The sequence below is a fragment of the Dipteris shenzhenensis genome, chromosome 5 (assembly GCF_047967505.1).
Source record: "Dipteris shenzhenensis isolate YYH24624 ecotype China chromosome 5, Dip_SZ_1.0, whole genome shotgun sequence".
NCBI lineage: Eukaryota > Viridiplantae > Streptophyta > Polypodiopsida > Gleicheniales > Dipteridaceae > Dipteris > Dipteris shenzhenensis.
Window position 1 is genome coordinate 7,762,306 of NC_141600.1, and position 288,358 is coordinate 8,050,663.

Sequence of the window (288,358 nt, forward strand, 5' to 3'; positions counted from 1 at the left end):
TGTTGGTGGCATAGTTTGTAGAGAAGCCCACATCATGAGCTGCTTTCTATCGACATATTGTGCATGGCCATGAAATCATTTGTTGTGTTGAGGTGTGACACATTTTTCCCTTGAAACCTAGCATGCAGCATGAGTCGCATGGAAATGATGGTGTATCTTGAACACTTCTTAGGAACTTGTTAATTGCTGTTGTGGTAGATTGTCTTGATCCACGTGCTTTGGGACTCGAATGGGAACTTTGTCGTATTGATGGTGGGTTCGTAGGTGCTCCGACAATTGGGTTGTTTGCCATAGATAGGGTTTTCCTAATTTTGTAGACTTCCATGACAACAGCCTGTACTGAATGTGCAAACAAAGGGAAGGACTCTGTGTATTGCATTGCAATGTTCTTGGTAGTCGCTCCAGGCATTGTGTTGACTAAAGCTAGCAAAGCAATTTCATGTTGTTTAGTCCATTGGACGTATGGTCTTTGCGTTTTGCATCTATGCAATGGTGACAACTCAATGCCATCGGTGATTTCGTCCATAAGAATTGTCTTTGATTGCACGAAAAGGGCATCGTGTCGAAAGACGATGTATGTTCCTAAAGAATTTTGACATGCAAGCTCAAATGGACATTGGAAGATCTGCCTTTCCCTATCAAGATAGTCCTACAGCAAGGCACGCGAGGTCGAGCTATTTCGAAGAATGAGGGCAATGTGATCAAGATCAGTCTTCTATGCGAACATCAACCGTGATCTTGAGAGCAAATCTCTCCAAGGAAATGGCAAGCATGTTGAAGCAGAAAGTATGGAATTACATAGTGATTGCAATAGCGTCTCATATGCATATGCAGGGAAGAAGTCAAGCAAGCGTAGCACAATGTCACGATTGTTTGGGTGTGTTGACTTAAAAATTATGAGTTTCCACTCGTCAAAAGCTTCTATGTCAAATTGTTCGTCCATAGGAAAAGTGAAAGGTTGTTTCTTTCTCTTTCAAAGCGGGTACAAATGACAACAAGCTCAAAAGTCAAAGTGCATGAAGAAGAAACGCCACAACTTTATTGCAAATATTAAGATTCTATGTCAAATTGTTCGTCCATAGGAAAAGTGAAAGGTTGTTTCTTTCTCTTTCAAAGCAGGTACAAACGGCAACAGGCTCAAAAGTCAAAGTACATGAAGAAGAAACACCACAACTTTATTGCAAATATTAAGCAAGTACAATAGGCTCTCTATCTGTTCGGCTTGAATGCAACCAGGTGACCAGAGCTGTTGATTGTGAAGCTTCTAGCAGGTTTGATGCCAAGCAGCATCGAGCGTACATTCAGAACACTCTCAGTGTACAGTCAAGGAAAGGTGCTTGTAGATGGAGTAGAACATTGACTTGCGCACCTCGGATGGTTACCGTCACATTTGCACCATCGCGAGCATAGATGCGCCCTTTCAAGAGAGGCACCTTCGAGATGAATTGGATAGAGTTGCAAGGGAAGCAAAAGGGATGGCTTGGATCACGATTAACGCGTGTGCTGCCACACAAGCACCACATTGGAACTCCACAAGCTATGCATTCAAATTCGTGAAGCGTAGTACACCTGAGACCTGCGAGGTGGCCAAAAACAAAAGTTAGTGGACAAGTTTACCCAAGGTTATAGTTTGAGTCAATGCAAGCTTACTCTTTGTCCATATCCAAGTTTGGACACCTGTGCCATGAAAGCTCCATCTTCTTGCCACCATCCGGGATCTTTGCCAGAATGCTAAAGTCGTAAAACCCCATAGTTTTTTTCACTGTCATGAAGGAGATATTGTGGAGGGTGTACATCACAATACCATCCTCGTTGTACTCTTGCACTAAGTGTGTGAGGACTCTCTTGCGTTCACCTACAAATGCAAGCTGTTGAAGGGAAAGAGAATTTCAAATTTTGCAAGAGAAACAAATATTACAATATTTTAATTTAAACATATATCATCAAGTAGTATGAACATGTTTATTACATCCTTGGAGAACCAAATTAAAAATAGGTAGACATATCTAAAGACAGAATGCACACTTCAAATGCCTGGCAAAATACATTGTCTTACATTTATTTGGCAAAGTTCAAACTCGTGTTTGCGGATATTTAGTACAACCCTCGGCGGACGCGGAAAGAATGGGTGACAGCGACACATACCAGGAGCTTCTTGATTACGAAAGAGAAGTAGCAGCCGCCCCCTGTGCTGTTGCAATCAAAGAAGCTGGAAGAAAGTGAGTTCCGGGTTAAAACCAACTCCTCCGACCTGCTCACTCCAAGGTGTCATGTAGAAGTACCTGATAACAAAGGCGTTTATATATTGTATTGTTCCCACACACGTAAGAAACAGTCTCTCACCTGAGATCCAGCGACTTTGTCGACGTATCTACCTCGGGGGTCTCATGCGTTTCTTCTTAATTCTCCGAATCAAGATTAATGGGAAGAGCCATGAACGTGCTTGGTGACAGTTTAGTGCCGTTTATAAGGTGAAGCGCAGAAAGTTCAGCAAAAGCGGACTTAAATTTAACAATACACGTATCCCCGTTCTCTTATTTTAAATTACCAAGTACACGTATCCCCGTTCTCTTATTTTAAAAACAGTTTTCAATCATCCATACCCTCCTGCCAACGATTTCTTATCCAGAGAAGGCATGGCCTGCATAGGATTCCGGTGAGCTCAAGCACGGATTTTCCTTGGCCGTAGGATTTGCAGATTGCAATTCAGGTGGAAGTAATTCTTTCCTGTGGCAACATTAAGCTGTTTCTGCCGACAAGTCAGCACAGGCAAGGAGAATGATCTGTGCAATCCATCAAAGCTTTCCAGGGAACCTCACGAGAGTGATTTTGATGGCCGACAGGCAGATTCTAGAATCGTCAGCCTCTTTACGAATGACATGATTTTACAAGTGTTGGACACCCTGGAATATAGAAGACCTAAAAAGGCAGCATTACTGGTCCGAGACTATGTAAAGTGCAAAACGTTGTGGGAATACTTTGAACACAGATGGATGGTTGTGGATCAATTGTCCAAAATGAGTCCAACCAAAGCAGCCCAAATTAGCTAGACTATGTGTGAACCATATCTATAGGTTATATGGGCTACGAATTGGTATTGTTAGTCATTGGCATAGCAAAATTTACCAATCACTTTTGGAGGGCTGTTTGTAAGAGGTTGGATGCATGAGCACCCTATATCACCCATAGAGTGATGGTTAAGTGGACACGATGGATCAGATCATGGAGGATGTGCTATGGTATATGTAAGTTCACGGCAATCTAATTGGGAAGGGTATTAACCCATATTATATTTTCATATAACAATGCAAAACATTCTGCAATGGATCTTAGTCTATTCATAGGGATTTATGGATTTCAACAAATTGTAGTGGGGCTCAAAAACAGGGACTTTCTCGAAGGCATGGATAAAATGCCTGAAACAGCGAAAGGAAGCATTAAAAGGGCTTAGGATAGAGCAAGAAGTTATGTAGGTATAGCAAAAAGGTGGATTTGCAGAGCGGAGAAAGTCTATTTTAAAGTGCAAGAATATTAGAAAATTTAACTTATAACTAGCTCTACCACAAAGATGTAGAGTACATCCAGTTTTCATTACACTAAAAAGACGTTTGGGTCCTGGAGATAACCTAGTAAGTAAAGTCATAGTTGAACTTACTGAATCACCATTTTTATAGCATGAAAAAGTTTAAATTAACATGAGAATAGAACAAGACATATACTTATAAGAATGTTTGGTTAATTGAAACGGAAGAAAGTGCAACCAGGAACAACATTTGCTCCTTCCTAATTGGCTCTATACCCGCGAGGCTCAGGCATCAGTCCTTCACAGCTTGAGCAGTGAGACTTTTACACCTTTGTGGGTGGCCTCTCTTTTGGTGTGATTTGCAAATCTGAAATCATCATTCAAATTTCAGCCTTGCAAAGTCAAATTTCAGTCTTTCAGGTTCAGCCCGTCTTTTTATTATTTGATTTGTGCAAATTCAATATCGGCTAGATCCTAGTTATAACAGTTAACTTATGCATGCTGCTTCCTGAATGTGCAGTTCAAACTTCATTAACCATGCCTAAACCTGCGAGTTCTCTTTGGGGGATCTATACCACCATGCTTAACCCCTGAGTGTCATCGGGGTCAAGAACCAAGGCGTGGTCGTGCAACTGCTATGGCGAGGAATTTGTGAGCTCCAAGGCTGTCTTATGTGATGCCTCTGGCCTTGATGGTAGGCGCATTGGTGCATTTACTTCAGTTCTTGATTAGAATGCACAGCAAGTTATAAGAGAGAATGCAAAGCACTGAGGCGGGCCTCATACCGTGGCTGCTGTCTTGAGGATTTGTTGGAGTCTGACATTATCAACCTTAATGATGCTATGGACATTGATTCCAGTACTATAGCTGGTCCCTCTCATGCAGGGAACAGGACTGCAACATGGGCAGCACACAGGCTGCCATCTTGGCAGCATAGAAAAGGTCCTGCTAAAGGGCTGTACAGATGTTGTATGGATGCTGCGCAGCAGTTTGTCAGAACAGGACTGCATGTACAGGTCATATACATGAAACGCGGCACAAGTGCAGGATTTATTGGTCTGCAGACAGGCCTGCAGACAACAGATGTCTGCGCAGAGGACAGCAGCAGGTCGGGCTGCGACAACAGGTCAGAGCGTTGCCAGAAATAGGTGCAGCATTCAGTGACTGCGACATGGCAGTGAGTCACCACCTTTGGGGCCCATCAGGTCTGCGGACAGGTTGGGCCAGTCTGCAGACTGGGTCAGCCTGTTTTGGGGGCTAGGGGCAGATGGTTGGGTCTTCTGGTGCCTCAGTTTGGGTTGCACATCCAGCAGCAGGGAGGCCCCCAGACTTATTCTGTAGTCCTTAGTACTGGCTGTCTAGCAGGGCAGCAGAGAGACCAGGAATCACTGACGATTCAGGCAGAACAGTCTGCAGATCACCTACAGGGTGAACAGCAGTACACTGCACATTTAGGGTTTACGGGATCAATGTTGGTGGAGCACTCAGCCTGCAGGTTTTCATCAGGAAGAGATGCAGCAAGGATTGTCCAGAGGTGCATTACCATGCAGCCCACTGAAGCTCTAGGAGAGCGTGTAGGCTGAAGGTGCCAAGAGTAGATGACAGTTTTGAGTGTATCTATGCAGCACCTTGTCTGCCAGATGGTGGCACACTGGAGCACACCCTTTTGTATCAGGTTTTGTCCATTTGTTAGGGGCAATCTGTAATACACAATCTATTGTTCTACTCTACTGTTGCACTGTTCGAAGATCTAAGTCTATCTCTATGCACTTGTGTGCACATTAAGGAAGGAAGTGAGATTTGAAATAACACTGTGATTTCTGGGCAAATGTTTTCATATTCTTTTGCTGCGGGGATTGTTGGTTGTATCACAGCTCTGTTTTCTAACTGTTGGTTGAAGAGGTGTGTCCTATTGGTCTGGGACATCCCAAGCACACATATGGGGCCATGACTTGCATTATGCCCATTCACATTATTGAGGGTGATGTGAGGGGATGGAGAGGCCACTAAGTTCTATAGTTTCATGGTGGGTGTCAAACTTTTTTGATTCTTCGCCCCATCTCTTCCACGCAGAGACATCCTAGCGTCTATTAATTAAGAGGAAGCTAGGAGGTGAGGCCGTTTCTAACAGATATTTGCAAGAGTTTAGTCTTATACCATTGAAAGAAAGCCTTGTAATGTAATATCATCAGTGGAAGAGTACACTCGGGACCTGCTCCATCTGTGTCAAGTATGTTTGCATCGGTAGCATCTAGCATGGTAATAACTTTTATATCAGTCATGACATTTGCACGAGCATAGTTTACAATCATCCTGGTCATGTCCATTCCAAATTTTCCTTCCTATCAACTTTTGCATTAGTAGTGCATTTCGCACCATCCATGCCTTTCAGAACTGCTTTCACATAATCTATGACTTCTACACCCTCCATGTCCTCTTCATCATTTGCAACAGTTATGACTCTTGCACAAATCTTGTCCACCATCACCTTTTGTCCAATTGTGGCCTCTGCACTAGTTCTCTCTATTGCTCCAGCTCCAAAATTGACTTCTCCAGCACCTACACAAACCATGTTACCAGAGGCTGGCAAATAAAAGGAGGCAAGAAGGGGGGGGGGCAGGGGGGTTTGCAAAAGGGGAGGGCCAAGAGGGGGTGGAAGCAAGAGTGCCAATGGGGGAGGAGAGGGGGAGGAGAGTGGAGGCCTTGATAAGGACAAAACGGGGCGGTATCAAAGGGTCAGGAGAAGGGTGAAAGAGAGGCAGGCAAAAGTGGGGGAGCTACAAAAGGAGGAGGGAAGAAAGGGACTGAACGGAGCTGGACAAGGGGGAGGGAAGAAAGGGATCATCAAAGCTCTAGAACAAAAGGAGAAGGGGACAATGTCAAGGCTATAGAGCCCACCGATAGGAAAGCTACGGGCTCTACCAACGGGAGGTGAAGGTCACTCCTCCTTCCGATACTGCCATGCCTATAAATAGGCCCTAGCAGTGCAGCCCTTATGCTGTCCTGCAGCTCTGCTGCCACGCAGACACGCTGCCAGTGTATCGTAGCCCTGCGCACCAATCTGTGATGCAGACAACCCTCTGAACAGGTCCAGACTGAGGTGAAATTCCATGCTTCAGGTTACCTAGTCTCCTGACCCCTTGTCCTTCTCATATTGGGTGCTCACAGGTGGGTCAGTGACTTTTCTAACATGAGCATGGTTTACGTTTACATGTATGTGTGCACATCCCGAGTAAGGTCTAGAGTTCTCAGGTGTGATCTTGTGAGCAATTCATTTTCTGCTGTGTGTTCTATCATGGTACCAAAGGCTAGGACTTGAGGCATGCATTCCGTTTCTAATTGTATATGACCTTTCGACTCGTGTTGAATATTTCAAAAATCTACCCCCCTCAAATGTGAATGCTGTTAGAGAATCTCAGCACGTACCACTAGCTCAGAACAATGGCTCCGATACAATGTTAGAAAATCTGCACAACCGAAGTATGTGAACTTTATGGTGTATGCAATGGAAGAATGAATACTGCAATCCAATCCTTAGACAATACATGTGCACGTGAAACAACTCACAAGCACTTAGATCTGGAGGAAAAGAAACCAGTAGGACAACTTATATATCGCAAGATGTAGTGCTTCAAAACTGACCTAACAGCTAGCTCCAATCTGTCACTATGCAGCTTGTTGCTACCATGGGTGCTTTGTGGAGAGCACAAGACCTGCTCCTAACTCTGCCCTGGCACTCCTCAGTGACCTGCAAGTGCAAGCTCTTCAGGCTGCACCCTTGTGCACACTTGTACTCTCCTGCCTGCTGCAAGTTTGCACCAAGTTATGCCCAAAATGGTTAAGGGGGGCGTCTGCCAAGATGGATCCCCTGAACTGCCCCCAAATGGGCCCGTTTATAGGGCTAAAGCCCTTCCAAAGTGGCCGAATGCCATTGCTCTTGTTGTGACAAAGTGGTTAACTGGTGGCTTGAAACTTGTTTGTGATGAAGATTTGATGCCACTAGTTTCTGCATAGTTATTGATTTTTTGTTTAAAGAAATATGGCATATAGGTTGGCGATCCGGCTGACTGTTGACCATGATAGTTCTGTAATTTCCAGCATCTTTGCTGTTTCCTCCTCTGAATATGGGAACGATTTTGTTAGTTTGTCAATCCTTTTCTTCTGTTGCCTTGTTCTATATTATTATTTTGAGAGTCCTTTTTGTTTTCTGCCCTTAATATTTTGGAAGGAGCCCTTTGGATCTGGTGCTTTCTTGATGGCTAATTTGTTCAGCCCATTCTCAATGTCATCGTTGTATGAGAGTGTTTGTTTCGTTTTGTCTTCCATCCTTTTTGTCTCATTGAGGTCCTTCATAAATGCCATGTCCGATTTTTTCCTCCCTTCTGAATCCTACTTGCGTGAATGTTTCTTAGGAATTTAAATTGGGTCTGTTCTGAGCTGTTCAATATGATCTATGGGAAAAACCAGATGAAGCTCGGTACAGTAGTCTCTAATTGCAGCCCTTAATAGCTGCACTGCTAATCACAGATTGTTATACTCACACACTTTTTTGTACTTCCCAGACCTCTTTCTACTCTATCAAACAATTGAAAGACTTTCCAGACCTTCTGCATCGAGAGTCCATCTTGGATGGAGTTTTGTTCTCCATAAACAATCATGGGATTAATGAGAAGGCCATGACCTCTTTTGGTTTAGCCCATGTTTATCCATCAAGCCCTGATCGTTCCAGCACTTCTTCCCATATGTTGCCAGTCTTGATTCTTTAACCAGTGGGACCTTCCTTGTACTGCCTTTTCCCCTCATTGCTTCAAGAGCCCATTCATGGCAGCATATTTGTTTCCAACTTTTGTACTTTATTAATGTAGTTGATATATTGACTAATGGCTTGTCCTTCTACAGGGAACACATTCTTTTGTGTGTGTGTGTGTGTGTGAGAGAGAGAGAGAGAGAGAGAGAGAGAGAGAGAGAGAGAGAGAGAAAGTTTATTGAAGTCTTCAGAAGACCGATAGATCTATGAGAATGGCGTGTCCATGCTGTACTAGAAGGGAGGGAGTCTGTCCATGTGGAGCCCCAATTGCTCAAACCATCTCTCTATGTGTGCATACCAGCATCTCTGGTCACCTGATGCTGATAGTGCCATAGAAGAGACAATGCTAGCCATGGTAATCTGCTGCGCCCAGAAGTGCAATCCCATACCCCCTGACCCGGTATAGGTAGGTGATAACCTGAAATACTGTATCCAGTTGTAGTGGGGAGGACCCATACTGTGCTTGAATAATCTGGAGAGAGAGAGAGAGAGAGAGAGAGAGAGAGAGAGATTAACATCTGTAGAAGCCTTCACGGGACTATGAGACAAAGTACACATCCAAAAAAGGGAAACCCTTATATCTCTGAGTGTCAGAGAGAGTGGAGGAGTGCACAAGGCGTCTCAGCTCGAATTATTTAGCTCATTACTAAAGTCTAATACTATTGTTGTGGAGTGGCCTTCATTACATCATTTTTAGACTGAGAATCTTTGCGTCTAGGATTAATGCCTCTGATTAGTGCTATACCATCTTGATAAAGAGCCCATTTTCCTTCCTTTCGAGCTTATTTTACTTTTTTCAATTTTGCTTTTCTTGCCTTGAGCTGAGTCGGGGTGAGCTCCTCTGAAATCCATATTCTACCTCTCAGCTTTTCGGTTTGTCTGAGGACTTTGCTCCTTGCTGTCTTGTCTTGAAAGATTATTCTTGCCTGCACCCCCTTTTAGTGGGCGAAATTTGTATTTTCTGGATCCCATTCAATATGGGGAGTTGCCTTCTTGAGACGTTCAATCTTTGTTGTCATACTTCCATGAAAGAATTTCTCCTTAATGAGTGCTATTCCTCCGCAGTACACTACCTACTTTCCATCCTTCTTGGCAGCCTTAGCCTTGGCTAATTCTGTTGCTTTATCCTTCAGTTGAGCTCTGGTAAGTTCCTCAGCTATTGATATCTTGGTTCCTTTCAGCTTGTATGTCATAGGATCTTGAGTCTTAAATCTCGTGAGTTAAATGTAATAACAGCACGACCTTTACGACGACTGGTCTAGCTTCACCATCATCTCAGAGTTATCGGGCTTGTAACTTGTTGTCTTCATCTGCTGTCCAGTCGATGTTAGGCATGGCTGCTGTAACATGTGCTAAGGTATCACTAAACGAATCCTCCTCACTGTACCATGAGAGAGAGAGAGAGAGAGAGAGAGAGAGAGAGAGAGTCTTACCAACATTGGTTTGAAACAACAGGGAGCTAAAAAGGATGTATACTTCTCGCCAAGATCAATCTGAAATAGGCCAAGTAATTGAAGACAATATTTTAGCTTTGCTGGACACAATTGGTGTGAAGGATGCAGATGACATCGAAGATGATCGTATCCATAAGCTCCCGAACCGCGTGAATCTGCATTTCATAAAATTTGGGCTTGCTATGTGCTTCATACTGATACATTTCTATTACTTTCTTTTTTTGAAGATCTTGTATATTTTGGTGCATTGCATGCGATGGTACTATTTGGAATGAACATGCGCTTTTGGTCCATTCCTAACAACTTGCATAAGGAGGGCTTGAATATACCTTTTGCGTCTCTTTTTGATAAAATTTAATTGCAACTGTTATTGATTTTTTGTTAGCAGGTTCCCATCTATAGGTCCTTACATGGTGTATTTCATGCAATGTACGAACAATTATTGTTGCATTTACATGCATGTTATAGACCCTGTAATGCTTTTATGACTTAGTCTTAGAGGCCCTTTTATATATCTAATATGTATGTCAAGGGGTGAGTGTTGTGTGTTTTTGGAACTTGATATGCATGTTCTTAATATGGAGCGAGATAAAAAACAAGAGAAGATTATAAGGTCTTGATTGTAATGGGTTTGCTTAAATCCTAGTCTCAACAAGACCTCATGACAGGATGTTTCACAAGGACGAGAAATTATATGTCCAATGACCTAAGGACGTCTTCCTCCTTAAAAGATCTAGTGGGCTCACCAAGGCTGGCAAAAGACGGGGCTAGATGACTAACAAAAATTACCATAAAGAATGGGCAATCGCCATAATTCTGCACTTAGGGGTTTTTTTATTGGCATTTGTAAAGTGGCCTTTGACCCGAGGATGACATAAAGTGTTCTGTGTTTGGGGATGGATAAAGTCAAAATGGATTCATAAGAGGTAACCAGCTGCAATCAGGGGTACACAAAAACGCATGGTGCATGGCAATCTGGGCTATGATTGAGAGAAAGGACATGGATTCTGAATATTAAAAAAAAACATATAGCAGTTTTTTTTTTGGTTGTTGCTGCAAAAATAGACTTTCTAATAAAACCCGCCAGAGCAAGCTCAAGGCGGTAATACATCGCGCTGTGCATGAGTAAAAACTCCTCAAGAAGAGGTAAATAACCACGGTTGAGGCTGAAAATGCCATCTCAACCCTTTGGAAGACTCAAAGAAGAAGGGGGAGCCCCTCCATTGCTTGAGGAAAGCAACCCTCCTAGCAGAAGCTGCCCGAGAGGACCCCTGCATGCCCGTCCAAATGGCCATCAGTGTGTGTATAGTGTCTGTCCATATACTGGCCATAGTGTGAGAGGGGCGAACTTGGGATCCATCACGTGCCTCTGTGCACCTGGCTCTCCATATATGCCACACTGATATGCTCGCTAGTATCTCCCAGGAAGAGTCCATTGAGGTATGCTCAACCCTGAAGGGTGAGGTAGGAACATCATCCAGAGACATGGCTGTCGTCTGTGATAGCTATAGCCCATGATGAGTCATGTCTCAAAGAAGACGTGAGGCCCCAAAAGGGAAAGCCAAGCAACTGAGCCCCAAGTTATGAAGAAGGGGGGAGGTGCAAAAGAACTGAATAACTCATGCTTGTCTGCAATCCCATAAACAATGCTGAATAGTCTCCACGGCAGCAAGGCAATGGGGCAAGTAGGGTCAGCTGCGAACGTGGATCTCCATAGGCTCACTACAATCCCACCATGAATAGAAAGCAAGAAAAAGAGAGTAATTTTTCTATTCCTGTGGGATTTCTAGAGTCTTCTCTAGAAACTTTTCTGCAGATCAGCAGAAATATGAACGGCATCCCAATGAAGAGCTCTAGAGGGCCTCCAATCTCTACAATTGAGCTGAAATCTCTTGGCATTACAAACCGTGTGCCGTCCAAGTGGAGCAAGTGATAGGCTTGTCATCTGTCCCCATCCAGTCCAATGGCAAGGCTGCATCAATCTGCTGAATTCTGCCTGCAGTCCCTCTGAGATGACTAACCAGCTGAGCTTTCTTATCCTATGGAAGCTTTTTGAAAGCTTTCCAGGCACCCACAGTGGAGCCAGGTCCCCTCTCTCAACTGACCACTGCATGTAATGAGAGGCACTCATTGGTCTACCATGCTCGTCCAAAATACTGTCGATCCACATGAGTGGCTGCCTATCAATCTCTTTGCGAGAGGAAGGGGGAACCCTCCGAATAGTTTTTTGAAGCCCATGCTTTCATAATAGCTGCCATGAGAGGGGTGGAAGGAGATCTGAGACGGGCCAAAGTAAAGATCCATTTGGTACTATCCATCCAGCCTCCTCCTGAAGATGGTGTGCATGACTGTATGCTGCGAATAAAAAAGTCCTTCCACGGCTCCTGCCCAGGCATAAGTCTGCTCACAACCATCTTGCAAAGCAAGGCCCTACTCTGTAAATCTGGATCAATTATATTGAGACCCCCTTTTGAAGTGGGGAGAATGAGAGTCTCCCAAGCAACTTTGGCTGTAACATCCTCTGTGCCATCACGTCCACTCCATATAAAATTCCTTATCGATCTCTAAAGTTGAGTGATGCAATCCCTTGAATGACACCAGCAAGAACAAACAAACCATGCCGTAGCCAAAAGGACCTGGTTAACCACGACTACGTTGGAGGCAAAGTCAGGCTTGGCAGAGCCCTAAAAAAGGAGCTTCTCCTTATACTCTCCAACACCGGACTCTGGGATGCGCTGGGCACGGTCCCCTGCTCTTGTCTCCTCGATTTGATGAGACGATTCCTATGTCGGACCGCCTCGTGAATAAAAGCTATCAGGAATCTTTGGTCTGGGTATGGAGTCGTTTGGAGAGGCCCTCGAATCCGTCTCTTAAAAGGCAATGGTATCGTCCATGAATCTCATAGTAGAGTGGGCAATGGAAAAGAAAGTGCTCCTCTGACTCCACCTCATGGCGCTCACACAATGTGCAGATATGACTCTCCCTAGGTATCCCCTCTTCACGCCTGTTCTCGATATAGAGTCTGTGCGATGACACACGTAACTGTCCATGGGCAATTCTGAGTGAATGTGGTAGATGGATCTGGGTGTACCTTGGTAGGATGATGAAACCCTCTGCTGAAATGTGCAAGCAATGGTCCTGATAGAAATTGAGCTTCACAGGGAGCTCTGCCTATGCTAGCCAGGTCCTGAATGTGTGTAGCTGTAGAAGATCTTCTCGGATGATTGGGTTGAATTCGTTGCCCCAGAACGGGACAAATGGAGCGTCAATGCTATACTGGAAGGGTGGCAGGCGTCTATATGAAAACCCAATCTCTCAAACCACCCGCATGTGCGTGTGTACCAACATCTCTGATCACCCTAAGCTGCGAGTGCCAACCAAGGTAGCCTGCATCGCCTTGTGGTACATGAGCTGTATGCGCGCACTCGGTAGAGATAAGTGATAGTCTGGAATGCCGCATCTAACTAAAGAGGAGATGCCCCGAACTCAGCTTGTATGATTTGATGAGGGACATATGGCTTGCTGCGTATCATCCATGAGAGTAGGAGAACCTGTAATTTCTCCACTCAAGTCCACTCTGTGTCGGAGAGGTTTGGTCCCCAACAAGTGCTACCATACATGGCCGTCAGACCAAGGAGTCGAACAGGAGAACCTTGGGCCGCAGGTCCTGAAAGTGCGAGTGGAAGCACTGTTTCTCGAGTCGGGCCAGGGAAGCGTAACCTCTACCCGTCTGCATCGCCGGTCTCGTCATGAAGATAGGTCCTGAAAACAGAACTCTCAAGTATGTGTATGATGAAACAATCTCAACTGGCGCCCTGTCAAAAGTAAATTGCTCTCTATGTGCAGCTGCTCTGGAGGTGTTGAAGATCATAACCTTGGTTTCACCTAGGTTGACCCTCAAGTCATGAGACTCGCAAAAAGCCAGTAGTGCATCTAGATGTCTCTGGAGCCCCTCAGCGGACGAGGATAATAGCACCACATTAGCAGCGTACAAAAGGATCTGGAGCAAGTAACCGGCGAGAGAACAACCAACACCTCCTAGTGTCCTCATAAAAGACTCAAGCTCGTCTATGTACAGGCCAAACAAGGTTGGTGAGAGTGGACAACCTTGTTTGACCCCAATGGTGCCGAGGATCTCATCTGTCCATCCGCCCCCTGTCGGAACCCTGCCAGAAACCCTCTTATAAATTGCCATAACAGACCAAACTATCTTTGGCCAATACCCTAGCTCCTATAACCTCCTGATTAGGCATGCTCGAGGTACTGTACCAATGGCTTTGCGGAAATCCACAAAGCAGCAATATACTCTCTGTCTCCGTGTCCTGGCTTCCTCTATGACACTCCTAGCTGTCAAGATATGATCCATGGTCCTGTGGTCACGTCAAAAGCCTGCTTGCCCATCTGCTCTGAGTCCCTACATCTTTGCATAGCGACTGACCTCTATATCTAGCATCAAAGCATATATCTTGGACATGACAATGCCCGATCATAATGGTTCTGTAGCTCCTTGGATCCATGGGATCCGCTGCCTTGTGGATAGGTGTGATAGTGTTGGTCCAAGTGTGTGGGAAGTTGAGACAAACTGCTTCATTAAATAGCTTTGCCAGGATAGGGGCTAGGATATCAATCCCGTATGCAACAAACTCTGTGCATAATCCCTCATGATCCTTCGCTCAGCCATTGTGAAGCTTCATGACCGCATCTTTGATGCCCCCCTTAGTGAAAAGAGTGCAAGAGGTAGGTCGGGTGTGGGCTGGTTGGGGATGTCATAAAGTGTGCGCGTGTAGTTGTGCCAAACTGGAGTGTCTGTGAGTGGTGAGGGGGACCGCCGTTCAAGAAATTGTTGCCAATTTGGAATTATTACTGAAAAGGATGTTCAGTAATTCATCCTCGTTTTGGTGAACAAAGTTTCGTTTCTTTTGGCGAACTAGACGACGATACTTGCATAACGTGTCTAGTTCACTTGGTAGGCCATGTTGGGATTCGAGTCGGAGTTGTTGGCGAAGAGCCTTACACTCATCATCGTATAGAACCTAGAGGCGGTGGACGGTTAGAACGTGTGTACGGGAAGGTGTGAAGGGCAGTTTCATGTAGTGATCGGCTAATCAACGTGGCCTGGTCCTCTAGGAGGGGTATGTGGTCAATATAGGTGAGTAAAGTGTAAAGCTGTGCAGAGTATATGGGTGAGACGTTGTGGTCAAAGTGTATGTTGTGATAGGTAGTGTAGGTGGGTGGTGTGGTAAGTGGTAGAGCAAGGCGGGGAGTGGTGATATTGAAGAAAAAGAGATATGTGTGATCAGCCCCAGGTGGTGGTGGTGAAACGGAGAAGTCTGTAATATGTGATGTGAAGGTAGGGGATCCCAAGATATAATCAACTATGCTAGACCCCCCTCCATGCGGAAAGCAGGTGAAGTTGCCAGAGGAGGGCCATCGCTCAAAACCATTATAGATAATGAGATTGTGTGCCGGACCTAGATCCAGCAGTGCACGTCCGTAAGAAGTGGGGCCCGTCTATTAGGAGACACTCGTGATATGTTAGTGTCAGCTAGATCTATGTCCGGAAGTAAAACAACATCCTCTCGAATATCTAGTAGTGGCACCTGGCGTGCTCCTGTCCTCGCGTTGAAGTCCCCCACTAGGAGAACATTTCCGCGGCTCGAGAGATCCATGATATCATGATAGAGGGGTGTATATGGTGATGTCTCAGCCTCCTCGCACACTGCTTTGGTAAAATGCGAGGTCTCTAGTGGGAAGTAGCAGGTCGCTATGAAGAGATCACGGCTGGTGTTGTGTTGTAGTCATATCCAAAGAAACCTAGAGTGTGGATCTCTCCTCTCCACTGAGATCGCCCCAATAAGAGATGATCTATATAAGATTGCTACTCCTCCTAATCCCCGTACTCCACCTGTCTCCCTCGTCTCTCCCTTGTAGGCTGACTCCCAAGCATAGTTTTTTCCATACGTTACCATACGCATACGTCATACGAGTATGGAAGTATGATTGGAGTATGGTTCAACCCCTAGGGCTGAAACATATGTGACCCTAATTTTACTCAAAATCATTTAGAAAAATATACATTGTACACATTACATTGACATAGAGCTACAAACTTTCAAATTGAAACTTCATACTTCAAACTTGTATTAATATTAAAGTCATGATTCATGAAAGTCCAAAGAGTCCAGCCTCGGCCCTCTAGAGACCAGAGGCATCTAGAATCTGGATTCTGATACATAGTGTCAATGATAGATCAATAATACACGAAACATCATGATCAAAGGTAGTAAATAGTAGAAACTTGGAAGTAGGTACTACACCAAAACATTTAAGGCAAAACATCATAGAAGAAAAGGCTGCCACGGCCCGGAAATAAAGCTGAAAATTGAAATGCATCACGATTCACAACCGATGAGGCTCAAGCCTCAAGCTGCAGCCTGCATCCTCATCCTCATTCTCTTGCTCATCCTCATCCTTATCATCATCTGCATCAGTGCCATCCTCCTCCTCCTTGAGACCATCCTTGAGGCCAACCACAGCCAAAGTCGGCTAATAGTGTACGGAGTACGGATTAGCAACGTATGGATTATAATAGTGCTAAAAAATGTATTTTCGAAGGTTTTGGCCAGGCACAAAATCGATCCCCCCACCCCCCCCAACAAAACAAAACCCACCCCACCCCCCCCATACACACACAACAAAAAAACCAAACCCCCCCCCCCCCAAAAAAAAAAAAAAAAAAAAAACCTTGTACGGAAGGCCGTAGGGATGGCGTACGGAAAAACCATCCGTACGCGTACGGATGCAACTATGCTCCCAAGTGTATCCACTGACCACCGGTAAGGGGTACTTTGGGCTCTGATGTGTCTCTGTGTAGAAGACTATGTCTTTTCTTGTGTATGACTCCGAAAAATTCCCAGGCTCAGACCAAAGGGTACCATTACAGTTCCAAATGGTGCAAACAAGGGTCTCAGTATCCTGAGTCTCATAGACCCCGCCCCCTTATGTGGAAGAGCGGTTAGGTGGTTAGGCATCACGTGTCCTTTTGGTGAAAAAGAAAGATAGGTCCTTCAAGATGTGTATTGACTACAGAGATCTCAACAAATGACCACAGAGAACAGATTTCCTTTACCAAGGGTTGGTAATCTCTTGGATGAATTGAACGAAGCCAAGTTCTTAACCAAGATAGACCTCAGATTTGGATATCATCAGATTAGGATGAGGGAGAATATAGTGGCAGATTCTCTATCTAGGATGTGCACATGCACCCTAAGCTCTATTATTGAGGTATACAAGGGGTGGATTCCTGGAATCCAAGGAGAATATCTTTCAGACCCTGAGGTTGCTGTCATTTTCCAGGACCTGCAAAGTCCCAATTACAAACTGTATAATGGCCTATTATGGTACAAAGGGAGGATTTTTCTTGTGTAGAATTCCAAATACAGGCTGCTGGTCCTGTAGGATATGCACTCCTCTCCTATGGCTGGACATATTGGACTGTTTAAGACTTATGAAAGGGTGAAGCAGAGCTTTATATGGAAGGGGCTATGGAAGGATGTAAACAAGTATGCACAAAGCTGCAGGCCCTGCCAACAAAACAGGGAATTGAACCTCAAGCCAGCAGGTTGGCCTCAGCCTCTGCCCATTCCAGAGGGTAAATGGACCCTCATGTCAATGGACGTCATAACTGGTCTACTTGTGACAGCTAGGGCTGGAATAGTATGTTTGTTGTTGTGGATAGGCTCACCAAGGCAGCAGACTTTATACCCACAAAGACACATACTCAGCCTCCATGGTTGCTACTCAGTTCATGGAGAATGTGTTCAAATTACATGGTCTACCACAGGAAATAGTGAGTGACAGAGACGCCAAATTCATGGGCCTGTTTTGGCAAGAATTGTTCAAGGTAATGGGTGCAATCCTCACTCCAAGTATTGCTGAACACCGACAAACTGATGGCCAGTCTGAAAGGGTCAATAGGTGGTTGGAGGAGTACCTTATACATTTTTGTTTTGACACCCAGACTACTTGGGAGAAATGACTACACTTGGCTGAGTTTTTTTATAACAACACCAAGCACACCTCCATAGGGATGAGCCCCTTTGAGGCCATGTATGGCTACAAAGTTCATGTTCCTTCTATTGTTGTGGATGGAGCCATGACTAACCAGCAAGCCATTGATGATTTGGCACACATGGCAGCCTTACTTCAGCAATGCAAAGACCACATGGTAAAAGCCCAGGCACACATATAGGCATATGCTGATGATCATAGGAGGGAGCCTGCATTTGAAGAAGGCTCCATAAGTCTAGGTATGCTTCATTGAAAGGGAACACAAACACTAAGCTGACCCACAGATACTATGGTCCTTACAAGGTGTTGCAGAGAATTGGGGAAGTAGCCTATAGGTTGGAGCTGCCCTCTTCTTCCAAGATTCATAATGTGTTCCATGTATCCCTTTTGAATAAATACTTGGGCCCCACAGATCAGGTTATGGAAGAGCTGCCTCCCATGGATGAGGAGGGCCATATTCAATATATACCTGAGAGGATCATTGGATTCAGAGACCACATCCTCGGAAATAAATCCTACACTGAGTACTGCATCAACTGTCGGGGATTACCAGGTGACGAGTCCTCATGGCAGCCCTGTTCCATAGTGGATCAATACCCTTACTTGCTCAGCTGAATCACTGATGTTTGGGACCAGTTATGATCATTTTCCAGCTATGTGGAGCGGCTGAGACTTGTCTATTCCATCCACTGTTCCACCTACTGCTCCACCACCATTCTTGCTGCAGTTCAACATGTTTTGGAGGGGTTTGTTGACAGATGGACTCGCTGTTACCCGCATGATACGACCAAATATGAGTTTCTCATCTCCTTTCTATTGTTGTAATTCCTTGTTCCAGTATCCTTTGCAAATTTGAGGGCAAATTTCCTTTGTGCAGGGTGGACTGTAACAAAGGTCAGATGTACTTAGTTTATTAGTTATGCTCTAAATGACTTGGTAAATAAGTAGAACTTTAGTACGGGGCCTAAAGTTGCCACGTGGCATCCTAGGGTGGCTATCCTGTAAGCATTGCTATAAAATGAACCTAGGCCTACCTATAAAGGGGGGCCTTGCTGTACTTTGAAGTTTGTACTCAATGTAGTGAACACTCATTGAAAGCTGAGATTTGTTTGTAGGACATCAACTCCTACACTAGGGATCAACATCCTTATCTTCCAGCTTATGCCTTAGCAGAGAGGGAACATGTGCATATGCCAAGAACCCGAAAAGAAAAGTGAAATCACAGGTTTCTGGCTTGTCCATGCTTCATAAGGAGTGATGGGTTTTGATGCCCGTGTGTGCCCGCCGTGAACAAAGAGTTCTTAAGATATTATGTATAACAGTAACTCAAAAGGATTATGGATGAAGCTCCTAAAAGGAGATCACCATGTCCATCAAGGACCCTGGTTTTTGGAAATCATACACAGATATTTTCTATGATGCTCTTGACTAGTTTGTGCCCATTCTAGACGATATCCCTTGCCCCACCGCTTCCACACTGTTCACCAAAGCTCATGTGAATTTTAAAAGGGGATATCAAAACGATATAGAATGGCAAAGCCGAGGATCAAGAGCGCCTCCTAGGAGAACTCCTAACCTGCAGGTGGGGTACTTGCTCCAATCCTACCCAAGCTGTTCAAGAGACTTGTTGCAAAGGCTTTCCCATCTCCTGGACTTCAAACACTATCATACCCATTTAGAGGTAGGGGATCCCATGGATGGAAGTAACTACTGGACTATCATGGTTGGCCATTTGATGCAGGGTCAACACTTGAGATACACATCATGGCTGGTCATTTGATACACATCAGTGAGCACGTTGAGAGCATGGGCATGCTAGGGATTGCACAGGCAGGTTTAAGCTGAGACCGATCCACATTGGACACATCTTCACCCTTAGAGCCATCGTAGAGGAAGCCTAATACCGGAACCAAATAGTATATTGCTGGTTTGTGCACCTCTAAAAGGCATCTGTTTGATACCATGGGCTTCCCTCATGGCAGGACTCTGAGCTTTGGGCATAGCACATGATGTTATATGGCAGTTATCGCCTTGTATGAGAGAGTTACAAGAGAGTGTGCACCACAAAGGGGTTGTGCAACATTGAAAGGAACTAAGATATGCTTGGATGATGACCTCACACTCCTATAGCAAGAGGACCGGAGGGAGGGAATGGTATGTGTGCTCGACAAGCAGGGAAATGAGTTGCATACAGAGATGGGAAAGTGATCATTGGAGAGAGAGCAGATAGGGAAGAAACGGAAGAAGGGGAGGTGGACAGCACATGACGGTGTCTGACCCATGAGATGAGAGCTCAAAATAGGCAACCCCACTCTCTTTGGCCCTTACATCGATGAGTAAGCCTCTTTGGTGGACACACTAGGTGGTTGAGGTTCGATCTTGCATAGTATCTTATACTTATCTTTTTTGCATTTTCTTTGCATAGTTTCTCATGCTTATCTTTCTATATGCGGATGATGAAGTGCTGATCAGACACAGCAGAGGGACTGCAGATGCACTTGACACATTACTGATCTTTTGTAAGAGTGGAGACACGAATATCAACTTGGGTAGATCATAGTTATGATATTCAAAACTAATGCCGTTGAGATAGCCAAATCATATGTATACTTGGGGTGCATTTTCACGTGCCCTAAATTACCATGAACGGGCAATACCGGTAGGAGGGCATGTCTCTCTATTGAGATTGGAGAGACTGTTTCTAGGCACATTTTCAGTAGGTACACTGGAGATCACTCCTTTTTTGAGAAGCTAGTTGTCTTGCATGATCGGGAAGAGAAGTACTCCATATGACATTAGCCTAGGCGAGTTTGTAGCAAGGCCCCTCCACACAGATGCCTCTTTCTAGATCATTGCATATCTAGTTGGCGTTAGATAGTTTGGATAGATAGATGCAAGGCGTCCGAGATTACTCTGGCTGGCTCTCTCATCATCTATGTAGCTGGCAACCGAAGGAGATGAGTACTACTGGTACACGTGAGTCTCTAGATGGTTCCACTCACAAGGCATAACTATCGATCACTTATTGCCATATTACTGTTCACTAGATGCTCTCTTCTTGCGCTTGACATAGCATGAGATGCAAAAGGTCATTAGGGACGATCTATGGCAGGTATATATCCATAAGACATGGTATCCCCCCCCAACCATATGCAACAAAAATGGCCTCCTACATTCAGGCAGCAGGTATCTACAAATTCACCTTTCCCATACTGTACGGATCACCATGGGCTAGCGCAGGGCTTCATCCCACAAATTCCAAATTGAGGCAGGACATGAGATTGCTGCCAACAAGATCATTGAGGTTCAAGGCTCTGTACTCGTTGCAACACACGTGAGGTGGAGACGGAGGAGCATGTTTTGATGTAATGCCTAGATACCGCAAGATCCAAGGAAATGTCACTATCTTTTCACACATGGGTACATAGACATAGGTAGAGTCATTGATTACCCAAACCAACGATGCGCCACACTAGTCATAGACGAGGTCAGGTAGGTCTAGGCTCATGAGGCTCGCTGCTACAAGACCTGGCTTGAGATACTAAGAGCTCATACCCCAAAGGGGTTTGCATATATTTGTTCTTTTCAAGTAATATGGTATACAATTAGTCATTTATGGTGTGCTCTCTAGTTGTGCCCCCTCTCCTCATCTTTACTCTTCTGCTCTCCCTCTTAATAATTGTCCACAAGAAACATCCTCACAAAACTTCACTAGAGACTCATCACCAAAACTTAGTACTGTCCTTGGGATATCTAAACTGAGTCAGTCAGAGGCAGGGTCCATGCCCCAGGCGGTCTATCGGATTGGGTCGAGGGCACCATTGGGGTGAAGCAGGGCTGCCCTCTCTCACCGACTCTCTTTGGACTCTACATTGATGAGATCACATCTTTCATAGATCGCCTAGGTGGCGAGGGCTCATTACTAGGGGATCTCCTCATACAGATATTGTTATATGCTGATGATATAGTCCTTATATCCTCTTCAACAAAGGGGTTGTAGAGAGATCTGGAGGCTTTAGAGGTGTTTTGTAGAGAGAGAGATTTGACGGTCAACCTTGGGAAAACTAAGGTTATGATCTTCAACACCTCATGAGCAGTGACTAACCGACTTACTTTCACCTATCGTGGTGAACCAGTGGAGATAGTGCAGTCATACACATATTTGGGAGCAGTCTTCATAGGACCCATCTTCATGATGAAACATGCAGCCCAGGCACGACTCACACGAGGGTGTAGTGCTTTGGCTAGACTAGAGTGGCAGTGTTTCCAAGCGCACTTCCAAGATCCACAGACGAAGGGCTGGCTTTTTGACACACTAGTGCGGCCGACTGTCATGAATGTAGCACCTTTCTAGGGGTGCGATCTTCCGAGGACAGACTGGAGGCGGCTACAAGTGACGATGGGATCCAGGATGATCTGATGTAAGCCCTCAGTTCCAAATGAGATAGTTCAGGCAGAGTTCGCCATGACACCTCTCCAGGTTGATGCCATCTTTTAGACAGTGACTTTCATCCACAGAGTGTGGGACTTATCCCATTGGAGACTTTCGAGGTTGGCCCTAGAGTCATCCAGATGACTCGTAGAGAGCGGGTAGACACATGGTATGCATGCATATCTACATGGCTTGCCAGGCACGGTATCCAGATGGATAGGCTTCCCCCCTTTCAGTACAGCATGGATGCACCTCCTCAATCCATCCCGCGATATGAGATCAACCGTATCATACGGTTAGACCTCCTCCAGCTTCACACATATCGGACTTGGGGGGAGGACCAGGAGCTCCCCACCAAGACCCAGTTTTATCGCAACCACTTCTTGAGAGTATCGAAGGAGGGATTCATTATCAGACCACAGTATCTCGAGGATAGAGGAGTCTCCCATGCCCTGAGGATTGCCATTGGTCAGATGCGGGTTTCATCCCACCAGCTGAGGACCGAGGAAGGGAGAGTAGCGGGTATATTCAAAGAGCAACGGGTCTGCACACTATGTACGCTGGGGGCGGTTGAGACAGAGGAGCATTTTCTTTGTGTTTGTCCAGCCTACTTCGAGATTCAGGGACGCTACCACTGTCTCTACCTAGAGGGGAGTGGATTCGGTCCTTTGTCACGACTAATCCATTTCCATGACCAGGTTTGTATCGGGCTTTATATGATGGAGATGCGGCAACACAGGGAGACGCTTCTACGATAGATTAGAGAGTAGCAGGGGATGGTCAGACCACTACAGGACATAGAGGGTGACCGAGCACAGCGACACATCACAGACTTCTATACATTTGAGTCAGCCCTCGGACATAGGGGAGTGGAGGAGCTAGCTGACATGAGAGCATTCTGGATGAGCAGCCGGCACAGTACCTTCGAGAGAGGGGCGTAGAGGCCACATGTGCGACAAAGAGCCCCCAGGATAACTCTATTGAGGTCCGACCTATCATAGCTTTCCTCAGGGGAGACCGACAGAGACGAGGGGTCACCCTAGACGTAGCCCAGAGAGTCTAGAGAGCGCGTCCCTCACCGCAGCACGAGACAGCCCGACAGACGCAGATACGAGACATCTTGGCAGCCCACTAGAGAGCCGTCATTGTACCAGGCTTCGGTTTCGTCCCAGCACCTGGATAGATTGATTAATTGATATGGCCCACTCTACAGTTGTAGTTGACTTTTTTTTCTCTATGATTATGATTCTATTAGCATAGATTAATACTGAGCAAGGGTCCTAGCGTACCCTTTGCTTCAGCCCATTGAGGCTTGTATGAGTTCGCTTTTCTATGTACTTCGTCCCATAGGCCCGTGAGGCCTCCCATGGACGTTAATATATCTTTCTTTCTTTCTTTCTATGTTGAGCCCTCTGGTGCCACCCCCACCCTTGAGTACATGATAGAGAGAGGAGTCATGGACGCCAATAACAGACTCAAATATTTTACAGGCACATTGTGACCCTCGGTGGAAGCCCAATTGGGCCCACATAGAGCTCAATACTCAGGACGGACACATGACATAGATACAGGACACACGATATGACATGATAAGATCCACTCTCGACACATGGAGTTTCTCCCCCTCTTTTTTATAGTAGCTCATTGGATCTATGATAGATACCTTAGTTCCCCCATGGGAGATGTACTCTCATGTTGATTTTAGTTCTTCTGGTTCTTCGGTCAGATCTGGGCCGACCAGCTGGCTGACCAGCTGGTTGACCGACTGGTCCCCCCCTATTTAAAGGGGGGGGGCCTAGGTGCTCCTTACCATCTCATGCTCCTGAGGTCCCTGCACACCCTGAGCTTCTGCCTCCACTTCTGCCTCCTGGCTGCCTCCTCTGCTGCCTCCACTTCTGCCTCTTGGCTGCCTCCTCTTCTGCCTCCTTTTCAGTTCCAGATCTGTCTTCTTCCTGCACCAGATTTGTCTCTCCTTCCAGCTCCAAATCTGCCTCCTTCCTGCTCCAGATCTGTCACTTCTTCCAGCTCCAGATCTGCCCCCAACTTCTGCTCCAGATAATGTTCTTTTTATTCCAGATCTGCAGCAACCCTTGCATCAGTTTGCTGTCTTAGATTTGGTTCAGTTCCAACTTGTGGAACTAGTGCAGAAGTCCACTACAGTTGCCTTCCCTGGAGGATTGATGTTTGCTCCCTCCAGAGCTTCTCTCTCATATCTTCTCTTGTATTGAGTTCCGTTTGTGATATATATATTTCTTCTTCAGCTATCATTAGTCTTTAGTATTGTTTTATTTGTCTCCAAGTACTTTCTTTATATGGTATCAGAGCCAGGTGTGCCAATCGACACTTGAGACTTGATCTGGAAAGCTTGGAAGATAAATCATCACCTGAAGATGTCTTCTCCCTCTTCTGCGAAGTAATCTCAGCCTGAATCGACCTCTATTCAACCACCACCCTCGTCATATGTCGAGAGAGAGTCTGCAAGGATTGAAGGTGATGAATACCTCTCCAAACTCTTTAAAGAATTTGCTGAATTCTAGAAAAGGAAGGAACTTGAAGCAGGTACCCGCACACCTCGTGCTTCTACTTCTCCACGTTTTTCTCTGATACGTCAACAAGGACCTCTATTGAACTTAGAAGAAGCTGAGCAACATCTCAAGTTCGGTGCCGACGAAGAACAAGTATACCCTGACGAAAGAGGACAGGCCGGCATGAGAACATTGGGTTATTCGACAGTGCCTATCCCACAAGAATTAGTGCAAGGTATGTTGCCCTATTCCCTTGGTGCAACTCCATCTGTTATGCAAGGCATAGGAACGAGTAATTACGAGGACACAGATCCATACATGCATGTGAACACGCGCAGACGAGAAAGGAGAAATGCGTCTGACAATGAGTTTGCTTTCGGTTCACATTCTTCTTTCCCTCCCATCCCTCTCATATCTTCCGCTGCCATCTTTCCTCCAGTGGCTTCTCATCCTCCTCCTTCTCCCATGCCACTGGACTCCTATAGTTTATTTCCCTCTATCTCTCCCGCTGCCCCTTTTTCCCCTCTCATGTCATATGCCGCCTCTCATGTTCATCCCTCCCCCTCAGGACCTTCTCCGAATCCTTTTATTCCTCCGGTGGTGCCGCCTCTCCCTTCTTCTCACTCCGCTCCTGTTCTGAATTCTCTTATGCCTCCACCGGTTGCTTCTCCCTATCATTCTCTTTCTTCCTCTCACCCTGTCTCTGCAACAGCCAAACATACTTTCATTGATATGACTCGTTTTAACGGGTCTAATTATACCACATGGTCAAATCTCATGCGCCATGTGCTTGATTCTCAAGACCTATGGGAACTCGTTCAAGGTACTGAATCGCAACCTGATCCTCATGTTTATCCTTATCAGGTAGTTCGCTCGTGGCGACATCGTAATGCCACTGCCATTGTCGAAATCATGCAAGGTCTTTTGCCTGAATTTCACTCTCAATTACAGCATTTTGATCTTGCCTCTGAGCGATGGGCACATCTCACTGACCGCTATGCAGCTCGAGATCGTACTCGTCGCATCAATCTTGACCATGATCTCCAACAATTCCAGATCCTTGCTGACGATGATCTCAAGGTTAAACTGGCAGATTACCGGCGGTTAGTTGCTGAATTTGCCACAACTGGTCCTCCCAAATCTGAGGATGACCAAGTTACTTTCTTTTTAAACAAACTTCCGCCCAAGTATTTCAGTTTTATGCAACAAATCATTTCTCAACCATCTCTTCCTACTTTTTATGAGTTCGAATGTCAACTTTTGCGTTATGCTCGTCTTTACTCTCAGGTCCACCAAAAACATAGCGTTCCTGCTTCAGAGGGGGCTCTTCTCTCCGGGATTCAAAAAGATCAACCCAGCTCCGGGAAGCCCTCTCCCACTCCTAACTCCAATAACTCCTCTAGTAGTAAACCCGCCTGGCACACCCTTCCCACAAAGAATAGGTTTTGTCAGCATTGCCAGAGAGTTGGGCATATTGATGATGAATGTCGCTCCAAAGCCAAAGGCATTCTTCCACAGCCCCCTACCACGACTCCTCAGCCACCTCGTTGGACTCCACAGCCCTCTACCACGACTCCTCAGCCACCTCGTTGGTGCCCTAGGAGTGGTCCTCCTCCTTCGAATACTGGTCTTTGGAGACCACAGGGCCATGTCATTAATCATTTCACCCCATCCCCTCCTTTTATCACTCCTGAAGGTCTGTCTGACTGAACCACTGGAGATTCTCTAGACTTCACTTCTCAAGCCTTGATCCATATCACCGAGCTTGACTCCTCCCCATCCATATTTGGATCAACATTTCATACTCTTCCATGTGGCTCTAAAACCCCTTGGATTGTGGATAGTGGAGCTACTCATCATATGACTCCTCATCATGATCTCTTCATTTCTCGCCAACCGGCAACAGGGGGAGTCCGTTGTGACAATAACTCTGTTGCTACTATTCATGGTGTTGGTTCAATCACATTTGATACCGACAAAGGCTTCAATCTTGCTCAATTGGATCAAGTGTTTTATGTCCCCCAATTAGGGGTCAATCTTCTTTCCGTCCATAAACTTTGCCTTCTTGGTCGAACGGTGCTATTTACAAAGATGCATGTCGACATCATAGATGAGACCTCGGGACTCCTTTTAGCTCGAGGCGAAGCCCAACCTCATGGTCTGTACTTCATAACTCAATTTCTTGAGACTCCCTCCCATACCGGCTTTGAGTTTCATCGACTTTATGGTATTGCTACCCTGAAAGATCCAACTGACACAGAACGATTATGGCATTATCGTCTGGGACATTTGTCCTATGACTCTTAATATGAAATGTCTCGGGATCATCTAGTTGATGGCCTACCTAAATTATCGCGAGCCAAAGATATTTGTCGTCCATGCCAATTAGGCAAACAAAGCCGCACTCCTTTTCCTTCTCATTCCACTTCTCGAGCCAGTGAGATATTGCGTCTAATCCACCTCGATATTAGTGGGAAATCTCCTGTTCCTTCACTGAATGGCTCACAATATTTCTTCTTAATTGTGGATGATTACTCTCGATATCAATGGGTGTTCTTCATGAAAGAGAAATCTGACACTTTTTCCTTCTTTGCTACTTGGGCTCGCTTGGTTATGAACCAAACGGGAAAGTCTATTGGGATTGCTCATAGTGATAATGGTGGTGAATTCATTTCCCATGAATTCACTCAATTCCTTCACGAGCATGGTATCCAACGCCATCTTACATCTCCAAATTCGCCCTCTTAAAATGCTCGTGTCGAACGGAGACAACGCACAGTCATGAACATGGCCCGTTCCATGCTTTTTGCAGCCGAGTTGCCTGAACGTCTCTGGCCAGAAGCTGTGAATACTTCTGTCTATATCCTTAATCGTTGCCCTACTCAGCCCATCCCGAACATGAAACCTTTTGAGGCCTTCTATGGCTACCGACCCTCTATTTCTCATATTCGCATTTTTGGATGCCGCGCGTACACTCATACTCCCAATGATACTCGCGGTAAACTAGAACCTCGTGCTGAACTTCTACTTCTAGTTGGCTACTCAGCAGAAGCCAAAGCTTATCGCTTATTTGATCCTGAGATGTGGTCTTCGATGAAAGAGATGTTCTAAAAAGTTCCTCTATTCTCTCTGCTGATGACGTATCTACTCTTGTTCCCTCCAACAATTCTCCACCCGAAATTTCTTTCTCTCCTCCCGAACTTCTTTCTCTCCACCCATTGCTTCTCCTCCCGACCCGCTGCCACGCTGGTATCGACAAACTATGAAGGATTCCGGGATTATTCCCTTAGAACTTCCTCCTTCTGGTCCTCGACGCTCTACTCGAACAACTTCTTTCACTACCACCGCCTCCATTTTTACCACAGCCTATATCATACAATCTGAACCTGCCACTTGGCAGGAAGCAGTTCAACATCCTGCGTGGCATCGTGCCATGGAACAGGAGCTTGAGAGCATTGATCACAATGAGACTTGGATTTTGGTCGATCGACCCACTCACAAAAAGGTCATAGGAACCAAGTGGATCTTCCGAACAAAACTCAAAGCCGATGGAACACTGGACAAGTACAAAGCTCGCTTAGTAGTGCAAGGATTTCGCAAAAAACATGGTATCGATTATGAGGAAACCTTTGCCCCTACTGCTCGATTAACTTCCTTTCGCCTTTTTCTCGCCCTAGCCGCTCATCACCGCTCGTCTATCTATCAGATGGATGTCAAGAGTGCCTTTCTCAATGGCTACCTTGATGAGGAAGTCTATGTGACTCCCCCACCTGGTTTTTCTCCTCCTAGCCACGAAAATAAGGTATTCCGTCTCTGCAAAGCTCTTTATGGGCTTAAACAAGCACCTCGATCGTGGTTCCATAGAATAGACACCTTCCTCAAAACTAATGGGTTTCATTCCACTCCTTTTGATCCGAATTTATATATCCATCACTCTTCAGAGGGGGTCTGCTTTATCTTACTCTACGTAGATGATCTTTTGCTTTTGGGCTCTACTCCCACTACACTTCAATTCATTAAAACTCAACTCAGCACCACATTCGAAATGACCGATCTCAGTCTTCTCTCCTATTTCTTAGGCATGGAAGTTGTTCAGCATTCTGGTGGCATTTTTGTTTCTCAACAGAAATATGCTCTTCAACTCCTTGATCAGATCATTCCCCACGAGCCTAAGCTCGCTGCCACTCCCTTAGATCCCACAGTCAAGCTCTCAAAAGACTTGGAGTCTCCTCCCTTTGATGAACTCTCTATCGTCAGGTTGTTGGCAAGCTGCTCTGGCTCATTCACACTCGTCGGGATCTTGCTTACTCAGTTTCCATTCTCAGTCAGTACTTTAATGAACCCAAGCTCACTCATTGGCATGCATGTATTCGTATCTTGCGGTTCATACGTGGTACTTACTCTTATGGTTTACATTTCAGACCAGGACTAACACTACAGGGATACACTGATTCCGACTGGGCTGGCGACCCGGACAATCGCCGTTCTCATGGCGGCTACATTTTCTCGTTTGGCTCGGCACTTGTTTCTTGGTCTAGCCGTAAACAAGAAACTGTTGCTGGCTCTTCTACTGAGGCTGAATACCGGGCCTTGTATGATTGTACCACAGAGGCCATATATCTCCGACAGTTTCTGGCAGAGCTACACTTTCCTTGTACTCAACCAACGATCCTCTACGTCGACAACAAAAGTGCCATCGCTCTCGCTGGCAATCCCATTTTTTCCAACCGCACCAAACATGTCGGTGTACACTTTCATTTTACTCGCGAGCAAGTGGAATTAGGTACTATTCGATTGATCTATGTTCCAGCTACCGATAATCATGCTGACATTCTTACCAAGCCGGTTAATCGCCCTACTCTTGAGCATCTCAGCCCACGGTTGGGGATTGGTATACCTTCTTCTTAGCAGTTTTTTTCTTTTGTATACTTAAGGAAGTGAACAAATCCCCTGCGAGGGCACTCCTTCAAGTACTTCTTTTTGAACCATCATCTGGGCATTTAGTGAAGATGAAAACCTACTTTGTAGGCATCTTCATCTAAATGGAAACCCTTTTTTATATTTTTATTTAAAAAAAAAAAAAAAAAGGGCTGATGAAGAAGATAGATCACTCTTGGAACACCTCTTTGCTTCTCCCTTCTACACTGGACATTGAGAGGGGGTGTTAAGCCAGGCAATCTCCAAATCTAGCGGACCGGATAATCAAAGGCCAAACTGGTGCAAAGGTTCGATAAATTACAGGTAAAAACACCACAGGTGAATCTCCGTCTGGACAAAAATCAACAACCAAAGCCCTGTCAAAACAGGCCCCTGAAGAGCCCAGGATCGGAGGCCACAACTGGCCCCATTCTGGCCGACCAAATCTGGCCGACCAGACTGACCTGGTCGGTCAATATCTGGCCGACCAGACTGACCAGGTCGGTCAGATCTGGGCCGACCAGCTGGCCGCCAGCTGGTTGACCGACTGGTCCCTCCCTATTTAAAGGGGGGGGGCCTAGGTGCTCCTTACCATCTCATGCTCCTGAGGTCCCTGCACACCCTGAGCTTCTGCCTCCTGGCTGCCTCCTCTGCTGCCTCCACTTCTGCCTCTTGGCTGCCTCCTCTTCTGCCTCCTTTTCAGTTCCAGATCTGTCTTCTTCCTGCACCAGATTTGTCTCTCCTTCCAGCTCCAGATCTGCCTCCTTCCTGCTCCAGATCTGTCACTCCTTCCAGCTCCAGATCTGCCCCCAACTTCTGCTCCAGATCTGCCCCCAACTTCTGCTCCAGATAATGTTCTTTTTATTCCAGATCTGCAGCAACCCTTGCATCAGTTTGCTGTCTCAGATTTGGTTCAGTTCCAACTTGTGGAACTAGTGCAGAAGTCCACTACAGTTGCCTTCCCTGGAGGATTGATGTTTGCTCCCTCCAGAGCTTCTCTCTCATATCTTCTCTTGTATTGAGTTCCGTTTGTGATATATATATTTCTTCTTCAGCTATCATTAGTCTTCAGTATTGTCTTATTTGTCTCCAAGTACTTTCTTTATACCATATCCCACGTGTCTGCCTTAGTCCACCTTTCTTAACTTTGGGTGACCACCACCGCCTTGTCAGTCAACGCCTTTGGTCACCGCCATATCGCATATTGTTTGCACTTGTCTGTTTAGTGTCCAGCGCTAGGCTACCTATTGTTTGCACGTGGGTGGCGTGTTGTTTGTACCTTTCTCCACTAGGCCACATAGCTAGGCTGTCTAGTGGCTGCTAATTGTCTGCATGATGTCTATCGCGAGGCTTCCACCATTTGGTTGTTGAGTAACTGCTAGATCTGTTACAATACACACAATCCCCTCCCGGACAATAATACACTTTCTTTCTTTCTTTCTTTCTCTCTCTCTCGTTGTGATTGTGGAAAGTTCATTGCACACTTATGGGTTCAGGTGCAGTGGACTTTGTCATGATAGCATACCATGGTTGGAACTAAGTTTTGTTAGATACACAACTGGAATTGAAGGGGATAGAGATTTGTAACCCTAGGTTGCTATGCCATTGGCAAACGCCGATAGATCAAAGGAGTTAAATTGTCGCTTTTGACACATTAATGTTTTCATTTTCTTATGGCGGCCACCAGACCTTGGATACTCTGCTGCATCTCCTTGAGTTGGTGAGTCATTGAGTTGAGAGTCATTGATTTGGATACTCTGTTGAAACTCCTTCTTGGATACTCAGCTGAGTCTTCTTCTTTCGAGTCATTTGGGTCTCCTTCATGGATACTCAGCTGAATCTCCTTCTAGCCAGTCATTCGTGTCTCCTTCTTTGATACTCAGTTGAATCTCCTTCTTGCCAGTCATCCTAGCTCTTAGACAACTTGGATTGCTTTTCGCTTGCTATCCATACTCGTATCTAACTATGCCATCTTTCATTGTGATCAAGCATGGAGCTCAAACTTTGGATATCAGATATGACACAAGTATCTATGAGGTTTCTCTTTTGGAGCTGAGAGATTTCTTTCAACTGCAAGACAACAACATTCGGAATGTGTTTTTTCTATCGTCATAGAGCAAATGCATGCACCTGTTTTGACATATAAGGAGACTGTAAGTGTGATGACCTTGCTCAGACAGCTCCCACTTAGTAGTGCTTTGCATGTTGCCTTTGTCTCTGCTCAGACTATAGAGCAAGTATCAGAGTTGCCACAAAACTATAATGGCTATGTTTTGTTTGAGCTCCCACCTTGTCTTGAAGGGTCTGCTATGTTTGGAATGGAACAAAAGAATGATGGTCATGCTTGGACATTGTACTCTACTAGCTCGCAAGAGTCATTCAACGGAATGGTTAGAATAAGTAGGTGTACAGGCTACTTGAGGTGTTGCAATTTGGATTGTCCATATATGGAACGGACTGGTCTCTACAATGAGACATAATGGAGGGGAAAACTAAGAAAAATATGTCCTGTGGGTCCAGTTGAAAGGGAATGTGGTTCCTTGCTTTGCATTCATTGTTGTCAGATTCCTATCTGTGTTTCGCAATGTAAAGCTTATATATACTACTGCATTCCACATGATCGTGAACATACTACAAGATGTGCCATTCATGTGGGAGTACATGAGCATCCAATTGGTGAGGGAAGTAGTCGAGGTAAACGGAGAAAAGTGGATGAAATGGTATTTGACCGTGCTAGAAAGAACCCTGCACTCTGTTGCAAAAATATCGAGGTGGATGTTGCCAAAGATATTGTTATGGAAATGATGCTTGGTGGCAAAGAGGAAGCCATAGAGGAGATGGATGAAGCTGGCTTCCATGAAGTTCTTAACGCAATAACACCATTGTCACAAAGGAGGAGGCTTCAAAGAGCTATGCAATCATCTAGACATGGATCAGAACGATTCGATTGTGGCCTGGATTCACTGTTGGAGTTGAAACGTCGATGTAGATACCCTTTTTTGCAAAGTGTCCTTTTCTCGGGACAACTATCAGATAATCAACAACCTTATGTCTTTGAGATGTCAACTATTGGTCCAGGTTCTAGGCTTGACTTGGTGAATAGGATGAGGCCAAGTGGTAACTTGGGTTTTCAATGGTTGCACTTTGACCATGTTCATCGGGTGAAAGGATGGTCCACCATGGGTGCCCATGTGTATGACCCTTTCATCAAGGAGCTTCTCACCATTGCAATATGTGAATTTAAGCTTGAAGATGCTGGTGCACAAGTAAAGTTCTGGCAACTCATGAATGAGCAAATGTTGAGAAATGGATTCCCTTTGCCTGAATTCAGAGGGTTCATGGCAGATGGTGCGGGAGCGAATTGGCTTGTAGTTAGAACAGTATATAATGGTGGACCAGAAAATGTCATGGAAGGTAAAGAGAGAACATGTGGTTTTCACTGGGAGATGAGCATGGTAGAGCATACTAGAAGATGCATCAGGGGTCCATTTCAGGAAGAGCATAAGCATCAAGCTTATCCCATCATGGCAAGAGGTGATGGGAGTTTAGGTTGAGTCCTCATGGGCGAGGAGTCCATTGCCTTTGGGCTTGGCAGGTTTGGTTTGATTCTGATGCTTCACTTCTTGACGTTGTTTGTCTTGGGAAATGATGATCTGGTGGTGGGAAAGGGGCTTACCCTGCCTTTGAAGAGAGCCAAAATGTTGTCGCCTGGAGCATTGATAGAAGCATGGCCCTTCAGATCCCGTAGAACATAATTTGGGCAACATGGAAGCTTTCATGAATATCACTAGCACATTATTATTGTGGCAAGGAGCCATCTGCATAGATTTGGTCCACACGAAGGAGTAGTGCTAGGGTGCTTCTTTGGGCTGCACATGACTAATGGGACACTTTCTAGAGGACGCAGTGTCAAAATGCATTGTTTTTCACCAGGGTGATGGCTTCCTGAAACTGGCCTTCAATAAATCAAAGGGCAGTAAAAGTAACAAGTAACCAGTCAACACTGCTACATTAACAATTCAGCAAAAGTATTACCAGCAGATTGGGAGCTAGGTTGCCCCTGCACCAAGTCAAAGACACAGATTGGCCCCAAACCTTGGCGCCCTTTTTGGTATTTCTTTAATTAAGTGAGAGGCCCTGAAATTCAGGCTACATAAAGGATACACTCCTTCTTACAACTGGGGCAACCACATACCCTGCATAGCCCTTACTGTTCACCGCTCTCACTACTCCTGGCAATAGTCTCCATCCCTAGTCCAGGAAGTTTGCACACAGCCTGGAACTGTCACTAGTATCCACACTTGGCCATACAGTTCCCCATAGCTATTACCAGTGCCCAATTAGTCATTCATCTGCTCAAAGCAGAGAAAGAAAGCATACAAGAGCTTTCTCCTTTGTCCAGGACTGCCATTCACCCTATTGACAGCATACATCTTGAGACATCAACTTGATTTCCATAAGAGAACTGGCATCACAACACAGCAAACACTATGGCAGTCACACCTGTACCATCCCTCTCGGGGTTCCAGGGTTACTTTCAATCTCACGCATAGATTCCCGTGTACCAACGATGTGCCATCTGCCTAGCAACCGCTGCCTGCAATTGATCTCTCTTAGAGAAACCAAAAAGTATGTTTCTACACGAAACAAGATACTTGCCAAAAGCTTTGGCATCATTAACCCATGCATCAGCCCTGCTGGGGCTCTGTTTTCACAAGCATAACAAAAGGCATCCAAGTCAATGCACCCTTTTGTGAAACCCATTGCCTTATCAATCATGGTAGAAGGTAACCCATTCCCAAAGCATAATCCCCTTCCGAGCTGAACCAGCATCCATTCAAGAGCATTAAAAACCTGCACGCAGCCTAGAGCTGCTATTGGCAGCCACACTTGGCAACACAACTCCCACCACTTCTGTCAACCTAGTGCCCTCTCTTGACTGCCCATTTTGGGATGGCTAGAGAAGGGAGAAATTTGAAAAACACGAGCTCCTCCACGTACCTACCCACTAACTCAGGTTTTGTGGACTAACCAGCCTGTGTGGAGAGAGATGGAGAAAGAGGCTCAACCGGGACTCAAGTATCTGGCTCACATTCCAGCCCAACATGTGCCTCAGCAGCCCGCACTCAGGCCCCCATACCAGCCCGTGACTCCTTTTCCTTGGTTCAATGCTTGGCCCAGCCCTTGGCCTACGTGTGGCCCAAGCTTGGGCGCTCCAATTCCGTATCTCAGGCCTGCAGGCCTGCAGATACTCCAACGGCTTTCTTTTGGTCGACCAGCCCACCACTCAGGCCTACACTTCGATCCTTACATGCTTCAGCCCGCGCCTAAGATCCGTGCACCTTCAGCCCACGAGCTCATGTGATGCCTGCGTTGTCCGTCAGCCCGTGATCCCATAAACCTGACCGGAGATCTCTCCAACTAGCACACAGCTTCCGCCAAGGCAAAACGCCTCTCTCCTTAGTCCCGAAGCAAATCCATGCCCCTACGATGACCAGCCAGCTTGTGACGGAATCTCGCGTGCGCCATTCATCCCGTTTTCCTGCTGCTTATGTATGTCGACTTGCCAAGAGCTTCCAAGGAATTCCTTGCCAAAATGGTTTTGCATGGGCTTGCCACGTGGCAGCCCATGCCTTGGGTTGCCCCCAGGGGCCTTCATTTGCCCCTAGGCCCACCTCTAATGGGGCCTTTTTAAAAGCCCACCAATGACCAACTTAAAAATCCTAAGGTTCTTTGGGCCCCGGGCCCCTGTTGGCCCTAGACCTTTCATTTGCCCCCAAGGCACAAATGCTAGGGTTCTAGCACATCAAGCAACCCATGACCTTGCTCTTTGTTTTCCCAGGGTCCTGTCCACATGCAGGCCAACATGCATGCACTAGAAGTCACGCCCTCATGACACCTCCAGTCTGGTCTATAAGTTGGATTAGATATATTTACCTTGGGTCAAAATTTGTGCAACTGAGGTAGGGGTTTTTTTGTGGTCTTTAATTTGTTGCCTTGTCTTTTATCAAGTGTTGTTGTGCCCCCACTTCATGAGATTGTTTGTTTCTTAAAAATAAATAAAGGAAATAGCATGCTTAGGAGGTAGAATCCTGGCCCATAGTTGGCTCCCAAACATGCCTCTTATGATTAGGGGTGTTAGAAACATTCCGGGACGCCTCTTAATGGTAACGGAGCATACATAGAGATGATTTAAAATGCATAATCTTCAAAGGATGCCTCATCTTGTGGAGGCACATCAACTGAAAGTAGATTGGCATTTTCTGTCTTTGCTTTGTCTCTGTAAAACTTCTCATGATGATTGTTTTTGCCACAGTATTTGCATGGATTGATTTCGAAGCAGTCCTTTGAAAGGTGATTTGTCTTTCCACAATGATTGCAAGGTGTAAACTTGCCCTTCTGGATTTTTATAGCATAAGCTATGTCATTGCCTTTCCTGAGCTCCATGTGCCTTTCTTCTTCTTGGAGAGCAGAGATAATACCTTCAAGATTAGGATTAGGAAGATTTTTCAAAGTGGTAACAATATGATCATAATCTTCAGGCATACTCTTAAGCAACACTGCCATAGCATCATCTGTAGTGATAGGAGAGTTGATAGAAGCAAGTTGAGTCATAAGACTCCGCATGTAATTGACATGGGCTGCCAAAGGAGTGCCACTAACCATCTTCAATTCAAAGAAAGAGATTTTAAGTGATAATGAGAGTGCTCTCAACGGAAGCAAGAACAGAAGAGGGAGAGAGAGCGAGAGAGAGCCACACAAGTTTTGGTGGGTGCAGAACCACCCTAATCTTCTTTTTCATTCATTTATATATGTGTTTGAGTATTGTACATAACTGGGGTTAAGGCACAGTGACCGCGTGCAATTATTTTCATTATTATTTGGGTGGAGTGGGGTTGGATTTTGCTGGTGGGTCGGGTTAGGTTGGTGGGATTTGTGGAGGAGGTAGGGTATTGATGCTGGTCAGTTGGATTTACCAGCTATGAGAACATAGCTCATAGCATTTCATACCTTGCATAGTCAAGATTTCCAATCTTTCTAAACATGCACACTGCCTGTACATTGATATGCTTATGCTCTTAGTCTCTCTAGATATACCTTCCCTCTCAATGGCATCTCCATCATTGCAAGGACTCTTCATTGCTCAACGCTCTGATGTCAGACTTGATGCTCATCCATGTTCACATTTTTTGTGATGAGTTATGAGTCATATCATATGGTATATATCAGCTCTCAATTGTATTCAGAGTTGTAATATGTACTGAGTGTTAAACTTCTCTTGCCGTAGTTCTCATGAATGCAGGCTGATCAGCCTCTCAAATGTTTTCAGACTTGTATCATGTACTGAGTGTTAAACTTATCTTGCCTTGGTTCTCATGACTCAAGGCAATTTAAATTTCTAATGCAGGCTGATCAATGATGATTATGCCTCCTCTGAGTACAGATACATGTCTTGTGAATCTATGATAGTTTTTGAGTCTTGCCCCCCCAACCCCCCCCCTTTTTGCTTTTTGGGGAAAAAAAAAAAAACAGAACTAATGCCTCTTACGCCTCTTAAATTGAAGAGCTATTAAAGTCTTGTACTTTATATGCCTCTTACGGCACACTAATGATGCTCCTTACCACTATGTCCTGGCCTTCTCAAGTGAGAACATAAGCTCCTTCCATTCTAGCAATGATGGTGAGGGGCTGTAGTTGCACCCTCGATTGTGAGAAGCTCGCAAATGATATGATTTATTCATAGGGTTCATGCGAACGAGGACTGGTCCATAGTGGAAACAAATTTTTGCCCAATAAATCCTTTGGCTGGCTTTGCAATGCCATGCTTTTGTGTCCATATCCGTGGTCATCTGTTAGAAATGTTTGGAAACTAGAGCATGCATGCATATTCACCTCCTTGAAATGTCCTTTTTTCGCAGAGTTTTAAAAAATATTACCTTCAAAAAATACCAGGTTTAAAAAAGTATTCTTTAACTGGCACAGAGATGTCATTTATTGAGGCAGTCTATGCATTATGCATTGCTGCTGTTGAATCTAAAGCGCCCACTTGGTACGCCTCTCAATTTCTGTTTTGTTTTTTAAAATAAGACCACCCCTTTCTGAGTAAGAAAAGCAGAAGGCTCAAATGATGTCTTGTACTAACACTTACCATTTCATTGTGTAGGAGAGTTCATAAATCCATCTTTGAGATACTAGACGGAAATCATTCCATGGTTCTAAACTTTGCAAGCTACCTGCTTCTTGTCGAGATCAACCAAGTAATTTTGAATTGTCCCAGAACAACATATTTATTGTGGTTATGGCCGATATGAATCTTATCAAGCAATTTTATCTTCCATCTTGAAGATAGAAGACTAGCATTTCGATCTTTTAATTCTGGGTACCTTTTGTACATTTTGATTGCAGAAATATCCCCAAATCACAGTTAGGGAAGCCTCAGGGCACAGTTCTCAGGACGTAACAAAAGAAATATTTGTTAATAGCAAGGTGATATGACGTTGCAAGCCACATTGGTTGTTATAATGGTTTTTAATTTGTTATTAACTATGTCTGTACTGCGGAGGACGACTCCTTTCCTTTGCCTCCTGCGCCTCTTCATGACCTAGAACTGATTTTTGTTCTCAACTCTCTATCAGGACTTGTTTGTGCCCTAAGTTTGACAGATTGCATTATGTGTATAATGAGAATTTGCAGATTTGGTCTCCTTTTAGTGTTAAATCTGGTATTCAAGGGAAAAGCAATACCGGAATCACGACTCGTAACACTGATCCAATGGCAGGTGAATTTGAGGTCAGGTTGCTATCTTGTAAAAAATATGCACTAAGATTACTTCCCTTCCTATTTGTGGAATTATTGTTTCTGTCGTTGATTATAGTATCACTTGCAGGAGTGAGTCTCTCTTCTTCTTAGTTTCATCTAAAGCTTTCTTTGGCTTTCAAATGCGTGGCAGGACCTTTGAATCTAACAGAGGTGGGCAGTAGTGTCTGCATTTTGCTAGGGAGTTGAATATGCTGAGGCAGAAGATTTTGACTGAGTGAGAAGTCAGGGAAATATATTCATAGGTGCCTGATCTTTGCTGTTATGTCAGCTGTAGATTGTCTCTCATAGCCAATTCTAATTTGAATCCTCAGGTAGATGCTGCGGATATGAGCAGAGATGTCAAAGAAGCAAGCACAATCAGTGGAGAGCGAGATCTAGCTTCCAAGGCAGGGAACAGCTGCTAATATCACATTACTACAGTGCAGTTTTTGTAGCCTTCAGCCTGGCGAAGTAAGCCATACCCTAGTGTAACAGCTCTAGGATAGAAATGTGATATCCATCAGGACTGCATCCTAGCCTCTACTTCTCTCATGGGAACTTTTTATCACGAACTTAGCCTCAGCCTCAGCCATAGCCTCTGCCATATCTCATAGCTTCAGAGTAGCCTTTGAGTGTGGACTCAAACATGCCCTCTTCAATGAGGAAGACAACAGATGAACAGAAGGGTATTGCTTTGATAGCCAGGCCCCAAAACCGAGTAAAGATAGTAGTTAGCATAACTATGATGTCCACCTTTATCTCTCTCCTCTCTCTGCAGTCAGCATTCCAGGCTTCCGCACTCAGTAGTTAGGACAGGCATAGTTATCGAGAGAGTGTTCCAGGCCCTTGCCTGTTATGTTGATATCAGAGCTTCAAATTTTTCTTTGAGATTGTGAGGAGCAGCATGGTGGTAGGGACTGGCAGCAGGACCTCCCCGGTGCCTTCTGCCTCAGCATGACTTCTCTCCATTCATCATTCTTGATGGGAGATCCACAAGATTTGAATGTCATGGTGATGTGCCCATATGAGCATGGTTGGGTCTGCACGCGTATGGTTGGCTGAACCATAAGCGTATGAAATAATTAATTCGTATGCGTATGGTACGGCCAATCATACTTCGCTTTTTTTGGGGGGGGAAATGGGGTTCCCAGATCTTTATGAAAACATTTTTTAACAATTTCTTGACAATAAAATTAATACAAGCTTGACGTTGACCCCCATGCAGTGCCAATGTGGTGTACAAGGTAGTGATCAATCACCAAAAGGAGATAAGTTTAGGGCACTGCGAAATGCCTCAAACTTCTCACGTGGAAGTGCTTTGGTGAAGATGACTGCAACATTGTCATGTGTTGACACATAGATGATACTGATCTCCCCTGCATGCAACTTCTCTCTGACATAATGATGTGCTTCGTGCGAGCATGAAACACATGATTCTTTGCCACTGCTATAGCGACTCTGACTATCAGTGAGAATTGGAGAAGGACCCTCCAATAGGAGACCAAGATTAGCAAACAAACATCGCAGCCAAACACACTGAACTGTCGCTGTGAAAGCTGCCCTCTACTCAGCTTCACATGAGGAAGTAGCCACTGTAGATTGCTTCTTGCTCAGCCAAGAAATGCAAGCTTTTCCCAAAAAGAAACAATTACCACTAGTGGACTGCCTGGTATCACAGTCTCCAGCCCAATCTGAATCATTGTAAGCATGCATCTGCAAGTCACCCCCCCCCCCCCCGGGAAACATCAAGCCAAAAGACTTTGTGCCTTGCAAATATCGAAAGATGCGTTTTATAGCCTGCCAATGTGTTGTCTTTGGGCTGTGCATATATCTGCTCATCTGAGATATTGCATGCGAAAGATGTTTTTATGTCCAATTGATGGACATTCCAAACAAAATTTGCAGCCATTGCAATAACTGACCGTATGGTGGTCATCCGGGATATAGGAGCAAAAGTCTCCTCATAATCTATGCCCTTCTTTTGTGCATAGCCTTTGGCAACCAGCCTTGCCTTGTACCTGTCAATGGACCCATTTGGCTTCCTTTTCACCTTGAAAACCCACCAATGGCATGCTTACCTGGTGGCAAATCCACAACATCCCAAGTCTGATTTTTCTCAATGGACTGCAATTCATTGTGCATGGCATGCATCCAATGCACATTATCCTTTGCTTCTTCAAAAGAGTCAGGTTCCTCCCTCGTCATCAAGAAGAGTCCCTGCATAAGTTGTCTCAACTGAAAGAACCCGCCCTGTGTGCCTTACTGCACTACGAGTTATGCCATGCAAGGGGGCCTCAAGCTTACTCTCCCTGAGAGTCTAAAGCAACCAATTTGGGACTGTTTTGGCTGCGTGTATCTCTTGAATCTCTTGCCTGACAACTTCATCCACACCCTGTGGAGGTACTAAATCAACCGCTGGCTGAATCGCGGCATGTGGATCAGGAGGAGGTTGCTGTAAATTTTGATTTGCAGCATGAACCTCAGCTGGGAAACCAAATGCTATTGGAAGCATCCCCTCAAAAACATCATTTGAAGGAATTGGAATCTAAAATTCAGCATGTGTATGTGCTGAATTTTCAGAGAATATAACATCTCTACTCTCAAAAATCTTGCGTGAAGCAGGATTGTAGAGACTATAGCCTTTGCTTTGTGAACTATATCCCACAAAAATGCATTTAAGTGCCTTATCAGACAACTTGTGTCGAAACTCCACAGGCACGTGGGCATCTGCAACACAACCAAAAACTTTGAAGTGATCCACTGAAGGCTTTCTCCCATGCCATGCCTCATAGGGAGTGATTGTCTTCAAAGCCTTTGTGGGAGCCCGATTCAGAACATAGTTGGCACACATGAGGCCTTCAATCCAAAACCTGTGAGGCAACTTTTTACTGGTAAGAATGCATCTATCCATCTCCATAAGAGTACAATTCTTGTGCTCAACTTTGCCATTCTCTTGAGGTGTAAGCCTCACTGTAAGCTGATGCGTGATGCCTTTCTCCTTAAAAAATGCCTCAAACTCATGGGACATATACTCCCCCCCTTGATCTGTGCGAAGTGTTTGCACCTTGAGTCCTGTCTCATTCTCAACCATAGCCACAAAGTGTTTGAAATGCATAAACACTTTTGATTTTCTCTTAAGACCATAGACCCAAGTTTAGTTGGTGAAGTCATCCATGAATGTAACATAATAAAGATAACCCCCAAAAGCAGGTGTCCTCATGGGACCGCAGACATCACTGTGAATAAGATGTAATTTGCATGTAGCTTTCACTGCACCATCCTTCTTGAAAGGAAATCCATGCATCTTACCAAGGATGCAACCCTCACATGCATGAGGAGGAGGTGACTCTAAAGGAGGCAATGCATCAACCATATCATGCTTCTGTAGTGTCATTAAGCTGCCATAGCTCATGTGTCCATACGTGGCATGCCGTAACTCTTCCTTCTGCATCGCAGCAGTGGGAGACCATAGACCCAAGTGTAGTTGGTGAAGTCATCTATGAATGTAACATAATAAAGATAACCTCCAAAAGCAGGTGTCCTCATGGGACCGCAGACATCACTGTGAATAAGCTGTAATTTGCGTGTAGCTTTCACTGCACCATCCTTCTTAAGACCATAGACCCAAGTGTAGTTGGTGAAGTCATCTATGAATGTAACATAATAAAGATAATCCCCAAAAGCTAGTGTCCTCATGGGAACGCAGACATCATTGTGAATAAGCTGTAATTTGCATGTAGCTTTCACTGTACCATCCTTCTTGAAAGGAAATCTATGCATCTTGCCAAGGATGCAACCCTCACATGCATGAGGAGGAGGTGACTCTAAAGGAGGCAATGCATCAACCATATCATGCTTCTGTAGTGTTATTAAGCTGCCATAGCTCATGTGCCCATACCTGGCATGCTGTAACTCTTCCTTTTGCATCGTTGTAGTGGGAGTGCTGACTGAAAATGCATGATCGGATCTTTATTCATATAAATCAAGGTGAAAAAGACCCCGATACAAAGTTCCAGACAACATCAAAGCATAGTCATTCTCTTTGTCTCTGACTGCACACTTAGTTAGCTTCATCAAATACAACTTGAAATCCTTCTCTATTAAGAGAGGACAATGAAAGCAAATTCTTCTTTATGCCTGGCACATAGAGAATATTTGAAATTCTGAAATCTGTGCCATCAGTGGATGTGAGAATGATGTCCCCCACTCCACACACTGAATAAGAAGAATTATTTGCACAAGTCGCCTTCTTTTTAGTAGGTGGAGGATGCAGAGATGCAAAAAGGTTCTTCTTAGAAGTGATGTGCTTTGAAGCACCATTGTCAAAATACCAAGTATTCAGTGTCTGTTGACACTGAGAGAGCATGCATCGTTTGAAAGATCATAACTGCAAGTCAAGAAAGCATAAGGGTCATCATCATTAGTTGTTGTAGCATCTGAACTACTACTGAAAAATCTGAAGTGCAAGATAGAAAGGCATCCACAAAGTTGGCTGTAACATCTTCCCCATTATGTGAATGAGGAGCTGATGCATCTGACACAGCCATACCTGAATCCCTTTTCTTCTTTTTAGCTATGCGCTTCTTGCATTCTCCAATATAATGACCTGGCTTCTTGCAGGCATTGGATTACAGATCACTGGGAAGCAGTCATGACCACATTTCAAGGGAAAATTCCAGGCTGTCCTAGAGAGAGGATTGCTGCCCCCCCTCAATGGCAAATTTAGTGAGGTGTGGAAACCAAGATAAAACTCAGGAAGAGAATTTAGAGTGGTGGTAATCATCTCTCAATCCGGAATGACTTCATCAATATTCAGCAGTTGCTCCCTTAAATCCTGAAGCTTAGTGAGGTGAGTATCCATGGAATCTCCCTCATCCATATGCGTATGAGAAAGCTCTCGCTTCAGAAAGGAAACTCTAACATCATTTCTTGCTGCAAACATACTCTCTAGTATCTCCCAAACTGCCTTTGATGTCTTGCATGACCGAATGTGAGGTATAATGAACCTCTTGACAGAGAGAGAAATCACTGATAGAGCTTGTGCATCTCTAGAATCCCATGTTTTCTGTTCTACTGTCGGAGCTCCTTGAGCGTGCTGCATTTTGATCTCTACCCTTGCCTCCAATTGTAGGAGTGACAGGTGTGGCCCTTGTATTTGGTCTTGCTTCATCTCCATTGACATAATCAAAAAGATGTCTGCCAACCAAGATATTGTGAACCGTAAAACTCCACAAGGAGTAGTTGGTGCCATCCAACTTATCCTCTTGTCTTAGGACTTCGAATACCTCATTGGGGTTGTTCTGAGCCATTTTTCTCAGGTAAACTTAGAAATATAGTAAACTGAACAAGTAAAATCCCTTCCTGGGGTGCAAAATGCACAAGTAAAATCTGCCAAAGAAAATCTGCCCATAGTAACAAATACTGTCACAGCCTATCAAAGCCTCAAAATGCACCACAATTCTCTGTTGAATGTCCAAAAATCGGCAAAAAGTGGCAAAAGTTTGCAAATTGACTCTGTACTGAGTCCAGAAATGCTTGCAAACTTCCAAAATGCTATTTACCTGCAAAATTGCAACCCAAATGCAAAATCCCCAATTTCTTGTGGGAAATTTCATACAAAAGAGGGCAAAAGGTTTGAAAGCCCCAAATGTTGCACAATTTGCATTCTGCCTGCAAAAGCCTCAAATTTCACCGCAAAATTGCAGTGTAGTTGCAAAAGCCCTAAATTTTACAGCTAAACAATGGCTCAAATGTACAAATGTCTGTCAAAAGTGCCCTCCAAAATGCCCGTGCAAAGGAAAATTGCTCAAGGTACTAACACCTCCAAACTATATGAACGCGTGTACGATCGAAATCTATACACTTGTACGGATGTACGGACAGAACTGACAACGGGACTATACGGATGTACGGATGGAACTCTACGGCGGGGCTGCACGAAAACATGTACACTGACAGTACGGACGATTGTACGACGCTCCAACAAAAGTTGTACGGAATGTGGGTGGCGCTGTACGGGATAGTGGCGCAAGACCTGTACGGCGTTGTACGACGAAACCGTACGGACTGTCAGTCTGTACGTAGGTTGTATGGACGTTGAAGTGTACGGACGAATGCTGCACGGGAACTTGTACAGAATTGTGCAATTGCAGTAGTACGGACGGCGTCGCACGTGCGGGCCACAATACGGACTGTCAGTCCGTACGTTGTATGGACGTTGTACTGCAGACTTGAGGAGGGAGCTGTACAGATGGGAGGTAGGGAGCTGAGAGCTGAGAGCTAAGGTGGGAGCAGGGAGCAGGTCCGAGAAGGAGAGCTGCTCTGATACCAAATGTGAGAAAAATGGAAGCAAGAGCAAGAGCGAGCAAGTAGAGAGTGAGTTGAACGTAGGTCACTCCCAAAGTGGACTGAATGAAGTGTAGTACAAGAAAGAGATGTGGGGTTTTGTCACTTAGACAAAACCCTATCTAATCACTAACGGTAGTTAGAGATTAGACTGTGGTTAGGGGAAAAAACCTCTAAGAGGGAAAAGTGCCCCTAACCCACTTATTACATTACATTGGCCACTGCCTAGAATATAATAATAATTCTAACAACTCTCCCAAATGCTGGACTTTGATGATATCCCACACCTATTCCTTACATGGTGCTACCATCGAGTCTTTCCCGCATACCACTAGATCCACCACCCATTGGATCGGTCCCCTCCAATAGCTGGTACGATGATGAGTGTAAGCCTTGCGCCATTAGCTCAGATTTGAGACCAAGCATCATCTTCAGAATGCGACAGAGACTAAATGAGAACATCATAGCCTAATACATCAAAAGAAGAGAGACTGAGATGAGGAAGAACGACTCAACATTGTGTTTATTATCTACTTGAAGGGTTTTTGGCGGAAGTTTCTCACGTGGAGATCCGCATCCCCTACCATTGACACGATCATTTGGCACACCTACGCATGCACACTCTATGACATTCCTTACTAGCCCTCGCTAGTCCTCCCACATCTATTCGTGCCCCACTTCCTGTGTACTCTTCACTATTGGTGATATCAAACATGCTATCCTCAAGCTACATAATGGCCGAGCCAAAGATTATGAAGGGCTTTGTACGGAGTATATTGCACATGGTATTAGTACACTAGCCCCGATCTTGGCAAAGCTAATTAATGAATCAGTTTGCACCGGTTTTCCCTGCACCTGGACCCTCAACACTATTGTTCCAATTCACAAGGCAGGATCTCACGAGTCCGGAAACCTATAGGACCATCATGATTGGACATTTCCATGTCCAAGATTTATGTAGCAGCACCTAACACCCATGTTACTTGAGAGGTTGAGTGCAGGAGACAGAGTGTCATGACAAGAGAAATGATAATTTAGTTAATTTATAGTCATTAGAATCTTATTATTGCTAGGCTCCAATTTGATGGTGCGGTTATATGTTTGTATTTATGATCGATCAAGCAGTGTAAATAGTATCGCTAAACTATGTAACATTGGTCAATGATTAGTAATAAAGATGTGCACACACGTGTCTAGGTCCTAGGGGCAATAGGAAAGGGAAGGGTGCATTAGAGTGATCTTGCAACATTCTACTCTCGTATAGCAAACCCTTCTATGGGTAATGGCAATGTTGGTCAGGGTTATGTTGTTCACTGTGATGTATGGTTGGTATAGCAAACCATTGTTGCCTACGAGACTAGAATGTTGCAAGATGCTGAAAGAAATTTGCAAGTATATGAGAAAGAGTTGCTGGCTGTGGCCCTTGCTCTCTTTGCATGGGAGGATTACTTGCTAGGGGTTGATTTCACTGTGCAGACAAATCGAGATGGTGTATCGGCCTTAGGTATGTTTAGAATGATTGAACATAAGCTGAAAGCAAAAAGCGGAGAGCTGAATAGCCCGTTTTTCTTTTAGTTTCAAAAGAGAGTTTGATTCTGTATCCTTGTGCTTTCTAAGTTAGGAATGTAATTTTGCCTCTTTGTAGGAAGCGATACATAAGTGTAAAGGGTCCATTTAGCTTTTTATGCTTTAAATAAGAGAGAGAGAGAGAGAGAGAGAGAGAGAGAGAGAGAGATTTTATTCCCGTTTTTTGGAAGATTTTGTTTCTTGACTAGCTTGTTTATTTTTGCTTAGTCACCTTCTTCCTTTCTTCTTTATTTCTTCTTTTCTTTCTCTTTTGTTTATTTGACGCATTTAAGTAGGCACTGGGTTGCCCAAGAGACTCCGTGGGTCTTTAGAAATCGAGTATAGCTGCTTATGCTTGGGCATTGATGATGACATAAGTGTTCCTTTCCTTGCTAAGTATGTCTTCCTTTTGTTTTTCATAAAAGTTTTGTTTACCTCTTTTTCTCTCTCTTTCATTTTCTCTTTTATTTTATGTGTATATTTTTGGTCTTTAGAACAACAAAAAATGTAAATTTGTATGATTGGACATATTCTAGTCTTACAAAGGTATACTTTGCCCATCTCACGGAGGTCGTCCTGTTAGTCGATGGATGGAAGATTGTCGAAAAGAAAGGTACGTCTGTCCTGGGGGCTCTATGTCACACATGTGGGCTCTGCGCCCCTCTCTTGGCGGTATTGTGCCGGTGCTCATCCAGACTGCTCTCATATCGGCTAGCTCCTCTTCCTCCACTCCACTGTGTCCGGGGGCTGACTCAAATGTATAGAAGTTTGTGACATGTCGCTGTGCCCGGTCACCCTCTATGTCCTGTAGTGGTTTGACCATCCCCTGTTGCTCTCTGATGTGTCGTAGAAGCGCCTCCTTGTGTCACCGCATCTCCATCAGATAAAGCCCGATACAGACCTGGTCATGGAAATGGATCAGTCGTGACAAAGGACCAAAGCCACTCCCCTCTAGGTAGAGAGAGTGGTAGCGTCCCCGAATCTCGTAGTAGGTTGGGCAAACACAAAGAAAATGCTCCTCTATCTCAACCGCCCCCGGCGTACATAGTGTGCAGACCCGCTGCTCTCTAGGTATACCCGTTGCTCTCCTTGCCTCAATCCTCAGTTGATGGGATGAAACCCGCATCTGACCGATGGCAATCCTCAGTGCATGAGATACTCCTCTATCCTCGAGATACTGGGGTCTGATAAAGAATCCCTCCTCTGATACTCTCAGGAAGTGGTCGCGATAAAACTAGGTCTTGGTGGGGAGTTCCTGGTCCTTCCCCTAAGTCCGGGATGTGTGAAGCTGGAGGAGGTCTAACTGTATGATACGGTTGATCTCATCTCGCGGGATCGACTAAGGAGGTGCATCCATGCTGTACTGAAAACGGGGAAGCCTATCCATCTAGATACCGTGCTTGGCAAGCCATGTAGTTATGCATGCATACCATGCGTCTGGCCCGCTCTCTGCGAGTCGTCTGGATGACTCTAGGGCCAACCTCGGAAGTCTCCAATGGGGTAAGTCCCACACTCTGTGGATGAAAGTCACTGTCTGAAAGATGGCATCAACTTGGAGAGGTGTCATGGCGAACTCTGCGTGTACTATCTCATTTGGAACTAAGGGCTTACATCGGATCATCTTGGATCCCATCGTCACCTGTAGCCGCTTGAAGCTCCTCCAGTCTGTCCTCGGAAGATCGCACCCCCAGAAAGGTGCTGCATACATGACAGTCGGCTGCACTAGTGTGTCGAAAAGCCAGTCCTTCGTCGGTGGATCCTAGAAGTGGGCCTGGAAACACTACCACTCTAGTCTAGCCAAAGCACTTCGCCCTCGTGTAAGTCGTGCCTGGGCTACATGTTTCATCGTGAAGATGGGTCCTGTGAAGACTGCTCCCAAATATGTGTATGACTGCACTATCTCCACTGGTTGACCACGATAGGTGAAGGTTGACCGTGAGATCTCTCTCTTTGCAAAACACCTCTAAAGCCTCCAGATCTCTCTGCAGCCCCTCCGCTGAGGAGGATATAAGGACTATATCATTAGCATATAACAATATCTGTATGAAGAGATCCCCTAGTAATGAGCCCTCGCCACCTAGGCGATCTATGAAAGATGTGATCTCATCAATGTAGAGTCCAAAGAGAGTCGGTGAGAGAGGGCAGCCCTGCTTCACCCCAATGGTGCTCTCGACCCAATCGGATAGGCCGCTTGGGGCACGGACCCTGCCTAATCCAGTTATAAGGTCCATAGAAATGTGGGTCCACCACTTGCCCTGAGGGATTGGAAGAGGTTGAAGCAAGCCAGCTGGTCTGAGATTTAATTCCCTATTTTGCTGACAGGGTGTCATAGGGGCGTGAAATTCTAAGTACTTCAATGTGCTACGAGACTGTGACAAATTTGGCTTTAAAAGTCCAAGTGTGCTTAATAATGTGAATTTAAATGTGGCATGGTACCTAGCACATAAGTGTAATTAATCCCTAGGCCCAAAGGCATTCGAAGGAATTAAAGAGTGGTTTGATGGAAATGATGACATGGCAGGGTCACCCTGCCATGTGGCAACTTCAGTGGCCACCCTAGAGTGCTAGGTGCTTTGACCTATCCCAAAACCACTTTAGGTCACTCTAGATGGGTTTGGTTATTTCTAGTGTTTTTGAGGCTTCTCTTCCAAGAACTGGAATTTCTTCATGCTTTTGCAACCCTCACACAGCTCAGAGACGAATTTTGCCATAGCTCCTCACTCGCTTGGATTCCGCGATCTCAGTTTGTCCCAATGGCTTCCCCTCTGCCTCCCCTATGCACTGATACCCTTTTCTTGAAAGGCGTTTTGTAGATTTGGCTGCCCCGACCACTTTTCCTGCTGGTCGACTTTTCTGAGCAGCACTTAGTGGCATCTCTCCGCTCTCTCAGCCTCCTGGACCCTTCCTCTTGCTGGGCGCCTACTTTTTGCTGCATTTGGAGCATTCCTTGCTGGTCGACTGGTTTTTCTTAGTTTTGGGGCACTTTCCGGCGATGAAATTCTCCCAAAAGCTGCTCAACGCATTCCTCTCTCTGAAGCACACTTCATTTGAGCCCAAGGTCTCCAACTTCTTTGCGACAAAAGTGTTCCAATTTGGCTTTTTCGACTGAATTGTTGCTGGTCGACTCTTGTGAATGCTCCCTCTTCATGTATTTGCACTTCTCTCTGGCTGAGAATGCAAATGGACATTGGCTACAACATCCTTTTCATGTTTGAAGATTTGTTTCAAGCTTTCAGTGCTTGGTGAGTGGTATTTTGGTTATTGCAATCTCTTTCTATTGCAATTACAGCTCCTTCTCATTTCGACGAAGAAATGCCTGCTTCTTCCGACGTACGAGACGTCAGTACTTGCGTACCGTGTCTGGTGTGTTTGGGAGGTGACATCTGGTTTCAAGTCGGAGCTGTCAGCGATAAGCCTTACACTCCACATCGTACCAGTTGTTATAGGGTACAGAACCAAGAGGTGGTTGTCTAGTGGACCGTGTGGTGTGGGGAAAGATTTGGAGGGCAGCCTCGTGGAGTGTGCGACTAATCAGGGCAGCACGAACCTCTATGAGTGCTATGTGATCGATGTAGGTTAGGAGTCTGTTTAGGCATCCAGAGTAGGCCGGTGAGAGGCTGTGATCAAAGTGTATGTCGTGGTAGGTGTCGTGCTTCAAATGTGGTGTGTGTGGTGTGGCTAAGCGTGGGGTGGTGATAGTGAAGAATAGGTATGTGTGATCAGCTCCCGGGGCCTCGTGTGCAGCCCTTTCTTTGGCTCACAGGTACCTTGGCAGTGTCACAATGGTCACTCTGTGATTGGGTACTGTGCTGGTTTTTCCCTCTTGATGCTTTGGTGGGCACTATTGGTTGCCTATGGATGCCACTCAGTGCGTGCAGCTGGGGTGCAGAGTGTTTATGCATCTGGACAGCTATTGGAATGCACTCAGAGACAAGAACGCCTTTGGTATATGCATATGGATTAAGTGCACTTATGTGATGGTATTGGATGTCTGAAAGCCTTGTCAAGGCTTAGTGAATCAAACTGCGGTTTCAGTGTTGTAGGGAAGGTGTCCCAGATGCAGCTTGTAAAAGATTCACTGTGAAATATAAAGAAATACCGAAAGGGGCGCCATAGGGCCAATCGTGTGGACTTGTGTATGCTTTGCTGAGTAGGGGCATTCTAGCCTCCATCAATTTCAGTTATTTCTTTTATTATCGAACGGGTGAATGCTTGACAATGGATAATGGCTGTAATAAATGCTATGTGAGCTGCAATTAAGTGCAAAAGTGGTCTTAATATTGGCTTCAATGCATTCTGAGTGTTTGGAGGCTGGTTACAGTTGTTCCATCGCCGGGATCCGCACACTCTTCCTCAAGAGGTGGGCCTTTGTAGATTGGTTAAAAGATATCCTTTTCTGCACTTTTTGACAGATGAAAAGTACAGCCACTATAATGGTGAACATTCATGAACAAGAGAGCTCCATAACTCCTCAAAGGACAAGGCAGGCACACCCTTGAATAACAAGCTAGTGTACAGTCACATGGAGTACATCAAATGCCTATTGAGCAGGCCACACATGAAGCTACACCTCAGCTCAACACTGTTAGCAGTTCTAGTAGTGATTCAAAGGATGCTACAATGTTGAATGCACAACTTGCGAGTGTGGTTATTGCTTTGAATCAATTGGCTGAGAGTGTGGCTTATGTAGTTCAAAGTAATGCCAAGAAGAACAAATCGAAGAAGCATTTTTGCTCGTATTCTATCTTTGATGCTATGCTAGTTCAGCCAGCAGCTGCTCCCAAAAAGCAAGTGGTGTATGACAATGTTGGCATGCAGCCATGTATGCAACCCACAATACTGGCTCGCGTGCCTATTGTTCAGCCGACCATGGCTATCCCTAGTGAAGGTAAAATTGCAAATGTACAGCCACCATTTGGACAGTCTGTGTGGGAAACCTCAAAAGAGGTAAAAACCCACCAATAAGTACAAGAAAAAAAATTACAAGTAAAGCCTCAGAGCAAAAGTCATGAGGCAACCAATTAATAAGTTACATATCAGGCTGGAGGAGGATCAAACACAACATCCTCCAGCTTCAAATTATTGCTCTGTAAAAACTGATGTAGTGATGAAACCACACCATCAATAAAAACCAGCTGTTTTTTGCCCTTGTGATTCTTCTTGATATAGGCTGGTACCTGAAATTTCTGAATCACAGGGTCAAAAACCTGTTGTAACGTGGGATGAAAAGATTCCAGTAAAAAAGGCACTTCTGTATCCCGAACAGAAGGAGACTCTGGCACAGGCATTTGAGGCAAAGAAGCTAGATCAACATCTGTATCCTCCGACGAAAGAGCTGCATCTGATAAAGCAAGACTCAGCATTTCAGCTTCACTTTGAGAATCAACTTGAGAAAGAGCATGTGCAGCATCGTGTATGATCCGGCACATCCATATCTAGAGGAGAAGGAGGCTGATGATGTTCAACGGGAGTCGGATCCTGAACTTCTTTAGCAAGAGGAAGATTAACCTGTGATTTTTCTACCTTCCTCCAGTAAAAGAAGGCTTATCCAGTAAAGCCTTAGCAGAAACCGGAGGAGAAGGAAGAGTACAGGGGTAGGGATGAGTCTCATGAATCCATGCTCCAATTTTCAGGCAGAAATGATGGAGGATTGACCACTAAATCCCAAGAAAACGGCTCTGATACCAATGTAACTAGACTAGCCTACAGCCACTAGTTTTAGCTTAATACAACAGCCTAGGTGTGAGGAATGGACAGCAGCAAACGCTAAATGTGTAGAACAACAAGAGAATATCAGATTTCATGTATAAATTCCCAGTGCACCTGGATTATGTGTAGATCCATAGCTAGAGAGGGGCTGCACCAGCAATAGGGCTCGGAAGTAAGATTCCTAAGCTAGGAGAAGGCATCCTAGTTCAGCTTAGAGCTGTACAAGCTTCAGCTGTAATGAGTGACAAAAAGTTTGCATTAAGAAATGAATTGAGTACATAGTACATCAGAGCCCCCTTTTATAGGTGTGGGCCTGGCATCAATTGCAAGTCTACTTATGGGGTGGCCAGCCTATGATGCCACGTGGCAACTTATGGCTCCCCTTATTAAAGGAACTATTTATTTACGAGCCATTAAAAGGCCCACCATACTAAAAGTTAACTAAGTAAATTTACCCTTTGTTACAAATGGGCTGAATACATTCAATCCTTTGGGCAACCAAATGTTGAATATCAGCCAAGAAAGGAGAATTTAGTAGCTGAAGCTTTGAGTAGACGGCCCCAAGCTAATCACATTTCTGCGATTAAGGAGAAATCACTAGGAGCGATGGTTGAAGCTTATCCTTTAGATGAGGACTTCGCTGAAATTTATGGGAAGATTCAGCGTAACGAGGTTGGGGATTTAGAGGCCTATTCCATCGTGGATGGATACCTATTGTTGGGAGTGCCATATGTGTACCCGAAACATTTTGGTATCTAGTCATGAGTGAGCTACATGCGAGTCCATATTTTGGATAGAGAGGCATTAGAGGGACCATTGATAATATTGAGAGGTACTTCCATTGGCCTCAACTTCGCAAAGAAGTCTCGGCCTTCGTTCAACAATGTGACGTATGCTAGGGCATTAAAACTGACACAAGTAAGACTGCTGGTCTTTTGCAGCCTTTGGCTATTCCCTCTGAAAGGTGGGAACACATTACAATGGATTTGTTTAAGTTTTGCCCAAGGTTGGTAAGTTTGAGCAGATTTTCACTGTTATAGAGAGGCCGAGTAAACATGCTCATTTTATCCCTGCAAAAAGGAGCGGTCTGCTCCTGAAACAACAAGGTTATTTATTAATTAGGGAAATCTTTAGGTTACATGGGATACCAAAATCTATTGTATCCGATAATGATGGCCATTTCATTAGCAACTTTTGGACAGCCCTATTACAGAATCTCGGAACCAAACTGAAATTTACTACAGCCCTCCATTCTCAAGGAGATGGACAAATTGAGAATGCCAATCAAACCATAACTACTTTACTTTGAGCTTATGTCCATGACCAACCTAGAAGGTGGCTAGAATTCTTACCCATGTTAGAGTTTGCTTTTAATAACACTGTACATACTTCCGCCAAGAAAGCCCCATTCGTTTACCCACTCCAATAACACACTTGGGGGAGAGAATTTTTGCCACTGACTAGTTTGCTGAGGATATGTCACAAGTTATTGAGCAGGTAAAAGAACATATTAAGAAGGCCCAGGTTCAATAATCCAAGAAAGCCTATAAGAAAAGACAAGAAGTTTATTACAAGGAGGATGACTGGGTTACTGAAGATTGATAAAAGAAGAATCAAGTCAGTGAGAGAAACGTGTCAAGTTAGCACGGAAGTTTTATGGTCCATTTCAGATTTTAGCAGCTTTATATCCAGAAGAAGGATCTAGAGTGTATGAGTTGAAATTACCAGCCCACTAATTTGAAGAGATATGACTTCTGCGTTTTTGAATACTCAGCATCAAGAAGAACTTGAACTTGAACATGGGGCTGAAGTTCTTACGCCGGAACAGATTGTGTACCATAAAGAGAAGAGTACCCGTGGAAAGAAGAGATATGTGTATTTACTGAAGTTTAAAAACTAGCTAGCTAGTGATGCACAATGAATGGAAGAAGAGTTCTTTAGACATTTTCCACAGATACTCGCAAATTATAAAGAGGCGATGCAATTGCAGAAGTAACAAGAGAAAGTACACGTAAGAGGAAGAGACAAGCAATAATCCAAAAGAGGACTTTTGCTCATTCAAGCAGGAGGGAGTGTCGTGATGAGAAATGATTATTTAGTCATTAGAATCTTATTATTGTTAGGCGCCAATTTGATGGTGCGGTTATTTGTTTGTATTCATGATCGATCAAGCGGTATAAGTAGTACCGCTAAACTATGTAACATTGGCCAATGATTAGTAATAAAGATGTGCACACACGTGTCTAGGTCCTAGGGGCAATAAGCAAGGGAAGGGTGCATCACAGTGCATTAAATGGTAGGTGCAAGAGTCATAGGGTAAGGGTAGGTCTAAATGGGAAGATGGAACTTGGAGTGATCTCAAGGGACATTGATGAAGGGGTACTCCCCTTCATGGCGATCATTCGTAGCATTCAGTCTACCACATTGCATTCATCCGCATTTTCTCTCCCACCTTGCATGTAGGTCGAAAGAGAAACAAGTACTCTCACGAGGGCGCTCTTCCCCATTGGAGGGCCAATTGGCATTCAAATTTTGCATGCATTGCACACATTCGCATTATCAAGAAGCCTGGTTCTTCACACAGAGCGCGAGATACAGAGCAATGGGGTAGGTAGGCTTTCAACCAGATCATGCTATATTGGACCACATCTTTACATTGAGGGCTGTCATTGAGGAGACCCGAGCACGGAAGTAGAGGGTTTATTGTTGCTTTGTGGGTTTCTACAGTGCCTTTGATATTGTACCACGAACTTGACTTTTAATACGCTTACTTGATCTTGGGAATAGTTAGGACATTATCTAGGCAGTTCGTGTATTCAATATGCAATTGGGCACGGAAACTAGGATGTAAACGAGTCCTATACTTTCGAAGCTTAGTCTTTTCTTGTGACATCCTTGAAGGGAGAGATATGAAAATAAGCCATCCAAAACTTTCGATTGTAAGTCTCGACAGTATCGGAAGCTATCATACTCATGCTTTCCCAAGTTGTGTGGCCATCATTGAAGAAAATTTTGGGCAATAATTGCTCATAGAATTGTTCCTTGAAATCTTTCCACTTCTTTGGCGTTTCATCTACGACCAAAAGAGCCCCCCACCATGCGCTGGCCTGTTTTGTAAGATATAAACTTACAATCTTCAACTTTGATTTCTATACTTTCCATCAAAAGTGGTAAAACTTGATGGACTTACCACCTTCTTTGAAGTCTTTGCTTCTGGATTTGGATCTCCTTGTTTTTCATCCATGAGGAGAGTACTCTATGAATGTGGAAGAAGAAGAAGAAGAAGAAGAAGAAGAAGAAGAAGAAGAAGAAGGGGAACTAGAACTATTGGACGAGGGCAGGGCTGGGCATCTTCGCTCATGCTTCTTACTCCATCTTCTATGGGGCTTCGGGCTTGTTGTCCTCCTTTCTCTTGAAGCATACTACTTTCGGGATGGTGGAGGACTTTGGGAACGTCTTCTTGAAGAATGGTGTTGTCTTGGAGATTCTTTTGAGGCAAGAGGAGTAGGAGAATGCCTTTGATTAACTTCTTTGGTTGAAGAAGTAGCTTGCTTGGACATAATCTCCTCAAATAGTGCTGAAAACGAGGTATTTGCTTCAACGGCTAGTACTCCTAGATTGTGGTCTTGACAAATTCTTCATGTAGATCATCATCGGGTCCTATGGGACAATGTGACCAAAAAACGCGTTTCGGGCATCCGAAACATGTAGAAACGTTTCTACCCGAAATGTTTCTTAGAAACGTGCGAAATGTGGCATTTAGGGTGAAAAGTCATGGGTATTAGATATACTATTTATATTGTTTTTCTGACCGATTCGATTCGCCTCTCCCTTGCTTGCTCTGCTGCCTGCAAAACACTCTACTCTACCCTATTTTCTTGCCAAGCCCTCTACTCTACCTGGCCTAAGCCCTCTACTCCAGCCTCTACTCCATGCTCCAACCTGCTGCCTAAGCCCTCTACCCCCTTGCTAAGCCCTCTACTCTACTCCCTTCCTAAACCCTCTACTCTACCATTCCTTTCTAAAGCCTAGATGCAGTATTATTTATGAAGTATATATAATATATATAAAATATATATAAACTACAAAATTTTAATGCGTTTTTAGGCAAAATTTTAATGCGTTTTCAGGGTGGGAGTGGTTTTGGATAGTTGCCACCATGAAAAGTGGCAAAACTGTGCTCTGATACCATTGAAACCTTAGCCAAATCTCAAACTCATCTCCCGTAGTCAAATCACACCTCCATGTTTGTTTCACACTTGGAGAACATGCCCTGGAACAAGCTGGAATTCAAATGGCAGCAAGGGAAGTCAATCTGCAGCACCTTGGAGCAAATCACATGTGCAAAAGAGCTTGTTTGGAAGCTGGAAACTCTGAATAGCAAGCGAGAAACTCAACAATGGGGCTGGGAGGCAATTCGTTGAGAGAAAATGAGGGAGAAGAGAAGGGAGAGAGAGAACACAGCATTAGGGGCACGCTTGCTTGCTGTAGAGCAAAATTTGGTCATCATGCTCTTCCACCTACCCATAAAGCAATGATTTGCCGTCCAAATTCCAAATTTGAAAAGGGCCCAAGTTCATTTGCAGAAACTGAAATGGCGATGGACAATTGAAAGATGGATGGATCATCATGGTGAGAAATTACTTTTGGGCGGAAGGAATGGTAATAACATCAATCAACCAATCTGCAAGGTATGGGGGAATGGGCTCACTGAACTCAAATTTGAGCCTCCGAATCTCCGATGATTGATGATCGATCTTCCGTTATTCCTTAAACAACAAGTATGCCCAACACTTCTAGTAGATCACTCGCGGTTAACGCCGCCATCTCAAGTAGGTCCTTCATTAAATGCGGCATCACTTATCTTGTCTTTTCTAGAGTGGGGGAATCAAACACTCTCCAAAGTCTTGCACCTTGCACAAACAATATTCGGCACTTGAACTCAAATTTGAGCCTCCGATGATTGATGATCAATCTTCCGTTATTCCTTAAACAACAAGTATGCCCAACACTTCTAGTAGATCACTCGCGGTTAACGCCGCCATCTCAAGTAGGTCCTTCATTAAATGCGGCACCACTTGTCTTGTCTTTTCCAGAGTGGGGGAATCAAACACTCTCCAAAGTCTTGCACCTTGCACAAACAATATTCGGCACTTAAACCCATTAGAAGTTAGCCAAATGTATGCATTCTAATTCTTGGACTATTTCTTGTTCCTTGTGGGCGTTCTCACAAGGCTCTTTAACCAATGCAATACAATGGAAAAATGAAACTTGTTCTAGTGAACCGAAGTTAATAGTGCATAGCTGGTCGCATCATGAAAATCGGACCTGGAAAGAGGACACCCAGGTATGTATAGGATGCAACAATCTCTAGCAGAGCCTTGTCGAAGGTAAATTGGTCTCTGTGTGCAGCCGCTCGAGACTTGTTGAAGATCATAATATTCGGTTTACCTAAGTTGACCTTCAAATCATGTGTATCGTAGAAAGACTGAAGCGAAATCCAAATGTCATTGGAGACCCTCACGTGAGGAGGATAGTACTACCATGTTGTCTGCATATAGTAGAATCGGAATCAAGGAGCTAGCTAATGAAGAACCTATGCATCCTAGAGTCATACTGAAGGACTCAAGCTTGTTGATATACAGGCCCAACAAGGTCGGTGGTAACGGACAACCTTGTTTGACTTCAATCATGTTCATGATCTCCTCTATCCACCCTGTCCAAGTCCTAACTCTATTTGATACCCGCTCATAGCATCCTTGTCTTGATGAGTGGGTCCTTTGGGTTCAACACTTGATGGAGATCTCAAGAATCAATGAGTACCGGTCTCTGAAGCAGATGCCTCGTTTTCAGCACTTGTTTGACCAAGCAAGTTCATTCTCCTCACAAAGAAGAAATTGCTTTTAAGTCTCCTCTTGTTTCTAAAGAATCATTTAGGCAATGCCATGCTTCAAAAAAGCGTTCTCGAAGCTCCCCTTCAACTCAAAGATATTGCGATTCGAAGAAAAGAGGAGGAAGTTCAAAGTCCCATAAGAAACAGAGCAGAAAGCACGGAAGGAGAACCCCCAATCTAGCCCGTCCTCTTCTAGTTCTTCTTCGTCTTCTTCTTCTACATTCCATTTAAAGGAGGAGGCAAGCCCGTTAAATTTATGGGGCAAGTGAGAAAGCTTTGAACTTCATCAGACAATTTGATATATGCAAACAGGTCAGTATCATGAAAAGCCAAAATTAAAGATTGTGAGTCTTCACCTCAGATACAGTGCCAGTGCACGGTGGGGAGCTCTTCTTGTGGCAGATGAAGCACCCAAGAAGTGGAAAAGCTTCAAGAAGCGATTCTTTGAGCAATTCTTGCCAAAGAACTTTTACGATGATTCCATATAGCTTTGGAAAGTGTGTCCATGACAGCCATGGATAAGTCAAGACTTAACATCATCAGTTCTTTTTAACTTACCTCTAGATTACTTCTTTCAAGGAAATTGCAGAAAAATCCAAGCTTCGAAAGTATAGGGCTGGTTTGCATCAAAGTATTCATACCCAAGTAAGCATTGAATACAACACAGCTGCGAGATTTGATGCATTCAGCCTCTGTGAAGAAGATTTGCTACGGAAGATGGCTACCTCAAAAGGCAAGGATGGGGACACCATCAAAAAGAATATGGCCCCAATAGTTCAAGGTCAAAATCAGCTCCAATTTCAGAGGCCGAGGGCTTGAAGCCCTATAAAGGAAAGCCAAAGTTTGTATCTAATTGAATCCAGGAACATGCCCAAACTCATCCTCTAAAAAACACAACATAGTGTAGTTTCAATGTCACGATAGTCACTCATAAGGTTGAAAACCATAAACTCCATCACGCATAGCAGGGACTAGCTACTATGGCATCCCCACTGACGTGATCAGCACCAACCAGTGGGTGTAGACCATAGTATAAACATATGCTCTCACACATACAAATCCACACACCCACACATACTTGAGCATCCATTTATACAAAGTCTCCGTACTGAGTTTTTGTCGGCACTGCGGAGGTGGCAGACTCAACCATGACGAAGGCTAGCACTAAAGGAGAAGGCTAATAAAAAAGTAGTCCAAAATCTCTTCATTCAAGCTACAACTGCTTGTATAAAGACTAGATGATTTCATTTTAGTCTCTTCCAGACGAGCATCTAAATCTAGCTGATAGGGCAACGCACCACTTAAGATAGAAAGAACTATCGCAATAGAAAGCCAAAGTTTACAACAAAACAGATCAAGGCCTTTCGAAAAAGAAGGGTATGTGTTTCTAAAAGATTATTCTTTATCTCTTGAGAGAGGTACCGAATGGTGACACAACATTAGGCCTCCCTACTAGAAGTACTACTAATTTACAAAGCCATTTAAGGGCTAAAACTACTAAATGGCGTTTGTTACAGTTGGGTGCTGATGACATCAATGGGGATGTCATAGTAGCTAGTCCTTGCTATACGTGGTGGACTTAATGGTTTTCAACCTTATGAGTAGCTATCATGAAATTGAAACTGCACTATGTGTTATGGTTTAAGAATATGGGTTTGGGCATGTTCCTGGATTCATTTAGATATATGGTGTACTTTTTTTCTCACGGACCATTGTGTATTTCATAAACATTAATTCTTTTTTTGTTTTTGCCCCCCCCCCCCCCTCTCTCTCTCTCTCTCTCTCTCTCTCTCTCTCTCTCTCTCTCTCTCTCTCTCTCTCTTTCTGTGATAGGTGTGTGAGGCCTCTTGAAGACGGCAATACCTCTTTCTGTGATAGGTGTGTGAGGCTTCCTACGAAGATGGCCACATATCGTGACCATTTTCTCAGGATTTCAGAGGATGGCTTCATCATATCCCCAGGATATATCGGCGTTCATATGTCGCACTCACTCAGGATTGCCTTGGCCCAGCTCAGGGTATCTTCCCACAGATTAGACGTTGAGGCCGGCAGGATGCGTCGTACAGCTATCGGACATAGACCCAGGCGAGAGACTAGGATATGCCCTTGTTGCACTATGGGGGAGGTGGAGACTGAGGAGCACTTTGTTTGCAGATGCCCTTTATATTATGAGATCCGTGGCAGATTTCACTGTTTATTTGGGCACGGATTTTGTTACGCTCTAGCCGAGGTAGCATGACCTCGGAAGAATCAGTCGACATTTCCCTTATAGGATCTATCTTTGTAATATATGTGTTTGCGCTTTATGTAAATGATCGGGAGGGATTAATGTCAAGGTCCTAGGTGAGGGCTGATAGCACCAGACTAGATAGATCTGAGACCAGGGGCCTAGTGCAAAGAATGTGCCTAGGGGCAAGGAATTAAATGCATCCCAAGAGAGGGGTGAAATGTTGCATTAGAAAGGCCCTATATGGATGACATGTGGCATCTAGATCTATCTAGGGAATTGGGGTCTGTCAAGGCTTGTGAGAGAATGGAAGAATTGTGGATTTACGTGATTTTGATACAGCTCTCTCTCTTAAGCTGGGAAGCCTTGGTAGAATTGGCTGGGTGGATAATCATGGTGCTACTCCCGTGATCAGTAAGTAGAAGCGAGATTAGAGAAATCAGGTTACATTTGGTATCAGAGCTCCGGGTTGTGTAGGGGTAAGGTATGGAGCGTAAGACCTGTGGGCAGCGCAAGTTAACGGGCTGAAGCGTGGTGACGGAGCAGGGGCCGTAGGAAGGCCTGTCGACGATCGTTGGTGGTGACGGAGCAATCGTGGCGTTCGTGTGGGCCTACGAATTGGAGAACGCAGGCTTTCGGAATTGAAGTTTTAGCCTGGGTCCCGTAGGTGGTGATTCGGCGACGCCTGCAAGCAAGTGACGGGTGAATGTCTGGAAGTGTAAGTCTCCGGATACCCTCACGGAAGATCTCAGTTCTAAGGCGAGACGATCATCATCGCGATCATCTCTTGCTTGCTTTTCTCATTCCTTCATTGGGTTAAGACGAGAGGATTTTCATCGCCATCCTCCTCCGAGAATACCGTTGTCTCCCGACCAAACGAAGACAAGGCGTGGAGCGCAAACCCATATCACGATGCCCTTCGTGGATTTAACGGAGACGTGGTGGCTGACGATTGGCTTCGGGTAACATTGGTGTGGGCATCGCTGAAGGCATGGCGCCGATCGGTGAATTACAGACTACAAAGGGTAGACCAAGCCCGTAGGTTGATAGCAGACCGTACGTGCAGGCTGCAAGCAGCAGGATTCGAATTCCAGGGGGCCTTCTATCTATTTTCCCTTTTGGTTTTGGATCAGAATTCATAGACCAGGAAGGCTCTTTGTCATTTCTGTCGATTCTATGTTTTTTTTCCCTGGTTTGGTTTGCTGATACTCCGTTTGCGTGAAAAGTGACAAGTATGCATGAGAGTTTGATGCTGTAGTAGGGACAGATTGTGCAGATGCCTGTATACTTGAGTCTGAGTTAATTTGCAGGAATCTCCCTAGTATAGGGAAAAGCGGGATTCGGATATATGCCTGTGTCAAATGCGTAGTTAGTGTGCATGTGGGATTGCAGGAATTCCCTAGTATAGGGAATTGTGTTCAGAGTGTCAGTACCCTGAATTGTGTCAGCTTGTGATTACAGTGTTCTAGGGGAGTTTTAAAAAAAAAAAAAAAAAAAAAAAAAAGCCCCAAAACAAAACACCTACTGAACTAAATGGAAGTAGAAGAAGGGGCTTCTAGGAGGGACCCTGGTGAATCAGGAGTCCGGCCGACCCAGCAGGGATCGCGCCCAGTAGCTCATACGTTATCTGGCAGGATTGCATTGTTGGAAGATGCCTTGCAACAGTTGTTAGCACAGCAGTTACAAGCCAATGCAGGGCAGTCCGAACTTAGGAGAGCACTCCAGAGTATGTCTGCCAGACCTTCTCGAGAGGAGAAGGGAAAGGCTCCGATGGAACCGGAGTCTAGTGTCCATACGGTCGAGCCTAGGAAGGCTAAAGTGCCAAATATTGCTAATTACAGACCGGAAAAGTATTCTGGTCGGATGAACGACCGTAGCTCTGATGTCATTGAGACCTGGCTACACAAATGGGACGAGGCGTTCGCCATTTGTGAGATCAGAAATGACATCAAAAAGATCCGCGAGGCCACCCACATGTTTAGCGAGGCAGCGGATCGGTGGTGGATTAAACAACAAAAAGACGGTATAGCATCCACTACCTGGGAGGGGTTTAAAAGAGAGTTCAGGAAACACTTCTTACCTCCTGACGAGGCATCCCGAGCTTGGGATCAATATAGGAACCTTCGTCAGAGAAATTTATCAGTGGCAGAATACACTGATAAGTTTCGAGAGAGTGTAATGAAGGTTGACGAACCCCTGCCTCAATCAATCCAAGTGAAAGATTTCATATTTGGATTGAATGACCGAATAAAAATGGAAGTTCGGGCTAAGTACGCGAACACGCTAGATGATGCAATAGCTATAGCCCTGAACTACGAGGATGCCAAGGGCAGCAAGCCAAGTGGGTTTGCACAGGTCGGAACCCAGTATGGGTATCCGAAGAAATCTGGGTTTAAGAAGAAGTGGACTAGTAAAGGGAGTGGTTCGCAGCCGAGTGGTCAAGCCAAGCAGGCGAGACCGGCTGAAACTCCTAAACCAAGTACCACCATTGGAGTGAAGAGAAAAGTAACTCCAATGGCAGCCCGGGCTTGGTCTAAGTCTCCCTTGAACCCGGAACAAAGGGAAAAAGCGAGGAGGGAAGGCTTATGCTTTGGTTGCCTTCAACCTCATCAGTGGAGAGATTGTCCACGTAATAAAGATCGTCGGATGGCTGAGATGGTGATCTCAGAGTGCGACGTGGAGATGCAGGGAAGTCCCAGAGCGGAAGAGATGCAGATTCAGCTAGCGGGATCTTCTCAGAGGTTAGTACCTTGTTTGTCATGTGTATCTGTTGCTAAGTTAGTGACGAGTGCACCTGATAACATCCTATCTAAGCCCGCAGCAACGGGGTATACAGCCTTCAATGATACGGAGTTAATCAAAATGAAAGGGCAAGTGGCCAGTCATGATGTCATTGTGTTGTTTGACTCAGCGTCAACTCACAATGTGATTAACTCCAAGCTCGTGAAGAGGCTGAAATTAAAGACAAGTCCATCTGACTATGCGTACACAGTCAGGATGGCAGATGGAAGTTCAACTGAAGTATGGGACCAAAGGGTTACCCAGTTGGAACTTCGGATTCAGGACTATGCTGAGAAGCTTGATTTTGAAATGACTAAGCTTGCTCATGCGGATATAGCCCTGGGAATGGCGTGGCATTCTAGGAAGAATCCAGCCATTGATTGGAAAAAGCACGTATATCAATTCAAGATGAATGATGTGCTTTATGTCTTGCGAGGTGAAAGAGATATACCTCAGGGACCGTTGGTTTCCGTGATGGAAATCAGAAAGGCTCAAGTAGAGTTTTTATACCTTTGCACCGCATCGGTAGAGTCGGTGAATGATTCTTCGACTAGCACTGATGTTACGCAAAGTGATGAGATGGCCAAGCTGGCTAATCTTATAACAGAGGAGTTCTCTGAATGCTTTAGGGATGAACTACCTTATGGGTTACCTCCAGAGCGGAATGTTCAGCATAAGATTGAACTGATCCCGGGGGCAGAACCTGTAAATAGACCTCCCTATAGAATGAGTTTTACTGAAGAAGCGGAGGTGCGTAGGCAACTGGAAGAATACCTCAAGTTGGGGCAGATTCAACCAAGTTTCTCACCTTTTGCTTCACCAGTGATATTAAAGAGGAAAAAGGATGATACGTTTCGCCTCTGTATAGATTACAGAGCATTAAATAATATCACTGTTAAGCGCACAGGTATCCGATGGCTCGGATTGATGATTTGCTAGATGCATTATATGGAGCCGTGATTTTCAGCAAGATAGATCTTAAGTGCGGCTATCATCAGATCCGGATTAGAGCCGAGGATGTGCATAAAACCGCTTTTAGAAGCAGGTTTGGTCATTATGAGTTTTTGGTAATGCCCTTCGGACTTACCAATGCTCCAGCGACCTTCGTCATGCTTATGAATGATTTACTACGTCCGTATATCGGAAAGTTCGTAGTACATTTTATTGACGATATCTTGATATTCAGTAAAAGTGTTACTGAGCATTGTGAACACTTAAGGATAGTGTTCAGTACTTTGAGGAAAGCCAGTCTTTACGTGAATAAAAAGAAAACTAAACTGTGTATGGTTAGGCTTGAGTACTTAGGATTCATAATTACTCCACAGGGGGTAGAAATGGATCCGAAGAAAGTGGCTGCGATACTAACTTGGCCAATCCCTCAGAGTCTGACAACGTTGCGATCATTCTTGGGATTTGTCCAGTTTTATAGAAGGCATATCAAAGGATATTCCAAAATAGTATCGCCATTGACTGATCTGACCTCAGATAAAGTACCTTTTATTTGGGGACAGAATCAACAAGAAAGTTTTAACACCATAAAACAAGCTGTGGTCTCAGGACCGGTGTTAAAGATAGTTGATCCCCAGAAACCGTTGTTCCTAGAAACCGATGCAAGTGGCATTGCGGTAGGAGCAGTCCTCCTTCAAGAGGGAAGGCCAGTAGCCTTCGAAAGCAAGAAGCTTTCTCCCTCTCAAAGGAATTGGCCAACTCATGAATTGGAGTTGTATGCAGTTATCCATGCTTTGAAAACATGGAGGCATTATCTGTATGGTTCAGAGTTTTATGTGGATGTAGATCATGATACTCTGAAACATTTTTGTAAACAGCCTGACTTGAGGGGCCGCCAAGCTAGGTGGGCAGAGCTCATGCAGGAGTTTAATTTAACGATTCGGTACCGAAGAGGAAAAGACAATAAAGTAGCTGATGCGTTGTCTCGCATTATGCATAACCTGAGTTTCACGGTATTAGAGAGTGCTCTAATGACTGAGATTAGAGAAACTCAGAAGGTGGACGAGTTTGTCCAGAGCTTGTGGCCTAAGGCTCATGTGTTAAAACCCGGGGAAAATGAAAAGGATGACCTGGCATCCAGAAAAGGCCAAACTTATGCAAGATATACCATAAGGGATGGTATGCTAGTTAGAAATGGCAAGGTTGTAGTACCTGGTCAGAATGATCTCAGGCAGAGAGTCATTCGACAATGCCATGATAGCCCGTGTGCGGGACATCCAGGTGTCGAGAAGACATATGATCTCGTGAAGCGAGATTTTTTTTGGCCAAAGATGAAAAAGCATATTCATGAATATGTGACACGGTGTTTCTCGTGTCAGGTAAGTAAGGCCGAGCGGGTGAAGCCACCCGGACTTTTACAGCCCTTGGAAATACCACTAAGTAAGTGGGAGAGCATTTCCATGGACTTTATTGTAGGGTTACCTGCAACACAAGGAGGATATAACTCTATCCTTGTGGTGGTTGATCGTCTAACCAAGATGGCTCACTTCATTCCGACTAGAGAGTCTATTAGTGCCCCGCAAGTAGCGGAATTGTTTATTAGACACATATTTCGTCTGCATGGATTGCCTAGATCCATAGTGTCAGACAGAGATGTCAGGTTTACCGGTCACTTTTGGACAGCGGTATTCGAGACCCTAAGGACTGAGTTGGGAATGAGTAGTGGGGATCATCCTGAGACGGATGGTCAGACGGAGAGAGTCAACCAGACTTTAGAGGATATGCTGAGAGCATATGTGTCATTGAGGCAACATACATGGGACAAGTGGTTGCCATTGTTGGAGTTTGCTTACAATGATAGGAAACATTCATCTACTGGGTTCAGTCCGTTTGAGCTGAACTATGGTTATAGGCCAGCCAATCCAACTATAGTTGGAGTACCTCAGAAAGTGCCTAGTGCCGCGAACTTTGTAGTTCAGATGCGGGAGATGCTAGCACTTACGAGAGCTAACATCCGCCAGGCTATGGATAGAGCCAAGGTGTATGCGGATGAAAATCGGTCTATAAGAGTATTTGAAGAAGGAGAAAAAGTTTTTCTCAGAATTCCTTCGCACTCGAAGTCGTTGGCTTCAGGAGAGTGTGCTAAGTTATCACCTCGATACTGTGGGCCGTGGTTAATTCTAAAGAGAATAGGCAGTGTAGCCTATAAATTAGAATTGCCACAGGGGTGTAAGGTGCACCCGGTTTTTCATGTTTCACGTTTAAAGAAATTTTTACATACTGGTGACTCACTAATCGAAGGTGTGGTTTTGTTTCAGGAGATAGAGGATATTGCAAGGCGCAAACCAACAAGAATCCTGGACCGAGGAACAATGCAAATACGAAATCGGAAGATACCCACGGTGTTGGTTGCATGGCATGGTCAGCCTCTATCCGAAGCTACCTGGGAATCCGTATATCAGTTGCGGAGAGTATTTCCAGACTTTATCATCGAGGACGCTGATGTCTGAAGAGGGAAGGAATGTTACGCTCTAGCCGAGGTAGCATGACCTCGGAAGAATCAGTCGACATTTCCCTTATAGGATCTATCTTTGTAATATATGTGTTTGCGCTTTATGTAAATGATCGGGAGGGATTAATGTCAAGGTCCTAGGTGAGGGCTGATAGCACCAGACTAGATAGATCTGAGACCAGGGGCCTAGTGCAAAGAATGTGCCTAGGGGCAAGGAATTAAATGCATCCCAAGAGAGGGGTGAAATGTTGCATTAGAAAGGCCCTATATGGATGACATGTGGCATCTAGATCTATCTAGGGAATTGGGGTCTGTCAAGGCTTGTGAGAGAATGGAAGAATTGTGGATTTACGTGATTTTGATACAGCTCTCTCTCTTAAGCTGGGAAGCCTTGGTAGAATTGGCTGGGTGGATAATCATGGTGCTACTCCCGTGATCAGTAAGTAGAAGCGAGATTAGAGAAATCAGGTTACAGATTTGGACCTCTCTCTCGGATTATGGAGTATGAGGATCAGTATTGCTTAGCGTTGTTCATCAGGGAGATCACCAGATACAGAGAGAGATTCCTCAGAGAGCACCATCGCATCCCTGCCAGAGACCTGGTTATTCATGAGGAGCAGGACGAGGCGCAGGACCATGAGCACAGAGATAGCCCATCTTGCCAGAGAGCACCGATGGTTCCACCCCGAGGATGTACATATGACATGATCCGGCAGCACCGCAGGATGATCTTACACAGAGGCCGTACCCGTCGCTTTATTTCTAGACGACGGAGGATGATGGCAGATTTTCGGAGGAGATTGCTCCATGGAGACTTGGCACCGCCAGCAGCCCATTTGACACTTGCCCAGATCTTCACACTCATGGCAGGAGGCATGGTCGATGGCCATGACTTCCATCATTTCTTTGGATCACAGACCCCTTAGGGAAGACGATGTTCCTCATATTTCATATTTTACATTTTGTATCTAGGCAATTTTGGTACTCTATTTCATTTCATTTTGTATCTAGGATTTTTGTAGCCATTTTTGGCATCTTAGCGGTATTACGATGAGGCCACCTAGTTGGCGCATCGTTGATGATGTATTTTCCTTTCGGATGATTTTGTGTCCCATAGGCCATGTATGGCCTTCCGTGGACCTTTAATAAAATTTCTTTCTTTCTTTCTTTCTCTCTCTCTCTCTTTCTCTCTCTCTCTCTCTCTCTCTCTCTCTCTCTCTCTCTCTCCCCCCCCGCTACCCCAGTCCCTCGTAAACTCTCTCTCTCCGCTGCCCCCTCCGTTGCTCCCTCCGTTGCCCCTTCCGCTGCTACCCCCTCTGCTACCCCCCGCTGCCCCCTCCGCTGCCCCCTCCACTGCTACCCCCTCCACTACCCCTCGTTGCTCCCTCCGCTACCCCTCCGTACCCCCTCGCTACCCCCTACCCCTCGTTGCTCCCTCCGCTACCCCTTCGTACCCCCTCGCTACCCCCTCCGCTACTCGTTGCTACCCCCCCGCTATCCCCTCGCTACCCCTCTCTCCCCTCCGCTACCCCCTCGCTACCCCCCCCCCCCCCCCCCCCCCCCCCCCCCCCCCCTACCCCCTCCACTACCCCCCCGCTACCCCTCGACTATCCCCCTCGCTACCCCTCGCTCAGCCCCCCCCCCCCCCCATGCTACCCCTCGCTCAGCGCCCCTCGGCCCCCCCCCCCCCCCCCCCTTTTTTTTTTTTTCAAAGGGACTGAAAAAAAAAAAGGAAAAAGAAAAAAAAGAAGAAGGGGTCGGAGCTGCGAATGGGGGTTCTCTGACCTCCTACAACCCCTTTGCCGGTTGCTGCCTCCCCCATAATGAAGGGAACAGGGGGATGAGGACAGGAGACTAGGCGAGAGATCCTTTGGTCCAAATTTGCATACGTGTGGAGATGGGAAAGGGGAACGGTGACAAGGCGAAAACACAAAAGCAACTCGATTTGGAGGACTTCAACAAACGCAGCAACCGGAGCGGTTTGATAGTGGACAGCCACCAGATGCTTGGGACTCCCTATTGGTTGAGATACATAGCATTCGGGCCCGTCAGGCAGAGCTGACACATTACACCCAGGAGCAGGCCCGATACACCCAGGAGCAGGCCCGCATTATACACGAGCAGGGCACCCTTATCCAAGGACTCAAGAGCTTCGAGAGGAGCTCGGGACCCTCAGAGCAGCGCCTGGAGGGACCCCAATCACAGAGATGGAGGTATAGATAGCCACGATACAGTCGGCTATAGCAGAGACGACTAGAATGGGTGGACATGGCAAAACATGGCCACCATACAGGAGCGGCAGCAGAGGGCTTCAAAGGTCCTCAACATCCGGATACGAGGGATCACGCGAGATAGCACGAGCACCACTACGACGCCCATGGAGGAGGCGATCACCTTTGTGACCACCACCATGGGGGTCCCCGACCATGGCATAGAGGGAGCATGGCGTGTTGGGAGCGATCTCAACCGAGAGCAGCCCCTAGTCATTCGCTTCCCAGCAGTCATGATTTCGATCTTGGTGGATGATGAGCCTGTATGAGTCAGTCAGAGGGAGAGTACGCTCCCTTGGAGGTCTATCAGATTGGATCGAGAGCACGATAGGAGTGAAGCATGGATATCCCGTCTCATCGACACTATTTGAGCTCTATATTAATGAAATCACGGCTTTCATTGACTTAACCGCCTAGGAGGTGAGTGATTGCTGCTGACTGATTTGATGATACAGATACTGTTGTATGAAAATGACATAGTCCTTTGATCCTCTTTAGCAACAAGCCTACATAGATACCTAGAGGCCCTAGAGATGTTCGGTAGGGAGAGAGACCTGACAGTCAACTTGGCAAAACCAACAACACCTCGCGAGCAGTACTTCACCACACTTACAGAGGACAACTAGTAGAGATTGTACAGTGATGCACTTATCTAGGGGCAATCTTTGCGGGGCCAGTATTCATGATGACCCACTCAACCAAGGCATGACTTACACGAGGACTAGCTCGGTCAGAGTGGTAGTGCTTTTAGGCACATTTCCAGGACCCCCGACGAAGGCTGGTTGTTTGACACACTGGTGAGACCGACGGCCATGTAGCAACACCCTTCTGGGGGAATGACCTATCAGCGATAGAGTGGTGGCGTTTTGAGAGGCTGCAATGATTACGGGATCCAAGATGGTTCGTAGAGTAAGCCCTCCGGCCCCCATTAGATCGTGCAGCAAAGGTTGCCATGCCAGATGGGCTGAACCCTAATTTTGTAGGGTTAGGGTTACGGTTTCGTAACCTTAACCTATACGAGTCATTGTATTGAGTCATATTCTCACTATGCAATGCATGGATTTCATTTGTGTGATGGCTTGCTTTCCCCCTTGAAACCATATTTTTAACATGGTATCAGAGCAGGTTCTCCCTTGCTCTCCCGCTACTTCCGTCGCTGCCCCAGCCTCTCCTCACCTCTCCTAGCCTAGACAACTCACCCCCAGTCCCTTCCTTGCTGTTTCATCGTGCAAAAGCGCTTCTTCTTTCTGGTCGCCTCCTTGTAGACAGTTTTCGGTCTGTTCCAACAGCCGTCTACCTACTTTACGGCAAACCCTAACTAGGCGACTATCTTGAAGCTATTTCGATCCTTTCTTGGAAGAGTTCGGGGCTGTTTCCTTCCCCTTTTGGCAAAAGAAGACAGGGTGACTACATTTCGGGCTATACTAAGGCTGGGCGACTGCATTTCTAGGCATTTCGGGCTGTTTTCTTGTATTTCAGGCCAGCCGTCTTGTTCTTTTTGCTCCTAGAGAGACCTGCACATAGTTCGAGGTCTATTCCAGTTCTTTACATGCCGCCTTGACCCTGCAGCAGTCCTAGAACCAACCGCCGTTGCAAGAAAACCTATCCCTGAAGCTACACAATTAGGATTTACTGACCTCTCAGAAATTGCCTCAGCCAGTCGTCTCAGAAACCCTAATTTCTGCAGAAATTCTAATCTTCTGTAAACCCTAATTCCTGTCAGGGTTCCCGATAGCCACCACCTTTCTTTGAATAGTTGATGGGTTGGACCTTCATTAAATCCTTAGGCTCAGCAGGCCCGGGGCTCCTTGGAGAGTAGGAAAGCAGGTTTTTGGCTTCTTGGACCGATTCGCAGTAGACTTGGAGCTCTTGGGTGAGCTGAAACCCTAATCATAGTAGATAGGCTTGCCCTTTGACACAAATCGCAGCAAGCGCTCTCTCTCTCTCTCTCTCTCTCTCTCTCTCTGTGGACACTCACACTTGCAAAGGGGAAAGGATTGGGGTGCTGTAATAAATTGCACAACAGACTGGGAGACATGGGAGTTTTATAGATCCATATCTTGGTCCCTTTCAACTTGTAGGATTGTCGAAGAAGCTTGATCCGTAAATCTCGTTGTTAAGTGTAAGAATAGCATGTCCTTTGGAGTGCCGGATATTAGTTGCTTTGTCATCATCATCATCATCATCAACCTTCCATTCAATATTAGGCTGGCTACTTTGACACTAAAGTCTCATTGAAAGAGTCATCATCTTTGAACCATCCTTTAGGGAGCCCCCTTACTCTAATCTTCAATGCATTATCATTTTTGGCTTCGTGTTCTTTGATCTCTTCTTGGATATCAGTCTTGTTTGCCTTTGTGTCGAACTCCTCAATCACTTCTTTCTTGATTGATTGTACTTCAGTATGAACCATATCTTTGACTGTAGAGACTAGTTGAGGAGTACGAGTAGAGTTCTTACATGAGTTTACAACCTCAGCAATTACTGCTTGCTTGCCAACCTCTAGAACTTGGAAGTCGGGCTTTTACTTATGCTAGCTCCAGCCTTAACTCTTTGACTACTTGCTGCAAATAATAAATCTGTTCATGTTGTCCAATGATAGGTCGTTTGGACCCTCTTGTTGGTAATTGCGTGCATACGGACAGGGTGTCGTGGTTGCAACTGTAGAGTACCGAGTCTTGATAGTTGAGGTTGATGGAGTTGAGGGGGATTTGGAGGAGAGGGTAGGCCATTCCATATTGGCTATTTTTGTAGAATGCCCTAGTTGAACCCAACTCTCGGGTTGGGCTGGGGTTTAGCCCAATTCGGGGTTAGAGACCCTTAGGAGCTAGCGAAGGAACTGCTGTTGGTGGCAGTTCTGTTGGTGGCGGCGCTGTTGGCTGTTGGCTGGCTGCTAGCAACGCGGCTAGCTAGTTAGCTAGCTACGTTGCTAGATGCAGCTAAAGCTGCTAAGGCAGCAATTGTTGAAGGCGGCGAGAGCATTGAGAGAGCCAGGAGAGGCAACGGGAGAGGCAATGGCAAAACGGGAGAGGTGATGGGACAGGCTACGGAAATGGGAGAGAAGAAGACAATACACCGCACTAGGGGCCAGAAAGAAGGGCTGCCCCCCCCGCCCTGAAGGTCTTTATTGCAATAGAAAATACTTTTGTATAACTGGCTCTGAGAAGAGCATGCAGGTGAGTAAAACTCTTCAATAAATTTGGGAGCTCTGAGGCCCTTCTTTGATAGACTTGGCCTAGCAAAAAGCTAGACCCGCTTTCTAAAAGCTACTTTTTACAAAAGCTAGGCTTTCTTGCTTTTGCCCACCTTGGGGCAACCTTTTAGCCTTTCTAGAACTCCGTGGAACCCTCATTAATGGCACCATTCTTCCTGGTGCTTTTTGCCTCGTGGGACCTGCTTTTTGGTAGCAACAAATCATGATACAAACGATGATGTTGGATCTTCCACTGGGCCTGAGGAGTAGGCCTTACATGCAACAGTTTCCAATCTATCTCTTGAGTTTGAGGACATAGATGAGGATTAAGCCTTCTATTTTACTTGTGTGAGAGTCTAAGGGTACTCAGCCTTGCGTAGTCCCCCGAAATGAATGGAATAAAGTTTATGCATGTGTTTGAGTCAATATTGGTTCTCTGCTAGGGTTGTCCCGCAAAAATGAGCTTTTCTTTATAGAAGGCCTCGTTAGTTCACCATACCCTTGCTTACAGCAAGGAGGGGGGTTCATGATGAGTTCACTGATGTATGTTGCCATGAGTGGTGAGGCATGTTATCACTAGACCACTCAGTCTTTGTACATGGATGCATTATAAGCCTCTAAGCCATGCTTGGTGAGCCTTTGAGTCTTTTGTACCATGCTCACTAGCCTTTGAGCTATACTGCTATGAGATTGTTTCAGGACCATGTACTAGTTGGGTCTTTATAGCCTATGTCACCATGGCTATTGAAGGTGTCTCACATACCTTCCACCCTCACTACGTACGGGGGAATGTTGAATATGCGGAGTTTCAGGGGTCAGTCTAGGAGTTTATGAGTGTTTTGGTCATTTTAGGGTTCCTAATTTTCTAGGGTTAGGATTAGGGTTTCGTAATCCTAACCTATATGAGTCATTGTATTGAGTCATTTTCTCATTATGCAATCCTTGGATTTAATTTGTGTGCTCTTTTGCTTTCCCCCTTGAAACCATATTTCTAAGATTATCTTCACAGGGTCTTGGGCCTTACCTAGACAGAGACTATCGAGAGAGGGGTTGGTACAGCTTGGTACGCACGCGTATCGCCAAGAGATCTTCAACACGGGCTCCCTTCCTCAGTCCCTAAGCAGGGGGTGGATTTGTTTGATATAGAAAGGGGGAGATAGGTTAGACATCCGGCAGTGGAGACCGATCACTTTGCTTGATACTACATACAAGATCCTCGCCAAGGTCTTGAGTTTGCGGTTACGGCCCCATCTTACTGACATCATCCACGACACACAGATAGGGTTCGTACAGGAGCGCAGCATCCTGGACAACATCCTCGTGTTCTGGGAGGAAATGGATTGGTCGAGGGAGGAGTCACAGCCATTGGCCGTCCTCCTCTTGGATTTTGAGAAGGCTTACGATAGGGTGGAGTGGTCTTTCGTGGAGGGTACTATGCGGAGATTGGGTTTCTCAGACAGATGGATCACAGAGTCTCTTCGCTTTATGCGGGGAGCTCTAGTCAGATGCTTATCGGTAGACACATAGGCAAGGCTTTTCCTCTCTTTCATGCTCGGTCCGCTAGGGCTGCCCCCTCCCTCCCTTCCTCTTCTTGTTTGTGGCGGAGGCTTTGGGCTAGTACTTGAGATCACAGGTGGTGGGCCTCACGGGGTTGAGGCTCCCAATCAGACAGGAGGAGCTGCTAGACTCTGAGCTCGCAGATGACATGGCCTTGTATGCAGAGGGCACCACAGCGAGTTTGGAGAGAGTCAGGGGAGCCTAGCCATCTACTGTGAGGCCTCGGGTGCATAGATCAACTGGACGAAATCCATAGGTTTCTTCACAGGCTCTAAGGAGACACATGAGATTCGAGAGTGGGGGAGCGACTTTGGCTTCCGCTGGATATCGCGGGGCCAGAGGGCGAGATACCTCGGATGCCAGGTGGGTATTGATATTGGAGGAGAGCAGCATATCGCCTCGGTCTTCGAAAGTGTTCGACGCAAGCTACTCTACTGGAGCTCAGCCAAACTCTCCCTAGCGAGCCGTGCCTTAGTGGCAAACCAGGTCCTTCTTGCCACGGCTTGGTATATCGCCTCCTATTGGTGTTTTCATAGAGGGTGCATTGGGCAGCTCCGATGGTTGGTTTGGAACTTCCTTTGGGCAGAATCAGAAAGCACAAGGAATACTAGAGCCCGGGTCGCTTGGCAGATGGTGATCATGCCGCAGGCATTGGGAGGCTTGGGTATCATATGATCCAGAGATGCAGAGCAGAGCCCTCTTGGGCATGTTGGTTGTGTGCGGCCCCAGCCCAGCTGTAGAGCCTTGGAAGCTCCTCTTACAGCGAGGGCTTCTCAAGAACATCCCACACACTGGGGGGCAGTGGTAGCATTCACACAGATGGATCTTCTTAGAGGCCCCCCTTACGGGAAAGGGTTCCCCCTTGATGAGGAGCCTCCCTAGAGTCTGGCAGAGATTAGTAGGGGGCCTCATTGGTACTCCAGGCACTCAGTGAGAGAGACCTAGAGATGGATGGGAGTTTGGATGGGATTCATTCGCAGATGATCAGAGTGGTGGGACGTTTGGGGAAGGAGTGGCACATTGATCCTGCTAGTATCCCAGAGCAAGATGTCCCTAGATGGCGCCTCTGGCTTTGGGAGGGTAGGCCGTTGAGGGAGGTCCAGTGGGATCCGGGAGAGTGGCTCTAGCCCTTCAGGGGTGGTGCCGAGGAGGTGGACGAGGTGCCCTTCTTTTTCTATACCACACGAATTGGCAGGAGGCTTCAGATGGACTCTTCAATTTGGACCCCTTCAAGGGAGAGGCGTTGGGTGGCCCAAAGAGTGTCCTAGGAGGTCCGTTCCAAGTTTTGGACGTGGTTATGGTCCAGTTTGCGGCCGAGGAAGATCTCCTACTTCTTGTGGTTGGTCGTCGGCCGCCCACGGAGGCTTGCCCATCGGCCCGTGGTTGGAGCAGATGTGGGTGGAGGGGTAGTGTCATTGTTGCTCTGTTGGTTTTTTGGAGACGATCCCTTACCGCCTTTGGAGCTGTTGTAGCAGAGCGAGGATTTGGATGGGAGCCCTCATGATTATGATCCGTATGCAAAGCCTTTAGAGGGACTACACATGGGGGATGGATCATGGTGGCCTGGTTGCCTGAGGGAGAACACACGTTCCAGACTGATGAAGTCTCCCCAGCTTACTGGATACAGGGTCAGAGCATTCCAGCTTATTGGATACATGGTCAGAGCATTCAGAGGATAGAGCTCCATGAGGCGGTCCCTCCTGATAGCCTAGTTCCTCATTCTCCTCTGGAGGACAGCGTATGGGAGGTAGTAGCCAGTATCATGGCGTGGAACATTTGCGTTGCTCGCTGTTGTCTGGTCATGGGTGAGCATCCGGTTCCACCCACCCTCGGCTACCTTGGTCGCCATCTGGCAAGATATCATCTTCACCCTCCGCTCTCTCTGGGAGCGTGGGACCCCAGGCCCTAGGGCGACTGTTGTGAGGCGCGCTCGATTCTACAAGGCTTGGCCTATAGGAGTTTTTTACATATTCACTCCGTGAGGGATTTGTTGGTTTTATAGTCCCCCCACCTGGCTGTTAGCCCCAGTACCAGAGATTCCCTAGGCAGTGAGTTGGGTTTCTCTGGAACAGGCGGGCTTTTTCTTCCTTCAGCCTTATTCCTGTTTTTCCATACTAAGCACCTTCCAACACTCTCGGCTGATTCCCTCCAGGATTAGGTCTTGTTGGCCTCTAGCTAATGGAGATGCGACGATTTAGAGAGCTATCCTACTGCACGAGATTACACAGGAGGAGGAGGTAGTAACTCGGGAGACAGGGATGGACTGAGCTCAATGACACACAGATTTCTACGCATTTGAGTTTGCCCCAAGACATGAGAGAGTAGAGGAGGAGATAATAGACAACATGAGGGCAGCATGGGTCAATGGGATCAGACGGTGACGAGGGGAGATGCATCCAGAGCAGGGGCCACCCACAATGCAGAGATGGACCAGAGCATGCATGATGGAGGTTCAGCCCATCACACCTTTGCTGGCGGGGTATCGCTCGAGCAGAGGCGTCACTCTCGATATGGCCCACCGAATATAGAGATCACGGAGACGCGCCCCTGCGACAACAGGAGACGACCCGATAAACATAGATATGAGAGATTTTCGCAGCTTGTAGGAGAGCCACTTTGGCACCTGGCTATGTGTTTTGATTTTGAGATTGAGTATTAACTTTGAGCTTTGAGTTTTTTGCTTTAGCTTAGTATAGTACTCAACATCTTAGTGAGCCCTTTGCCTCAGCCCACAGAGGCTTGTATGAGTTACTCTGATATTGTACCTTGTCTCATAGGCCCGCGAGGCCTCCGGAAGATGGTAATACACATCTCTCTCTCTCTCTCTCTCTCTTGTTTTTTTTTTTTTGGGGGGGGGGGGTACATTTCTCGGTGGTTCTGTTTGGAGTTTATCTCCTCATAGCTCTTCAATTCTGTTCTTAGTTTTTTTTTGTGGAGGCCCTATTGGGTAGCTTTGGTGCCTGGGGCCGTCTTCCACCCTTGGACTTGTAGAGAGCTCCCTTTGCTTTAATTCTACTCTCCGAATCGTCTTCCATGCCTTACTTTTGGTTCCTTCAGCTTGAGGGGTTATGCATATTTTAGGGGGATGCGTCAATTTTACGAGCAAAAACCTATGAGCAGGTTTATCCGAGCGTGTTTTTCAAGAGATTTAAAAAAATGTATTTCTTTAGGAAACATGGTTTTTACACTTTTATTTTCACTAGAACTAGATCCCTTTATCATAAAAATATACAGACTAGTCACTCATTCATTTTTACACAACATAATTTTCTTATTTAGAGACATTCCTTTGTACCCCTGTTATTACCTTAAAAAAGCGTTGATTCCTTCAAGAAACATCCCTCATAATCACTCTCAATGTAATAATACTATGCATATATAATTACTTATTAACACATTTATATCATATGTCAATATCTTTTTAGTGTTTTTATAGCATAAATAACAAGATATTTATGGACATGTTTCTAAAGAAGTTTAAATTACTATAAATAAGTATTAACTTGGGCTTATATATCACTCTCATAAAATACATGTAATATTTAATACTATATATGCAAGATTTTCCAAAATATAACTCCATAGATGTGCTCAAATGGGGTGTTCCGATCAATTTGAGTGGTTGAATGACTATATTTGGACATTGGATATGAAAGTTATGTCACTTTTAAAAGTGCTGTCCAAGGTAGTTTCGCTGGCGAAACTACCTTGGGAGACCTGCTTGAAAGGGGTTTCGCTGGCGAAACTACCTAAATGGCTTGCTTCAATGAGTTTTCTTAAAAGAAACCCTTTCATGAAGATAGGTTGAGAGAGGGTTTTCAATGTCACCCTATTAAGTAAAAGTTGTAAGAAGGATCATAAGGGAATTTTCATAGAGAAGTCTACTCTACATGTGGGTTTCTTCAAAAGGCATCCCATTATGCTCTCACCATTCCTAAAGATTCACCTAAAGATTTTCGTATAAAATAGGCATTGCTATAATACTTTGCAAATTTCTAAGTGAAACTATGTTTTCTTTTGATTGATTTTTGCCATATTTATGCATAGTTGGAAGCTTTTTTTTGCCTTCGCTCGGACGCTCGGAAGATTTCGCTCAGAAAATGCTCGTCCCCTATTTTAGGGGTTCTAGGGGGAGGACTCCTTATGTCTGTGATTTAAGGGCCTTATGGACCTTGGGGGACTCTTTGCTTATGATTTGAATAAAATGTGCACTACTAAGGGAGTGGGGTTTTTTTTTGGGGGGGGGTTTTCCCCGATTAAAACCACATTAAGCCCCGCTGTCGTGCACTTTCTCCCCCCAAAACCCACATTCCATGCACATAGAAGAAGAATACTTTTGTAAAAAAGAGGGGAAAAACAAATATGTGATTATTAATTCCCATTGCTCCTTCCTTGGGATGGATTGTGGGTGTTGAAGTCTTGGTTGAATTCTGTGTTGAATTCTCTGTACTATTGATGATACTGGTTTTGACATGAAAATATTTTCCCCTTTGATGGGCATAGCCACATTTTTACTGCCTAGGAATATTTTTGGGCATGTATGTTGAAGAATCATACTTTGCCAATCTTGTTTGCAGCTTTGGTCAACAGATTCGGTGTGTTTTGACCTGTGATGTAATATTGATGAAGACATATAGATTTGCTGCAGTACTATTTTAAAGTAGGCATTGTAGCCATTCAGTATAATGTAAGGTTTCCCAACATTGAGCTAGAAATGTTGAGCCAGAACTCTCAACCTGCTATCTTGGACTTGGTCTGCAACATTTGGTACTACATAACATTCTAATTGATGGAGGCATGAGAATGTCTGCATAACAAGCAAGCACAGATATATCACTTATGGTTGCCAAGAGAGTAACACTGGAATCTCTAACATTGCATTGTATAATAAACTTAAAATGCTTCTTCTTTAAATAAAGAATGTTAAGCTTCATTTTTTCAGATTGCCATGTGTGGACGAGCGACATGTTGTCATGCTTGAACCCTATAGTGATAGAACATTTTTTGGAATCCAGTATGTTTCATGTTTCTGTGCAACCAGTTCAGTCCTCATATCTTTGAAGCTCAAAAAGCTATCTAAACTCCTTGGGATTTATTTATTTTAGCAGAGCAAGGATTGATGACCATTCCAGTTCTCTTTAAGTCCTGCTTATGTGCTTGATTTTTTGTATGCAGCCTGACTATATATTTGTGGTTTTCAGGCAGGCTGCAGTAATTTATTGGCTTCTATATTTTATTGGTTTAACGCTTTGCCTCTGGGCAGCAGCAGAGTTATTAACGTTCACAGTTCTTGTGACTGTTTCATTTCAGCTATTTATTGGCTTCTATTTTTTCTTGTTTAACGCTTTGCCTCTGGGCAGCAGCAGAGTTATTAACATTTACAGTTCTTGTGACTGTCCCCATTTCAGGTATTCATTGCTCTGCTAAATGCAATCTACACAGAAATTGGTAAGAGGCCAGATGATTGTACAGAAGGGAAGTCTTTAAGAGGCATAGATCATAAGGTGAAATTTTCCACGTTGTTTCTTAGCATGATTGCGTGTTTGTTTGGAATTTTCAGTGGATTTGACTATTTCAATCTGTGAATTAGTTTAGATGTTTATTTTAGATTTTGATCTAATTGTGATTGTGCAATTGATTTCGTGTGAATCCAGAGTATGGGGCTCATGTTGAAGTTTAGGTACTTGTTTAAGATACTACAACATGACTTCAAATGTCGTTTTGAGGTTTTCAAAGGTGACAAGCAATTGATTTTATTGCTGCTATTCCCGATTGGGCTTCCATCAATCTGGGAATTGAATAAATACTGTTCCAGCAGGCTGTCCTAATTTACTTGATCGGTTGAGCAGAAAGTCACAGGATAGAAGTTATGTTCAGCTCACACCTTGTCCAGCTTTTCAAGGTACTAATTATCCTGTTCTTTGTCTTGTTTATTTTATGAACTATCAAATGATAATCACAGGGACATGCCGATCGTCAGTTCTTCAGAAACTTATACATGATTCTGTAGATGTAAATTTAATGGGCATTACCTGCAATATCCTTCAGCAGGCCCTCTTTATTTCCTTCCAAGGGTTGTATCTTGTAGTCTATCTACAACAACTTGGAATATGATTTATTATTTGTGAATCCTGTTTTGAGTCTCAGCTCATTCATATTTTTTTGAGGGAAGGGTATGTGTCCTTGTGCTCAATTGGTAAAATAATTCAACCTTATGGTCCTCAGGAACCCAGGAAGCAACCATTGGTTAAGCGCCTACTGTATCTGATCGCAGCGTCTGGTGTCTCTACAAATCAGGAACTGGAACTTACTGAGTTTCGTTCATCCATCCAGTCTCTTCTAGAGATGGTCAGCACTTTTCTGACATCTTGTAACTGGAAATATTTCTCCAAAATTTTAGAAAGTTGGCATGTGAAGATTGTGTGCTCTTTTTCGGTTTCCTGCAAATTTTTCCCATATTCTGGATTTGACTAGACTATTATTGTGCAAATCTGTATTCTAGATTTGACTAGACTAATTTACGACGTGGAGATGAATGACAGAGAATATGTGTCGACCTAGAATCTGCTAAGAGGGTGAATGCAAGCCCAAGAAAGTCAAGGCAGGAGTTACAGAGGTAAAACCTAAAATACTCATGTGCTTGGCTTTGTGTATACTGAAGCCTTTAGTCATAATATCTTTATAGCACCGTTGTGTTTGGTTGATGGCTCTTGGATGCTATATCTTGTCAATGGAAAATTCCCTGATAACTTTGTGAGAAATGGCTTTAACTTATCAATGTTTTCTATGCACATATAGAAACCGAAGCAAATAATCCTTGATATGCTGACTTGTACCCTCCTGTTGAATGCAGGTGATATGAGCAGGTATCACAAATTAATAAACGTCTTTAATGTTATTTAAAATTGATGTTCATTAATGAAGAGAATGAACTTTAAGTCATGTAATACATATTGCAATGCTTAAGGTCAATCCCATCTCGTCATTAATGCTTCTAGCCCGTCTTTTGCCATGCAGTGTGGAATCCTCGCCTTTGCAATCTGTTTCCTTAGGTATAATTGGACTGGCTTGCTATACATACACATATGATTATCATCTTGCAAAGTCATTGTGTTAGAGTAAGCTATCCACCTGTGGCACGTCTTGCTTGATCTGCTTATAGGGGTCCTAGCTAAGGCCATCAACCTGAGGCGTGCCACTTTCTTACCAGGCATTATTCAATCCACCTAGATAGGCTTTGGATGGGACTGCAGCATTTCATATAACATCTTTACTTTTTGGGAGGCGAGCGTTGGCACGGTTCCACTTGGAGGATTTATTGGTTTTGCTTCTTGATTTTGGGATGGCCTATGATGGTGTGGATTGGGAGTTCCTTAAGGGGACTCTAGACAAGATGTGCTTCTTGAGGAGGGGTGTCAGCACTACTCTCCTCGGCACATAACCAAGTTTAGTCAGGGGAGCCCGAGGGGACATATCTCATATAGCCAGATTAGTGAATCAGGGATGTCCCTTGGCTCCTTTATGTTTTCTATTTGAGGTTATGAGTAGTTTTCAGAGACAGAAAGACACGGGTATTTGTGGCATCAAGATACCCATTGCAGCTTTGGAGGAGCTTCTTGATGCAGAGTTTGCAGATGATAGGGTAGTGTATCTTGATGGGGGGGTAGACAACTTCAGGGCATTTGTTCTAGCCATGGAGGTGTTTTGCCTTGCTTTGGGGCCTCCTATTAATTTACACAACTCCTACGGGAGTTGGGTCAGTGATTCAAGAGTGGAGACCGCACTGAGATTTTACTTGGGTGCCTATAGAGAGTGCAGTACGATGCGTGGTGAAACGAACCTTAGCTAATTCTCTTTTTTCTATTTCGTCTATCACGGGCGATGGCATCTCGTTTTTCCACCTAGCCTTGCTCTCGTGGATCACATGTTTTCGTCTCATACGTAATTTTTGCGTCTCATGCATATCCACAAAACCCACAACTCCCTAGATGGTTCCCTCTGCCACATGTCATCAATTTAGCCCTTTTCTTGGTACACCATTTACCCCTCTCTTGGGGCACAATTAAACCATTTGCCCCTTGGCATTATTACACATTTAGGTGCACCTAGGCCTTAGCACTCAGAACCACCTAGTCAATGCCATTACACCCTCACCTAGGACCTTGGCAGTTACTTCTCTTGACCATTTTATTTACGCACATTAAATATTACAGAAGTCTGTCATCTAAGAGAAAATGCCCACCGATCTTTCCGAGGTCATGCTATCTCGGCTAGAGCATAACATTCCTTCCCTCTTCAAGCATCAGCGTCCTCGATGATGAAATTTGGGAACACTCTCCGTAACTGGTATACGGATTCCCAGGTAGCTTCCGATAGAGGTAGACCATGCCATGCAACCAACACCGTGGGGATTTTCCGATTGCGCACTTGCATTATTCCTCGGTCCATGATTCTTGTTGGTTTGCGTCTTGCATTATCCTCTATCTCCTGAAACAAAACAACACCTTCGATTAGTGAGTCACCAGTATGCAAAAATTTCTTTAAACGAGAAACATGAAACACTGGGTGCACCTTACACCCCGGTGGTAATTCTAATTTATAGGCTACCTTGCCTATTCTCTTTAGAATTAACCACGGCCCACAGTATCGAGGTGATAACTTAAAATACTCTCCTGAAGTTAACGACTTCGAGTCCGAAGGAACTCTGAGTAAAACCTTTTCTCCTTCCTTAAATACTCTTATAGACCGGTTTTCATCCGCATACACCTTGGCTCTATCCATAGCCTGGCGGATATTAGCTCTCGCAAGTGCTAGCATCTCCCGCATCTGAACTACAAAGTTTGCGGCACTAGGCACTTTCTGAGGTACTCCAACTATAGTTGGATTTGCTGGTCTATAACCATAATTCAGCTCAAACGGACTGAACCCGGTAGAGGAATGTTTTCTATCATTGTAGGCAAACTCCAACAATGGCAACCACTTGTCCCATGTATGTTGCCTCAATGACACATATGCCCTCAGCATATCCTCTAAAGTCTGGTTGACTCTCTCCGTCTGACCATCTGTCTGAGGATGATCCCCACTACTCATTCCCAACTCAGTCCTTAGTGTCTCAAATACCGCTGTCCAAAAATGACCGGTAAATCTGACATCTCTTTTTGACACTATGGATCTAGCCAATCCATGCAGACGAAATATATGTCTAATAAACAAATCCGCCACTTGCGGGGCACTAACAGACTCTCTAGTCGGAATGAAGTGAGCCATCTTGGTTAGACGATCAACCACCACAAGGATAGAATCATACCCTCCTTGTGTCGTAGGCAGCCCTACAATAAAGTCCATGGAAATGCTCTCCCACTTACTTAGTGGTATCTCCAAGGGCTGTAAAAGTCCGGGTGGCTTCACCCGCTCGGCTTTGCTTACTCGACACGAAAAACACCGTGTCACATATTCATGAATATGCTTTTTCATCTTTGGCCAAAAGAAATCTCGCTTCACGAGATCATATGTCTTCTCGACCCCTGGATGTCCCGCACATGGGCTATCATGGCACTGTCGAATGACTCTCTGCCTGAGATCATTCTGACTAGGTACTACTACCTTGCCATTTCTTTTCAGCATACCATCCCTTATGGTATATCTTGCATATGTTTGGCCTTTTCTGGATGCCAGGTCATCCTTTTCATTTTCCCCGGGTTTAAACACATGAGCCTTAGGCCATAAGCTCTGGACAAACTCGTCCACCTTTTGAGTTTCTCTAATCTCGGTCATTAGAGCACTCTCTAATACCGTGAAACTCAGGTTGTGCATAATGCGAGACAACGCATCAGCAACCTTATTATCTTTTCCTCTTCGGTACCGAATCGTTAAATTAAACTCCTGCATGAGCTCTGCCCACCTAGCTTGGCCGCCCCTCAAGTCAGGCTGTTTACAAAAATGTTTCAGAGTATCATGATCCACATCCACATAAAACTCTGAACCATACAAATAATGCCTCCATGTTTTCAAAGCATGGATAACAGCATACAACTCCAATTCATGAGTTGGCCAATTCCTTTGAGAGGGAGAAAGCTTTTTGCTTTCAAAGGCTACTGGCCTTCCCTCTTGGAGGAGAACTGCTTCTACAGCAATGCCACTTGCATCGGTTTCTGGGGATCAACTATTTTTAACACCGGTCCTGTGACCACAGCTTGTTTTAGGGTGTTAAAACTTTCTTGTTGATTTTGTCCCCATATAAAAGGTACTTTATCTGAGGTCAGATCAGTCAATGGCGATACTATTTCGGAATATCCTTTGATATGTCTTCTATAAAATTGGACAAATCCCAAGAATGATCGCAACGCGGTCAGACTCTGAGGGATTGGCCAAGTTAGTATCGCAGCCACTTTCTTTGGATCCATTTCTACCCCCTGTGGAGTAATTATGAACCCTAAATATTCAAGCCTAACCATACACAGTATAGTTTTCTTTTTATTTACATAAAGACTGGCTTTTCTCAAAGTACTGAACACTATTCTTAAGTGTTCACGATGCTCAGTAATACTTCTACTGAACACTAGAATATCGTCAATAAAATGTACTACAAACTTTCCGATATACGGACGTAGTAAATCGTTCCTAAGCATGACGAATGTCGCTAGAGCATTGGTAAGTCCGAAGGGCATTACCAAAAACTCATAATGACCAAACGTGCTTCTGAAAGCGGTTTTATGCACATCCTCGGCTCTAATCCGGATCTGATGGTAGCCACACTTAAGATCTATCTTGCTGAAAATGACGGCTCCATGTGTCATCCTGCTTCAACATGTATCCACTTGCTTGGTACTATTTCTTTTTGTTTTTCAATAGTATGCTTATTAAGAAATGAAATGTTTTCCTATTGTTCAGTTACGGACAATGGGGACTAGGTCTAGCATTTGAGGGTGGACCCCCTTGCTTGGGGTTATGGGCATTAGTGACCCACAAGAGTGATGGTCTCTCTTTGAGAGGGACATCTAGAAACCACACCCCACCTGAGTACCCAAACATGGGACCAATCAAAAGCACAGATTGCATACCGACCTAGGAACCATTCAAGAGAATGTTCCCTTAGCTTTGGGTGTGGGCCTGGCAGCATGCCAAGAGTAATGGAGATACAAGATAAGACGACAAACAAATGAGCTCGGTATGGCTCAATTATGACCTTAGAGTACGTCAATAGATTGTCTAAGCTGTTAGGAACCCGTGGGTGTGATCAGAATTGAATTCTGATAACTTTGAAATTTTAGGGTTTTGGGAGTGACGTGGCAGCTGACACGTGGCAGACTACCACATGGAATCTGAGCTGGCAGGTCAGTCCACCTGTCCCACACATGTGGCAGCATGCATGGCAAGTGGCAGGGCATGCAGGCCAAGTGTTTGGCCCCAAATCTGGTAGATTTGGGGCAGGTTGTGGGCTGTCCTCTTTGGGACTGCAGCCCACCAAAAATCTGGGACAAGTGTCCACCTTCCACTCTAGGCCTAGGGGGGGTTGAGCCTATAAAAGAAGGCCTCTCCCCTTCATTCCACACATGAAAATTTCGTCACTTTTCTTCTCCCTCCTTTTGGATGATGCAGCAGAACCTCTCCAGCTCCTTGGGTGCAGCCAGCTTCTCCCCAAGCCATTCTCTCACCTCAGCAGCACTTTCTCTCTCTACAACAGCACATTCTCTCTCTACAGTTTCAGAAATCTGCCCCCTCTCAGCTCTTCTGGAACAGCAGCAGCATCCTCTCTCCTTCACCTAGCCTGGAGCAGCCACAGCCCCTTTCTCTCTCCTGCTGCAGTCTTTCTCTTTCTACTGCAGAATTTCTCTCTCTACTGTTCCAGCCCATTTCCCTTGCAGAAATCTGCCTTTCTGTGCACCTCTGGAACAGCAGCAGCTCCTCTCTTACATCTCCTCCCTTGGGATCAGCATTGGCACTCTCTCTCTACAGCTATCACTCCATAAAAGTTTTCTCTCTCTAGCCTACAGGCTGTTTTTCTAAGCTGTTCTCATTCCAGCCCCATTTCCACACTCTCCTCACCCAAGGTAGCTTCAGAGGCATCAAGGAATTCTCTTACAAAAGGGTCTAGTCACGAAGGGAGCATGTATTGTCAAGTTTATCTCATTTACAGCACTGTTTCATGTTGTTTCTACTATCTTTCTAGAAACTAGTGCTTGTCTCTAATGTTGGATGTAAGTGGTGATTGTTGCAGGCTTCTTCCTTGTGGATTGGGCAAGCCAAGAGTTGAAACCTGAGCTTGGAGTCCTCCTTTTTGTTGTCTACCTTGTACATATGCTCTTGAGTCTTGTATCTAGGTCCTAGGTTTGCACTGAGTTCATCAGTTTGGAAGGTGCATTGCACCTTGGTCTTGTATCTCCATTTTCAAGAATAAAGTGAGCCTGGACAAGGGGGGGGTCCTGTCTTGGCCCCTCAATCATATTGCATTTTCCAATGATGTCACTTTGTGTTTAAGCTGTATAAGTCTTAATTCTAGCTTAATTGCAAACTCTTAAGTTCAAGTATATGTGTTTGGTAACTGGCAATCATCTCATTCAAATGCCTCTGCAAAATCCGTTGTCTGAATTGATAGAAAGCACCGAGTAGTTTACACCATGTAATGCATCTAGCAAATCATCAATCCGAGCCATCGAATACCTGTGCTTAACAGTGATATTATTCAATGCTTTGTAATCTTTACAGAGGCGAAACGTATCATCCTTTTTCTTCTTTAATATCACTGGCGAAGCAAAAGGTGAGAAACTTGGTTGAATCTGCCCCAACTTGAGGTATTCTTCCAGTTGTCTACGCACCTCCGCCTCTTCAATGAAGCTCATTCTATAGGGAGGTCTATTTACAGGTTCTGCCCTCGGGATCAGTTCAATCTTATGCTGAACTTTCCGCTCTAGAGGTAACCCATAAGGTAGTTCATCCCTAAAACATTCAGAGAACTTCTCTGATATTTCTTTAGCCAACTCGGCCATCTTCCCATCTTGGGTAGCCTCAGTGCTAGTCGATGCATCATCAATCGGCTCTACCGATGCTATACACAGACACAGAAACTTTTCGGAGTCCTCCGAATTTCCATGGCTGAAATCAGTGGTTCTCGAGGTAAATTCTTTTCACCTCGCAAAACATATTCCACCCCGTTCATCTTGAACTGGTAAATATGTTTTTTCCAATCAATGGCTGGATTTTTCCAAAAATGCCAAGCCATGCCTAGGGCTATATCTGCGTGAGCAAGTCTGGTCAGTTCAAAGTCCAGCTTCTCAACATAGTCCTGAATTCGAAGTTCCAACTGGGTAACCCTTTGGTCCCATACTTCAGTTGAACTTCCGTCCGCCATCTTGACCATATAAGCATAGTCAGACGGACTATTTTTCAACTTGAGCCTCTTAATAAGCTTCGAGTTGATTACATTGTGTGTTGACGCTGAGTCAAACAACACAATCACATCATGACTGGCTACTTGCCCTTTCATTTTAATCAACTCGGGCTCATCGAAAACCGTATACCCCGTTGCTGCGGGCTTTGAAAGGATGTTATCAGGTGCACCGCTTACTAACTTAGTAACAAACACACTTAATAACACAGGTACTAACCTCTGAGAAGGTCCCGCCAATTGCATCTGCATATGTTCCGCATTGGGACTCTCCTGCATTCCCGCGTCGCATTCAGATATTATCATATTGGCCGTGCGACGGTCTTTATTCAGTGGACAATCTTTCCACTGATGTCGCTGAAGGCAGCCGAAGCACAATCCTTCTTTTCTAGCTTTCTCTTTTTGTTCAGGGGTCAACGAGGACTTTGACCAATCCCGGGCTGCCATTGGAGTTATTTTCCTTTTTACCCCAACGGTGGTACTTGTTTTTGCTGGTCCCTCAACCGGCTTCACTTGCTTGGTTTGGCCACTTGGCTGGGAGACACTTGTCTTTGAAGTCCATTTCCTCTGAAATCCCCTTTTCTCGGGTACTCATACTGAGTCCCTGCCTGCACAAATCCACTAGATCTGCCTTTGGCATCCTCATAGTTCAGGGCTACTGCAATAGATTCATCTAATGTAGTCACATATTTAGCCCGAACTTCCATTTTAATTTTGTCGTTCAGTCCATAGATATAGTCCTTTAACTGAACCGACATAGGGAGAGGGTCTGTCATCTTCATAACACATTCCCTGTGTACTCTGCCACCGACAGACTCCTCTGACGAAGGTTTCTATAAGCATCCCAAGCTCGAGACTCTTCATCAGGTGGAAGAAAGTGTTTCTTAAATTCAGCTTTAAACCCTTCCCAGGTGGTAGGGGCAACTTGATCTTTCTGTTGCTTCATCCACCATCTATCCGCTGCCTCAATAAACAGGTGAGTGGCCTCACGGATTTTCTTTAGATCAGATCTGATTTCACAAATGGCGAAGGCTTCTTCCCACTTGTGTAACCAAACCTCGATCACATCAGAACTGCGCTCGGTCATCCGACCAGCGTACTTCTTCGGTCTATAGTTGGCAATATTGGGCACCTTGACCCTCGCACGCTCTGATGAATGTATACTGGGCTCTGGCTCTGCTGGAGCTTTGCCCTTATCAATCCTAGATGGCCTAGCCGACAAGGCTTGCACCATCTCCCTAATCTCATTGTGACCAGCATTCACTTGAAGCTGCTGGTTCATAATTTGTTGTAAAGCATCTTCTAATACCGAAATCCTACCCACCAGAGTAGGTGTTGTGTGATGGGATATTTGTTGTGTAGACCATGCTCTAGACTCGCTGGAATCTTGTCCTTCTGCCTCCATAGTTTTAAAAAGAAAAATAGGTTTAAAAATAAAAATAAAAATAAAAAATAAAAAATTTCCCTTTTGCTATGCAGGAATATTAAACGGCAGCCTCTGCTGTACAGAAACGAATCGACTGCAGACTCAAAATTTGTATAAAAGAGAAAAAAAATGCTCCCTGGAAACTCCACGCAGGCTTTAAAAGGAATCCAGGACAAGGTTCCGCTCGTCACTGTTCATGGTCTGATTTGAGGAAAGCAGCCTGAGTATGTGCGTTCCGCTCTTGAGGCAAGCTTTGAAAAAAAACTCGATGTTTACGTGTGCGTCTCGCTTTCTTCAAAAGATCCCGTGTCTTATTTTTTTAATGTGCCCAAATCTGTTTTCATGTGCCCAAATCTGTCACGTCAAAAGCATATACTGCCAACTGCGCTTTATTCTGGCCCTTCCAATTCGTCACGACGGCTATAATACGCAGGTTCCCTGTAGCCACATACTATAAATTCTGCCGACGGACCAACTATGCACGATTTGAATTATTACGGCCTATTTTACGGCATACTCATGCGTCAGAATAGCCACTCTTATATGCAGCCTGATAGCAAAACTGTTACCGCCCGCTCCACCTTCGCTTGACTCCAGGCAGGCGCACGTCGTTGCTCAGCAAAGCTGCACGTCGTCAGTCCACCAAGGAGGTCCAGGCTTGCAACTCGTTAACTGACAGAATCCCTGTAAGCTTAGCTTCTAGCATAACCACTACCCCGCAAAGCCCGTCCGTCAAGGGTGCGCCATGCTATCGCAGCACGTCGCCAATCTGCTCCACGCATGCTGTCCGTTCATCGAAATCTCCCGCACCCCAAACTCAGCCACCACGAAGGTCTTCGTCACGGGCAACAACCCTTCCTATTCATCGCACGTCACGAGCAGCCGATTCCTTCTCTCCCGTTCGTCCAGCCTTTGATCTCCACCATAGGCTCTGATACCAATTGAAACGAACCTTAGCTAATTCTCTTTTTTCTATTTCGTCTATCACGGGCGATGGCATCTCGTTTTTCCACCCAGCCTTGCTCTCGTGGATCACATGTTTTCGTCTCATACGTAATTTTTGCCTCTCATGCATATCCACAAAACCCACAAATCCCTAGATGGTTCCCTCTGCCACATGTCATCAATTTAGTACACCATTTACCCCTCTCTTGGGGCACAATTAAACCATTTGCCCCTTGGCATTATTACACATTTAGGTGCACCTAGGCCTTAGCACTCAGAACCACCTAGTCAATGCCATTACACCCTCACCTAGGACCTTGGCAGTTACTTCTCTTGACCATTTTATTTACGCACATTAAATATTACAGAAGTCGGTCATCTAAGAGAAAATGCCCACCGATCTTTCCGAGGTCATGCTATCTCGGCTAGAGCATAACAAGTGGGATGTCATGTAGCGCTGGATATCTGTCGAAGGAGTAGTTGGCACCGCTTCTTCTGAGCATGCGAAGGAAGCTCTTGCATTGGAGCTTGGTTGGCTATCCTTGGTGGATAGAGTAGTGGTTGCCAACCAGGTTTTGCTTGCTATTATGTCGTACATAAACCTCTTGTTGGGCCTTATGGTGTTACCATTTGGTGCTTCTCCCAAGAAATAAAGAATAATCTCTGTTATAATTGACTTCGGTGAAAGAAAGTTGGCCTTGGTTAACTAGAATAAGTTTATTGTTTTTACTTTTGCTTTGCATTGGCAAAATGTGGAGGGACTAGGATTAGTCCAAGAACTAGGAACGCAAGCATTTCGCTAACCTTTAATGGGTTAAAGTGTTGGTGTTTGTGTAGACTTGGAAGAGTGCTAAAAGGCTCATAAATGATCGAGCAAGTGCCAAAAAGCAGGTCCCACAAGGCCAAAAAGAATCAGGAAGATGGCACCATTAATGAGGGCCCCACAGGGTTCTAAAAAGGCTATAAAAGCTACCCCAAGGTGAGAAAAATCAGGGAAGCTCAGCTTTTGTAAAAAGAAGCTTTAGAAAAGAAGGTCTAGCTTTTTGATATGCCAAGTCTATAAAAGAAGAGCCCTAGAGCTTCTTCTCTTACTGCGAATTCCTTCTATAGATTCCCACATCTCCCATGCTGTTGTGTGATTTAATCCAGCACCCGAATCCTTTCCCCTTTGCATGTGTGAGTATCCAGAGAGAGATAGCTTGCTACGATTTGATTACAGGGAGGTTTTGGGAGTCCTTGGAGCTTTTTTCAGTGGTATCAGAGCCTATGCTTGCTGTTTTTGTTGGCAACAACAATTCTAGAAAGGCCCAACCCATCAACTATTCAAAGAAGGTTGCAGTTATACAGCAAGGCAAGTTCAGCCCGAGTTATGGCTACAGAGGAAGGTAGTTCAGCCATCAGATGACACAGTAAGAAATGTCCTATTTGATGTGATGAAGATCTCAATGAAGAATTCGTGAAGGAAAGAATCCAGGAGTATCAGTCCCTGAAGCAGATGCCTTGATTTCAGCACTTGTTTGAGGAGATGATGACTAAGCAAGTTTCTCCTCCCACAAATAAGAAATTACCAAAAGCCTTCTTCTGCTTTTAAAGAATCCCCTAGGCAATGCCATGCTTCAGGAAAGCGTTCTCGAAGTTCCCCTTCAGTTCAAAGATATTCAGATTCAAAGAAAAGAGGAAGGATTCTGAAGTCCCATAAGAAATGGAGCAGGAAGCACCGACGGACATCCCCCCAGTTCTAGCACGTCCTTTTCGAGTTCTTCTTCGTCATCTTCTTCTCTTCTTCTTCTTCTTCTTCTTCTACATTCAGAGAGCGTTCTACTCATGGGCACAAAAGCAGGAGATCCAGATCAAGAAGAATGCACTTTAAAGAAAGAGGCAAGTTCGTCTACTTTCTTCAGAAAAGCTTCAAAAAGCAGTTTTTCGAGCAATTCTTACTGAAGAATTTTATGATGATGTCCATACAGCTTGGGAAAGTGTGTCCGTGTCCGCCATAGATATGGTCGAGACTTATAATCCGAAGTTCTTTTCAGCTTAGCTCCAGGTTACCCCCTTCAAGGAAATCTCAGAAAAGTCAAAGCTTTCTAAGTTTAGGGCTGGTTTGCATCCAAGTATTCGTATCCAAGTAAGCATTGAACGCAAGACAAAGCTTCGTGATTTGATGCATTCTACCTTAATGGTCGAAGCGACTAAGGAAGATTTGCTACGGACGATGGTTGTAAAGCCAAGGATGGTGACACCATCAAAAAGAATATGGCCCCGACGGTTCAAGGCAAAAAACAGCTCTAGTTTCAGAAGCCGAGTGATCCATTGAATCCCTACAAAGGCCTGTGAAGAAGCTGATGGATTTGGTCTAGTTGATCCTTGCACTCGAGGCCTTGTAGTAGATAGCAAGGGATCCCCTGACTCTCTCCAAGATCGTTGCAGTGCCCTCTATGTACAAGGCTGTGTCGTCTGCAAACTCAGAGTCTAGCAGCTCCTCCTGTCTGATTGGGAGTCTCAACCCTATGAGGGCCGCCATGTGCAATCTCAAGTAGTAGCCCAAAGCCTCCGGCACAAACAAGAAGAGAAAGGGAGCTAGGGGACAACCCTGACGGACAGAGAGAGAGAGAGAGGAAAGGCCTCGCCTATGTGTCCATCAACAAGCATCTGACTAGAGCGCCCCGCATAAAGCGCAGAGACTCCTCTAATCCATCTGTATGAGAAACCCAACCTCTGCATAGTGCCCTGTAGGAAAGTCCACTCCATCCTGTCGTTAGCCTTCTCAAAATCCAAGGGAAAGATGGCCAAAGGCTCTGACTCCTCCCTGGCCCAATCCACTGCCTCCCAGAAAGTGAAAATGTTGTCCAGGATGCTATGCTCTTGAACAAAACCGGTCTGCGTGTCATGGATGATGTAGGTGAGATGAGGCCATAACTGCAAACTCAAGACCTTGGCGAGGATCTAGCAAAGTGATCGGTTTGCATTGCTGAATTTTGACCTATCTCCCTCTTACGGGATCAAACAAATCCACCCCCTGCTTAGGGGCCGAGGATCAGAGCCCGTGTCGATGATCTCCTGGCAGGCTAGACGGAAAGGGGTGGTAATGATCTCCCAGAAGTTTCGGAAGAAGGCCGGAGTCCATAGCCATCTTTGCCAGGACACTTCTGGGTCAGGAGGGCCTTGAGGGCTTCCCAGAGCTCCTCATCCGTGAAAGGCTCCTTCAAACTCCTGCATAACTCTCACGAGACTACCGTCGGAACGTGGTCTCAAACTAGCTCATGGGCCACAAGGCAAGCTGGAGTCATCATCTCCATCTGAAAGAGTTGATTGTAGAAAACCGTGGTCAGCTCTAGAATCTCTTGTGGATCGTTGTGCATAATGCCCTACGGATCCCGTAAACTCTACGGCTGTGTGCATGCCGGTCGATGTCCAATGGTCTGAAAGAATTGCTTCGTCATCCTGTCCCCTTGCTCTAGCTAATAGGCCCGGGTGGAGTGGTGGTAGAACTTAGCCCGCCAAACCTCTGTCCTGGAGCTCAAGGCGCATGCTCTCATATCCATCACTAAGCCACTAGGATCCTGGGTCCTGCCTCTTGAGCCTCCATATGGAGGTGAGGTCTCGTCGCAGAGCACGCTCGCGCTCCTTAAAGAGCCCTCCTATGTCTAAGGTCATGAGACTGCAACTCCTCTCTACTCCTCTGAATCGCAGCGGCCACCCATGAAGCCTAGCCCTCACAAGGTGCTGACTTTGACTGCTGTCAAATCCCTGCCATAACCTGTTGAATCTCCTCATCCTGTAGGAGGTCTGCTGAAATGCGGACCCCCTTTTGGGGTAGACCCTAGTGGAGTTGCTCTAAGTGGAGTATTTCTGGAGAGTGGTCTGACATCATGGTGCCTGCTAGAATCCTGGTAGAGCCGCCTCTGTGAAGTGTCCCGTCCCCAACGTAGAAGCGATCCAGCCTCTCAAGCAGTCCATCATGTTTCCTCTGGCGGAAAGAGAGGAGTAGTATCCTGTTGAACTCTGGGTCTCGCCAGGGGTCTCATCTAGTGATCGTGAGGATGAACTGCTCCCATGTTCTCCGCTCTGCTGCTGGCATCTCAAAGAACATATGATGCTGAGAACATATACTGCTGGCATCTCTGATGCTGAGAACATATGCTCCTATATCAAAAGGAAGTCCACTGCCCACCCTACCACCACTGCCCTTTGCAACTCTTGCCGAAGGATCAGCTACTACTGTGGCTGACTACAAGCATGGTCATGGAGCTCGTGCACGTTCCAACTCACTATGGTCCAGCTCATGAGGACGAGGAAGCAGAAAACAAGGCTCTCTTGTGAGTGGGTGCCTGTTCTAGAAAAACTACCTATTGTGACTTTGCCGGGGGTTTGGAGGGTGAGTAGTCCGTGTCCGTACATCGGCGTACTAGGGTGGACATCGGCTCAATGCCAATCTTCCCTGCCCACTTCATCACGAAGGAGACTTCCACCCCAAACAAATCAGCACACTTTTGGAGTGTCAAGTAGTGTGGCTGATTAGTCTTTGCCTCAAGCGGCATTCTGATAACCCCTACTGCCAAACCACACATCGGCTTCTCCCACGTGAAGCACAATTGAAAATTCACTTCAGCACCATGGGCGTGCCAAAGGTCCAGTTCCTGTGGCCCCATCCATTCGTCCATCATGCATGCATAGTTGCTAACCGAAACGGAAACGGGAAAAACCGGGGAAATGGAGTACTGGCCCCCGCCGAAACGGAAATGGAAGAAACGACAATATGATACAATTTATGTATAAAAATTTATTTCTTATACATAATATAGTTATCAATAGAGTGCAAATCATACATAATACAATTATCTATACTTGAAGCATCAATCATCATGCATACTTCTATGATTCTAAATTCCTGAATGATGCTTCAACAATCAACATGTGTCATGACTAACAAGTTTGACGTTACAAGAATCTGAAATTTAGAAGTTTGAAGTACTTTAAACTTAGCACATAAGTTGAAACTTGAAACTTGAAAGCATTCAATGTCCATAGATGATCATGATTCACAAATTCCATGATCATGACTCATGAGTCATGTAAGACTCAAAATAAAAGCACCCATGGATGTTATTAAAAAAAGCAGTTGCCACCAAGGTCCAAAGTATACTCAGTACTGTATCTACTATCTTAAAATAACATAATCTAGGATGCATCGTGATGCATGCATGATGCATGTGAAGTGTCATGACTAGGGGTAGGCTAGCAGTGTGTGTGACTGTAGTCTGTACAGTCGTAGTCAAGGACCGAGGTACATCACTACTGATCATCTACATCATCCATGGACTCCTCGTCATCGTCATCCTCTGCCTCCTCAGATGAGCCTAAGGCATCTATGTCACTGCCTGAAGAAGAATCATCAACATTAGGATCATGTGCAGCTGAAGTACTAGCACCATCTCCAGATGGTTGAGCCTGTGATCGTGTGTGGTGTGTTGGTGCTGACAGCTTCTCACACAACATGGAGTATATGTCCAGCTCCTCCCGTGGGATATCTGGTATGGCCTTCATCTTCTCCACGTCCGCCGAGGTTCGGGGCAGCCGGCAGCGAACTCAAGGAGACGGAGGTTGCAATGACAAAATACCAACTGCTCCAATTGAGTCGTGCTCAATTTGTTCCTCTTCTTTGTGTGAAAGAGGGCCCAAGTGCTCCAGTTCCTCTCACAAGGACCGGAACTGCAGTCTTGTGAGAAAACACGTATAGCAAGGCGTTTCTGCCATAAGCCATTTAAGCAGAGATAAGTATATAACTTTAAACATATTTGTAGTAGATAAAACTTCAAATTGCTTAACTACTAAGTTCTAACTAGTGACGTTGTAACTTGTCTCTTACCAAAGTAGGAGTACAGTTGCCATATTTCTCCCATCAGGAGACAAGCTGCAACTGTCTCTCTCGGAGCCTAGTCGTAGGTCGACCAAAGGAGAGGCTGTGATTGCGGAACAATAGAAGTTCATGCTCCATTCTTTGTTGCATCTCCAAGTCACCACCCGTCTTGTTTTGTAGATACTGTTGCATCCCCTCCTCCAACTCGTCATTCTCATATTGCTCTTGACTGCATCCAGAGGGGATGCAATACATGTGCCACCGCATGGATTGGGTGGTGGAATATAGCACGGATGGACTCAACCCTAAATCATGCCACAAGAAATTAGAATGCATTATGCATGCAAAATTCATAGTACATATCTGAAAATTCTAGGCTCCAACCATAAGCTTTGATAGCAAATTGCAATTTAGCAACCGCAATAATTATACATATTATAAAAGTAAAAAGTTTTATTGATCAAGCGATAGGGAAGTGTTTCTGTTGAGGGCCTCTCCAATCTTGCCCATCAACTCGTACAAGAGCCCTAATGTGCTTCCCTCCATGTCCGTGATGCGAAGCATCGTGTAGATAGGATTAATCGATTTGATTAATGCCTCCACTTGATTCCACCAAGACTCATCCATGATCATGCAGACAAATTTGATAGACTTTGCTTGGCCTCTATCATCCCAATCTCCCTACTCCCGAGACACAACCGTGCGCAACGAGTCCTGGCGCACTCGCACAAGCCTCTCCACCACTATGAACATGTAAGCAAACCTTGTGGTTGGAGGTTTCAGTAGCTCAAGGTCACTGTAAGCCCGATAGATGCTGAGACTTGGGGTCTCTTCGTGACAAACTTCACGATACTGCGGGCTGTGGAGAAGATGGCATCAATCCAAGGTATCTTCCCTAGGTTCTCGATCAAAAGATCAAGGCAATGTGAGGCACAAGGTGTCCACACAATCTTAGAGAACTCATCTTCTAACATGGCACCCATTGACATATAATTGCTGCCATTATCTGTCACCCTGCACCACATTCTCAGCACCTATCTCCATAATGGCTGCCTGTATATGCTCCCAAATATACAACCCTGTAATCAGTGTACCTGCAGTGGAAGTGTCTATGGCTCTCAAGAACATGGTCCCCTTGCAAGAAGACACTAAATAATTGTACACACTCCTCTTGCGCGTATTTGACCATCCATCGCATAAGAGTGTGCATCCATATTTTATCCAAGTCTCTTTCAAGGGCTTCATTTGGTTTTCCACACATACCCTCTCTCTTCTTGCGGCTCACGGCTCTCATGGCCTTCCTCCATCGTGTATCTTTGCCACATGAAAGGGTATTGCACACTGTATGAAGAGCTTTGTGAGCTCACTAGTGGCCTCCTGGAGGATCTCAACTCTGGGAGAGACTCTGGGCTCTCAACCACCAGTGTGATCATGGGGACCCTGTCGTCTGCTACCACTAATGTTGCCGAATCTTACGGGGACTCCAACACCGTGCCAAACGCTCTACCAATGGAGGGGAGGACGGCTTTGTATTCCTTTGGGAGCCCTGGGAAGCGGAGCGTAACCGCGAATTGGTGTGTTGTGTCCATGTCCTCCACTGTAAAGCCGTGGTACCAAGGGAAGAGGTACACCAAATGCGGGCCAAGGAGGATGGGGCTCTGCTCTACAAGTGTCAAGGCGGTAGCGGGGGAGCTCAGCTAGATGAGGATTTTGGAAGATGCCTCTTCCATAGATGGTGACCTCCTGAATGTGGTCGCCCTCTAGTGCCAAGCTCGCCTGGATCCACTCTCTCACCTGTCTCCTTGTGGGTGTGTAACCAAACCTCAAGATACTTGAAAATACTTTAGCAATAAAATTACTGCTATTATGACACTTTTGAGCAGTTTGCAACACACAAAACAGCTTTTGGAACAAATCGTAATATGGCTCTACTCCCTGGAATAGCTTGTAGAGGATCCTGGGCACCCTTAGACCAAATCGCAGCAGTGCTAGGCTCCTTGGAATCAATTCACAGCAGGTGCTTTGGAGTCAATTCGCAGCATCTATGGGCACCAGGTAGGGCTGGAAACCCTAATCGCAGCAAGTAGATGATCTTCTAGAAGGGCTGGGAACAGGATCGCTGCAGCTGCACTCTTTCCGGGCACTTGTACGCATCAAAAAGTCGAAGATATGATGCTGGAATGAATCGCAACTCAGCCTGGGAGGGAATCGCAGCAATAGAATTATGATGCTGGAATGAATCACAACTCAGCCTGGGAGGAGTAGAAGTGAACTGCAGCAATAGAATAATCTTTGTACAAGTGGCTCATGAAAGAGCATTAGTTTGAGTACAATCTTGAATGAATCTGGGGGCCAGGGGCCTTTCTTTTAGAGACTAGGCCTAGCAAAAAGCTAGGGTCTGCTTTCTAAAAGCTACTTTTACAAAAAGCCATTATTTTAGTATTTTTCCTTCTAAATCTGGTGCTCTGGATCTTTTAGGTGCCTTATAATCTTGTGGGCCCTCCTTTTAATGAGGCGCCTCCTTGTCTTTACTTTTTGAGCCTTGTGGGACCTGCTTTTTATACTTTTCTCCCCACTCTTGGGTCCTTTTTGCACTCTCAATATTATTGATCCGAACTTGCAGTGTATGGCCTTGCTCTGCAAGTTTATAGTGAGAGGATCAATGCCTGGACAGGAGTCTTGGTAAGATTTTTTCTTACACAGTATTCAGTCTTGTACACCATCTCATGGGGGAGATTGGATGGACAGCTCGAGATGGATCTTTACTTCAGCCCATCTTAGATCTCCCTCTTCCCCTCTCATGGCTGCCATTCTGAAAGCTTGGTGCAGCTTCGGAGGCAATCTTCGGAGAGTTCCACCCTCCTCTCGCGAAGAAATAGGCAGGAAGCCAGTCATGTGGAATGACTTTATATTGGATGAGCATGGCAGATCACTAGGAGTGTCACATTATATGCAATGGTCCAGATGGGAGAGGGGACTTGCTTTCACAGTAGGTGCTTGGAAGGCTTCTAGAGGATCTGAGACTCTTATCAGTTAGCCATCTTAGAGGGTGTGCAGTCAGGATGCAACAGATAGAGGCAGCCATACCAGCAGAGTGCATAGATACAGATGACATGCCAATCACAGAGTCCACTTGGTTGGGAGCTTTCACGGGGAGGGGTATTCCTTTACAGGTTATTGCCTTGCGGGATGCACATGAGGAGACCCTTGGCTTTGATGTAATCATCAGGCGAATCTCATTCACATGGCATCTCAAACGATTCACTTCACAATTTAGGATTCTTTATTTCACAATAAAAAATCTGAGTACAAAACTGCAGCCTGAAGGCTGATTACAGCATACGTGAAAGTTAGAATACAAAGGAAAGACCAGCTCTCCACTTTTGGCAAATACCATGTGTTAGCTTCCTAGCTAATATCTAAACTCATGCCATGGGTTGGGTCTCTTTAGGGCCTTCCAATACCCATGATCAAATCCCTTAGCTCCATAAAAGTAGGGCATTTTAATCCCTCTTGGTACCTGCAATAATTTAATGAAGCGCATCACCATGGCACCCGTTCACTGTTAGCTTTTACATGCGAAATATAACTCTACACTAGTCCTAGTCTCAGCGAGCGTCCCCACCAAGCAAACCGGTGCACACCAAAATAAAAGTACTCTGGTTGATCGAGGTCAACCCGCTAGGTATTTTTTGCATCCCATATCTACCCATTGGATTAATTTCCTGTTTATATAACTGCATTTTTGCACCTAGGTCTTGCCATAGTTTCTGTAGCATCTTCTGTGTCACTATCTCTCTGACCTCACATGTATTCTCTGGTATATCAGCAGCTGTTACATCCCGTAATTCCATCTATTTCATCCCTTCTTGGCGCCATCCCGTAGTTTGCGTAGCTTCCAATGCCTTGTGAGGTATCTTGCTGGCTTCCGTCTTCTCAACTTTGTTGAGATAAGCCATGAATTGGCATAATGCTTCTCGCTCGAGAGGTGTCTGAGAGGGGGGGGGGGGGTTCCTAACACTTCCCGAAGTATTACCGGAGGCCTAAGGCCATTGGTGCGAGAAGCGAGTAAGACATGCCATGGGTGTCACCAATGGTCCGTAGACGAGTGCTAATCGATGGTGTCAACGATATGTGAGCGGTGCAAGTGCCGGAGTGATGTGAGCAAGAAGAAGACTAAAGCGGAACATCATCATAAAAGCCAACCCTCGACATGAACAGAGTAGAGTCCGTTGTACCAGGTGAAGGGAGAGGAGGGGAGGAGAACACAACGGGAAGAGATCTTAGAGAAGCGAGCAGAGATGGGAAGTAGCATAGTTCATTAAAAGGAATGAGTCATATACTCATGAGAGTTACACCAGATGACTGATACACCAGGAGAAGATACACACGAGGCGAGCTCTTGACTCTAGCCTCTCACTCACTCACTCACGCCTTCCGCCTCTGCTAGAGTGTCCCCCCCTTTTCTCCCGTTTCCCCCTCTTCACCTTCTCCTCATGTGCTCCCCTCCTCATGTGCTGCCCCTTCGCTGGAAATCCCCTTCCCTTCTTCCTATTGGATGTCTTCCTGCATCTTTAGCCGTTCCACGGTTTGTCAGCCGCTTCATCCTTGATGGCTTCTGCAACTCTCCAACCTGTTCTGAGTCAGTGAATCTGTCATCCTGCTTCAACATGTATCCACTTGCTTGGTACTATTTCTTTTTGTTTTTCAATAGTATGCTTATTAAGAAGTGAAATGATTTCCTACTGTTCAGTTACGGACAATGGGGACTAGATCTAGCATTTGAGGGTGGACCCCCTTGCTTGGGGTTATGGGCATTAGTGACCCACAAGAGTGATGGCCTCTCTTTGAGAGGGACATCTGGAAACCATACCCCACCTGAGTACCCAAACATGGGACCAATCAAATGCATAGATTGCATACTGACCTAGGAACCATTCAAGAGAATGTTCCCTGAGCTTTGGGTGTGGGCCTGGCAGCATGCCATGAGTAATGGAGATACAAGATAAGATGACAGACAAATGAGCTCAGTATGGCTCAATTATGACCTTAGAGTACGTCAATAGATAGTCCAAGCTGTTAGGAACCCGTGGGTGCGATCACAATTGAATTCAGACAACTTTGAAATTTTAGGGTTTTTGGGAGTGACACGTGGCAGCTGACACGTGGCAGGCTGACGCATGGAATCTGAGCTGGCAGGTCAGTCCACCTGTCCCACACATGTGGCAGCATGCATGGCAAGTGGCAAGGCATGCAAGCCAAGTGTCTGGCCCCAAATCTGGTAGATTTGGGGCAGGTTGTGGGCTGTCCTCTTTGGGACTGCAGCCCACCAAAAATTTGGGACAAGTGTCCACCTTCCACTCTAAGCCTTGGGGGGGGGGCTGAGCCTATTAAAGAAGGCCTCTTCCGTTCATTCCCTATATGAAAAATTCGTCACTTTTCTTCTCCCTCCTTTTGGTTGATGCAGCAGATTCTCCAGCTCCTTGGGTGCAGCCAGCTTCTCCCCAGGCCATTCTCTCACCTCAGCAGCACTTTCTCTCTCTACAGCAGCACACTCTCTCTCTACAGTTCCAGCCCCACCTCTCCAGAAATCTGCCCCCTCTCAGCTCTTCTGGAACAGCAGCATCATCCTCTCTCCTTCTCCTAGCCTGGAGCAGCCACAGCCCCTTTCTCTCTCCTGCTGCAGTCTTTCCCTCTCTACTGCAGAATTTCTCTCTCTACTGTTCCAGCCGCTTCCCCTTGCATAAATCTGCCTTTCTCTGCACCTCTGGAACAGCAGCAGCTCCTCTCTTACATCCCCTCCCTTGGGATCAGCATTGGCACTCTCTCTCTACAGCTATCACTCCATAAAGGCTTTCTCTCTCTAGCCTATAGGCTGTTTTTTCTAAGCTGTTTTCATTCCAGCCCCATTTCCACACTCTCCTCACCCAAGGTAGCTTCAGAGGCATCAAGGGCTTCATTTACAAAAGGGTCAAGTCACGAAGGGAGTCTGTATTGTCAAGTTTATCTCATTTACAGCACTATTTCATGTTGTTTCTACTATCTTTCTAGAAACTAGTGCTTGCCTCTAATGTTGGATGTAAGTGGTGATTGTTGCAGGCTTCTTCCTTGTGGATTGGGCAAGCCAAGAGTTGAAACCTGAGCTTGGAGTCCTCCTTTTTGTTGTCTACCTTGCACATATGCTCTTGAGTCTTGTATCTAGGTCCTAGGCTTTCACTGAGTTCATCAGTTTGGAAGGTGCATTGCACCTTGGTCTTGTATCTCCATTTTCAAGAATAAGTGAGCTTGGATAAGGGGGGGCGGCCGTCTTGGCCCCTCAATCATATTGCAATTTCCAATGATGTCACTTTGTGTTTAAGCTGTATAAGTCTTAATTCCAGCTTAATTGCAATCTCTTAAGTTCAAGTATATGTGTTTGGCAACTCGCAATCATTTCATTCAAACGCCTCTGTAAAATCCGTTGTCTGAATTGATAGAAAGCACCGAGTAGTTTACAGAATCCTGTGCTCCATGTGTACTCTTGTCTATTCCATGTGCTCCTGACACTAGTTGGTTGCGAGGGTTGGTGCACCACCTATACCTCTTAATTGCTGGACTGCTTCCCATGTGTACCAACAGGTGTACGGCCTATGCACCTGTGCACTCTCTTGACTGCTACAGTTCAGTGCGCCAGTACTTCACTCTGATCAACTTTGACCATGATCGGTCGAGGTTGATGTTGGTACTCTTCAGTCATGTACAACTCCCGTCATATCCAAGTCATGTCTAGGTCTTGTACAAGTCATGTATTGCCAAGTCATGTCCAAGTCATGTCCAAGTTATGTACTGTCAAGTCATGTCCAAGTCATGTCAAGTCATCATTCACCATCCCGGTGAATGTCCCGGTGAATGACTGAGGTTCTGTGTGAGAAAACTTTAAGTATAAAATTTAAATAAGAAGTTGACCTTGAGTCTGACATCCCCAAAACTGAAAAAGAAATGGCTCATGGCCTTACAACTCCAAAATTGGAATACAACTGGCTCATGGCCATACAACTCCAAAACTGAAATAAAACTGGCTCATGGCCATACAACTCAAAAACTGAAATTAAACTGGCTCATGGCTATACAACTCCAAAACTGAAATAAAACTGGCTCATGGCCATACAACGCCAAAATTCCTTTATTTACATGAGAACTGCAGAATCCAAATGCACGGAGCTGGGAAAAAGAAATGCCGAGGTGAAAGATCCAAGAGGTACTGCTTGCTGGATGAAGGTCATGGAGGGGGAGGGTGTGGGGGGTGTGCGGATATCCCGGGGGTGGTCTTCGCCTCCTTCTCAACTGTGTCCATGAGGTTGCGGATGTCTTCGTACTTGGATTTATATCAGTGGTTCCCAGACGTGTAATGATCATATTTAGATTTGAGTGTAGAATTTTCAGTTTGCAGCCCATGGAAGTCGTCCTGCAATTTGGAATTTGAAACTTGGAGACGGTCCTTCTTCTCGAGAATCTGCTTCATTTGACTCTGCAACACCTCCACATGTTGATCAACAGTATGCTTGTCCTCTGCCAGTGAGTCCTGTAGGGCTGCAAGCTCCCTTTGACTCTCAGCTTGCTGGGCTGAATGACTGTCCTCCAAAATCTTGCTGGCTGCCCAGTCTGCCTCCTTTGCTCCAAGACACTGTTGAAGCTCATCCTTTTGAGCTTTCCACGCACCCTCCCTTGCCTGTAGAATTGTTCCCTACTCCGCTTCTTTCACCTGTAATGTTGTATCCCATTCTTTATGCATGTTTGCTACCTTTTTTTCATGTTCCAAGCGGAGGTGTTGCTTCTGTGACAAAAGCTTGCAAGCCTGACCCATAGTATTGAAGAGGGAGGCACCCATCTGAATGAAGCTGTCATCTATGATGGGCTGAGCCATATGAAGCGATCTTTTGGCCCATGCATACCTGTCCCGATAGGTCATTCGGTCAGTCATGTCGATGAGTTCGCCATATTCCTCGAAAGGTGCTTTCATTCCTTCCTCTGGGTCCTCAAGAGCCACCACCGGAGCGAGTATGTCGATGTCTAGATAACAACTCGGAGCTGGGGACGCTTTCTTGTTGGAAGCGAGCGCCTCTTGCAAGGGAAGCGTGAAAATTTGATTTAGGTCCTCCTCCTCTATGCAAACAAGAGACCGCTTCCGCTTTAATGCATACAGAAGCCGTTTGTGATCCTGGCTCTGTTCCTCTATCTGGGCCTCATGGGTGAAGAGATCTCCCGAGGAGGATGCGAAGTATATATCTAACATATCATTCTGAGGCAGTAGAGGACAATCAGCTTGAAATGGTAACTTACCCCCAGCAAAAATAACTTCACTAGGTCGAGTTTCCAGCGGGTCCTATTCAGCACCCTTCACAGTCTGATCAGGTGTCATTCGTCGAGACACCCGAAGTGGTGTCTTCGCGTCATTAGTGGTTCCAAGAGTAAGATTTAAGTTCAGTAGCCTGTAACCCGTGTCGCTCCGATTCCTCTCCACCATTAGATCCTAAGACAGAGGTCCCTGCTTCCCATAACTTCTGACGATTGACCATCTTGCACTGTGGGGGCAATGTGCGTATCTGTGCAGCCTACTGACACTGATGTGATGATTGGGGTGGGAATGGTCATAACTGCAGGGGAGGTAAGTGGTAATGTCATGCCATGGGTGAGACCTGAGGAGGGCAGAGGAGTGACCGGAAGTACATCATTAGGGAAATCAAATTCTGCCTCGAAGGGAATGGATGGAAAGGCAACTCCTGCATGAGAAATGGATGACAAAGCTCCAGAGGCTGGCCCAAGAGGGGATGGCTCAGAAACATGTTCTGAAGATGTAGGTGTAGCAAGAGTGGGAGTGGAGATGGGAGAGGGAGAGGCGATAGAGATTGATGCAACAGAGACTGAAGATGCTGGGGTTGAAGTAAGAGCCAGTGAAGCTGATCTCAAGTTGGGAATCATAGGAGTGAAAGGTGGACGGTGAGGAGAAGAGGAAGTATGGGAAGGTGGAGGGAAAAGTCCAGGTGTTGCAGCCCTCCACTGGTGCAAGAGGTAGGTGAGGTGAGGTCCACAAGTACATGTGTGTGTGCCTCTGCGTGTGCGATTGCGTATAATGGCCCGGAATGTTGAATAGAATAGGGATGCAAAATCATACTGAGTGATAGTGAAGAGAGCATTTAGAGCTGGACGGATACCTTTTGTGATGTAGTAATGCCTTGGTGCTGAATAGAAGCGAGTGAAGAAGTAGCGAGTGATCACTGCTTCTCTACTTCCACCTTCTAAAACCTTTTTTCAAACATAGACCCTCTGATTGGGTTTGCACTGTGAAAAGAATGAAAGGAGCTGTGGTGAATCGTCAGGAGGAGGCTGAATAGAGAGAGCAGGGAGCCCCATGTACTATGAGACCAAAGTGGGTGTGAGAAGCTGCCTGGAGCCCATGAACTTAGAAGTGTCGGTGACGGAGTCATAAGATTTGATGAAGTCTGTACACAGTTCCACATCAACAGGAGGGAAGATGACCCTATCGAACTCAGTTAGGCAGAGGGTTGGGATCTCTGGAGATGTTAACACCAAAGATAGTTTGAGGTTTGGATCCAGAAGGGGTTTAAACATAACCCGAATGTGGGAGAGAGGAGGGGTGGTTTTTGAAGGGCTCTGTATTTCTATTGGCCCACCCGACCCCTCTGAATGTGGTCTCTGTGCAGAGGGGGTGTAATCTGAGCCCCCATTGTCGGAAGAAGAGGCACTGGAGCTCTGAGAGTGGGAAAGAACTCCCGCTGTCTTGATTGTGGTGGCTCTTCTTCGAGATGATAGTGATCTCCGGGCCAGGATGGGGATGCTGGGTTGCTGAAGGCATCACTGACGAAGTCTGCATTGATGATGGAGTGGGCATTGCTGATGAAGTGTGCCCTGTTGAAGAAGTTGGCCCGGCTGATGAAGTTGGCACTTGCTGATGAAGTGGCACTACTGATGAAGTGGGCCTTGCTGATGAAGTCGGCCCTGTTTATAAAGTGGGTACTGCTGATGAAGTGGGCATTGATGAAGTCGTCTGTATTGCGCAGGGCTGATGACGAAGTAGAGAGACCTGATGGCGAGGCAGTGGTGAGGTAGAGGGGGAGCTGATGATGAAGTAGTGAGACGTGATGGCGAGGTGGTGGTGAGTAGAAGGGGAGCTGATGGTGAGGTGGTGGTGAAGTAGAAGGGGAGCTGATGGCGAGGTGGTGGTGGAGGAGAGGGGGAGCTGATGGTGAAGCACAGAGGCTTGTTGGTGAAGTAAGGAGCAACAATATTGCGCAGAGGAGAAGGAGAAAGAGCGTTGCGCAGGAGGGTGGAGAGGAGGTCGCAGGGTAGAGGCAAGTAAGTGCAGCCAGAGAGGGGGAGAAGATGTGCACAAGAGAGGGGGAGAACTCAGAAGATGCGCACAAAGGGCAAATTTACCCTCCCAGGCTGCCTAACGAGTTGCAGTAGGCTACCCAAGGGAGTTGTGCAACTGGAAGAGGGCTGGTGGTAAGGAGTACTCGATCCAAGCAAGAGGGTGCTAGGAGGAGGAGATGCGATACCAGGCAAGGGGCTGCCGGGAGGAGAAGATGTGTTCAGCAAGAGGGTGTAGAGGGGGGGCTGCCAAGTGCTTCAAGGGGTGGGCGTTCCAGCTAAAGGGTGGGGGCTGCTATCGTTGATGGAGGGAGAGGAGAATTCGCTGCCACAATACGATGCAAAGGGAGCTTCCAAGCACTGGCTGCGTATGATTTTGTAGGGACGATTTGCTGCATATGATTTTGTTGGAGGGGACAGCCAGGAAGAGGCAACCAAGGAGAGCCAAATTTAGCAAGGTAAGCCAAAAAAAAGCATGAGTGGGCTGTAAGATACGCCCCAAGAGATTGAATACGATGGATGAGCTGATCCCAAGGACCTAAGCCAAGTTTAGCGAATTGCTAAATATAGCACTGGTGGGAAGTGGGAGGTGAGAGGAAAAGCGGGGTGGCATGATCTGATCCCAAGGACCTACGCTGAATTTGGCTGCTAAATATAGCCCTGGTGATAAGTGGGAGGTGAGAGAAAAAGCGGTGTGGGCAAGTGGTAATATATATATATATTTTTTTTCAAGAAATAGACTTCCATTAAGTAAGAGAAAAAACCCGCGAGAGCAAGCTCTAAGCGGAATACATCATGAAATCATGAGGATAAATAAACCCCCTCAAAGTGAGGTGGAAAACAACCAAGGTTGAGGCTGAAAGTGCCACCTCAACCCAATAGGAGTCTGAGAGAAGAAAGGAGAATCCTTCCATTCCTTGAAGAAAGAAGCCCTCCTAGCTGAGGCTGCGCGGGAGTCTCCCTGCATACTCGTCCATACGACCATCAAAGTATATATGGTGTCTGTCCAGATACTAGCCAATGTGTGCGAGGGATGAACCTGAGTTCCCTCCAATGCCTCTGCACATCTGGCTCTTCAGATATGCGAGGATGCTATGCTCGCTAGAATCTCCCAAGAGGTATCCACAGAGGCATGTACAGCTGCAAAAGGAAGGTGTGGTATCACATCCAACAAACAGGACTCAACCTGAAGACGTCGAATCGAAATGGCCCGAGAGGAGTCAAGTCTCTCATAGAATACCTGAGGCCCTGTAAGAGAAAGCCAAGCCACTGAGCCCCATGTCATAAAGAATGGGGAGTGGGCAAAGTGACTGAAAATCCTGGCTAACCCCATCCAAATCATCCTCGCCTGTCTGCAATCCCATAAGCAATGTTGAATAGTCTCCAAAGCAGAGAGGCAATGAGGGCAAGTAGGATCGGCTCCGAACCTAGATCTCCAAAGGTTCACTGCAATCCCACCATGGATAGAAAGCCTAAAGAAGAGAGTGATCTTTCTATTCCTGTGGGATTTCTAGAGTCTCTTCCAGAAGCACCTCTGCAAATCTGCAGTGATATCAAATGTCTTCCAGTGAGGAACTCTGGAAGGTCTCCAACCTCTACTACTGAGCTGTAATCTCCTGGTATTACTGACTGTGTAACAAAAGAAGGGGATGCTCTTCTCTCGATGCCCTGCGTCAATCCACTCCCACTCTCTAGGGTCCCACTGCAAATACCTAATGGGAACTTCCCCGTAGAGCCAAATCCTTCAAGATCCGGTGGAGAGTAGCCGGGGGTCTGGGTCGAGGAACCACTCTGAATCTGATCCCTGCACGAAAAGCCCTACAACCCTAATAGGCTGAAAAGCAGACCCAAGCAAGATGTCCTCTGTGGACCTGAGCAATCTGCCACCATCATGCACACTAAAAACTAAAGCATCCTCAAGTGCATCTCGAAAGGCCAAAACTTGAAGAGGAACACCGCCTCTCGTAAAAGTACCTACCCAAGTGGAGCAAGTGAGTGGCATATCATCTGTGTCTACCCAATCCGTTGGAAGGGCTGCCTCAATCTGCAAGATCCTCCCTGCACTCCCTCTGAGATGTCCTGTCAACTGAGATTTGGTCTCCTCTGGAAGCCTGCGGAAAGCTTTCCAGGACCGCAAAAATGATGCGGGTCCCCTCTCCCACCTGGACCACTGCATGTAGAGTGAGACACCAAGTGGTCTGCCATGATCATCCAATATACTGTCATTCCACATGATCGGTTGCCTATCAATCTCTTCACGAGAGGAAGGAGGAATCCGCCGAAGAGTGCTCGTGAAACTGGCCCATGCTTTAAGTATGGCAACCATGACAGGGGACGAAGGTGATCTGAGGTGTGCTGTGGTGAAAATCCACCTAATACTGCTCATCCAGTCTCCTCCTGAAGAAGTTGTGCATGTCTGTATGCTGCTAATAAGAAATGCCTTCCACGGCTCCTGCCCTGGCATAAGTCCCCGCACCACCATCTTGTAGAGTAAAGCTCTGCATTGTAAATCTAGATCAATAATATTGAGACCCCGTTCCTGTGTAGGGAGGATGAGGGTCTCCCAAGCCACCCTGGCTAACGCATCTGCTGTGCCATCAAGCCTACTCCAAAGAAAATTTCTGATCGGTCTCCTGAGCTGAGTGATGCAGTCCCTAGAACGGCACCAACATGAACAAACAAACCAGGCCGTGGCCAAGAGGACCTGGTTGACCAGCACAACTCTAGAGGCAAGATCCAGCTTGGCTGAGCTCTAAAAAAGGAGCTTCCTCCTGATGCTGTCCAACACGGGAGCAAACTGCTGCGTGGAAGAAATATCCAAGCCAACCTGGCAGCCTAAATACCTGACAGGCACAGGGAAAAATCTTTTGGCGAGCTTTTTAATGTGAGCTTTTTTACCATTTCCTTTGTTTTTGCGAGCTTTTTTTAGAAATCCATACATGTTTTTGTTATAAGAAAGATGGGAAGGTTAGAAAGAGGGGGAGAGGATATAGGATATATTCATTTTCATAGCATGTGGAAGGAGTGGAAGAGTGTATACTATGCACAAGGGGGGGGCGGATATGAGTGGTAGTAGGAGGCAAAAAATTATGGAAGATATGTCCATATTCAAAGTAGAAGGGAGGAACTATGGGAGATATGTTCATTTTAAAAGTGTATAATTTGAAACTTTTGACCTCATATTTGGATTCCTCGTCGAATTCCGGTCATTTTGAGTACCAACATGACCATATTGCGATAAAAATTGGAAAAATGGTGTTTTTGTCATTTTGGCGTGTTTTGGGCCTATTTTGACTCAAAATAGGCCCAAAACACAAAATGAATTCATGACAAAAACACCATTTTTCCAATTTTTATCGGAATATGGTCATGTTGGTACTCAAAATGATCGGAATTTGACGAGGAATCCAAATATGAGGTCAAATCTATCAAATTATACAATTTGAAAATGAACAAATTTCCCATATGCTCTCCCTTCCCCTTTACATTTAGTAGATGAACATAACTTTCACATTCCTCATCCTCTCTCTCCTCCTTGCACTCCTTTTTGCATACCTTATAAGTTCCCCCTCTAACTATGATAACGAATATATGTTCCAACTCCCCTCCCCTCCCTTCTCCATGCCACTTTACCCATGCGCCCATCCCTCCCCTTTTCCTTTATCTCCCCTTCCCCCCTCTCTCCTCTTAACTGCAACCACAACCCAAACTTTCCACCCACCCCACTCCATGACCCCCCCCCCTCTCTCTCTCTCAGGTGAATGAAAAGCTCACAATGTTCATGAAAATTGAAAAAAAGCTCATGACAAAAAGCTCACCAAAAAATTACACCCACAGGCACACCCCTCTGAACCCAAGTGAATCCTATGTCAAGCCCCCAAACTTGAGTGTCCTCATCACTGATCCAAAAGCCATTGGATTTATGCCAAATTATCTGCACCCCCGTTGCCAAGCAAAATAAATCCAATGCTGTCCTGAAAGAAGTGAGCGTCTGTGGTGTGGCATCCAAGTAAACTGCTGTGTCATCTGCCAACTCACTGTCAAGTAGCTCCTCTTCCCTTCTGATGGGAAGTCTCAGCCCAGAAATGTTAGCTTGAGATCTAACATAGATACTCATAGCTTCAGCCACGAACAAAAAAAGAAAAGGAGCAAGGGGGCATCCCTGACGGACTGATCTGGAAATCTGAAATCTCTCACCCCTTACCCCACCAATAAGTACCTGGCTGTGGGCTGATCTGTACAAAGAGGAAACACCTCTGATCCAAGCATCAGTAAAGCCAAAACGTAGAAGGGTGCCCTCCAAAAAACCCCAATCTACTCTGTCATAAGCTTTCTCAAAATCCAGGAGTAGAATGGCTATATTTGGGCCACTTTGCATGGCCCACTCTGAAGCTTCCCAAAAAGAGAAATGTTATAAAAAATACTTCTGTCATGCACAAATCAGAGGGAGAAGGGGCTGCAATCAGAGGCTGATTGCCTTGGCTAGATCTGAATAAGATCTGGGAGAAGGGGCTGCAATCAGAGGCTGATTGCCTTGGCTAGAATCTTGTAACATGTCCCCAAAAGTGTGATAGGCCTCCACTGGGACACTAAATTTCTGCAACCTCCTTTTAGGATAAGGTGGATGAGACCCTCTGTGAGCGTCCCGGGCTTCTCGCCAGAGTCCCAAATGCCCTGGAGGGCTGACGTAATGTAGTCTCCAATCATATCCCAAAATGCAATGAAAAAAGAAGGGGTGAGGCCATCCGAACTTGGGCACTTGCCCTTGTGAAGGGCTGAAAGTGTAGTCTTGAACTCTGTATTACACCAAGGGGATGCTTTGCCAAATAACCTGTCTAGCATCCTCTCTATCCCGTGTGTCAGGATCTGCAGTAAGAAGGGCGGCATAAAAATCTGAAGCTATGCGCATGACATCATCTGGATCTGTTTGTAAAACCCCATGTGAGTCAATAAGCTGGGATACACTCTCTCTACTATTTCTAGGGACGAGTAGAGAAAAAGTGTTTATTGACTCTGCGACCCATCTGAATCCAGAAGGACTCTTGTGCATGAAAGGCATACTTTGCTCTTTGATCAAGCAATATTTGCTGATGAGCCCTTGCTGCAGTAAGGCGCTCCAGAATCCAAGCATCTGAAGGCCGTTTTTGCTCTTTCCTCTGCAAAGCTGCCAACTGCTGGCGAACACCAATCTTACGTTTGAGAATATCTCGTCTCCTGGTACAAGCAACTGTGTGGTAGAAGTCGCTAATACCAGAAAGGGCAGCAGCTACATGTGATGGATATGGCTGCCCACCTTGGACATGAGAAACCCATATCTGTAGGGCTGCCTCGGTAAGGTCCTCCTCTGTGTACTAGGCATCTGGAATCCTGATGCTGGCAGACCGGCCTCTCAAGTGAGGCTCTGAGATAGCCAGCACAACAGAACCACACCATCTTCCGCTTGCACATAGTTGACACCATCGACAAGCACTCACCTACGTACCATCAGTGACACTTATGGCACGTCTTACTCGCTTCTCGCACCAGTGGCCCTAGGCCTCCGGTAATACTTCCGGAAGTGTTAGGAACCCCCCCCTCCTTCAGACAGTTTATGGCGATCACGGTGGGACACTGCTGGTGTTGAGTAGCACGAGTGAAGTGGTGATCTAGGGTCCTAGAGAGAGGTCTTATGCCGAGTAGTTCTGAACCATTTGAAGGAGCTAGTGAGAGAACTAGGAGGTACTTGAGGAGAGTGGAGAAAAGACTTCCGGCAGACCAAACTAGGTACAAGAAGCATTACGTGCGACGTAAGTTTGTGAAGTCCTCAACTCGAGCACAAAGTGAGCCCATTGGAGCAGTAGCCAGAGCAAGTAACTTCATCGACACTCTCATTGACTTGGACCAACAGGAACCCTGGTGGTCAGATCCGGACTCCGGAGAAGAAGAAGTGCAAAGCGGAGAACAGGTGAAAGAAGAGGGTACTAAGGACGAGGACTCCTCAAGGACTCATCAAGGTCAAGGCATCCCCTCTCCCTCCTGCAACGATGTCTTCATCAACCACCTCTTCTACCGGAGTGGTGATTCCATCTGCTCCCGCCTCAACCTCTTGTGGACAAGCTGCTACCTCATCTGTTATGCATAGCTCCGGGCTCCTAGCTAATCCTTCTTCTACATCTATTCCATTGGGGGGTACTTTTGCTCCGGCCATGCCTTTACCTGCCATGATGGTTTCATCTCCCTTTCCATCCACACCGGTGTTGCCTTTTCCACCACCTTCTTCCTTCCCTTCTGCTTACTCATCCATGACTTCAACTCCGTCCCTCTCTTTCCCAAATGCTCTCCCATCCTCTTTCACCCCCACATCTTCCATGTTCTCACCCTTTCCCTCTGCAACACCGAGACCCCCCACTTACGCCCTACCATCTGGGTACACTTCCTCTATGACTACATCAGTAGTGACTTCTCCATTGTGGTCCTCCACAGGAGGAGTTGTCGGGGTGGTCTCCTCCTCGGGAGCACCAACACTCATTACAGCCCCATCGGGACTCCCTCCAACTCTTGCATCCTCTCCAACCTCTCGGGTGGGGATGGCCGTTCTCAGTCCTCCAGACAGAGCTAGACTTCTCGAGCTACTCAACAAGGTCCACGTGAAGACTCAAAAGTTCAAAGGCCACCTCCATGAAGATGCGGAAGCTCATGTGAGGAAGTTCCTCACAGCATGTAGAGCTAAAGGTGTGGAGAATGAGCATGCGTTCCTTCACATCTTTCCCTCGTCATTGGAGGATGCCGCGGATGTATGGTACAGTCAATTTCCTCCGGACCACTTCCAGACGTGGACAGACCTAAGGGAGGAATTCTTACGCACTTTCAAGTCGGAAAAATTCGAACACATGATTGTCCAAGAGTTATCCACTGACACCATGAAGCCAGGAGAGAGCATCTCTGAGATGTACACAAGGATGAGGGTCTTGGCGGCAAAGATGTCGGTGCCACCCAATGACGCCGTCATGAAGGGGTGGTTTTTGAAGGCTTTACCCTCCACCATTGCTATAAGGCTGGTTGACAAACTTCCTGAGCATGCCTCACTACAAGAATTTCTGAGGGAAGCGGTGAAGATGGAACGGTCCCAATTAAGTTTCGCCTCAACAACCGCTCAGACCGCCCAACTTCCGAGAGAAGAGGGCTCACAGGCATGGCAGCAACTCAAGAAGGAATTAGAAGAAATCAAAGAAGGTCTGAAAGACAGAACAAAAGTGGATGGACCGTCACCCTTTGAAGCTCAGATAAGAAGTGGTCTCTGGTGCACCGACTGCAAGGGTTCTGGCCATGGCTACTGGGAATGTCCATCGAAGCGTAAGGTACCCACCCCAACCTCCTTTTGCACATTTTGTGAAATTCATGGACATGATGCCTCCGAGTGTAGCTATCTTAAAGGGTTGAGGAAGCTTCTGCCGGAGTATCCAATTGGGGAGCCACTGGTGGCTACAATCAACAAAGCTGCACCGACCACTTTAGGGCCAGTACCCCTAGCTTCAGCCCCTGTGAAGGCACCTAAACCACCCACCCACCCTATCATTCCACCTCCACTACTTCCTAATCCTCCTAATCCTCCTTTGCTCCAAGCTCCTACTCCTAGTGAATTTGGGGCTCCATACTTCTACCCTCCGCCCTACTATGCACAGTATCAACCACCTATGTCAGGGGGTGGATATGGACCCCCTTATGTTCGCGGTCGACGGGGTGGGTTCCGAGGTGGACGTGGAGGCAGAGGTACCAACTTTCGCAGGGCCATCATGTGCTATAGATGTGGCGAGTACGGCCATTACCAAGATGATTGTACACAACCATTCGGGGGACCCTCTTGTACACAGTGCAACACAAATGACCACTACACCAGAGATTGTCCCAATGGCAGAAGGGAATTAACATTGCAAGTCAACATGGTTGACGTAGTAGTGGCGGGGGAGGGTGACAAACCCCATTTGATTGGTGCAGTGTTGGGAGCTGTGACTAGGTCACAAATGAAGGGTGACAGTAGTAAGGATGATTCAACCTCAATATCGGAGGCCTCATCGCCAACTAATACCAGCTCAGTCACTAGAAGAGCATCCCCACCTCCTTCCTCCAAGGTGGACAGTGGGCACAAGACTACATCGCCCTTGTCCTCTCCTGTAACTGGATTAGAAAGGACCCGAAGGGCCCCACAGCCATCAAGACCTATTAATAGCTCTAAAACTACCTCAGCTCCAAGTGAGCAATCTATGCCTTCAAGGTATCAGGAGGTGATCAGGAGTGTCACCAAAGATCTTCAATCTAGTTCTGAAGATGAAGGTGTCACACCTCAGTTTCCTTCCCGCAAGTCCAAAATAGTGAGGTTTGCAACAGAAGTGACAACTTCAGGGCAAAAACGTGAAGAGTCGCAGGTAGGCCCATCCACCTTCCACTCAGGAAGCACAATGAAGCAAGAGAAGGAAAAAGGGGTGAAGCCTAGTAGTGCCAAAGAAAAGGGGAAATGGGTGATGGGAGAGTCACCACAGGAAATATTGACTGAGAATCCAGAGGCACCTCCTCTCCCTCGCGTAAGCTTCGACCCTCGGCCAGAAGCTCGGCGGATGAAGGCACAAAAGGTTGCTGCTACTGTCCAGCCCTATTCTTTGATGGATGACTTGATGGATTTTAGGCCCAATATCACCTTACGACAACTCTGTCAATTGTCTCCACATATCAAGCATCAAACTATTGCATTTTTGAATCGCATGCCAGGAGGGCGCCAAAGGGGATTTGTTCAGGGCGGACCCACACCAGAGACAGTAACAGTTCAAGATGGAGTAACACTAGACAATTGCTCAACCTATGCTGCCCTCACATGTGAACAAAGTCCCAAGCTTGCAGTGGAGATCAATGGGGTGGAGCTGAAAGATGTTTTCTTGGATGGTGGGGCAGCAGTAAACATCATGCCGAGAGGTACTCTTCAACAACTGGGTTTGAAATTGACAACTGACGTACATTTCCAAGTACGCATGGCGGATCAACGCAAGGTGAAGCCTATGGGGGTTGTAAAAGGTGTTCACATGAAGATTGGGGGAGTTACATTCCTATCCAATTTTGTTGTACTTAATATGACGGAGGGTGAGCAGACTTATCCTCTACTTCTTGGTAGACCATGGTTACGCTCAGCAAAGGCCATTCAAGATTGGTCAAGTGATGAAGTTCGACTACCTTTGGGATCCACATCCTTAGAAATAGACATGGTTACTGGAAGGGCCCGCCACCGACCTGTGGAACTTGGGGAAGAGGATTTCGAAGAAGAAGAAGGGGTGGAAGAGGAGCGATGGGCACTTGGGGATTGGCCCCTACAGGAAGAAGAGTTGGCCTATGTGGAGGACTCACCCTTCCAAGGTGAAACCTACGTAACAGCAGCACGAGATGATGGTGAGAGCTTGACGTACTTGTTGGAACATGCTAGACCAGATGAGGAAGAAGCTGTCATCTTGGATTGGATGGGGGCCCTGGGATCCTTAGCCATCAACATGGTGGAGTTGTGTCCAGAAGAGGATCCTGAAGCCCATTTTGATACTTCACGGAATGCGCAAGAGGTGAGCCAAGAAGCCTCTTCCCCACCTGGTTTGGCTGATCTCATGTATGAATGGATGCCTTTTGGCCTTCTTAATAATCCCCACATGTATCAGCGAATGATGTCCGCAAGTACCAGACCAAGTGGTGGGGAGGCCACCAGGGTGACTCAAAGACAAGACCATCAAGCAGCAATGGAAGCAATGGATGCACACGACATGGATGCCTCACACCAAGAAAATGACCATGGGGTCACAACAGAGGAGGAAGAGGATGCTATGCAAGAAGATGATGAGCGAGCGGAGCATAATGATGGTCCTGAAGAGAACACTCATGAATCTATGGAAGAAGAAGATGACCACATAGATCATGGGCTGGCTGAGCACAATGATGGTATTGGAGAAGACACTCATGGATCTGCAGAAGAAGAGGATGACCACCTACTTACTGATGTCATTCAAAGACAGGAGGTACCGGAAATGACTCTTGGAAGGGTTATTGAATCCATTATGCAACCTGACCAACCTAGGAGGGGTCAAGAGGCCGGACAATTTGAAGGAGCCGTCCACATTCACACTGGAGTCTGGAACTTCAGACCTTCAAGGCAAGCCCACAGCATACAGGGAGAAGAAGATGTCGCGGACCTTGTTCTACTCGACTTATATATGTCAAAAGCTGACTCCCCAACGACACAGGAGGTTCATGAAACTACATACGAGGTGGTTGGACTACCATACAGAGGAATGCTCAAGCAAGCACAAAAAGGAAAGAAGAGAATGGGCCCAACTGTTGCCTCTACATTTCAACCATTTCCAGAACACATCCGACCGTCCTATCCGAGCTCTTGGATGGAAGAAGTAGTGGGGAATTTTTCTCTAGATGATTCTCCTGCGCACCCAGCAGTGGGAGTAGAAGAACCGAACAACTCCACATCAGGAAGCATACCTCAGGTTGACCATGCCAGGGATTGGAGGTATCTGAACATAGGGACAGAAGACCAACCACGACATCTTAAGGTAGCCAGTTGGGTCTGGGAACATGACTATCTCCTTGCTGCATTGTCTGATTTTTTTCAAGAGTATGTTGATGTCTTTGTGTTACGCTCTAGCCGAGGTAGCATGACCTCGGAAGAATCAGTCGACATTTCCCTTATAGGATCTATCTTTGTAATATATGTGTTTGCGCTTTATGTAAATGATCGGGAGGGATTAATGTCAAGGTCCTAGGTGAGGGCTGATAGCACCAGACTAGATAGGTCTGAGACCAAGGGCCTAGTGCAAAGAATGTGCCTAGGGGCAAGGAATTAAATGCATCCCAAGTGAGGGGTGAAATGTTGCATTAGAAAGGCCCTATATGGATGACATGTGGCATCTAGATCTATCTAGGGAATTGGGGTCTGTCAAAGCTAGTGAGAGAATGAAGAATTGTGAATTACGTGATTTTGATACAGCTCTCTCTCCCAAGCTGGGAAGCCTTGATAGAATTGGCTGGGTGGATAATTTATGGTGCTACTCCCGTGATCAGTGAAATAGAAGCGAGAATAGAGAAGTCAGTTGACATTTGGTATCAGAGCGCAGGGAACAGGAAGAGCTACGGACGAACAGCAGAAGTCTAGTGTAGGAATAGACGATTGGTCGCCGTGACGATGAAGAGACCGACGGAAGCGTCAGCGACTGCTCATACAACGAATGGTTGGCGTCGGTGGAGGGTCCTTTCAAAAACCCGACGGGCTCAAGGGAGAGTCGAGGTCTGTGACTGACGTCCGACGGAGACACCGACAGGGAGACACAGACAACGATGAAGATGGCGAGGTGACTGGTCGTGATGAAGGATTGCAGGCACACGACCTGTGATTGAGTGGCGTGCACGATCTATGACGATTTAGGTGGGGCGCTGCTTAATGTGAGGCGTTGCGCGGTGGTTTGGAAGAAGGAGCGATTCATAATCAACGAAGGAATAATCTGCGCCAGGAGGGACTTGAAGAGGGAATTGTCGCTTGAATTGCAGAAGACCTTGTCTTCTACGCAGATGGTTTTCCATCCTTACCTCTGGACCTCGCACTTCTAGCGACCAAGCGAAGGCTCAGTCGGAGTTCTCGACCTTTCCTCCACGAGCTCTTTATCCTTTGACGGTGTTTGACTTTTGTTGGAGGAGATCGTAACCGCCAGAGTCAGCAGCGCACGAATTCGGACTGCGTGGAGATTCCAGGGAGCAGTCCTTCTTTTTTGTTAAAAAAAAAATTTAAAATCTGAGTTTTCAGTCGAAGTTGTCTGTACAGCAGAGGCTGTCGTCTATTCATTTCTGTGTATAGGAAAAGGGGGAAATCCATTCCAAAAAAAAAAAAAAAACTCCCTTTCAACAAATGGAAGCAGAAGGACAGACTTCAAGAATAAATCCTAGCGAGTCTAGAGTTCAGTCAACACAACAGATGTCACATCAGGCAGCACCTACGTTGGTTGGTAGGATTTCAATATTAGAGGATGCTTTACAGCAGATTATGAACTAGCAGCTTCAGGTGAATGCTGGTCAAAATGAGATTAGGGAGATGGTGCAAGCCTTGTCGGCTAGACCGTCTAGGATTGACAAGGGCAAAGCTCCAGCAGAGCCAGATCCCAGTGTACATTCCTTAGAGCGCGCAAGGGTCAAAGTGCCTAATATCGCTAATTATAGACCAGAGAAGTACGCTGGTCGGATGACCGAGCGCAGCTCTGATGTGATCGAGGTTTGGTTGCACAAGTGGGAAGAAGCCTTCGCCATTTGTGAGATTAAATCCGATCTAAAGAAAATCCGCGAGGCCACACACCTGTTTATTGAGGCAGCGGACAGATGGTGGATAAAGCAACAGAAGGATCAAGTTGCTCCAACCACCTGGGAAGGGTTCAAAGCTGAATTCAAGAAACACTTTCTCCCACCTGATGAGGAATCCCGAGCTTGGGATGCTTATAGAAGTCTTCGTCAGAGGAGCTTGTCAGTGGCAGAGTACACTGACAAATTCAGAGAATGTGTTATGAAAATAACAGACCCTCTCCCTATGTCGGTTCAGTTAAAAGATTATATCTATGGACTGAACGACAAAATCAAAATGGAAGTTCGGGCTAAATATGTGACTACACTAGATGAATCTATTGCAGTAGCCCTGAACTATGAGGATGCCAGAGGCAGGTCCGGTGGATTTGTGCAGGCAGGGACTCAGTATGAGCACCCGAGGAAAGGGGGATTTCCGAGGAAATGGGTTTCAAAGACAAGTGTCTCGCAGCCAAGTGGCCAAACCAAGCAGGTGAAGCCGGTTGAGGGACCAACAAAAACAAGTACCACCGTTGGGGTGAAAAGGAAAATAACTCCAATGGCAGCCCGGGCTTGGTCAAAGTCCTCATTGACCCCTGAACAAAAAGAGAAAGCTAGAAAAGAAGGATTGTGCTTCGGCTGCCTTCAGCGACATCAGTGGAAGGATTGTCCACTGAATAAAGATCGTCGCACGGCTAGTATGATAATATCTGAATGCGACGTAGAAATGCAGGAGAGTCCCAGTGCGGAACATTTGCAGATGCAACTTGCGGGACCTTCTCAGAGGTTAGTACCTTGTTTGTTATGTGTATCTGTTGCTAAGTTAGTGACGAGTGCACCTGATAACATCCTATCTAAGCCCGCAGCAACGGGGTATACAGCCTTCAATGATACGGAGTTAATTAAAATGAAAGGGCAAGTAGCCAGTCATGATGTCATTGTGTTGTTTGACTCAGCGTCAACTCACAATGTGATTAACTCCAAGCTCGTGAAGAGGCTGAAATTAAAGACAAGTCCATCTGACTATGCGTATACAGTCAGAATGGCAGATGGAAGTTCAACTGAAGTATGGGACCAAAGGGTTACCCAGTTGGAGCTTCGGATTCAGGACTATGCTGAGAAGCTTGATTTTGAAATGACCAAGCTTGCTCATGCGGATATAGCCCTGGGAATGGCGTGGCATTCTAGTAAGAATCCAGCCATTGATTGGAAAAAGCACGTATATCAATTCAAGATGAATGATGTGCTTTATGTCTTGCGAGGTGAAAAAGATATACCTCAGGGACCGTTGGTTTCCGTGATGGAAATCAGAAAGGCTCAAGTAGAGTTTTTATACCTTTGCACCGCATCGGTAGAGTCGGTGGATGAGTCTTCGACTAGCACTGATGTTACGCAAAGTGGTGAGATGGCCAAGCTGGCTAATCTTATAACAGAGGAGTTCTCTGAATGTTTTAGGGATGAACTACCTTATGGGTTACCTCCAGAGCGGAAAGTTCAGCATAAGATTGAACTGATCCCGGGGGCAGAACCTGTAAATAGACCTCCCTATAGAATGAGTTTTACTGAAGAAGCGGAGGTGCGTAGGCAACTGGAAGAATACCTCAAGCTGGGGCAGATTCAACCAAGTTTCTCACCTTTTGCTTCGCCAGTGATATTAAAGAGGAAAAAGGATGATACGTTTCGTCTCTGTATAGATTACAGAGCATTGAATAATATCACTGTTAAGCACAGGTATCCGATGGCTCGGATTGATGATTTGCTAGATGCATTACATGGAGCCGTGATTTTCAGCAAGATAGATCTTAAGTGCGGCTATCATCAGATCCGGATTAGAGCCGAGGATGTGCATAAAACCGCTTTTAGAAGCAGGTTTGGTCATTATGAGTTTTTGGTAATGCCCTTCGGACTTACCAATGCTCCAGCGACCTTCGTCATGCTTATGAATGATTTACTACGTCCGTATATCGGAAAGTTCGTAGTACATTTTATTGACGATATCTTGATATTCAGTAAAAGTGTTACTGAGCATTGTGAACACTTAAGGATAGTGTTCAGTACTTTGAGGAAAGCCAGTCTTTACGTGAATAAAAAGAAAACTATACTGTGTATGGTTAGGCTTGAGTACTTAGGATTCATAATTACTCCACAGGGGGTAGAAATGGATCCGAAGAAAGTGGCTGCGATACTGACTTGGCCAATCCCTCAGAGTCTGACCGCGTTGCGATCATTCTTGGGATTTGTCCAGTTTTATAGAAGGCATATCAAAGGATATTCCGGAATAGTATCGCCATTGACTGATCTGACCTCAGATAAAGTACCTTTTGTTTGGGGGCAGAATCAACAGGAAAGTTTTAACACCATAAAACAAGCTGTGGTCACAGGACCGGTGTTAAAAATAGTTGATCCCCAGAAACCGTTGTTCCTAGAAACCGATGCAAGTGGCATTGCGGTAGGAGCAGTCCTCCTTCAAGAGGGAAGGCCAGTAGCCTTTGAAAGCAAGAAGCTTTCTCCCTCTCAAAGGAATTGGCCAACTCATGAATTGGAGTTGTATGCTGTTATCCATGCGTTGAAATCATGGAGGCATTATCTGTATGGTTCAGAGTTTTATGTGGATGTGGATCATGATACTCTGAAACATTTCTGTAAACAGCCTGACTTGAGGGGCCGCCAAGCTAGGTGGGCAGAGCTCATGCAGGAGTTTAATCTAACGATTCGGTACCGAAGAGGAAAAGACAATAAGGTAGCTGATGCGTTGTCTCGCATTATGCACAACCTGAGTTTCACGGTATTAGAGAGTGCTCTAATGACCGAGATCAGAGAAACTCAGAAGGTGGACGAGTTTGTCCAGAGCTTATGGCCTAAGGCTCATGTGTTAAAACCCGGGGAAAATGAAAAGGATGACCTGGCATCCAGAAAAGGCCAAACTTATGCAAGATATACCATAAGGGATGGTATGCTAGTTAGAAATGGCAAGGTTGTAGTACCTGGTCAGAATGATCTCAGGCAGAGAGTCATTCGACAATGCCATGATAGCCCGTGTGCGGGACATCCAGGAGTCGAGAAGACATATGATCTCGTGAAGCGAGATTTCTTTTGGCCAAAGATGAAAAAGCATATTCATGAATATGTGACACGGTGTTTCTCGTGTCAGGTAAGTAAGGCCGAGCGGGTGAGGCCACCCGGACTTTTACAACCCTTGGAAATACCACTAAGTAAGTGGGAGAGCATTTCCATGGATTTTATTGTAGGACTACCTGCAACGCAAGGAGGGTATAATTCTATCCTTGTGGTGGTTGATCGTCTAACCAAGATGGCTCACTTCATTCCGACTAGAGAGTCTGTTAGTGCCCCGCAAGTAGCGGATTTGTTTATTAGACATATATTTCGTCTGCATGGATTGCCTAGATCCATAGTGTCAGACAGAGATGTTAGATTTACCGGTCATTTTTGGACAGCGGTATTTGAGACACTAAGGACTGAGTTGGGAATGAGTAGTGGGGATCATCCTGAGACGGATGGTCAGACGGAGAGAGTCAACCAGACTTTAGAGGATATGCTGAGGGCATATGTGTCATTGAGGCAACATACATGGGACAAGTGGTTGCCATTGTTGGAGTTTGCCTACAATGATAGGAAACATTCATCTACTGGGTTCAGTCCGTTTGAACTGAACTATGGTTATAGACCAGCCAATCCGACTATAGTTGGAGTACCTCAGAAAGTGCCTAGTGCCGCGAACTTTGTAGTTCAGATGCGGGAGATGCTAGCACTTGCGAGAGCTAATATCCGTCAGGCTATGGATAGAGCCAAGGTGTATGCGGATGAAAATCGGTCTATAAGAGTATTTGAAGAAGGAGAAAAAGTTTTTCTCAGAATTCCTTCGCACTCGAAGTCGTTGACTTCAGGAGAGTGTGCTAAGTTATCACCTCGATACTGTGGGCCGTGGTTAATTCTAAAGAGAATAGGCAGTGTAGCCTATAAATTAGAATTGCCACAGGGGTGTAAGGTGCACCCGGTTTTTCATGTTTCACGTTTAAAGAAATTTTTACATACTGGTGACTCACTAATCGAAGGTGTGGTTTTGTTTCAGGAGATAGAGGATATTGCAAGGCGCAAACCAACAAGAATCCTGGACCGAGGAACAATGCAAATACGAAATCGGAAGATACCCACAGTGTTGGTTGCATGGCATGGTCAGCCTCTATCGGAAGCTACCTGGGAATCCGTATATCAGTTGCGGAGAGTGTTCCCAGACTTTATCATCGAGGACGCTGATGTCTGAAGAGGGAAGGAATGTTACGCTCTAGCCGAGGTAGCATGACCTCGGAAGAATCAGTCGACATTTCCCTTATAGGATCTATCTTTGTAATATATGTGTTTGCGCTTTATGTAAATGATCGGGAGGGATTAATGTCAAGGTCCTAGGTGAGGGCTGATAGCACCAGACTAGATAGGTCTGAGACCAAGGGCCTAGTGCAAAGAATGTGCCTAGGGGCAAGGAATTAAATGCATCCCAAGTGAGGGGTGAAATGTTGCATTAGAAAGGCCCTATATGGATGACATGTGGCATCTAGATCTATCTAGGGAATTGGGGTCTGTCAAAGCTAGTGAGAGAATGAAGAATTGTGAATTACGTGATTTTGATACAGCTCTCTCTCCCAAGCTGGGAAGCCTTGATAGAATTGGCTGGGTGGATAATTTATGGTGCTACTCCCATGATCAGTGAAATAGAAGCGAGAATAGAGAAGTCAGTTGACACTTTGCCTGGTCATATAAGGATTTAAAGGGAGTACCCACTGAGTTCATGGAACATCGCATCGATCTATATCCGGAAGCAGAGCCGGTGATCAGGGGACCATATCGCATGAATCCTAACTATGGCAAGGCTGTCCATGCTGATATTCAAAAGATGGAGCAAGCAGGGTTGATCTACCCTGTTGACTACTCCGAATGGCTTAGTGGCATCGTAGTGGTGCCCAAAAGAGAGACTGGAAAACTCCGAGTTTGTGTCGACTATAGGAGTTTGAATACCGCCACACGTCGGGATAGGTTTCCTCTCCCCTTCACTGACAGGGTGCTAGAAACCGTAGCTGGTCATGCTCTCTACTCCTTCATGGATGGATACAGTGGGTATAACCAGGTTCGGGTGCGAGAGCAAGATCAGTTAAAGACTACCTTCGTCACCCAATGGGGAACTTATGCTTACCGGATGATGCCTTTTGGTCTATGCAATGCACCGGCCACGTTTCAACGTCTTGTCACCAAACTCTTCCAAGAGAACATCGGAAAGTTCCTTCAGGTATTCTTGGATGACTTCTCTGTGTTCAATGGTAAGAATGCTTCTCACCTCGAACTTGCTATTCAGACTGATCACATGAGTAAGTTGAGGTGGGTTTTTGATAAGTGCAGAGAAGCTAGGTTGTGCTTGAATCCGGACAAATGCTTCTTCCTCGCCTTGCGAGGGGTCCTCCTTGGCCACATCGTCTCAGCTAAGGGAATGACCACGGACCCAGCAAAGGTGGAAGTGATATTGACCTTGCCTATTCCTCGCACACCCAGAGAAGTCAAGTCTTTTTTGGGACATGTGGGTTATTATAGAAGATTCATCAGGTCCTATGCCGACATAGCGGTGGCGTTGACGGAACTCCTTCGGCAGGAGCAGTCCTTCAACTGGTCGGCACCTCAACAACTGGCGTTTGACAACCTCAAGGATCGTCTAGTAAAGGCACCCATCTTGCGGCAACCTCAATGGGATGTCATTTTTCATGTGCATGTAGATGCAAGTGGGCTGGCGATTGGGGCGATATTGGCCCAACCAGATGAAGAGCACAAACTCGACCTACCTGTGTACTTTGCAAGCAGACAACTCAATGGAGCAGAAAGAAACTATAGCACCACTGAACGCGAGGGCTTGGGCATGGTCTATGCCATGACAAAGTATCGGCACTATCTCTTGGGCAGTAAGTTTATCATCATTACTGATCACCAAGCTCTCAAGTACTTACTGAACAAACCCCAAGCGACCAACGCTTGGGGGGAGAGTGAGTAGGTGGATTCTTCTATTTCAAGAGTTTGACTTTGACATCCTAGTGAGAGCAGGCCGATTACATCAACCAGCAGACCACTTGTCAAGGATCTCTTCAGGTGAAGCAGCCATAGGAGTTGATGATGACCTTCCAGATGCGGGCCTCTTCCGTGTCGATACCACAGTACCAAAAGATGACTGCCTGTTTGCTGTGGATTGCTTTCCCCCATGGTATGCAAACATTGTACACTTGTTGTCTACAGGGGAGTTCTCCAAAGGGTTAACTCCAGCACAAAAGCGGAGGCAGATTCTTCAGGCTGCTCCTTTCAAACTGATCGCGGGTCAGCTATACAAGTTGGGGAAGGACCACATTTTAAGGAGGTGTGTGCTCCCTCATGAAACACAAGCCATTCTTCAGGAGGCTCACTCAGGAATGGGGGGAGGTCATATGGCACCAGAGGCCACTGCTAGAAAGATAATGCGCTCTGGGTTGTGGTGGCCAAAGCTATTCCAAGACTGCTATGCTTATGTGCGCCGCTGTGACTCATGTCAAAGAGGGGGGCCGAAGCCTACCCGACGGGAGTACCTTCCCCTTCAGCCATCCAGCCCTGTACCCCCCTTCTATAGATGGGGATTGGATTTTGTTGGACCCATCTCTCCTGCAACTCGAAGAGGGAACAAGTATGCTCTGATTGCTACTGATTATGGCACTAAATGGGTGGAGGCTAAGGCCGCGAAGACCTGCACTGCTCAAGTTGTGGCCTCATTCTTGTATGATCAAATCATTTCTAGGTTTGGATGTCCTGTGGAATTGATGAGTGACAGAGGTACCCACTTTCTCAATGATGTCATCGCTGACCTCATCACCCAACTGCAAATTGTTCACAAGACCTCTAGTTCATACTACCCTCGAGCCAATGGTTTGGCCGAGAGCTCCAATCGGACCATGTCTCATATTGTGGCTTGGTTATGCCTTCATTCCTTGGCAGATTGGGATATTCTACTACCAGCTGCTCTTTTTGCTTACAGAACCGCATACAAGGCTAGCACTGGATATTCACCCTTCCAGCTAGTTTACGGCTTGGAGGCGGTTATGCCCTATGAGTTCCACATGAAGACCACTAGGGTCATGGCAGAGATGGATGATAACTTGGAGGCATGCACACTTGAGAGATTATGGGATCTTGAAGCCTTGGATGAACATCGTCGTGAAGCGATCCTTGCTCAGGAAGTCTGGCAAAGAAGGCAGAAGGCATGGCATGACAGAAATCTCAGGAAGAGGGAATTCCAAGTTGGCAGCTTGGTCTTGTTATATTCCAGTAAGTTCCTGAAGCATAAACCCAAATTTGTCAGTGGTTGGACAGGGCCCTTCTTTATCACAAGGATTATTCTCAGTGGAGGGGTTTATTTGGCCACCTTGGAGGGCAAGAAGTTACCAGCACCTGTAAATGGCTCACGGGTAAAGAAGTATCATCCACATTGACTCTCTCTCTTTGGATAAGGATTTCCATTCCTATTAGTTGAATTTCTATCTATTCAAACAACAACAATGTATTCCCTTTCCTAACCCTGTCAAGCTTCTACTCTCTACCCCGTTGCACTCTTTGGTGAGAGACCAATAAAAACTGAGTTTTCCTTCTCTGGCAAGACGGAGATAGCCCTTGCCTTCTCTGACACACCCTCCTCCTTAATCCTTCTTCACCTCTCTGTCACTCAAGTTGAACCTCAGGTCACCCCTGTTCACTCCTAGGTCACCCCTGTTCACTCCTATGTCAACTCCCCATGTTCACCTTTTTGTCACCCATGTTCACCTCTCTGTCACCCATGTTCACCTCTCTGTCACCCTTGTTCACCTCCAGGTCACCCTTGTTCTCTCCTAGGTCACCCCTGTTCACTCCTATGTCAACTCCCCATGTTCACCTCTCTGTCACCCATGTTCACCTCCAGGTCACCCTTGTTCACTCCTAGGTCACCCCTGTTCACTCCTATGTCAACTTCCCATGTTCACCTCTCTGTCACCCTTGTTCACCTCTTGGTCACCCCTGTTCACTCCTCTGTCAACTCCCCATGGTCACCTCTCTGTCACCCATGTTCACCTCCAGGTCACCCCTCTTCACTCCTAGGTCACCCCTGTTCACTCCTATGTCAACTCCCCATGTTCACCTCTCTGTCACCCATGTTCACCTCCAGGTCACCCTTGTTCACTCCTAGGTCACCCCTGTTCACTCCTATGTCAACTCCCCATGTTCACCTCTCTGTCACCCATGTTCACCTCCAGGTCACCCTTGTTCACTCCTAGGTCACCCCTGTTCACTCCTATGTCAACTCCCCATGTTCAGCTCTCTGTCACCCTTGTTCACCTCCAGGTCACCCTTGTTCACTCCTAGGTCACCCATGTTCACTCCTATGTCAACTCCCCATGTTCACCTCTCTGTCACCCATGTTCACCTCCAGGTCACCCTTGTTCACTCCTAGGTCACCCCTGTTCACTCCTATGTCAACTCCCCATGTTCACCTCTCTGTCACCCATGTTCACCTCCAGGTCACCCTTGTTCACTCCTAGGTCACCCCTGTTCACTCCTATGTCAACTCCCCATGTTCACCTCTCTGTCACCCATGTTCACTCCTATGTCAACTCCCCTTGTTCACCTCCAGGTCACCCTTGTTCTCTCCTAGGTCACCCCTGTTCACTCCTATGTCAACTCCCCATCTTCACCTCTCTGTCACCCATGTTCACCTCCAAGTCACCCTTGTTCACTCCTAGGTCACCCCTGTTCACTCCTATGTCAACTCCCCATGTTCACCTCTCTGTCACCCATGTTCACTCCTATGTCAACTCCCGGCCCTCCTCAGGTCTCACCCACCATGGCAGGACATTACCACTTACCTCACCCGTAGTCATGACCATTTCCCCTCCGATCATCTCATCAGCGTTAGTAGGGTGCAAAGATATGCACATTAACCCCCCAACTCAGGGGGATCCCTCGACAGAAGTTACGGCAGCAGGCACCTTTGCCTTGGAATCTCTTGATGGAGAGGCATCAGAACGACACAGGTTATTGAACTTGAATCTTACTTTGGGAGCCACTGGTGATGCGAAGACACCACCCCGGGTGTCTCGACGATTGACCCCTGAACCAAGTATGGAGGCTGCTGAACAGGACTTACTGGAAACTCGACCTAGCGAGGTTATTTTTGTTGGGGGTGTCCTCCACTTCCTCAAAATGATATGTTGGATACCTACTTCGCAACCTCCTCAGGAGATCTATTCACCCATGAGGCCCAGATAGAGGAACAGAGCTAGGAACACAAACGGCTGCTGTATGCATTAAAGCGGAAGCGGTCTCCTGTTTGCATGGAGGAGGAGGACCTGGACCAAATTTTCACACTTCCCTTGCAAGAGACAATCGCTTCCAACAAGAAGGTATCCCAAGCTCCAAGCTGTTACCTAGACATCGACACACTGGCTCCAGTGGCAGCTCTCGAGGAGCCAGAGCAAGAGGGGATGAAAGCAGCCTTCGAGGAATATGGCAAACTTATTGACATGGCTGACCGAATGACCTATCGGGACAGGTATGCATGGGTTAAAAGGTCCCTTCATATGGCTCAGCGCATTATAGATGACAGCTTCATTCAGATGGGTGCCTCCCTCTTTAATACTACGGGTCAGGTTTGCAAGCTTCTGTCACAGAAGCAACACCTCCGCTTGGAACATGAGAAGCAGGTAACCAGCATGCATAAAGAATGGGATACAACATTGCAAATGAAAAAAGCGGAGTGGGGAGCAATTCTAGAGGCAAGGGAGGCTGCGTGGAAAACTCAGCATGACGAGTTTCAGCAAAGTCTTGTAGCAAAGGAGGCAGAGTGGACAGCCACCAAGAAAGTTTTGGAGGACCATCATTCAGCCCAACAGGCTCAAATCCAGCGGGAGCTTGCCGCCCTACAGGACAGATACACCTCACTGGCTGCGGATAAGCTTACTGTGGATCAACAGGTGGAGGTGGTGCGGAGTCAAATGAAGTAGATTCGCGAGGCGGAAGACCATCTCCAAGTTTCACATTCCAAGTTGCAGGACAACTTCCATGGGCTGCAAGATGAAAATGCTGCTCTCAAATCTCGATGTGAACATTACAGGTCTGGCTACCATAGGTATAAATCCAAATACGAGGACATCCGCAACCTCATGGACACAGTCGAGGAAGAGGCAAGGACCAGCCCCGGAACATCAGCACACCCACCACACCCACCCCCTCCCCCTCCCTGACTTTCATCCAGCAAGCAGTAGCTCCTGGATCTTTTAGTTCGGCATATCTTTTTGCGCACTCTGTACATTTGGATTCTCATGTAAATAAGGATTTTGGAGTTGTATGGCCATGATCCAGTTTCTTTTTTTTAGTTTTACAGTTGTAAGGCCACGAGCCCTTTCTTTTCAGTTTTGGGATGTCAACCCCAAGGTCACTTTCTTATTTGTAATTTACACTTAACTTTCTCTCACAAGATCCTAGGTCATTCACCGGGACGGTGAATGATAGTGGCGGGGGATCTGTTGTACTCAAAGTTTATGGCGACCCACCAAGAGTCACACTTGGGTCACGTCATGGTCACCTCAGCAACATGCCAAGTTGTTAGACCTTGGTCATACCTAGTCGCAGCGTGTTCACATGTGTTCACATCTTAGACTTGACATGGACATGACTTGGACATGACATGACTTGACATGGACATGACTTGGACATGACATGACTTGACATGGACATGACGGAAGCAATACATGACTGAAGAGTGCCAAACCTCAACCTCGACTCACCATGGTCAAAGTCAATCAGAGGGAAGTATTGGCGCAATGGTACGCGGGATACACCTGTTGGTGCACACGGGAAGCAGTTCAACAGTTAAGAGGCATAGGTGGTGCACCAACCCTCTCAACCAACTAGTGTCAGGAGCGCAGGAGAACACATGGAGCACGGGATTCACTGACCCAGGACAGGCTGGAGTATTGCGGAAGCCATCAAGGACAGAGCGGCCCACAAACGGTGGAATGGCTAAGGATGGCTAAGGTGCAAGAAGACATCCAATAGGAAGAGGGTGTGGAGATTGGTAGCGGGGGGTGGGGCAAAGGAGGAGAAGGTGAAGAGGGGGAAAGGGAAAAGGAAGGGGGACTTTTTTCTGGAGGGGCGAGAGGCGGGAGTGAAGGAGTGAGAGGCTAGAGTCAAGAGCTCGCCTCGTGTGTATCTTCTGGGAGTGTATCAGTCATCTTGCTTTCTAATGAGTTATGCTACTTCCCATCTCTGCTCACTACTCTAAAATCTCTTTTCGTTGTGTTCTCCTCCCCTCCTCTCCCTTCACCTGGTACAACGGACCTGTGTCATGTGGTTGAAGTTCCTTGCTGTTCATGTCGAGGGATGGCTTTCACGATGTTGTTCCGCTTTGGTCTTTTTCTTGCTCACATCACTTCAGCACTTGTACTGCTTGCACATAGTTGACACCATCTTCCGCTTGCACATAGTTGACACCATCGACAAGCACTCACCTACGTACCATCAGTGACACTTATGGCACGTCTTACTCGCTTCTCGCACCAGTGGCCCTAGGCCTCCGGTAATACTTCCGGAAGTGTTAGGAAACCCCCCCCCCCCCCCCCTTCAGACAAGGAGCTATACCACCATCCTGAGGAGGACCACCATGTGGAGGTCGAGGAGCAGGTGTTGGACCTGTACCACCCCCCTGTCGAGGCCGTGGGACGGTAGCTGTACCAGAGGGCTTCTTGTGCCTTTTCTTCTTCCTGGGGCAATCCCTGGTTGGCAAAGTGTTCAATGGTCTTGCATATTCTGCACTGGTCTTGCTTGGCTGTAATCTCTACTCTCTGGTGAAAAAAGGAACCATCCGGGCGCTGGATCATAACATGGTCCATCGTGAGGTTAGGATTCTTACAGAGGACCCTAACTCTAGGTACCCCATCAGCCTTGGTTGCCTCTGCTGCAGTCAATGGCAACCCAGGGAGGGGTGGGATCTCAGCAACCGTGCCGAAATGCTCCCCAATAACAGAAAGAAGTCGATGGTAAACTTCGGGAAGCCTGGTAAATCTGATGAAGATTGAAAAGATTTCCTTATTTGTCTCCACTGGGTCGAAACCAATATCAAAGGCGTCAAAGAAGATCTTCCTGTGTCCTAGGTGTAAAAACTCAGCTTTGAGCACTGTGCTCGCAGCCTCTGGAGTGTCAAAAACAACTTGGAAAAAACCTCGTCCCAGAAGACGAACATCTAACAATCGTGGAGTGAGGTCTGGGGGGAGAGACGCAAGCATCCAGTCTTTGGCTTGGGATCTGGAAGGGTGAGACCCGAAGATGTGTGCGAGCAAGGTGGTAGAGCATTCAATCTCTACGTCCTTCTTGAGCTGCTGCAACTCGTCTTTAGAAAAAGTAATAGTTTTCGCGGTCGGTGGAGGCGGAGTAGGATTGGCTGACGGAATATCCATTGCCAATTGAGGTGAGGAGGCCGACTCGGACATTTTTGAGGCTCCGTCCGCTCCAAAAAATGTTGCGGGAGAAGGAAGAAGGGGGAGACAGGAAGAAGGAAAAAGAATGCAGGGGGTAAGGGAGCAGGGAAGAGGGAGGGCTGAGGCAGGAGCGGGCGGAAGGAGCGGGGTAGAGGGAGCAGGGGAGCAAGGAAGGGGGAGCGGGCTGAGAGGGGAGGGGGCAGCTGATCGGGAGAGGATAGAAGGGGTAGAGGAGAGGGAGGTAGAGGCGGGGGGGGGAGGGCGGGGGTAGGGAGTTGAACATGAGGTGACCATGGGTGAACATGGGGTGAACAGGGGCTGAACATGGGTGACCTAGAGGTGAAGAGGGGTGACACAGAGGTGAACATGGGAGGGTGACATAGGAGTGAACATAGGTGAACTACGGGTGAACAGGGGTGACGTAGAGGTGAACATGAGTGACAGAGAGGGAGGGTGACATAGGAGTGAACATAGGTGAAGTAGGGGTGAACATGGGTGACCTGGAGGTAAACATGGGTGAAGTGGGGATGAACATAGGGGTGAGCATAGGGGTGGACAAGGGGTGAAATAGAGATGACAGAGAGGTGAACAGGGGTGACAGAGAGGTGAACATGGAAGGGTTGACATAGGAGTGAACATAGGTGAACTAGGGGTGACAGAGAGGTGAACATGGGAGGGTGACATAGGAGTGAACATAGGTGAACATGGGTGAACTAGAGGTGAACATGAGTGAAGTGGGGATGAACATAGGGGTGATCATGAGGTGAACACATGAGGTGAACAGGGGAGTGAACATGGGTGAACTAGGAGTGAACCTGAGGTGAACATGGGGTGAACAGGGGTGAACAGGGGTGAACATGGGGTGAACAGGGGTGAACATGGGTGAACATGGGGTGAACAGGGGTGAACAGGGGTGAAACAGAGGTGAACATGGGAGGGGTGACATAGGAGTGAACATAGGTGAACTAGGGGTGAACAGGGGTGAACTAGGGGTGAGAGGTGAACATGGGAGGGTGACATAGGAGTGAACATAGGTGAACTAGGGGTGAATAGGGTTGACCCAGAGGTGAACATGGGTGAACTAGAGGTGAACATTGAGTTGAGTGGGGATGAACATAGGGGTGAACATGAGGTGAATAGATGAGGTGAACAGAGGAGTGAACATGGGTGAACTAGGAGTGAACATTGAGTGAACATGGGTGAACAGGGGGTGAACATGGGTTACAGAGGGGTGAAGAGAGGGGAAGGAGAGAGGTGTTCCAGAGAAGGCAAGGGCTGTTTCCATAAGGAGAGAGGTGTTCCAGAGAAGGCAAGGGCTGTTTCCATCTTGCGAGAGAAAGAGAAAGAAGCTTAGTATTTATTGATCTCCCCCCAAAAGAGCACAACTTGGCAGAGAGTACAACCTTGACAGGGTTAGGAAAAGGGATACATTTTTTTTTTGAATAAATAAAAATCCAAATAATAGGAATGGCAATCCTTATCCATAGAGGGGGACTCAATGAGGATGGTACTTCTTTACCCGTGAGGCCATGCCTGTGAGCCCTCTTCTCTCAGAAGTTGGGCGGTCTGGATGGGTGTTGAGGCGAAACTTAACTGGGACCGTTTCATCTTCACCGCTTCCCTCAGGAAGTCTTGTAGTGAGGCATGCTTAGGGAGTTTGTCAACCAGCCTTATACCAATGGTGGAGGGTAAAGCCTTCAAAAACCACCCCTTCGTGACGGCGTCATTGGGTGGTACAGACATCTTCGCAGCCAAGACCCTCATCCTCGTATACATCTCCGAGATACTTTCGCCAGGCTTCATGGTATTAGTGGATAACTCCTGGACAATCATGTGTTTGAATTTTTCCAACTTGAAAGTGCGTAAGAATTCCTCTCTTAGGTTTGTCCACATCTGGAAGTGATTCGGGGGAAATTGATTCTACCATACATCTGCGGCATCCTCCAATGACGAGGGGAAGATGTGAAGGAACGCATGCTCATTCTCCACACCTTTAGCTGTACATGCTGTGAGGAATTTCCTCACATGAGCTTCCACATCCTCATGGAGGTGGCCTTTGAACTTTTGAGTCTTCACGTGGACCTTGTTGAGTAGCTCGAGAAGGCTAGCTCTGTCTGTAGGACTGAGAACTGCCATCCCCACCCTAGAGGCTGAAGTAGATGCAAGAGTTGGGGGGAGTCCCGATGGAGCCGTAATGAGTGTGGGTGTTTCAGAGGAGGAGACCAGACCGACAACACCTCCTGTGGAGGACCACAATGGGAAAGTCACTACTGATGTAGCCATAGAGGAAGTGAACACAGGTGGTATTGCATACGCAGAGGGCCTTGGTGTTGCAGACGGAAAGGGTGACAACATAGAAGATGTGGGTGTTAAAGAGGATGGGAGAGCATTTGGGAAAGAGAGGGACGCAGTTGAAGTCATGGATGAGTAGGCAGTAGGGAAGGAAGGAGGTGGTGGAAAAGGCAGCACCGGTGTGGATGGGAAGGGAGATGAAACCTTCATGGCAGGTAAAGGTATGGCCGGAGCAAAAGTACCCCCGAGTGGGATAGAAGGATTAGCTAGGAACCCGGAGCTATGCATAACAGATGAGGTAGCAGCTTGTCCAGTAGAGGTCAAATCGGGAGTAGAGGGAGTCACCACTCTGGTAGAAGTGGTGGTTAATGAAGACATCATTGCAAGAGGAAGAGAGGGGCTGCCTTGACCTTGATGAGTCCCTGAGGAGCCTTCGTCCTTCGCACCCTCTTCTTTCACTTGTTCTCCGCTTTGCACATCTTCTTCTCCGGAGTCCGGATCAGACCACTAGGGTTCCTGTTGATCCAAGTCAATGAGAGTGTCGATGAAGTTACTTGCTCTGGCTACTGCTCCAATGGGCTCACTTTGCGCTCGCGTTGAGGACTCCGCGAACTTCCGTCGCACGTAATGCTTCTTGTACTGAGTTTGGTTTGCCAGAAAGTCTTTTCTCCACTCTCCTAAAGTACCTCCTAGTTCTCTCACTAGCTCCTTCAAATGTTTCAGAACTACTCGACATAAGACCTCTCTCTAGGACCCTATCCTGTGTCTGCCCAGCTGCGGAGACCTCTACTGCCTCAAGAAGAGTGTCTGGCACCACTGGATCTAGGGAAGAAGCTGCAACCGGGGATCAAGTAGTAGCCCAATGCCTCCGCCACAAAAAGGAAAAGAAAGGGAGCTAGGGGACAGCCCTGAGGGACCAAGCAAGAGAGTGGAAAGGCCTCGCCTGTGTGTCCATCGACAAGCATCTAACTAGAGCTCCCCACATAAAGTGCAGAGACTCCTCTAATCCATCCGTTCGAGAAACCCAACTTCTGCATAGTGCCCAGGAAAGTGGTTAGAGTGACAGTGCTTTCAGGCACACTTCCAAGACCCCTCCATGGAGGGATGGCTATTGGTATGCAACACCCTTTCTGGGGGAGTGACCTATCAGGGACTGCTGGTTGACATGCAATTCAAGAGGCTACAGTTGATTATGGGATCGAGTCCCACATTAGATCGTGTAGGTAGAGTTCGCCATGACACCAGTCCAAATGAATGCCATCAGTGACATGTCTTCACAGGGTTTGGGCCTTACCTAGGTGGAGACTATTGAGGTTGGCACTAGAGTCATCCATGTGGAGTTGGCATGGTCTAGTACGCACACATATCCAAATGGTTTGCTAGTCAAGGTATTCAGATGAACCGTCTCCGTCCTCAAGGTATTCAGATGAACTGTCTCCGTCCCTTCCAGTACAGCTTGGATGCCACTGATCCCTTGGTTCCACATGATAAGATCAATCCTATCATACGGTTGGATCTACTCTAGGTCGATACATCATGAACTTTTTTTATTTTTTGTTTTTAGTGGGAGGGGGGGGGGGGGGGGTGGTTCTCCACCAAGATCCAGTTCCACCACAACCACTTCTTGAGAGTATCGGAGGATGGAGTTATTATCAAACCTCAGAATCTGGAGGACAAACGAGTCTCACATGCCCTGAGGATTGCCATAGGAAAGATGGGGTTCTCGTCCCACTAGCTGAGGATTGAAGTAGGGAGAACCATAGGCATGCATAGAGAGTAGTGGATCTGCAGGTTATGCATGTTGGCAGAGGTGGAGACAGAGGAGCATTTCCTATGTACAATATGAGGATATCTAGAGCTCTGTGCTCTTCTATAAGATGTGGTGAAGACTGGCTTTGCGAACATTGCTCCTAGATAGGTATATGATTGCACAATCTCCACTTGTTCCCCCTGATAAGTGAAGAAATACTAAAAATCATAACCTTGGTCTTGCCAGGATTGATTGCCAAGCCTCCATCTCTGTAGAGCAGCTCTAGTGCCTACTGCTGAGAAGGATAGCAGGACTATGTCATTTGCGTACAACAGTATGTGGATCATCAAGTCGGCAAGCAACGATCCCTCACTTGCTAGGTGGTCCATGAAGGTCGTGATCTCATCAAAAGTAGAGCCCAAATACGTGTGTCAGTAAGAGGGGGCATCCTTCCTTCACTCTGACCGTGCTCTCAACCCAATATGATAGGCCTCCAGGGGCACATACTCTATCTCTGACTGACTTGCATACTCATTACCCCCCAAATCATGTCTCTTGGTATCTGTACTCCCAAAGTCGCCTAATCATGTGGGATCATGGGATCTCGATATCGCATCAGGGGATCTCGATCTCGCCTCCTTGATGACTGCCTGCAAAGTGAAGATATGATCAGGATTGGAATGCTATTGTTGGAATCCAGCCAGTCTCAAAGCCTGATGTTTGTGTGTCAGCTGAACTCTCTCTAGTATCGATCCATAAACCTTGGTCAATGTGTGACCAATCATGAGAGTATGGTTGTTCCCTATGTCCATGAGAACCCCTATTTTGTGTATCTGTACAATGGTGGTGGTACTCCAAGCAAGGCCGAAGCTGTGACACACAGCATAATTGAACATTTGTTGGAGCTAGGACATCGTGTTCGTGTGCAAATTGCTTAATCCGCAGCCCCTCATGCTCTTGGGCTCTCTAGTTGTGCAGCCGGCATAATACAACTTGCACCAAAATGCATGTGGTGGGCCTAGGAAGGAAGGACATATCAGGTGGTGCCTGAATTGGAACGTCATAGAGCGATGCTGCATGCATGTGCCACACACCTGGTTCTGTGATGGGAATGGGTGGCTTCCCCTCGGATAGAAGCCCCCATGCAATATCTCATCCATCCTATGTGAGAGGAACGTCTGCCTCTTATGTCGTGAGATCCGTTGTGCCTCAAACCTTGTCAAGTGCCCAAAAGACTACTCCCGTATGAGGTGAGATCTCATCTCTGGCACTCATCCTCAAACCATGTGTTCAGGGTCATTTTCCTAGTTGGGAGACATACTGTAGAATGGCAGCATTCTGTATCACTGATACAAATGTGTTTGAAGTGTGAGCGAGGTTTGGATCATATCCAAAGGGGGTCGCTAGCTCACAGGACAAGTGGCTCATGTATATCGCATCAAGAGCATGATCAAAATGTACCCGGACCTGGGTGGGGGTAGGGGGATCACGTCCTATGGCTGGTAGTGTAGTCAAGATGCTAAATGACGAGTATGAGTGGTCAGCGCCAAGTGTGTGTGGGGGGCCCTATACGTCATGTACCCTCGTGACAAAAGCTGTGGAGCCCAACAAGTAATCCACTGTGCTAGTGCCCTCTACGTGTGGAAAGCAGGTAAGTCGTCCGGATAACGGCCATCTTTGAAGACTGTTATACATGATCAAATCATGTACTGCTCCCATCTCCAGGGGGAAGTAGCATACGGCACCTGTCTTAACAGGCATTATTAAAGAGAAGGCTTATGATGCCTATCTGATGGATTTTGACTTGGTAGTATGCTTAGCTTTATGTAATAACAAGCCAAGGTCTAGACTGTGTAGAGAGGGAGAGAGAGAGAGAGAGAGAGAGAGAGAGAGAGATTACAACGTCTTAACAGACATTCTTGAAGAGAAGGCCTAGTAATAATTACGAAAATGCTGCCCATTATGTCTTGATGTTTGTCATGAGGTCTGTCCTATGGATTTTGACTTGATATTAGGCTTAGCTTTAAGTGTTTTGTAATTATTTGAGCTGTTGAGCTCTTGAAGATCAATCTATAGTGGAGTACACAGTTCTATTTGTTGATGTCTGTTTTGTGATTATTGACCTTTTATTGCTACCAAGGAATCCTTAAATGTAATCCGTATGATAAATTAGTCAAAAATAGCCTAGAATGGTCAAATTTGTTTTGGTAGGACTATTCTCAGCTCAGTTCTGTGGAAGCACTTATTTAGTGGTAGACTGCAGTTCACCTTATTTGACAAGCAATTACAATTGATAGATGTTATTTTCCAAGGAATGATAGTAGGTGCAAATTTTTGTGCAGACAATGTAAGGGATAATTGGCCATTTCATATGATTTACGGCTTCAACTCCGGAAGGAGTGGGTTGTTTTGTACAGGGAGTGGGTTTTTTTTTGGGGGGGCAGGGCGGGGGGGGTGCTGGAACGACAAAAGAATGTTACTTTTATCATTTGGGGAAAAATCTTATCATAAATTACATTGTCTACATTCATAGTGGCACACGTATTCTGGATCTCGTAACGGAGGCTGTGGGCTATGACAAAACAATGTATACAGAGTTACTGCAGGTAATTGGTACCTTTATTTGTTGATATTGCTTCTTCTAAATGCATGTGTTGGTTCTCCAAGTGGAAAGGTGTTGACACTTATTTTGTTTGAAGGTGATGGAGGATTCCAATTGCAAGACAATGATCATCTTGAATTATTTTATAAAAAATGCTCCCAAGGTGCATACTTCTAGTCCTTTATATTATTCTCTGATCCTCCTATGTCAAGTTCTTACACCCCCAAGCGGGAAACTTCAAATTATGTCATGCATCTTAGTTATATAAATTGGTAAGATAGCCTAAATCTTGCAATTGTCGAAGCCGCCAAGTTGGTGCTGATATAAATTCTTTGTACTTTTCAAACCCCATCAAGGAATGAATTTGGGTGATTTTGTGTCTAGTAGCCATTGGTTTGGAAGATGGTGGAGTATCCAGACAGAGCAACTGTACAAGACCTACTCAGCTGTTTTAAAGAATTAACTGATGCAAGGAGTATTTATAAAAGTATAGAAACTGATACGATTCAGGTTCTTCTTGCGAATGCTTTCAAGGTAAAGTTGGAGTTTTGCAAATTGTAAACTTTCGAGCAGAGCAATATGATCGTACATGTAAGCCATTTTCTGTTCCACCCAAACAGGCAGGTCTACGGCAAACATTATCTTCTGGGGTCAGTGCTAGCACCCTAGAAATATGCAGGTTGCTGAGAACTGCTTTTGAAAATCTACAAACAATTTGCAGGTGTGTATGTCATGTGCTGCTCTTACATACACTGCATGTGGCCTTAAGTTTTGTATATTCTATTCCTTGTGTTTGTGAAAGACTTTTTATGGACATATAATGAAGTCTATATGTATTAGTTCTTGTAGTCTTGTATACCTGGCTCAGATATGTTGAATTAGTAGTGGTCTCTGGATTGCTATTTTTGCATTTAAGCTTACTCTAACCTTCAATGCTATGTTTAGTGACATTGATAGCATCCACCCAGCCATGAAGCAGGCTCTGATTATTACAGAGGTGATGATTGCACGCTTTGATTGATTCTTCTCTTCCAGGTATCGTTATTTAAATTCAAGTATGGCCTGCTATCATGCTTTGATTGATTCTTCTCTTCCAGGTATCGTTATTTAAATTCAAGTATGGCCTGCCATCATGATGTATCAAATGGAAGAACAGATACATGTTTATTGATTTATGTTTGGTACATGTCTGCAAATATTTTCCATTGGTTTCTTGCACAGATGCGTGATGCATGCCAAATGGATCTCTTACTGTCTTATGAACCACACAGAAATTAGCTAATGATGAGGGCAAGCTGTAGAAGGAACGTGGTGCTGCTGCGTGAAGCTGTGGAAATAGAGTAAAAGAAGCAGTCTTCGGAGTATGAGAACTAGTGGGACAATAAGTGCAAATTCCAGATATACAAAGAATTTGAAAAGCTTTATTCAGCTGGCTGCAGTCCAGCAAGTGTTTCCAACATCTTTGGAAGGTTTTGTAAAATTCATTGTTCTTCGTGTCGCCCATGCCTTTTCAAGCTTGGACAGGTGCAACCACCCTCAAATCTCCACTACAAAGTGTCTCTAATGAGGCATTCTTGACAAAGTTGCTTGGGCATGTAGGGCCTTGAGATGCCACGTGAAGCATTTCCATCTTGATGCGTCTCTCTTTTAGGATCTTCTGCTTCATCATCATAGTCAAGTAATGGAGGTTTGAATTGCTACTAGAGGTTGTCTCCCTTTGGATTGGGTTTATCATGGAGGTTACTGGTGTCATGGTTTCTTTTCAAGTCACTGCCCAAAGAGATATAGTACTTTGCTATAAGTGTTTTGTGTTGTGTTACAGATTGATTTCGTAGTTAAACTTAATAACAATTGACCTCATGGTTCTTACTATGTTGGTTCTTTATGTTGATGATGCAATTGTCCTAGTGATTCTTGCTCACTACATATCTCAGTTACGCCTTGTCTACACCTATGGAAGGGGGGGAGAGGGCGAGAGATGTTTGTGGATTGACATCCCATACTCGTACAAAATAGTTTATAAAAAAGTTTTAAAAATCACATATTTCATATTATTTTTGTTATCATGAAAGAATAAACATATTTTATTAGTTCTTCAAAAAGGCTATATTGGCCTTTTTCATAAGAAAAATTTCCCCCTTTTTTTTTTTGGCAAAAAAAAGGTGGTTGTATAAAAATCAAAAGATCTTACAAGTAGCATCCATTTCTCCACACAGGGAGTTACAAAATTTGAAGACAGATCATATCTGCTAGTAACGTTAAAGCTAAGATAGAAGTATCAAATAGCATAGGTGGGCACAATCTGGAAGGATCCAAGAGTATGGAGTCACAGAGGTTCTTCCTTGATTTCAGTATTCTGTAGAGTTGCAGCAGGGCCTGTTGCTCTTCCAAGAGCAACAAAAGGAGGGGGCACAGTGATTCTAGGTCCATCTCTGGAAACTTCTACATCTTGCCCTGCAACTGATCCACATAGTTGTGAAGATAGTTACTGCACTGTTAAGTCTCTCATGTTCCTAGACCACCAAGATACAAAAGCCATTTTTGGATTAGTATGCACTTGGTTAAACTGCACATTATTTCTAGCTATCCAGATACACCACAAGGCATTTGCTCTAATTAATGTCCAGTCTTCTTGTTTGACTTTGCATGCATCTCCCAAAAGGATTGACTTCCAATTTATTGGCTCTCCTATATTGATTTGGATATATTTCCAAACTGCTCTTGAGAAAGGGCATGCCACAAAAATATGAAAGATGTCTTCTTTGCTGTTGCACCTTTTGCAAAGTCCATCCCCTTTGCCTCTTTGGAGACTCCTTGCATTGGTCTACACTACCTGATGAAGAATAGGGCGGAGCGAGATATCCTACCTGCGGCCTTGTTTGAAAAGCTATGCATCCAAAGATTCACAAGGATTGGATCCCTGTCTGAACTCTGTCAAACACAGGCCACAGGAGGGTGTAATCTTTCTCTGGGATTTCCCTAGAGACCACATATTTTTTCAAACCTGCATTTTCACTTTTTTGTACTGTCATGTAGGCTCCACCTACTGTTTAGCACTCTAAAAAGCTCATCTATAGACAAAGAGGGTGTGGGCACGTGAAGGAAGTGTGTATTGCCTATCCAATTGAATTCTTTGCTAGGTTAAGGCGGGTTCCCTCTTTCCACTGTTTATCATCATTCCACAGCTCTAGTCTTTCCATTACTAACGCTTGTACATTGTTCTTCAGGGCAAACTTCCTTCTTATCACTAGCCAAGTTTTCCATCTTAGATCGTCTTTGTCCCAAAGTTGACTCCAGCTTTGTAGGCCTTTCTTAAAGAGAAGTTTGACTGCATCAATTTCTGCATCAGTTAAAGAATTATTATTATGTATTATAGAAATCTAGATGGAGTCTAGTGGCATAAAAGCCCCCTTCCCCTGAAAATAAAATCTGACTTTTTAGGTCCTCTACAGCGTGTCATAGGTGTCTCCACAATGGGCTTCCTTTGGTAGAGCATGGCTTTGATCCACAGAGAGTAGAGAGTAGTGGAAAATCTTTCCATTTAGGGGCTCTTATTGGTCTAATGTGCTTAATATTTCTCATTAGTAGCTGTGACCAATCTTTGTCAGGATTTAAAACTGCTTTGATAAACCCATGTTGCTACTAGTTTCTTGGTTGTTTGGTCTATGTTCACCACCTCTAAAACCCCCTCTGCTTTTGGGGTTATGCACAATGACCATTTGACCTTTGAAATCCTGTTGTTACCTTCCCAGAGGAAAGATCTGCATAGTCTAATAGATTGCTCAAGACTAGCTTGAGAGGGAGACCAGCTGGAAAGGTAAAAGATGCTTATGGTATAGGCACAGTGGTTAAGGACTAGCTTCCTTCCTACAAGGTTAGCTTGAAAGCCCCTCCATCTATCTATCTTTTTCTTGAATCTTTCTAGAAACCATTCCCATCTCTGTATCATAGTAATATTAAATCCCAACGGTATCCCCAGCAATCTAAAGATTGTACCTTTGTTCATCTTATGGCATCCCTTGTCACCAAGTAGAGTTTGATTTACACTTGAGAGAGTTGGGATGAGGTTGGCATCTTCTGCAAACTGTTGGTTCAGGAGCTGCTGTCCATTAGAGAGTTCCATGCCCTTGATTGTACCCTTTTATTCTCTTATAAAGTAGCCAGCCAAGAGGATCAACTGCAATTGCATATAGAAAGGCGACTAGAGGGCATCCTTGCCTTATTGACCTTTTCAATTGTAAAGGCTTTATCATTTTTCCATTGACAGAGATCTTAGCTGTGGCATTGGTTAAGAAAAGCTGTACTTGTGAAACAAAGATAGGCCCTAGGACCATGTCCTGAAGAGATTGTATAAGAAAACTCCACTCAATCCTATCATAGGCTTTGTCAAAATCCACTTTAAGGAAACACACGTCTTGTTTGGATTCTCTTGCATACTCACATCCTTCCCATATATTTATTATAGCTTCAAGAAGGTGCCTCCCTTTGATAAAGCCTTTTTGCTCTTTGAGTTTCCATCTGTCTATTCTCTTCTGAATTCTAAGGGCCAAGGCTTTTGCAAAATTTTTAGAACTACGGTTCAACACGGGTAATGGTTTCCAATTTTTTATTTCCTTGTTCCCCTCCTTGGGTATCAGCTTAATAATGCCTCAATTAATGTGAGGTGGGAGGTATTGATTTGCCACACTAAAATGACTTACAAAATAATTGAAAAATACTAATGATTTCAAAAAACATATTGCTTTACTTATTTAACAATTTAAAAAGTATATAAAATTATTTAAAGTAATTTCACAAAACATATTGTCCATCTTTGAAACTTAAAGGAGTTTGAATATTTCATATGACATATTTTTACTAAATGGTCTTGACTCAATAATTAACAATTCAATAAACTTAGTATATACAATATAGTGTTTCATGTGTGTGTGACGCGCGCGCGTGTGCACGCATGCAACACGTTCGTGCGTGTGTGTGCATGCGCATGTGCATGTGCATGTGTGCATGCACGCACATGAATGTGTGTGACTTATTATTAATTTACTATAAATTTATATTCATATTCACAATATATTTATATTCGTGAATGTGATTTTTCTTTAAAACAATCCATCCTAAAAAATAAGTTTTATGACATAAGAAATAATAAATTTAAGTAACTTAAAATTGGATACAAACACGAATATTGGGATTTAAATTTACATAAATCGAGTTGTAAACAATAACAATGATTATAAATTTTTTCTTTTCACTCTTTTATAGTAGTACTTTTTCATGACATTAAACACCGGTGAAATTTGATTCAGGTTATTAAAAGGTTCAAGAATTAAGGGATCAAAGGGCTTCCTAGAAGTCATATTCATTATGATATGAGCTGACCTCTTTCCTCAAAGTTTCCTGCTTATTCTTCTTCATCAAGAACATAACACCAACAAGGTGAACAAGGAAGCAATTGTTGTTTAGAAGCTTCTCAATAGTGATTTGCTCAAAAAGTTTTTGTTGCCATTGACAATTTGAAATAAGTTTTCAACAATTTAAAATAGAGGGAGCACCAACCACATTGTATTTTCCTTAAACTTTTATCACAATTTCTACTTGGAAAAAAATCCCTTGTAATTAAATAATTTGAAAAAAAGTCCTTGGATAGTTCCAAACAAAAAAAGAAAACATCACATTGTATGTTGTTAGGTTTTCGTTTGTTAAACTTTTTAAACCATTAATAATAGATTTTGAAAAACCTTTGAGCAATTCAAAATACAAAATAAAAAATGTTGACTATATAATGGGTCTTAGGTCTTTACTTCCCATGTCATTGGATATTTTAAATCAATGAAAAATTTTACCATCATTGTCTCAAGTTTTTACGAATATATTCAACTATACGTGAAATCCAAATTTCATAGAAGATTCTTTGTGAAAGAACTCAAAGGAAAAGTGCATGAATAAGCCACAAAATCCATACTATTTGGGCACAAACTTTAATGATGTAATCCTTATAGACCCCCCAAAACCAATAGTTGTGACATATTGGAGAAAAAAATATACAATTGCGAACATGGATACTAAAAAGTCAAACATAATGAACAAAATCCTTGAGCTTTACAAGCTCTGAAAAGTTTGATTAACAAAGTTATACATCACTTGCAGCTTTGATTGTTGTAAAAGACAAAAATTAACTTGGAATCCCAATCTATCTTTTCTTAACGAGAGGAGTTGATACACAAAGAATAAACATTGTACAAATCCTTGTTCAATAAACATGTAATAGAGATCTTACGAGGGGCATTTTAAGCAAGTCTTTTGAAGTAAGTTTGAGAGTTTTTTGCCTTGTTGAGAGTCATACATCATAGGTGAGAACAATCATAACCATCAAATTTATGATCCATGTAGTCTATTGCAACAAACAAAGTTAAAGGGGCCCTCTTTTTTTAAAATTGCAATATGAAATGTTTAAACAAACTCAAAGCTCTTCCATATGCTACCATCAGCTTCTTCGAGCTACATACATTTTAATTTTGAGGACTACAAGTTCTATTAGGTACAATCCAAAAACTCTAGCCACATAGCATTTCTTATCAAGGTAAAAAGCATCCCAAAATTATGTGAACTATCATTACAAAGGCATATATTACATAGTAGGAAAAGCTCGATCATATCAAGCTAGTTTGCTATGGTTGTCACATACATCCTTGGAGACCTCAATAGTTAGAAGAACTCTGATAATGTGACACATGGCTGGTGTATCAACATGTAACCTATATTCTATCCCACCATGCAAATGTAAATGAGATATATATGTTGTGTGAGGTCTTCCAACTACATGCCCATAATTCACATTGTTAAGATTTTCCTAAAGGGTTAAAGGGATTTGCTTTGCAAAATTTTGGTCAAGGTACTTTTGCCTAGACAAGAGCCTTGGAAAGATTTTGGGTCCTGTAACCCCTCCTCAAGTGGATGGATAGCACGAGGTTGACCTCTATATTTGCACATCTCAAGATACCTACCTCCCTTCTTACAGCTACCACCCTAAAAGTTTGGGGTAGTTTTAGGAGTTTTCTTTGAAGGATCCCTCCCTCCTCTCTTAGGAAGAGATTGATATGTAGCTTCTCATGTGGAATGATATGATTATTGATGATCATGGTAGATCCCTTGGTGTTTTACATTGTACCACTATCTCTTTCAGGCAGGACACGTTTTGGGTGTCTCTTTGGGCTAATGCATTTTCATGACCAGGTCTGCGTTGGTCTCTATTTGATTGAGATACAATGACACAAAGAGACCCTATTGCGCCAGTTTAGACAACATGAGATGAAAGTGCCACGATAGCTCCCACACGCTATCCTTCGGAGGGGGATGATGATCCGGGCTATCAGGAGGGACCGCCTCATGGAGCTCTATCCTCTAAATGCTCTGACCCTGTATCTAGTAAGTTGGAGAGACTTCATAAATTTGAAACTTATGACTTCCCTCAGTCAACTAGACCACCATCCCCTAGGTGTAGTCCCCTTGAAGGCTCTACATGCAGGTCATAATCCTAAGGGCTCCCATCCAAATCCTCACTGTGCTACGACAGCACCAAAGGCAATGAGGGATGGTCTCCAAAAATTCAGTAGAGCAACTGTGACACTTCCCCTCCACCCGCATCTACTCCAACCATGCGCCAATGGAAAAGCCTTCATGGGCGGCTAGCCAGAAGAAGTAGATCTTCCTCGACCCCAAACTGGCATCCAAAACCTGGAACGGACGTCCAAGGGCACTCTTTGGGCCACCCAATGCCTCTCCCTCGAAGGGGTCCAAATCGAAGAGTCCTTCTCAAGCCTCCTGCCAACGTGTGCCCCTCACAATAGTCGCCTTGAGCTTGAGGTCCCGCGCTCCCAAGTGAAGCGCAGGGTGCAAATGATATCCTGCTAGATGGCGACCAAGGTAGTCGAGGGTGGAACCAAATGCTCACCCATCACCATACTACAGCAAACAACCCAAATGTTCCACGCCGTGACACTGGCTACTACATCCCACATGCTATCATTCGGAGGGGAATGAGGACCTGAGCTAGCAAAAGGAACCGCTTCGTGGAGCTCTGAGTCCAATACCTGGAACGGACCTCCTAGGGCACCCTCTAGGCCAACCAATGCCTCTCCCTTGAAGGGGTCCATGTCGAAGTGTCCATCTGCAGCCTCCTGTCAACCCGAGTGGTAAAAGAAAAAAAGGGCACCTCATCCACCCGCTCCGTGAGGCCGACCTTGGAAGGCCAAAACCACTCTCTCGGATCCTACTGGACCTCCCGCAGGGGCCTACCTTCCCAAAGCCAAAGTCGCCATCTGGGGGCATCCTGCTCTAGAATGCTAGGGGGATCAATGTGCCACTCCTTTCCCAATCGGCCAACAACTCTGATCATCTACGAATGAGTCCCATCCAGACTCCCGTCCATCTCTGGGTCTCTCACAGTGAGTGCCTGAAGCAAGCCTTCACGCCCTACACGGAAGAAACTGGGCTGATTGCTGCCTTGCTGGATCATCCTCAAGGGGCCTAGAAAACTACCCCAACCAACTACTGTCCATCCACGTGCAGAGTCCCTCCCACCAAGACTCTCGGATGGTGAGATCAATCCCCCTCATCCGTTGCCGTGCCCCTCGCATATGCGCTAAGGCTCCAAGCCTCGCCTTTGTCTCCAAGGGTAATCTACATCTTCCAAAGAAGTAAGCCGGGCTATTGTCCCACTATGCCCATCCGATGTGATTTCGTTGTCCCAGTTGAAGGTGCATGGCGAAGAGGGAGAGAGAGAGAGAGAGGGTAGCCTAGGGACAGAGAGAATCATACTCAAAGAGAGACATAATGAAATGGAAATGAAATAGCAAGAGCAATGAACAAAATGGAAGAACTCACATGTAGACCAAAGAGCTTGTAGGCTTGATACTTGATTGATGTGACAAGTGACAAGTACAGCTCTTATATAGAGCACACACACACACACATATGAGTACCAATACATATGGGATAACTCCCAATATGACACGTGGCATCCATAGGAAACACTAGACTAAAACTCACACTAGGACTCACTAGAACAAACCAAAACTGACTCAACTTGACTCCATTTCCTAACACCCCCCCATGGAGGAAAGGTGAGTGACTACTAGAGTGGAACCAAGAACAGAACATGACAATGACGGTCATCGAACTATGCAATGACAGTCTAAAACTACACATGGCTCCCATGCTAGCTCAAAGGCTAGAGAGCATGGTATAGACTCAGAGGCTCACCTAGCACGGCTCAGAGGCTCATCATGCATGGATGCAGGACCAACTCAGAGGTCTAGGAGACCAATGAACCAACATCTTGAAACTCACATGCCAGGCCTGATAAATAGACCTATCAAAGCCAATACATGGCTCCAAGAGGACATCCCCCTCTTGGCTCTAGGGACTAATGAGGAACATGGAGCCACACATGACAAATATAAAATCAATACATCATTTTAGGAGGCCTATCCAAGGTTGAGAAACTTTATTTATACCTCAAACATTCATTTTAGAGGAACTACTCAAGGCAGAGAACCTTTATTGACCCCAATCATAGAAAATAAAAATAAATTTCATTCATTTTATGCATAGCAAGGGTAGAAAACCCATAAATGAGCCCAAATACTTGCTGCACATAAGAGTGCACATCTTGATCCGAAGAAGTATGTCGGTGAAGAATATGGCAAGAATGCCCCGAATGATATGTCGATACTCAGCACTTCAACTAGTATATGCCCTCCATTCTGCGCCTCCGATCGCTCCACAAAACGCCAGCACTCACATACGCCTTGCAATAACCGTCTCATCAGCTTGGCTCCCTAATCCTCATAGACCGGCTCGTCACCCACAAATGGCTTCTCTGAAGCTTAACGGTGCATGCAAGTACAACCTCTTCATGGCGCTACAACAGAAGTCACTCTCGACCTCACAACAAGCAACTCCACCCTAGGAGTCCATCGCCAATGCCAAAGCAGCCTCCAACAGCAGCGATGCCCACATCTCCTACACCCATCTATGTCAAGCAGCCCGCGGTTCCATCTCATCGTCCAGCTTCAAGCTCGTGACCCACAAGACGACGGAATACACATTCGGCAAAACAAGTTGTCGTCGCCTCCTCAAAGCCATTGCGCCGACCTACTGTGCAACCAAGGCTTTAGCCTTAGGCCACATGGAAATGCCACATGGCAGATAGGTGTAGTTAAGATAAGGTATGTTTAGGTTTAGTTGCATGTTTTAGTGGGACCATGGTTAAGTTTATCTAGCCTTGGGTTAACTCAGTTGAGTTAAAAGATTACCACATGGCATAGGGCCATGTCAGCACAATAACCCCTTGCCAAACACAATTCGTAAGTTGCATGTGAACAGCATGTGGCACATCATCAAATGCCACCTCTTCCTCATAAAAACTTCGACTAGCCACCTTAACTTTCAATCCAGAAAGAATTTGAACACGCTCCAAAAAGAAAAAGTGATCACCTTTTTGAGCTCTATGTGCCTGTCAAGTCAGGATCATCGTATGTAATTAGACACTGCCATATTTGAATGTTTCTTCAATTGGTAACACCTTTGCAATGGCAATACACACCCTAACCGTTGACAAGTTCACTCGGGAAGGATTTCACACGATCTACACAAATGAGGTATCTCTTAATGCATCAAAAGCTTTGGAAGATTATAAAAATAGACATACTCCCACTGGACAAAATGATAACTGGAATGAAAAAGACGAAGCAGCACTATCACTCATTGGTTTGCACTTGGGTCCAAACATAATTCATCATATAGACTCTAAGGATCATGCCAAAGATGCATGGGATGAGTTGAACGCAATGTTTGGTGCAAAAACCAAAAACCAAGAAATTCATCATAAGATTGAATTCTATGGTTTGCGCATGAGCTTCAATGAATCCATGGCATAATTTGTCAACAAAATCAAAAGCATTATGACCCAACTGTAAGGCATAAATGCAAAAGTAGGGAAAAAGGATGCACTTGCAATCCTCCTTAAAAGCATGCCTGCAGAGTACAGTGCACTGACAACCACTTTGAAGAATCTCCCAGATCCAAAGTTTGAGGAATGTGTATCCCCTCTTCTTGAGAAATAAAGAGCATTGAAGGCATCGACATCGACATCTACTTCAACACACAGCTGCAATAATGAAGAACAAGCATTGTTCAGTAAAACATCAACGAATTGTTATCATTGCGGAAGGATGGGTCACTATCAAAGTGATTGCAAACTGAAGAACAAACCAAAGTGTCACCATTGCAAGAAACTGGGACACAAGGAAGAAGATTTCATATTGAAGAACCAGCAAGGTTAACTACATGGAGTCATCATCAAGCCATGAGCAGAATGACAAGAATAACATGTATTGAGAAGCAACATCCTTGCCACCTTTAGCCCACACATTTGTAAATCAAACCTGACCACGTGAGAGTAGCCATGTAAGCATCCAGGGGAGGATTTAATCTTATAACTCACATCTGACCACCTTGCAATAGCCAATGGATCATGGCACCAAGGGGAGGTGTTGAGATATGGGGCCATGAGCACATATTGGATGCTAAGGTATAGGTATAGGAATGTATTAAAGTAGCCACCCAAGGATGTGGACTACATGATGTAAGGATGTGGATTGAGGACATCCACAAGGGGAGGTGTGGATCAGAGGATCCCACAAGTGTTGACTATTCAAAGGGCTCTCTCTATATAAGAACCTATCATGTATTATTGATTACACATATTAATATAGATTGAGTGTTTGCTACCTTATGTCTCTATCATGGTGCTTCGATACTCCTTGATAACTTGCTTTGTTATAACCATCATCAATCCTTCCATACAAGCTTATGCTAGTGTGTAGAGTAGCCTTGTAAGAAGATCGTGCACCACTCATGTGCTAGTGATATGCGACTTCATACAATTCTCGTATGTGCATTCCATACTCAATTGCCCATACGTCGATTAGCATCTCGCCTCTACCTCGCATGATCACTAGTAGGTTTGTGCTTGTATGGAATTTGAGCAGCTCAAAAGCTCTCTCCTACTCTCCCTCGCAACTATGCCTTTGCATGATTACCAAGCTCCTCTAGGAACTCTCTAGCAGTCGCCATCCCACGTACCATGCCAGCTCATCGACTAGAAACTTGGAGATTAGATTCACATAGCCACCTTGCATGCACATGCTCACTTTCCAATTTTTCCAACCACATCAGCATATGAATTTTACCACTTTCCCAATCTCTTCACAAAAAACTTAGGCCTAGACAAACAACCCCCAAATTCTAGACCTTAGGCACCACCTCTTCACACAAACTTCATACAAGGCATTTAAATGCATGAATGCCCACATATAGCCACACATAAAACAACCCATGCAGAACAACATCATCACATGACAATGAATGGCAATGAGGGATGCATGTCATCCTGAAACCAACATAAGTGACATGGATACCACAAAGCTCTGGAGTCAACTAGTGCACACACTCTTCAATTCATCATTTCCCACTAGTGTCCTTGCAAAATATATTCAAATAAACTTGAAATATCTACATTAGTTTATGGTAACTTGCAAAAGAGCTCCCTCTAAATCCAAAAGCCCCCAAACTAGCAGTTGTGCACACCTAAGTGCCTACCCATATCTACATGGTGTGCTAAAAATACAAGATACAAGTTAGCAGGCTAGGGCACCAGCACCCCCTCAGATAGGAGTAGTAGGAGACTTAGACTCCCTGCATGACATCTTCAGAGGAAGAGTAGACCTAGGTAAAAAAGAAAAAGAAACCTAGCGAATTGGCTCGAAAGCGCCGCAAGCAATGAGCTACACGCAGAGAGAGAGAGAGAGAGAGAGAGAGAGAGAGAGAGAGAGAGAGAGAGAGAGTAGTTTGAGAGGCACCCGTAGAGGAGCAACTGTAGGGCCCTTGGTTGGAGACACCCCCCCCCAGTGGTGGCAAGGGCCATTGCCTAGCTAGGTGATTGTGGAGGTCAAGCGACCGTAGTCATTCATGCGTCAGTAGTAGTGAGCCTCAAGAGTTCTTAATGTTGCGATGGTAGAAGCTATGGAGGTTAACCCAGCAGCATTGAGGAGGGGATCTAGAGCCCCGATGCACCTGATCAGTAGGGTGTCACCCCTATTCCTCCCCACCCTATTCAATAGGGTGTCGCCCCTATTCCTCTCCATCCCCATCCCCCCCAGATCCCTCTCCAACCCCCCACCATCCCCCTCCTCCCCCCCTCGCTCATCTTGGTTTTGGTCATCCTCACCACCTGCCCCCTCCCTCCTCCTCCCCCCACCTTCCGCCCCTCCCACCCTCCCCTTCCGTAGGAGCTTCTTTAGCCTCCCCCCCTCCCACCCCCCCTTGGACCTGCCATGACTCCCTGTCCACCATTAGGCAAGCATAAGACAACGTCCCCTTCCATTTCCTCATCTCACCATCATGTCCCCTCCCTCCATTCAGGGAGGGATCCAAAGGGAAGGGGATTGTCCTTCCAGTCCACAGCTCCCAAACTCTAGCTTGGGCACCCTCTACTATGGGACTTTTGGAGATTGGGGCTTGGGAGCTACGTAGAAATTTCGGACTCCTATGCTCTAAATTTGGAGTTGATGCCTTATGAGCTTGTAGCTTGGAAAGGAGCTTCGATCACTGTAGTGGGCTCCCAGACGCAACTAGTTTGGAGATTCTAGTTTGCCTCCATAGGGTTGGAGAAGTGGTCCCCAGTGGTATTTGATGCTATGTTAGGCTATCAGATTTCATGCATGATGGACGAATGGATGGAGCCACAAAGATTGGACCTTTGGCATGCCCATGGTGCTGAAGTTAATTTTCAATTGAGCTTCACATGAGAGAAGCCAATGTATGGTTTGGTAATAGAGGTTATCAGATTGCCGCCTGAGGCAAAGATTAATCAAGCATACTACTGGCCACTCCAGAAGTGTGTTGATTTTTAATGATGAAGTTGGCATGGAAGATTGGCATAGAGCCAGTGTCCACCCTAGTGGTATGACATACAAACACAGACTACTCGCCCTCCAAACCCCCTTCAACGTCACAAAATGCAATTTTTCTGGAATGGACACCCACTCACAAGAGGGCCTTGTTTTTTGCTTCCTCATCCTCATGAGTTAGACCATAGTGAGTTGGAATGTGCAGAGGCTCCACGACCATGCTTGTAGTCAACCACAATATGTGATCCTTTGGCAGGAGTTGTAGAGGGTAGTCGTAGGGTGAGTAACGGACTTCCTTTTGATGCACGAGCACATGTCCTTAGCATCAGACATCAGACCACCTTCTTTCGGGGAGAGGCTCGAAGGACAGTGGGGAGGAATTTCTGCATCTCGGTCTCACAGGTGGTGGCCCCAAAGGTCTATGATTAGGGTGAGCTTCGGTCAATTTAGATGGGAGTTAGGATGGGATATTCTAGGATTGGGGTATGCCCCAGCATGCAAACAACACTGTCTAGCCTTTTGGAGGAGGCTAACAGAGTGTTCCAAATGTTGACTCCTAGGAGACTTCAACAACCTAGAGGTTGGGGAGGAAAAGAAAGGTGGTGCCTCCTTCTCTAAGATGCTAGCAGTAGAGAGGAGCACATGGAAACATCTGATCTTCACAATCAGTGGGGCAGAGACCCATGGAGAGGGCCAAAGTTAGCAGGATACTTGGCAGCCTCCTCTTCGTATTCCACTAAAGGATGAGAGGCTAGATCTCTTTTACATTGAGGATTGGGCACTCCATAGAAGTGGCTCTATAGGGATTCTAGATGTCAAACCACTCTCGAGCAGTACTCTACCTAGAGTAGCCCCGCCGAGATCTTCCCTAAAAGGGGGTCCGCATTCCAGAGGATCTTCTACCAGATGAGGAGATTCAGCAGGTTATGACAGAGATTTGGCAGCAGCTAGAGTCAACACCTTGCGAGGGTAGGGCTTTGTGGGTGGTAGATGCGACTCAGAGTAGTGAGGAGTTGCAGTTTCATGCCCTTAGACAAAGGAGGGCTCTTTAGGAGCATGATCGTGTACTGCAATGAGACTTCACCTCCATAGAGAGGCTCAAGGAATAGGAGCCAGGATCCTAGTAGCTTAGTGATAGATATGAGAGCTCGCACCTTGAGCTCCAATACATGGAGGTTCAGTGGGCTGAGTTTTCCTACCACTCCACCTAGATCCGTTTGGTACAACAAGGGGATAGGGCAGTACCACTCGACCTTGATCAACAGGCATGCAGTTATAGTGATTACGGGATCCGCAGGGCATTATGCACACTGATCCACATAAGATTCTAGAGTTGACCATGGTTTTCTACAGCCAGCTCTTTCAAGTGGAGAGGGTGACTCCATCTTGCCTTGTGGCCCGTGAGTTAGTTTGGGACCATGTTTCGACGGTAGTCTCGTAGGAGTTGTGTAGGAGTCTTGAGGAGACTTTCACACATGAGAAGCTTGAGAAGTGTTGCATGAAGTGAAAGTGAGTGATATTTGAGTTTATTTGGTCCAGTGAGTCCTAAAAATGCCGGGAGTTATCCCATATACACTATGGCTTTCTAGAGTCTAGTGTCACATTATATATGTGATGTACTTGTCTAGTCTTGTCACAGCAGTCAACATCAAGCTTTTATATCATGTGAGTATTTTGCTTATCATGGCCTTGTAGTTTCATCTTCATCTTGTCTTTCCATTTTCTTTCTTTGCTCACCTGTGATCTTGGTTCAAAAGAAAGACAGCTCCTATCATATGTGTGCGGACTATAGAGCCCTCAACAAGATGACATTCCAGAATAGGTTTCCAATCCCTCGTATAAATGATATATTGGACAAACTATAAGGGGCCACGATCTTTAGTTGCATTGATTTGAAAAGTGCACCATCATTAAATAGATTTTCGCACCACTTTAGGATTGTATGAGTTTTTGGAGAATCCTTTTAGATTAACCAATGCACCAACCACTTTCAACCACATGATAGACCAAATTTTCAGACCCTACAGGCACCTCACATGAACCTTCTTTGATTACATATTGGTCTTTTCAAAGATGGAACAAGAACATAAGGAACACTTGGTTATGCAATTCACTCTACATGGTTAAGAAACCAAAATCCTCAGACAAGCTCTCCCTTAAATGATCAACCTCAATGATGTTGATGTGTTAGGATTCAAGGTGATGTAAGTCTTTCTATTGCATCATGTTATCAAATGTCCACAACAAAAATCTATTTGCAACCATAGACCATCTAGGAATGGAGGACTATCTTGCTTTTCTTTCTAGAATCATACAAAAGGCAACATTTGGGTGATTATCTTATAAAGGATTTGGAAGACTTTGTTGTTGCATATTGGACCAATCACACTCATCTTTTACCAAACAAGAAGGATGTGTCTATATAAAAAATGCATATGAAGCATCATTGTAAATATCCAATGCATCAAACAAAAGTCTAAGTATTACAATATGTTCCTAGGTTTTATTATTTTTTGAATTTTCAATTGGTATAATAAATTTTATTCACAAGAAAGTTTTTAACTTTTAGAAATTGATATAGTACTTATATGTTATGATGATAATAAAAAGCTAGTAACTAGTGGAGGAAGCTAACTGCATGCTTCATTAGAGGGAGGGGACGATTAGGGCTTTCAAGAGTCTGAATTTAAAGCATACCCTTGGAGGAATTGTTGATGAAGATAAAAAACAAAGTTTGTAGATGGCATCGTAATGTCATAGAGTGTCAACAATATGCTTGTAGGGCTTTGCAATGACCTTGGGAGGAAATATGTTGATGCAGAGGTAAAATTTAGGGAGAATTTAGGCATGTGGTTGTGTATTTTTGATAAATTCATTTTGTGGTCTACTCTTTGATATGACGGAATTCATAGGGAGATTGCAAGCATGCATCCTAAAGGTGCAAAAAAATTAGTCACAAGTGGACTTTGCATCTTGCATGAAGCACACAACTGGGACTACTACTTAAGTATCTCACATTGCTACAAGATAAGTGACAGTGCTATCTACTTAAGTAGTAATGAGCTAGCACTATTGGCACCCTATGTAGCATTTGTAGATACACATATTAAAATCCTTATTGAGGTGTTTTCATCAAGAGGCCAATGAGGAGGATGTCAAAAGCAAGCTCAATGACTTGAATGAAAACAAGGGGGAAGCAATCCAAGATCTTGTATCACACATGGGATCCTTGATCAATCAATTGAGCCATGATGTTCAACGGGACAAACATCGATCTCTGTTTACTAGAGATAGGTAACCCAACAAAAAACTACAAGGAACTCCTCAAACGTATTGCTCTAGAGAAAAATGGCATGTTCAAGATCAAGCAAAGGGAGGATTCCAAGGAGAGAGGGGGGGAGGATAGCTCATCCCCAAAAAGAAGAAAGAGCTAACAACCCAACTCAAAAAGGTGCTACAAGGGCTAGGCATTCGAGGAAGACCAAGAGCACCGGGAGCTAGGGAGAAGTGTTGGGTAAATGCTCACAAAGTTGTCACACAAAGGAAGAATGATGCACTAAATATTGTGTTGTGCATGACCATGGAAATGTTGAATGCTGTTACAATAACAAGTGAATAGTCGATATCGACCAAGGCACCCAAGATGCAAAGCCAAGAGAACGTCTTGACCAAGGAAGAGGAATAGGCTATGGACCAAGGAGTCGAGGAGATCAAGGATTAAATTGAGATTAGGACAATAGGCAAATAAAATCTCAGATGATATTTCTATAAAGAAGCAGGCCATGTGAAAATAAAGTGTGATCTATGTCATAAACACATCAAGACTTTCTAAAAGAGCTTGAAAAAAAGGGAAGTAGCCCTAGATGTGGTAATAAAGATATCTAAATCAACAAACACCCATGGAATGACCCAATCCAAGGGACTGGCAACAAGCACATAAAAGATGCAACAAAAGGGAAAGGACATCAACTAGAAGGACCAAATTGAGGCAATATTAAAGATAGCCAAGGAATAAAAAGAAAGGCTCCCACAATCAAACTCCAAGATAGTGCCGAGGAAATACTATTGTGAATTGTTTGCAAGCAAATTCACACCAAGACAAGAAGAGAGTGTTTCTTTGATTGACTCCTTGGTCACCATTCCAATGATTGACACCCTAGTGGTAGATGAGGTAGGACCCATAATCAACAAAAATAAAGAAGCACAATATACAAGGGGTAATTGTGGATGGGGATTAGGATTCATAAGGAGTTTCTCTCTCAAGGTGCAAAGTGTAAGGAATTTCCCTCCTAAGAACTTTCTCTATAACACAAAGTGTAAGGACTTTCTTTCTCTAACACAAAGAGTAAGAAGTTTCTTTCTCTATAACACAAAGTGTAAAAAGTTTCTCTCTCTCCCAAAAAGTGTAAGGAGTTTCTCTGTCCAACACAAAGTGTAAGGAATTTCTCTCTCTCATAAAGTGTAAGGAGTTTCTCTCTCTAACACTAAGTGTAGGGAGTTTCCCTCTCTAACACAAAGTGTAGGGAGTTTCTCTCTCTAACACAAAGTGTAAGGATTTTCTCTCTAGCATAGAGTGTAGTATTTCTCTCTTTAGACCATGATTTTGCCAGTATGTCTAGAATTTTTCTAGAGAGTGCTTTGGCTATCCTATCATATTAAATCCACCAAACATATCAAGCTCAACATTACAAGCAGAACATTGTCTCTACTCCATACACATAGTGATTTCATTTTGGTTGCTCTATAGTATGCTTTTGACTCTTGTTGTTACAAGGTTAACAACTCCGTTGGACCAATTTGATTAGCCATCCTTGAGTATTTCATGTTGCCTACACTGTGCACTTTGCAACAATGAAGTAATCAAGTCCCCAATACAAGCATCATATAGTAATGTTTGTCTTTATGTATCCCTACAATCCCCAACCAATGCCAATTAGCTTCCATGTTTGGATTCTAACAAGTTTGTCTTTGTCAGAGTTCATCACCTACAAATAAGATCACTCAAATTGCATTGCCATCCCCCCCCAAAAAAAGAACTCACACCCAAACATATATTATTTTCCTGAGCCATGAAACTACCTTAATAAGCTATCATGTCCTCCCACCAAGACATCCATGTGTCCAAGAATGGAATATCATTTGCTTGGTTGTTTCTCCACCATGCTCTTACAACACTATTGCTTTCTTATTGTGGCAGTTCCAATTGTGTTTGCTGGTAACTTTGGTATATGAATTTTCTAGTAACTCTTTGAAATCATTTCTCTGAACAAAAAATACAAGATCACTCTTTTCATTCATTGATATTGTTTGGCCTTCCATTATACATAGTAGTTCTCACTCCATTATACATAGTCCTCACTTGGGCCTCTTAGCCATAAACCCATGAATTGTGATCGATTGAGTCCAAATTTTCAAACAACTTCATCAATGGTCTCCAAAGTAGACACCTATGATTTTGTTTCCTCTTTCTTGAACTCACATATGGGAGTTGTACAACTCCCACACAGTGTAAACCAAAGTCTAGCCATTGGCAACCAACATTAGATGTGGTCAATCAAGGTGGCAATTTTCTTTGGTCTAGCCTTATACCTTAGGTCATGAACATATGTTGTTATTTTACCTCCATCCACACATCATTGAACATGGTCAAAGTGTACCCACGATTTTCATTCTGAGGTACATTCTATTCACAAAATCAAATCCTAATCCTCCCTTGATTGACATTTTTATTATATAACATGGTTGAGAGTCATCGAGGCCTTGACAAAGGAATAAACATCCTTTGAATAAATCATACAACAATGTTCTTTCAAGTAAATAATGACATCCAATGATTCCCTCCTTGGATGCAATGAATTTAATGTCTCATAAATCCAATTCTCAAATATGCAAATATTGTCTTAACTTATCAATAAATATTTTTCAGTAGGTAAGTCATTAGAATCACATTAGAAGGACACAATGCGGACATACTTTCAACATTAGTTGATGCTTACAATTGATTAAAATGTCCTCCCCCATTTTCCATAAACATCGCAATAGTCATTTCGTCAATCCTTCAATTAGACATCGAATTCTAGGAGATTATATTTTTGGCCAACTTCTCCTCTAATATTTTTGCTCTAATATTAGGCATTTTTTATAGTTTTTATTTATCATTTTCTTACATGCGTGCTTGCTTACCACTACATGAATAGAATGTTCATGGTATCCCACATGCATGGTCATGAGCTATAAAAAGAAAAAGTGTGTCATTTTTAATGTTCTACTCAATGGAGCTATTTGATCTTGTAAAAATATGTATTTATATTACGATTACTTGGCATTTATTTAATATTATATTTACGAGGATGTTTACTATTGACTTATACAATGACGTACTACCAAGTTGATGTTGCTGATTTTGGTTAGAATCTAACCCCTCTCGATTGAACCATGTTATGCAAGTATAAAATTGTGCTAATGCCATTGCTAAAGATGTTATCAACCATAAGCGTTGTATTAGTAGCTTGTGAATCTACCTACAGGACTCATAGAAGTAGCTTGTGAATCTACCTACAGGACTCATAGAACTTATATATTACGAGAAGCTAGAATCATGTATTATCCTTTCTCCTTGCTTATGTAGATGTGGATAATTGGCTCCTTTATTAAAACAATAATGACTATTAGAGCATTATCATTGAGACATAATAAATATATTCACGAGACTATTTCAAAAAGTTCTATCATGACCATCCTTGCTTGGTTGTCGTCTCTCACTCTCTTGGTCTTCACGGGTTTTCTTAGCTTGTGTTTTTCACTACCCGGTGAACAAGTGATTAATCACAAGCACAAGTAGAAGGATTATGCTGTTTAAAACATTCATTCACATGCACAATTGAAAGATAAGGCATTCATTCGGTCATATATGCAACTGAAAGAATTACAAAATACGTGTAAGAATGCTTGTTGTAACTGAGGGAAGCTCATGACAAATTCATGGCGACTCCCTCTCTACGTCTCAATTTTCTTGTGTGGAGAGTGCAAGTTCTCCACTAAAGATCTTCCAAGTAGTGACCCTTGGAACTGACGAATCGCTCCCATCATGTCATCCCTTCCCTCGTCTTCGACTACACCGAGTACTGGTGGTTTACAAGGGAGAGAGAACCATACTGACATAGGTCTACGTCAGCGTGAGGACTCCGTTGCAGTCGCTCAACCTCACCTGGCCGGTTTTGTTCTCGGTGTTCGTAACCCTTATATCCATTCAGGACACAGCATCTACCATGGAGGCTTCTTCATTGGCGTGTCGCTTGGTCGGTGATCGAACGGCTTTGGGTCTTTTGAGGAATAATATTCCGGCGGCTTTCATAGGCTCCGTTGCTTGGATCCTTCCATCTGTGAGAAGATGCTGTCGCATTCAGTTCTACTGACGAGAATGTAGAGGAGGTTCTTATAAAGAGCCTATTGACCACGATTGAATTTTTTCCCAAGTGTGTGCAGGGATTAGCTTTGGGGGCCGCCTTGGTGGCCAATGTATCGTTTCCGTAGATTCATACAGAGTATTTACCACACATCCTTGAGATAGGGTAGAGCTTTGTTCGTGTCGTCAAGAGAAACAGATCTTTTACAGATGCGGTTAAAGTGGATCAGCCCTTTGTTCCTTCCATCCGACTAGTCACGCAGGCTATCAGAGTCTAAGGATCTACCTCCCTTCATTTCTCTTCCTGACATCCATGGTCGAGGGGGCGGCCACATAAAGTGCAAATGTAGCCCTCCCTAGGGATGCCTCGTATTTGTGGTAATAATCTTATAATCCTTCATTCCCTCTATGCACACAACAAGCAACTTCAGAGCCCTAAGGACACATATTAAATTATAATCCAAGATCGAATCAAGGAATAATGGTATTCCATGGGTTGGTTGCTACCTCAAATTTAGCTCAACCACTATCTTATTGCGTACTCATGGTGAGGAAAGATCTTGATGTTGGCTATGCTTATTGGTCATTTTGAATCGAGAAGAGGTGTAGTGCTGCTGGCCAAAATTGAGGAAAGATCTTGATGTTTGCTATGCTTATTGACTATGCTTATTGGCCATTTTGAATCGATAAGAGGTGTAGCAATGTTGGCCAAAATTGACGAAAGATCTTGATGTTTGCTATGCTTATTGACTATGCTTATTGGTCATTTTGAATCGATAAGAGGTATAGCGATGGGAACTGATCGATGACAAGAATGCCATGACATGAGCTCGGCGATGGACCTGTACTTGAACATATGTTGGAATTAAAGGCAACAAGGCCCACGGCATAACTCGACTAGAAAGATGCACACAACCAAGATCTTGATTTTTAAGTGCCCAATCGTGGAAAATCGCACAACAAATTCTCATAGAAAAAAAGCCTCTTAACCATGCACATTCTAAGGGGTGGCATGAAGAGTGGTGACGACCTTAACAAGGTAACATTTGTAATTAAGCTAAGAGTTTCTCCATTTTGAAAATAAATGAATCTTTGTCACGGTCAAACAACATCCTAAGAGATAGTGGCAAATAATGACCAAGGAAACAAAGGCCCTATGGACAAATTCATGCACAGCATAAGAAATAATGGCTAATGTTCATGTGGTGAATCCGTCATTGCTATTGCATGGGTTGCACGTTCCCTCTAAAAACCACTCGATCTTGTCGTGTCACAACCACCGAAATTGAGGGAAGACCTTGATGATGGTTGCGCTTAAAGGTCATTTTGAATCAATAAGAGATGTAGCAATGGGCAGTTTGTGGCACCAAGGCCCACGGCATAAGGCAACTGGAAAGACGCACACAACAAAGATCTCGATCTGGAAGTGCACCCAATTGTACTAAACTCGGAGTCACACAATGAATGTCAATGGGCAAAGGAGCACTTAACCCATGCACATTCTAAGGGGTGACACAATAGATCAAGGGTGGTGTTGACCGTAACAAGAAGAAATATGTAATCAAGCAAAATAATTAGAATTAAGACACTACATCCGACGACTTTCTCATTTGTGATTATTCAAAATCAATAGTATTTATTGGAACAAGCTAAAAGAGGGAGAACCTGGCACTTCTAGTATCACACAAACTAAGTAAAAACATGTGTAGAGATGTTATCATCTTTTGACTAGCCTTACTATGACTAAATAGACTGTAGGCAAGTTTTCGGGAAGCGTAATGATGAATGCACAATAGCAAATGTTCAATGTAAGATGCCTTTTTTAAATAAACCTCATCAATTCCAAGCACCGTAGGAGTGAGCTATAACCAAGATAGATAGCTGAAAAGATTCCTGTACATCAAATTAATACTAGAGAGAAAAGCACACTGTCAGACCATGGAAAATTGCTGAATAAAAGGCATAGACAAACATCAAGTAAACTATGGATCCCCCGCAAAAATTCATTTTCATTATACAAGATGGCTTTCTGCATGACACAACAATAGATCGAAAGTGCTCACACATCATCCTCCCTTTAATATGGATACTGCAACAGCAAAACCCCTGCAGGCAGAATTAAACAGTGCATCTTCCATGTGGACTTCAACGCAAAGAATAATGACTCGCATCGTGACTCGAAGCACATATAGAGTGATGACTGTGTGTAAAAACTCAGCTTAATAGCTTCTCTTTTGTCTTCTCTTTTTTATCAGTCTTGTGCAAGCGCTTCCATTCTTCCGGGCTGTCAAGTGCTTCGCCTGTTTTAAGAAGGTACCTCACTTTTCTTCCATCTTCTAACACTTTATGTCCCACCCTACTGGCTACTTTCTCTTTCTTTGAGTATAACATCACATTTGAACTGTGGATAGGTGCCTCCACCTAGAAATCAGCATATAAACACACTTGAACCACGTGCTGCTTAAGCTTTCATACCCATGAGATAAGCTGAAACTAAGGCAGTAGATTCCTAAGTGTGCTGCCTTTCAAAATGAAAGGCATGGAATTTGGATTGCTAAGACTTTCCACATAAACGACAATCTATTTTCCCATATCACTAAAGAACCCAAATCCATAATCAGCAACACTCATTACACTGGCACTCACCTGAATTATCTGACCAGCTTCGCCTTCTTGCTTTCCCTTCACATGTTTTGTCTTGATATTGACATCCTTTATCAGAACTTTGCTATTGTGTTTATACACACGTGTGATCTCGCCCACCTTTCCTTTGTCTGACCCAGAAATTACTCTTATTGTGTCACCAACCTTCACATGCATCTTTGTCAACACAGGTAAACTATTGGGCTTTATTTTTTTCCGTTCCCAGCGCCTTATAGTCTGTGGAGAGATACGATTAAAAAACTCTCTCTCTCTCTCTCTCTCTCTCTCTCTCTCTCATACACACGCACAGACCTGTACCTAGCCACACATGGGCAAACACATCCACACAAACATGCACATGGAGCAAGAGATTACTTGAGCCACGATTCCTGGCAAGGCCATGAAGACACTAGTGTAACGTGACAAGATTCTGGAAAGTGAACCAACCACTTGCAAAGGACTTTCAGAAAAACCACATAATGAAATAGGAATTGAGAGAGCATGTTACCAGAACTCTATTTCTAAGCCTCACAAAGGCTACACACATTTGGTATACATATGACTTGGATCTATGCTCCCTAAACAGTAAATCTGAGACCTTGCTTTACTGGAAAGTGCAGAGATAATAGCAATTAAAACTACGGATGATAGCTTGAAATAGTTATGCAGAAAATAGCCTGTTATGTTTCAACTCTAGCACTGTAAGTCAAGCGGGAAACTAACAAAGTCCACCTCAAGGAGAGAGGGGGATACAAGTAAATTGAAGGGGATTTTACCAAAACCTAACTGCAGAGTCCACTTAAGCGGGAAGACAACCCACCACACAAACAGGTTCAAGACAGGCAAAGATACAGACATTGACTTCAACAGAACATAAGGAAACTTAACGGAAACTATGGGTTTCCATCAAAGAAACTAAGGATTTCCATTTTAAAAAACAGTGAGGTTAATCTGTCCTTCATTTTAGATTTTATTTTAGCACAAAACTCAAGAATGCCTCATAGCATTCATGGACAGAGTGGACAGCCAGAGTGATGCTGTTGGAGTCCAAATTCACACTACCTTTTGAAGGACGTTCTTTGAGAACTTGAATACTCAACTGAATTTCTTGAGCAGTTCCATCCGCAGTTAGATAGGCAGACAAAGATTTATATAATCAGCTTGCCTTCGACCTACTGAAGTGCTATGTCAGTGACATACAGGTAAGATGGGATTAGTATTTTCCAGCACTCCAAAAAATCCCAAATGCTACCCATTCACCAGTGTGGGTAGGACTCCCTCTAAAGCTGCACTTGGATAGAAATTCTAGAGATACTTAAGGAAAAGATCACCAAAGCATAGCAAGATTACTAGACCCTAGCCAACAGGCAGCACACAGATGTGCAGTATAAGGGAGGCCAAAGGGTCTATCTTAGAATTATCGAGAAACAATTGAAGTGAATCGGGAAGAATTGCCCAAAGCTGTCCCATCGGAGTTTTAACCCATGCTCCATCATTTAGGTTTTTGTTTTTTTGCAAAGAGAAGAACTTTCTATTAATGCTTGAAAAACCCCATACCAGCTACCAAAATAGGGCTGATGATGGTGAATACAAAGAGAAAAACCTGGCTGTCCAAAACCAGCCTGCCGGCAATCCCAGCTCGCTGCCTAGGGACTGTCCAGAACAGGGGCTAACAGCCAGGATAGTGGCCTATACATCCAGCGGATATCTCCCGCAGAAAATGTGCAGATGATGTAGCTATAAGCTTCAGTTACCCAAGAAGTGGACAACGCATCCAATGTTCCATATGTCGTGGCTTAGGACATGTGTGTGGGACCAGCATTGACAAAGGTTCCACAAGTGGAGCTACCAGCGACTGGAATATATCATGAAGTTCAAGCACAAAGGTTCCTAGGAGGCACTGTGGGTTGTGAGGATTTTTGGGCGGATAATCCTTATCTTCTTACCTTCAGTCTTCCCTAGTTTCGACTTCAGCAAAAGGGGATGTCATGGGCATACTCAGACCATGCCTGCTCCTGCGTAGCACTAGGAGTTCTGGACAGTACACAAGGCTGATCTAGGGTCCATGGTGGGCATGAAGTACAAATACCATATGAGAGCCACCAATTATATCTAATATATATACCTTCATAAGACTACAATATATCCAATCTTACAAATTAATAAAAATGTTTATAGAACAAGCAAAGGAACAAAAATGTGTAAATGAGAAAACTAAAAAAGAAGCAAAAGAACATAGTAAGCAAAGCTACACTTCTGTTCTCATCAATACCCAAGCATAAGCTGCCATCTGGGTTTTGAAAGATTTTGGGATCTCTTGGGTAAACCCAGTGCTTACTAAGCTTTGAAATCGCAACCAAACAGAAAAAACTTTGAAAGCAAAAAGAAAGAAACAAGCAGAAAATTAGAAGAAGAGAAGCGAAGAGAGAGAGAGAGAGAGAGAGAGAGAGAGAGAGAGAGAATTAAATTAGTTACATTTCCATCACAACCCAACCTAACCCTGAAATTTTTTATTTGTAAAAGAAGCAGAAAGAAACAACAACTAATGTGCTACACAAGGAAACAAAGATAAACAAACGTACATATAAGACAACCAATTAAACACCAACGCAAGCACAAGGAAACAAAGATAAACCAACGTACATACAACACAACCAATTAAACACCAACGCAAGCACAACAAAACAATTATTTGTTAGATATGCTCAATGCCCCACCCTCTTGGTAACCACCAGTGGTTCAAGGTGCTCAAGTTGTAAGGCTCCCATATGAGGAGAAGCCATGTGTGAGCCAGGGACACTGGATGGATCCTGACTTGCATATGTCAGATGAGGTCTATCAATGAGACCGTTGATGGTAGAAAGGTGATTGTGTGGGAGCCCCTTGCTCTCGCTGGGGTCTGGGGGCCAGCTGGCCCCCTGGTGGGGATTCGAGGCAAGAGTTCTCGAGGCGATGGTATAGGAAATATTCCTTGAATATTCCATGAACGGCTAGTCAATTCCACCAACTAGGTTGACTGGTCCGCTTCACCGACTAGGTTGACTAGTCGGTTCCACCGACTACGTTGATCCGACTACCACCCTCATAGCTATAAAGAGGCGACCTCCCCAGTCCATTGTATCAGATCAATTCAGATTAGATCAGATCTTCCAACAGAGATCTTCTAGCTAGTAGCTCTTCATCTAGTATCTGTCTAGATCGCCATCTAAGCTCCACTGTGGGAGCACACGGGTGGACGGAGCCATCATCTGTACTACATCAGTATTGAAGGAAAATTTTGTTCGTCTTCAGTTTGCTGTGTACTCTCTATTCTTTGTTCAGTTTCTGTTCCACTGTGCCGTGTAATTTAACATTATTACCCTTACTTTGTAATATAAAAGAAAATTATATTTACACTTACACACACATATACATGGACGCCAAAAATAGAACAAATCTAAGAATTAAAAAGAAAATGGGCTATGAAGTTCTAACATCATCTACATAAGAAATCACAAACTTTTGCTGGAATTTACGCAAGGATATCTCATCCTCTAAAGAGAGAGAGAGCTACCACTATCAGAGGTGCGAACCAAATGAACTTCTCTTAGTTTTGAAGCAACTAGATTCAAAACTATAGACTTCCAATGTGATAAGAGACCTTGGACCCCTAAATATTCTTCTACTTCAATAGCAAAATTGGAGACTCCTTTCTCTGTGGATTTTAATGGGCATGAATCCTTAGAAGGAGAAAGTCTAAATTTTGTGTCTTTTAAGAAAAGATCCCTTAGAAAAGCAGCAAGAAAGACATAAGTATCAACAGTGACAACATGTCCTAAAAGAACTATCACTGAACGGAGCTAACTTTTTCCTGGTACAACAAGGGCTACTAAGAAGGGCCATCTTTCTATGCATTGTAAGATTTCTACCAATTTCTGTATAATTGAAGGCCTTTTGTCTTCGAGTTTTCACATATTTCCAAGCAACCACAAGGGATCCTTTCTAACTCCTCTAACCCAATGAGAAAGAGCACTCATAACTTGAGGTGACTTCAATATGGAACTTAAACCCACCTTATCAAGATTGGGAGAAGTGAATATAGTAATAACAAGCTCTTTTCTTAGAGTAGGAACGCTTTTAAGGCCAAGAACTTGAGACTTAAAAACATCTCTAGGAATACTTTCAACTGAGAGCAATGTTGATTTCTTAAACCAAGATCTTGACAAGAGAAGTTTTCTAAAGTAAATGGAAGTTTAAAGAGAACCTTAAATGTTATATTGTCAAAAACGTATACAGAAAATCTACCCAAAACATAAGTCGATCCAAGTACAGTATTCTTCTCTGATAGTCTCTATAGGCAAAAACTCTCCGGTTTGAGGAGTAAGGAGAATCATAAGAAACACGATCTATCGGTCTACAAGTAGATGCAATGTTTGTAATAGGGGAATCACAAGAAACATAATGTATCCATCTAGAAGTAGATGCAACATTTCTAATATCATCATTACGGGAATGGGAAGGAGTAGCGTGAATCACTTTTGGCTTCCACATTTGAGTTAGATAATGGCAATAAGGAGAAACGTTCTTAATCTTTGGATGAGTTCTCCAAACCAGACCAGCCTTTTTACTCTTGTGATGAGCCGACTTCCCTTCTAAATTGAAACCTCTAGGAAAGAAGGTATATAAGTTCTCATCCAAAAAAGTTCTCGAGGCCTTGCTGCCTTGTAAATTTCTTTCAAGTTAGCAAAATCTCCTTCTATATGCTCAATAGAAAAACAACGAAATGATTCAAAACCAGATTTCACCATTGCTGCCTATAAAGGTTTCAAATCTCCAAATAAAGATCTTTTTTATGAACATTCCTAGCTTCCCCAACATGCTCTTGAAAATAGACAAAGGCAATACGATAAGTTTGACCTACATAAAGCGTACTACTACTATGAATATTGTAGATAACATAGATTACTTAATAAGACTAAGAGGTTTAGGGCTACAAAGATGTTTACTCCTAAGACGCCTTAACTAATTGGTAATCCTAATATTATTATTTGTATAAGTGTACTAACTAATGTTGACTTAAAACTAGACCATCTGATAGAACCTTCCCCAAAATTATGAAGTAAATTTAAATTTGGTCTATCTCTATACGGGTTTCTAACATGTCTAGAAGCAAAACAATGGGTGGAAGAGTGAAAGGAACGTACCTCATGAGAGTCGAAATTTGTAGAAGGTATATTTAAATTTTCAATAGTTAGGACGGTGTTTAAGACGAGGCTCGGCTCAGGGCGAATGATCTGAGGTCAGAACTGGTGGTGCTCACCACACCCCCCTCGAGCAGTGGGGCCCTAAAGAGGCTACTCCATACACTTGACAGATCATCAACAATAGTGTGCAGTCACGTGCCCGTGGCTTCTTGCTAGAATCCCTACTTAGTTCCTCCTCACAGCAAGAACCTTTCAAGAAACTGCACAAGAAGCCCTTAATCCAAGAAGGACCCAAAAAAACCACAACGAAGAACAACAAGAGACAAACTAGGACAATTAAATCTATTAGTCAACAAACTCGGCTTGTGTGCAATTCAAGACATGCTACTAAAAAACTGGCAGGAAAACTATGATAGCAGCTAGTGTCAATTAAAATACTCATAGAGGTACCATGGATGGATCCCAGCATATGTTGCCAATGAAACTTCGAGGTTACTGATGAGGCTCATACGGATGGTGTCACTCATTTGGACTTGCCCTCTTTGTCGTGTGGGAAGAAAAACATCATCTATGGGAGCACTGCGGTGCCATGTTGGAATATGATTGCGTAACAAATGGGGTGAAGTCCTTTTCAAGAGAGAGATCCATTTGTCTTCTTTGACCTAGTAGCTATATTGAGGGCAGTCATTGTTGGAGATATCATAGTCAAAGAGTGTGGTGATGTGATGTGATGTGTGTAGTACTAGGTGATCTAGTACTAGGTTATGTGTGTCTTGTGTGAGTGCCACGTGTCATCATGCAGCTTATCCCATATGCACTAGGTGCTAGAGTGTGTGAGTAGCCTATATAAAGGCTTGTACTTCACTTGTCATGATACACTTGATGAATGAATGAAAGCCTTTTCATTATGTCTTCATTTGTGCATCATTTCCTCACACCCTAACCTTCTCTCTCTCTCTCCCTCACACCATGTTTCTAACATGGTATCAGAGCCACTTAGCCTTGCCATAGCCATTGCTGCCACTTAGCCTTGCCATAGCCATTGCTGCCATGTCATCCTAGACCTAACCCTATTTTCGTCTCTGCTGGTTCACCCTGCCTAAGGTTTCTGCACCACAGACCTTTATTGCTTCTCCTCTTGTAGTCGCCTTTGCCTCGCCTCTTCTTTTCTGCACAGCCGCCCTGCATAGCTTGGTTTTCACCCTGTTTTTCTTCTCCATAGCCAGCCGCCTTCATTCCTAGGTGCTCTTGGTAGCTGTCCTGCCTGCTGGTCGGGTCATTTCCCTAGGCCAACCTGCTGCTGCTGCTGCTATCTTTGCTTCATAGTCGGCACCTCCAAGCGACTCCAGCCCTACAGCCGACCATCTGTCTGCCTCCAAGTGCTGTGTGGTGATCAGCCTCTTCAATTCGGAGCTTTTCCAGCCTCTCCACGTGCTGCTGTGTGCATTTCAGAGCAGACCAATCGAATTTCTGCTACAGGATTCTACAGCTGCATTACTTCAGCCGACTTTGCTTTCAGACCTGCCTGTGGAGGTTTTTTGAGTGGTTCCAGCCTTCAACCATCTGCTCCAGCAATCTCTAAGACCTTTTCCTCACCCAACTTGTCCATGTGAGTACTGCTCGTGTTTTGGAGCCTTCTGCCAGCCGCCATATTTGCTGGTCTCCTCAGCTTATTGCACGCCTTTTGGAAGCCCTCTTTCATCATGACTTCCTTCTCTTCAAGTTCCCTACTCATGGAGAAGTTCAAGGGGGAAGGCTTTCCCACGTGGCAAACCAAGATGCAACTATTGCTGATGCATGAAGCAGTTTGGAATGTTGTTGAGGAAGAGCGTCTTGAGACAACTGATCAGCAACAACGCAAATTATGGAAGCAACAGAATGCCAGGGCCATTGCTCTTATTGGTCTTTGCTTGGCCGACTCTCTCATTCATCATATGGACTTCAAGTCAACTGCTAAGGAGATTTGGGATCGCCTTGGTTATGATCTGAAAATGTAAGAGAGTGATGAGTCGAGTGATCATCTAGCCCGGTTTCAATCTCTTGTTCAACAACTCTCAAGTTTGAAGAGTGTTCCTGATGATGAAGATAAGATAGCCGTCTTTGTGAAGAGTATGCATGGCATTTCTCGCTTTGAGCACACTCTTGAGATCCTTCGTCTTGCCACTACCACATTTGATGATATGGTGGCCCTCCTCATTGAGAAGGATTGTCGCAATAAGGAAGTCACTCTTGCCTCTCCTATTGATCATGCATTTGATTCCACAAGCAAATGGAAGACCAACAAGAACATTATTTGCAGGTTTTGCAAAAGGAAAGGACACATTGAAGCCCATTGCTTCAAGAAGAAAGCATAGGACCAAGAGAAGCATCATGCCAATCTTCTGGCTGAAGACGAAGCTAACCTGAAGAACCCCCAGAGGAGATACATGCAGCTACAGTAGAGGTTCATGGCCTCTCTCTTGACGACAAGGATCCATTTGACCAGGGTTGGGCTTTCTAGGCCCCTATGCTATGTGTGTTTGTGTTGAGTCACATAAAGGTTCTCAGCCTTGAGTTGTCCCTCTACATTGAATGTATTTGGAGTCAATAAGAGGTACTCTGCCCTGGGTTGTCCCCCGAAAATGCTTGTATTGTGTTTCACTTAGGTTGATGGTATTGACCACCCAATTCAGAGTAAGCGGGGATGACGAGTGATGGTTTGCCCTTGCCGGTCACAAGCTGACTGAGAAGTCACTATCACACGGGAGGTGTTGGATAGTTGGACTTGCTCTTTGCAGTAATGCGGTGGAGGGGGGATTGGTCTACTCTTGTGTGTTGGATCTCACACCTCTTTGCTCTGAAGGGGGGTGTTGAAGATATCAGTCAAAGAGTGTGGTGATGTGATGTGATGTGTGTAGTACTAGGTGATCTAGTACTAGGTTATGTGTGTGAGTCTTGTAGTGCCACGTGTCATCATGGGACTTATCCCATGTGCACTAGGTGCTAGAGTGTGTGTGAGTAGCCTATATAAAGGCTTGTACTTCACTTGTCATGATACACTTGATGAATGAATGAGAGCCTTTTCATATGTCTTCATTTGTGCATCATTTCCTCACACCCTAACCTTCTCTCTCTCTCTTTCCCTCACACCATGTTTCTAATAATCGTTGCTATGTTGCAGTCGATTGAAAGAATTAACAGCACAATCCTAGCATGGACGCTTCCATTATTGGCCCAAATAAGGCTTTTGGACCCTATTGGGATCTTGATTTCTCTATATGGGATTAGTTGCCATCCTTTGAGCTAACGTACTAGCTGCATTGTAGTTTTGTAATACGTGATACAATTAGCATAGGCAATAGCTTCCGACGTGGTGGATCAATAGGCTTAAGGACAACAAAGCAAGATTGAGTCATGAGATGAAGGCTACACACAGCCTGTCAATTTCAATAAGGCCATCAAAATCCACGAACTAGGATGTGTAGGCTGACAAGGAGCCACTTATTCCAGCTATCTAAGTTGCAAGCATGCTTGGAACTGTGCATTGGTACATACAATTTCTTGTAGAGTACATACTCAAACCTATCCAACATAGTTAAGTCTTTTTCATCCTTGGTGAGTGTCTTTGTCATCATAGGAAGGCATTGTCTTTTAATTGTGAGGCAACTAGAGTTCTCTTCTTGCAGTCTTGGTCAACAATATGAAAATACAAGCACATTTTGGCAAGCCACACATCAATGGTATGGTGCTTCCTTTAACCAATGTTGTCTTCCAGGAGTTTGCTTTCAACTCATTTCAACTTGGACCTACTCTCAGTTCCTATTTTTCTATCTCAAGTGGAATGGTGTCATCTCAAGTATCCGAAGGCAATGTGGTATCTTCACATACCAAACTGGTGTAAGAATGCTCTAGTTGTTGAAACTATTCTGGCAAGATAGCCATACTCTCTTGAAGCTACTGTACCTGCTATTATGTATCAAGAGCATCAATGAAGACACCATGGTCGCTGCATTGTAGCGAGGTGCTTGCAACACAGCTAGATTCTTGTAGCAAGAGCGTAGCGGGCATGCGCCCTCATTTTATACCATGGTACTTTGACTATCTGGCCTTCTCGTTAAACAAACACATCCATGATGGGGGAACGATCACAACAAGGGGTGGAGTAGCAAGATGAAACCACCATGGAAGTGTGCATAGGGGGTCCCAAGGCTAAAGAACTAAGGATAAAGAATAGGCATCGCAGAAGGCAGAGTGAGGCAGGCAAGTGGGCCACGACAAAGGGGAACTGCCGTAAAATCAAAACGTGCGAAAGGGGAAGGGGGGGTAGCTTGTTGGTCACGGAGATAATAAGGGGTCAGTGAAAAGCCTAAATGGCAGCAGTTTTGAGGCTGTGTGCACTGTGCTCAAGTATTGGCATTCCAAATTGGGTGGGTGGGGAGGGGGAATGGTGGCGGTTACATTTAGGCCACCAAAGGAGCCTTCCCAAATGTCACCACCTTTGGTCAAAGAGCACCCTTTTCTAAGGTGTATTATCACAAACTTGTACTTCTCCCAAGAAATCAAGAGAAATCTTTTATTGACCTTGGTCAAAAGTCTCTCAAAAAAGAGTCACAACTATTTCAAAGAGTCCCACCTTTTATGAACAGTTTTCTTGTACTTGCACTTAGTGATGCACCTCCCATAAAACGTTACACCCTTCACAAGGGGACACAATCCTTCATGCACATAGCCATTGGGGGGCACATGCCTCTTCAAGTGTGACTCTTCACCCTCTATAAGAAAGGCCTCATTCTATGGATCACACCATTCTAGACGTTTTATGCAATGCACATTCCTTGTCCTCTATTACCATTACAGTCCCCATATTGCTCCCTAGCCCACTAATGATACTACATTATCAGGATTTCTTACAGCCTAGCCACGTTGGCCAGTTCACAGACTGGCTGGCAATCTCATTAGCCAGTTAAAAGACCTGGCCAGTCTGGTTTGATGACTAGGCTATATTTGGTGGGAGGGGGCAGACTAGCCTCTGTTAATAGATAAGAGCCCCATTGCAGACTTCGTGACAAAGCCACTGCAGGTGTAGGAACCCTTTAAGAGCATATGGTTTTAAGGTTAACCCTATTTTGGTGCAAAATATTTGAAGTATTTTGGCTGTTCTACTGCTTTCTCTTACTCTCACCTCTGAGTGTCCTTGAAAGACTTTTGGTACACACGTCAATTGCAGTTGGATCTACCTGAGTACTTCTCTTTAGTTCAAGTTCTTCCTTTATGTGAAGTTAGACTGACAAGTTAGTAATCCCACCTTATTTCAAGGTCAAGGTGGCACTGCCTAGAATTTCTAAAGTGATGGCAGGAATCAACACAACTCTTTTAATGCCATGGTCACCCAATTTTTTGCCCCAAACCCAAACGTGTACTGAGTTTCAAAAATTTATGTCTTTAAAAAAAGATTGGCCAGATTTTGCGAGTGTGAAAACATGGGAAAATGAAGCACATCTGCAAAAAACATTATCTGCTAATAGTTTGAATAACGGATCTAGAAGGTTAGAAACAAAAACCCATTTTCCCATATATGATCAGATAACAAGAGGTATCTGAATAGGATGTTCGTCTATCTGGATCTGAAAGCATCTATGTGATCCGCGTCATTTTGGTTCTGTCCTATAGATCCCGTTGAGTTTCCTGATTATGATAGAGCACTTTTCTCTCTCTCTCTCCTTTTTACGCAGAAACACAACCCCCCACACACATATTAAGAGGACGTTCTCTGCACGAAGAGCCCTGGGAAGAAAAGCATAATGTGAAACGCCAGACTAGAGTGAAATACCATCATCCGTATCACACCCCTCCTTTGTCCATCATTTGCCTGCATGTCAGCCATGATCAGGTTAGACAAATAATGACCACAGCACCCCTTTAGAAGGTAAGAACTGAACCAACTAAGAACTGACAATCACAGATAGAGAATGAACTTCGATACAACCGTATTTCAAAAATTCGGTATTCACGTGGCTTAAAGTTAGAACAGCCCGCAAGAAACTACAGTCAAACTAGGCTGCATGGCAGAAAAGGCCACCAGTTGTACTGTGCTACTGTGTGTATCACAACGACTTCATGAATATCTCTGTCGCGAAGATTAAAATCTATACGAAAACACTACACAGTCATGCTTAAAACAAGCATCTACTAGCTAAGAAGTAACGGCGCCTTCATTCCTTTTGCCGATTGGACCCCTCTCGCTCTCTCTCTCTCTCTCTCTCTCTCTCTCTGTCAACGCGCGACGTCCTAGTTGGACGTGTATAGGCAGCTTACCGGCACAAAGGGACGCGGCTGGGCTACCGCGAACCCCATAATGGAGCTCGAAGAGAACCCACTGACAGTGAGAGAGAGATTGGCCATTGCCTGCTGAAGAGTCGCCATAGCGCACAGCCTTCAGCGTTATCCTATATGTACCTATAATGTATTATCTAGTATTTTTGTATTATAAATTAAAAATACTTTATTATAATATAATATCATCTTCTTATTTTACTTGAAGCAAAGGTTTCACGTTATTATAATATAATATTACGTTATATAAAAACATAATATTAATAGGAAGCAAAGAAAATGCTGTGTTTATACTTGGAGTATCATACTCCACCATTTCAAGTTTCCTTGTCACTTTCTTTTTCCGAAAAGAAAGAGAAACTTAAATTATAAGAATAATAAATGAAGAGTACATTTAAGTCTTTCAAGATCATACATGCGTGAGCTCCCAGTTGAATGTGTTGTGTATCATATCTACAATCATCTAGTGGAAAATGTAAAGCTACAGCTTCTAGAAGGAAGCAACCGACAAGGCTTTCAAAACCAAATCCACTGAAACGTCTTTGGCCCCATAGAGCCGTTAAACAGAGATTAAAGCTTCCTGAACCTCTCTGTGGAGGTTAGGACTCATAGGGATATGGTGGAATACAATCTTGTTATGGATAAGCCACACATATTGGATGGCTACAACTTGTATCAAATGCCAAACTTTAGCTTGGGTATCGTTAAGATTGCCTTTGTCGCATAACAATACCATTTTCCAAGAGATTTGAACTTGTAGGTGATCAATATGGAGCCACTTTTGGATCCGAGTTCAAACTGAGAGCAACTGCACAGCTAGGCTGTGCTTCGTATGCCCCTTGAGCACCGTTGTTCGTACCTCCTTTATGAAACTAAGCATCATGATGTCCCTCAAGTGAAGTTCGCACTGTCTGATCTAGCTGAGAACGGTGATAAGGATAGTCCCAAGTCCCATATACTTATGCTAAAGCCCTTCGCAACAACGGAGGCCATGACTCACCCTTGGATGCAGCAATTATGGCTTGCTTGAAACGTGACCTTCATGTTATCAATGAATGCCAAAGAGCTCTAGCTACAGAGCAGATTTCCTCCCCTTCGGTAGTGAAAGCTCGAGTGAATATTCGACTCAAATGTCCATCTTTTTTGTCCCAATTTTGCAAGAAAGTAAAGGAGGTGTGTCCAACTTTCTTGCCCCAGGTTTTTTTAAAAACTCCCATACACAAGGAAGGGGGTGGCATGCCTTAGAACGAGGGATTTGATAGCCACTGAGCCATTATTGGCTTCTCTCTCAATAGTACTTTTGCGAAAGGGTAGTTTGAGGGGCTCAAGTTGTCATCTCTAAGACACCTTCTCTCTCATTTTTTGTAGACGACTCCTGTTGGAGAGGAAATGAAGCTACAAGCACTCTTGCAGATGTTTGCTCAATTTAGGTTGGCCAATGGGTCTAAATGGGATATAGCTAAGCCTACTACAACTTGGCTAGCAAAGACTAGAAAGCCTACGCAAATTAAAAATTGGGAGTGAAATGGATAAGCCATGTGTCTATTTTTAGGCACAATGGTGGTGGAGACAATGGATGTTTGAGAAACTCAAACCAAAGCTATAGTACTAGTCAACAAAATGTCTTATATGTACTAATGACCACTACTATGTATGCTAGCTCTAGCTAGGCAATATAGAAAACTCACCGTCAAAGCATGGAAGGATATTGTAGAGCTTTCATATGGATCAAACCAACAAATGCCCTCATACAGTACCCTTAAGAGATTTCAAAGATGTAGCATTAACAAAATTGTGGGTACTCTTATTATGTGTAGAAAACTCACTAGTAGAGCATGGAAGGATTGTTCAGAGCATTTCTATAGATAGATCCAAAGTGTAGCCAACAAATGCCCTCATCATAGTACACTTAAGAGATATAAAAGATTAAAATTGAGGGTACTCCCATTATCAATAAGTACATATGAAGTCCTTCCATTGACTTTACTCTCAAGAAAGCTAGAGGTTGGAATTGTAGCCACCACCTTGTAGTGTAGGTGAGCAAATCATAGCTCAAATGCAAGGCTACCATATGATTAGCATCCATGCTACCTTGTATGCAACATATGTGGCTACATCAAGGGGCTACATGAGTATGCATGTAGTGTTGGAGATGGTGTCCTTCACCCCTCACTTGGTGGAACGTGGTTTACTTATGGGAGCTCGTGGGGCTATTTGACATGTGGCATATGTGGGAATTAATTCCATAAGTATGTGCACCCCCTTGCGGTGCTTGGATATATTGGCATTTGAGACCCTCCTCTCTCATCCCTCACGAGACCTTTTTGGGGGAGAGAGGAGGCTTGATGTGGCTATGGGGTGAGGAGTGGGACCCCTACATCCGGCATCTCCTTTCAACACATGGTAGCACCAACAGTGGTATCAGAGCCCAGAGCCTACTTTGGCAATTAGTCGTGCTGCGTTGGTGACATGTGGCAACTGCAGTGACCTTTCTAGATAGGACTTGTGTGATGTACCACGGCTATTACTTGTAGAAAGAGCAAACATAGGGAAATTTAGAAATTGCATGTCAACCCTTCATGTAATTAATTTCCATGGCAATTAATTGCATTAAAGTATGGACAAAGAGTAGACTAAGAGAACAATTGTGGTCCACTCTTTGCCTTCCTTTCTTGCACTTGAATATTTATCATGGAAATCAATTGCATGAAAGGGAGGAACAAAGGCAAACACATTTGCTCTTCCAAAATGACTATGAACTAAAAATGAAACTCTAAGGATATCTTCCTTTCAATATTATTGGATTTGCATATTTTGAGAAAAGTGTTTGCCTATGCAGTAATGTTTTAAAGAGTAACATACACCACCTTTTTTGTGTTTTTCACTACTTTTGAATTTGTAAAAATGAGCATCATCAAAAATCTTTTTAAAAGCATAAAAATAAAAAGCAAATCCCCAATAATATAGCCTTATACATACCAACACCCAAAAAATAGCCAAGTTCCAAAACATCTTAAAGTCCAATAAGCTTGAAATTTACATTGCTTCATGAATCAATAGTGCCAATATTCCTATGGAGAGTAGTCATTGGGTCCTATGCCTTCATATGCACTAGAGCCCAAACATATAAGATGGAAGTTGTAGAGCCCTCTTCATCCAAGCTATCCACATGAAGATTCTCAAAGTCCACCTAGTTAAGTTGAGACTCTGCCCCCTCTTTGGCTTCAAGTTGTGCATTGCATGCAATGGTGAATGTCTTTCAAACATTTTGGCAATTATTGCTCAGATTACGATCGTCAATATCTAAAATCTAGATACCAAAATGCCTATCTCATCTAGCATCAATGTATCAATCCTTGGGCAAGTCCTTGCAACTCTCTTCCTTTCTAGCCTCACTTGCTTATCACCATCATCTCGGGGTTATATTGGCCTTTTAAATGCACTATGGAAACATACAAATGCACTATGTTGAAATGTACTATCACATTATACAAATCACATTTCAAACTAAACTTTACTAACTTCAATAATTTGTTTGGAAACCAAGAAGGTGACATGGAGAAGAGCGTCCCTTGTAATAGTGTCATCTTGCTATGATATTTCTTAATCCAAAATTGGTATTGATTAATAGTATCATCTTGTAATAATGTCATCTTGCTATGATATTTCTTAATCCAAAATTGGCATTGAAACTATAACTCATTCAACTTCTTAGTACATAAAATTTAATTTTCTGGTGGTCCCCAAACACAAAGCACCAAACATCAATTGTTGATCTAATAACTACTTTTGGTATATATGCATTCCATGAAATATAGATCATCGCCACTTTTTTTCTTTGTAGCTTGAAAGAGAACAAGGAAAAGATTTGATCTACATGGTCATTGTATGGGCTCATAGGTAGGATTCCTAAATCCTAACTTCACTTTTTGAAAAATTCTCTTCTCCACTGTAGGTACATTAAGACATTTTTTGAAATATTTCCTTCTCCACTACCATGCAAATGTACATTAATACCTTTTGATTTTCAAGGCACTTTAATTATACTACTATATAGATGCAACAAATCTATATACAAGCAAGCTTGTAGTCTTTTTAGGTCCTCACTTTGGATACATTGTTGAGCCTATATGCTTTGCAATAAACTATTGTAGATCTAAAATAATTACTCAAACACAATCGAGTTCGTTCTACTTCCTTGTGGTCTTCTAACCATTCTAGCTAATAGTTTCACCTTTATTCACTTGCATAACCAGATATTTAAAAGTAGACACACCAATCCCCATGAGCCCTTAAATTAAGGGCAATCTTAAGATTAATATCTAAAATGCCCCAAAAATCCTATAGATATTGGGATTTAAAATAAGTGTTGTGCTTTGTTTGCCACCCAAATGACCATCACCCTAGCCAAATCAATTTCTATACCTTCTATTGAGATGTTGTGACCTAAGAGCATACCATCTTAACATAAAAAGACTAGATTAGGTTAAGACTTAGTCGACCTAATAGGCATTCTAATTACATTTTTACTTAAAGCTTGCAAAAGTTTAAGAAAAACCTTTTATTTTCAAAATTAAAGGTTAAATTTTGTTGGATTTTAAAAAAAAGTTTAATTTTTAAAATATGCCATTCACATGACATTAAACCTTAGTTTTTGATGAACAATGTGCCTTGTGGCCAACATGCAAGCCCAGTGGTTGTAATTGAATATCAGAACCAAACAAGCATGGTGGCTAAATTCCTCCACTACTTGATGGGTAGAATAATATGCCAATGTAGAATTAGAGACGCAACATCTTTTACTTTGGCCATCTTGCCTCTCCTTGCAAGCCTTGCACCCTCTCTAACTTACTTCTTGCACTCCTAGTTGCTCCTTACAAATCCTTGCACCTTACAAGCCTTCTTGCTACAACCTTTATTCCTTATGTTAATCATGGAAGTCTCAGAGGCATATTTTGAGATCCAATACCCTCTAACTAGCTCCTCTATGAGATCCAATGGGTCCATTACTCTAGCCAATCTTGTAATCATAACATCTAATGCATCCAGTGCTTTCTTTTTTTAAGAAGAAAAGGGATACAGTCAGTTATCATGAAGGCGCTGACAAAAAATAAAACCCTCAAGCTTGGCGAAGGCCAACCTGCATCCTAGGAATCAACTTAATACCTAGGGTATCTAAGGGATAAGAGCTAACAGCCAGGGGGACTATACAACCAGTGAATCCCTCCCGGCATGAAAATGTAAAAAACTCATGTAGCCATGCATTGCAAGAACACTCCCGCCTTTCAGCACAATTTCTCTAGAGTTCAATGCCCTATGCTCCCAAGTGGCACGCAAAGTATAGATGACATCCTACTGAATAGAAACCAGAGTGGCCACTGGTGGAACATGACGTCCTCCCATCACTAGGCTATAATGCACAAATTAGATGTTCCATGCCATGATGCTAGCCACTGTATCACACACACCATCATCAAGTGCCAAGAGAGGATGGTGTGTCGGGCTGGAGTGGTCACCTCATGAAGCTTTGTTTGTGTATCTTGTAAGTTGGAGAGACCTCATTAAAATGGAAGGCATGATCCCCCTCTGTCAACTAGGCCACCATGCCCCAAGTGAAGTCCCGATTCTACATCCACGCCACAATCCAAAGGGATCCTAGATAGACAACTCCAAAAAAACCTCATCTCCAAGACACCATCCAAGTAGCAATGGCAACTCCCATCTATCCACATCTATTGTAGCCAAGCGCCTATGAGTAGAACCCCCATGAGCTATCAACCATAAGAAGCACACAATCTTCCATGTTCGAAGGCTAGACCAAAGATACGTCCAAAAATAAGAGCAAACCTTTTGGGATACCCACTTCTCTACCTAGTGTCTCTCTCTCAAAAGTCTCCAAGTTGATGCCTCCATCTATTGTCATCGTCATTGGCCTATCCGGGTTGTGTAGGAGAAAAAGGGTATCTCCTGCACTCTCTATGTATGGCTCTTGGGATGGCCAGAACCACTCTCTTAGATCCCATTCAATCTCCCAAAGAGGCATGAAATTGTTCTACATGGTGATCCACAAGAAGTCATCTCCCTAATGCCCGCAAGGTGACAGACAGGTAGAGTCCACTAACAAAATGTTCAAACAAATCATGATGCTACTGATTAATGTGCACCGCAGATAGAAGCTCCAAGCAAGATTGAACAATTGCATATTGGAGTACATGTTCTATAGATCGGAACTCAAATACCATGCCATTGTGTAGGAGCTTGGTATAATGGTGAGAGGCAGGCTACCCACCATAGTGATGAATTGGAGGGTAGAGAAACCCTCCTTTAGGTTTCCCCCTTACAGCTTCTTGCCAAAAGTGAGTAGAGAGTGGAGCAACTAAAGGATAATATCTACACCCTCATGTTGAGGGAGAAAACAATAAAAACATATATTGCCAATGAGAAGATGTAGATAATGATCATCATAGTAGCATAGGTAAAATCTGAAAGTTTTCCTCCACAGTCCACAAATGCAATAGAGTGAAAAATGCATGATATGCAGTGGCCACATCATAGGTCATTGCCACATCCAATGGCCCAAGCATTTCACCTTGTGCACTTTTATTGCTTTGGGGTCTTTGTTGTGAAAGCAACATTGACATGTAGATTTTGTAAGTGTCTATTGCCTAGCATGTGGATAGGTCAGATGTGCTTGCCTCACGAAATTATTGGGGAGGAGAGAGTGGAAGGTACCCATGCAATATATGGAGAGATTTCTTATGAGCCTCCACCCAACAAGAAGGTAAATTAGGGGGAGCTAAGTTATGGATCTCCACCCAATAAGAAGGAAAGCAACGGGAGAAAGGTTGTGGATAGGCACCCAATAAGATAGGAAAAAAGAAGCAGTTGAAGTAGGTTAAAAAGCACATTGTTGCTTGCTCACTCTCGACATGTGACTTTGAGACTTTCATTTCAATTCCTATATTGATGTTGGTTTTATGATGTATCAAAGCTCAATCATGATACCTATGATGTTATTAATGAAGAATTCACTTTCATGTTTGGTGTTCATTTGGGTAAGTGGTCAATTGCCTTGTAGCCTAGCCGCCTTATTATTGGATTTGAATTTCAATTCTGAGATCTATCTGAAGATTGAGATGATGTGTCTGACTCACCTCTTGATAGCCTAGTGGCATTTTGAAAGTTTCTCCCAGTGCAATTCATTTATCTTTTTCTGCTAGGCCTCTGTACTTGCCACCTGTAGGGACTACTTGGTTTACTACACCAACAAAAACCATTTAGCTTGAAGCCACATTTTTGGATGAGTATGGTAATCCCACAACATTGGTACACCTGAATATGAGTGGGCCAATAGTGCCTCTAATCTAGTAGTCAAGGACAAAGCCACTAGACAAAGATAAGCTTTTGTAGTAGAGTACAGAGCAATAGAAGATCCAATAATGGGCAAACCTCCCTACCTATTATACTCAAGAACATTTACAAACATATTTTGACTATGAATAGATCTTTTGTTAGAGAAGTGGATGCAATATGGCTTGCCTTCAATCAAACTTAGCCTAGATAGCAGCGAATGGATTGATGAATGGTATATTTGCCTCCACAACTACCGGGCTTGGAGAGCGGCGTATGCTACTACTGTGTGGTAGTGGAGGGTGTAGTCATAACCCGTATGCAAAGCGCATGTATCACGCAAGAATTTAACTATTGGAGCCATGCTTCTCCAAGTGGCGAGTGTGCTTGTGAGCACACGATTTTGTACTCGGTTGGCACCGGGGTGCACTTTCATGTCCTTGAGGGAGGTGTGCCTACTATAGTTGGATCTTCTTGAGTGGCTTGCCTAGTGGAAGTTTCTTCACCTTGTAAGTCTTCCACGGGTATCTCGACCGGCATGCGAATTGTGGTAGAGGGAGTGCTTTGGGAGTCCAATGGGCCAGTGGCCTCTGGGTTAGGGCGGGGGTGGAGTCCCAGATCCATTTCGAACTCAAAGAAATGTGTTCGAAATCCATCGCAAATAGGAATGGAAGTTGAGTGATGAGGGAATCGGTGGATGAGGAAGAGCAAGAGGACATAAAGTTGCTGTTTGAATTGTAGTGGAAGGGGGTAGGAAATTGTCAAATTTCTGGGCAAATTTTGCAAGAGTTCTGGGGCAACAACTATGGCGACGACCCGGTGGGGTAAGCCTACTTATATAGATTTCCTATCCCCCTAACCGGTGGGACATGGGTATGGCGACGGTTGGTGCTGAAATTCGATGGTAGCGATTGGCGGGATGTGGCCAAGGTCACGACGACTAGTGTGGTACTCAATAACGACGCGGTGGTGCGATTTGGAATGGCAACGAGCAGTGGTGTCTGTCTTTGGCACCGACTGGCAGGATATCAAGATAGCGACGGTCAACGGGGTACTTCGTTGGTGATAACCGATGGCATATTGGGATCGCAATGGTCGGTGGGATATTGGGATCATGACAGTCAGCAGGGTACCATTATGGCAAGGACCGGTGGGGTAGTGACTGTGTAAAAGAGAAAGAAGGAGTGGTGTGTGGCGGGGGGGAAAGGGTGATTGAGCAAAGTGCACTTGTGCAGTGCAAACGTGATAGTGGGGTCAGCGTGCAAGATTATGAACACATGTAAAAAATGCAAGAATGGACTCTAATCACCTGGTGCTGACCATGTGTGCACGTGCATTGTGTTTGGTAGGGACTAGTGGGCTATGGGTATGTCGGGTGAGATGCCTACCGTACTGACTCACCTAGACCTAGATGCAATGATTATGATGAAGGAGGTGGAGGCGGGTGTGGTACTGCTGCACAGCATGTAAGGAGCCATGTAGAGTATGTGTCTAACTTGTTCTTTACCTTGGATGCTAGGGGCACATTTGTGTTGGACTTCGTTGTTGCTACAGGGTTCATCTTCTTGGGGAAAGCGAGCTTTCATGAGTCTACCTATGGGATTGACCCTTGCTTTTGTGAGTAGGATGGTGCCATTGGAGGGGGTACATTTGGCATTACCTTCGAGTGTTCATCCCAAGAGGGAGGTTCTTGTGTAACTCTCCGTGGGGTGGAATTCGATTGCTGCGAAGTTCCTTGACTGGTTGTGGCGATACTTGTATTAAGTCAGACCACCCATGGCACTAGTGCATATTCAGTACCTTGAGGCTGGTCTATTGCGTTCATTTCATCGATAGGTTCTTGTGGTACTATATCTTGGGAAGACACAGGTTCTTGTGGTGCTGCCTTCGATGCCCTGAGGGTTTGTACTATCGATTTTTGGACCCAAGCAACTTTCTTACCATGGTCGCCGACACGGGTGGTGTTGATCAACCTGTTGGTAGTGTGGGGTGGTGGATGAGGCGGGGGCGCGGCGAGCGATGCGCCTTTCTTCTGGTAGTGGATGGGTTTAGGAGCAGCTTTCTTGGGGCGAACGGAGCTGTCACTGCTGCTTTACCATTATTTGGGCATCGGTTCCAATTGAAGTGACGTTGGGCACATAGGATAGCATCTTGTGCTTGCAGCTCTCAGATTTCTTGGGCGGAGGATGGTGGCGTCGGTCGAGCGGGCAATGGCATTGGTTTACCACTACAGTGAGCCTTCTTCTCTTTTCGAGCTGGGACGCTAGTGGAGGCTAGGGCTTTTGGGGGGCCTTAATGTGTCACTTCATTATCATGGATTGGCGAGGTCGGAGCTAAAGTGGGGGGGGCTTGGTCTGCACAGTGGAACTACCGCCATGTGACCACCATTGGTGAGCGAAGTAGTTTGGGCACGCCAGTTGATTTGACAATTGGTGGCATAGCACCAGGTGCTTCCTAGAATAATTTATTCTTCGGTTTCTTCTATAGGGAGAACATAAAAGCGTATATCCACAGCTTGGCGAACAATTATTAGACTTAGAAATACATAACCCAAGGTTTGTAGAAGTTGGCCATTTATAGCTCTTATTGAAGTGACGGTGAGTACCTGTAGCTTTTCCCATACCTCTCGAGAGAGGAAGTTGTGGCTCGGTCCTGGGGGTCTTGGGTCCATGAGTGCTTCGATGCACATGTGCGGAACCTATAGTTGAACAAGCAACCTAGCTGGTTCTAATGTTAGCTCATCCGTTAGTTGCATCTGTTCAATCATTGCCTTAAGTAGGGTCATTTTTCTACGCTGTCGAATCTTAGCATTACGAATTCTGGCTTCCTCGATGGCCTGGCACTTCATCTTGGCCACCTCTGCCTTGAGTTCTTTTTCTCTATGCATGGCTTGAAGGGTGGAGAGAGTGAGTGGTCCATAGTATCTTTTTAATTTGCTCCCGTTTAGGTAGCCATCCATTTCTGTTCCATTTAGGGTGGCTATTCGGCATGATCCTTGGGGAGTGATCTCAACTACATAGTAAGGACCCATACCTCGGTACTTAAGCTTACGTTTGGTATTGCGGACACTATATAGGAAAGCCAAATCTCCTTCTTCCAGGTCCTTTCTCTTAAGGTTGCAATCAAACCACTTTTTACATCGGGCCTTTTCTGCCTGAAGAGAGTAGGCTACACGCGACCTTGTCTCTTCTAACTTTTTGAGGTCGACTAGCCGTTCAGCTAGCGCATGCTCTGTGAGTCTTTCTTTTATGGCAAGATGGAGGCTACTTTTTGAGGTCGACTAGCCGTTCAGCTAGCGCATTTTCTGTGAGCCTTTCTTTTACGACAAGATGGAGGCTAGGCACTACATACTCCATTGGCATTACTACCTCCACCCCAAAGGCTAACTTGAAGGGGGTATAATGTGTTGCCACTTTGTAGGAGGTCTTGTAGGCCCATAACGCTGCTATGAGCTTATGCTCCCACTCGACACGACTGGCCTCTACCGTACATGTGATGATCTTACAGCATGTTTTGTTGGAGCTCTCAGCCTAGCCATTTGCTTTGGGGTAGTATGGCGTTGACTTCCTATGAATGATCATAAACTCACTTGTCAAGATTGCTATGGTTTCATTGAGGAAGTGAGTTCCTCGGTCATTGACTAACTCCAATAAACATCCAAACTGCATAATGACTTGTTCATATAAGAATTTGGTGGTGGATCTTGCATCAGCCTTAACCGTGGCTCTTCCTTCTACCCACTTGATGAAGTAGTCGGTGGCCAGGATGATGTATTATGCCCTGGTCCCCTTAGCTGCTGGGCTTATGGGACCAATGAATTGATGCCCCATTTTTCAAAGGGTTGGTTGGCCACGATTTCGGTTAGGGGCACCATGTCTGCCCTATGCAAGATTTGGATACACTGGCAGGGGTCGCATCATTTGATATATTCGATCACGTCTCCGAAGAGCATTGGCCAATAGAGACCAACTTACAGCACTTTACGTGCTATAACATCGGCGGCGGCAAAATGACCTCCTGCGATTCCTGAGTGTTGGGCTTCTTCAAGCACCTCGATGTATTTGTGTTCGCACACGCATCTTTGCAATATGCCATCCTTGCCCATGTGGTATAGTTGTCCTGCTACTATCAACTGATATGGTGGTGCGTCCTGAATGAGTTTACGAGCTCTGTCTTTCTTGAGGTCCTGGCCTAGGGTAGTCTGTTGGCCAAGTAGTGGTTGATTTCAGCAGCCCATTCGGGAATGACGTCGAGGAGAAGAGAGAAGCCTCAGAAAGATCATCTTCTACTCTCATTGGAGCCTCACCATTCGAGATCCTCGATAGGTGGTCGACTAGAACGTGGGTTTTGCCCTTATGCATAGCGGACTATGAAGTCAAATTCTAGCAGGGTCAGCATCCATCTAGTGATGTGTCCCATCATGTAGGGCTTGTTGAACAAACCTTCCCTCTTGGTGGTAGTGTAGTTAACCTCGGCCTCATTTAGTTGACGGCTTGCAAAGTATACCGGGTAATCCAAATTATGCTCCCCGGGTTGGGCTAACACACATCCAATGGCAAAGTTAGAGGCATCAATGTGGACATGGAATATTAAATTCCAGTCGGATGACCTCAACACTGGTGCGGTGGCTAGAGCTTGTTTGAGGGTTTCAAAGGATGTTTGGCATTCTTTGGTCCACTCAAAGGATACTAGCAGTTTGTATAATGGGCGGGCTATGTTCGCATAGAACAAGATGAATCTCCGGTAATAACCCGTATGGCCAGTAAATCATTGGACTCCCTTTGCATTGGTGTTGGGTGGTAGCTCCAAGATGAGTTTGATTTTATTGTGGTCCATAGAGATTCCATTCTGGGACACTATGTGGCCTAGGATGACACCATGTTTGATCCAAAACTGGCACTTAAGGGGGTTGAGGGATATGTGGTACAAGCGGCATTTCTCGAGGATGAGCCTGTGATACTTCAGGTGGTCATCCCATTTTGAGTTCACGCAAATGTCGTCCAAGAAGACTTCCACAAAGTCCCTCAAATATTCCTTGAAGACCGTAATCATCATACATTGGAAGGTAGAGGGGCATTGGTTAATCTGAATATCATCACCCTGGTTGCATATACACCCCATTTGGTTGTGAAGGCGGTCTTATGTTGATCTTGGGAGGTAATCGACACTTGATTGTAACCTGAAAATCCATCTAGAAAGCTATATGCTTCCTTTCTGACTACCCTTTCTAGAACATGTTTTGTGAATGGCAAGGGGTAGTGGTCATGCCTCGTGGCATCATTAACCTTTTTCAAATCCATGCATACTCTAATTTTTCCATTTTTCTTCAAGACTATCACAATGGGTGATACCCAGTCTGTATGCTTGATCTCATTGATGAATCCTGCATCTATGAGTTTTTGAATTTCTTCCCTCACTATGAGTGTGTATTTAGGATTCATAGGGTAGGGGCATTGTCGTACTGTCCTGGCATCATCCATCATGGGGATTGTATGCTGCACTACTGCGGTAGGTACCCCTTTCATGTCTGTGTACTTCTAGGCCATGCAGTCCTTATATTCCCATAGGAGAGCTATTAAGGCATTCTCCTCATTGGGGGTGAGGTCATCGGTGATAAATATGGGTTGTGGGTCCTACCCTTCCGAGGCTAGGTTTACCTCTTTTGGCCCATCATACCCTTGAGGACAATTGTCCTCTTGAGATCTTTTGGCCTGTTGGTATAAGATCTTATGATCCTGAATAGTATAGGCCTTGTAATGGGTTGGTACTTGCAGCAGGTCTTCTTTATCCTCAATCTCCTCTTTTTCTGTCAGAGCAGTGGTCTTTTTGGCCTTAGCCTTGCCTTTGGATACAAGGGATTTGGGACCTGAAGGGGGCTCTTCCATTGTGCTTATAGAGTCGACAGGGGTGGTTACCCTACTTACCCTGTTTCCTAGTTAGAGGAGAACTTGTGGTGAGCAATAATGGTGACTACGTAGGATAGCCAGTGAAGATCTAATTTTATCCTCAGGGTTCCGTTGCTTACCTCTGGGGGTTGAGCATGTTAAACATTCTTAGGGGCACCATCGGGGTTAGACCCTTGAGATCTAGGGCGGTGATCTGAAACCCTACTCTTTCTGGGACATCTATGTTGGCCTGAATCACCTCTGTAAATCTATGTTGGAATAGTTTTACGGAGGTGGTTCGGGCGGTGGTGTTGGACTTTGCGGCAAAGAGGGGTCCTAACAATGGGTGGGCCTTGTAGGTGTGCAGGTCCACTCTCATGGTTTGCTCCTCATGCCGTAAGTAGATATTATCATTGCGCCAGTCATGCACGAGTCCAGACATTCGCAAGAAGGGCCTGCCTAGGATAGCTTCATATCGTGGTTGTCAAGTGAAGTATATGACCACGAACTTGATGGGATATGTGAATCTAAATACCTTAATGTTTATGCTCATCACATCACTCCCAGGGGTTTAGCAGTTCCCCCATTGGCTAGCTTTACTACCAGATGGGTTTGCTTGAGTGCGGGTTTTCCCCATTTCTCCCAGCATTCCTTGGTGCAAACACTCACTCCTGCTCCCCATCCAGGATGGCTTCCACCTTTAGGTTTTGGTAAACTATGGGGATGGAGGCGTTTGTGTCATCACCCTCAAAATACTGGCCTAACTTGTTGATGGGAACCTTGGGTAGGTTCTGCCCCTTTTCTAACATTGATTGGTTGGGCTGGCAAGGGTTGGAGGTCAGAATGGTTTGTTCATCCAATCGGACAAATCATGCAATAGGATGGGATTTCCTCTTAGCAAAGAAGCAATTGGCATTTTCACCTCTGTCAATAGGAAAGCAGCCAACCCGGCACTATCGCAGGGTTCTGGTGAAGCTTCTTCCTCCATGTAACATGTCACCGAAGTTGTATAGGTCTCCTTCGCCCTGGAGGTTATGCAACACTGGGTCTTCCTGGAACATCTTTTGCATCAGATTCGGAGCTTTTGACTGCTCCAAGTTGAGGTGTTCCTCTTCCTCCACCCTTTTTGGCACTTGAGCGATTTTGCTCCTCGGTGGTCCATCAAGTGGGTTGGATGAATAGTATATGACCCCCTATTGGCCTTTAGTCGAGATGCTTGAACTTATCTTGGCAATCTCATACCAAGTTTTGGGCATCCTTTATGTATTGCTTTTCTAAGACCGGGTCAGGATAGGTCTCCTTATAGGTGGGTGAAGGTGCCCAAGCCTTGGGCCTGCACTGGTTTGTTCACTTCTAGGATCAGAGGTACCTTAGGGTCACCCTAGGTGGAAGACTGTTCGGAAGCAGGAGAGGTGGCAAGAGTAGCTATCTCCTCATTAGAACCATCCTGAATGAGCACCTGGTCGGAACTGTCACCTACTCGAATGGCCTTCTTAGATCGAGTTAGAGGCTATGGGGGAATCTCGGGATCGGGCAATGGGGATACCTTACCTTTCTTTTTGAGCTTCCTCATTGCATTGCCTAGTGCCTTGGCTTGCATCCTCATAATGACTTGTAGTGGCACTGTGGCCACATGGCCTTGTATGATGCTAAGCAGATTGAGGTTAGTGCTCTTTGGCAGAATGAGTGGGGTGGTTGGTCTCCTCATAGGACAGTCTTGGAATAGATGTTCTGTTCCACATCCCGCACATAAAGGGGTGGGATTGGTTGTGGTTGGGGCGATGGAAGTACAATCCCTGTATGGGCAGTCCTTCAAGAAGTGTGGGCCCTCACATTTGAAACAGGACATCGGACAGTTTGAAGTGCCTCGGTAGGGGCATTCACTTGCTCTATGGGGACCTTGGCACGTGTAACATTGGAGCGGGGGTCTTCGGGTGATTGGGTTTAGATCTCTTGCCCTTGTGTTTACGGGGGCGAATATGGGGACTTGTTGATCCTCTGGCGGGAGGTAGTGGATTAGGGTATCACTTTCCTCCTTGTAGGGGTAGTAATCATGAGGTCCATGATCAGGATCCATTTCCTCCCAGTCGTTGGGAAATCTTTCAACCAACACTTGATTCACTGGGGCGATATGAGGTAGTGAGGGTTGTGGACCTAGTATGGGTGGTGGTAGCAGAGTTGGTGTACTAAACTAGAGTTAGCCACAAGACCACCTTGAGAGATCTAGGGGTTAGGTGGGGCCGTTAGGGCTAATGGGGGTCTCATTTGATACATGGGTTGGGGAAGGGCCTCGAAAATTGGGAGGTATCATGGTTTCCCCACTTGTCGCACCAAAGGCTTCACAAATTTGTTCAAACCGTTCCACGTCGGAGACAAGGTCTCCTTCTCTTAGGAATTTGGTCATTAACTTGGAAATGGCTATGCGATGGCTTCTCGAGGGATTCGCCATCCCTGCTCTGCAGGGAACAATGGGGTGGGTGGAGGTGGTTTGCCCCCCTTCTTAGGGCATTCACCAAAATATGCATTGCCTCATCAGTCAACACCATTTGAGTGGCTAGCAGAGGTGATGTTGCTGGTCAGCCTAATGGGTCGCAGGGCTGGCCTTAGGCCTCTGGCCCAGGTGGTAGTCCCCATGTAGTCACTGGTGCCGGCATTGGGATGGAGGTACCCAGGCCTGCATTCATTGGTGCAACTAGTATAGAGGGAAAGGGATGGAATCCCAGAGGTGGTGGATCCTAGGGCATGGTAACATTAGTTCCATGTAGCGGGCGGTAGTGTGGAAACTGTGGTGCCCCATAGTTGACGAAGGCTGGTGGCACTGGGGTTGTTGGAGGGCCATAAGGCACTCCACCTTGGAAGTTCCTAGTATCCCCTCGACTTGGGTCTTGTCTACAGAACTCCCTCATCCATGGATCTTCATCATCCATGTTCTCCCCTTGGGGAGGTCTGGCATAGGCGAACAGACCTGGATCGGCGAAGGTGGTTTTGGTTCTGGTCTGTCTGATGCTAGCTTTTCCTTCCTGGGGACATGCTGGCAAAGGGGTTCTCCATGTCCAACGACTCTATTCATCCTAAGCGGCTGAACATGTTAGAAAACATACCTCTAAGCCTGGATGCAACCAAAGGTGCAAGAGAGTTGGGAGAGGCTACACTTGTGAATGGAGCTTTCGAGGCCCTTGGACCCGCCGAGGGGTCTTGCATCACTTCTTCCAGACTCTCTATTTTGTCTGAACTAGATAGAGTTTCTGGTCGAGGACCTACAAATGAGTGGAGGCTTGGGATCGAGCTTCCAGATTCCCACCTAGGACGGAGGGTGGGCTAAGCATAGCTCAAGGTGCTTTCTTCTAGCACGGGATCCTTTGGCAAAATCCTTCTGGACCTCAAGTGCATGTGGGACGCCTCTAGCTGAGGACACTCAGGCTGAATTGAGGTTTTGGAATTTTCTTTTAATTCTTTGGCTACCCCAGAGGTATCGCACTGGTCGATGGGCTATGGATATAGCACCGGTTGTAGGCTACGGGTATAGCGACGGACGACGGTGTAAGCTTATAGCAATGGTGGTGGAATAAGAATATAGCACCAAGCGATAGGATAGATGTATCGCGATGATCAGTGGGATAAATATTGCCACGTGGTCAGTGCAAACGGTCGCAAGGGCTATCCCTGTGGATGTAGGAATACAGAATAACAATGGGTGGTGGGATAGGGGCGGTGGGTTCATTGCATTTGCAACGGAGTAGTAGGATAGCAACGGTCAACGGGGTAACTCTACAGTGCCAGTCAACAGCTATTAGATCAGCATGGAAGTAACTCTGAGACACGTTAAATTGGAGCGGCAGGGTAGACTGTGGTCAGAGGACTGTGGTCAGAGGTTAGGTCAACGGGATAGCACTACGGTGCCGAGTCAATGCAGGTTGATCGGCGGGATATGGCTAATGCGTCGGTTGATGGGGTATTTGGTCAATGCAATAGGGCTATAGCATCAACTTGGCGGGATAGTCACACACAGTGCCGCCGACTGAGTTTTGATGATTTTTGAAGATTTTGCAGTTTTTGTTCATGATTTTTTAAGATGGAGGTATGCTACTACCTAATCTACCTACTCAATGAAAAAAACTTGAAACAAAACACTTTTTGAAAGTCAAAACGCAAAATTTGAGAAAGGGTGAGTTCTAAGACACAAAACTACTTTAAAACTTGGCAAGAATCCTTATTTTTGTTGTTTTTTGAGGTGTTTGGACCTCACACACACCTTAGCAATCAAGCCCACTAAAAAGCATCAAAGACAAGCTTCCCATGCTCACAAATGGCTTTCCTACAAGAAAAAATAGTTTTCTGTCCTCTCTCTCACTTTCCACCTCTCATCTCTACTACAACTCCTACAAGCTCCAAGGTAAGCTTGAAGACTTGTGCAATGGGAATATATCGAAGGAAGACAAGTGCAAATGCAAAAGCATATCTTTTCTACCCGGCAGCCGTGCCAAATATGTAGTGGGTCTCAGGGGTGACTCATGTGCCATGGGGATGTTGAAGATATGCTGATGGAGTCTCCACTCCTAGCTACTCCTTGTGGGAGCAATGCATAGCACGAGTCATCTGCAACTGGCCTCCGGATTGTTTGCAATGTGGTTTCACACGAGATGGGAGGGAGAAGGAGAGAGGAAGGGGGGAAGGGGGAGAAGGGAGTGAAGGGGGATAAAGTGACAACCACAAGGGCACTATGAAGGAAACAAGAGAACACCCAAAACACTCTCTTGGAAGAGAAGAGGGAGCTTGTATTCAAGTTGGTGCAAACAACAATCAAGACCGAAGTCAACCATTTGGTCTTTTATACAAGTCACCTTTTGAAGGGAGGGCCAACCCTTTTCCTTTTTAGCACTCTCCCTCCCTTTACAACCAAGGACTCTTGGGCCCGTAGGGTGCCAAGGCATATTGCTATTCTTACCATCTCTCCCTACTAGTAGAAATAGCGCTTGTGTTTAAAATGCTTGGGACAACCTGGCGTTAGGAGGTGTTCCTAACTGACTCCCAAATAAAGCTTGTGTTAGCCTCGCACCTCCTAGGCTTAGGTGATTTGGGGCTCAAACTCCTTGAGCACCCTCAGACCTTAACCTATTTGTGGTTCAAACCCCATGCATGAGGCTCAAAACCTGGAGTGGCAAGGCTTAGCTTTCGTGAGACACTCTCAACTGTAACCCTGTCTCGGGATATTTGGGGATCAAACTCCTTGAGTTTGAACTGTACTCCTTTCATGGCTATTTCTTTTTGCAGCCCCAACCATTTTTGCTTTGCTTGATTTTTCTCGCTCGCTTATTTGGTCCTGCTCGCTTGACATCGCTCGCTTGATCGATTGCCTCACCTTTGTCTAGTTCTCTTACAACCTGTGACATTTTTAATGCAAAAGAACAAGATGCCAAATTTTGGGGGGAAATGATGCCCATGTTTTGTCATCTTTGGCTATACATGTCACCAACTTGTGCTCCCTAAATGATTGCTGTGGACTAAGAAATGGAACCACCTTTGACATGCTTATGGACCTCCTTATTGCAAGGTAGTTACTTGAAAAGAAACCAATGAAAAATGATAAATAATGTTGGATTTATTACAAGAGCATTTTGCATGAATGAATTGAGTTTTTTCTATTGCATCAATTTATGGGTGAATTAAGCTACAAATATTGCCAAATATCAAAGTTTTAAGACCACCATGCAGTAACTCATAAGTGTGGAGTGTATTTTTTCAAAAAAAAATCCAACAAAATTAGAAATAGTTATTGTCATCTTGGATATATGCACATAATTGTAGCTCAGTATTTTTAACCCCCTAAATCGTAGAAAAAGCTCTCAATTGGTTGCCTCCTTTGGTTTATGGAAAACTCGAGTAGTGCACTTTTAAATAAACAACCGCTTCTATATTTCATTTGATGTTTTAAAAATATTTTGGGTATTCTATATACCCTAGGATGCATGATTCATAGGTGTTATTGCATTTACAATAGTTTAATGATCTCATTCAAGATGCCAATTGTGTAATGTCTTGATCTCAAGTTCATGCTCAAAATGTGTAGATTAGTATATGCACAAAGTTTGTGAAATTTTATTGAAATGCATGTTATAGACTAATCAAGTCATCCATATGCAATATATTACCTAAACTTTGCAAAAGTGGCTATATCCAATCATGCCTTGTTGTCCCAAAGAGAGAGAGAGAGAGAGAGAGAGAGAGAGGGAGATTCTTGGCTATCACAAAACCATGGTAGTTCTTAGAACACCACAAAATGAGGGAAGCATTTACCCATCATCTTTGGGTGGGATCTATTACCCTTAAATGGAAAAAGAGTACTTTGTAGGCCATGCAATGGTTCAAATAAATTAATATGTCCGATAATACATAAGGGTAAAAAATAAGACTATAGGATTGTTCCACATTACTAATCTTACAATTTCTCAAAATCCATGTTGGCATCATTTTGGGTATTGACTTGTCAAACTTGCCACATATTGGTGTTGAAATCGACCAAAGCGTCATGTTATCAGATGCTAACAATGGAGAAATGGTTAATGCATCATGTCAAAAGATCTATAAAACAAGGGTGTCTAATCTAGTTATTTAGATTCTCATTGCTGACAAATTCTAATATAGTTATCTAGATTCTATTTGCCAACAAATTCTAAAAGGGTTTGGTCCATTGGGACCACACAAAACATTGGGAAGCAAAGAATGCAAGGAATTGTCGATATTGTAATAACTATAGTGGTAGAAGACCTTTTAAAAAAGTTTTCATTCAAAGGTCATATATTTTTTTGACGGACTTGGAACTAGAGATATGGACCTGGAAAAGAAATTTTGCATCCATGACCAGAGCTATGGAAATTGAAGAATCGACATCGTCAAAGAAATAGTTCAAGATCTTTGATAAGAAAAGAAACCTATATGTTGCAAAATGAGTATACAAAGTCAAGCTTAATAAAGCTATAACATATGATAAACAAGGTTAGATTCTAGGAATATCCCTTGGCACAATGAACCTTTGCAAAGATGATGTTGATTAGAAAAGGCATGTCTAACAATTCTTGAATGATTATTTGGATGAAGAAATCAACATCTCAAAAATTAAAGGGTTTGTTGTAAAAGGCCAAGAGAACAAGGTCTTCAAGTTGCATAAATCCTTATATGGATTGATACATGCACCATATCCCACTTGCTTTACTCATCATGAAGTTGAGTCAAAGAAGCTCAACGGCATAATCTTGTCTACTACTGGTAATATGGATCGTCAAAATGAAAAATTATAGATGAATCATGATATGAACCTTATACCAAGAAATAGTTTTGAGGATATTAATGTGATTATAAAATGGCTTGACACCTTTTATGATGGATCTAGCTCAGCTATATCAATCACATTAAAACTAGGTTCTATGTGATTATCCCTAGTGTGGTGCTTGTTCAGGGAACATTCAGCCCTGAACATTTTAGAACTTCACCTTTCCAACCATTAACATGAAGCAAGCACAAGCATACACAGTCGGATCATGGTCGGATCATAGTCGGAAGACAAAGAGCAATCCAAATATAGTATCTCATCAAAGAACAACATTCAACATTGGAATAGAAGCAAAAGCTACATCCTTTTCCTTCAATAACATGGACCATTGTCCTCTAGATCAGCATAGGATAAGCCTTGAGCTTGCCAAAAGGAAATATGTAGGCTGAATCCAGTCAGACAGCTGTTACATATCAAGAATTGTGACAAAGAAGATCCCAAAAAGGAGTTATAACTGCCCACTATGGTTCTTTGTAACTGCCACTCATGTATATGACTTGTGACCTTCCAACTTCCACATGACTTTGACTTAGCCTAGGTGCCTAAATACCCCTCAACACTTGGCACACCCGGTGGTAAAACTTTTTCAAAAAAAGTGGGACTCGAATCCTTCCTAACCTCCATGGTGTAGGTTTTACTGATTACTATTGTACCCTTTCATGACTACACGCTAGGGATGGGAACCCATGAAATATAATGCCATCCATACTAGTTTACACAAAATGAATAAATAGAACCATGCATGAATCAGCATGTTCAGACGAAATGGACAGATTGCTCTGATCAAGCAAAAAGGAATAGGTCGATGAAGCTCCAACATCCACAACATGTGTCAGTGTCAAGTCCTCAAAGAAATCCTTCATTTGTCTTTGAACTATTTGCATTTGTCTTTGATTAAACCATTGGAATTCTAAATGAGCTTTGATCCCTTAGTTGAATTCTGATTTTTTACTAGATTCTGCCATAGTTGGAATGTCATTGGACTATTGTCAGACTCCAACCTGATTGTCAAAATCTTTCCAATTATAGTATCCAAAAACACAACCATAAAGCTGATATATTTCAGGAATATGTTATCCAGTCGAATTTTGAAAAATGCATCAGAAATAAGAGAATAGATAGCCAGACTATTTGTAGGCTGCAGTCAAACTACTATCAAATTGTCATCAGTCGGACTGTTGGACTATTTGTCCCCATTATGCCAATTGTCTGGTCATTATTTGCTGAACTAAAGATCACAAAAATTACTATCAGACCTTTAGAACTCCTTGGCATCCATATTATGATTCATTTTTGTCTTCGCTTGTATTAGATCCATTGGTCCATACAAAAGAGAAAAAATACTTGAGCTTTTTGCATACTGCTCAACCTCTTCATCATCATCATCACACATGAAATTTGTATTCTTTGCATAGTGAAGTGAATAGATAGCAGAAACTACATCAGCTTGATTGCTTTGACATACTTTAGAATCACTGACTTGAATTAGATTAGAGATGTACCCCAAACCTTGCTTGTTGTATGGATTCCTGTAGTCAAGCTCCTCAAAGACTGCATTTGGATAAATTTTCTCTTGCTTCCACATAACATCAATGGCAAAAGACGGTGCAAATGAGAAGCATGCACACTCATCATATGACTCTTCATCATATTCTTTTGGATAGCAATCATCCATTGGATCTTCGTCCTCACTTGGCAACTCATTTTCTTGCTGCTCCATTTGTCAATGAAGAAACCCAGAACTTATAGGCATTGGATAGTCTTCATACACATCTACCATGCTTTCAAACTTTGAAGAACTTCTTTCCAATTGGTCAGAATTACTGTCCAATTGTTTGGGTTACTTGCTGTCTAACTCAAGTCTGACTGTAGTTGGACTCTTGTCAGACTGCTATTGGACATCTGTTTGACTGTTTGAACTGAATGTCCGATTGGTTTTGATCTAAAAACATTTGCATCCATTTTATGAACAAAAATCATTGAACTATCATCGCAAATCTTACCATTATCTTTGAAATATGAGTTGGAATTGGAGTCAGAATCGGAATATTGTCCTCTTCATGCCTATATTCAGACTGCAAAATTTGAACTCTGTGTTGAAGCTCTAGGATGTCACTAATATATTGATTAGACCTCCAATCACCTCGATGGAATTTAGTATGCCAAGATTGTGCATCATCAAGCATATCATAATATTTTCCAAGTTTATCCAATATCTTCTTAACCTTTAGATCAAACTTTGCTTCACATATTGCCGGAAAGATATCATAGAACTTGTCATCCAAAAGTGATGGAAAATATTTCCTCCGATGACTGAGTTGTTTGCAATGTGTACAAAAATATAAATAACAATCTTTTGGACCATGATTAGCAATTCCACATAAAGTACATTACTTACTCAAACTTTTCCTCTTGGACTTTTCCATGATATGAGTAGCAAATATGAAATTTGTTGTTGATATAGACTAGAAAATAGAGAGTCAAATGTACCTCCAATTGATGCTTTAGATGAGTCACAACCTTGAGAATTTTGTAGTCGGAAATGTGTCAGACTGTCTTCTGACAACTGCATACAAGTCGGACTTCAATCCACCAAGGAAATCTTTGCCATTTGAAGTCATATGCTGAAAGTTGATACAATGTAGAATCATGTTGTCATGTCAGATTATGAAGAACAAGTAAAAAATCAGAGAACAATGGTCAGACTTTTGTTGGACTGTAGTAGGTCGGAATGTGGTTGGATTGTCACCTGACAACCTAGTCATAAAAATTGCATCCACTTGTCTGACCTACATTCCCTTTGATATAGATTCAATGTTGGAAACTCAGCTTGCACTTCAGATCATCTAGTCAAGACTTCAACCTTTGTTTTAAGCTTGAGATGAGGCGAACTCTAAAATGATGATCTTTAATTTATGTCTAACTATTGGTCAGTCCAAAGATTGAGGATTTTTCCAACTTTACTTCCAAATGATCCGATCTACTATCTGGTTGAATGACACAATGACCACCCCTCTTGGAATCTTCATGCTTTAGAGGAGAATACTTCGTCTTCTGCATCCATTTGTGTGTGGAAAAGCGAGCAGATTGTAAACTAAAAAATGACATCAGATTTGCACCTCCATGAGCAATATTGAAGAGACATAAATTTCCAAGAATCAAATCTCTTGTTGAACATTTTAGAACTTCACGTTTCCAACCATTAACATGAAGCAAGCACAAGCATACACAGTCAGATCATGGTCGGATCATAGTCGAGATCATAGTCGAAAGACAAAGAGCAATCCAACTATAGTTTCTCATCAAAGAAAAACATTCAACATTGGAATAGAAGAAAAAGCTACATCATTTTCCTTCAATAACATGGACCATTGTCCTCTAGATCAGCATAGCATTAGCCTTGAGCCTGCCAAAAGGAAATATGCAGGAGGCTGAATCCAGTCTGACAATAGTCTAACTGTTACATATCAAAAACAGTGTGACAAAGAAGATCCCAAAAAGGAGTTATAACTACCCATTATGGTTCTTTGTAATTGCTACTCATGTATATGACTTGTGACCTTCCAACTTCCACATGACTTTGACTTAGCCTAGGTGCCTAAATACCCCTCAATAGTGTTGGTGCTTGAAGGGCATGCAAGAGAGTTTAGAAGCATTCTAACTCCTAGAAATCCCAATGGGATTTTGTGCATCAATGCAACCACGTCCGGTTTGGTTCATGAAAAGGTTTAAGCAGAATTTGGTAAGATGGATGTGACACCAACTTAATCTAGTTGAGAGATGGGACTAAAACTAATCATTGTCTTTATGTAATGGCTTCTTCTCTCTCATCTTGGAGTCCCTCCAAGAACACCTTGAATTAGGTTATAGCACTAAGCCAAAATTTTTATGTGTAAGAGATCAAGATAGGGTGAATATCTCTTAGTCGATTGCGACCTTTGTAGTATGGGTAAAGGACACGAAGGTTTAGGTGTGATGGACATTCATCAAGTAGCCAATAGACTTGTAACCAAGTCGATTTCACACATATTCATTATGATTGATGATATCTTGGCCATCTTAATGTCTCTCTAACGTCTCAAACTTTGATAAGGTTAGAGAATTAATATTTGCTAGATGGCAATCTCTTCCAATAGAATTGGCATGGATTTCCTACAGAAGTTTTAATTATGCAAGGGAAAAATATAACAATCTCCAGTCCTTCCTACCATGAAGCATAAGGCTTATACTTCAAAGAATATGAAAGATTTTAAGATTTGTACATATTTTTCATAATATGTGAGACCCTAGGGGGGGTTGGAACAAAATATACACTAAAATATAAAAACCCAACTCCTTTCAAAATCATGTAACTTTTTCATATGTTACCCAAATTTCAAGGTGTAAAGAAATATTTGAAGCTCTTTTAGGGTAGAACACAACCATGCTAATTTGATTAACTTTGACTCATGGCATATTGTTAAATTCATCTCATACTCAAAATTTTCATAGGTATCCTCACTATAGGGAGTTGGTGCCCCAGGCAGCTAGCATGAGAGCAAGAAGAGTTTTGGAGTTCGTGAATGTGAGCACCAAAGTCAAATATCACTTGGATGTTGGCATGTCAGAGAATGCTTTTGGAATGATGAGGGAAGATTGGGTTGTGATTAGAGCATAGCCATTGTGGTTTTAATGGGTTGTATGTCATAGATTCTAGTTTGGTGACATTGACACTGATGGTTATTGTGAGGAGGCATCGGGTGCTCTCCCTACGATCATCCTCTTGCTCCCCTTTGTCCTCTCCACTATAAGCCTATCCCAACATATCACCCCCCCTAGCTGCCTTCACACCCCCCTGCTGCTCTTTTTCAACCATAATTTTTAGATATGTAGAATTTTGACACTCTAATATGAGAAATGGATTTGTTCATATTGTACCCATTGTTTTGACTACAAACATGACCATATTTGGAGTCATGTCGACCAAGTTATGGCCAAAATAAGGCTGGTTGTCCAAGCCCCCGAGCATGGCTTGGGGTGGCGTAGTCCCTGGCCTTGCTTGGGGGGCTTGGACAACCAGTTTTATGTTGGCCATAGCTTCATCAATATGACTCCAAATATGGTCATGTTTGCAAAACGATCGGTGTGATATGAACAAATCCATTTATCAATATTAGAGTGTCAAAATTCTACATATTTAGAAAGTTTTACTTTTAAATTTGTTCATAAAAGCTTGACCTTGTCATACTACACATGGACATCATGTATATGCCAGCTATCAAGGTATATCAATAGTTTGAATAATTATACTTAATAGTTATTAATAATCAATAATGTCAACAAGATCATAACAATGATACTAAAAGAATATCCTCATTAGCTTCACTTGAAGGGGATGATTATCTTAAACAAAGACAAAAAAAGGAGCCTTAGCTATGCCGATGCAATACCCTAGCTAAGCTCTGGGGGCTCCATCACACAAGTGTATTCTTGCTCATAGTGGCATGAAGGTGATCCATAATTGGTGTGTGTAATGGCTATAAGGTGATCAATGGTTTATTAGTTGTATTCTTAAACATTTTACTCATGTGAATTAAATTCATGTGCATTAATTGTCCCTATGATCATATTAATTACTTGTGTCTTGATAATTTTGTGTACAAAATCAATGAAATTATATGGATAGCAAAAAAATTAGTGAGCTTCAACAAGCTGTTTGGGAGGAAATTTGCTAGAAGGAGCTTCATGGTCCCCCAATTTTATTTATTTATTGTTCACTACTCAAAATTATTACTTTGAGGCTCAAATAAAGATAGTAAGAAAACCCTTAAGCTCGTAAAGGTGTGCATTTTTGGTGTTCCTTTCCATGTCATTTCCATTCACAACTCAAAAAAAGCTTGCAAAAAGATGAAAAACCTCGCGTGCAAAGCTGACAAAAAGTACCCCCCTCAAATTCATTGGTTATTTATTCTATGTATATATTGTATCTATGTACGTATGTACGTATGCGTGCAAACATGTATGTGTGTGTGTGTAGGGGCACTATGGTTTCAGCTATTGGGTCTTAGAAAGCTCTTAGGACCGCATCATAGAGCCACCATGCATCTCTTGTGTTGTGGGAATCATAACATGAGCGCCCATGACGTTATGATGATGTTAAAGAGTTTGATTCTTGCCATTCCCTCCTATCTCATTGATGGCTCCCAACTATACCATAATTTCTTTGAGCTTGGTGAGATGAGTTACAATGAATCTACTTCTCACATACTCAATAGAGAAGTTGTCCTTTGAGATGCACAATTTTGCTAGCATTGCTCACTTCTCTTGTAATGAAGCATGTGATCATTTTTTGAAGTTATATGCCTAAAAGGATGTAATACGAAATTCTAATAAATATGGTTTGCTTGTCCACAAGTGAGAATTGTAAACATATCAAAACATGATCAAAGATTGTTAAAGAGAACAAGTATTGCTTCTTGAAGATTTCAACAATGATATGTCAAGACAAATGCTTGCATCATTAACTCTTGAAAAACCCAAGAGCATATTACAATATTACATGACAATGTAGAGAAGTGGCTACCATATACAAGCCCCATCTAGACCACATCTGATTCAAAAATACCACAATAGAGTTTCAAGATCTTCCCTTACATATACTTGATAGATTTCTCCATATCACACACATGCATATATGTGACGAATAGACTTTGCCAATAGCCAACCAATATCTTTGGAATGGAGGCTATGCCACAAAGTGTATCAATACGGTTGTATCCATAGTCAAAATAAAGGGGGACCATGAGTGGGCCAAATTTGGACGCGAGTTGTAGCAAAAGGCTAACCATAAGACAAAACGTGGGCCATGTCTCATAAAATCTGAAGGAGGCAGCATTTCACATGGTTGCGTGTAGCTGGAGCACTGGTTGTGGCAGCATCGGGGGTATTATGCCGCGTTGGTTGTGGCAGCAACATTCTCAGTAGTGATGAAAGGGGGGGAATAGCAATTCCCTGTCCCCTACTAGTGAAAGCTTCAGTTTCATCTTGGGAATCGTTGAAGATCATGACAACTTCACTAAGTCCTAAACCACTTGGGTTAGTTGAACTAAAAATGATTTCTAGAAATCCATATACTCCACATGGCATGTGCTCTAATGTGTGCCCAGTCTTCCTGTCTAGTTTTGCAATAGCCATCCCCTTTGCCTATGAGTATAGACTCTTAGAGTTTGTCCATACTGCCATGTGGAGTATGAGCCAAAGAAGGGTGGAGTGTTTCTCAGGTATGGCTCTATGCCAGATTTTAGCAAATATGATTTTCTGTTGGTCTCAGCTATCCTATATCCTCCATCTAGCATTCAACACCCTAAATACTTCTTCAATAGACCCTAGCTCTACAAACCCTTTCTATGGAGATCTAAAACTATAATGCACAATCTATCCTTAGTATATCAACCAATATATTTTTGCCCAAAAATAAATAAATATGCATGGGGTTGTGTCATGTGACCTCAATGTCTAGGGAAAGGCTAGTGGGAGGTATAGTATTAGTAACAAGGGATCGGTGGCATTTGGGAGTTTGTCTTGGAGGGTAAGATTAATAGTAGTGCCTTCCTCATTGTTAAGGGCTTTGGGAGTGTTTTAGGGCTCCACAATAGCTTCCTGGAACCCATCAGGTACATTTTCAAGTCCGTTTGCAAGTCATTTATGACTTGCCATACATGGAGAATGGGATGTTGATGGCCACAATACATGCCCACTCTAGGGGTTTTGTGGCCACACCCTATCTTTTAAACTTGAAGCATTGGAGCCATGCATAGCCCAATATAAATGTAGAGGAGGAGGGTGTAAAATTGGATTTACAAGAGAAAATAATATAGTAGAGAAGATGGTCCCTTCTGAGAGCCATTTTCTCTTGAGGAAGGGCTGCCTTTGGGCTCAATTCTTCTAGCAATCAATGCCTTGTGTGATGGATCTTGGAGTTGCCTTATCAGCTCATGTTCAGGTGTCGTGAGAGTAGAGCTTCAAACTTGTTCAGGATTGAGCCTTGAGAGTGATCATTGAAGGCACAAGATGAGGATTGTCCATGAGGTGGGATAAAGATGAAAGGCCTTGGAGGTGGGATGGCAAAGATGAAAGGTGGGGAGAAAGATGGCAAGCAGAGAAGGGACATGGTGTGGAAATGGGACACAATGGGAAGAGGGAGGGGGAGGGGGAAATGGGACATAATGGGAAGAGGCACCTGAGAGTGCATTCTTGCGTCTTCCATGGAATTTGGGAGAAAATCACGGCTAACGAGAGAACAAGCAAGAAGTGGTGAAGGTTTAGGCTTTTGTGAGGAAGACCTCCATTGGATAAGAATAGCTGAAATATTCGACTTGCCTTGCTAATACTGTCTGATTTCATGATGTGAAGGGAAGCCATTTTCACCACTTGGAGCTAAGGTGAATATGAGGGCCTCCTCTCGAATTTTGGTGTTAGGCATTTCATGGTAGACCATTTGCTAATGGAGGGTTATTCAAAATGGGAAGAGGGAGGGGGGTAGTGCTAGCATAAAATTTTTTCCCAACCAATCAAAATAAAGACACTCTCAAAGTTAGTTGGTTTTTGCATCTGGGTGGTTTCTACACTACATTACTCAAAATCCTAACCAACATTCTAGAGATGTAGTGAAATTTTAGCCGGTTTTTCTCCATTTTAGTTGGTGCAAAACACACTAAAGGGTGGTTAGTCCCTAGCACAAGAGGGGGAGGTAGTGCTAGTCAACTAGTCAAAATAAAGGACTCTCCAAGTGAGCCAGCTGGTTTGAGCTTCTCAAAACAATGGAGTTTTTACTTGGCCAGCACTAGGACGTTTTTTCAAATTCTGAAATCCTGTGCTTCCACATGGCACAATATACACCCTTAGATTTTTCTAATTCTGAAAGCCCAAAAGCCCAAAAGCTTTTTTGCTGAAAGCCCAAAAGCTTTGCTTTGAAAGCTTTTGAAAAGCTGCATAAAAAGCCATGGCAAAACCTTTAAATATAGGCGAAACATTGTAATTTCAAGTGTGTTGTTGTTTCTTCATCATTCATCATCACCATCAGGTTTGCTTCTACTTCCTTACTTGCTGTTTGGTAGACAACCATTCCGCAGCGAATTGGGAATCTTGCTATAGAAATTTCTGATTTTGCAGTTTTTTTCCACCTTCCCTCTTTGCTCGAATACCATTTCTCGTAGCAAGGGCACTGCCAGTTCGGGTCGTTCACATCCCCCATGCATTCTTGGGACTCAGCGTTCGTCTCGCTGCAGCAGAGGCACGATTAGTCTCTAAGTCGCTTTTGTGCGAACAAAGTAGAGACGTTGAGAATGAACCTTAGAGCATGGCCAGTCTCGATTCAATCTCGAGCAAGGTGACGACCTCAAATCTGTTCCGATTTTGGGCAGCCATGGATTTCGGGAACTGCATGATTGATTCTGCGCCTTAGCCGCTCTGTCTCTCCCTGCTTCTTCCTCTAGGGAGCTCTCACGTCGGCACTCACTATCTTTCTCCATCTCGGTCTCATGGAAGCCAACCACACAAAGGCATAGCTCTCTACACCCTCTCCCCCCACTTGATACGATCATCTCGACTGTGCATGCCTTTCTTCGGCGTACTCTGGCAGCTTATGCGAGACTTAAGCATGATTTTGTGCTGCAGTACTCTAATGCTCATCTCCCTCCCGTCAAGCATGGAAATAGCGAATAGCGTCCACTTATCTCTGGCAACACTCTTGGCTTTTTTGCTTATTGTCGCTCACTGTTGCCAACCTCCACCCTTGCTCTCCCTGGACTGATAGCCAGCTCTCGGATTCTTGCTGCTACTTGAATGATAGCGTCATCCATCGGATTGTTACGATGGTTACAAGTAACTGTTACTGGGTACTGTCTCAATCTTTTACGATGAACATCATGCGTCCTCCCCTAAGTCATTGTTTGTCTGAACCTACGCGTATCCCCTTCATCTGGAGCACGTTTGAATTTCAGTATATAACTTGCCTCTGCGCATTTCGGCCGACTGCCTTCAGCTCTCTACCCTTACTTGTGCACTTGGATTCGAAGGAGTAAGAGGCATTTTGCTTAATTGAGGCACCCACAAGGTAGGCAGCTGTATGGCAGACTCGAGCAGAGGATATATAGCATAAACGTACTCCTGTAGGCAATAGGTAGCTAAGTGGTTGAGAGGAAAGTATTGTAGACAGCAAGGCGATTCCTCCAAAGGCTGGGCAACTTGCGCCTACAGCTCCAAAGCAGGCACCAAGGCTGAGCAGCCACTTCTTGGACCTTCTGGGCAGCGAACGATGCATAAAAATTGAGCGCTCCTACTGTAGCAAGAAGCAAGAGGCATTTTGCTTAATTGAGGCACCCACAAGGTAGGCAGCTGCTATGGCAGACCCGAGCAGAGGATATATAGCATAAACGTATTCCTGTAGGCAATAGGCAGCTAAGCGGTTGAGAGGAAAGTATTGTAGACAGCAAGGCGATTCCTCCAAAGACTGGGCAACTTGCGCCTACAGCTCCAAAGCAGGCACCAAGGCTGAGCGGCCATGAGCGCTCCTGCTGTAGCAAGAAGCATGGGCTGAAAAGCATCTCCTGGGCAGCAAGATCCAATCAAAATCCCTCCAGGAAGATAGGTGACTAGATTTTCCTTGTGCCGAATTGTGAACACGAAGACTTGCCCGAGTGTTGCTCCTACTGTAGCAAGAAGCATGGGCTAAAAAGCATCTCTTGGGCAGTAAGATCCAATCAAAATCCCTCCAGGAAGATAGGCGACTAGATTTTCCTTGTGCCGAATTGTGAACACGAAGACTTGCCCGAGTGTTGAGCAAGATGATGGGTATTTGTACGTAGTTCTTCTTCATAACAGTTGCGTAATCTGGCCTTTCCTTAACAAGCTCATCCAAGCTGATGGAGTATTTGATTGGATGAATTACAGCTCAAATTCAAAGCCAGAGTCATTACGAAAAGCTTCAATATCATGAATTACAGCTCAAATTCAAAGCCAGAGTCATCACGAAAAGCATAGAATTGTTAGATAGACAATCTCAATATTCCTGAGTGATCGAGTTTGAATGTGAATGCAGCAGAGGTTCAATATCCCTGTGGTGACGGTGTTTGAATCTGAATGAATGCTAGGGGCTAAGCGAAGATTGTTGCTGCTCTTACGAAATTTTCGGAAGCATTACGCACCATTTGCGAATCTCAAGCCTCCCGGCTCTCTTTTAGCTGGCAAACGCCTATTGCAGTTGTCAATGAAGTCGCGTAGTTCTGCATACGTGTTGAAGCCGTTGATGTAAGCTCCCGGACGTTCTCCTGCATTGTTTGCTAGCCGGAATTGCTTTGTGGTTAGGAAGAACCTCCTCTTTGCTGGTGGAGGTTTTGTTGCCTTCGCGTTGCTTTTGTATAGCGCAAATAGCTGCTTGCAGGCACGACTTATTACACCGTCCTTTCAAACGAGCCGTCTTTTTAAATCTTCAAGAAAAAAAGATTCTTTCACGCTGGTGGAATTTACCTTGTCTGCGTCCATGTCTTATGCTGCAATGTCCCGAGCTTTATGATTCTCTGCACCTGTTCTTGACAACAGACAAGATATTAAAACCATTTTCCTTGCACGCATGTTTGACGCAACATATTCATGACTTGCCTCTGCCTTTTTCAATCTCTGGTAGTGAATACCTTTATGCGCGTGGTTGTGTTGTCGGCTGTGAGAACTCTCGTGGAATTGGTCTAAATATGTCTGGATGTGGGCAATGTAGTATGCGCAGCCTCGTTCTCTCAGTCACTCTGGACAACATCACGTATGCCAGGCCAGGGGCAAACACTCCTCGGAATATGAGCAGCGCTTTGTTGGATATGGTTGCGCCTTGGGATTTGTGTCCCGTGATAGCGTATGCTAGGGTCAATGGAAATGTGGACTTGTGGAACCATTTTCCATTTATTGCCTTTCGCTGATGCTTCGAGCGTCGTAATGTGAGCACGGCCGCTGTTGTGTCCACGACGACAGTGATACCGTTGATTTCCCCCCTGCTAGTTGCATTGATGCTCTTGATTTTGCACATTGCTCCATTTGCGGCACCTATTGCGAGGTCGATGTTTTCCGTTATCATTGCCTTCGCCCCCACGCAAATTTTTCCTATCTCGTTGAAGCTTTTGTCCTCCAACCATTCTTTGAGAGCTGGTTCGCTCGCGGCGTTACTGTGTATTTGAACATGCACAATCGTCTCGGGAGTGTTGAATTTCTCCACAAGCTCATCGTTGAAGGTAGCGACATCGACTCTGTGTGTGCAAATGATGGTTGTTTCGGCATCGATGAAGTGGCATGCACCTTCCTTGTCGACAATGCACTGTCCCAAACAGTCGGAAATCTCGTCAGTTGTGGGCATCCTGAGTCTTATGGTATGCAAGAATGCCAAGAACGGCATGTCTCGTGCATGTCGCACCGAGAATTGCATGTGGTACATTTTCGCTGCAGGCCAGTGCGCGGAGGACGTGATGTGGCACGGCTCGCAGAGATCCTCGCGGTGTTTGCAGACTGGCGGTAATTGTGCCAGGTCTCCAAAAATTATCAGCATTTTGTGTCTGAATGGCTCATGCAATGTGCCATTCGTGACATTGACGATTTGTCTTACCACGAGATCGAAAGTCATCCTTGTTAGCATGGACATCTCGTCAATGATGATCGCGTTGGCTTCCTTGATTGCGAGGTGTCGTTCATCCGTCTCATGGATGTTCAGTGGGTATTGACTGCTGCGCACAGGGATCTTGAATTGGTAGTGTACAGTGGTTGCAATCCCGCTCAGCCGCGTCGCAGCCGCCCCTGTTGATGCACAGAGTATTGCCGTTTTGTTTTGCGCTACCAGATGCGAAACATAGTATCGTATCAAGAAGCTTTTGCCGCTACCTGGTGTTCCACAGACAACGTGTAGCCCCGAGCTTGTTGAAGCCAAGCTTTCGAAGACTCTTTGTTGTTCTACTGTCAATGCGGCATTGGCGACGGTGCGAAACTCGGCCATTTTTTGCAACATCCTCGCGCGTGTTGGCCCTTCGACGGTTTGCTGGTCGATGTTAGGCGCTTCCATCGGGCAGTCTCGGATGATCGCAACCTTTTGCAATATCATATTGATCAACTGGTCCGTGTGGTCAGTCGCTAGCAAGTTCCTTTGCGTGTATTCGGTCACATACATCTCGAGGTCCTCGTTGCTCAATATGAGGCCGCGCATTTGGCATTCGACAAAGTAGGATCCAGCTGTGTTGGCAGGTGATATGAGCTCCGTTTCATTCCTGAAGCTGAGTTTTCGCAAGAGCACGTTGTAAAAGTACCCCTCTGGTTGATGTCCAGGGTGGTAGTCAGTGAATCTGACTACTCGCTCACATTTTGCGATCCTGTTGCCGAAGAGGTCAAGACCGACCGTTCCACGTTGCGTTTCCTTGGGCTTTCGTATCACATATTGCCTATGGTAATCGTAGAACGTGCTCTCCTCGATGACGCTCGGTCTCCCGCAGTATATGTCGACCGGGTGCAGGGTGACGTTGTTGTTTCGCGAGACGATGCGTTGTCTTAGAGATGGTGGCGAGGAGTCGACATAGTGAACGGTCTCGCTCCTTGTGATTATTGGTATCTGCATGCAGTTTAGCGCGGCCTCTGTTGGAGAGGTTGGTTTTGATAGGAGGCTCGCGGCGATGAGTTTCAGCTTTACTTCGTCGAGATGTTGCAATCCCAAACGTGAGGCGTCTTCTGAACGGATGTTCAGTTTGCCCATTGGTTCAGATTTCATCGCGTACTTGAGGAGGTAGTGAGAGATTGAAGAGTTTGTCACCCGCTGTATGTTCATGTGCGCACCCCACAACAGTAACACGGAAGGGTGGTAGGGGACGACGTTTCGGTGCGCATGTCCCGGCCGGTAATACAACCAACGTTGCGTCAGAGGGTCGAGGATGGGTTCATATTCTGGCTGTGTTGCGAAAGGGAAGCCGTGCTTGCAACTGTGGTGTGACGGTCCGACATAGCACGCTTTCCTGCATACGTGCGATTGCTTTCTGAGAACTAGTTCTCGCAGCCTTGTGTTTCGAGGATCCAGGGCCTCGTCCCTGGGGACGTAAGCTGCAATCTCATTTGCAATTCGCCGACGATCATCATGGTGGACCCACAATATGACATGGGCGTGTAGGGAGCCCCTGTTTTGTATCTCATAACGAACGACATGGTGTTGTATTCGGCCAAGCAGACCGTCGGATGAAAGCAAATGCTTGCGCATGAACATGTGGAAGCGTGCGTGGAAAAGTGCCACGCATTCAACAGGACAGTCCTTCCAAGTGAATTACGCATTATAATGCGTTGCGATGCTCTCGATCACATTAATTTCTTGCCACCGTGTATCGGTGACCTCGTCTGCAGTGAATGTCAGAAAGAAATCTGGGAGGCCCCAAGCATCGACCATCGTTATGAGGTCCTTCAGTTGCCGTCGATGCCACGATGGGGACCCCGGCATTGTTGATGGCATGCTGTAGCGAAGCACGTGTCTCATTGCGTCTTCATCGGTCGTGGCAGGGTTGGCTTTCCTATATTGGTCGATGTCTCGTTGCAAGCATGTAGAGTTGCTTGAATTGGCAATCATCACTGCCTGTTTTAACTGGAACATGATCAACAGGTACGGCTTGTAGAGCGTGTAGATAGAGAATAAGGTGCATATTCTCATTTTCACATAGTTGCTGAACTGTATGCAGCCATCATAGTAGCCCCGTCCGAAAGGGAACAGGAATGGGAACACTGCTGACTCCATGGTTATGTCAACGCACGCACTGCCAGCTGCTGCTACTCCGTCGACGTGGAATAAAGCGACCCTCTCTGAAAGCATTTCTGTACCCCGTAGCTGTATGGAGGCAAACTCATGCTTGTCCCTTGCATCAAAGGCGCGACGGTTCGCGGGGTCCACCATGTTTTGCAAAAGCAGGAGCTCAGGCTGAGATTCCGCTATTGACATTAACTCGAAGGGAGCTGTCTCATCGTGTAGTTCCAAGATACCTGCAATGGTTTGAGGACTCAAGATGCACATACCCATCTTGATGTCCGCACGCTCTGCTAAAGAATTGTACTTGCGCAATATTGGATTGTTCTCGATGTTGTATGCGAGCACACCTGACAGCTCGTTCGTCACGATTTCTTGAGCCGAGCTTAGTGGGACGTTTCGCCAAGATATCAGAGGATTGTCTAGAAGTGACCTTCGATCGAGTGTGCCACGAGCAATCGCATTTGCAGTCGTGGTAACTGAAATGGATACATCTATGATGCTTAGCAGTTGCGTGTGGAGGTGGTTTGTTTTAAGCAACTGCCGAGAGTACTGTGGCATCAACCGCACAATGTATCTGCTCCGCTGGGCATCTCGTGTGCAGCTTTGGCATTTCCAGTAAGTCACTTGCATGCCCATATTCTCGCAGGCATCCAAAAGTATCATGTTTCCGAGTGCGGCGGTGTGGCTTGAGATCCCTATGCCTTGCGAAGAAACGATCCTTTGGTTTGCAGACACTAGCGTGGTTATGCCACAGACACCGCAGATTTGAAGGCTAGAGAAAATAGCCGCGCAATTACTAACCCATTGCTTGTATCTATCTGCGATGGTCAACCACGATGACGTAGCTGGCCTCAAGGACATCTTTCTTGATGTTATATCAACTTGAATAGCTCGATCTCTGGCTGCTCTGAGCGTTGACGAATGGTCATGTTCGAAGGAGTTTCCGGTGGTCATTTCTACATCGTGACATGAATCGATGTCTTATGTTCGGGTTTAAACACCTACATGGATTAATAATAAAAACCATCCGAAACTTTGCTACAATTTCACTCACGTGGTTTTGTCTAAACGCAACAGGAAAAACAAAATGGACTGAACCTCTATCTTTAGAATGTGAAAGAATTGATAAAATAAATTGAATCAAGCATGCTACAATTTCACTCACGTGGTTTTGTCTAAACGCAACAGGAAAAACAAAATGGACTGAACCTCTATCTTTAGAAGGTGAAAGAATTGATAAAATAAATTGAATCAAGCAAATACATTTTGTTGTGCGTACCTTTAGGAGAAGACACTCGTTTGGAGGCTGCAAACATCTCGAAAACAGAAGTGTTGCAGACATGATTAGTATGTTGGTCGAACCAAGCAAATGTAATGTTCCCTTGCGGAAACAGAATGTGCGAAGAAGTGTGCGTGCTCAAGATGAGGAGTTAAAAAAAAAAAAACCATACGTAATGTATAGTGGAGAGCCGGCACATGTCTCTCCAAAAATTATATATCATAGGGGAACGTGCCATCCCCCCGTTTCGAATAGTCACCTCCAGTGTTGGAGGTGTAGCGCATTAATGCGGACCAGAGCAGCAGACGGTGCAGAAACATTTCAGAATTGAAATGACCGTACATTGTACTTACGTGGAGTATCCTTTCTGACGTCCACAGCTCGACGACAAGTGGCTTATTTCTTTGCTGGAGTGTTGGAATCTGAAAAACAATCATGATTAGTCGAAAAAGAATTAACGAGTTGCAAGAACAACAAAACTCATCATCGATTGCACTTCTCCTGCAGGACTCCTCAAAGAGATCCTTGTCGAGCTTGACATTGAGTTCGATGAGACCGATAGGATGATGGAAAGTTTGGAGGGGCAGAAGCTACTAGACACGAAGACGAAAGGGATCACAGCGTATACATGCGAGCTGCTGCATTACGGGTACAACGTATCCTTGGAGTTGCTAAGGGACACGACGCGCGATCAAGCAACGGCTATACTCGAACAATTCATGGAACAATTTGGAGGGACGCACGACGCGACGCACCCGGTGACGACAATGGAGAAGCTAACGTATATTTTCGACAGGGACTTATACGAGGAGCGTTTCGGTATTGGAAACGATCCTTTCACGGCAACAGAGAAAAACCAGGGCAAGTAAATAAATGCATTCTATCATGGACGTCAAATGAAAAAAAAAGACCGAAAACCTCGATGACTAACGTAATTGTCAATGTTTACGCAGGTACGACATTGAAAGACGCGAGCCTCGAGATGAAGGAGGAGCCTCCACTGAAGCGCCCGCGCAAGGGAATCGCGCGAGCCTCGTCGTCTACTGCATCACGTGCAAGCCCAACAACAGAAAGTACATAGGGAGCACGACGGACCTGCCGCGGAGGATCAAACAGCACAATAAAAAACCACCGGCGAAAATGAAAGAGGACTTGCAACGTTACAAGCCCTTTGAAGAAAATTTCGAAATCAAAGTTTTGGAAACAACAGACACCGTAGACAAAGCACGAACTTTAGAGCAGTACTACATAAGGAGCCACAACACAGTAGGTCCATTAGGTTACAACACGCTCGAGGGCCATCCGGCCAGAGCGCGGAAGTACTATTTCCTAAAGCGTAGGAACATAATTTGACCCAAAAAATAAACATTTGTGCCTTCGAAAAAAGGGAACCAATGAAGTTGCAAATGGTCTTGGAACTTTTGTCGTACATGCAATGCAGCTTTGGGTTTGGATTTTTCCTGTCACACTTGCATGCTTCTGGCTCAATTTCGTTTTGATTTATTATTTATACATTTCTGAAATACATCTCCTCGTCGTTCGCTCGAAGTGGAATGACAATAGATTTGCTTACAATGCAAAGAATAGGAATTTGTCTTTCTCCGAAAAGAAAAACTACGTTTTACTGTCGACATGAACAACATCTCTAAAAAAGGTTGCATGCAATTGAACATCAATCTTCTGCATCATTTCTGACAACGTGACTCATGTGAACCTCAACAAGAGAGAAGTATTCATCAAGAGCCCAGCTGGACAAGCACTCTAGTTTCAAGTAAAAGATAAAGGCGGGATTTTGCTTCACTCAAAACCGGAGCCATAAGCTAGTGCGCCAAATTGGGTTGATTGAGGTAAGGGGAGAAGTGAATGGAAGGGGACACAAGAAGAGGGTGAGGGAGGACACAACACGGATTTCACGTTCACGAGAGTCTCTCCACTCTCTCTTTCTCTCTGCGCCTTGCCCGTGTCCTGAATGCGGGAGGCCATGACATCCTCCCAGTCGAGCACCTACGGCTTGCCTCTGCTCTCCCCCGTCCTCCTCCTCCTCCATGGCCATGCTGACGACGAGCTCGCCCACATCGCTGCTTCAGGTCCTCCTTCCTTCCTTCCTTGTTTCTCTTAATAATTTCTTGCTTTCTTCCAACTCCCCTCCTCTCCTGCAGTTACCATCCCCGATGACCCCGACATTTCCACCTTCGCTCCCCCTTGGCAGCCTTGCTTGCCCCACGTCTGTGTTGCTTCCATGGGTGCCTTCCTATTTGGGTATCACTCCGGGTAAGGTAGCTTCGAATTGCTCCGAGTCGGCGTTTCACTTTTAGCGTTCTTCTTCACCCATCTGTTGAATAATGTGGAGGAACACCCCCGATCCATCTGTTATGTTGTTTGCGATCGCTCGCTGAGCAGGGCGTTGAATGCTCCACTACGGTTTGTTGCACAGGATCTCGGTTTTGCTGATAACGCTTTTGCCCAAGGTACTTCTCTCTTTGCCCCTCTCCTCTTATCATTCAACTGTACATATCTTTTGATTTATCGGAAATATTCTGATCCACACGGACATCTGTCTGACGTCTAATTCAAGCTGAGGCAACTTTTCACAGGATGGGTTGTAAGCAGCTTGTTAGTAGGCGCTCTGCTAGGTTGCTTTTTCAGTGGCACCATCGCGGATGAGCTGGGGAGACGTCGTTCCGCTCAAATCAGTGCCGTCCCAGTGATTATTGGCAGCTCTCTCAGGTTTTTTGCCTTTGCTTAAATAGTTTAATTCGTCCCATGATATGCAATGCGCATCTCATAAGCTGAAAAATTGTCAATCGGAACCTCGTTTTTCCCGGGCTTTTTCATTTGATGGTCGGGGCTCACCTCAGTGCAGTGGCTTTAAGTCCGGGATATATGATTGCTGGACGCTTACTTGTCGGTCTAGGCCTCGGCGTTGGAGCGCCTGCGACGGCTCTTTATGTATCCGAGGTAGAGGCGGATTTGGAATCTTGTCATTTCTTCTATGTAGCGGTACCCTTAATGTTCCTCTACTCACTGTCAATGCTACAGATCTCTCCGACAGCTTTCAGGGGGACCTTCGGCGCACTTTGTCAGATTGCTGCTTGCCTTGGACTTCTAGGAGCCCTCGTTGCTGGACTTCCAGTGGCTACGATTGCAGGATGGTAAGTCCTCATATTTGAGATAAAGCATGTGAAACAAGTAAAGATCCTTCATTAGTTTGATTTGTCTACCCAATCGTCGTCAGGCGTTGCGTTGGCGGATATGCATTTGTAATTCGGTACCTTGGTGTATAACCTTCTCCTGCTGTGCTAGGTGGCGAATTTGTTTCTGGATTTCTATCATTCCGGCTGCTCTTCTTATTTTGGGACTGGAGTTTTGCTCTGAAAGCCCACGGTGGCTTTTCAAGGTTTTGCATTTAAAAATCTACGAACATCTGTATTCTTCAGTGTTGGCGTCTCTTGACTTGCTCGACTGGCATTGTGAATTCTAGGTTTGAGACTCTGATGGGTTTGTATGGTGTTACAGTTCGTGTGGTTTGTGATTTGACAATGTGGCAGCAATCAAGATGGTTTGAGGCTGAGGTTCCTCGACATGCGTTGTGAATTCTTGGTTTGAGATTCTGATGGGCTTTTATATATTGTGCCTTGAGAATGTGGCAGCAATCAAGGTGGTTTGAGGCTGAGGTTGCAATCAGGAGATTGTGGGGTACGGCACATCTGAAAGGAGCTGTTGCTGATCTAATCCGGAATGAAAATGGAAAATCGGTTGAGCAGGCTTCATATGCTGAGTTATTTAACAAACGATATAAGGGAGGTAGAGTATCTGTTATACTGAGGCTCAATTTATCGCACTTCAGACTCACTTTCCAGCGCAGCTTGACTTTGTTAGATCTTCTTTGTTATCTAAAGACGAATTTCGAGCTTACTCTCACAGCAATATTTACCGTGCTGATTGCATTGTTGCACCTTCAATATTTTGCCGAGCGGAAACAAAGTAAATTACATAGCAACCTTGACGAGATCACCCTTGGTTTATTACCCGTCCTTTTTTGCAGTTGTGCTTACTGGAGCAGCAATTTTTGCATTTCAGCAGTTTGCAGGGATCAACGCTGTTTTTTACTTTTCATCAGTGGTCTTCAGAAACGCTGGAGTGACCTCAGACCTGGTTGCCAGTGTCTGCGTGGGTATTGTTAACCTTTTTGGTACGGTTCAGACTTTTGTTTTACCTACTTTTTTTTTCCCCCCCAATAAAGAAACTTCTATCCAATATGAAAGAACCCCCAAGGACGAAGCTCATGGTAAAATACATCATGCAAGGCATGAGAATCAAAACACCCTAAGTGGGAAAAAAAAGTGCTCATCACAGAGCGCCAAAAGCCACCAAGGTTGAGGAGCCTGAAGCTCCTCAGTGGTGGACTCTGTGAAAAACAAGTGAGGAAAGCTTCCTCCTAGGAGAATTTGCTCGGGAAGATCCCTAGTATAATATCTGTCCAAATCCTAGCCAATGTGAATAAGGGGTGGATCTGGGACCCTAAGGCCTCTGTGCATCTAGATCTCTAGATGTGGCACTATGAAATGCTAGCTAGAATCTCCCAAAAGTATCATCTTGACATGTGCAGGTTTGTAAGAAGTCCCAGGAACATCATCTAGAGAACATGTCATGGAGTCGAAAACGCCCAAGCAGTCATGCTTATAATAAAGATCTGAGGTCCTAGAAGAGAAGGCCAAGCTACTAAACCCCAAGACTGAAGGAACAAAAGTGCTCAAAGACTAGCAATACCCTTCGAGATGACCCTCGTATGTTTACAACCCCATAAACAGTATTATATGGACTCCTTGGCCAAATGGAAGTAGAGGCTACTCCGAACATGGACCTCCACTGGTTCATTGTAATCTCCCCGTGAATAGAAAGCCAAAAGAAAAGAGTTACTTCAAAGAGAAGTGTTGCTCACGAGTAAAAGAACTACTTTTTCTGTTTTGACGAGTTGGCTCTCTAATTTGGGAGTGGTTCTATTATTTGTCGCATTTTTAATTTATTAAACATGAATGGCGTGATTTCTAAACTAGCTGTTTGAGTGAATGTGATTCAAACAGAAATATTCTCTCCTCTTTGTTTCACCATGGGGATTCCTTCTATTATTTGATGGCTTCGTCGAGTAAAGATTACCAAGTCAGAAAAAAGAAATGTGACACAGTCGGCGTGCAGCTTCTTGTATTGCAGCTGCTCTCATGGATCGGCTAGGAAGAAAGACTCTTCTGATGTGGAGCTTCTTTGGCATGGTAAGCACGCTAGGCATGGAGTTTCGCTGTACTCAAACGGTCCATAGCAATATTTGTTGAAAGGAGAGCTCGTTAAACATGGCATGTGCATGGTACAAGATGAAGCTGGCTAACGTCTTCATTCTTGTATGTAGTCTTTGGGCGCAGCAGTGCAGGCTTTCGGAGCAGCTATTCCCCTTCTCACTACTGCACAAAGCTACATTTCGCTTTGTGGAACACTGTTGTAAGTTCATGAGTCGTTTCAGAGTATTCCCTACTGAACATTAGCTCTAATACCATGATTGTTTGGGTGCAGCTTTGTTTTTATGTTTGCTATTGGTGTGGGACCAGTGCCTCCTGCACTGTTGCCAGAGATATTTCCTAATCGTATTCGTGCGAAAGCAATGGCTGTATGTATGGGTGTACATTGGGTAAGAGATACTTCCAACAGTCGAACACTTTTGCATAATGAATATTAGTGTAACGTCCTTACTGGCAGGTGTTCTGAAGATGTTAATTTTCTGATTTTTACAGACGACGAGTTGCTTGGTAGGTTTAACCTTTCTTTCCCTTCTAGAGGAGTTTGGGGCCACCTTCATGTACACATCCTTCACTTTGGTTTGCCTTCTTGGAGTGATATTTGTCAGAGCATATGTGTTAGAAACTAAAGGGAAATCTCTGGAAGAGATCGAGGCACTATTGTTTCACGAAATCCGGAATCCAGGGAAGTGAATTTTCTCATGAAACATGATTTCAGAGCTTTAAGATTGTGCAAGGAGTGATCCCGCAGAGGACTTGAAAATGCAGGAGATACATCAGCAAATGGATTGTTTCCCTCTCAGTATTCCATTGGGACATAATTGAGGGTATGCCCCGCTATACTTCGTGCAACATTTACACCAAATTTTTTATGAGGATATTGCTTTGAGGGTTAGATACAGGTAGGTAACTCAACAATATGATAGAAGCGGAAGCAAAGAATGTGAGGTCTTTTATAACGGAAGAATTGGAAAAGGCATACAAACAGGCTAGAGGAACGATCATGTTCGGGACTCGAAGCCAGCCGTCTCTTGAGCAAAGAAGCTTTAAATAGATGCAGGAGAGTAGGACGCGCAGCTCACTGATATTCCAGCAACGCTCAATGCTTGCGTGAGAAGACATTCGTCTCACCTTCTTGTTGCCTATATTCTCCATGTAAACAACAGCATTTCCCATATCTGCAGTGAAAACTGAATAGATTTTGGTCGGTAGATTTAACTTCACTTCGTAAATGGAGTTGATTAACCAAAATGCACTTATTTTAATGTTGGCTTCTAATTTTATTAGGTCTTGTAGATCCCTGGATATCTCCATGATGGGGTCTAAGCATGCTTATAAAAAGAACAAAGGTGATTAGTGAAGCCAATTCTGAAAACACACACAAATGTGCATTGGTAATCCATTTGAAAGTATTCTTGTGGAGGGTATTGAATACAAAATTGTCTTTTTTGAGCTACTTGTACAGGTTTTTTTGGCGCATGATCTCTTTAAAATTGTCTTGTTTGAGCTACATGTACAGTTTTTTGTGTGTGCATGATCTCTTTATTTGCTGTAGTTCTTGTGAGATGCGTCTCACCTCCAAGATGGAAACGTAAATTGAAATTTCAGCTAGTCTAATAGAGAATATCACGTTGACGAGCAAGGGACGGCAGAGAGCAAATGAGAACATAGGTTTCAAAGGTTGAATTATTATTTTAATGCTCATGCTCAGTGTGTTCACTCGTAGCATTTTACAAAGAAGTTTTACTCTCGACGTAGAAGATCTCAAACACAACTTGATGTTTTGAGGGTGCTATCCTCTATGTCATGAAGCTCATTGAAATTTCCAAGTACGTAGATATCATTGTCCTGATCTCGTCTGTTAATTGTCGCGGATGTTGGTGTTGAGAAGAGACGCAGGAGGGAATAATAGTCTGGTGGACAAGTGATGGAAGGCAGATAGTCAATGAGATGCGGAGGGAGTAACATGGCTTGCAAGAGAAGCAAACAGAGGTTGCAAAACAGCCTGATCAAGGCATAAGGAACAGATTGCAGATCGAGGAAAGTGATGGCACGGTATCGAAACGGACATGGAAGACACTCTTGTTACATTTTGTAAAGGGAGAAACAATGAGAAGAAAGAAGACTCCTTGCAGAGTAGCAATAGCAACAAGAAGCAATTGCAGATGCACGCATTCGATCATTGCCATTGGAGCGAAGAACATCTCGGGAGATGCATGTCTAAGAGACGATGCTCTCTAACTTGAGAAATGGCTAGAGAAAGTGAAAGAGGTGCATAGCTTAGATCAACTAGTTGCAAAGAGGGCAACATTAGCTATGTTGGTGTCCCCTGAAACAAAGGAGAAATGGCTTGGGTGCACAATGTCGAAGATGTTGTCATTCAGAAGAACCAATATGGCTCCAGCAGCGGCGGCGATTGAACGTATAGCGGAAGCAATGAACGATTATTCCAACCCGAGAAGTCTATGGGCTTCAACAGAATGCAAGAAAAGGAGAGAAAAAGGATATACAGCTTAGATCTAGTTACAAAGAGGACGACATTAGCTATGTTGGTGTTTCCTGAAACAAAGGAGAAATGGCTTGGGCGTGCAATGTCGAAGATGTTAATCAAAAGGATCGTGGCTCCGGCGACGGCGACGGCGGCGGCGGCGACGGTTGAACGTATAGTGGAAGCAATGAACGATCATCCCGATCCGAGAAGTCTATGGGCTTCAACAAAACACAAGAAAATGAGAGACAACCTAAGTGCAGAAGTCATTGCTACAGTGATGACATTTTGACACAAAAATATGAGAGTTTCTTCAAATAGAAAGAACATTCCTAAAAAGTGAACAGGTCGCAAGGTGTTTGAGGAGCACATCATACACATGCTTAATACAATGCAGGTCAGTGGTGCCTAAACCAATCTAGTGGTTGTTTTGATTGAGCTTTGGGATAGTTTACTTGTTTCATTTCTTAAACCAGGTTTGGACTAAATGTGTTCTAAACTAGTCCGTTGGTTGGAACATCATGCAACCGTAGGCTGGTTCAGCTCAATCACTAGTCATGCGATTGTCCGAACTAGCGTGGTTGAACATACATTAGTTGTTGTCGAGTCCGGTGGCATGGTTGAGCAAAAATTAACACAGCAATATATTTCACAAGAGAATAACAATATATTGCTATTTTACTACACCAGCTCGGTGGTTGGAACATCATGCGATTGTGGCTACTTTAACTTAATCACTAGCTATGTGATTGTCTTGAACCATCATCGTGGTTGAATAGACATTAGTTCTCGACCAATCCCGTGGTTGAAATTATTGTGTTTCTTAGTATTTAAATTCATTAAATTTAATTTTCTACTGTTCGGGTCATATATTACTATTTCTAGATTGGGATGGCTTGGACTTAATGTGATTGTGCTAAACCAGCCCAATATTGGTTCAAGAGAAATAACTCACTGATTGAAATTGTGATTGAAATTTAGAAATGAAAAGTAATATATTGTTATTTTTTAATTGTGAAATTCAGAAATAAAAAGCAATATACTTGTTATTGTCCTTATATGTGAAGTTGAGACCGTTAGGCTAAATTAGCTTGGTGGTTAAAATTGTGACAATGTCCTAAACCATTCCGGTGGTTGAAATTGTGACTTTCCTAAATGTGTCCTAAACCAGCCCGGTGGTTGACTATCTTATATGTGTCCTAAACCAACCCGGTGATTGAAATTATGACTGTCCTAAGCCAATCCGATAGTAGAAATTGTGACTATCCTAAACTAGCACGATGGTTGCAAATTGTTTTGCTTCATTATATCATTATGTACTTTAATTAGACTATGTTTTGTCTTGTTTTAGTAGTGCAAAAAGGGGCTCACTGTACTATTGTTACATTTAAAAGATGGCTCATTGTTCTGTTGTTCCCACATGTTGGGTCAGGAGACTGAGTTGTATCTCAAGTTTATGGATTAGAATCCAAATATTTCAATTGGGCAGCAGAGCTTTGGACATTGTAAGATTGGTACGTCAGGAAACTCAAAGACATGAATGTTTGTTGTTACAAAACACACATAGACTTTGACCTAGCACGGTAAGCTATGAATGACTTGAGATTTGCTCATGTTGGAGCATTGCTTCATGGGGATCGATGCCCATGTCTCCCCAATGAATGCACAATCTGTAGGCCACCTGGATCCTCATCATGTGTTGCAAAGGAGAGCAGGTTTTGTAGCCTAAGGTCTCTGTGGGAGCCAGTGGTTTGTCTAAAGGGAGATCGTGAGTGGCACCGCATTGAATGCATTCGTGGCACATGCGAGCATTGCAGTCTAAAGTTGAAGAAGACAACATTTCATGTCTGTTCAAATGAAATGAGGGAAGACAACCATGTTGCTCTAAAATGGAAGAGATTTGAAACTATCAATGTTGAAGGATCCGATAAAAAGAGATGGCTACTGTCATATAAGAGCACTCAGACAAGGGAGCTTATAGGTCACGTGGTTCAATCGATTCTAAAAAATATGTGCTTCACAATTTCACAGCTAGCTGGCAAGATTGAACCACATGACTTATAAGCTCCCAAAATATGTGGATGAAGTACAAAGGAGAAGCCGGCACGATTACAAGAAAAATTAAAGGAGCTCGTGGTCTGCACAGCATATGGGGAATTTCAAACAACCAATTGATTAAAACAAGAAAACTTTCTTATTTCTGCAATGTGTGCATCATAGTGGATCATGACGATTGTAAGAACATTGCAACTGTGAAGACATGGGAGCGAGTTTAAGTTTTTCCTCTACGATGTAGTGACAACAACTCAACATAGTTTGGGAGAGTTTTGATGACCTCACTGACTGTTTGGAAGAGAGGGATACTTTGCAGTTGTCACTGCCTCTGGGGAGAACAAGGAAGATGACCCATATTGTATATTCCAAACAACCACCGCGCTGGTTTTATTAAATCCCATAATGAATCCACACATCCATAAATCCATTCATCTTGTAATAATAAAAGCAAATCACCGTGCTGGTGGCTATTGATATCCTAGTGTAACCAACCACCGTGTTGGTGGGGCCACTTATCCTGTACTACCATCGTGCTATCCTCAAATTTGTTACACAGTGCTACACTAAAATAGTCTCCTTTAGACTGGTTATCTTTAACTGTCAGATTTTAACCACCGGGCTACTTAAAACATTCAAGTACTAACATGGAAGCGAGTCGACACAAAATCAAGTATTATGAGCATCATAGATCATGGATGATGGCAGTTCGAGAAAGTCGACAAGTCCAAGAAATGCCTCCAAGATTTTTACTTTTTAAAAAATACGACATTTTGTGTCTTAAGGAAATTCCAAACTCCCAACTATCTTATTAACCTCTCTATAGCAGGCATCTCCTGGCTCTTTAGGTAAGTTTGATGAACTATTGTAGACCTCATTACACACTCGGACCACCAATTGCTTGCTTTTCTCTGCCAAGTTGTATGCCCATAGTAACTTCTCCTTTTGCTCGGGGTCCTCTTCATCCTGGTATTGGCACTCTATACAACCTTGTGCCTCCACCATGTCCTATTAAATGAAACCTACATCATGAGCTGGACAAGTACCTTAAAGGAGCAGGAAAAATGATAGTGAGGGAAATTAATATTCATTGTCTTTGCTGACTCCAAGTCATACACCCAATTGCTAAGCATGTCCTCATTGTAGCTATTTTCCTCCCTCTTCTCCGGGTTTGTTTCTGTGAGGAGGTCATCCAACATTGTTCTCAAATAGAACATGAGTGTTCCAAAGTCTTTTGGATATGCCATAGATTTGCAATAGGTGGATCGGGGTACAGAGTTTTGGGGCTAGATTTCATAATGGGCTCTTAGTTGTGTCTGCACTGCACTTAAATTGGGAGAGAGTTCATTGAGCCCGACCTTCTCATTCTTCTTTCATACAATCGACTAATCAAAATCTTTCAGTCTCACATTAGTTGTCATAGAAATCTTTCATCTCACATTAGTTGTGTAATCATAATCTTTCATCTACATTAGTTATCTAATCAAAATCTTTTCTCTCACATTAGTTGTCTAATCAAGATCTTTCATCTCACATTATTTGTTTAATTGGAATCTTTCATCTCACATTATGGTCCTTGGGGACACTATCTAGTCACATAGCTAAGAAAACATCACTTTAATCACTTTGGAAATATTATAATATTACATATATATACATATACATATATTATTATATGTATATATATATATCTTAACAACTGCACTTACATTGAGAAACATGAAATCCCATAACTAATCCACAATTCCTAAACGAATGAATTGTATGCCATTCATCTTGTATTGTAATAATACTAATAGAAGCAAACCACCATGCTGGTGGTAGTTATATTCCTAGTGTGCAACCAACCACCGCGATGGTGGTAGTAGTTATGTTAATATCCTCGTAATAATAGAAGAAAACCATTGCTGGTGTTATCCTAAAACAGATACATTGCCCAAGTAAACTTTGGAGAAGATTAATAATTCAATAGATTACATCTCAAAGACTCCTTTCCTTTAGATTACATCTTAAAGTCTCCTTTCCTTTAGGGGGCTGGTTCCACATTACTTTGAGCAGGTTGCCAGGTTGCCTTTTTGAGCTCCATGATTGTAGGCTTGGCCCTCCTTGCTCCTTTCGCCAAAGGGGATGGTTCCTTCCTTCAGGGCCCTGACCCCTCCATGTCACTTCCTCTTTCCTTGATTTGAGCTTCCTGGTTGTAGGCTCGGCCCTTCTTGCTCCTTTCCTAAAGGGGGCTGGTTCCTCCCTTCAGGATCCTTTTTCTCGCAATCAGCAGGCTCGGGCTTGGCCTTCTTCAATTTGAGCTCCTTGTCTTTTGCATTTTTTTCCCAAATGGCAAATTGAGCTATAGCATTACTTTCTCGTTGTAGATACTTGTAGCAGACAGGCACATTTGATGTGTCCATGACCTGGACAATGGCAAATGGCATTCTCTACATAGCGATCTTACATGCACAAACACCCCAAAGCTAAAACGTGCACAAGGTGGTAGCACGCATGTCATTGGATCATGAAATCATCTATGATGGGATATGGCAGACCATGCATTTCAGACCCTATTGCATAGTAGGATAGGCATCTGATTTAACTATTACAGCCTCAATACCACAGCCTTGCTCTCTACGTGATGAAGTTGCTTCTTGATTCCTTCCTCCCTAATCCTAAGGCTACGGATGTTCTCCTTCATCTCGTCCACTCTTTGCTCACTCTGTGCAACAGCTTCATGCAACCTCAATATCACAGTCTTGCTCTCTACATGATGAAGTTGCTTCTTGATTCCTTCCTTCCTGATCCTAAGGCTACAGATGTTCTCCTTCATCTCCTCCACTCTTTGCTCACTCTGTGCAATAGCTTCATTTGAATCCCTCAACATCTATTGAAGCTGCTTAAATTGCTCAAAAACATCAACATGGGCCATTTCCAAGACTTCCACTCTAGTTTGGAAACCTCTCACGATGATGGAATGCTTTTCAAAACTGTCAAAAGCCACGGCAAGATCGTGCACAACCCTATTGTAATCTTGTTGCAGGGTCTTGTAGCTTACTCTTTGAACTTCGAACAATAAAAAAACCCCCACCGTTACTGCTGCAACTTGCTCCAGCGTGGCTATACTGCGTGGCTATACTCTGCATCCTTCTTGGCTTGGAGAAGTGCCTCGTTGTCTTCTCCATCTTGGCTACTCTCTACCCCATCCTTCCTGGCCTCGAAGCTCTCTCACAGTTCCTGCATCGCCGCTCTAGTTTCTACATTCTCCCTTTTCAACTCCTCCATCATTGGGTCTTTTTCAATGTTCAATGCCTTCTGCATGTTGCAGAGTTGCTTGTAAAGACCATCCTTTTTGGCTCTCTGATCTTCAAGCTCCTTTCGCATCATTGCTAGCTTCTTGCCTGCGATGTCTCCATCACTTCTAACTTCTTTAAGCCTATCTCGGAGCTCCTTGATGCACTTCTTTGCTTCTTCTCTTCTATGCAATAGAAGATGAAACAGTGAAGGAAATAGAATAGTGGAGGCTTGGGTTTGTAGTCCAAGTGCAAGGGAGAAAGAAATGGGTGAGAGCAATAGAAGACGAAACAGTTAAGGGAATGGAATAGCAGAGGCTTAAGTTTGTAGCCCGACTACACTGTCAAGGTGAGAGTCACTATGGTGGTTGGCTCAAGTTTTGATTAATTTAAGGTGGTAGTACTACCTTGCATGGTAATAAGAGATTAGAGTTGGTGGCATCTAAGATTACCAACCACGTTTGGGGTGGTGGCCTTCAATTACTCACCTTCTAGTTACCACCACCGAGCTTGCCTGCATGATTACTACGAGTGATGTAAATTACCAGTCACCAGGCTTCCATGCTCAGTAGAGTACTAGAGTGCATGGTAATGAGTGATTAGAGGTGATTAGGCTTCATGATTTACTTTTGTGGTAATTACAGCTCAGTGGTGGTGGCTCTCATCAGCCACGTCTGTCGTGACTAAGATTCCACTGGGCTGGTAGTTAATTACCAGCCACTGCAGTGGCCTGCTCACCCACCATTGGGTGTCTACTTATAATGATTACCAACCTGTCTGGGGTGGTGCATAAGATTCCACCACGGTGAATTGCAATTAATATGGATGGAATCTTAGGCTCCAACCACCACAATGGCTCGAATTGCATAATATATAAGATCCGTGGCATTAGGCATTTTACTACGATGCTCTCATCTGCCCCTGCTCTACTACTTTGCTCCACACTCTCTTCTCTAGCTCTTTTTTGCCCTTGCTCTACTTTGCTCCATGCTTCCTCCTCCAACTCTCGTCACTCATGTACTCCCTTGCTCATCTGTTGCTCGCCCACTCATCTTCACCATGCCTACTACCACCCCCCTTGATGCATTGTCATCCCAATGTTATCTACCTTCTCATATAAGGTGATTGCATTGCACTCACCTAGAGTAGAAATGCGGCTCTAGTAGTGGACACCCTGCGTTCCTATGGTCGATTCCCCCCTTATCTGCATGTCACCACCTTAGATGACATGCTCACCTCTGGCCTCTTTATGGCTGTGCTGTATGGGTTCCCCTTAGACGTCAATGAAGGCCTCATGATTTTCATAGCAGAGTACTTTTGACTTGTTGGGGGGGTTGTAATCTAAGTCTTGGCAATGTGCATGGTCTTCGGCCTCTCCATCGTCTCCTCCCTTGGCTCCCTAAAAAAATTTAATGCAACAAGATGAGTTGGAGGCAATATTGAGTTGTACCAATTTTCTCTTGCTCAACAAGGCTCATAACCACTCAGCAATGGCTGGATGTAATCTTTTGGCCTCTAGGGCTCTTAACGATCTTTTGGCTCACTGGATGTAATGTTTTGGTCTCTAAGGCTCTCAGCTAATTGCTAAGTTTTTTTTACATTTATGTAATCTCTTTTTGTTCAATTTGAGTCTCTCAGTATGCGATGTTGTTAACTTTTATATTTGAATGGTTATGGTCACTAGATGTAATCTTTTGGCCTTTAAGGCTCTCATCAATTGTTGAGTTTTTATAAATGTAAGATCCTCTGATTAACTTTTGCTCTGTGTAAGTTGTTAATTTTTATATAACCTATTATTGGATGTAGATGTACATTGTAATCTCTTTTGCTCAATTTTCACTTGATGAATTGTAGTTGATTATCTGGATGGCACCACAGGGCCTCTAGTCACCAGTGGCTTGAAATACTTTTGCCCTCATTTATATTTATTGCAACAAGGACTAAAATACTAGTAAAGTAGGACTACAATGTCCTTGGTCTAGGACCAAAATAGCGCCAAAATAGCTCCAACGACCCACCGTTGTGGTTGCATGGAGATACATCTAGAAAAGCACAATTAAAATGCAATTGATGATATGGCCCTTGAGGGGTCCCCTCTAGGGAAAAGAGCCATAATGACATGCCTTATACAATATCTAGGATGCCACTGGACAGATATGGCACTTTCACCGTAAAGGGAACCCCTCAAAGTCCATATCATTAATTGCATTTTGCTTGGTTGCACAAGGAAATACATATTCCTTGGTACACAAATATATAACTCCAAGAACCAGCACAGTGGCTATCATAGAGCTCCTTTTGTTTGCTAGCGTGGTGGTCATCATAGACCCCCTCTTATAATACATAAAAATAAGTAATGGGCTATAACTCAAAGAACCAATGTGGTGGTTGCTCCAAGACAACCTTGAATTTTGGGCAATGATAGGTCGTCAGGTTAGAGACTGTGTTGAGGCGATGTTCAGAATGATAGATTGCATCTCATTATTACACCAGAAACTAGCGTGATGGTCTCCCAAGCCAACCTCTATGATTTGCATTGTCGCACTGCCTAGTGGCAGGTGGCAAAGCTATGGCAAAAGGCTGCGCGATGATAGGTGGTCAAGCCAGAGACTGTGCTAAAATGGTGTTCAAAATGATAGAGTGCATCTCATTATTACGCCAAGAATCGGCGCGATGGTCTCTCCAAGCCAATGTTATATTTTAATGATCTGCATGGCGCGCTGCCCAGTGATAGGTGGCAAAGTTGTGGCAAAAGGTTGCATGATGATAGGTGATCAGGTCAGAGACTGTGCTGCGTGAAGCAGTGCAAAGATGCACGATGTAGTGCAGAGTTGTCGTGTGTCGAGATCTATGGTGTTCAGAATAAATTGATTGTGTCTCATTATTACACTAGTGCGGCATCATAACATCGGGAAATTTTCGATGAGAGCGCGGGTGTGTGTGTGTGTGTGTGTGAAATTGTTTAGTCTAATAAGGATGAGATCCTCAATATGGCTTTTACATACATAAGCTCCTTTGGGCCTTGCATCCTCCCATACTAAACACAACATTCACCTAGAAAAAGTGCCTTGCTTCTAACCACTGCCTCATAGGGATGGCGTTATAGTTAGTACCTTTCCATTTTTTTGCATAACTACCTTTTGTTGCAATAATAGCTCGTGTGAGCCCTTGCTCATTTTTCATAACTACCTTTATCATTCGTTTGTTGTAACTACTTTTTGCTACAATGTTAGCTCATGTGAGCCATCGCTCTCCAGATTTTTCTTTCTTTAGAAGAGTGACTTACACAATTCATGAGGCCATGATTACACACTGCATGAGGCCATGACAAAAAGACAAATCCTAAAAGACTGTTTACTGCGAGTTCCTATATCTATCATTGGAAATCATTTGCAAAAGCAACACTAGCAAGAACTTCCTCCTCCAACTCTACGCTGGTAGTGCTCAATTTCCCAATCTCTAAAATTTTTTGGCTATGTATTTTGTACAGTATCTTGTCTTCCTCCTATATATAGCAATGCACAAATTCAATAAACTTTGGTGTGATTCCATATACAAAAGAAGATAAAACATCTAGCAAGGTCTATGTGCTTGATTAGCTCATGGTTCTAATTTTGTAGACCATCAATCATAGAAGTTGTTCCTTTATGATTTATATTATCCTCTCAGCTTCAAACAAAGCGACCTCTTTGGATTTCATGAATCAGTCCAAAGATTTGTTCTCTTCTTGCATCCTTAAACCAAGAATCTTACCAAAGCCAAGGATTACTTTATGGATATTTGCATTCTAGAATCCAATACAAATACTACAATATTATTTCTATTAGAGCCTAGACCCCAAAAATAATCTTATATGACTGAGGCAGCAATACTTTGAAGCTTAAAAATTCCCAGAAGGAGAGAGAGAGAGAGAGAGAGAGAGAGAGAGAGGGTGGGAGGCATTAAGCATATATTTATGACATAACATAGCATGCTAAAATCTATTGACTCAAAATTTGGCACCTTAAAAATTCCCAGAACATTTTGAGTCAATAGATTTTAGCATGCTATGTTATGTCATAAATATATGCTTAATGCCTCCCACCCTCTCTCTCTCTCTCTCTCTCTCTCTCTCCCTCTCTCTCTCTCTCTCTCTCTCTCTCTCTCTCCCCCCCCCCCCCTCTCTCTCTCTCTCTCTCTCTCTCTCTCTCTCTCTCTCTCTCTCTCTCTCTCTCTCTCTCTCTCTCTCTCTCTCTCTCTTTCTCTCCCTCTCCCTCCCTCCCTCCCTCCATCCCCCCCCCCCCTCTCTCTCTCTCTCCCTCTCCCTCCCTCCCCCCTCCCCCCCTCTCTCTCTCTCTCTCTCTCTCTCTCTCTCTCTCCTCATGATGCCCATTCTATCCCCATGTCCTCCTCAAGGAAGATAATGCAATCTAGACTTGCATCTTTACTCAAATGAGACACCCTAGCCAAAATGGCAGAATGGCAGGCATCCTTATGCTGTTTTGCGAGGCTGCTACCATGGCAAAGTAATTCAAATGAGACTATAGGGGCCTTTGAATGTTCTATGTGGCTACCAATTAAATAAAAATCCCACATCACTATTCATCTTCATCTTTTCATTCATATTATAGATCACTATAGCATTCTTTGGTACACCGCCCTAACATTCTTTGCTGTATACAAATCTTCTTTCACAAATTTATGCAAAGGAGAAGACAAACTAGAAGAGGTGAATGCATAAGTACAAGCTGAGGCTTGAGGAATGGGAGATGGAGGAAACTTTGGGAGACAACTTGGTGAAGATCATGAATTGACTCAACAATGCCTTGCTTTCATTTTTTTGTAGCAAAGTATCATGAATTCATGAATTGATTCAAAGCTCCAAGAAGACTATGAATCGCTATGAATCGGCTCAATAAAATCTTGCTTGTATGCTTTTTGTGTGTAGCAAAGCTATCAAAAATGCATGAATCAATTCAAATTTCTGTGAGATCATGAATGAGTTCAACATCGTCTTCCTCTTCAATTGGTGCATGGAGATTTGTTCAACAAACCCATCTCTATGTAGCTTGTGGAGCAATTACATAGAGTTGATTTGGTTTGTATATTGATATTTGAGGCTATGAAAAAAAACGTTCGGTCAACTCAAATAGACCTACAAAAAGTAATCCAAATGGCAAAGGAGGTTGTTTGAATGAATTCATAGTGATATTGTTGAAAATTAGAGATGAGATTAAATGATTACTTGAATGGTGAATCTCTATGCCTATCACCCCATGGGAAACATAGATGGCTAAAGCAATCAACCTCTGTGGCCACCTACCTAGGCTTCGTCTACTAGCACTTGAACCTCATGCTACTCATTGTCTCTCGAACTTCACCTCCTGTATCTTCGACAGACGTCCCACTACAAGTATGTTCTTAATCTTGCTTGACACCAGCTAATACTCCATTGTGTGACTCTCAATATTGCACTCTACCAAGCACACTCCCAGAGAATCGATCACCTATTGATGATGAAGGAGCTCATATGGCTCAGACCCTACTCCACTGTCGTCACCACATTGGGATCGATCTCTTTCAGCAACTCAATTCATAGTTGTTGGAGCCTATGATATCATATAGAGAAGGCTAGACCTAATGCCCCACTAGGACATTGCCTTGCCAAACTTGCAGAGTCATATTGTTTCCAAGTTTCCCACTCAAAAAGCCACTTCGTGGAACTTGAAAGGGGGGCAAAGAGTAATCAAATAGCCTTGCACATGTTGCTTCCAAATCCTCCATGAATTTCCCTTCATTGTGATCCTCACATGAGGAGTGTCTTGCAAGCATGTTGCAAGTGTATAGAATAGTGCAGTCAATTGCAATCCTCACATGATATTGTATCTCTTGAAAAAATAGAAGCGCGCGCCAATCATCCGACCATCACCAAGCCCAAGCAATCATCAAGCTCTATTGAAAACAAACCATGTCAGGGAGCCTATACCCTTGATTATGGCATTTGCACTACAATAAATCCAGACTCAAATTTAGGCATTTAAGTCGCAATTTAACTTAAAATTTGATAATTATGTGAATTTTGCTTGTAGATGAAAGGAAAATTCATAGCTTACATTGTTGTGTGCAGGTTACTCGTCAAGGTAGCCTTGCATACTCTCAAAACATGTGCATGTATGTGTGGATCTATCTTGAATGCTTGTAGCACCCCTAGCGACATCCCTCTAACCCCACAAACTACATCCACATCCAATAGGAGAGTCCCATCCATCCCTCACATGTCGCCCACTTGAGCCCCATGCAACACCACACTCAAGCAGCTAAAGACGAAACACATGCATCTTCCTATGGACTCCATCATCATTTCTCTTCAAGGGAGCTACAAAAACATGTTAGGCTTCAAGAAGACCATCTTTTTCTTTTCTCTAGGATAAAGATACTTGATTAGACCCTTTCGGTGTTGTGTGGCTCATATTAGTCATCCTTGCAATGGCCTTGGTTTCTCATTGTCCTCAAATTTTTGTTTGCCTCTTCTCTGCAAGCCTTAAGATCATTGAGCATGGTTACAACTTTGTGGACGTTCAAAGGAGCTCAACAAATGGAAAGAGGACCACCTAGTATTGTACAGTGTAAGAAACACCAAACATAAATTGAAATATCAAGGAATTAGTCCATACTAGATTATAGAAATCACACCCCAAGGGTCATGCATAATTGTAACCCTTGATGGTATTGAAATGGATGGTTACATTGATAGTAAGGTTAAATGCTACTACAACCCATTATTGCTTCAAATGCTATAGGCCATCCATCGAGAAAAAGAGCTAAAAAAGGAAGTCACTCAAATGAAGTAGCAACAAGTGATAGAGGAGGATAGGGCATGGTAGCAAATGATAGAGGAGTATAGAGCTCAAGTGAAGTAGCAAGTGATAGAGGATGATAGAGCTCAAGTGAAGTAGCAAGTGATAGAGGAGGATAGGGCACGGTAGGATAAAGCAAAGAAATTAAGGCTACTAACAATTTGCAAGGCATCCATGGAAGGGTTAAAACCCATGGAGGATCTTACCACTATCCTTGATAGGGTATGAGCGGCCTTCCAACTATGCAAGAATAGTATTTGCTCTATGAAAGCCTTCATCAACCTCGATGCAAGCCATAACCTAATTTCATATGGGATGTACATGTGGCTCTTGACATTTAAGGTAACCCTTGAACCTATGCCTATTATGGTATATGCTTTTAATGGGAAAATATTGCCCACAATAGGTTGTATTGAATTGTCTATATGAATTAATAACCATAGCATGGCTAGTAGATGATATGGTATGCCATGGACAAACAGGTTATTCTTGAGAGGATGTGATGTTGGGCAATTATGGCACGTGTGCATATGCCTCACACCCAAATATACGCAAATGAGAGTAAGAGGGATTCTTGCCACTCTATGCCTCTTCAGGAATACCACCATCCAAACTCTTACTAGGTGATCTATTGATCACATGCACTATAGTCTTCATTGCCTTAGCCCAAAAACCACCAGAAAGACTTGCATTGGAAAGCATGCATTGCAACCTTTCTTGAATGGTACGATTCATCTTTTCTGCAACTGGATTTTGCTCTGGAGTATGAGGGGATGTGAGCTCCCTCTTAATCCCACGTGTATCACAGAAATGCTGAAAGTCATGAGAGATATTCTCCACCATTGTCAGTCCGTAGGCATTTAAGCGTTCTACCTGACTGATTCTCAACCAAGGCCAACCATTTCTGAAATACCTAGAACACATCACTGTTCTGAGCTATAGCATAAGCCCACACTTTCCTAGTTGCATCATCAATGAATATCACATAGTATTCAGCCCCGCCTAATGACCGTGTAGGCATGGGACCACATATGTCTGAATGCACCAAATCAAGCTTTTCAAACTCTTTCTTTCCCCTTCTTTTATGGGCTGATTTAGTCTGCTTCCCATAGAGACAATGCTCACAAAATTCAAAATCAGAGAAACTCAAATGCGGTACATAACCCAAACGGCATAAGAGTTTCATTCCATTTTGGCTCATGTGCCCCTAACCTGCAATGCCACAAAGAAGTGCTTGGCTGCTCGGTTATTGCAACAACATGATCAAATACCCTTGATACATGTAAGGGATACAAAGTCCCACACTTCGCACCCCTGGCCAAAAGCATAGAGCCCTTCTGAAATTTCGAACTCTGAAAGCCAAAAGTGGTGTGAAAACCAGCATCATCTAGTTGACCCACTGAAATAAGACTCTTGGTCGATTAGGCACATGTCTCACATGTTTCAAAATAAAGGCAGACCCATTTGCAAAAGAAAACTTTATGTCACTTGCTCTGACTATGTCACATGCATAGTCATTTTCAAGATGCACACAACCTGTCTTTCCACTATCATAAGTGGAGAACCATTCCCTATGGGGAGTAACATGGAATGAAGCACCAGAATCCAAAATCCAATCTTGGGAATATGCATCATCTGAAGTGGTAAGCAACTCTGCAGATAAACTAGACATGAAGAGAACGTCATTGTCACTATCATGTGTGACTGCATCGACCTCCTCGATCTTCACTTTTCCTTTTTTCTCCCTTGGACTCTCTTCCTTTTGATTTGCACCCCAATTTGCATTCATTTTCTTATCCTTTTTCTCTCTTTTCAGCTTGTAGCAATCCTTTTTCAGGCCCTTCTTGCCACAGTAGTAACACTCAATGTTCTGTGCCCTTGATTTGCTATGAGACTTCCCTCTTTCTTGGGACTTCCCCCTGAACTGTGATCTGCCCCTTTGCACATTTAAGGCTGCATCCTGCTTGTACCAAGTGCAGAGTTACTGACAGCTGTTACGGAAGGTATCCCATGAGGATGGCAATGAACATAAGAGAAATATTGCCTTAGTCTCCACATCAAAATTCATCTTCTGAGCCTGAAGCTGGCTGAAAATAATATTGAATTCATTCAAGTGAGAAGCAATGGAAACCCCTTCCTTCATCTGCAGCTCAAACAACCTCTTCATGAGGTAAACTTTATTAGAGGCAGTTTCCTTCTCATAAGTGGCACATAGTTTCTTCCACAAATCTTCCGTAGTCTGCTCATTTACTACTGTGAAATAAACTGACTCTGTAAGATGAAGTCTAATAGTAGACTTTGCAAATGCATCCAACTCATTCTAATCATCCTCAGACATATTTGCAGGCTTAGCTTCAATCCCTACCAAGGGTTTAATCTACTTCTTTTGAATAAGCACATCCCTTATCTGTTCTTTCCACAAAGAAAAGTTTGTCCCATCAAACTTTTTAATGTTGAAAAACTCATTTTCAGACATGGAAGAGGATGCCATGATGCAAATAAAGCAAAATCCCAAATGCTAGTGCCTGTAAGAGAGAATCACACCAAATACCAGGTGCACCCAAATGTGTATGCCACAATAGGTGAAATATCACCAAAACTCATGTCTCAAAGCATCTAACTCATGTGCATATACTATGCATCCATATGAGTAAATCTGGCCCAAAAGAAAATGCCAACTGCGATGGCAATCCAAAATGCCAATAAGTGCCAAATGACTCAAGCATAAACACCGTCCACTGGCATATGCATTAATAATATCTCATCTAAGAGAGCATAGCACTATTAGTGCATCACCTGCAATGTGTCAAGCTGTCCCTCAACATAAAATAGCATCCATGTGCAAAGCGTCCATAAAAAATAGCATCCCACAAGGCAATTTGGGCATATCAGTGCATCCAATAAGGACCGCAATGCATCCAAATGGCCTATAAATCATCCACTGCAACCCAATGCACACCACGAATGAGTGCACACTACTCAAACTGCAACCAGAGTGATCTGTATAAGGTATGCTCAAGAAATCATGGTCCCATGGTAATGACCGCTACTGAAAATAGAACCTGAGATGCCTCAAAACATGGGTGCCATTGCATAATCGGACTCAGCAAGAAAATCTGCAAATATCTCTCTTCTGCTAGAACTCCAAAATCCCAACCGATGAGTGAGAAATGGGAGTCAACACTTATCCACTGCCATGTGGCATAAATCTAAGGTTTCAAAACCTTAGAATGAAAAATGCATAACAGAGAGACAAAATCGAATACACAGAGATCTATAACTCTGAAAATCCTCCACCGAATTGTGCAAGAACTGAGAGGTAGGGGTCTTTGGGTGTCCGAAACGCAATGGGACAGACGGTTTTGAAAACCATGGTCTCAATCACTGGGTCCAACACACGGACTGAAAAACGTTTTTGGAAATAGAGCTGTTTGTAAACTCCACCGGAGTGCAAATGATGAGCAACATAGAGGTTTTAGGACCTCCTGAGTCCACCAGAACTGACAGATCTACAAATGGTTGCTCCAAACTTGAGTTCCAACACTCGGACAGAAAAACGCAGAAACTGACACAGTGAGTCAGAAATCCAATGAAATGATCCCAGATTCAAGAATGAAGGTGTCTCCAAGCGCTTGAAGTGAAGTGGACACTAAATGCAAGTAATAGTTGCATCTACAAGTTAATACAGAGTCTCTATCATCAAACAGAACATGGAAAAGCTCAAAAAATGACTTTTTCTTTGAAACCATTTAACAGGCTCTCAAAACCACTTCACAAAACCAAAGTGACTTTTCCAAAGGTTCCTCCAAGGTCTCTGCACACTCGAATGTAAGTAAAGTCACCCACAAAGCTTCCCACAGAGCTTCTCCTTCCTCCCACAAAGCTGCTGAGCTTCCAGGCATTCACACACGCTCAGCTAGATCACCCAGGCTCTGATACCAGTTGAGAGTGCTCTCAACAGAAGCAAGAACGGAAGAGGGAGAGAGAGAAATAGAGAGCCACACAAGATTTGGTGGGTGCAGAACCACCTAATCTTCTTTTTCATTCATTTATATATGTGTTTGAGTATTGTACATAACCGGAGTAAAGGCACAGTGACCTTTAACCCCCACACCAAGAGACTTTGGTGATAGTCAACAGGAATGGGAGTGTTTATATGGAGCAGCCCCCCTTGGTATACAAGAACCTCCCTAACTCATGTTTCTTATATGGTTTATCAACTCACATAGTCATAATCTATCCTTTAAAGAGAAATGGTCCTAAACCAATCTAGGAGCTAGCTCAACAGTAGGCCAATCTCCCTCCCAAACCAAAGTGGATTGTCAAAAGCAAGCCAAAAAACCAGGACCTAGGGAAAATTGTAGAAACAGTGGCAAGTAAAACTTCAGATAAGAAGGCAGATGATCAGAAGAAGCTTGTTATATAGCAAGAAAAGGAGAGGGTGACATTTCCTCTGGCAACCAATAGCACTTTTGAGGATCTTATTGACCAAGAAATTGAGAAGTGGATACAGGATACACAAATGGATGAAGTTGAAAATCAAACTTGGTTGGTCTAGAGAGTTTGAGGAGGATGTGAATCAAGTAGATGCCACAGTATGAGTGAATCAGAGTTGGGAGACTCAGAGGAAGAGCTCCCCCTGGCTCAAAAACAGAGTACTCCTACTGGCCCCCTTGCCAAACCTCAAGGCACTACTTTGAATAAGAGAAGGATCTTGCAAGTAAAGGGTTAGAGTACCCCACCCAAAAGCCCAACCCCCAAGACTAAAAAGGGGAAGAGTAAGAATGGTAAATAAACCATTCACTTTTCTTACTCTTAATGTCTGTGGATTAACTGACCCTTAGAGGAGTCAGGAACTATCCAAGTGGCTGAGAGACAGCTCTCTATCTCCTACATTTCTTGTGTTACAAGAGGTGAAAGTAACCAATGACATCCTAGAAAATAGCTTAAAAAGGTTGACAGTAGAAGAATTTGGTACTTCACAAACCATGAGGAAGAAAGAGGTGGCACTGCAATTGGGATATTGTCACATTGCAAGGACTATGTCATCAGATGCATGCAGGACTCAAATCATAGATGGCTTGCTTCAGAATTGAAAATGAAAAGTTTTTCTTTCACAGCTATTTCAGTTTATACCCCTATAGGTTCCATTGAAAGAGGACTCACATGAAAGAGGACTCACATGAAAGAGGACTCACATGGAATTTAGGAAGTGGTTGTATTATTATGGGGGATTTCAATATGGTTGAGAATGTCAAAGACAGATGGATGCAGAAGGGATCAATACTCAGGGGTCTTGAACAATAAATATGGGAAGACCTCAAAGAAAATATGCAAGTTATAGACATTGGGACTCCTTGCAGCTACACATGGATCAACAGATAGGTAGGTAATTTGAGGAGAGAAGCCAGGCTAGATAGAGTGTATATCGCTCAATCTCTGATTGACCAAGCTTTAGAAGTCAAGCAATCCACCTTTTCCTCTCTCACCTTATCATACCACAAGCCAGTGTTAGCTTGTATTGACTTGGGGAGTGGGAAGAAAGGGAACTCGTGGTTTAAAGCTGACCCCTCCTTGTTCAAGTTGCAGACACTCCAAAGACAAGTTATAGAAAATTGGAACCTGTGCTTTGCAGTAGCTAATTCATTGTCCCAGGGTTGGAAGGATGCTACTGAAAGGGTCCAAAAAATCTTAAAGGAAGCCAAAAAAAATAGAGCAGCCGTCAGAGCAAGAAGAATAGACAAGCTTAAGAAGGATATTGAAGAACATTAACAGAGAGCTAGAAGCAATAATCTCAATGCCCAACACCAATTATTGGTCAAAAGAAAAGAAATTAGGATACAAGAGTAGATCAAGCTACAAAATTCCTAGATCTACTTCAGAGATTGGTGGGTAGGTAAGGTAGACTGAACAACTAAGGAGAACTTCAAGAGGATCATAAAAAAGAGAAATCATGAGGAAATCCCTTTGTTATAGAAGTATGATGGGGAATTGGTGAAATCAGAAGCAGAAAATATGGACATCATAGTCAGCCACTTCAAAAACTTTTTGAGTACAGTGGACTTAACAGATAATAATGTCTCGGAGGCCAGAAATAGGTGCCATTCAGTGAGACAAACCAATGTGTCCAACTTAGACAGAAACCATTTGGAGATAGACCTCTCCCTTCAGGAACTTAAAGAGGCTGCTTTTGCAATGGCTGATGGCAAAACACCTGGGGAAGATGGGCTACTTGCAAAATTCTACAAGTTCTTTTGGGACACCGTTGGATCCTCCTCATTGGCTGTTTGGAGAGAAAGTGCAAAATAGGGCTTTCTTCCAGAGCATTTAAATGGAGGGGTCATTAAGCTTATACCTAAGGAAGGGGACATGACAGTTTTAAAAAATTGGAGGCACCTCACTATGTTAAACTATTCCTACAAGATATATGCCAAAGCAATTGCTTTGAGACTAAGATGCAAAATGGACAAGTGGATTCTAGAGGAACATAAAGGTTTCATAATGAATAGGCATCTACTGGAAGCAATCATCAACTTATGGGAAGGGTGCACGCATGCTAAAGAAAGCAATCAAGAGATCTGTCTAATTAAGATAGACTTTGATAAGGCTTATGACAGGCTTAATTGGGATTTTTTGCTTCAGTCACTTAACACTTTGGGACTGGGAAGCAAATTCATATCCTATGTAGCTCTTCTACTATCTAATGCCTCTACAAAGGTGTGTATAAATGGAGAGATGTCTTAGAGCTTCATGTTGAGAAGGTCCATTAGACAAGCTTTCCCTCTAGCACCTCTCTCATTTGCTATAGTTGCAGATGCTTTGGGATGGCTGATAAAAGAGTAGGTGACTGCACGTGAAATCAATGGTAAGAGCTCCCCTTAGGAAAGCAACTTGTAAACCAACAATTTGCAGATGATACTACCCTAACAATTAGAAACACAGATGTAGACATACAAAGAGCTATGGATTATATGGATATATTTTGCAATGCATTTGGGTCAAAAATAAATCATATCAAAACAAGGTATGCATTGTTATCTGGTGACCAAATCCTTTTGAATCAGGTTGGTTGTAAGAAAATTCCCCATGGGCAGATATTCAGACTGCTAGGTATCCATATGAGCTTCAATGTTAAGATGAAAGATAGATGGAAATGGTTCCTAGAAAAGTTCAAAACGAAAATAGACAGTCTCAGGGGATTGAAGGCAAACTGTGGGGGTTAAAGGTCACTGTGCCTTTACCCCGGTTATGTACAATACTCAAACACATATATGAATGAATGAAAAAGAAGATTAGGGTGGTTCTGCACCCACCAAAACTTGTGTGGCTCTCTGTCTCTGTCTCTCCTTCTTCCATTCTTGCTTCCATTGAGAGCACTCTCAACTGGTATCAGAGCCCGGGTGATCTAGCTGAGCATGCGTGAATGCTTGGAAGCTCAGCAACTCTGTGGGAGGAAGGAGAAGCTCCGTGGGAAGCTTTGTGGGTGACTTTACTTGCATCCGAGTATGCAGAGACCTTGGAGGAACCTTTGGAAAAGTCACTTTGGTTTTGCGAAGTGGTTTTGAGAGCCTGTTAAGAGTTTTCAAAGAAAAAGTTGTTTTTTGAGCTTTTCCCTGTTCCGTTCAATGACAGAGACTCTATATTGACTTGTAGAGGACTCTATTGCTTGCTTTTGGTGTCCACTTCACTTTAAGAGCTTGGAAATACCTTCATTCTTGAATCTGGGATCATTTCATTGGAATTTTGACTCACTGTGTTAGTTTCTGCGTTTTTTGCCCGAGTGTTGGAACTCAAGTTTGGAGCAACTATTTGTAGATCTGTCAGTTCCGGTGGACTCAGGAGGTCCTAAAACTTCTATGTTGCTCATCATTCGCACTCCGGTGGAGTTTACAAATAGCTCTATTTCCAAAAACGTTTTTTCGGTCCGTGTGTTGGACCTAGTGATTGAGACCACAGTTTCCAAAACCGTTTGTCCCATTGCGTTCCACATGCCAAAAACCCCTACCTATCAGTTCTTGCACGATTCCGTGGAGGATTTTCAGAGTTATAGATCTCTGTGTATTTGATTTCATCTCTCTGTTATGCATTTTTCATTCTAAGGTTTTGAAACCTTAGATTTATGCCACATGGCAGTGGATAAGTGTTGACTCCCATTTCTCGCTCATTGGTTGGGATTTTGGAGTTCCGACAGAAGAGAGATCTTTGCAGATTTTCTTGCTGATCTGATTATGCAATGATGCCCATTTTTGAGGCATCTCAGGTTCTATTTTCAGTAGCGGTCATTACCATGGAGCCATGATTTCTTGAGCATACCTTATGCAGATCACTCTGGTTACAGTTTGAGCAGCGTGCGCTCATTCGTGGTGTGCATTTGGATGCAGTTGATAATTTATAGGCCATTTGGATGCATTACAGTCCTTATTGGATGCGCTGATAGGCCCAAATTGCCTTGTGGGATGCTATTTTTATGGACGCTTTGCACATGGATGCTATTTTATGCTGAGGGATAGCTTTAACACATTGCAGGTGATGCACTGATAGTGCTATGCTCTCTTGGATGAGATATTATTAATGCATATGCCAGTGGACGGTGTTTATGCTTGAGTCATTTGGCACTTATTAGCATTTTCTTTTGGGCCAGATTTGCTCATATGGATGCATAGTATATGCACATGAGTCAGATGCATCTTTTGATGCTTTGAGCTTTGAGTTTTGGTGATATTTCACTCTATTGTGCATACACATTTGGGTGCACCTGGTATATTTGGTGTGATTCTCTCTTGCAGGCACTAGCATTTGGGATTTTGTTTCATTTGCATCATGGCATCCTCTTCCATGTTTGAAAAGGAGTTTTTCAGCATTAAAAAGTTTGATGGGACAAACTTTTCTTTTTGGAAAGAACAAATAAGGGATGTGCTTATTCAAAAGAAGCAGATTAAACCCTTGGCAGGGATTGAAGCTAAGCCTGCAAATATGTCTGAGGATGATTGGAGTAAGTTGGATGCATTAGCAAAGTCTACTATTAGACTTCATCTTGCAGAGTTAGTTTATTTCACAGTAGTAAATGAGAAACTGTGTGCCACTTATGAGAAGGAAACTACCTCTAATAAAGTTTACCTCATGAAGAGGTTGTTTGAGCTGCAGATGAAGGAAGGGGTCTCCATTGCTTCTCACTTGAATGAATTCAATATTATTTTCAGCCAACTTCAGGCTCAGAAGATGAATTTTGATGTGGAGACTAAGGCAATATTTCTCTTATGTTCATTGCCATCCTCATGGGATACCTTCTGTACAGCTGTCAGTAACTTTGCACCTGGTGGAGTACTGAACTTTGATGATGTTGTGGGTAGCTTGTTGGCCGAGGAGATTAGACGGAAGTCTATGGATGGCAACAAGAAAGATGCAGCCTTAAATGTGCAAAGGGGCAGATCACAGCTCAAGATCACAGTTCAGGGGGAAGTCCCAAGAAAGAGGGAAGTCTCATAGCAAATCTAGGGCATAGATCATTGAGTGTTACCATTGTGGTAAGAAGGGCCGTATGAAAAAGGATTGCTACAAGCTGAAAAGAGAGAAAAGGATAAGAAAAAGAATGCAAATTGGGGTGCAAATCAAAAGGAAGAGAGTCCAAGGGAGGACAAAGGAAAAGTGAAGATCGAGGAGATCAATGCAGTCACACATGATAGTGACAATGACGTTCTCTTCATGTCTAGTTTATCTGCAGAGTTGCTTACCACTTCAGATGATGCATATTCCCAGGATTGGATTTTGGATTCTGGTGCTTCATTCCATGTTACTCCCCATAGGGAATGGCTCTCCACTTATGACAGTGGAAAGATAGGTTGTGTGCATCTTGGAAATGACTATGCATGTGACGTAGTGGGAGTAGGTGACATAAAGTTTTCTTTTACAAATGGGTCTGCATTTGTTTTGAAACATGTGAGACATGTGCCTAAGCTGACCAAGAGTCTGATTTCAGTGGGTCAGCTAGATGATGCTGGTTTTCACACCACTTTTGGTTTTTAGAGTTGGAAAATTTAGAAGGGCTCTATGCTTTTGGCTAGGGGTGCCAAGTGTGGGACTTTGTATCCCTTACATGTATCAGGGGTATTTGATCATGTTGTTGCAATAACCGAGCAGCCAAGCACTTCTTTGTGGCATTGCAGGTTGGGGCACATGAGCTAGAATGGAATGAAACTCTTATGCCGTTTGGGTTATGTACCGCATTTGAGTTTCTCTGATTTTGAATTTTGTGAGCAGTGTCTCTATGGGAAGCAGACTAAATCAGCCCATAAAAGAAGGGGAAAGAAAGAGTTTGAAAAGCTTGATTTGGTGCATTCAGACGTATGTGGTCCCATGCCTACACGGTCATTAGGCGGGGCTGAATACTATGTGACATTCATTGATGATGCAACTAGGAAAGTGTGGGCTTATGCTATAGCTCGAAAGAGTGATGTGTTCCAGGTATTTCAGAAATGGCTGGCCTTGGTTGAGAATCAGTCAGGTAGAACACTTAAATGCCTACGGATTGACAATGGTGGAGAGTATCTCTCTCATGACTTTCAGCATTTCTATGATAGACGTGGGATTAAGAGGGAGCTCACATCCCCTCGTACTCCAGAGCAAAATCCAGTTGCAGAAAAGATGAACCGTACCATTCAAGAAAGGTTGCAATGCATGCTTTCCAATGCAAGTCTTTTTGGTGGTTTTTGGGATGAGGCAATGAAGACTGCAGTGCATGTGATCAATAGATCACCTAGTAAGAGTTTGGATGGTGGTATTCCTGAAGAAGCATGGAGTGGCAAGAAGCCCTCTTACTCTCATTTGCATATATTTGGGTGCGAGGCATATGCACATGTGCCAAAAGAGCTTCGAAAGAAGCCAGATCCTAAGTCTAGGAAATGCATCTTTCTGGGTTATGGTTAAAGTGGAGAGATGGGCTATCATCTTTGGGATCCAGAAGCAAAGAAGATCATACGCAGCCATGATGTAGTCTTCAATGAGAGGAAGATGCATAAGGCACCCATGAGGGATGTGGAAATGAGGAGAATCACTTTCCAGGATGTGAATCCACCTGCATATGTTGATAGACAGCAAGCTGTCCATGCACCAAATGTGCAAGAAATGGTACCACCAAGTACTCCCACAGGTATACAATCAAGGGTAGATGATGGATCATCTATTGGTGGAAATGATGAGCCAAATGTGGCTGATATGCAAATGGGACAACAAGCTGAAATGCCCTTGAGAAGATCATCTAGAGTGTCTAGACCACCTGATAGGTTTGTTCCAGGGGTAGACTATGTGATGCTTATTGATTGCGGGGAGCCTTCTTGCTACAGAGAGGCTATGATGCGTGAGGATCAACGCAAGTGGGAGTATGCTATGCAATCAAAAATGAGTTCACTTATGAAGAATAAGACTTGGGACTTGGTTTCTTTGCCACATGGAAAGAAAGCATTGCCATGTAAATGGGTCTACAAAATGAAGGTCACAAGTGATGATGTGCCTAGGTATAAGGCCCATTTGGTCGCTAAAGGGTTCAAGCAAGAGAAGGGTGTGGAATTTGATGAGATATTCTCTCCGGTTGTGAAGATGACCACACTTAGATGCATGCTTGGACTAGTGGCAGTAGAGGATATGGAGCTTATGCAGATGGATGTCAAGACAGCTTTCTTGCATGGGGATTTGCATGAGGAAATTTACATGGTGCAACCGGAAGGCTTTGAAGAAAAGGGCAAAGAGCATTTAGTTTGCAAGCTGAAGAAGAGTCTCTATGGTCTTAAGCAAGCACCTAGAGAATGGTATCAGAAGTTTGATGCTTTCATTCGGTCCCAGGGTTTTAGAAGGAGTGAAATTGATCACTGCCTCTACACTAAAAGGGCTAAGGATAATAGCCTGATAATCTTGGCACTATATGTGGATGATATGCTATTGGCTAGCAAGAATACTTATGAGCTAGATGCATTAAAGGCCAAGTTGCATGAGGCCTTTGATATGAAGGATTTAGGATTTGCAGGTCATATTCTTGGTATGCGCATCACGCGTGATCGGAGTAGGAAACTCCTTTGGCTTTCACAAAAAGAGTATGTTACAAAAGTATTGCAGCGTTTCAATATGGAGGGGGGGAAGGCAGTGAGTACTCCATTGCCTCCATATGTGAAACTGAGTCATACAGATAGTCCCAAATTAGAAGAGGAGAGGGCCATGATGGCCAAGGTTCCTTATGCATCAGCGGTTGGGAGTCTTATGTATGCTATGATAGCTACTAGACCAGACATTGCATTTGCAGTGGGAGTTGTTAGCCAGTATATGGCTAATCCAGGAAAGAGGCATTGGGAGGCAGTTAAGTGCATCAGGAGGTACATGAAGGGTACCAAGGAGATGTGCATCTGCTTTGGTAGAGGAGACATGCGTGTACTTGGGTACATAGATTCAGACTATGCAGGGCATGTGGATAGTAGGAGATCCACTTCTGGTTATGTGTTCACCTTTGCAAGTGGTGCAGTGTCGTGGATGTCTTGTGCACAAAAGTGCATTGCTTTGTCTACCACAGAGGCTGAGTATGTTGCAGCCACAGAGGGTTGCAAGGAGGCTATATGGCTTGATCGGCTAGTGGGAGATTTGGGGATTCATATAGGTGTACCGACATTGCATAGTGATTCTATGAGTGCTATTCAGCTAGCACGGAATCCAGTCTTTCATGCAAAGACCAAACACATTGAGGTCAGGTACCATTTCATTAGGGAGGTACTTGAGGACAAGTGCATAGAGCTTGTCAAGGTTCATACAGATATGATAACCCTGCAAATATGCTGACGAAGAGTCTACCTAGTCAGCGGTTTGAGTATTGTCGTGTATTGATGGGCATTGGATAGTATGCTCACTGGTTGTTCTCCCTTAAAGGCACATTGTCCTTTAAGTGGGAGGTTGTGGGGGTTAAAGGTCATTGTGCCTTTACCCTGGTTATGTACAATACTCAAACACATATATAAATGAATGAAAAAGAAGATTAGGGTGGTTCTGCACCCACCAAAACTTGTGTGGCTCTCTGTCTCTCTCTCTCCTTCTTCCATTATTGCTTCCATTGAGAGCACTCTCACAAACTTGGTAGGAAGAAGGGTAGTACTAAACCATTGCATTTATCCTATTTCCATATCTTATCTCTCATGCTGGTGTCCTTCCAGAATAGGTTTAGAAAAGTTCATAAGGATCTGTAGATCCTTCTTATGGGGTGGGAGTGACACTAGAAGAAGGATAGCTAAGGTTAAGTGGGCTTTCTGCACCAGACCAAGGAAGGAAGGAGGCTTGGGTGTCATAAATATACAACTGGTAGCCTAAAAATTAGTAGCAGCTACATGGATAATTAAAGCCATCACTACTCCTGAAAGTGATTGGGCTAATTTCCTTCTCAGGAACTTCAAGCATGTAAGGCCTCACAGAGCTCCTAGATGGAAGGATTATCCCCTTTTAGCAACTATTGGGAATCCAAAACTTGCACTACTAAAGGGAGCCAGCTATGGAAAACCCTATGGGGGGCCTTTGAACAGATAAAAAGCCACATCACTCTCTCTAGGAAAGGAAGCTATATGGATTTATATTCAATTTGGGTTTCTACTTTTTTCACAAAACAACAACTAAGTGACAATGACTTTCTGAGGGCATGGCACTTAGTGAAAAAAGGGCTATCTTGTCGGGGTGATTTATGGGACAAAACCAATATCAGATGGAAGAATTGGTTGGAGATAAGAAGAGAATTCAGATTCCACAATGTAGACCAAGAGTTGATAATGGAAAGAATTCAGTTGTGGGAGAGGGACATCACTTCGAAAGGGGACAGAATTCTTAACTTCCCTAGAGAGTTTGGATGGGTAGGTAGCTCAACTTTCCTACCTATACCCACTCCATCTGAAGGCATAGAGGAGATTGTTGCTAAACTTAATTCCAGGTGGAACAGTTTTGTTAATGAAGGAAAATGGGTAATCAGATTTGAGCTGATTTGGGACAAAAAAATTCCTGAGAAAATGTCCACACTGTTATGGTTAATTCTACACAAGGTTGTCTGGACCAATTGTAGAAGTCTCAGCATTGGTAAACACTGTGTGGGCACTAAGGAAGTCATCTTCCATCTTTTTATAGCTTGCCCTAGAGCAAGAAAAGTTTGGAAATATGTGCAATTAAGAATAGGTGAATCTATAAATTGGAAGTCTGTTCTCTTGGGAGATGCTCTCAAAATACCTTATGCTACATGGGCACACATCAGGGCTTATGCACTATGGTTTATTTGCATATCCAAAAATGCTTTTCAATTCAATGATGAGGTCATGCATGCTGAACAGATCTTTGCGAATTGATATGAATGCTACGTTCTTACTAGTTGATCAATATGTGCTATGGTCCAAGCCAAGTTTTTATTGGACCAAGAATATCACAATTATAATGACCAGGTATCTCAACTCTAAGCAGAGATGGAAGAACACATATAGGAGGTAGGGAGATGCTCCAACTCAGGAGTGGATATGCAAGCTCAACTCCTTCCATCGCTCTTCCCAGTTAAAATAGAACCTACTGATTTGAGGTCCTCTACTGGCTACTGTGTCTATGTTACTTCTCATTTGTTCCTAGGTCCTCTGCACTAATGTTGGATACTAAGAGTGCTACAGCCTTGTTAGCTACTAGAACAGCAGCACTTTTATGGAGCATAAAGTCAATTGTAGCACACTGTCTCTTTTTTGGATAGACAAAGCTACAGCCTCAGTTCAAATTATGTGGCATAGCCAGCCTTCAACAAGCATATCAACACTTGAGTAGATTTTACTGTTTAAAACTATCAATCTGAGTTCAGGCTCATATCTATTTTTGGTACTAGTTTTGATGTCTTCCACTTTTAGACAGTGGTTTTCTTGTATGTGCGACATTCATTCCTCTCTAGGGGAGAACATCTTATCAAAGTTTGACACCATTGTACAAAGCATATGATTAGAATATAATCGACTTTTCTTTGTCCAAAAAAATTAAGGAATATGGAAAAGTGGCTTGCAATAGTGGTTAACTAAAATACGAAATTCCATAGGGGTGGCATCCCTATTAACTTGATCCAAAATGTACCATTGGCAAAAGCATCTTGAGGAGTCACTCCCATCACACAAATCCAATTAAGATAGCATCATAGTGTGGTGCTACCCAATCTATTGGCCCGTCTCCATGAATTGGATGAAACTGATTAGGTAGACTTGTTTTATAGTGAATTAACATCTGCACACATGGGGACAAAAATCCAATGTTCATCATGACCATGATCCACCATTTTCCAATGACCTGATTCAAAGGTATAGTCATCTGACAAAAGATATGTCTTTATTACTAGCTCTAGTTGCCAGGTCTACGCCAACCAAGCCATCACCCAAAAAGAGAAGGGAGGAGTGTAATAAGCATGCCAAAGATGAAGCAGCTGCTAAAAGGCTACAAGATAAAGAATGCACCAAGTGATAGCAAGGGGAGGTAGGATGAGGAAGTGGCAAAAAAGCGATAGGACAATCTCCTCCAGCAGCAAACAGAACTCCAGAGCATCCAAGAGGAGGAAGCTTGCAAAAGAGAGGTAGAGAATGCAAAAAAGCTCTGCAGGGAATGCTGACTAAAAGGACCATTGGGGATGTGAAGGAAATGATTGATATGGCATAGGAGACCCTTGATTAGAACCCTCCACCACAACCAAGGCAATCCATGCAAAGCTCCGGATAGCTTGTTGCTATAGCCGCCATATCGCCCGATGTCTATCAGCAAGCTCTATAATTTTGTACCTCCAACTCATGCCAAACCATTGAGGGCTACAAAAAATTAATACTTGAAGACAATTAGACCGAACAAAAGGAGCTTGGTTTCTAGAGTCCATCATGGCCACGACAGTAGTTGCATGAAACATCTTGGCAAGGAGGCACATGATTTCAATCTATTGGAACATTGTAGCAGTCAGGGTGAGCCTCAACCTCCAAGAATTAAAAAAAGCCTTGCAGAAAGAGAAGGCAGAGTGCATGGTAGTGGAAGCCAATGGATTACAAGTCTAGAAATCAGCAACAAAGAAACTTGAATTGGAGATGGAACAAACATAGGAGGACTTAGCTATGGTGCACTCATGTAACAATACCCTCCAGGCTGACTATGACACTCTGCAACATGTCGAGGCAATGCCAAGAAACTATGGAACAACATCAATATGCCAAAACCTAGGAGGAGAAACAAGCATTGGAAGTCACGGTGGCCCAATAGGCCCAATTAATCAAAAGGCTAAATGCAGTCATCCAATAGAGACAATTGTAGATATCTCTTAAGAAGGATCTGCATGCAGCACAAGCATACAATCTACCAACACAAGAGCCTAGGAACCTCCACAAATGGCTACTGGAAGCATCATCTTGTGCCTCCACACTTTGTTTCACCACACGCACAGTTGAAGAAACCTTCAACTATTTTTTCAAAACCATCTCTGCCACTACACTACCACATGATATGAATTTTGGTAATGCACTCACATTGCACAACCTAGAAGAACTCTTTCACCGCACTTCTAATTTATAGGGGACCTCAGAAAGTGTACTCTCTCTTAGCCTTTTGATATTTTAATATTTCTCTCTCTAGATCACGATTTAGTTTCTCTTCTATCTCATCATATACGTGGGTGCAATACTTTGGGTTTATCCTATAGGTTCCATAGGTTTGGAACCTGTACTAGTAGGTATGGTATGTTCTACAACTTTGGGGAAAATATTTTTCATTTCTTTGTAGGACCTATATTCCATTAGTAATGATTTAATTTTTGTTTTATTCCTCTTGTGTGAGTTGGTCACCAATGTAATCAGGTTTTCTTTCATATCCTTCCATAGCAAGTTTCAATCTCCTTATTCTCCCAATTGTCTACAATTTTATGGCATGGGTGAGAGTGTTCCAAGACCCCTTAATTTTCACTAATGATACTCCTATGCTTGAACTTGTCAAGCAAAATGCCTTAGAGGACCTACCTTGCAACCCTAACATCCTACACCAAAGCTTAGAATAGATGCAAGCGTATGGCCCAAGTGATGTTGAATTTATTTTCAAGCAACTTTTTTGCATAGGTAGAAAAAGGTATCCTCCTATAGGCATTATAGTTCTACAAAATAATATCCTTGAAGCCCTATGGAAAATGATTCAAACCGACATAAGATAGTTTAATGATTCTCATGTGGCCTACCCCAATAGTGTGCGTGAACAGGACATGGATACGGCCTAGAAACTATTTAGCATAGCACCACACCCACCACCACCCACACAACTTGACACTGCACCCAACATTGAACCCAATTCCAGCATCAATAGCACCAGCCAACCATCATAGCCATCCACCTCACAGTGCACCACCATGGATACATACTAGCAGCCGGTTAACCAGGAGGGACCCAAAGACATGGACACAACTACATGGTACAAGATTCTCAAGGCCATGCTCTTCTCAGACATCGAAGGGCCATATGAGGAGGAGGGGAATGAAGAAGTGGATGAACATCCACATGAAGAAGAGGACCAGCCTCAAGAGACAACTCCCAACCATGACACTTGGTACAAGGCAATCACATCTTTTTGCATGGTTGAGGATGTTGCAGATGTCAATAGGTGAAAAGGGAGTGGAAAGGAAAGCTGCAGAGCTCCCACCTCAACCACAAAGACATAATGGAGGTACGAGCTCTCATGAAGTTCATCTAGAGAAGCTTCTAAAAATGGCAATGGGATAATAAAAGAAACACATGGGGTGGGTATGCCAAGCCAGACTACACTATGGTCCCTAAAATAGATATAGATGTAGGTATCTAACCTCAATGGTAGATTATTTTCTTGAAGGTCAAGGCATATTGGCAAACTTACAATTATGTGGCTTGAATGGTGCATTGGTCCCATGTACATGCCTCTACAACACCGCTAGAGATGGTCAGTTGTGAATGGATGAAGGCAGTGGATCCGAATATTACTTACAATTTCCCCAAGTTTTATTTTCTAGAAGTTGGGTCATCCTATGCCTTGGCAACTCAAATGGATGAGTTTAACACTACCTTTTCCTTGGTCCTAGATCTTGTAGTCATTTCCATGATGCACTTTTCTAGGTTGCCAATCATTTTGCTTTGGGACATACCTACATTGGACATGCCGGTAGAAGAGAATCATCAATAGCTCAAGGCTGAAATTATTTTGTCCGCAATCTTCATCGTCATCATATTTAGACCTTTGAATATATGTTTGAGACACATTTCTGGAAGTCGCTCCATCCATTTTGCCACATCTCCCACAAGACCTTCAATCAATATAGAATCATGAACAATGCCCTAAAGTTTGACATCATGCACTAGACACAATCAAAGGATGGATTGTGAACAAGAAGGAGAGCATGTTAACTACAATGGTTAATAGTCATATGTTGTAATGACAAAGTGGAGATGTATTAGATGGTGTGAAAATTAGAATATGCTATTTGCCTTAGAGTAGTATGGGCCAAAGTGTATGTAACATGGGAATGAGAGAGGTACAAGAGAGTACAAGGGTTAGCTCTCCCTTCAAAAGGTGGAATGTATTTAAGCCAAAAGTTTGACTTTGGTCTCCATTATGTACTTGCAACATTGGGAATAGAAGCTCTCTCTTTCACTACATTGTCTTGCACTTGAGTCTTCTCATTTCCATTGCTAGTTGCCTTGTGATTTCCACTACCCCCCTTCACCATTCTCTCCCTCTTCTCATCCCCATTCCCTTCGCTCATTCTCCTTCCCCTCTTCTTTCTCTCTCTCTTCACTCTCATGGAATCACTCAAATGCAACTTGGTAGATTCTTGGGTGACACAAGTGCGAGGCTTGTGCATATGAAGCTCTCGCAAGGAGTTGTTTGGGAGTGGAGACTCTAATGGCATTCTTCCAAGATCCCTACAACACATGATGATAGTCATCTCACAGAGTAAGTGGATCATCAATTGAGACTAAAAGGATACTCTCCCCTAAAAATAGAGTAAAGAAGTATGGGAAACCATTCCAATGGTCATATTAAAGATCGATGCTCTAAGAAAATGGACAAATAGTAAGCAAAGGAAGACATGAACTTGGTAGTAGAAGAAGATGAAGAGGATGAAGCTAGATCTTCTACTGACTTAGTAGAAAAATGCTTATCTATTGCATACTATAAGCTATCTCCTTACAAGGAGATAGAGAATGATTAGGTTTTCTAGTACGTGTGAGTCAAAGTATCTCTAGTTGGGTAATCCCCCATAATGATTGTGATAAATTTTCCTTTTGCCTTGTTTCATTAGAGGCTCCACCAGTCCTTTTATATGCCTTCTTAGAGCAAGGGGGGTGCTTTCTAAGTGTTTGTAGGTAGACTGATGTAGGTTATCATACGAGTGGTCAAGCTCTTGTATCAACCTTGACTATGAGTTCCAAGAATGGGTATCATTGTGTTCTTTTGTCTCACATGATTGAATTATTGAACCAAATCACCATGGATGATGAAGTATTATCTCAAGCAACTCCACCTTTGCCCAAGAGGGGAGTTTTTTGGGAGTGACATTTGTATGTATGCATGTTCAATGAAGTATGTACCCAATTGGGATTTCAATGTAAGTATTCATATATGGCTTGGTTTATATATGTGTATATATATAAACCAAGCTATATATATATATGTATGTATGTATGTATGTATGTACACATGCATGCATGCACACACACACACACGTGTGTGGAAATGTTGATGGGGTACAAGCACAATAGTTACATTCCGATGAAGTTACATACACACATTGACATGTAGTATGTTTGTTTCACAATATGACTTAATGACCATGTCGAACAATAATCTTGCTATAGTGATATGGAGGAATTATTCCTATTCTAGATATGCTATGGATATGGTACTTACACAATGCCATGTGTATTAATGGTTCCAAAGATATGCTTATTTCCTAGCAAAAATTAAAGTGCCTCGGTTATAAGGAACTGACTAAATTGGTGAATTTAAAAAAATAATTCTAAACCCTATTATTTTTTACATTCTAAACCCTAAAGTCCCTCTAACCTTAATTCTTTTTGCTAAATTAATAATTAAAATTTCAAGCTTTTAATATACCTTAGTTTTTTCTAGATTATAATTTGCCTTATTGTACATGCTTAGTTTGATAGAGAAACTTGTGGTTTCTGTAAATTAATGTGCCTTTGTCATCTTTCCCTTGGTCCTAATCCATTTTTGGTTTGATTTTTTCATTTTAATGCTTAATTTTACCTTTATTAATTCTTTTGCCTTGTATAAACCATTCTATTGAATTTATCTTGTTAGATGTTCTCCCCTATTTTTCCTTCAAGAAATTGCCTTAATTTCTTTTATTTATTTAATTAATTGCCTTAATCAAGTAATTCCCACAAATACATGTAGAATTTCTTAAGCAAATTGGTTTATTTTCCATTAAGTTTTAAAAGTATTTGTCTAGATGGTCATTGTTGTGCAATCAAGGGTGAGGAATACCCCCATTTTGAAAAAGGGTGTAGACTACCCCCTTATAACAAGGTTTAATTTTCTCTTAAGATGGTGCTTCATCCCTTGGTCTATTTCAAATGATGGTTCTTCTAATGGTTGTGGACTAACCCCCCTTTTTTTTCACACATTATTTCTGGATTATCTCCCTTTATTTTTGCTCCTTAATGATTCTTTTTATGCATTAGAATCTAGAAGGTTGTGCATATTCCTAGGTAAATTAATAACGAGCTAAGGAGCACGGGCATTACTTGTCTACCCAAATCATGCTATATTGTTCTAACATATAGTGTATTTGGATGGTGGCAGGTAAGTGGACGCTGACCTCTTAGCGTGGACCACCTGATGGATTCGACACTTTTGTACTAACTCTTTGCCTAAAATTGCAAATTCAATATAAAGAAAAATTCTATTACCAATCCTATTGCTCAGATCCTTAACAAAAATGTTTGATTGCAATATTGTCATAAGTTACTTCAATTTAGTTTTCTTTGAAAATATGCAACTTTTTAGAATTATCTGAATGATTGAATTAATTGTATGGTTCATTTATTAATGGGATTATGAAATCTACACACACACACACACACACACACACACACACACACACACACACACACACACACACACACACACACACACACACACACACACACACACACACACACACACACACACACACACACACACACACACACACACACACACACACACACACACACACACACACACACACACACACACACACACACACATGCAAAAAGAGAAATCATATAAGCACTAATGTGGACTAAAGTCCTTGGATATAATAAATAAATAAACCCTCTAGGTGATCCCTTCCTGGGACCTTTTGGAGAGTTATGGAGGCATGCATTGCTATGGGCAAGGTTTGGAGACCCCCGTACGTTGTGCTCCCTACAACTAACACATGTTAGAGAAACCACCAAATGGCACCACATGCTAGATATAGGGAGCACTGGGTATGGGGGTCCCCAAACCCCATCCCATAGCCATGCACACCTCCAGAGCTCTCCAAAATGTCCCAGGAAGGGATAGAGTTCTAGAGGGATTATTTATTTATTTTATCCAAGAGCCTTTCATCCACATTAGTTCTTATGTGATTTCTCTTTTTGCATTTGTACACATGTCATCTACATGCCTTTAGGGGCCACAATACCCCTTCATATCAACAATTGTTCCAAGATACCACGAGGCGGTTAGGATCACATAGGCCCATATTCCAACACCCCGCCCCCCCATGGGCCTAACACCATGAGAAAGAGAACTGGCCGGACAACTATCACTGACCACCCACAAAGGACATGAACAGCCTTGCACCCACATAGGGCATAGTCAGAGAAACACATGGCAACCACCCATACAGGGCACGGTTGACCAATGAAATGCTGCTGCCAAGTTCATGAATAGTTCACATAGGACCTTGACTGATGCATGCCATTAGTTCCCTTACCAGCCAACATTTTGCTCCTTGTAGATTCTTCAATTATGGCTAGAGACAATAGTCGTCCTTTACTGCAATTTGAGCACAATGTGGGCCACCACTCCCATGTGTGCACATCATGTTCAACCACACTATGCCAGAGTCATAGGTCACATAGAGTCCATAGAGCCATGCAAGCACACATGTCATTACCATAGTCTACAAGCCATCCCACCTGCTTTGATACCATGTTGGAAAAACCACCAAATATTGCCACGTAGTAGCCATAGGGAGCACTATGTATGAGGGTCCCCAAACCATGCCCCAAAGCCATGCAAGCCTCTAGAGCTCTCCAAAAGGTCCCAGAAATGGATATCTCTGGCATGTTTATTTCCTTATTATATCCAAGGGCCTTTAGAGCACATTAATGCTTATGCAATTCTCTTTTTGCATATGTACACATGTCATCCGCACACCTTTAGGGGCCTCAATACCCCTTCATATCCACAATTGTTCCAAGATACCACGAGAGGGTTAGGACCACATAGGCCTATATTTCCAAATACGTAGGTACATACATATGTATGTACGTACGTACGTACACACACACACACATACATACATACATACATATTTACGTACATACACACATACAAACATACATACATACATACATACATACATACATACATGATAGATACGCATTTACATACATGCATACATGCATACATACATATACATATACATATACATATACATATACATACACATACACATATACATATACACATACATATACATATGATTGCTAAGCCTGGTATCAAAAGATTGATAAAAATGTTATTAAAAATAGGGTCTCAATACAAGCACAAAAAACAAACCAGAGAGTATCAATATAATGGATGACTATGAAGACATCAATATAAACATCAATAAACTGATAGGATCTATATATAGTGTTGATGTTAGATAAGCTATTAATAGGGTTTGTGTTCTATGTTAACCGATCATATTAATACAATGAATCTCTAACATAGCCGCAATCTAGGAAATAAAGCAAGTGGGTCGAGCATTAAATAGTATGTGATCAAATTGGGTTTCTTGAATCAAACATGTCGATACAATACTTAAAAGAAACATGGCAAAAACAAACAAAGACAATGTTGGAAGCTAGAATGCAAAACTTGAAGAATACAATGGTCAAAGTACCCTCGCAGAGTGTTACTACTCAACCAATGGGTTTAATTGAGCAAAGTCACTTGTATTTTAGAAGTCTAGGGTCAATAACTTAAAAAGAGGGGCAACATTCCCCTTATAAAGTCTACTTTTAATGACAATGGTCATCGTAAGGTGTCATGGGGGGCTTAGGAGAAGTCTGATACCTTGAAGGTTAGCTAAACCTATATTAACAAAATATTGATGCAGAAGTAAATTGCATCAATTTATGGCATAGCTAGGGATGAAATCCCAATTAATGACTCGGAAGATGCTTGCTGAAGAGAAATTATGAATCATAATAAGGTTTGTGAAGCTTTGGTGCTCTGTCATACCATCCTCCTTTGGGTTGCATATCATCGTAAGCCCATTGAAGGAGGTTGCTTTCAGAGTCATGACTGCACATCATGACATGCTCCATTGCACCATTTTGGAGCTTGCCAAGTCGTTGAGGAGAGCCTTATGTAGTAGTCAAGCTAGAATCCAAGGACAAAACAAGAACACTTTGATCTTCTAAGGGCAAACGATTACCAGCTACCTACAACTAGAGAAACTCCCTCTCTTGCTACATAAAAGACCAGGTGATAGTGGTTGGCTAGGCTATTGGTGTAGTGGGATACTGATTGGATGGTGAAGGCACCTGCTAGTAAGGTGTAATGGATGGAAGATTTGGCTCACCTGATGGAGGCAGTGGCGATAGTTGGGGAAGAGCGGCTTGACTGTGTGCATGTATCTGGGAGAATCTTGAGAGCACTAGATACCGTGGGGGTTCTAGAATTTGTAGAGCACCAGATACCATGGGGGTTCTAGAATTTGCAAGGTGGTTGCCAATTGAGCAAGGCAGTAGATGCCAATGTAGGTATCAACAACAATCTGCCAATTGTTGATCAATTACTACTAGGTAGTGTTGGGGTAAAGGCACTGGCCACCCTATGTAAATAGTACTTCATGTTGTACTTTAATGTAGGACACTTAAGTACACTATGTACACATTTGTACTTAGATGTACTTAAGGGTTACTACCTTATCCATAATAGATATATATGTGTGTACTTGGGGAGGTACCACTCACTCATTGTGATTATCCCCACTATTGTGAGTGCAGTGAGTCTCTCTACTCCCTACTCACTCCGATTCTCCGTTAACTGGTATCAGAGCCATACCCTGCAGGAGACTTCCTGCTTCTCCCTTCTCTCTTCCCGCGAGCTGCTACTGCTAGTTCGTGTGCTGGGGGAGTTCATTGCTGAGCTGAGAGAGCTGGAAGCCTACCCTGTGCAGGTCGTTTTTCACCTGAGCACCTCTACGGAGCTGCTCCGAGCTGCTCCAGGTCATTCCGGGTCTACCCAGAGCTGCTCCAGGCCATTCCGGGTCTGCCCAGAGCAAAAACGAGCTGCTGCGGGCTGATTTTCTGCTGCGCACTATTTCAGCACACCCTCAGGAGTTGCTGCTGCTGATTTTCTTCGACACAGAGCTGCTCTTGGAGCTCCCCATAGCAAAAACGAGCTGCTGTTTGCTGCCCAAGCTGCTCCTGGAGCTCCCCTGTAGCAAAACGACCTGCTGTAGCAGCACCCCGACCTCTTTCTGGAGCTCCCCTGCTACCGCTTGTACTAGAGCTGCTGCTGTAGCAAGTGCTGGAGCAGTCCTACCTTCTCCAGGAGCACCCCAGCCTGCTGCTTGTGCTGCCCGAGTCGCTACTGCTGATCTACTGATGCTGAGGATTGTTCATGCGAGCATCTTCTCTTGATTGTGGCCCTGCTCGTAAGCTACAGGTATCATACACAACGGTGTGAAGCCCACTGGCATAACCGTGGCTCATTTGGCATTTGAGCCAGGTACTCTGTATTACTTGCATTGTCATCTTTCATTCCTGCCATTTTCTTTTCCTTGTACCTTGTATTGTGAATATACACATACAGGTGCAGGTGTTCTACTTGTGGCAGGGCCTTTTACTCGCACTGAGGCTTATCTTATGCCGCAAACAGTGTCGAGACAGGTCTTATCACTTGGCCAGTGATTGTATGTCAGTGATGGCACTCAGTATATGCATTGGGCAGATCTGTGCTTGATACTTACAGTGTATGCTATGTTGGATGCAACCCAAATGGATATGTATTCAAATGCCTTGTGAGCAACAGTTGTTGATGACACTTACCGTGTTAATGCATGGGATATGCAGCCATTTTATGTGCTTATGATGCTATGATTCAGAGGGCTTTTGAGCCACTTCAACTCTAGACTGTATATTCAGCTGGGGGGGAAGTTACTGGTGTATTTGGAGGTCATTTGAAGGTCTAAAATCAGGGATTTCATCCAAAAATCAGAAAATTACATTGTTTTGACAGTCCGGGACTGTCAAACAGTCCGGGAGTTGTCTTTCTTGGTGATAACCATGCATGTTCTATCATTGGTATAGGTGATGTCAGGCTTGTTCTTGAAAATGGCCAGCAGTTAATGCTTAAAGGGGTCAGGCATGTTCCTGAGGTGAAGAAGAACTTGATTTCCACAGGGTTGTTGGATGATGATGGTTATCTTACCACCTTTGGTAATCAGAAATGGAAAATCAGCAAAGGGGCAATGGCTATTGCCAGGGGTCCTAAGGTTGATACTTTGTACTCACTTCATGCTGGACATTGTCCGCATTCTAATGTAAATGCCACCGAGCTGCCAAAGATTTCATTGTGGCATAGCCGGCTTGGCCATATGAGTATTAAGGGAATGGAGCAATTGGCTCATTTTGGTTACTTGCCGAGTCTAAAATATTCAGATTTGCAGAAATGTGAATTTTGTCTCTACGGTCGTCAAGTATAAATACCTCATAAGAGAAGGTCAAATCAGAAATTACAGCTCTTGGAGCTAGTACATACAGATGTGTGTGAGATGCCTACACTCTCTTTAGGAGGTTCAAAGTACATACTGTCATTCATAGATGACGCCACCCGCAAAGTGTGGGTTTACACTCTCAGAAAGAAGAGTGATACGTTCAAGGCTTTCACTAAGTTTGTTGCACTGGTTGAAAATGAGACAGGCAAAAAACTGAAAGCCTTACGATCTGACAATGGTGGAGAGTACTTGTCCAAAGAATTTCAAGAATTCTGTGAGGCAAAGGGTATCCAAAGGGTGTTGTCTGCACCATATGATCCTCCACAGAATGGTACAGCTGAAAAAATGTTCAGGACCATTCAAGAGAAAGTCAGATCCATGTTGTCACATGCTGCATTGCCCCACACATTTTGGGCTGAAGCTGTAAAGACAGCTGTGCACCTTATTAACAGGTCACCAAACAAGAGACTATGTGGTGGTGTGCCTGAACAAGCATGGACGGGCAAGCCTCCGTCTTACAAACATCTACGGGTCTTTGGTTGTGTTGTGTATGTGCATGTACGCAAAGAGGACAGAACTAAATTGGATCCAAAGTCTCTAAAATGCATTTTCCTAGGATATGGTGACAAAGGTGAGATGGGCTACAGATTATGGGATCCCACAAACAGAAAACTTATACGCAGCAATGATGTCGTGTTTGATGAAACCATCATGTTCAAGGAGCCTGTTGTACAGCAGGAACCTTCAAAAGTAACTATTGATGATGACAGGCATCATGGGCAACACAGGAGGGCTGTAAATCAGCCATTACAGCAGCATAATCAGCCACTAAATGATGCTGCAGTAGGTCCAAATGGACAGCCAGACATGGCACATGATATCCAAATGGATGTACCACAGTTAGATGATCTTCCTGACATGCAAATGCAGCCAGAACAGGGTAATGAACAGGCTGGACAGCCACCTCATGATGATGATGGACATCAAGTTAGAAGGTCAACTAGACCATCACGGCAACCAGACAGATTCATTCCCGGCTTTGATTATTTGATGCTCACTGATTGTGGAGAGCCTTCATGCTACAGAGAGGCTAAGCAGAGGGCAGACAAGGTTCAATGGGATCTTGCTATGAAGTCTGAAATGGACAGTCTTCACAAAAATGGCACTTGGGAATTGGTACCCTTGCCTACAGGTAAGAAGGTACTTCCATGCAAATGGGTTTATCGACTTAAAGTCACACCTGGTGAAAAGCCAAGGCATAAAGCCAGACTGGTTGCCAAAGGGTTCAAGCAGGAATATGGTGTTGACTTTGAGGAGATATTCTCTCCCGTTGTCAAGATGACAACACTCAGAACTGTATTAGCATTGGTTGCACATGCAGATATGGATTTGGTCCAAATGGATGTCAAAACAGCATTTCTTCATGGTGATTTACATGAGGAAATTTTTATGCAGCAGCCAGAGGGTTTTACAGTGAAGGGCAAAGAGAAGCTTGTATGCAGACTGAAGAAAAGTCTTTATGGTCTAAAGCAGGCACCTAGGGAATGGTATCATAAGTTTGATACATTCATGCGAACCCAAAGTTACAGGAGAAGTGACATTGATCACTGCTTATATACCAAGAAAGCTTCAGATGGCAGTTTACTTATCCTCATTTTGTATGTGGATGATATGTTGATTGCTGGAAAATCTCATAAGGAGATGAATGCCTTGAAAAAGAGATTGCACCAGACCTTTGATATGAAGGATCTTGGTGATGCAAACCATATATTGGGTATGCGCATACTTCGGGATAGGGAAAAGCGGTTGCTATACTTATCTCAGAAGGAATACATTGGCAAGGTCTTGCAGAGATTTCACATGGAGGGGGGGAAGAGTATTGGTACTCCATTACCTCCTTATGTGAAAATCAGTGCTTTGGACAGCCCTCAGACAGATGCTGAAAGAGCTGAGATGTCAAAGATTCCGTATGCATCAGCTTGTGGCAGTCTCATGTATGCTATGGTTGCAACCAGGCCCGATATTGCGTTTGCAGTGGGAGTGGTTAGCAGATACATGGCTAAACCTGGCAAGAAGCATTGGAATGCAGTGAAGGTGTCATGAGATACCTAAAGGGTACACAGGACTTGTGTATATGTTTCGGCAGTCAAGATGCCAAAGTGCAGGGTTATACAGACTCTGATTATGCCGGCCACCCTGATACCCGGAAGTCTACTACCGGCTATGTTTTCACTTTCACTGGAGGTGCAGTGTCGTGGGTATCTAGAATGCAGCAATGCGTTGCTTTGTCTACTACAGAAGCTGAATATATTGCAGCCACTGAGGCGTGCAAGGAAGCTATATGGCTATCTCGGCTAGTGACAGATTTGGGTTATCCATTGGAGATTCCATTGTTGCATTGTGACAGTCAGAGTGCCATACAGTTGGCACGTAATCCTGTTTTTCATGCAAAGACTAAGCACATAGATGTGAAATATCACTTTATCAGGGAGGTGCTTGAAAACAAGCAAATTAAGCTTGTTAAGGTGCATACAGATGACAATCCGGCAGATCTGTTAACCAAAGGGTTAGCTGCAGAGAGGTTTGCACACTGCAGATCTCTTATGGGTATTGGTTGAGGCCAATATTCTTTCTCTCCTTGAGGGCACACTGCCTTTAAGTGGGAGGTTGTTGGGGTAAAGGCACTGGCCACCCTATGTAAATAGTACTTCATGTTGTACTTTAATGTAGGACACTTAAGTACACTATGTACACATTTGTACTTAGATGTACTTAAGGGTTACTACCTTATCCATAATAGATATATATGTGTGTACTTGGGGAGGTACCACTCACTCATTGTGATTATCCCCACTATTGTGAGTGCAGTGAGTCTCTCTACTCCCTACTCACTCCGATTCTCCGTTAGGTAGTGTTGAGGTTCTACTGGAGTTACTGCTTCTCAATTGTTTGTCCGTAGTATGTGGACCATCACTTCGATTTTACTATTTTCCTCTTGTACTTGCTATAGAACTACCTTGGAAGGAGGAAGCTACTGTGCTTACTTCTCTGATGGAGGGGAAAGAGGAGCCTTCTTGACTAGAAATACTAGAGGTGAATCATGTGTCGGTACCCTTTCAGAGTATCCAAATTCCCTTGGTTCTATGTCTGTACTCTCTTCTTCTAGAGGATTTTGATGCTCTACTAGGGCTTTGATTGAGCATCTTGATCTACTTCCTTAGCTTATACTCTTGCTTTGCTTAGCTCTTGGACTCAAGATCAAAATGCAACTTGGCTACCTTGATTTGGTCCTTGGTGCATCATCCCCGTTTTGTTGCATGGCCCTAATGTGTTCTTGTAAGATCAAGAGTCAAGGAGACCCTACTTTTTTAGCCAATTTGGCAAGTAAGAGGAGGCCATCTATTCACAAAGGCTCTATCATCACGGAGATTTTCCCTTTCCAAGGGATAGGGTAGATTGCTTTTGGCTTCTAGCATTCACTGTAGGCATTGTATCTTGGCCTTGGATGAAAGATTGCCAGTAGGCTTGGTTACCACAATTCGCCCCTATGGTTGGAGAGTGGAATCAATGAATGCATTTGCATCTAGCTCTATCTCATCTTGCCTGAAGATGACCATCTATTTATAACCAGATGCCAGGATAAGCTGCAGATGCTCAATGTGCAATTTCCACACTGGTGGGCCTACTTTGCCATGATGAGTGTTTGCAACTCCGTCAGTGTATCACCATCCATGGGGACTACACTTTTAATGTGGTCTTGGTTGGTGCAAAGCTCCATATTCGAGAGGAGGGCTCGAGATGTCATGGCTACATGTTGTTGGAAGAGGCTCTCTAGCATTCAAAGGTGCTCCTCGTCGGTCTATTATTGTGTGGGATTGAGGCTTTCTGCCTCCTGTGATAGTTGGGAGACCTTGATGGTGAACTTCTCTCGTAGTTGCACCATCCTTTGTACCTTGCTATTGTCCTATGCAAGCTCTTGGCAAAGCTACTATATCTCATTGGTTATTGCTAGGTACTCTGTGAGGTACTAGGCATAACAATGGGCCACATCAACATTTCTAGGTAGGGACAGACATGGTGATGGAGAGCTTTGACTGCACCTCTTGGTCCAACCTTGAGCACTTGTTGGCAGTGGTAGTGGATGTCTCTATAATGGGGCTTTGTTGGGACTTCGCAATTCCTTGATGGGGTTGTTGAGCTTAAGGATCACCCCTGTGCCATGGTCGTTCACAGCCATGATGACCTTGGGAGGCAAAATAAACACCAAATCAGGTGGTATGATCAAAGATGTTGAAGAGAGAGGCAAAGGAGGGGTTGGATGAGATGGTGAAGCCAAGGTAGTCAAAGCATGGGGACAGGGTGCCGAGGCGGTTGGTCTTGTCAAGGGAGCTGATGGGGGTGCCTCAAAAAAGGTCACTATTTTGAGACCAATGGGCAAGGGGAATGGAGTTGTTAGCTTGAAGACATCATCTGCAGACGCTTCAAAGTGGGGGGTCTTATCAAGTTTGGTTTCCTCCAATTCCATGACTCTAGAGGTCTTCTTGCTGTGCCTGGTATTCTTCTCCAACAGGTGCTTCAAATGGTGCTCTCCCACCTTTGACATCTTTGTAGGGTTCGCCTCCTGTGCTCTAGGTATTGATGGTACTAAGAAGGGGAACAAGACGGAGTACAATTAGCCAATGTAGTAGCTCCATGCGTTGTTGTGCTATACGAGGCATTTGACCTCATAGAGGAAGTGCTCCATGAATAGGTGTGCCCATGCCATGGGCTTCCCTTCTTCTTCTTGTATTAACCACCCTATTGCAATAGCCAAAACATTAGTAAGGTTTGCTTGCAACCAAATTAATTCAAGAAAGAATTTGAAGTAGGGGATGAGAGAAGGGTTGGCATGGCTACTGAGAAGATGCTCTTGGGTAGTTTTCTTGCCAAATATTGCCTCCATATGTTTGGCCTTGGCACTAGAGCAGTGGACTTTACCATTGATATAGGGAGGAGGAGTGTTGAGGCCACCAACTTGGAGTTGAGCATATACTTCCTTGAGTATATGCACACTATCCTACCTTGTTGGAGTTATGCTGTGATGCTATCAACCTCGGGGTGAATAGGGATTGTGCTCCACAATAGATTTGCTACACTTTGAGATGTGTTACCATCAGCCAATTGTCAACCATGGGTGTTATAGTGTCGAAGGCCTATAGTTGAGTGTAAACCACCATGGTGGGAGCTAGAAGGATTGGAGATAGAGTGCAAGAGAGTGTGAAGAACACAAAGAGAAAAATCGTGATGAACAGGGTTGACATCGACCAAGAGAATGAGCGATGTCAAGGAAAAGGGGCATGCAAGGGCAAGGAGTTGTTTGCATCCATGTCGACTGCTAATGGCATTTTTTAGGATGCAACACCCCACAAACTATAGTTAAGTTGAAGCACATCCTATCACTTGATGACTTAGCATCTAACCAAATTAAATCCACATGTGCGGCCATTACTATTGGCTTCTCTTTGATTTCTTGGAGAAGGGATATGGTGGCATAGAGCCAAAATAAAGCCTAAGGTGGTATCCATTAATTGGATTTTGGAAAAGTTTTCCCTTAAGCGTGGTGAGTAAAAACGTGCCATCATGAGCCAGTACAGTCTGGCCCACTGGAACTTCAGCTTGCGAGGGTAAGGGGCCCCGTCTGGTGGACTAGAATAGCAACACTGTTCTTCCTCTTTGAAGATCCAATTCTTCACATGGCAGTTGACCCACTTCTTCCGATGGGATTGCACTATATCGATAGGCCATAATGAATCTAGTCTCGTTGAGTTGTTTCAACTATTCCATGCAGCGTGTGAGCAATTCTTCTAGGCTTAGTCACTTCGTGACTGCAATCTAGAGGCTTGGTAGCAAGTACTCCATGGGTGCCACCACTTCGATGCCATAGACCATCTTGAAAACTCAATAGGACTCAATACAGCTTTTGGTCCCAATCTATGTGGTTCTTGTTGATGATTTTCTTCATGATTGTCATCATGATCTTGTTGGAGGATTCTGCCTAGCCATTTTCTTGGGCATAGTAAATCATGGATAGCTAATGGATAATCATGTGCCGCCTCATCATTTTCTTCATCATCACTTTATTAATGAAGTGGCCTTCATCACACCCACTAAGTTCCAATTGTACTAGGACCCCATTTAGAGCAAGAAGGAATGAAACGACAAGCCTAATCTAGGTCAAAAGGCACAACTCAAAGAGTCTAGTTGTGGTGAGATGACATCAATCACATAGCCCAACTCAAGCACAAGGACATAAAGTGTGAAGTCCCTTACCAATTAGTCCTATCACACCTGGCCATTATATACCATGATATAGGCCACTCAACCAAACTAATTTAGATCTAGCAAGGGTAGTGCCAGAGCCAGTAGTAGCCATCAAGGCAAAATCATCACAGCCCATTAAGATAGAATTCTAGAAGTTTAGGGGAGCTAAAGATGAAGACTCGTATAGCCATTTGCAAAGTTTTCTGCGAGTGTGCCATATACAAGGTGCCATGGCTAAGGAGGAATACATGGATTACTTCCCTTGCACCTTGATAAAGACTATACAGTGATGGTTCAATCAATTTCCAATCAGTTACTTTGTTGATTGGAAACAAATATCCTAGGCATTCCTCAAAATCTTCAGAAAGGAAATCAACATGAAGGATCTCCTCACCAAGCTTAGTGACTTGAAGTAGAAAGAGAGTGAGTTAATTTACGATTTTATACTATGGATGTAAGCCTTCACTAATCAGTCAAGAGCATGCCACTTAATGATGGGTCAATGACAAGTCACTTCATGTCTGGTCAGCTAGATCTATGGTTTGTCAAGATTTTTAATCCAAACAAACACATGAAGAGTTGTTGAACTGAGCAATAGCACAAGAAAATAGCAGACCTTCCAAGAAGAAGACTGAAGGAAGTCATGAGGAAGATACTTCATCAATATCAAATAAGCTAAAGTCCACACTTAAGAAGGCCTTCAAAGAATTGGGTTTCTTGAGGTAAGCTTTGTTAGGATGAAAAATGGTGCAACAAGTTTTCATGGCAAGGCCATTCTAAAAGTGATCGTTGAACCAAGAATTGTGGTAATTTTAACAAGTTTAGACATGATGATTCTTAGTGTTGGTACAACAAAAACCGCACTATGGATGTGAACCAAGCAACACAAGAAGCCAAGCCTAAAGACAGACATTTGAGCAAAATAAAAGCAAGAATGAGAAAGATAAAATTCAAGCTTCATCACAAATTTGCTATTATTTGTGTGCTAACAATCACATCAAAGATGAGTGTAAATTATAACAAGTGCATATTAAGATGCTCAAGATACTATAGAAAGAAATGAATTTGACCTATGTGCCAAACAATTTCGATAGAGGTCACTGGCTCGGTAGAAGCCCATGCTATTACTAGGTCCCAAGGCCCAGTATAGCTAGCTCAAAAGAAGACCCATCATAGACCAAAGAAATCAACTAGAGGGAGAAAAAGTAATTGTTGGCCAAATAATTAAAAGAAAAGGAACCTACAATTGACTTGGAACCAAAAGCACTAAGTTTGGTTCTGTAGTCAACTGAGTGATGTGAAGCTTCAGGGAGTGCGAGCTGAGTAACACCAAGTGACCAAGACCAAAAGTGGTGCAAGCATGGGAAACCTTTTTTAATATGAATGTTAGCCTCACTATGGCTAAATTAATGAAAGTTGCTCTGTATTATTGAGACTTCTTTGTACAAAAACTCTTGAGTTTGTCACCATCATTGTCATTAGTATGCCTATGGTGGATGAGGAAATTCCAATTATTACCGTTAAAATAAAAAAGTAGAACGTGTTTGTTGTAATTGTAGATGGTGGCCCTAAAGTCAATATTATCTCATAACCTATTGGTAAGCAACTAAAGCTTGAAATTCTAAAGCCTTTTCCATTCCGCATATGCATAGTCAATCAAATCCTAGTGAAGCCAACAAGTTTGTTTCACCATTGGTGGGGGTTTGGATTATACTATTAGTTTGCTTATTATCCCAATGGAAGAAAATGTCTACCTATTACTATTGGGTAGAGCTTGGTTATTGATTGCATTGGTGGTTGAAATGGGACCAAATTTGCTGGGACTTTAAAGCATGAAGGGACAAATTTTTTTCCTAGGTTTGGTTGTTTTAGATTCCAAGCTAGACCTGGTTTTGGGAGTCTAATCCATTTTTTTCTAGCTTGTGCGATCGATTAATTTTTGCATAGGGTGTGGATGAAACTAGGATAAAACTTGGTGGCTTCCTAGGAAATCAAGTGACCAAGCACCATGCCAATTTTATTGGCCTAGTACCAGCCAATGTTCCACATACAACATTCTTGTTGTATTGTGAGGCATTGGTGGTTGGAATGGGACTAAATTTAGTGGGCCTCCAAAACATGATGGGGGAAATTTTTGTGCTAGGTTTTATTGTATTTAAATCCCATCAAGCCTTGTTTTGGGCATTTAATTCATTTTTTGATGGCTCGCATAGGCAGTTGGCTAGGGTTCATCAATTGGGATCAAGCCTTGTGGGCATCTAGGATGTTAAAGGACTAATCACGTGAAAAATATAGTTTTATAGAGAGCTCAACACAGCCACTTGTTTTACTCAAATCCTATTTAGGGCTTGACCAATGTTGTTGTATTGTATTGGGATGTGTTGCATTTGTGGTTTGAAAGGGACCAAATTTGATGGGATTCCAAAAGATGATGGGGGAAATGTTTATGCTAGGTTTCATTGCATTTAAATCCCACCAAGTCTTGTTTTGGGCAGTTAATTCATTTTTTGATGGCTCACATAGGCAATTTATCTTTCATAGGGCTTGGAAAATTCCATGACTAGGGTTCATCAATTGGGATCAAAATTTGTGGGCATCTAGGATGTTAAAGGACCAAGCACATGAAAATTCTAGTTCTATAGAGAGGTCAACACAATTACTTGTTTTACTCAAATCCTATTTTCCCAGCCAATATCTCATAGGGTTTCACCAATGTTGTTGTGTTGTATTGGGATGTGTGGAATTTGTGGTCTAATAGGGACCAAATTTGATGGGATTCCAAAAAATGATGGGGGAAATGTTTATGCTAGGTTTCATTGCATTTAAATCCCACCACGCCTTGTTTTGGGCATTTAATTCATTTTTTGATGGCTCACATAAGCAGTTGATCTTTCATAGCGCTTGGAAAATTCCATGGTTAGGGTTCATCAATTGGGATCAAACTTTGTGGGCATCTAGGATGTTAAAGGACCAAGCATGTGAAAAATATAGTTCCATAGAGAGGTCAACACAACCACTTGTTTTACTCAAATCCTATTTTCCCAACCAATGTTCCATAGGGGTTCACCAATGTTGTTGTGTTGTATTGGGATGTGTGGCATTTGTGGTCTAAAAGGGACCAAATTTTATGGCATTCCACACCATGATGGTAAAATAGTTTGTTGCATTTGGAATCCCACCACAAGACTTGTTTTGGTCTCTTAATTCATTTTGTGTAGTTCATATGGTCCACTGATTTTTTATAAGGTTTGGGCAAATCCATGACTTGGATTATAAAACTTCATGGGCCTCTAGGAAATAATGCAACCAAGACCCATGCAAGTTTGATAAGAGGTCCACACATTTGTTTTTTTATTGAAACCCTACCTCACTATCCAATTTCCATGAGGGGGGTTGTTGTATTGCAAGAACAGAATTGGTCTTGAAAAGGGACTAAATTTGGTGGGCCTATAGACCATGATAAGACACGTTTTTACTAGGTTTCATTGTAGTTAGAATCCTAGACACCTTATTTTGGTCTCTTTATTGATTTTTTTATAGCTTTCATGGTCAATTGATGTTTCATATGGTGTGGATTTTTGCTCGGGGTCATCTATTGGGACAAAAGTTGGTGGGACTCTACGACATCATGGGGCCAAGTATCATGGGACATCATGGATGAAGCATCATGCATGTTATTTTCTTACAAAGAGTTGTATGCATCCACTTTTTTCTTCATTCCCTAGTTTTATTGTGAATGTTCCATGTGGAAATCCCATTCTCGTGATGTATTGGATGTGTAGAATTGGTGTCAAAAGAGCAAACTAACTATATAGTCTATAAGATGTTACATACGTTTGTATAATCTTTTGTGACATTTGAAACATTTTAAGCAACATTCCTAGTTCCACACCATAGATGGGCGACACGGACATCAATCTAACTATATAGTCTACTTTGGCTATAGGTCGCAACATGGCATCATATGATTATAAAAGAGAGTTATAGGTCTCAACATGGTATAAAGATTGTTAAGACTATAGGACTTGATTAAAGAAGAGAGTTATAGGTCTCAAAATGGTATAAACATTACTGTAGTATTTAATGCACTTCATGCCCAAATAGGGTATAAACATTGATTAGAATTATAAGTCTTCAAAATAGAATAAACATTGGTAAGACTGTAGGAGTTTATGTGCTTCATGCCTCATATAGTCATTTGTATTATTTAGAAGGGGGAGATTACCTGTGAGATATAAAATGAATTTTCATGGCTTGAAACATTCATATAACTAAATTTGAAGAGCTGTTCAACATTTACTTCCATGATTTTCCCCCCAAAAAATCCAACATTTATGTCCATTGCTTTTCCCCCAAAATAACCAACATTCATATTGATGTTGATAGAAATTATCCACATTTATGTTAATCCTTCTTACCACCCTGACTGGGTAGGTGTTCCGATAACACTGACAAGTCCGATTGTCAGAGTCACCTAACCTAGACCTACCTTTGACAAGCCCTTTAAGGTGCAGTCAAGAGGTTTGATTGCTATTCAATGTGGTGGTGCCCGGATTTAATGTAGTGCCTCCCACATGGCCATAACCATTTTAGGATATGAAAGTTAGTTCAAACCCCCATGGCACCTAATAATGACCGTTGGCAGGAAGAACTTAGTATACTTTATAAGGGGCACCTTGCCCTTCTTTGTAAGTTGGGGTAAGTTGTTGATTCCAAACTTCCAAAATACAAGTAACTTTGATCAATCAGACACATCTGCTAAGTCATAGCACTTTGAGGGGTATTTTGAGCATAGTATTCTTCAAGTTTTGCATTATGGCTTCCAACCTTGTCTTTGTTTCTTTTCATTGTATTTCTTTTGAGTACTGTATCGTGTTTGATTTAAGCAACCTAATTTGATCACACATTGTTTAACACCCAACCCACTTGCTTTATTTCCTAGATTGCGGTTGTGTTAGAGATGCATTGTATCGATTTGATCAATTTAAGGTAGCAGCAAAAAATCATGTTAACACTTTGGCAACCACGATTGTTAACCTTGCCTATTATACTTTTGCATCCACATTGTTACGCTTTCCTTCGATACATGTCTATGCGAGAAGCTTGATATAGAAACTCTAAACTCTGTCGCTCTTAGGATTCCATCAAGTCAGTGGACTTTGAGGAAGCTAGGAGTAGTGCTCTCATAGCTGACAAGTATTCTAATGGTTCTAGCTCTCTTCCCCCATGTTTTGTTGTAACCACATTAGGTTTTAGTCTCATTACACCTTCGCACCCTTCAATGATCATCTTTAACCCATTACCCATTCATGCTCATGCTCATTGACAATCATGATGGTCAAGTACCCAAGGTCTCTGACTTCCCAAAGAGGATGCCAATGTGCACATGAAGTTGTTTGAAAGTGTGTGGCAGACTAATGTTACAGTGGCGTAGCAAATGAAACCCATCAAAATGGTGATGTTCCTAGCTTCGCTACATAGCAAAGCTTTGATTTGGGATGTGCAATACACCATCACCCCATTTACAGACTTTGATACCCCTTTTTTAGCGTTTATGCTTTGCTACTACCATAGAAAAGATAACTTTAATTTGGGTTGTCCAATACACCATCACCCCATTTCTAGACTTTAATACCCCTTCTGTAGCCTTTATGATTTGCTACTACATAGAAAAGATAGCAGCTCATGTCCTCACAAAGAGATCTCACATTGGACAACTACGTCACCAAGTTTTGCATCCTCTCCAATCACCTACCACAAGCACAATGCCCCATCTCAAAAGTATTGAATTCATATTTTGTGCATGGGCTAAACCAAAAACTAAAACAAGTAGCTACCTCTTTAGATATTGCAACATTGAACTTTGATCAACTTCTTTAAGGTGCCCTCCATGCTGCTGATCCACACAAAGGGTGAACCATCAACCCATCATCGTGACCACATATCTGGTAGAACCTTTGATGACAATAGCAAAGAGAAATCTTGTGAACAATGTGAGCGTAGAAGATTGCTCAAGAAAATCGAGACATCATCCATAGAGTGAGGTCTTGCTAACCCCCACTTACTCGAAGATGGCACTGAACCCTTTGCAATTTTATCATAGTGTCTGGTGTCCCAATTGCAAACAATAGCCATGGATAAGAAGAATGCAGCCTTAATCACCTATGGTGTGCCATATGACAATCAACCACTCACACCCTCGATGCATATAGGTATAATGCTTGTTGCATGCCACCACTGCCCCAGGCCATTCCTATCTAGACTATGGCTATAACCACCATTCAACTAGTGGCATTGACTGCCAATCCCACCACTAATGATGGACCCTATCACCCTCGCCAAATATCATCTCGTGGTCCTATAACATTTTTTATTATTGTGATTCGCTTGTTCAAGAAACACCAGTCAAAAGAGTCATGTTGCATGCCCACATTCTCATAGCTATGCCTATAATACCTCAAATTCACAACGTATAGATCATTGAGCACAATGAGCTAAAAGATTCAACTATTAACACTAGTGCTGCTACCAATTTGGTGAAAAGGGCGATGAAGATTCCATCGGGTCCTACATTGGTGTCTGGCCAACCAGACAAGAAGATCAAGGAGCCAATAATTTGGCAAGAATAGGTAGATGTTCATAACACACTAACGGAGTGGGGTGGTTTCAAGACTCGCAGCCTCGAGTTGTGGTCCAATTCCTAGTCTAAGTGAAGGATGAACTCCCCTAGATCAGGTTGAGTATGCCCCATAAAAAGTGCCAAAATCCTTGGTAAGGGCAAGCAAGCACTGTTTGAGTTAAATTTGACATATGGAGTGTGTTGAAGGACCTATAGATCAATATGTTTATAAATCAACTATTGGATCTAGTGCCAAGCCAATAGCTCTATCACTAGCTCAGTGTCTCGGATGATCCGCCAGTACTAGTTCAGCCCATGTGTGTCATGGGACCATTGGAACCACTCCAATGGTAAGCACTGCCTAGCCAAAGCTACCAAGGGCACAACCAAAACTAGCAATTTATGATGAGAATGTGGCAGAGATCATAGTGACACTGAAGGGCCAAGCAATTCCAAGCGCATTGCTTGATGGGACAATATAATATCCAATGACATGTTTAGATGACTGAGATTCTCCCGATGGGAGCCAATGCCATTTGCAGTAGTAAGGATGGTGGGTCAACAGCATGTACAATGGATGGGACTCCTTTGTAGTGTTCCAATCATAGCAGCAAACCTAACATTTGTGGTTGCCATAGTCATTCTTCATATTGAAGACAACAACAGTGGCTACCAATATTGCTTGGTGGACTGTGGTTGTGGCAAGAACATGTAAAATAAGATTTCCACATCACGATCCAACATCAAAGAAGGTAAAGTTATTTGTAAAATCCTAGAGGCCGATTCACACATGCATCTACCCACCATAGGTAGCTCAAGGAGTCAACATGATGGAAGGACTTGATGATGATGAAGAGGAGTAATTCCTTCCATGATGTAATTATAATAGGTTGGTGACTTTCTATACAATTATAATACATTGGTGACTTTCTCCAAAGCAGTGGCACCCCCCCCTTTCATAGCTAAACTTGAAGGATGATTAGCAATCAAATGGAATGATGAATATGCAGCCCATATAGAATCCACAAATAAACATTATTTGTATAGGAATCAAATGCAATTCTTAGATGGACTAAATTAGGCAGATTGCCCATCCAAGTGAGGTCCATTAGCATCTCATTCACTCTACAATTGTGGGAGAGAACTGCCACTGCTTTGGAGATAGGGAGGAGTAAGAACGGAATCAACTGAAGGTGGGACATAGCTAGAGAGTGGAGACAAATGTGGAGTAGGAGATGAGGGTGGCACTGTAAGAAGTCAACAAGGTGACAAAGAGAAGGGTAGAGTAATGTGAAGTGGTTAAAGGTGGTGGAGATGATGGAGAAAGAGACAAGGATGGGAGATGAGGGTGGAGCTATGTGAAGTTGATGAGGGTGGTAGAGATGAGGGTAGAGTAGTGTGAAGTTGACAAATGTAGTGGAGATGAGGGTGGGAGGCTAAGCGTGGAGCAATGTGAAGTCAAAGAGGCTACATGGCACTAAAATAGCTCTAGTACCCACCGAGACACCTCGATGAGCTGCTGTCCTTGTAGTTAAGCTATCTTGATCAAATTTCCAGCATCTAGATGCCAGGAATTAGTTGCCTGCTCACTTCAAAAGGGGCATCATAAGAAAAAATTGCCAATGTGGCACTTCATTTTCATGAGGGGATAGCACAAAACCCCAAACCCCCTTTGGAGAGGGTTGCAAAAATTTGTTGATCAAATGGTCATCCCATCAAGCAAACCAGGTGGCTATAGGAGTCCCTCAGGAGCCTAGTGGCTATTTAATTGGCTACAAGCCTAGTGGCTAAAAAGCAATGGCATTAAGTCATCACACTTAATCCTATTTGAGCTCTTAGGACCACCACTTAATCCTTACCACACCATAATTTTTCTCTTTGCTCCATCATTATTATAAGTCTCCATGTCCTGCCTATTGAATAGTAGTATGGTGGCAATTGATGACTAGCATGGTGGTGCTATATTTCCAAGTAGTTAAATTAGTTTAGTTTCCGGGCTCTCATATCCATAATTGTTATAAGTCTCAATGTCCCACCTATTAAATGCTAGCATGACCAGCCGGTGGTGCTGTGTTTCCAAGTAGGAGGTGTTAAATTAGTTTAGTTTAATTTTTGGACTCTCTGCTCCATCATTATTATAATTCTCCATCCCGAGGGGGTCACTCTTCATAAAACCCATATAGCACATGCAAGCAAGCATTTATTAAAAATACCCCTATTCTTTAATTTTTACATTTCTTCATGTAATTGATTAACCCCCTCTTGCATGTATACATTTTTCCATCTTAAAATTTAGACACCCCTCCATAAATATACACATATGAATTACACTAAGTCCTTATTTTATAAATCTCATGACCAAGTGGAGACCTGTAGTGATATCAGTGTGCTGACTCATCTACATCCCTCGAGTCACCATAGCAGCCTTGACCCTTCCTACTCTTCCTTCCCTTATGATGGGTATGCCCACGTGATGACCCCTCGATCGAAGGGACTAGAGGGGATGGCTGTCAAGTAGGTCCAGCTACATCGATGGCCCTGACAAAATATGAAGAGGGGAGAGGAGAAGAGTGGAGATGAGGAGAGAGGGCACAGCTAGAGAGCACACCACAAATGGACTAACTGTACACTAGAATTAGTTGAAAAAATAGAATATATAAAAACCCTTTTAGGGTTAGGGTTAGGGGATCTAACCCTTTCCTTTATAGCACTCTATAAGGTTAGTGCTATGCACATATGATCACGTGATGGTGCTATTATGCACACATGATCACATGATGTTGAGCGTGAACTCTCAACACCTTCCCTCAAGATCAACATCATGAAGTAGGCCTTCCCTCAAGATGATGATTCTGGGGAATCGAAGAAGGACTGAGCATTACATTCCATCACACCCCTTTAATGGGAATGTCCTTCCTCTGCATCAAACCAAGAGCTAGTCGGTGTTTCTCGAATAGCTCTTTACCGAGTGGTTTGGTAAAGATGTCTGCAACATTTTCTTTGCTATCACAATGCTGCAGTGTGATGTCACCAAGTAACACTCTTTCTCTGATGAAGTGCTCTCTGACATCAATGTGCTTTGTCCTGGAGTGATATACTGGATTTTTGGCCAATGCTTGAGCCGATTGATTATCATAGTATATTGTTGTTGGCTTTGACTCATCAAAGTAATCTATTTCTGACAATAGTCTTCTGAGCCATATAGCCTCACATGCACCTGTAGTGAGTGCTCTATATTCTGCTTCAGTCGAAGACAAAGAAATAGTTGGCTGTTTGTTTGACAACCATGATATAGCACCTTGACCAAGGAAAAATGCATATCCTTGTGTCGATCTCCTGGTCTCATGATCTCCAGCATAGTCACTGTCACAGTATCCATGCAACCGTGGATGACTTCCTCTGTATTCTATCCCAAACTATCTTGTACCTTTGATGTATCTCAAGACTCTTTTGGCTGCATTCCAGTGAGACTGTTTTGGATTTGCCATAAACTGTGCTAGTGAGCTTACTGCATAACAAATATCTGGCCGTGTGATTGTCAGATATATAAGAGATCCAATGAGTTGCCTGTAGTATCTGTCATTGACTGTAGGCTTTTCTGAATCTTTAGTAAGTTTCAAACTCTGTTCCATGGGAGTGGCTGCAATCTTGCAATCTGCCATATGAAACTTCTTCAGGAGACTGTCAACATATTTGAGCTGACTCATGAATGTGCTATCTGAATCTCTCTAGAACTCAATTCCAAGACAATAGTGCATAAGTCCAAGATCTTTCATGTCGAACTCTACAGATAAGTCTTGTTTTAATTTTCTGATGAAGCTATCCTTGCTTCCTGTCACAATCAGATCATCTACGTACAAAAGTGCAATAGTAATATCTTCCCCTTGAACTTTGGAGTAGAGAGTATGATCTGCATTGGACTTCATGTATCCCAGATCAGCAAAATACTTATCAATTCTGCTGTACCAACTTCTGGGTGCTTGCTTTAAGCCATAGAGACTTTTCTTGAGATGGCAAACTTTGTTCTCCTTTCCTGGTTCAACATAACCGGCTGGTTATTGCATGTAGACTTCCTCGTCTAGATAACCATTGAGAAATGCATTCTTGACATCGAGCTGATATACATTCCATTTGCTGAGTGTCGCTAATGATATCAAGTACCGTATGGAATCCATCTTTGCTACTGGAGCATAAGTCTCATCATAATCTTGGCCATATTGTTGTGCAAATCCTTTTGCAACTAATCTGGCTTTGTATCTCTGAATACTGCCATCTGGATTGTACTTCACTTTGTATACCCATTTGTTGGCTATGGCCTTCTTTCCTGGTGGAAGGTCGCATAATTCCCAAGTGTTATTTTTATACAAAGCATCCATTTCTTCATTCATAGCAGTTTGCCATTCTGGCTTATTTACTTCATTCATAGCAGTTTGCCATTCTGGCTTATTTACTGCATCTTCGAAGTACACTGGCTCTTCTGTAGCCATGATGGTAGTCATAAGAGCATAGTTGGTGGTTTCCACCTGAATTGCTTTGCCTTTCTGAGCATATGTCAATCTGGCTGGTGGTTTGCTTTCCCTAGTAGACCATCTGAGCTGCTGTGGCGCTGCTTGGGGTGTTGCTGGCAATTCTTGCTCTTCTTCATCAACCTGTTCTGTAGATGACTGTGAAGTCGATGCTTCTATCTCCTGTGTAGGTGAGGTTTTCCATTTTGATTCCTCATCGAAGATTACATCTCTAGAGATAATGACTTTGCGGTTGATGGGATCATGCAATTTGTATGCTTTGCTTTCTTCACTGTAGCCAACCATGATGCATTTGCGTGACTTCGGATCCAATTTCGTGCGATGATCATCATGTATGTGGGCATATGCTATGCAACCAAATATGCGGAGATGCCCAATGCGTGGCTTGTGTCCAGTGAATGCTTCATAAGGAGTCATACCTTGTATCGGTTTGGTAGGAAGCCGATTAAGCAAGTAGTTAGCTGTAGCTATTGCTTCTGCCCAATACTAATTCGGAAGATGCTTTTCACTAAGCATTGCTCTAGCACTGTCTGCTAAAATCCCATTCTTCCTTTCAGCTCTTGCATTTTGCTGAGGAGCATCTGCACATGTGAATTGTCTTCGAATGCCGTGATTTTTGCAAAAGTTCATGAATGCTGAAGACATGTATTCACCTCCTCTGTCTGATCTCGTGACCTTAATCTTTCTGCCTGTTTGGTTTTATACCATGGCTTTGAATTCTTAAAATCTGGCAAACACTTCAGATTTCTCTTTCAGAAAGTAGACCCAACAATATCTGCTGTAGTCGTCGATGAAGGTCAAGTAATAAAGTGAACAATTGATGCTGCGGGTCTGGGCATAACCCCATACATCTGTATGAATCAAATCAAGAATACCTCGTGCATGAGAGGTACTTCTGACAAAGTTGGTTTGCTTTTGTTTGCCGAAGCAGCATGCTTCACAAACCTTTCCAAGAAACTGTAGCTTCGGAATCCCAATTGCCATATTCTGATTCCTGAGATCTAACAAGTACTTGAAGTTGACATGACCATATCTCTTGTGCCATTTTGCAGATAGTGGCATCTATTGCATTTGAGCTGACATGGCATGCTTATCTGGTACTGTAGCTAGCATCCTGTATAAGCGTCCTTCTTTGACACCTTTTGCTACTAGCTGACCTCTTTTGGATTTGTCTCTGATAGTGCATTCATCACCGTCGAAGATGACTTTGTAGTTGTGTTCCGTCATTTGACCTACTGACAAAAGATTCTTGCTGAGCTTCGGAACATAGAGCACATCTTTGACTAATCCTTTTGTACCAGTGAAATTGTTCATAGGGATAACACCTGTCCCTTGAACCGGATTCGGTGTATTGTCTGCTGTGTAGATGACATTCTTTTGTCCTTCTAATGGCTTCATTTCAGTGAACCATTCCTGGTGATTTGTCATATGAGATGATGCACCACTGTCGATGTACCAAGGATCCTGTTCCACTTGGTTGACTTGATAGCTGAAATCCTCTTTGAGATTGAAATCAGTGGTGTCTAGGTGCATTGTATCAATCTGATGCAATTCCTCACTTGCAAGAAACATATTGCCATGTTCATTTGCAAAATGATTGTGACTAGAATGTCCACCACGATGATTTCCTCTTCCTCGGGAATTCCCTCGCTGGATTGACCACCTTGGTCGTACTGTTTCTTGCGGCAATCTCTTTCATAGTGTCCAAACTTGTGACAATAGTTGCATTGAATGTTTGACACATTGGTGGACGCATTCCCTCGTCCTTGGAATCTTCCTCGATTGGAATGATTTCCTCTTTGCTGATTTTGATGTTGCAGAGGATGATGCTGATGCTGACTTTGATTTTGTTGATGATGACCACTTTTCTGATATGATCTGCCTCTGTTTCTGCCTTTGCCTCTGCTTGTGTCTGAAGCTGTGAATGCCTGATCATTAGAATGACCTTTACGTGCTTGAATGGCTTGAGTCCTGAGTTTGCCCTGAGTTCTTCACCTGACTGAAGTTCTTCCAGTGTTGGAATTTGCCGTTGGATGGAAATACTCTGGACTAGATTCTCATATCCTTCTCCTAGTCCATTCAGGATTACTTGAACCATTTCTGTAGGATTCATAGTCTCTCCTGCTACTGCAAGTTGATTGTTGTAGTCTTTGATGCGGAGTACATAAGCATGACCGGTTTCATTGCTATTGTGGAAACTCTGGTTGATCTGGTTTCTCAGGGTGAGAATCCTGGATGTGTTCTTGGACTCGTAGAGAGCTGCGAACATATCCCATGCTTCTTTTGATGTCTTAACTGTGTTGAGCTGTCCTAGCATGACATCTTGTACATTCTGCTTGATCAGGTGACAGGCATACTTGTCTTTCTTATCCCATTCTGCTTGAGCTCGGGCAATGGCAGGATCTGCTACAGGTGTGGAAACTGTTTGTGTAGATGTAGATCCCGATGTAGATCCCGTTGCTGGTACTGTGACAACAGATGGAGTAGAGCTACTGGTGGCTGGATCGGCCAATGGTCTAGGTATAGATCCATCGACATACTCCCATTTGTCCTGAAGCACAAGAATGGTCTCCATTCGGTATTTCCATGTACCGTAATTGGAGTTGTCTAACTTAGTAGATGCCTCCAGATTGAGGTTGCTAGTCGACATGGTGCAAACAATGTACTAAAAAATGTCTTGAAAAACTCTGTATGAATCAATTGCAAATACACTGAAGATGCCAAGTGAAATCTCTGTACCGTCGGTGAAGATAGAACTGCAGTATATAAGATCTGATCTGTGTTACAAGGCTTGTGGCAATGATGTCGGGAATAGCCAAGAGGCTTTACAAGGCTGAAAAAATGATGTGCACGATGCCGTGAGATAGCCAAATAGGCTTTACAATGGTGGCATGTGTGTGTGAAATCAATATCTGCCCATTGAATCAATCTGCAATGCCTCTAAACTCTGAAGTCTGCTCACTGAACTGATTAACGTAAGGTTTCAAGTAATGTAATGATGTGATATCGGATGTGAGCGTATGGACTGACTCCGAGTAGGTACTAGTCGAGAATTTCGGGCATGGCTTAGATTGGCAACTTGGGGAATGCAAAGTGTCCCCTCTATGGCGATCTAGTCTACTCTGATCTAGATCTAAACCAACCGTCGATCGATGAAAGGGCAGCAAATAATTCCTTTTCTTTTGTTCTTTTTAAGTGCTGGGTCAGATGCGTCGATGTAGAGGCAAATGTGCGTGAAGGAAGTGGTTTTGTCGGTGAGGCTCAAATGTGAGTGTAACTTGTGCCAAAATGTGTGCGTGATGTAATGAGCACGTAGAGCACGAAAAACTGAGCGACTTTCCTTTTTGGAGCACCCTCAAATTCTTCCTGGATCAAGAGATACGACTTGATCTAGGTGGAGGGGCAAAAGGAGTGCAAATGGTGCTCAATGATGATGTGTCACTGTGAGTCACATGCAGTGATGATGTGGCACTGTGCTTAGTAAGAGGTGTGCCGCTGAGGTGGCAGGAGTGTGCACATGCAGTGCCTGTGGAGCGGCAGGGGCCAATGCTGACTGGACAGCTGAGGTGGCACTGCTGAGGTGGCAGAGGTAACGTGGCACTAGGATAAGGTGATGATGTGGCAGATGCTGGAGCCTGCTGACGTGGCAAGATAAGATGCCACGTGGATCAACCCTATCCTTTCCTAACTGCACCCGGGTTAATCGGAACCCAAGGTAAGTGATAGGTGCTGAAATCTGAAGATTCCGTCGACGGATCTCCTTTGGGTGACCTTCGATCGGGTCGCTTGGCCGGTGGCTATCGTCGCTGGTATTTTTCTTGGAGCTGAGTTTGGAGGTTCGTTTGGGCTGATGAAGAAGCCGTTTGTTGCAGAGGTGCTATAGAGGAGGCAGACGTGAGCGATGGCTTATGGAGGCGGAGCTCGTCATCGAGCGATATCGTAGAAGATGGACCAAAGTCTCTGACTTTGGTCTCTCCAAGGAGCCGTTGACAGTGTGGCTGGGAGCTGTCGGTCGGGCTATGAGAGCTTCATCCAATTGGATGAGGCTATGGCGAGTTGGCTGTAGGAGGCGTTACCTCGTAGAAGCTTACAAGGGCGGTTGCAGCAAAAGAGCAGTGAGTGGCTTGCAGTCCGAGAAGGAGTTCGAGGAGGTGCCGTCAGCTTTTCTTACCTGCGATATTGTTTGAAGAGTAGATGGCAGCTGGCTGCCCGTGTCAAATCCGTTGGAGTTGTGGGTCGTTGTTCATTGTTGATGGAGCGCAGGCCAGCGATGGAGCCTTAGCTTTGATGTGGGTGGCGTTTGCCGTGGAGCTAGGAGCTAGAAGCTAGAGCCGCGAAAGAAGGTTGCCAATCCATTGTAGGCAGTGTAGAAGATGATTTGCAGGAGGCTAGGTACGTCGGTTGGAGTCCCTTGTCGATAGCGCAGCTTGAGGAGACTGCGGGTTCAGGGCACCGATTGCCATCATGAGCACAGAGGCGGCTCCCAACGGCTGACTGTTGAAGGCCTTGTGTAGAAGACCTTTGAGGCTGCCTTTGAAGCGGTCATTTGATGAGGAAGCTTGTGCATGGGCATTCGTTGGAGAGGTATTAGCTTGCAAAGAAGCAAGCTAACCTTCTCTCAAAACAAGAGGCTCTCCCTCAAAGGCTCAAAAGTACTCAGAGAAAGTACACATCTCTTTTTCAAAATTCTCTCAAAGAGATCTCTTTCTCTCAAGATTTTTCTTTCTCACAAATCTCAAAGCTCTCTCTCACTCAATGGACGGAAATTCCTCTCAAATGGACGGGAATTTCTCTCAACAGAAGTGAAGGGAAGGATCTCACAATCACTCAAGAGAACTCTCAATCTCACAATCTCTCTCACACTCTCAAGAAACTCAATGTCTCAGCGGAAGACAAGGAAGCTCTGATACCATGACAAAATATGAAGAAGGGAGAGGAGAAGAGTGGAGATGAGGAGAGAGGGCACAGCTAGAGAGCACACCACAAATGACTAACTGTACACTAGAATTAGTTGAAAAAATAGAATATATACAAACCCTTTTAGGGTTAGGGTTAGGGGATCTAACCCTTTCCTTTATAGCACTCTATAAGGTTAGTGCTATGCACATATGATCACATGATGGTGCTATGCACACATGATCACATGATGTTGAGCGTGAACTCTCAACAGGCCCTGATCTACCCTCGAGGGGTGTAGGAATAGCTAAGTTCCTCTGGGAAAGTAGAGAGAAGTATCTCGTTGCATCTACATTGCTCATGGATGCAAAAAACTCATCAAGACTCCTGAAGAAGCCATGGGTTACTAGCAAAGGAGTTCCCCGAGGGGTAGTCACTATGCTAGGCCTGAGAGGAGTCAAGCCTTGGGTAGTCATAGGGGTAGGCCCCTTAGGAGTCGGCTAAAGGGAATCAAAGTCCTCTGGAGAGTACAGATCATGATGTCTCCTCATACAAGGGTTTCCATACTCAGAGGACGTGCAACGTGATGCCATGTCTAATTTGGGGAGATTGGACAAACAAAGACACAAACACAAAAACAAAAACAAACACAAGAGCAAGTAACAAGCGGAAAGACAATTTACTTAAAAGATAATTTATTACCTCAAAGTCAAATTCAATTTAATAAAACTATGAAAAGTCAATTATTTACTTAAGACAATTATGAAAGGACAATTATTTACTTAAGACAAGTGGAATCCAAGAGAGTTTTCATATTAAACAAATATTGCAAAAAATAGTATTCTTAAACAAGACTTCTCATATACAAAAAATATCACAAAAATAGTATTGTTAAACAAAATCTCTCTCCAAAAGAGACATTCTCCAAAAATGCCGAAATTGAGGAGGAGGTCCATTGCCTCGCATTACTATCCGAGGTACTTTCCTCCTCCTCACCGCCGCTAGATGGGTCACTCGGGACCTCATCTTCCACTTCTTCTAATATATAGTCATACTCTTCATGGATTACATACTTGCAGTCCATGAAGACGTCTACACAATCCATTATGTCCTTTATAGTGTCATCCTAGCTTGCTAGTTGATCGCAGCGGTCTCTCCAAAGGGTACAAAGATCCTGTAGGTTGTTTTTTGCATTCCTCGATCTTCCCCACTCCATGCACGATTGATCAGGACCCCACCCAAGCGCACACACTTCCATGTTATACTTCACCCAATTTGTATTATGTGCAATCTTCTCTGCTACATGTGATAGCAGAGTTTGGATGTCCCGAATCACTCCAACGTGGGGAACTGGGTGAGAGCGTTCCATTTAGAATTTGTTTGGAAAAAAAGAACCAAATACGGCTAAGGAGAGCAACTGAAAAAAGAGGTGGAGGATAAGAGGAAGAAGAGAGATGACAAAGATGAAAAGAGGGAAAAGAGAGGAAAAGAGAGAAGGAAAAAGAGGAAAAGAGAGGAAGAAGGGATGAAAGAGAGGAAAAAAGAGATGGGAAAAGCAAAGGAAAGAGAGGAAAAGAGAAGAAAAAAGAGGAAAAGAGAGGAGGAAAGAGGGGAAAAGAGAGGGAAAAGAGAGGAAAGGAGAGAAGGAAAAGAGAGAAAAAGAGAGGGGAAAAGAGAGGAAAAGAGAGAATGAAAGAAAGGAAAAGAGGGGGGAAAAGAGAGGAAGAAAAAGAGAGGGGAAAAGCAGAGGAAAAGAGAGCATGAAAGAGAGAATGAAAGAGAGGAAAAGGGAGGGGAAAGGAGAGGAAGAAGAGGATGAAAGAGAGGAAAAGAGAGTAAAAAAGAGAGGGGAAAAGCAAAGGAAAGAGAGGAAAAGAGAGAAGGAAAGAGAGAAAGAAAGAGGGGGAAAGCAGAGGAAAGAGAGGAAAAGAGAGAAGGAAAGAAAGGAGGAAAGAGAGGAAGAAAGAGGGGAAAAGAGAGAATGAAAGAGAGGAAAAGAGAGGGGAAAAGAGAGGAAAGAAGAGAAGGAAAAGAGAGGAAAAGAGAGAAAAAGAGAGAGGAAAAGAGAGAAAAAATGAGAATGAAAGAGAGGAAAAGAGAGAAAAAGAGCGAAAAAGAGAGAAAAAGAGAGGGGAAAGGATGAAAGAGAGAAGTAATGAGAGGAGGAAAGAGAGAAGGAAAGAGGGGGGAAAAGAGAGAAGAAAAAAGAAAGGGTAAAAGAGGGGATGAGAGGATGAAAGAAAGGAAAAGAGAGGGAAAAAGAGAGGAGGTAGGAGAAAAGAGAAGATGAAGGCTTAAAGGAAAGAGAGGAAAGGAGAGAAGGAAAAGAGAGGAAAAGAGGGAAGGAAAGAGAGGAAAAGAGAGAAAAAGAGAGAAGGAAAGAGAGGAAAAGAGAGAAAAAGAGAGAAGGAAAGAGAGGAAAAGAGAGGCAAAGAGAGGAGATAGGAGAAAAGAGAAGATGAAGGCTTAAAGGAAAGAGAGGAAAGGAGAGAAGGAAAAGAGAGAAGGAAAGAGAGGAAAAGAGAGAAAAAGAGAGGAAAAGAGAGAAGGAAAGAGAGGAAAAGAAAGAAAAAGAGAAAAGAGGAAGAGGGGATGAAAGAGTCGAAGGAAAAGAGAGGAGAAAAGAGGGGAAAAAAGAGAAGTAAAGAGAGGAAAAGAGAGAAGGAAAAGAGAGGGGAAACGAGAGAAAGCATATGATTATGCTTATGCATGAGCATATGAGCATATGCTCATGTATAAGCATCTAAGCATAAGAATACGCAAATGCAAATGCTTATCAAAAGAGAGAAGGAAAGAGAGGAAAAGAGTGGGGAAAAGAGAGGAAATAAGAACAAAGGAGAAGAGAGCAAATAAGAGAAGAGGGGAGAAGAGAGGGGAAAAGTGGAGGAGAAGAAGGAGAAGAGGAGAAGAGCAAAAAGAGAGGAGAGAAGAGAGGGGAAGACAAGAAATAAGAGAAAATATAGGAGAAAAGAGAAGAGAGGGGAAGAAGAGGAAATAAGAGAGGGGAGGAAAAAGAGAGGAGAACAGAGAAGGAAAAGAGAGGAGAAAAGAGAGAAAAAGAGAGGAGAGGGGAAAAGGAAAAGAGAAGAGAAGGAGAAAAAAGAGGAAAGAGCAAATAAGAATCTAGAGAATAGAGGAAATAAGAGTGGGGAGAAGAGAGGATAAGAGTTCCTATGCCCATCACTCTAGCTAGCACTTAAGGCACTAGCTGCAAGCCAATGCAATCATGAAAATAAAATAGGAAAAGAGAGGAAGCACTTTCTTTCCTGGAAATGACTTGTCCTGGCACCAGATAATCCCGCTTAGAAGAGGAGGTGTGTCGTGTACTGGCTCTATAAAAGAGAGGAAACATACCATTTTTAAGAAAACTAATTAGTGAAAGGAGTTTGGAGAAGCAACTTTCCAAAGGGATTGGATTGAGGGGACAAAGAGAAGCCTACAAACAAGGAGAAAGCACGAAAACAATAGGTATAGCTTTCATACTCTTCTTTTTCATGATTGTTTTTTGTGTATTGTTTCTTCCTTTAAAGAAAGAAAAGGAGAGGAAAGGAGGAGAGAAACTTTAGAAAAAGGAAGGGAAAGTGAAAGTAGAGGAAGGGAAAGTAGAGAAATACCAAAAAAAGAAGAGGTGAGCCTTCTTTCTTTTACCAAATCTTATTTTTGGTCCAACTCTAAAAAGCAAGCATGAAAATGAGCACATGGGCTTAACAATGCAAGGAGAAACATACTTGAACACTCATGCATGCATGCGGGACTTGCAATAAGTGGGTACCATGCTTGTCCTGTTTGTGGGAGGGGTTTGAGTGCACTTGCACGACACTCCAAACATATGAAGAAAATAGTTTATGCAGGTCATGCTCGATACCTTCCGCTGGACCATCTCGCATGTGAAGGCCAACTTGATCCACCACCACCATATTTGTAGGCAAGTGACTGGATTAGGCTTAGAGGGAAAATGGAGAGGAGCCTCCTCCTGGTATGAAGAGGCTATCCATCTTTCATGAGCTTCCTTATTGGGGTCAGTTAACAAATCAATCATCTCTTGGATCCCATGCATATATTCAAGAATGTGGGGGTGACTTGAGTGGAGTGCGAGAAGACTTGTGCACCATGAATAGGATGCCTCATTTGTGGCCCCAGCTACATGGTTGTAAAGTTGTCCTCCTGAAAGCAACATGGATCCTCTCTAAGAGAGAGGAGGCAGCAGTCAAGGCAGACATTGTCTCTTTTCAAACACCGACAAGGTACATGCGTTGCATGAAATGAGCATTTTCAAAGGACAATAAGCTTAGTGGGCTCAAGTCCCATGATTGGCACAAGGTCTTATATGTATTCTAAGATGTAGGATTAATGCACCGATAATAGTGATGCATCAGTGTAATTATGTTATGTTATATTATTGACATGACTTCTTTGTTGCTTGGAAAGTTCATCCTCCCAGTTACAGTGAAAGTGTACTTACAAGAAGATGTTAGAAATGCTATATTCAGGATCAGTGGTATTATGAGGTATGCTTACTATCAACTCACATTGATTGCATTTTTTTCAATTTAAGTTGAATAATTTGTAGAAAGATTATGAACATTACATGGGCACGTAAATAGGCGGATATCGCAAAAAGAGATCTCCATATTGAGCATCGAGAAGGCTAGGGTGGACTTGATTGAAGGCCATATGCTCGCTTGAGAATCACTTCCCCTCAAGCATTATGACAACAACTCAAGTGCACTTGCTTGTGCACATAGTTGATGAGGTGGCCATTGCAGGTACTGTTCATAGTGGGTGGATGTTTTTTCTCGAGCGGTTTATGAAAACTTTGAAGGGATTTGTAAGGCAGAGAGCAAGACCAGAAGTAAGCATTGAAAAGGGATGGCTTGTGTAAGAGTCATTAGTATATATCACGGAGTTTCTTGCATCCATGGATCTCGATATGCCGCAGGCTTGGCATAACAAGAATGATGATCACATCGTTGGTGAGGTTTCCCAAGGAAAAGGGATCGAAAGAAAGATGTGTGAAGAGCAAATGGAGAAATTCAATAAGTTTTGTATCCTCAATAGCAAGGAGATGCAGAAGTGGATTGAGAGATATCAAGCGGCCAAAGCAGAAAGAACAAATGCAAGGATGAGATTTACAGTCATGCACAGGCAAGCACAACCATATCCATGGGATCTCGCCCTTCTCCCCACTCAGATGTCGCTTGATTGGCTACAACTTGCTCTATATAAAGCCGAACACGATGGAGAGACAATAAACGAGCACAAGCAAGAGTTATCATTTGGATGTATGATGCATGTAAGTTTCTTAACTCTTGATGTAATTAAGTTATTTGTGGCAATATACAGTATAAAATAGGTGCATCCTCATTGTTTTAATGATGCTCTATTGCAATTCAAAAAGTACAGTGCATTATGGTCGTATGGACGACAATTTCACATGGAACGCATCGATTTAAAGAGAGTCACATATGATTGTGGAGTCATGGCTAACTTCACAGAAGATAGCCGAGCAAGTGCTTCGGATACCAATCTTCTCTCCTCGCAGTTGGATTATTGTGGGACCATATGCAAAATCTATGAAATTGATTTCAAACAATTTAGTATTTTCTTTCTTTATGTAAAATGGTTTAAAACTATTTACAACGGTCCCCATACTATAGTGAGGAAAGACAGTAGTGGTTTCTTTGCGATAGACTCCACTAAACTCTAGACCGATGAAAGTGATTCTTTTGTTCTTCCCAAGCATTGTGAGTAAGTGCATACTAATGATTTAATTAATCGAATGCTTTCCTTTCTAAAGATCAATTGGTGCATGTACTTAAGCATAAATTCATATAATTGATGACATTTGACACCCATGTAAACAAGTTTTTGAAGATAGAGATGTGGATATGGAGATGCCACTATCAATTTCGGATCCAATTGATCGAGATGGAGGTAGCGAAGAAGATGAGATCACAATATGAGCCAAGAGGAAGATGCACATAACAACATCGTACGGTAGGAATATGGAGATCACAATATTGAGGAAGAAGATGATGATCAAGAATCACCGGACTTTATTGAAGAAAGGGAATTATAAGATCAAGCCTTGGGTGAACGTATGATGCCAAAGTATGATGATGATATAGGAGATCAACTTGGTATAGAGTTGGAGATAGACTTGTTTGGTGTGCAGGACTTGGCTTACGACGAAGCCGTTGATGTAAATGCTCTTGATTGATTTTTTTTTCATCTCAAAATTGGACCTGAATATATGAGCTTCAAACTTGATGTACATGCTCTTGTAATTTTATTCTTTCAAAATCAAACATGTATGAAAAGAAAATTTTTTTGTCATTGGGAAACACTCTCTTTAAAAGTAGGTATGGGGAAAAACACTGTCTGTAGAACATCGATATAAGAAAGTGTCTCAGAGTCATTATATACTGACCTTTTACACTTCTATAAAAGGTCAGTATATACCGACCATTTAAAAGTCTGGTAAAGGTCGGTATATACCGACCTTTTTAAACATGCCGTACGTATCGATGATTAGCGCACCGCATGTGCTAAACATCAATGCTTAATCATTGAAACAAGCCCATGTGTAATAGTCTTTGGGTGCTTCCATCTCCCTCTGTTGTTCTTCTATGTCTCCTCACTTGGTTGCCTAATGCTTCCTCTTCATCGGCCTCTAAGAGCCAGATTTCCAAAAGCTCTTGTTTCAAGACAAGCTTGTTCACTTCTTTCCATTGCATGCCTACAAAACCAATGTCCATGGTGTTGATTGTCAGTTTGTATGTGATACTTATTGACAAAAGGCATAAGAAATGATACACCTAATATTAGAAGCATGCAAAAATTGAATTATTAAACATGTAAATCTCCAAGCTGAGCGTACACGGATGTACATACAATAGTGTTTGGCACATGCTCGGGCGCTGTGCTAGAAACCCTTCATAGCCGGTCGAGCTGCAAGTGTTGATGCAGGGGACATCGAACCTCCTCTTCAGCCTCCTCTTGCATCAATGGATGCTTGCCTGCTCTTCTGGAGCCTTCCTCCTCCCTTTGCGGAGGAAGAGTATCCTCTCCTTGTGAAATTCTCACTAGAAAGTTGTAAGTGTAGTTTGGATAGCGAAGTGCAGATGAATTCTCGATGTGCAACAAATTTAACATTTGTGAGGCACCGATGTGTGAGGTAGGACACAAGATTCAAATGTCACATGCAATATGCTTGATGAAAGATGATGTTACATATCCCATGTAAGATGGAAATTGCTACATGTGCTATGCAAAATAAGTTTATAACAAAATAACTTTAATTCAACAAAATGTACATGTTGCAATCTTGGCTAAATGCTTTCAAATTATAAATGCTTCCAAGCTCAATATTTTTTTTTTTTGAGCATGAATTTTATTACAATAAGTTTGACAGACACATGGTCTCTCAAAAATATTACATGGCAAAAAATGTGGCTTATGTTACAAGCCTAAGGGCAAGAGTCATCTCTTCCATAGGCCTCATAGCCAATTCTCCCTCACGTTCTACTCTCTTTGAGATATCATTGGTCTCTACAAGTGGCTTTCTTTGATCGGCAGTGCGATGCATCATTTGCACTTTTTTTGCCCATGCTCTTCCTCTTTCCTACGAACTCTCTCGGCAAAGTCGGCATATTCTCCAAAGACTACTTTTTCATATGCTTGAATGCCTTTCGTCTCTCCAAGAAGTCCATGGCCGTCCCCCAATCTTTGATGCCTACTTAGCATCTAGACTTTCTAACAAAATCCAATAAGATGTTGCCTGGGTATAGGTCTATGTGCATCCACCCTCCTACATGTAGCCTTGCCAAACCATCCACAAGTGCATCGATGATATGGAGGAGATTTTCACAAAAGACATTGATTCAAGCAATATCTTCCTTCTTCAATGTAGCTTGGACTCCCTCGCTTGCTGTGGCCATCAGATTCGCTCCTCCCCTTAGTGGTGGAAGTAGCGTGTGAACCTACCTTGGTCCATTGGAAGAATTTGAAGGAGCTGCAACAAGCTAACACCATTAAAATATGGCGTTATGGTCCACAATGGCTCTTCTCAGGTTGCTGCGATCACAAGTACAAGGACTGGATGTAAAATCTGCATGATTTGTTCTCTCCTTGCTTCTCGTGTGCACATCCCAATATTTCCCTTGTACTTCTTTCCAGCATATTCCATGTGATATGGCAACCATGCAGCTCCCACCAACTTTAAATACAATGCAATACGTGCTTTAGCCGATTTTCTCGCCAACTTGGATATCCCTCTCTGTAACATAGGCCAAGATTGACACTCTGTCTAAGTTACTAGCCAAGTGTTGTGCCCTTTGAACCCCATCACCTCTCAATGGTTGAGAGGGTATAAGGCTGGCTATTCTTCACTTGCGGCTAGGAACGTAACTCGACCATAAGTTACTGTAGCCTTGTTTTCCCAGCTCTTAGCCACTATGATGCAATGATCTGATGCAACGACCCTACTCTTATGCTTGGCCCATACACCCGTCCATTATGTTAATTTGAAGACATCAAACTCTTATGCAAGAGTAGGGTCTACATTGCATGCTTCGTTGAAGCGGGTCTCTACATTCCCAATAAAGCTGTTAACCCAAAGCATGGCATCTGTCTCCCATTGCACGCACCTGGCAAGGTCATCATGACCTTCAGACTACAAAATGCTCTTAGCATCATAAATAATCCTCCTCTTCATAGTGTTGACTCCCTCTAGACTAGATAGGGTTGATTCTATCTCACTCTCCTCCATCTTGCACACCCTGATAAAAAAGGCATTTTGAATGCTTCTCATCACTCTCTTGAGCTCGCCCTTACTTAGCTCTTCCCCTACTTTTCGATTAGTGCTGGTAGCTGAGGCCATGCTTGCGAGTAGATCTTGCTATGTGTGTGCATGAAAAGCTCTCGCTTGGCACTAGCAAAGATCTGCATTTGCCACACAATAGTGAGCAAGAAGGCATCTGACAATAACTCCCACCCTATGCATTCTTGTTTTTTTTAATTACATGAAGTGTAAATGAGTTTGAATGCACTTCATCAAGTGTAAATGAATTTTTCATGGTTTAGGATTAACTACAACTCGCACTAAAATAGAACCAGTGTGGTGGTTGCACAAGGATATACATTTTCCTTGATTTTAGGATTGACAGCAAAGCAACACTGAAATAGTTCCAAGAACCAGCGTGGTGGTTGCAAGAAAATACATTTTCCTTGGTTTAGGATTAGGTGAAAGCCACACAAAAATAGAACTAGTGCAGTGGTTGCATAAGGAAATACATTTTCCTTTGTTAAGGGTTAACTTTCAATGATTTATTTTAAACTATTAATTGTACTCTCATTACACTATAACAACATGTGGTTCCAATCACCGGGGAGTTTTCAACCTACCCGATGGCATGCTAAGAATGTAAATTAATAAAGGGGACCCCTCAATGCAAAATATATGAACAATTATGGGACTCTAACACTTGTGTCACATTACCTAGACAATTAAGGTAAATATATTTTCTTTGGTTTAGTTAGGGAGTAGCTATAACCACCACTAAAATAACTCCAAGGACTAGCATGGTCGTCACACCAAGCCAATGTTAGCACAGTGGTCACAAATCTAGATCAGTGTGAAAAAGCTACATGTAAGTGATGTGGCGAGCTGCAAGTAGATGCTGCAAGTAGATGACAAGATTGACCATGGACCATTTTATGCACAAAGATGTAGCATAGAGACTGTGCAAAGGAGGACATAATTGCTCATGTAGTGGCATGTGTTGAGCTCTATGGGTGTTCAAAACAACAAGTTTTGATAGATTGCATCTCATTATTATGATATTAAGGCAATTATTACATCGGGGAAAATTCTGGTGAGAGTGCGAGTTTGACCAAAATTCAACTTATTGCCCACCAATGCATCATGTCATGGCCCCAAAATTGCCCCTAAAATAGTTACATTACTGGCTACACCCGATCATGCATTGACCCAAGCAAAGTTGCATGGTGGTGTGGGAAAAGTTTGCAGAGGGTTTCGTGAAAGCATGAAGAGATAGGGTAAGCTCATCAAGAAGATGGATCATTGGAGCCAGGACAATAGTGAGTTAAACATTGTTTCTTACAACAATACATCTAGTATGAGAAAGATTATGATCTACACATTGTGGAGGGTGGAATGCAATTAAATAAGGTAGCAATGATGCTCGGCAAGAGATCTATGAATGAAAAGAAATGTCGATGCTAAAAAAGGATAGATTAGCCTTAGCCATTTATATAAAAGTTTGTAGTGCACTGCTTTGGCCATTTCATTTGTGTATTTTACATTATTTGAGTACAAATTATAGGCTTGTACTACAACTATTCATCAATTCCTAGTTCCTACCCATCACTACTACATATTTACATGCCATACAGAGGCCATACACAACATCCTAGTCGTTAGACTCTTGGTTGCATTTGGATACCTAGCTCACCAATTGAACTGATATTTCTTGTGTCAACAAAACAACGTTTTGTAATAGCTTCTTGTATATAAGATGAGCTTTTTGTAACAATTTATTGTATATAAATAGAGATTTTTTCATAATAGGAATTTTGATTTAAAGTTCTTTAGGGAGACATATAAGATGAGCTTTCTTGTATCGATAGAATAAGATTTTATAACACTTTTTTGTATATAAGATTGTTAATACATAAAAGCTTGTTAGCTTAAAGACCTCAATCAGCTATGAGATGTACATGTTCAAGTATTAATGAAACCACTCTTTAATTATTGCTAGATTTGTTGAAAGTTTGCAAGTTTCCTTTACACAAACATTTGAAAGTTTGCAGCCATTTGAATACAAGTTTCCTTTATACAAACAAGCTATTTTATGATCTCACTTTGTATCTCATATTACTCTTGAAATGAGTAATTT

At 43.8% G+C, this 288,358-nt stretch overlaps 3 protein-coding genes across 7 annotated transcripts; 2 read left to right on the forward strand and 1 right to left on the reverse strand.

Moving 5' to 3' along the window:
* The first annotated feature begins 1,985 nt into the window (after positions 1-1,985).
* On the forward strand, positions 1,986-138,837 carry SNI1 (negative regulator of systemic acquired resistance (SNI1)). Of its 4 annotated transcripts, none has more exons than XM_087374824.1 (17): positions 1,986-2,219; positions 9,786-9,910; positions 37,712-37,778; positions 37,893-37,986; positions 38,135-38,215; positions 38,423-38,518; positions 78,937-79,032; positions 79,183-79,264; positions 79,378-79,430; positions 79,754-79,876; positions 80,071-80,144; positions 136,941-137,013; positions 137,107-137,172; positions 137,397-137,543; positions 137,630-137,730; positions 137,955-138,044; positions 138,231-138,837. In XM_087374824.1, exons 1-16 carry the CDS (start codon positions 2,125-2,127, stop codon positions 138,028-138,030), a joined length of 1,449 nt encoding a protein of 482 aa, XP_087230950.1. In that variant the 5' UTR covers positions 1,986-2,124; the 3' UTR covers positions 138,031-138,044; positions 138,231-138,837. The 4 variants fall into 4 exon arrangements, with proteins under 4 accessions (XP_087230950.1, XP_087230952.1, XP_087230949.1 ...); XM_087374826.1 differs by having other exon boundaries at positions 1,986-2,324; positions 138,281-138,836; XM_087374823.1 differs by having other exon boundaries at positions 138,281-138,836.
* Positions 138,838-160,360: 21,523 nt separating this feature from the next.
* On the reverse strand, positions 160,361-172,644 carry RPL24 (Translation protein SH3-like family protein). Its single transcript, XM_087374784.1, has 4 exons — positions 172,508-172,644; positions 172,023-172,061; positions 161,034-161,267; positions 160,361-160,808 (listed from the first exon to the last, which is right to left on the reverse strand). Exons 1-4 carry the CDS (start codon positions 172,613-172,615, stop codon positions 160,602-160,604), a joined length of 588 nt encoding a protein of 195 aa, XP_087230910.1. The 5' UTR covers positions 172,616-172,644; the 3' UTR covers positions 160,361-160,601.
* A 38,441-nt stretch (positions 172,645-211,085) lies between these two features.
* Positions 211,086-215,597, forward strand: LOC147901571 (putative plastidic glucose transporter 2). 2 transcript variants are annotated; one of them, XM_087374605.1, is made up of 13 exons: positions 211,086-211,235; positions 211,308-211,419; positions 211,549-211,616; positions 211,743-211,870; positions 212,002-212,106; positions 212,188-212,300; positions 212,452-212,545; positions 212,799-212,952; positions 213,194-213,340; positions 214,345-214,418; positions 214,553-214,641; positions 214,714-214,828; positions 214,932-215,597. In XM_087374605.1, the coding sequence occupies exons 1-13, from the start codon at positions 211,118-211,120 to the stop codon at positions 215,127-215,129; spliced, it is 1,515 nt and encodes a 504-aa protein (XP_087230731.1). In that variant the 5' UTR covers positions 211,086-211,117; the 3' UTR covers positions 215,130-215,597. The 2 variants fall into 2 exon arrangements, with proteins under 2 accessions (XP_087230731.1, XP_087230732.1); XM_087374606.1 differs by having other exon boundaries at positions 211,105-211,235; positions 211,308-211,424; positions 211,583-211,616.
* Positions 215,598-288,358: the final 72,761 nt, after the last annotated feature.

Excerpts from the sequence above, each read along its gene's own strand:
- SNI1 (XM_087374824.1), top strand. The coding sequence starts at position 2,125 with ATGGGTGACAGCGACACATACCAGGAGCTTCTTGATTACGAAAGAGAA. Across the intron at positions 79,033-79,182 it reads TAAGAGGCATAGATCATAAG|AGTATGGGGCTCATGTTGAA; the intron begins GTGAAATTTTCC and ends GTGTGAATCCAG. Across the intron at positions 79,877-80,070 it reads TCCAGTCTCTTCTAGAGATG|AGAATATGTGTCGACCTAGA; the intron begins GTCAGCACTTTT and ends GATGAATGACAG.
- LOC147901571 (XM_087374605.1), top strand. The coding sequence starts at position 211,118 with ATGCGGGAGGCCATGACATCCTCCCAGTCGAGCACCTACGGCTTGCCT. Across the intron at positions 212,301-212,451 it reads GTGGCTACGATTGCAGGATG|GTGGCGAATTTGTTTCTGGA; the intron begins GTAAGTCCTCAT and ends CTGCTGTGCTAG. Across the intron at positions 212,546-212,798 it reads GCCCACGGTGGCTTTTCAAG|CAATCAAGGTGGTTTGAGGC; the intron begins GTTTTGCATTTA and ends AGAATGTGGCAG.
- RPL24 (XM_087374784.1), bottom strand. The coding sequence starts at position 172,615 with ATGGCGACTCTTCAGCAGGCAATGGCCAATCTCTCTCTCACTGTCAGT. Across the intron at positions 161,268-172,022 it reads GGGGTGTGATACGGATGATG|ACTATAAGGCGCTGGGAACG; the intron begins GTATTTCACTCT and ends ATCTCTCCACAG. Across the intron at positions 160,809-161,033 it reads AAGCTGGTCAGATAATTCAG|GTGGAGGCACCTATCCACAG; the intron begins GTGAGTGCCAGT and ends GCTGATTTCTAG.